At 46.8% G+C, this 288,358-nt stretch overlaps 7 protein-coding genes across 8 annotated transcripts in view; all 7 read left to right on the top strand.

Annotated features, from left to right (window-relative positions):
- Positions 1-41,620: 41,620 nt before the first annotated feature.
- On the top strand, positions 41,621-55,213 carry LOC149437986 (activated CDC42 kinase 1-like). The gene is made up of 12 exons (XM_089660369.1): positions 41,621-41,730; positions 41,836-42,040; positions 42,132-42,284; positions 44,229-44,506; positions 44,664-44,790; positions 45,206-45,352; positions 46,634-46,728; positions 50,669-50,833; positions 50,909-50,976; positions 51,109-51,512; positions 52,684-52,779; positions 54,309-55,213. Exons 1-12 carry the CDS (start codon positions 41,621-41,623, stop codon positions 54,429-54,431), a joined length of 1,971 nt encoding a protein of 656 aa, XP_089516495.1. The 3' UTR covers positions 54,432-55,213.
- Positions 55,214-101,800: 46,587 nt separating this feature from the next.
- LOC149437987 (hepatic lectin-like) lies at positions 101,801-134,654 on the top strand. The gene is made up of 10 exons (XM_089660371.1): positions 101,801-101,956; positions 103,455-103,533; positions 104,613-104,723; positions 126,250-126,345; positions 126,440-126,496; positions 127,532-127,603; positions 127,889-127,963; positions 130,263-130,414; positions 131,768-131,874; positions 134,014-134,654. The coding sequence occupies exons 2-10, from the start codon at positions 103,458-103,460 to the stop codon at positions 134,159-134,161; spliced, it is 894 nt and encodes a 297-aa protein (XP_089516497.1). The 5' UTR covers positions 101,801-101,956; positions 103,455-103,457; the 3' UTR covers positions 134,162-134,654.
- Positions 134,655-156,140: 21,486 nt separating this feature from the next.
- Positions 156,141-179,178, top strand: LOC149437988 (asialoglycoprotein receptor 1-like). 2 transcript variants are annotated; one of them, XM_089660372.1, is made up of 9 exons: positions 156,141-156,237; positions 164,364-164,477; positions 167,535-167,630; positions 167,718-167,774; positions 167,946-168,017; positions 171,651-171,725; positions 176,273-176,424; positions 176,863-176,972; positions 178,543-179,178. In XM_089660372.1, exons 2-9 carry the CDS (start codon positions 164,372-164,374, stop codon positions 178,700-178,702), a joined length of 828 nt encoding a protein of 275 aa, XP_089516498.1. In that variant the 5' UTR covers positions 156,141-156,237; positions 164,364-164,371; the 3' UTR covers positions 178,703-179,178. The 2 variants fall into 2 exon arrangements, with proteins under 2 accessions (XP_089516498.1, XP_089516499.1); XM_089660373.1 differs by lacking the exon at positions 156,141-156,237 and adding an exon at positions 159,580-159,639.
- Positions 179,179-198,223: 19,045 nt separating this feature from the next.
- LOC149437989 (asialoglycoprotein receptor 1-like) lies at positions 198,224-237,050 on the top strand. Its single transcript, XM_089660363.1, has 9 exons — positions 198,224-198,311; positions 199,556-199,669; positions 201,465-201,560; positions 201,660-201,716; positions 205,694-205,765; positions 208,585-208,659; positions 209,719-209,870; positions 233,852-233,958; positions 234,181-237,050. The coding sequence occupies exons 1-9, from the start codon at positions 198,224-198,226 to the stop codon at positions 234,314-234,316; spliced, it is 897 nt and encodes a 298-aa protein (XP_089516489.1). The 3' UTR covers positions 234,317-237,050.
- Positions 237,051-275,007: 37,957 nt separating this feature from the next.
- LOC149437990 (uncharacterized) lies at positions 275,008-276,520 on the top strand. Its single transcript, XM_089660374.1, has one exon. It carries the CDS (start codon positions 275,117-275,119, stop codon positions 276,245-276,247), a length of 1,131 nt encoding a protein of 376 aa, XP_089516500.1. The 5' UTR covers positions 275,008-275,116; the 3' UTR covers positions 276,248-276,520.
- Positions 276,521-277,517: 997 nt separating this feature from the next.
- LOC149437991 (uncharacterized) lies at positions 277,518-280,098 on the top strand. Its single transcript, XM_089660367.1, has 4 exons — positions 277,518-277,640; positions 279,686-279,781; positions 279,880-279,936; positions 280,031-280,098. The coding sequence occupies exons 1-4, from the start codon at positions 277,535-277,537 to the stop codon at positions 280,096-280,098; spliced, it is 327 nt and encodes a 108-aa protein (XP_089516493.1). The 5' UTR covers positions 277,518-277,534.
- A 6,140-nt stretch (positions 280,099-286,238) lies between these two features.
- LOC149437992 (asialoglycoprotein receptor 2-like) overlaps positions 286,239-288,358 on the top strand; it is a 3,812-nt gene continuing 1,692 nt past the window's right edge. Inside the window, exons 1-2 of the mRNA XM_089660368.1 lie at positions 286,239-286,255; positions 286,372-286,453. Of these exons, the coding sequence (XP_089516494.1) occupies positions 286,239-286,255; positions 286,372-286,453 (99 nt within the window). The remainder of the gene's footprint in view (positions 286,256-286,371; positions 286,454-288,358) is intronic.

A 288,358-nucleotide genomic window follows, 5' to 3' on the forward strand; every position in this document is an offset into this window, starting at 1 on the left:
TATGGGATACTCCTCAACTCTCATCTCAATCAACTTTCTCTATATATGGTTTGCAACTAAAAGGGAATATTCTCTCTACCTCATGGTGGGAACTTCTTCTGGAGATTGACTTTGGCTGGTAGAGGCTGCAAACTGTGGCAGATGGCTGGGCATGCTGGTTAGGCTAAGCCAAGAGTCTCCCAGGGTGAGCCTTAGGAAGGGTGAGGTGCAGGAGTTCTGCCTGGTGCAGTAGATACCCTGAGGAGCCTCAAGTCCATAGTATCACTGTGGGTCTTCAGAGCCAACTTGGGCCAGGCTGTAATGGGTAAAGAGACGACCTGCTTCCTCGCCACATGGCAACTGTACACATAGAAGACATTCAGCCCAGCATACAGCTTCTGTAACATTACAGTTCATTGATGCTGTTTTTCCATTTCTTGCTGTTGCAAAACTCTCCAGCTGCTGTCAAATTTCTATCAAACTTTCATTAAGAATTAAGAGACCTCAAATGACGCAGCAGTGCAAAATTGGCCGGACAGTCTTAACCACATATACTAGGCCCAACAGATGTAAGCCTAACTTTAATTTTTACTGTGGGGATAGGGGGTGTGGGGAATGTAAGTGATATAACGTGAGATGATTTAGTGGCTCATCGCTCTTAAGGGGTTGATTGCCCAAAGAGCTAGCATTCGGAAATAAAGTAGTTTCCTATCAGACCCTAATTTCTCACACAGTTTGTCAGCTTTCCCTACAAGAGCTGCCAGTACACTGACACTGTGGCTGCCCTGTGCCCCCCTTTTTAACAAGGGGAAAGCTTAACCAAGAGCCCCCTTATTATTGGCCATTCTAACCGTGTCTCATCCCTGGTTCTAACCTTTCACCTCTCCATTAAACACCAAAAAAGGTCAGATACCCCTATTTTTCATACTGCTCTTTACATAGACTCTATAACACGGGTTTAGTTCCACTTTCTGGTTTCTGGTGATGGAAGAACTCAGGCAGCTTATTTGTTATCTGTCAATCTTTCTCACGGAAATACCTTACAGAAAATTTCCTAGGAAATGTTTATTTGAGGCTTTTATGCATTTTTTAGTCATGAAAACATTCTCTGGTCACGTAGTGACAAAATTCTCCCCCAGGGCCAATTCTTTCTCTATTCATTCTCTTCCCTATACTTCCACCAGACCTCCTCCACATGGGGTGATAGAACATAGTCATAGAAGGTCACCACCAACATTCCTGGTATACACATCTTCACTGTTATCAGAAGTTTCTATAAAACTCTCCTCTCCTCTCTCATCCCACTGGCCAAGGACCCTTTATGCACACTCAACTGGATTCCTGGCAGGGGCCCCAGAGCTGCCAGTCTTGAGGCAGCACAGTGGCTAAATGGTTACCACTTCTGCCTGGCAGTACTTGGGTCGTTGGTTCAAATCCCAACCATGGCACCTCCTGCATGGAGTTTGCATGTTCTCCCTGTGCCTGTGTGGGTTTCCTCCAGGTACTCCAGTTTCCTCCCACACTCCAAAGACATGCTGGTAGGTTAATTGGCTCCTGTCTAAATTGGCCCATTATTGTAAGTTAGGGACCTTAGATCATACACCCCTTGAGGGTTAGGGACTGATGTGAATGTACAAAATCTATATGTAAAGCGCTGCGTATATTGACGGCGCCATATAAGTACCTGAAATAAATAGTAAATAAATAAATTTCACTATGCAGCTCCTCACCTCCTGTCTACTTTACATGGTTTCCTTTTTCTTTCCTCCCCTCCACTCTCTTTTCACCTACCTCATTTCCCTTTTTCTCCTTCCTGTTGCCTTTTTTTCCTTTTTTTCCCCAGTTCTTCTCACTGCTCTTCTTTCATATAACAAATCCCTGACTTCTATCCACAGGTAAATCTTCAAGTCCCTCCCTGGCTATGAAGTATCCAGCATGTTGTCCCTTCAGTCATCCCCAAAAAGAATGAGTCTCCCCTGGCAGTACTTACTGGTCAGCTTTCACAACCTAGCTCTTGCCAAACCAGTATACCCAGGTAAAATTGCTGACCCCCCCCCCCCCCCCATGGCACTTGTCACGGTCGCTGGATTGCCGCCACCAACATGCGACAATCGTACGACCACGACCAACAACACGTCACAACCGCGGCGTCAGACCCCAGACCTTCTCACCAAACTTGTGACCGAAGGACCGGCCGATCTAAAACCGCGATGTGACGTGTGTAACAAGGCCCCACCCAGCTGCACCCTGCACAGCGATTTTCCAGCTAATGGATTACAATCGGTGCCTGCAGCCTGAATGCGCTTGTTACTGGGTCGGGTTAATTACGCAACTAACCCTCTACTGCCACCACCACTTTTTGTGCAGAGAAAAAAGGAAACTCTTCTTATCAATTAATACACTATAATGATTGAAATAATGGTCGGTATAACACGGTCCGCAGGCCAGTTATACAGAGATTACAACAAACAGTAGCGTCTCTTCAAAGGCAGGAATTCGTGAATTGCAAGTAAGCGCTTAAAAACAGTTTACCACTTTCAGAAAGAAAGATTTATTACTAAAAGAGTCAAACAGGTGCAATAAAATATTTACAAAGAGATGTAATTAAGAGATATATGTATATATGTATATAAAGACCCACAGCAAAGAGATAATAGGAAGGAAGTTAAAGGGTTAAGTTACTTGCCAATACACCTTGGTTTGTAAGCAGATCCAAGTTGCAGAGCGAAAGGGTCTCCCCAGGTGGTATATTGATGTTAAAATTGGGAGATGTGCTTAGCTTAACTTTTTAGGCTTGCCAGCCTGTCTTTTAAAGTCCCCCTGCAGGGGGGGTGGCTCTGAATACTGGCCAATACCCTGTTTATGTTCATTTAACTTCTGTCACCTGGCTGGTAGGGTTTATGAGGTTCCAACTTCTTTCAAGTCCCGGAAAAAACTATATTATCTTGGTTAGGAGGTGTGAGTTTACACAGGCTTTGGGACAGAGAGTCTGCTGTCTCTATGGGGGGGCTTTGTAGCGCTGGGCCCCCTGCTGCTCCAGCCTGCCAGCAACTTTTAACACTTACACATCTGTCCCTGTGCCTCTCAGGAAGGAGGAGAGGAAGGGAATAAAGGATTGAGGAATACTTCTAATAAAAAAGGCGAACTCCGCATCCAACTCTGATGAGCAAGTTTGCTACATCACTTACTGACCCACCTCTACAACCTAGACTATCCAGCCAGCATACACTAAGAATAATGACTGACCCACCCACTGTCACTGCACTTACTGACCCACCTCCACAAACTAGCCCCCCCAACCAGCTACATTAAGAATGAGTGTTCCACCTCTGCCACCTAACCCCCCCCAACCAGTATACACTAAGAAGAATGGGTGGCCCACCCCTGCGGCACTTAATAGCGCTACATCCTAGAATTCTCCAGCCATTTTCCTCTAAAAAGACTAAATGACCCACCCTCGTGGCACTTACTGGCCACCTCCACAATCTAGCCTGCCCAACTAGTATACACTCAGAAGAATGGGTGACCCACCCCTGTGACCCTCAATGGCTCACCTCTGCAACCTAGACGTCTCCAGCCAGTATATTCTAAGAAGACTAAATGACCCACCCTCGTGGCACTTACCAGCTACCTCCACAATATAGCCTCCCCAACCAGTATATACTAAGATGAACGCGTGTCCTACTTCCACAGCACTTACTGGCCACCTCCACAATCTAGCCTTCCCAACCAGTATACACTAAGAAGAATGGGTGACCCACCCCTGGGACACTTAATGGCTCACCTCCACAACCTAGACGTCTCCAACCAGTATACTCTAAGAAGACTAAATGACCCACCTTTGTGGCACTTACTGGCCACCTCTACAATGTAGCCTCCCCAACCAGTATGTACTAAGATGAACGAGTGTCCTACTTCCACGGCACTTACTGGCTCATGTCCAAAACAAGCTCTTCGCAAACCAGCATGAGCCAAAATTCAGTTTGTTGTCTTTGGTCAGGCACAGGTCAGGGAAGATGATGCACTCAAGGAGAGCAGCTTTTCAGATCTTGAAAGGGACGGTGGTATTCAGGTAGAGTCGAATGGACACCGGTCAGCATTGTCACGGCTTTGCAGCTGATGAACACGTGCTCTGTTCCTGCCTTGTTCTTACACAGGACTGAGAGTCCCTGAATCACCGGGTCTCACCAGCTGTCATCCACTATATCAGTGTTTCTCAACTCCAGTCCTCATGGACCCCCAACAGGTCATGTTTTCAGGATTTCCATTATTTTGCACAGGTGATTTGATCAGTTTCACTGCCTTAGTAATTACCACAGCTGTTTCATCTGAGGGAAATCCTGAAAACATGACCTGTTGGGGGTCCATGAGGACTGGAGTTGAGAAACACTGCTCTATATAAACTGTGCTGTGATTGGGTTGCCACCCCATCCCTTTAAACCAAACACATATTAATTACACAGGTTCTGAGGCTGATTTATTGCACATAAGGCACTCAATGAGTTTAATTGTCACCTTAATCAACCACAGAACCTGTGTAATTAATATGTGTTCAGTTTTAAAGGGATGAGGTGGCAGCCCTAGCTGTGACTTGCACTCCTTGTCTGAGCAACAGATTTTCTTTCTAGTGGAAGGCCCCCGTTTCAGGGAGAGTTCCTTGTTCCTGTGGCCCCTGTGCACTCCAGTGACTCAAGTGTCTCCAGAGTACCCCAGCATTTCTAAGTAGAGTATCCCCTCCATGTGCCCCCAGCTTACCCTATGTCTCCTGCACCCCTTGTGTCATCCAGTGACCCCTGAGGCACCCCATGTTACCCTGCAGCACAGGAGACCCTCCCCTCTATTTCCATGAGGGTGCTTCAGAACCAAAACTGGCCACCCGCTCATGGCTAGTTACCTCTCCTTTTTATGGGCCCACAGTAATGGGCAGGGCCATGAATACTGGGGAAACAGAATAATTACATGAACTCTTTCCTAGCTCTCTGGGCAGCCCGTACACACACTACATGCATATATAGAGTACAATTAACGCAGGGAGGGTAAACAGGTCTAAAAGCGTTCACATATACCCTGTACGCTCCTGCTTACATGTTACAATCTGACCTGACGATCAACTTTAGATTTACAAAAATGATGTGAGAGGACGTCCCTGAACTAGCCCATTCAGGCAGGCTCTTGCTCTGCTACATACTTCTTGGTAGATTGTAATGTGTGCTGTCTTCTGAAACAGACCCAAGACAAAAAGGATATGTGAGGATATACAGTATTATAATACGGATGAGCTTGGGTTGTCCTGTAACCTGAACTTATAGCAGTAGATGGCACACAAAACATTCCTGTAAAGCCTGCACCCTTCCCAGGAGCATGAAGACTGGGCATGCAGCCAGTATGGAGGGCAAAGGATTGCCAGCTGGATGCAAGATGGAAGTGAGAGATGGCACCTTCTCTATTATAAGTGTTAGGCGCTACTCCCACAGGAGCCGCTGGTAATTTGGGCTTATTTCTCCAACTCACGGCATATACAGACAAGCACACAGCATTTTCAGCATTCTTCCTCCTGACTCAGATCAGTCTAGTTTCTTTTTGGGATTTTATTGGAACAGTAACTTGGATAGGGATGTACAACTTGGGAACTGCCAGGCTTCTGGCTGCTCTGCACTCTCTTGGCTATTTTCTACAACTGCTGTCTGTACTGGGCAAACTTCTAGCAGTATTGCACTCTCCTGGTTGTCTTGCACAACTCCTGGCTGCACTGCACTAGTGTGGGGGGTCAGACCACCCCATGGTCACTTCTGCTTTGTATAACAGGAACAATTACTCACTAAGTCCCAGAATGATTGAGCTTCCTCCCACCGACTCCCTTCTGGCTTTACTAAGTCTCTAAACAAAGCTCTTTTTGGTAGGCCGCTCAACTGAGCCCAGCTGGGACTTCAGTGTCTTCAAAGGCTCCTCTAGTTTCCTCTGCCCCAGGGGTAGAGACCCCTGCACAGGAGTCTCTTATAACTGGACCCAGGAATGCTGCACCTGCTGCATGGGCTATTTATGGGCTCCATCTCCACCTACTGGGCACACCTCCACAGGGATTGGATAGAGTCCCATAAACGTTGAGGCTGAAGACTCTGTCCTTCCTCCCACTATATTCTAGAAATCTCTAGAAGATGGAGGAAATGACAGAACAGCAGCCTGTGAAACCCTGAGCAGCCCCAAATACTCAAGCCCTGCTCCACTATTTACAGGGGACTTGAACTAAATTGACCTAGCAGCCATTTCTACACTAGGAGGGTGCTACCAGTGATATGTGCTTTGTATCTGTGCTCCCCACCACATGGCAACTAAACACTCCGAGGACATGCTGTCCGCCTCATGGCTACCATTACATTACAGTCAGGGCTTTTTTTAACCGGGAACACAGTTCCAACACCTCCATCACTTAATATATGTGATGGCAAGGGGTGCTGGAGGGGCTATTGATGCTGGCCGCTGGGAGGGGTCTTTTGTTGTGTGGGGGGGGGTCAATTGTTGCTGAAAGGGATATGTTGTTGAGGGAGGGGTCTACTGTTGTTGGCTGCTAGGAGATCTAGTGATGCTGGCTGCTGGAAAATCTGTTGTTGCTGGTAAGGGTTTATTGTTGCTAGGGTGGATCTATTGTTCCTGCGGGTGGAGATTTAGTTGTGTGGGGGGGTCAATTGTTGCTGGGAGGGATGTGTTGTTGAGGGAGGGGTCTATTGTTGTTGGCTGCTAGGAGATCTAGTGATGCTGGCTGCTGGGAGATCTACTGCTGCTGGTAGGGGTCTGTTGTTGCTAGGGTGGATCTATTGTTCCTGGGGGTAGAAATTTTGTTTCGGGGGGGGGGTCTATTGGTCTATTTTACTGCTTTTTGTTATCATTAACTGATACCATACAAATTACTTAGCATCACAAAATGATACTTACTTCTGTATTCTCTGAAAGGAGTAACACTGGGAGGTGGGTGGGGGCTGAAACAAAGGTATGGTGTTTGGAGGTGGGTAGGGGGCGGAGACAAGGGGTGATTTGGAAGCTGGGAGTACCTGCACCTGTTCTCTGAAACAAAAAAGGCCTGATTACAGCTTTTATTATACAGGATTTATATAGCGCCAACAGTTTACGCAGCACTTTACAATATGAAGGGGGACAGTATAATTATAATACAGTTCAATACAGAAGGAATAGGAAGGCCCTGTTCATGGAGCTTACAATCTAAAGTTCATTTGCGCCATTTGTTTCTTGTTGAGGCAAAAACTGTCCAGCTGCTGGTCAATATCAGTTACACTCATTAAGAATTATTAGACCGCAGATGATGCAGCTGTGTAAAATTGGCCAGAGGCAGGACGGTTCTAACCACATATAACAGGCCTAATGGGTGTATCTCTAACATTCCTTTTAAGTCTGGGGATAGGAGGCTGAGATGAATGTGATATGCCTAACTTTCATTTTTATTATATGGATGGGGGGGTGAGGTGAATGTGAGTGACAATGTGTGGTGGATTAGGGGCACACTGTTCTTGCACCAAAAGGGTTGATTGCCCAAAGAGCTAGCACTCAGTGTTGGTTCCTAACTGACCCTCCTCCTTGGTTCTAACCTTTTACCACTCCATCTAAAACCAAAGAAACCAAAAAATGCAGGTGACCCGGGTTTGGTTCCACTTTCTGGTTCCTCGTGATGCCAGAGGATTTATTATGAGTCCATCTACAGAAGATGTATCAGGAAATGTTTATTTGAGGATTTCATGCAGTCTTAAATCTCTGAAACTGTTTTCAAATGTTGTGATATAATTCTCCCCCCCGGGGTCAATTCCTCCTCTGACTGTCTATGTATATGCTTTACTTCCATCAGATCTCCTCCACATGGGGCGATAGAACATAGAAGTAATGTGTCTGCAGAAGATCGCCACCACCATTCCTGTACATATCTGACATTCTTCACTCTTGTTGGACGTTTCCACAGAATTCTCTTCTGTCACAGAATTGTGATTAAGCTCCCTCCTCCCTCCCCCCCCCCCACTGGCCATAGGCCCTTTGCACACACTCAACTAGATTCCTGGCGGGGGTGTAGAACTGCTGGTCTTGACTTCACAGCTTCTCACATGCAGCTTCTCCCCTCCTACTACTTTACATGTTTGCCTTGTTCCTTCCCTTCCTCTTTTTTTTCTTCCCCCTTTTTATCTCAAGATTTTCTGAGTTATTTAATTTCCTAGTGAGAGTTCCTTGTTTCTGTGAACCCAATGTTGTCCTGTGACCCCCGTGTCTCCAGTGTACCCAGTATTCTTGTGCCGACAGTGTTCCTGCACATGTGTCTTCAGCATACCCTAGGTCTTCAATGATTCTTGTGTCACCTAGTGGCCCAGATCATCTCATGTCACCCAGTGGCCCAAATCATCTCATGTCAACCAGTGGCCCAGATCATCTCATGTCACCCAGTGGCCCAGATCATCTCATGTCACCCAGTGGCCCAGATCATCTCATGTCACCCAGTGGCTTAGAGCATCTCATGTCACCCAGTGGCTTAGAGCATCTCATGTCACCCAGTGGCTTAGAGCATCTCATGTCACCCAGTGGCCCCAGTATTTCCTGTGTCATCTGCTGTTCAGGTTTCTTTCTCTCTGGTTACTGACCTTGGTTTCATATCTGACCATGCTTGTTCACTGCCTCCCTTGACTTCAGGTCTGTCCCTATTTTTGAGATTGGCTATTAATTCTGTGCTACACCCTGGTTCTTTTCTAGGTCAACTGCCACTGCATGGGTGTATTCAAGATCTGCAACCTGGGAGCCATCCTGGAATAAAGCTCATTGCCCCTTGTGGGTTGTGCCTAAGATCTGCAATCTTGGAGCTGCTCTGCAGTGAGGTCTATCACCCCTTGCGGGGTGTGCTTGAGGGCTTCAACATGGAAGCTGTCCTGCAGTAAAGCCCATCACCCTTTGAAGGGTGTGTCCAAGGGCTTCAACCTGGGAGCTGATCTGCAATAAAGCCCCTCACCCCTTGCAAGGTTTGTCTGAGGGCTTCAGCCTGGGAGCTGACCTGCAGTAAAGTCCATTTCCCCTTGCAGAGTTTGTCTGAGGGCTGCAACCTGGAGCTGTCATGCAGTAAAGCCCATCACCCCTTGCAAGGCATGTCCAAAGGCTTCAACCTGGGAGCTGACCTGCAGTAAAGCCTATCATACCTTGCGGGTTGTGTCCGAGGGCTTCAACCTGGAAGCCGGCTTGCAGTAAAGCCCCTCACCCCTTGCAGGGTTTGTCTGAGAGCTTCAACCTGGGAGTTGACCTGCAGTAAAGCCCATTTCCCCTTGTAGAGGGTTGTATGAGGGTTGCATCCTGAAGCTTTCCTGCAGTAAAGCCCATCACCACTTGCAGGATGTGTCTGAGGGCTTCAACCTGAGAGCGGACCTGCAGTAAAGTTAATTTCCCCTTGCAGAGTTTCTCTGAGAGCTACAACCTGGGAGCTGTCCTGCAGTAAAGCCCATCACCCCTTGCAAGGTGTGTCCGAAGGTTTCAAACTGGGAGCTCACCTGCAGTAAAGCCTATCACTCCTTGCGGGGGTTTGTCCGAGGACTTCATCCTGGGAGCTGTCCTGCAGTAAAGCCCATCACCCATTGCAGGGTGTGTTTGAGGGCTTCAACTTGGTAGCTGACCTGCAATAAAGCCCCTCACCCCTTGCAGGGTTTGCCTGAGGGCTACAACCTGGGAGCTGCCCTGCAATAAAGCTTATCACACCTTGTGATGTGTGTCTGAGAGCTTGGTTAGCTTCTTTGGCGGGCAAGGGAGACATCAGGAGTCTAATAGACCCCTGATATCTCCATAAGAGTCCCTGTCACTGCCCAAAGCTATGGTTCCTGGGCTCTTCCATTCCTTTGAGGAGCAGGAGGAACATCCTTTCTCTGATCTCCCCTACGACTAATGAACCCAGAAGCCATGTGTATTATGCCACTTCCAGGGGAACAGCTATCATTCTTTGGCTAGCATACCTGAGTATTCAGCTATTCAAGCATGAGCTGTGCTTGAATATCTGCACTGGAGGACAGGGCAGACATTGGGTGTCTAATAGACCCCCAATGTCTCTATAAAGAGGACCTGTCAGCTGCCTCATGTTATCACATAGGGGGCTTGTTAGCCTCCTTTTGATAGCAATAAAGTTACAAAAATGTTAAAATGTTTAAAAAGTATAATAAGAAGAAATAATATATATTTTTTAAAAGCACTCTTGTCTCCCATGTACACACTCTATAGAAAAAGTGCAGCGTAGGGTTGAAAAGTGTATGTAAACATGAATTGCGCCACACATGTGAGGAACCGCTGTGAACGTCCAAAGAGATCAATAACTCTAGAGCCACAATTCACACTTAACTCCAAACTAATGTCCTGTAAAGTGCCACCTATGGAGAATTTAAGGTGCCATCTTTTTTTTTTACATGTTTGGTATCCATTTGCTTGATGCAACCCAATCTTTTATATTTAACCACAAAAGCCTGGGTATTAAATTGTGTGCATTTAATGTGTCCTTTCCTAAAAACATGAGCTTGGTAAATAGCTGCACAAATATTAAAATATTACGTGACCTAAAAAAAAGCAACTACCACCATTGTATTCTCCAGGGCCTCCGCTTTTATAAAACATATAAAACATTTTTTTTTTTGGGGGGGAGTAATATTTGGCAAAAAATGCAGATTTTAACATGTGTGAAATGATAACATCGCCTTGGTAGACGAGTGGTCCATAATAAAGGATATACACTGTGCTGGCTGCATCAGGACATATGTAATGTGCTGGATAGAAGAGCTTACAGCCCGTTCCTAAGGGTGGCGCTATTCCAGGTTACATATAAAAGATGCGATCTACAATAAATCACTAATCCAGAATTTCCCACCTATGTACAGCATATGCCAGATCTTCAAACCTTCCAATAATAATGTATTAAGCAATCAGATTAAACTTGGCACAATCTACTACTACAAAATAATCGCGCTACTGTAACCAACGCTGCAAAATCCAATAACATCATGCAAGCACCGCCCACATCATTTTGCGTACATACCAAATATTATATAACAGAAATATATCTAGAGGTCCCGAGTCCTCCAGGACCTGTTGTGTTAAAAACAAACAAACATCAATTTCAAAACCATAAACATAATACCAATCGAATTCAATATGCCTTAGTATTAAAAGTGTGTAAGCAGGGGTTGGCACCCCTTCTTGGGTGAGGCCCCTCCCCTGGGTGTGGTTGATGGGTGGAGTACTGTATCCATATATAGTGTGCCGTGGGAGGAGTCTTGGTCAGAAAAGTAATGGGATTGGTCTAGCATGTAAGCCTGTGGACTAAGAAGGGCGCTTCAGGCCTCAGCCATGGAGACTCTGGAGGACCCACTTCAGGAGGAACTATATCAAATTTATGAATTCATCCAGTTAAAATGTACATTTTACATAAAAATAATCTACCTCATGATCTAGCACCATCATGCAGTCTTTTGCGTTTGTTGAGGCCCCTCCCCTGGGTGTGGTTGATGGGTGGAGTACTGTATCCATATATAGTCTGCCGTGGGAGGAGTCTTGGTCAGAAAAGTAATGGGATTGGGATACCTATTCTATCTATTAAAAAATATCAAATTTATGAATCCATCCAGTTAAAATGGACATTTTACATAAAAATAATCGACCTCACGATCTACGTAGCACCATCATGCAGTCTTTTGAGTTTGTGATGGATGAACAATAAGCGTATAGGATCAACGTGTTTTGCTGAAATTTTAACCTATCCTAACCCTAACACAAATTCTAACCTAACCCTAACTTACCCTAACCCTAACTTACCCTAACCCTAACCTAACCCTAACCTAACCTATCCTAACCCTAACCTATCCTAACCCTAACACGAATTCTAACCTAACCCTAACTTACCCTAACCCTAACCTAACCCTAACCTATCCTAACCTAACCTATCCTAACCCTAACACGAATTCTAACCTAACCCTAACCTATCCTAACCTAACCTATCCTAACCCTAACACGAATTCTAACCTAACCCTAACCTATCCTAACCTAACCTATCCTAACCCTAACACAAATTCTAACCTAACCCTAACCTATCCTAACCCTAACACAAATTCTAACCTAACCCTAACTTATCCTAACCCTAACCCTATCCTAACCCTAACACAAATTCTAACCTAACCCTAACCTATCCTAACCCTAACACAAATTCTAACCTAACCCTAACTTATCCTAACCCTAACCCTATCCTAACCCTAACCTATCCTAACCCTAAAACAAATTCTAACCTAACCCTAACCTATCCTAACTCTAACTTATCCTAACCCTAACCTAACCCTAACACAAATTCTAACCTAACCCTAACTTATCCTAACCCTAACCTAACCCTAACCTATCCTAACCCTAACCTATCCTAAACCTAACACAAATTCTAACCTAACCCTAACCTATCCTAACCCTAACACGAATTCTATCCTAACCCTAACCTATCCTAACCCTAACCTATCCTAAACCTAACACAAATTCTAACCTGGGCAGCACAGTGGCTAAATGGGCAGCACAGTGGCTAAATGGGCAGCACAGTGGCTAAATGGTTAGCACTTCCGCCTGGCAGTACTAGGGTCGCTGGTTCAAATCCCAACCACGGCACCACCTGCCTGGAGTTTGCATGTTCTCCCTGTGCCTGCGTGGGTTTCCTCCGGGTACTCTGGTTTCCTCCCACACTCCAAAGACATGCTGTTAGGTGAATTGGCTCCTGTCTAAATTGGCCCTAGTATGTATATGTACGGATGTGAGTTAGAGACCTTAGACTGTACACCCCTTGAGGGTTAGGGACTGATGTGAATGTATAATATATGTATAAAGCGCTGCGTAAATTGACGGCGCTATACAAGTACCTGAAATAAATAATAAATAAAATAAAATATCCTAACACGAATTCTAACCTAGACTAACCCTAATTCTAACCAATCCTAACATTAATTCTAACCCTAACCCTAATTCTATCCTAACCCTAACCCTAATTCCAACCTAACCCTAATTCTAACCCTAATTCTAACCCTAACCCTAATTCTAACCTACCCTAACCCTAACTTGAAGACTGGGCATGCAGCCAGTATTGAGGGTGGCGGATTACCATCTGGCTGGAAAAGGTAAGTGATAAGTGAAATGTTCCTTGTCTCCTCTGCCGGAGGCTGGATGACTAAGTGTACAGGTCCCAGCTAGCACATTTATACATCTCAGATGTTTGTGACTTATAGTGAACTCAGGTGGTGGACAATGTGACGATGGAAGAGTAAACATGTGTCACCATCTTTGATGGTCATGGATTTTCTTGAGTCTATTAAAGAAAGTAGAAGAATAGGTGAATGTTTTATGTATGGCTATGGACATCCTACGGATAAGATAATGGAGTCATCAAAGGTAAGCTTGCACCTTGAATTACTGTCTATGTCCGGACTGTCCTGCTGTACACGCCACGATAAAGCTCTTTGTGGGTGATATACTTCAAAGAGAGACATTCTAGCAGGCTGTATATGGTCTCTGAGTTTTAATAATGCTACTACAGGTTTTCTTTTACTTCCCAAACAATCCTCCTGTCCTTTCTGTTATTTATACCTGAGGCTTTGTCCAACCCGGGGACACCTGTGTAATCATTAGTGATGAGCCAAACTGCCCTGAACCTGGTTTGAGTTGGGTTCAGGGAAATTCAGATGCCAAACCCGAACCCCACTGAAATCAATGGGAGCCAAATCTATCAAATTAAAAAATGCCAAATTTTTGGGGTAATAGGAAAGGACCTTATCCTCACAACCCTTGGGCATTGGATGCGGGGGGGTCTGCAGGCTGAAATATAGAAGCCCCACTTTAATAATAAGGGGTCCTCCAGATACTGCTCCACCCCCACTATGTGAATGAATATGGGGTACACAGTCCTCTTTAATTAAAATTAAAAAATCTCCAAAAAATGTCCCTTGTTAATGATGATGCCTGCCACCCACTGACACGCTAAAAAAACCCAACCTGACTCAGCACAAATGACTGATCTTGACGGTACTCCTCATTCCTCAAGATGTCATCAGCTACAGTATCTCCCAGAAGTGAGTCCCCCCCTCCCCCGGACTGTATACAATGTCCCCCCCTCACATTTGTGTAAATATTTGATTCTCTCTCTTTCCATGTGACAACACTGAAGAAATTACACTTTGCTACAATGTGACGTAGTCAGTGTACAGCTTGTATAACATGGAAATTTGTTGTCCCCTCAAAATAACTCAACACTCCGCCATTAATGTCTAAACCGCTGGCAACAAAAGTGACTCCACCCCTAAGTGACAAGGTCCAAACTGGGCCCAATGAGCCATTTTCCCTCCCCGGGGTCATATGACTCATTAGTGTTACAAGGTCTCAGGTGTGAATGGGGAGCGGGGTGGGTTACATTTGGTGTTATTGCTATAAGAATATTGCCAAGACCCTGAAACTGAGGTGTGATGTTCCCAGAAACATGACATGTAGTCAAGAGGGGGTGTAATACCAACGGGTTAAGACATTAAGAGCCATCTCACTGACCGAAAGGGATCTAGAACCCCTACCCATATTATCCAACATGGAGTCCCAGTCCTCATCTGAGAATGTAACATTGCAATCAACCTCCCATTTCAATCTATACAAGGGAGGTGAGGGGTAAATGGTACATGAGAAAGAGCGGTATAAATCAGAAATAAGGCCTCTACCTCTGGGTGAGTCACAGCAAATACATTAAAAATATGTAATTGGGGACGAGGGTGTCAATCCAAAGTGGGAACTAAAAAAGTGACGTATTTGCAGATAACGATAATGTACCAAAGTGTCAAAGTATGAGACACAATTGAATTGTAACCCGATAATGAACGAGGGGGGATATTTGTCCATAATAAACCAGGTAAATAATATGGGAGTATCTACTGAGACTCAAAGGTGACTCAGGGAATCGGGAATTAATACTCACCCATTGTGCAAGCTGGGAAAATCGAGCGGATAAATAGTAAAGCCAGAAATTAGGGAGGCCTAAGCTCCCCCCATTCTTTGCAATTTATATAGGACAAGAGAGGTAAAGCAAGGACGTCGATTCCGCCAGATAAAATAGTTAACCACTCACTGAAAATGATCGAGGAACGATTTATAAACCGATATCGGGAGCTCTCTAAATAGATAGAGGAGTTCAGGCTTGGTGTGGTTTATTTTTTAATGACTTCCTTGTTTCTTTCTGCAGAAGAGGTGTAATGTGTTTACAGTAAATTTCTTTAGAACCTTGGCTGAGATGCTATGTGAAGATGGCTTGGTTCCAAGAGATCAACGATTAATACGAAGTAAAGACACAACAGACAGGTATGAGAGCCGGAGTTTGTATTCCTCCTTAATACTACTAATAAAGTAAACATAGATAATGTACAAAACACGAGGAGACACTTCAGGGCACAATCTTATTTAATGGGGAACATTATCAGTAAATGTTGTAATAATGTTTTATTATCATTGCTAATATTTTTATTTTGTGAAATTACTTTCTGGGTTCTTTATTCTTTACTTCTTAAGAATCGCTTAGGTTTGTGGTGAGCAACAAGATATTTGGCAGACAGACGGCTCCATAATCTGTCAGACCTTTGGACAGCAAACCTGGTAGCAGGAGATAGACACTGCTCCTCCATCCTACAATGAGGCACCCACCATCTCATGAGTCTATGGCACTTACGAAATACCATCACCTGTTATTGATGCATGCTAGATATCAGAAAAGTACAGTATTTGCCTGGGACCATGGGTGGTTCCAGTGTCAGCAAAGAGGAAGGTTGAATTTGATACTCCATGATGTCCACCATCCAGGAAACGTCTCACCTAATGTTTCTTGACATTTACACCCAAAAACCAGGAAGCGGAAATCTGCCTTTTTTTATGGGTGACTCCAGTCTGGATTTTGTAGTAAACTGCTTCCTCCTGTTTCTATCATCACTAGCAATGGAGTGTTACATAAGAGTCTTTTTATAGGTCATTAGAGCAACAGAAAACTTGATCTTTCTTGTGGTAATAGAATTCTCTTCTTCTTTAGGTATTTTTCTGGATTTTTAACATTGACACTGCAGGTTGCACTGATGTCCGGGGTCACACCTACCCCAACATCTGACTACTTAGTTGCTGGGCTGTTCTATTTCAGCATGCCACCAGACTAGCTTCCATTACTTCAGAAGAACTCAATGGTAAAGGGTCTACTAGTCTTCTTTGGGTGCAGCCAGCTACTTGTTAGCTCCTCACCTCTCCCTATATCCCACCATGCTCTTTTCCTTTCCTTAAAACAGTGTCCCATTTTTCAGCTGATGTTAATTAATGACGTGATTAAAGTAAAAGACAACAAAGCGAGACAACTGATTGGCAACTTATGCAGGCCATAGATGGGGAGAAAACCGGACGATTTTTCTTTAAAAAAAGAAAAAAAAATCGGTCTTTCAAGCGGCCGACATTAACAGGAATGGTAAAAAAAATCTTCTTCTTCCTCTTCTTCTTCCTCTTCTTCATCCTCTTCTTCTTCCCCTTCTTCTTCCCCTTCTTCATCCTCTTCTTCATCCTCCTCTTCTTCTTCCTCCTCTTCTTCTTCCTCACCCTCTTCTTCTTCCTCTTCTTCATCTTCTTCATCATCTTCCTCTTCTTCATCCTCTTCTTCATCTTCTTCATCATCTTCCTCTTCTTCATCCTCTTCTTCTTCTTCTTCTTCTTCCTCTTCTTCTTCCTCTTCTTCATCCTCTTCTTCATCCTCTTCTTCTTGTTCTTCTTCCTCTTCTTCTTCCTCTTCTTCTTCTTCCTCTTCTTCTTCTTCCTCTTCTTCTTCTTCCTCTTCTTCTTCTTCTTCTTCTTCCTCTTCTTCTTCTTCTTCCTCTTCTTCTTCTTACTCTTCTTCTTCTTCCTCTTCTTCTTCTTCCTCTTCCTCTTCTGCTTCCTCTTCTTCTTCTTCCTCTTCCTCTTCTGCTTCCTCTTCCTCTTCTGCTTCCTCTTCCTCTTCTGCTTCCTCTTCCTCTTCTGCTTCCTCTTCCTCTTCCTCTTCTTCCTCTTCCTCTTCTTCTTCATCCTCTTCTTCTTCTTCATCCTCTTCATCCTCCTCCTCTTCTTCATCCTCTTTTTTATCCTCTTCTTCATCCTCATCTTCTTCTTCCTCTTCTTCATCTTCCTCTTCTTCATCTTCTTCATCCTCTTCATCTTCTTCTTCCTCTTCTTCTTCTACTTCTTCATCCTCTTCTTCTTCTTTTTCTTCATCCTCTTCTTCTTCTTCTTCATCCTCTTCTTCTTCTTCTTTTTGTCTTCCTCTTGCAGGTCACTGCTCATGCACAGATTTTTTTTATCGGTAAAAAGATCGGCCGATTTGCCCATAATTGCCGCAAAAATCGGCCGTTCGGCAAAATCGGCCGATCTTTTTCCAACTTTACCGATAAAAAGAATCTGCCAAAATACCGAAAAACGGCCAAACAATTAACCCACTAACGATCCGAAAATCGGCAGATTTTTGACCCATCTATGGCCTGCAAAAGTCTTCATTCTCTCCCCATAACAAACCTTTTACAACACAGGAGCAGCCAGGTGTGCACCTTTCAGGACAACTCAGAATGACTGGAAGGAACTTTATCTCTACCATCTTCATTTTCCAGTATCTCCATTGTTATCTGAGGTTTCAGGACTTCTATTGCATTCTTTACATGGCAGGCTCAAAATGATCCCCCTCGATGAAAGTCAAGAAGATCCCTTTCCTGGTCCACCAAAAGCCTTCTTCTTAGAGAATCTCTATCTTCAAGTCACTAGATCTCAACTGAAGGTCAACTTCACCAATTAAAGAAAGGGTGGCTTGCTGGATTCACTTACTCTCTTAAAGACTCCTTACACACCTCTTCTCCTCATATCTGGTGTATGGAGTGGGGTCTATTCGTATATTGGTAACAACTTGGTTGTCTTATTTTTGTATAGAAAAATAGTGCAGCGCTTAACAATGACCATAGAAAATACACTCTATTAACAACACATGGATAATTGGTGACACAAGGAGTTAATGGTAACGGTAACAGTGCCCCTCTCACTCCCACTTAATAATTTGGTGTGTGTGGTAAGGAAATAAATCAAATGGATAAATAAATATAAAAGTTCTCAATCAAATAAGTGATGACGCCAACAACGCACAAGACTTCATGCAAGGTGCATAGATAGAACTCAGGTGATGGTGAGTGACAATCCTCCTCTGGCCAAAATGCCCCCTCACCTTATTGCGATGACCCACCGGGCCTATACAATTGTATTATTTAACTGTCGGGTATCAGATCCAGTGCTGGCTGCTCCAGACGAGAATTTATAGGTAATCTATTAAGCGCAGGAGGATTTTACACACTTAACTTGGTTGTCTTGTGGCCCAAAACTTTTCATAGGTATAAGTGGTGATTCCTGGAGATAGTAAGGGTCCAAAGATAGTAGACATAGATAGTAGGTAAGGGTCCAAAGATAGTAGACATAGATAGTAGGTAAGGGTCCAAAGATAGTAGACATAGATAGTAGGTAAGGGTCCAATGATAGTAGAAAGATAGTAGGTAAGGGTACAATGATAGTAGAAAGATAGTAGGTAAGGGTACAATGATAGTAGACAGGGATAGTAGGTAAGGGTACAATGATAGTAGACAGAGATAGTAGGTAAGGGTACAATGATAGTAGACATAGATAGTAGGTAAGGGTCCAATGATAGTAGACAGAGATAGTAGGTAAGGGTCCAATGACAGTAGACAGAGATAGTCGGTAAGGGTCCAATGACAGTAGACAGGGATAGTCGGTAAGGGTCCAATGATAGTAGACAGAGATAGTAGGTAAGGGTACAATGATAGTAGACATAGATAGTAGGTAAGGGTACAATGATAGTAGACAGAGATAGTAGGTAAGGGTCCAATGATAGTAGACAGAGATAGTCGGTAAGGGTCCAATGATAGTAGACAGGGATAGTAGGTAAGGGTACAATGATAGTAGACAGAGATAGTAGGTAAGGGTCCAATGATAGTAGACAGAGATAGTCGGTAAGGGTCCAATGACAGTAGACAGGGATAGTCGGTAAGGGTCCAATGATAGTAGACAGAGATAGTAGGTAAGGGTACAATGATAGTAGACATAGATAGTAGGTAAGGGTACAATGATAGTAGACAGAGATAGTAGGTAAGGGTCCAATGATAGTAGACAGAGATAGTCGGTAAGGGTCCAATGATAGTAGACAGGGATAGTAGGTAAGGGTCCAATGATAGTAGACAGAGATAGTCGGTAAGGGTCCAATGATAGTAGACAGGGATAGTCGGTAAGGGTACGATGATAGTAGAAAGATAGTAGGTAAGGGTCCAATGATAGTAGACAGAGATAGTAAGTAAGGGTACAATGATAGTAGACAGAGATAGTAGGTAAGGGTACAATGATAGTAGACAGGGATAGTAGGTAAGGGTACAATGATGGTAGACAGAGACAGTAGGTAAGGGTACAATGATGGTAGACGGAGATAGTAGGTAAGGGTACAATGATGGTAGACAGGGATAGTAGGTAAGGGTACAATGATAGTAGACAGAGATAGTAGGTAAGGGTACAATGATAGTAGACAGAGATAGTAGGTAAGGGTCCAATGATAGTAGACAGAGATAGTAGGTAAGGGTCCAATGATGGTAGACAGAGATAGTAGGTAAGGGTACAATGATGGTAGACATAGATAGTAGGTAAGGGTACAATGATGGTAGACAGAGATAGTAGGTAAGGGTCCAATGATGGTAGACAGAGATAGTAGGTAAGGGTACAATGATGGTAGACAGAGATAGTAGGTAAGGGTACAATGACAGTAGACAGAGACAGTAACTAAGGGTACAGTGACAGTAGACAGAGATAGTAGATAAGGGTACAATGATGGTAGACAGAGATAGTAGGTAAGGGTCCAATGATGGTAGACAGAGATAGTAGGTAAGGGTACAATGATGGTAGACAGAGATAGTAGGTAAGGGTACAATGACAGTAGACAGAGACAGTAACTAAGGGTACAGTGACAGTAGACAGAGATAGTAGATAAGGGTACAATGATGGTAGACAGAGATAGTAGGTAAGGGTCCAATGATGGTAGACAGAGATAGTAGGTAAGGGTACAATGATGGTAGACAGAGATAGTAGGTAAGGGTCCAATGATAGTAGACAGAGATAGTAGGTAAGGGTCCAATATTGGTAGACAGAGATAGTAGGTAAGGGTACAATGATGGTAGACAGAGATAGTAGGTAAGGGTACAATGATGGTAGACAGAGATAGTAGATAAGGGTACAATGATGGTAGACAGAGATAGTAGGTAAGGGTACAATGACAGTAGACAGAGACAGTAACTAAGGGTACAGTGACAGTAGACAGAGATAGTAGGTAAAGGTACAATGATGGTAGACAGGTATATAGGGTATATATCTCTTCTGACCAGCATACACAAGCCTCATGTGGAAGGTCCTCGCTACCTCCCTGAGATGGAACATTTCGGAGTCTGAAAAACTTCTCCTCAACCCCAGTCATTGTCCATCAGCCAACCTTTGGTCACGAGTTCTCCCCATAGACTCCACACCCATTGGTACTTTCTTTTTTCCATAATTACTTCATCACTTCTTTCTGTAGAAGAGTCATAAATGGTTGCAGTGAATTTCTCTGTTTCCTGAAGATGGCTTTACTCCAGGAGCTCAGTGATTAATACGTTGTAAATACTCTGCAGACAGGTACGAGTGAAGGAGCTTGTGATAATAATAAAAACATTCACAAAATAAACACATGAGGAGCCACACAAGGATACGACCTTATTGATGGGAAACTCACCAAGGACACATTATCGGCCAATAGTATGTCAATGCATCATTATCTTTATTATTTGTCAAATACTTGAATGCATTTTGTGTTGTAATTTCCTACATTTTTATACTCCCCTCAGGTTTGATGGGATTTTTATGAGGTTTCAAAAGAACCACTAAAGTTGATTTGTTCACAGAAGGAGATTCCCAAGGTCATAGGCTTCTTTAAACACATGTAGGCTGGTGTAGGGCAGTCTCCGTATTTTCAGCAGCTGCCACACAGAGAGGAGGGAGGATAAGTGGAACTCTTTTTTCTTCTCAGGCCTCCTAATAAGTCATCGGGGGAGCAGCTTCCCGACTGGATGCTGCTATATTGGATGACCTTGGCGGCCATCTTTGGTAAGTACAGTGCTAATAAATAGCACTGTCCCACTGCTCCCACATAAATCTGTTCTGCCTCTTGGGTGCCTTTTGCCACCACACTGCTTTCCAGCCACCTCCTTCGTCGGATGCTGCTGTGCATCGTAAGCCTCCTACGAGTCTTCTATAGTACTGTGTCTCTGCTATACAAGTCCTGCTAGAGGTACTGCTGTACTGGACTCTCCAGCGATATCAAGGCCCTGTGGCCTCCTTGTTGGAACTTGGTGTTAATACATTGTGCAGCATACCTCGGCCTCCATGTGCATTTACTCCATTTTGAGTACCAACAATCTGTATCCTCTTACAACTTGGCATAGTGAGAGCTGTGAGAATGTGGAATAGACTCCCTCCAGAGTTGGTTGTGGCCAGCTAAGTGGATTGCTGTAGGAAAGTCCTGGATTCTTTCTTGGATACACAGAATATAACTGGATAGAACATTTATAGGGAAAGTTGATCCAGGGAATATCCGATTGCCTCTCGGGGGGTCAGGAAGGAATTTTTTTCCCCTGCAGGAGCAGATTGGTTCGTGCTTTGCTGGGGTTTTTTTTGCCTTCCTCTGGATCAACTGTGGGTGGAGGATTATAACTTTTTTTTTTCTATGGTTGAACTGGATGAACTTTTGTCTTTTTTCAGCCAGACTAACTATGTAACTATGTAAAGATATGCTGAGGACAGCATCCGTGTCAGGGCAGGAGCCGAGGAACGGACAGGCAGGCCTAACAATGTAACGCACTGGCTGACGACAACTACCACCCACAGACCGAAGTCCCTCAGGGCGCGGAGTCTAAGTCCCAGGCTGCCCTTCACCAGGGCCCCTGATGGTGGGGATGGACTTGACGCAGCCAGGAACCAGGTCGCGGCCCCCGAGACACCCCAGCTGCGGTAATGGCCGCCGCCAATGGCATGTAGCTGGTGGAAGAGACAAAAGAGTAGTCAGACAGGCCGGGGGCAACAACAACAGGACAAAACAGTACAGGACAGCAGACGAGAATCACAGGTCACGAGCCGGGTTCAGCAACAGAGGGTCAGATCAAAGGAGAATACAAAGAATAGTCAAGTCACAAGCCGAATCAGATACCAGGAGAGTCACGAGAGTCAGAACAGAGTAATAGCAACACAAAGACACAAGACACAAGTGCAAAGAGCATGTGCGGGCCACAGGCTTATATGTCATCAGCCACGCCCCTCTGGGGGATGGACTTCAGAGACCTGAAGGCATAAAAGGATTCCCACCATGCACAGCAGAATCCAAGATGGACGCCAGCACATGGAGTAACATAACCTCAGGGAAAAGGTAGGACCTTGACAATCCGTCAAAAGGGTGGGGAGTGTAGGCAGGTGTAGTTCAGCCTCCCTGCACAGGTGGCGCTGCATACAGAGAGGAGGGTGGATAAGAGGAACTCTTTTTCCTCTGAGGCCTGGACAGTTCTGTGCTGGATGACCTCAGAGGTCATCTTTATTGAGGGCAGTGCTAATAAATAGCACGGTTCCACTTCAGATGGTGCCCATTTGCGAAGTGGCTAGGTCAGGGACAGGAACCCGCTTGTTAGTGACAGTGTATCTAGCCAAGGGAAAGGTTCCTTTGGAGGAAGGACAGAGTAGGGACTGTACGTTTGGGGCGACTGCTAGAATCTCTTCAGCCTCTCTGCCTTTTGCTGCCTCCCCACCTTCCAGCCACCTCCTTTGCTGGATGATGCCAGGCATTGTAAACCATCTAAGAGCTTCTATAGTGATGTGACTATACTTTACAAGTCCTGCTGTGAGGTACTGCTGTACTGGGCTCGGCTGTGATGTACAGGCCCTGTTGTCACCATTTTGGAACTTGGTGTTAATACATTGTGCGGCATACCTTGGCTGCTATGTGCATTCACTCCATTTTGGGTTCCAATAAACTGGCCCCTCTTACACAAAGCAAAAAGTTTCAGGAGAAGAATGCCCCCATAATTTTTATAGACTGCTAAAAGAAATTAAAGGAAGACTTTGTAATCCGAGTCTAGCATCACGTCAACGAAACTCCGGGGATATTGATCTGGTCAGGAAAGTCATAGAGGGGGTTGGTAATCTGTTTCAGCTGCTTTGGTGTTCATGAAATGAACAGGTGCACTAGATGGGCAACAGTGAGACAACCCCCCAAAACAGGAATGGTTTTACAGGTGGAGGCCACTGACATTTTTTCCCTACTCATCTTTTCTGTTTTTCACTCATTCTGCATTTGGCTCGGGTCAGTGTCACTACTGGTAGTATGAAGCCATACCTGGACCCTACAGAGGTTGCACAGGCAGTCCAACTCCTCCAGGATGGCACATCAATACATGCCATTGCCAGAAGGTTTTCTGTGTCTCCCAGCACAGTCTTAAGAGCATGGAGGAGATTCCAGGAGACAGGCAGATACTCTAGGAGAGCTGGACAGGGTGGTAGAAGGTCCTTAATCCATCAGCAGGACCGGTATCTGCTCCTTTGTGCAGGGAGGAACAAGATGAGCCCTGCCAGAGCCCTACAACATGACCTCCAGCAGACCACTGGTGTGAATGTCTCTGACCAAACAATCAGAAACAGACTTCATGAGGGTGGCCTGAGTGCCTGATATCCACTAGTGGGCCCTGTGCTCACTTCCCGGCACCAGAATTGGCAGGTCCACCACTGGCACCCTGTGCTTTTCATAGATGGGAGCAGGTTCACCCTGAGCACATGTGACAAGACATGAAAAGGTCTGGAGAAGCCATGGAGAACATTCTGCTGCCTGTAACATGGCTCAGCATGACCGATTTGGTGGGGGGTCAGTGATGGTCTGGGGAGGCACATCCATGGAGGGACACACAGACCTCTACAGGCTAGACAATGGCACCCTGACTGGCATTAGGTATGGGGATGAAATCCTTGGATTGTCCTATTGTCAGTTGGTCTTGGGTTCCTCCTGGTGCACAACAATGCCCGGCCTCATGTGGGGAGAGTATGCAGGAAGTTCCTGGAGGAGGAGGGAATTGATACCATTGAATGGTCCCCACGCTCCCCTGACCTAAATCCAATAGAACACCTCTAGGATGTCATGTTTTGGTCCATCCGACGCTGCCAGGTTCCACCTCAGACTGTCCAGGAGCTCAGTGATGCCCTGGTCCAGATCTGGGAGGAAATCCCCCAGGACACGATCTGTGGTCTCATTAGGAGCCTCCCCCGACATTGTCAGGCAGGCATACAAGCATGTGGGGGCCATACAAACTACTGGCTACCATTTTGAGTTGCTGCAATGGCATTTCAGTAAAATGGACTCGCCTGCTGCACCATTTTTTCACTTTGATTTTTGGGGTGTCTTTCAATTCAGTCCTCTGTAGGTCGTTTTCATTTCCATCAAACGATGGGGCGTCCTTACGTTCCTAACACATTACCCCATCCATGTCAGTATAGAGATACACCAGGCGATACCCTGATTTCACTAATGTATGCCAGAGGTGGTTGGGATTTGGTTATGGTGGCCAAGAGGTGCCCTGTGTTTCCCTCCTTTGGTGCATAAAGAACCTTGTATGTTCATCCCTCTACAAGGACATTTCCCCATGCTGCTCAAGCCCCCCTGTGTGCCTTCCCCCACACCACTGCAGTGCTGCTGGCTTCCCTCCTCTCCTTCCCACCAGCAGATGCAAGAATACAATAGGATCAATAGGATGGAGAGTGTGAGAAGGGTCAGTAAATATGTCACATTTACTAACCCCTTCCTTTCCTGAATGAACACAATGGTGATTGGTAGTGATGAACTTGTAGTCAGGTGGAGTGGTAGAGGTCCCCTTCAGGTGGAATCACTCCCTTTGGAGGGAGGAATGGAAGGTAGTCTCATTAGGTAGGTGGTTGTAGGGCAGGGAGTTGAGTTGGGCCTGGAAGCAGGGAATAGAAGGAGGACAGCAGAACGTGTCCTTCTTCCCCCCCTTAGCATGGAACAAGGGAAGTAGAAACTAGGGGCCTCTTAGGCCTGGACTACACCTGGGACAGGAAAGGACATAACTAGAGAGATCTAAAATCAACTAGATGGCTTGTGTTGGAATCTATTGCTCAGGCATGACGTGAAGAGCCATGAACCGATTTGACTGTAATTGTTGCGCTATGTTCAGTAAAGACGTTTCAACTATATTTAGGCCTTGGAGTGCATTCATTAGACTGCATCCTAGTGTGGGGAGAGAGTGAGAGTGCATTCTGCTGGTGTCTCCTGGCTGTAAGCCTGGAGAAGGTGCTCAGTGTCTGGAACCCCTGGGAGTGAGGGGGCAAGGTACACAACCAGGGGGGTGGATTAGGGGGTTGGCCTCTGTCCACCACCCACACATCGGGAGGGGCCATCAGGAAGGCTCCTGTATTGCCCAGGGGGTCAGAGTCGCATTAGGTGTAGGGTTACTACCTCATGCCTTTAAAATCGAACACATTATAATTACACAGGTTCTGAGACTAAATTATTGCAGATATGGCACTACGTGAGTTTAATTACCACCTGAATCAGCCACAGATCCTGTATAATTCATATGTGTTAGATTTTAAAGGGATGACGCTAATTGGGGGTCAGCTCGACCTATCGCTTGGGTCACACACAAGGCAGCCCACCACCTGCAAACAGGTTGATCCAGCAGATCAGGGATTTTTTTAGACAATTTTTAGAGTTTTTTAGAGGAGTCTTGTCCTGGGCACTGTGGCTTTCATATATATTTGCAAATATGTGCAACAAAACCCTCTGTTTTACCCTGAATTCTTGGACAGGGTGAATGTGGCTTGTTTGCAGGATAGCTGATGTTTTTTTTCTGGAGAAGGCCTCATGGCTGACTTCAAGGATTTTTGAACAATGTCAGGATAAATCTATCCAAAGGACAGGATGTGCTCCCTCCCAACTTCTTAACCCTTATCCCTTTGTTTGGACAGACATTGTTCAACCTAGATTGCAACTGATAAGAAAAAAGGATCGCAGGAGGGAACCAGTGACTAGACCCCACTGCAGTTCACCTTTTCCAGGACGTCTAGGAGGGATCCATTCACCACCCGGAGTCACAGAGGAGAGGATCCTGCTCCAGGCTGTACCCTCAAAGGAACTCCTGCTCCTGGTTCATTTGATCTTTGCGCATTAAGATTGCGCTTCCGGTGAGTGGGCAATCTTTCTATATTCACCTTGATCGCACGCCACTGGATATCAAGATCTATATATACACGGGAAGATATTTATATTGGTCCATCGTTCACCAGTGGGGTTAATCACTACCACCTGATTTGCTATTCTGGACAATATATTGTTTATTGAATTTGAATCTTAATTATGAATGGTTCATTATTTCTACATCATATTGGTGATTATTTGTTTTGTGCTGCACTATGTTTATGATTGGTTCATCTGAGAAAGTTTGTGGTTACTTTTTTCGTGCATTGGCTGCTGCAGTAAGCGATCGCTTTACATTCTTGTTTTGACTATAGACAGAGATAGTAGGTAAGGGTACAATGATGGTAGACAGAGAGAGTAGGTAAGGGTACAATGACAGTAGACAGGAATAGTAGGTAAGGGTCCAATGACAGTAGACAGGGATAGTAGGTAAGGGTACAATGATAGTAGACAGGGATAGTAGGTAAGGGTACAATGATAGTAGACAGGGATAGTAGGTAAGGGTCCAATGACAGTAGACAGGGAGAGTCAGTAAGGGTACAATGACAGTAGACAGGGATAGTAGGTAAGGGTACAATGATAGTAGACAGGGATAGTAGGTAAGGGTACAATGATAGTAGACAGGGATAGTAGGTAAGGGTACAATGATAGTAGACAGGGATAGTAGGTAAGGGTACAATGATAGTAGACAGGGATAGTAGGTAAGGGTACAATGATAGTAGACAGGGATAGTAGGTAAGGGTCCATTGACAGTAGACAGGGATAGTAGGTAAGGGTACAATGATAGTAGACAGAGATAGTCGGTAAGGGTCCAATGACAGTAGACAGGGATAGTAGGTAAGGGTCCAATGACAGTAGACAGGGATAGTAGGTAAGGGTCCAATGAAAGTAGACAGGGATAGTAGGTAAGGGTCCAATGACAGTAGACAGAAATAGTAGGTAAGGGTCCAATGAAAGTAGACAGGGATAGTAGGTAAGGGTCCAATGACAGTAGACAGGGATAGTAGGTAAGGGTACAATGATAGTAGACAGGGATAGTAGGTAAGGGTCCAATGACAGTAGACAGGGATAGTAGGTAAGGGTACAATGATAGTAGACAGAGATAGTCGGTAAGGGTCCAATGACAGTAGACAGGGATAGTAGGTAAGGGTCCAATGACAGTAGACAGGGATAGTAGGTAAGGGTCCAATGACAGTAGACAGGGATAGTAGGTAAGGGTCCAATGAAAGTAGACAGGGATAGTAGGTAAGGGTCCAATGACAGTAGACAGAGAGAGTAGGTAAGGGTCCAATGACAGTAGACAGAGATAGTAGGTAAGGGTCCAATGACATTAGACAGGGATAGTAGGTAAGGGTCCAATGAAAGTAGACAGGGATAGTAGGTAAGGGTCCAATGACAGTAGACAGAGAGAGTAGGTAAGGGTCCAATGACAGTAGACAGGGATAGTAGGTAAGGGTCCAATGACAGTAGACAGGGATAGTAGGTAAGGGTACAATGATAGTAGACAGGGATAGTAGGTAAGGGTACAATGATAGTAGACAGGGATAGTAGGTAAGGGTACAATGATACTAGACAGGGATAGTAGGTAAGGGTACAATGATAGTAGACAGAGATAGTCGGTAAGGGTCCAATGACAGTAGACAGGGATAGTAGGTAAGGGTCCAATGACAGTAGACAGAGATAGTAGGTAAGGGTCCAATGACAGTAGACAGGGATAGTAGGTAAGGGTCCAATGATAGTAGACAGAGATAGTAGGTAAGGGTCCAATGACAGTAGACAGGGATAGTAGGTAAGGGTCCAATGATTGTAGACAGGGATAGTAGGTAAGGGTCCAATGACAGTAGACAGGGATAGTAGGTAAGGGTACAATGACAGTAGACAGGGATAGTAGGTAAGGGTACAATGATAGTAGACAGGGATAGTAGGTAAGGGTCCAATGACAGTAGACAGGGATAGTAGGTAAGGGTACAATGATAGTAGACAGAGATAGTCGGTAAGGGTCCAATGACAGTAGACAGGGATAGTAGGTAAGGGTCCAATGACAGTAGACAGGGATAGTAGGTAAGGGTCCAATGACAGTAGACAGGGATAGTAGGTAAGGGTCCAATGACAGTAGACAGGGAGAGTCGGTAAGGGTACAATGACAGTAGACAGGGAGAGTCGGTAAGGGTCCAATGACAGTAGACAGGGATAGTAGGTAAGGGTCCAATGAAAGTAGACAGGGATAGTAGGTAAGGGTCCAATGATACTAGACAGGGATAGTAGGTAAGGGTCCAATGAAAGTAGACAGGGATAGTAGGTAAGGGTCCAATGACAGTAGACAGAGAGAGTAGGTAAGGGTCCAATGACAGTAGACAGGGATAGTAGGTAAGGGTCCAATGAAAGTAGACAGGGATAGTAGGTAAGGGTCCAATGACAGTAGACAGGGATAGTAGGTAAGGGTCCAATGACAGTAGACAGGGATAGTAGGTAAGGGTCCAATGAAAGTAGACAGGGATAGTAGGTAAGGGTCCAATGACAGTAGACAGGGATAGTAGGTAAGGGTCCAATGACAGTAGACAGGGATAGTAGGTAAGGGTCCAATGATTGTAGACAGAGATAGTAGGTAAGGGTCCAATGACAGTAGACAGGGATAGTAGGTAAGGGTCCAATGAAAGTAGACAGGGATAGTAGGTAAGGGTCCAATGACAGTAGACAGAGAGAGTAGGTAAGGGTCCAATGACAGTAGACAGGGATAGTAGGTAAGGGTCCAATGAAAGTAGACAGGGATAGTAGGTAAGGGTCCAATGACAGTAGACAGGGATAGTAGGTAAGGGTCCAATGACAGTAGACAGGGATAGTCTGTAAGGGTCCAATGACAGTAGACAGGGATAGTCGGTAAGGGTCCAATGACAGTAGACAGAGATAGTAGGTAAGGGTCCAATGACAGTAGACAGGGATAGTAGGTAAGGGTCCAATGATAGTAGTTAGGGATAGTAGGTAAGGGTACAATGACAGTAGACAGAGATAGTAGGTAAGGGTCCAATGATAGTAGTTAGGGATAGTAGGTAAGGGTACAATGACAGTAGACAGAGATAGTAGGTAAGGGTCCAATGATAGTAGTTAGGGATAGTAGGTAAGGGTACAATGATAGTAGACAGGGATAGTAGGTAAGGGTCCAATGACAGTAGACGGAGATAGTAGGTAAGGGTTCAATGATAGTAGACAGGGATAGTCGGTAAGGGTCCAATGACAGTAGACAGGGATAGTAGGTAAGGGTTTAATGACAGTAGACAGGGATAGTAGGTAAGGGTACAATGACAGTAGACAGGGATAGTAGGTAAGGGTCCAATGACAGTAGACAGGGATAGTAGGTAAGGGTTTAATGACAGTAGACAGGGATAGTAGGTAAGGGTACAATGATAGTAGACAGAGATAGTAGGTAAGGGTCCAATGACAGTAGACAGGGATAGTAGGTAAGTGTCCAATGACTGTAGACAGAGAGAGTAGGTAAGGGTACAATGACAGTAGACAGGGATAGTAGGTAAGGGTCCAATGACAGTAGACAGGGATAGTAGGTAAGGGTACAATGATAGTAGACAGAGATAGTAGGTAAGGGTCCAATGACAGTAGACAGAGATAGTATGTAAGGGTCCAATGACAGTAGACAGAGATAGTAGGTAAGGGTACAATGACAGTAGACAGGGATAGTAGGTAAGGGTACAATGACAGTAGACAGGGATAGTAGGTAAGGGTCCAATGATAGTAGACAGGGATAGTAGGTAAGGGTACAATGACAGTAGACAGGGATAGTAGGTAAGGGTACAATGATAGTAGACAGAGATAGTAGGTAAGGGTCCAATGACAGTAGACAGGGATAGTAGGTAAGGGTCCAATGACAGTAGATATAGATAGTAGGTAAGGGTCCAATGATAGTAGACAGGGATAGTAGGTAAGGGTCCAATGATAGTAGATATAGATAGTAGGTAAGGGTACAATGATAGTAGACAGGGATAGTAGGTAAGGGTCCAATGATAGTAGACGGATATAGTCGGTAAGGGTCCAATGACAGTGTCCATAAATGAATGTAGAATGCAGAGCCCAGATTCGTCCTCCCTCTCTCCTCCCCCCTCCCTTCCATAAAAAGGAAGTTCTTGCAGCCAGCACTCATATCTCACCTGTCCTACCTGCTTCTGCTGCAACATTCCTCACAACGCTCACCTGTACTTGCAGGACACGCGTCTCCCAAGTGTTCCCTGGATAGGGAGGGATTGATCACAATAGGTACAGCGGCATTGAGAAGAACTAACCCTGGAGGGGCTTCTAGAAGACCACAACACCTTCTGCCGTCTCTTTGAATCTAGACCTTCTGAAAGGTAAATTTACATTTAGGATTCGTTGTGTGTAAATGACTGCAGTCTGTCTGGTGTGGAGCTTCATGTCACCTTTTTGTTTTACATACAGTCATGGCCGAAATTGTTGGCACCCTTGATATTTCTCCAGGAAATCATGTATTTCTCACGAAACGTATTGCATTAACACATGTTTTGCTATACACATGTTTATTCCCTTTGTGTGTATTGGGACAAAACAAAAAAAGGGAGGAAAGAAAGCAAATTCGACATAATGTCACACAAACCTCCAAAAATGGGCTGGACAAAAGTATTGGCACCCTTTCACAACTGCGGATAAATAAGAATGTTACAAGCATGTGATGCTCCTGTAAACTCACCTGGGGCAAGTAACAGGTGTGGGCAATATAGAAATCACACCTGAAAGCAGATAAAAAGGAGAGACGTTCACTTAACCTTTGCATTGTGTGTCTGTCTGTGCCACACTAAGCATGGACAACAGAAAGAGGAGACGAGAACTGTCTGAGGACCTGAGAACCAAAATTGTGGCAAAATATCAACAATCTCAAGGTTACAAGTCCATCTCCAGAGAACTAGATTTGCCTTTGTCCACAGTGCGCAACATTATCAAGAAGTTTGCAACCCATGGCACTGTAGCTAATCTCCCTGGTCGTGGACGGATGAGGAAAATTGATGAAAGATTGCAACGCAGAATAGTCCGGATGGTGGATAAGCAGCCCCAAACATGTTCCAAAGACATTCAAGCTGTCCTGCAGGCTCAGGGAGCATCAGTGTCAGCGCGAACTATCCGTCGACATTTAAATGAAATGAAACGCTATGGCAGGAGACCCAGGAGGACCCCACTGCTGACACAGAGACATAAAAAAGCAAGACTACAGTTTGCCAAAATGTACTTGAGTAAGCCAAAAGCCTTCTGGGAAAACGTCTTGTGGACAGATGAGACCAAGATAGAGCTTTTCGGTAAAGCACATCATTCTACTGTTTACCGAAAATGGAATGAGGCCTACAAAGAACAAAACACAGTACCTACGGTAAAATATGGTGGAGGTTCAATGATGTTTTGGGGTTGTTTTGCTGCCTCTGGCACTGGGTGCCTTGACTGTGTGCAAGGCATCATGAAATCTGAGGATTACCAAAGGATTTTGGGTCGCACTGTAGGGCCCAGTGTCAGAAAGCTGGGTTTGCGTCCAAGATCCTGGGTCTTCCAGCAGGACAATGACCCCAAACATACGTCAAAAAGCACTCAGAAATGGATGGCAAAGAAGCGCTGGAGAGTTCTGAAGTGGCCAGCAATGAGCCCAGATCTAAATCCCATTGAACACCTGTGGAGAGATCTTAAAATTGCTGTTGGGAAAAGGTGTCCTTCCAATAAGAGAGACCTGGAGCTGTTTGCAAAGGAAGAGTGGTCCAAAATTCCGGGTGAGAGGTGTCAGAAGCTTATTGATGGTTATAGGAAGCGACTGATTTCAGTTATGTTTTCCAAAGGGTGTGCAACCAAATATTAAGTTAAGGGTGCCAATACTTTTGTCCAGCCCATTTTTGGGGTTTTGTGTGACATTATGTCATATTTGCTTTTCTGCCTCTGTTTTATATTTGTTCCAATACATACAAAGGGAATAAACATGTGTATAGCAAAACATGTGTTAATGCAATACCTTTTTTGTGTGAAATACTTGATTTTCAGGAAAAATATCAAGGGTGCCAACAATTTCGGCCATGACTGTATTTTACAATACTTTTAACTACGTGGTTTTTGCTTAACTGGCACCTTATTCACCCTCGGAGAATTGCAGCAGAAGATTCCACAGTATATAAATATGCTCTTTCCACCGCTAGCCCAATGTCTAAATCTCAGCTTACTTCCTCATAAAGAGTAAGATTGGCTTCCTCATTTTCATCTCTCATGAATCGGAGCCGTCTGCCATTAGTCTAGCACAGGGGTGGGCAACTGTGGCCCTCCAGCTGTTGGTGAACTACAAATCCCATCATGCCTCTGCCTTTGGGAGTCATGCTTGTAACTGTCAGTTTTGCAATGCCTCATGGGACTTGTAGTTCTACAACAGCTGAAGTGCCACAGTTGTCCACCTCTGGTCTAGCGTATTCTAGTGACCGTGCTCTCCTTCCATTCCCTCCATTATCTCCTCTATAACAGAAGTTACACTTATGGAGCTGTAGGCAGGGGATGTATTTACCACAAGGCAAACAAGGCATTTGCCTAGGGTGGGATTTTTCAGGAGGGGCAGCACTGCCCCTTGGAAGAAGGGACGGAAGACGGGACACACGCGGCATGGGGACCTGGTGGGTTCCGAGAGATGCTGTGGGTTTCATGTGGCGTATGCCCAGCCCGACTGTTGTTCCTGGGGATGTCTGAAGCTGTGAAGGCGAGTGTCTTTCGCCATGGGGGGATGTTAGCTGGTGTATGGGGGGCAGTGGTAGTGGAAGGCTTGGGTGGAGGGCAGGGGTGTTCTTGGTCAATGTCAAGCTCTTTCTGTGGGGGGCGCCAATTTTTGTGTTGCCTAGGGCAGCACAAAGCCTAGATACACCACTGGCTGTAGGTATCAGGTGAAGAGTCTGAACTTCTTTAAAACACAGGCAGCGTAGACGGTAACATCCATTGGTACCAATGTAGTGGAAGTTGGGGAGCTCTAAGAACATCGACCCAGTATGGGGTGGGGGGGTGGACCCCAGAATGATAGATTAGTGAAAGGTCCATGAGGTGAATGTCATTCGGGTGAATCTTAAACGGAGGATATATGGGTGTACGGTCTTGTGGGAGAAGGCAGCCACAGCTTGTAGGGTCTCCTGTGCACAAAACAGAGAAGAGAGACATTGGCGCCAACCTAAGTGTAGAGGGTTCAAGGGCTCACATGTTTAATAGTGAAAATGCAGTCACAAGGGTAGAAGGTGAAAGCATATCATGGTACAGAGAAGACATGACTGTGTGTGTCAGGCAGCGCAAGACTCCTCCGTCCTGCTCGGGGCTCAGCTGTTGCTTTGACTCTGATAGAAAAGTGCAAAGTCTCCTGAGCTGCCAGTCCTTATCACTGCTGGACGCTGTCCCTGGTGAGAGACTGCAGCAGAAATCTTGGAGACCACCAGAGTCACCAGAGCATACGTCTGCAGTCACAGAGAACGTATACAGACACTGGGGACGACAGAGGTGTGCGGCCATTGCTGGAGCATGCGTGTAAGTGTATGTCGGCACCATTGGAGAGGACCGGTGGCTTTGTACCGAGGATCAACTCCCTGAAAAAGATCGTGTGAGGCTTTCTATGCTTTGTGACCCCTTGTGGATCGAATTTTGAAGGATGAGCGCACACGCTAGCCGGCGGAGGATTTTTACATATATGCTTGCAGCACGGGATGTGTCACGCACTGAAGATTCACTGTGTTTTTTTAAATTTTTTTTTAGGACCGTTTTTTTAAGTTTTATTTCATTAATATAAATATATATATATATATATATATATATATATATATATATATATATATATATATATATATATATATATATATATATATATACACACACACATATATATATATATATATATATATATATATATATATATATATATATTTTTTTTTTTGGGACTGGTTTTTAATTTTTATTTCATTTATGTTTATATACTGTATATACTTTTTTGGGACTGAGTCACTTTTTAGATTGAGTTGCTCATTGTTTTTTGGATATATATATATATATCATTTATTTTTGCCTATACAGTTGCAAGAAAAAGTATGTGAACCCCTTGGGATTCCGTGGAGTTTTGCATGAATTGGGCATAAAATGTGCTCTGAACGTCATCTAAGTCACAACAATAGAAGAACACAGTCTGCTGAACATAATACTACACAAACATTAGATGTTGCCATGGTTTAATTGCACATAACATGTAAACATTCACAGTGCAGGGAGGAAAAAGTATGTGAACCTTTGGACTTAATAACTGGTTGACCCTCCTTTGGCAGCAATAACCTCAACCAAACGTTTCCTGTAGTTGCAGATCAGACCTGCACAACGATCTGGAGTCATTTTGGACCACTCCACTTCACAAAACTGTTTCAGTGTAGCAATATTCTTGGGATGTCTGGTGTGAATCGCTCTCTTAAGGTCATGCCACAGCATTTCAATGGGGTTGAGGTCAGGACTCTGACCGGGCCACTCCAGAAGGCGTATTCTGTGCTGTTGCAGCCATTGTTTTGTTGAATTACTTGTATGCTTTGGGTCATTGTCCTGTTGCATCACCCATCCTCTGCGGAGCTTCAGTTGGCAGACAGATGGTCGTACGTTTTCCTGAAAAATGTCTTGATAAACTCTGGAATTCATTTTCCCATCAATGACAACAATCCGTCCAGGCCCTGAGGCAGCAAAGCAGCCCCAAACCATGATGCTCCCTCCGCCATGTTTCACAGTGGGGATGAGGTTTTGATGTTGGTGTGCTGGGCCTTTTTTTCTCCACACATAGTGTTGTGTGTTCTTCCCAAACAACTCAATCTTGGTTTCATCTGTCCACAGTATATTCTGCCAGTAGTGCTGTGGAACATCCAGGTGCTCTTTTGCAAACTTCAAACGTGCTGCAATCTTCTTTTTGGACAGCAATGGCTTCCTCCGTGGTGTCCTCCCATGTACTCCATTCTTGTTTAATGTTTTCCTTATTGTAGATGTGTCAACAAAAATGTTAGCATGTGCCAGAGATTTCTGTAGGTCTTTAGCTGACACTCTGGGATTCTTCTTTACCTCATGCAGCATTCTGCGCTGTGCTCTTGCAGTCATTTTTACAGGACGACCACGCCTAGGGAGAGTAGCAACAGTGCTAAACTTTCTCCATTTGTAGACAGTCTGTCTTACCGTGGACACAGGAACATCAAGGCTCAAGGAGATACTTTTGTAATCCTTTCCAGCTTCATGCAAGTCAACAATTTTTGACCGTAGGTCTTCTGAGAGCTCTTTTCTGCGAGGCATGGTTCACATCAGACAGTGCTTCTTGAAACCAGTAAACCCAAAACAGGTGTCAGCAACACATCCAATATCATCCCACTGATTGGAGTCAAGGTCGGCTCACTCCTGGCTCCAATTAGCTCTGGGAGAAGTCATTAAGCTAGGGCCTCACATACTTTTTCCTCCCTGCACTGTGAATGTTTACATGTTATGTGCAATTAAACCATGGCAACATCTAATGTTTGTGTAGTATTATGTTCAGCAGACTGTGTTCTTCTATTGTTGTGACTTAGATGACGTTCAGAGCACATTTTATGCCCAATTCATGCAAAACTCCACGGAATCCCAAGGGGTTCACATACTTTTTCTTGCAACTGTACATCAGTGTTTGAATGATTCCCTTGTGTCACTAGCACTTTATAGCCGTTTGTTGCGGCCAGCACTGGCGCTTGATTTTTTTTCGCACTAATCATTTGTATTTATATGGTATGTTCACATTTGGATGAGGGACGCACTTATGCGTAGTCTATGCTGTTCATTTTTTTTCACTTATTATTCTTTAAAGTTCATTATTGTAAAACACTTCATATCTGTATTAGAGCTCTTCAAATTTAAAATGGTCCAAGTGGGTTCCAACAAGAGTTATTCACCATGGTACATACAGAGCACAGCCATGCAAAGCAGTGTGCTTACAGTGAAGCACACAGACACAGAACTTAGTAACACAGCACACAGTTAACCCTTTGATCGGCCCTCATGTTAACCCCTTCCTGCCCAGTGGCATTAGTACAGTGTTGGGGCTTTTTTTTTTAGCACTGATCACTGTATTGGTGTCACTGGGGATGTCAGTGACACCAAGTCAGTACCCACCAGTGTAAGAATGTCCGCCACATTCCCGCTATAAGTCGCTGATCGCCGCCATTACTAGTAAAACAAAAAAAAAAATCCCAGTATCTATACCACCATTTGTAGACGCGCTAACTTTCACGTAAACCAATCAATTTACACGTACTGGGAACTTTTTTTTTTTTAGCAAAGACACGGAGCGGGAGACATTTTGGCCGAAATTTATGATGAAATTTGATACTTTAAATTTTTTTACTGGACATGTTTAATAGCAAAACGTCAAAAACATACATTTTTTCAAACAATTTTCCTCAAAATTGTTGGACTTTTTTTTATAGCGCACAAATAAAAAAAAAACCCACAGGCAATCAAATACCACCAAAAGAAAGCTCAATTTGTGGGGAAAAAAAGGCCGTAAATTTCATTTGGGAGCAGCGTTGTACGGCCGTGCAATTGTCAGTAACGCAGCGCCGTAACGCAAAAAATGGCCTGGTCAGGAAGTGGGGGGGGGATCCTCTGGAGGGCGAGGGGTTAATATATATCAAATGTCCACAAAAAGTGCTCTGTGCTCATAGAAGCAAAAACAGGCCTTAAACTTCCACAAAAGAAGTCCTTGGTGAAGGCTTTAGAGTTGGCGCCGATGACCAATCATTGCTTCTGGTATAGAGCTTCTTTCTATGGCCAATCAGGTTATCATGTTACCTACCTATTGAGTTGTCCTTGTGGGATTCAATACGTGGGACGTACCACACATGATAGTATTGCCTAGGGCACCACATGAACTAAATACACCACTGGCCTGGTGTTTGGCTGAGAATGGAGAGTGAGAGAAACACTGGCTGTAGCTGTTCTCTGTAACTGCTGCCATGCTGAACTGGTTAACAGCTATATCAGCCAGAGGAGGGAGCTGCTGAGCAGGAAGAGTTCAATAGACTGAGTTAGGCAGCACTGCACCATGGGAACTGTAGTCCACAAGAGAGAAACTCTACTGTAATCAAGAGCCTTTGAATTGCATTTCTCAGAGGGGGGTTGGCAGGAGGAGGGGAAAGAGCTGCATTTTTCCAGCTTCCTCTTGCCATAAGGGGGACTAGAAAGTCCACATCACTGTTCAGTGTGCACCATCACTGCTGTATATCGGTAGCCTGAGTGGGATAAAGAGCACTGAATCCAGTCTCCGACAGACAGAGTCACCTGGGTGCAGACTAATCACTGTGTGTGACCGGACGGTGAGCTGCAGTATTGCTGGGACTGGTGAGCTGCTGCTGTGAGGATTTACTATCTGCCGCAAGAGGGACTGAGCCCTTTAGGAACTGACCATACAGCCATCTAGTAGCCTTACTGCTGCCTGCAGGCTCGACTGGGACTATTTTTGTGTGCACCAACGGTACAACTGGGCCCCAAGGCTAGCTGGCTGAATAGGTAGGACTACAGAATTTCTCTTTACAGCTGCTACACAGAGACCTTCCCCTATTGCTTCTGATAAGAGGCACTGCTCAGGGGACACTTCTCCATATCCTAGACATTCTCCCAGAGTGCACTCTTGATTAGCTACAGTATAATCATTCACTGTCATGGTGTAAGGTCAGGTTCAGAGACCAGTTGCTATAGCAGTGAAAGGCTTACCTGGAACCAGCAGGATAGGTACACCAGCGGATCCCCCTGGGAATGACGCAGGCTCACCTGAGGTGCAGGGTCTAAGTATTAACCGGTATTCACCAGAGCTCCTAATGGTGGAGATGGATTGGGCTGCGTGTTAATACCAGGTCGCAGATCTCAGGATCACCCCACCAGGGAATGAACAGACTGGGAACCAATAGCGGATCAACAGGTTAGGGATCAGACGAAAGCAGAGTCAGTCACAAGCCAAGGGTCGGTCACCAATGGTAGTAGATCAATCGTAGTACGTTAGGATGAGACGAAATCGTGGTCAGGAACAAGCCAAAGGTCAGTAGCGGAGGTGTAGACGGCAGCAGGAACAGTAGCGGGATATTGGCTGGAAAGGCACAATAATCTGGCAAGGAGGAAGTCCAAGGACATGGTTTATATAGGAAGTTCATGGGTGGAGCAAGGAGTTCAAGGTTCAAGAGCAAACAAGGCACAAGGCAGGATTATCCAATAGAAGATGCAGAGTGTTGTCCAGCATCCCAGGTAGCTCAGTGAGTAGAGTTACTGCCTGACACAGTAGAAGTCCCAGGTTCAAGTCCAGGCCCTGACATTCACATTGCAGTTAATACTTCTACGCACTGTGGGGTAATCCCAGTCTAGTGGTACAGAACATTATTTTAACCTCTTCACGCCGGCGCCTCCCAGCCCTTTAAGGGGTTTCAGACACTGGGAGGCGGGGTCGGGGTTTTAGGGTCATGTGACCGCCGTGATTCGCTGTCACAGCGGTCACAAAATCAGCGAAGGTCCCGATCGCAAGCGGATATTGGGACCTTTCCGTGAGACACCAACATATGGGCTGGGAGCGTGCAGGGTGCACGCTCTCAACACATGTGTTTTCAAATGGTACGCAAATATGCGGTCGCTCGGCATCAAGGTCCAGCTGCTGAGAGGCCTCATATTTGTGCACGGCCGGCTTCACGGGGTTAAGTTACCTTGGCATAGTGATTATGCTGTCTAGCAGACTGCGTCTGAACCCTAAACAAAAAGAGAAAATGCCATCATATGGGGTGTAAGCACCCATAGAAGGGGTCTCTCTGACCACCCTGTGTTGGGGTGTGTCTGAACCCTTCTTCTGTATGCTCATTTATGCTCAAACCATCCTTTACTCCTGGACCTGGTACTAATTCAGTCAAGCTAAAGGTATCCATACTGGTCTTCTCACAGTAACTTTCGGTCAATCAGGTGTGTCAGAGGGGCTGTTCTTGGAGTCGAAGGTGCAGAACAGAGAACCCAAGTGACCATGCAGCCCCTTTGGGAGTAGTGATACGCTTATATGATTCACAAACTTCCAAATATCAAGAGAACCATTGCAAATCAAACACCAGTTATTTCCAATTCTACTATTATCCTTCTCCACATCACCTGCACTCCAGATAAGCCAGTTTATACAATATACAGTACAACCTTTTCCAAACATTAATGGAGCCAACATAAATCAGGCACCAATTATTTCATTATTCTGCAGCACTGCACAATAAGCCCCTTGGTTCAACTAAGGGCCCCAATCCTTCTCTTGTTCACTTTCTATTACCCTTCCTGTGTCTGTGTATCTATAGATATCCCTTCTAGAGGAGTTCCAGGCACACAGGACCCCTTTATCGGGGTAGAGTGATATGTATTTCGTCTTCCTCTATCCCCCAACTTGAGATCCTTAGCTGCAAAGCTCAGGTCCTGACTTATAGCTGTGTAATGTAATGTAGCAATGTATTGCCTGGGCGCATGCTGGGCATCATGTCCCCCAAGTGCACTACCTACCACATGTTGGTGAAGTATTCGCTCTCTTAACCCATTTCTACCTGGGCTTAGTTTTGTCCCCTTGGACTCATTGGGTGGAATGTGCCTAGAATCCTCCTTTAGGTACCCCTTGGTTCTAACTAATATGTGAGGCCCCCGGTTTGGCCTAACCAGCCCCACCAGTAGTCCATCCCATACCTGCTTTAGGCCTTATGGAAATGGACCTTAATAGCAGCTTCACCCAGCACTAGTTTGTTTCCAGAGGATGTCCCCATGGAAGAGGAAAAGCAATGAAAGCCCTTCAAGGGTTTACTGGAATGCAGTTAATGACATATTTACATCCTTTCTGCCATCCCTTTGGTGAGATCACTTTCTTTAAGTTTGAAATGGATAGCAACAGCAGGAGAGATTTGAGCTGAGTTGAAGGGCAGCCCCTGCCGTAAAGGTTTCATCCGAGTCCTATGTTCCATGTAAAGGGAATGTGATGAGTCCCATCAGTCCTCTCATTCCTTGCTTTCCCCTAAGAACCAAAAAACTAGAGCCTTCAAGGTCACATCTCTGCCGTGGCTTGATCCTTTCACTGATTCCAGTGATGACCAATCACCAGAACAATTTATTTTGAGCCCTTTTTCCCAAGATTCCCCATACTGGCAGGGGTAGGACTGGCACCTCACTTCAGCATCTATAGTCACACCCCCACTCACTACTCTGGGGGGGGGGGGCTCTAGTTACACTGCCTACTCTAACTATGACTCTAACAATAGTGACACCAAGTGGTCAGTTTGGGGAATTTAAAGTTCTCGTGTTCTCAGAGTGCTCCAGCCAAAACCTGCTTCATAGTTGGCTCATATTTAGCCAACGTTGCTGCTCCTAATGTCGTACTCTAAGCTGGCTAGGTAAAACTTAATGGGTAATGAGGGTCCCAGTACTCCTATATGGATCTGATGGGACTTTTACACTCAAACTGAAGAGACAAAGTAAGGATCAATAACATGGCAAATACAAACATTAAATAGATAAGCAGTATTAATGCATAACTGAAATTCTTAGATTGTTCATTAAGTCTAATTGTGACCAGTTCTCTTTCATACCAACCTGGGCTTAGGCAGTTAAGTGCCATTTCTTCTAGGTTAGGTTATGTGTGCCTCAGCACACACACATATTTGATGGAAAATAGTATGGCGTCATCTATATTGATCCCGTCACATGGTCTGCACCACATGGGCTGCACCACAAAGACTTGAACCACATGGCCTGCACCACAAAGACTTGAACCACATGGCCTGCACCACAAAGACTTGAACCACATGGCCTGCACCACAAAGACTTGAACCACATGGCCTGCACCACAAAGACTTGAACCACACGACCTACACCACATGACCTACTCCACACTTCAGCAATGCCACTCATTGACGCTTGTTGGACACCCTAGCACCTTCCACTAATATCTCTGCTGTTGACTACCAACACAATGGGCAAATCCAATTATTCACTCAGCCATCAGTTCTATCTAAGTGAAAACAAATGAATATACAGAACAAGTAAACATATGCAGTACTTAAAGCAGAATAACATCTTTTACAAGAGTGTTTCAGGAAAAAGCCACCATAATCCACACTACGCGTCATCTTCACCCAAACCATGAAATTGATGAGATTCATTGCTAAAAGCAACTCAAGAGAGACTAAACATTGTCATATTTTCTGCTTTTCTGGTTTTTTTTAGATGTTTGCAGTAAGAAGACAAGAAATCCCTTCACCAATTCATCGGGACTCCTCCCCTTCTTCCCTGACTCCCACTTTCTTATCGCCTTCTACTTTATCCCCTTTTTCCACATCCCCCCGTTCCACATCCCCCCGTTCCACATCCCCCCGTTCCACATCCCCCCTTTCCACATCCCCCCGTTCCACATCCCCCCGTTCCACATCCCCCCGTTCCACATCCCCCCTTTCCACATCCCCCTCTACTATTTCCCCATTGACCTCTACCCTGTCTCCTGTTTCATTATCACCTACAACCCCCCACACTGACTGCTCTCTGAAGTGTCTGATCAATGACCGAGAGCTGAACCTATTGGAGCGTCTGGGGGGTGGTTGCTTTGGTGTGGTCAGGAGAGGAGAATGGAGGATTTCCAATGAAAGAACAGTGAGTATTCTCTTCCTTTATCTATTCTGGTTCTCTGAGTTTTCGGGCCTCCTATCATGTTCTGTCTCAATCATCTACTACATCTTTGCAGATGAGTGTTGCAGTGAAAACCCTCCATGTGGATTCCACTAGTGACCCTGATGCCCTTCAGGATTTTATGCAGGAAGTGAATGCGATGTATGCCTTGGAACACCCACATCTCATCCGACTCTATGGCGTGGTTCTAACACAGCCCATGAAAATGGTGAGTGACTGGCACTCATCTTACTGGGATAACTGGGAGAGAGTAAGGACTTGTTTACACTTGCTCCAAAATGTGGCATTTGACACAATTTTTTAAAGCACTTTGAATGGCAATAAATGATCTTGTCACTAAATAAAATGGTCACCTTACAGTCTTGTTTGCACGTTGTATTTGCTTTGTTTAAAAAATGACACCCCCGTGTTGCTTTCTCGGTGCATCTCCAAAGCCTCCACAGATGTTTATGACAATGATCTCAAGCAGGTTTTGAGAGATTTTTATTCAGCTTTAGCTTTACTTTGTTGTGGAGTGTGGCGGAACCGTTAAGCCTGGGCTTCCTCATGCAGAGCGATGCATCTCAGCCAATGGTCCCCTTTTCCAGTAAATCTTCCAGCGCTCTGCCAAGGCGGGTATTAGAGCTCAAAACCAATTCTTCCCTGATATCCCAAACCACGAGTCGGAACTTTGTGTAGGGTAAAATTAATTAATCTTTATTGAACACAGTTCAGTATATACAGCTGCACCCCGACCCCCACCCCCACCAGACAGCCTGGCACCGGGTTTTCCCCACCCACAAAAGAAACCCTACAACCCAAAAATACAGTATGAACTCTATAGAAGTGAAAGACTACAAGGTCACATTTCCCTAAACAAACAGTGTAGAATGTTTGTCTGCATGACATCTGCTAAACATATACAGCTTTACCGAGGGGAGAGCGGGAAGACCACTTAGCAAGGGGAGAACGGGAAGACCACTTAACAAGGGGAGAACGGGAAGACCACTTACCGAGGGGAGAACGGGAAGACCACTTACCGAGGGGAGAACGGGAAGACCACTTAACGAGGGGAGAACGGGAAGACCACTTACCAAGGGGAGAATGGGAAGACCCCTTAACAAGAGGAGAACGGGAAGACCACTTAACAAGGGGAGAACGGGAAGACCACTTAACGAGGGGAGAACGGGAAGACCACTTAACAAGGGGAGAATGGGAAGACCGCTTACCAAGGGGATAAAACCAGAACAGAAAGGGCAAAATGTTTTTACAAAGGGACAGTTCATCACATGGAGGTATTGCCAGAATGAGATATCCCAGAATTCACTAGGTAACCAACAAGCGAACCAGAAAGACATCATCAGTAGTTACTTTTGGCTCACGTGTATACTGTATATTCTGGGAGTGTATGGTGCAGACGTTACATCTGGTGTACAGCGTTGAGCAGTAGGAAGGTGAGCGGGCTCTGGACCGGAGTGGAGGAGGAAGAGGATCAGCAAAACCAGAGCTGGGAGTTACTACTGAGTGGGAGAACAGCAGAGCTGGGGGTTACTACTGAGCAGGGGATCTGCAGAACGAGGGTACCAAACAGCTGGGGATCTGCTGAACAGGGGTACAAATGAACCGGGGGTCTGATGAACAGGGTTACTAATGAGCTGGGGATCTGCTGAACAAGGGTACCAATCAGCTGGGTATCTGTTGAACAGGGGTACCAATGAGCTGGGGATCTGCTGAACAGGGTTACTAATGAGCTGGGGATCTGATGAATAGGGTTACTAATGAGCTAGGGATCTGCTGAGTGGGGGTACTACTAAGCTAGGGGTCTACTGAGCCCCTTTAAAACAAATAAAAGATCAACACACGCACAAGACATTTGCAAAGCATCATTAAAGCTTCACTGAAGCATCAAAAACGCTTCAAAAAAGCATATTGAGGCAATAGGCACTTTATTGTGTGTTAAAGTTGAGGCAAGAGTAAACGGGCCCTAAATGTCATTTACACAAGAGAAGCACAATGACGGAAGGGATACCTGCCCCTTATTTTATCACAATGACATCCTCCTGTAGGGTGACACAGAAGAGGGCTATGGGTCTGTCCCTCCTTCTGAATGGTTACAGAGGTATTATGTATAGATTTGTATAATTTGGACCTTTTTTCTGTTTTTGTGTCTAAGGTTACAGAGTTGGCACCTCTCGGATCCTTACTCAGTCATCTGCACTCCTATAATGGCGTGTATCCTTTGCAGCTCTTGTGGTTATATTCTATCCAGATTGCCTCTGGGATGTGCTACCTTGAGACATGCAAGTTCATCCACAGGGACCTGGCAACTCGGAATGTGTTGGTGATCAGTGAAAAGGTGGTAAAGATTGGAGATTTCGGATTGACAAGAATTTTGGCGACAAATGACGATCATTACACCATGTCTCCTCACCGAAAGATACCCTTCGCATGGTGAGGATGGAATTCAGCATATTGTTGAGTAGTAAAGTCAAGTGAATGGTCTATCCTGTATTGTGAGGAGTAAGATGCAACCAAATCTAAGGCTGGGTGGGTTATGTTTGGAAAGTCTTAATCACTAATAAGTTCATTATTTTCCTTTGTGTGGTAGGTGTGCTCCAGAGAGCTTGAAGTTTGGCAAGTTTTCACACTCAAGTGATGTCTGGATGTTCGGGGTCACCATGTGGGAGATGTTCACCTATGGACAGGACCCGTGGCTTGGCCTGAATGGGAGACAGGTAATGTATAGATCCTAATGAGCAGTAGTCTCCTTATTATGACCTGTGGGCCAGACATGGCCCTTCGCTTGCCTTTATTCAGCCCTTGAGAGACAATTCCTCACCCTGACACAAGGCATTAAGCCTCCTGCTGTCACCAACAGTGGGGCATAATTCCTTACATTAACAACAACAATGGGGCATCGTTCCTCCAACTAATACCAATGATAGGGCACTATTCATCCTCCTACTGGCCAAAGGTGCTATGTAACTTTCTTACTCCCACTGACTACCAAGCCTGAGACATTGTCAACTCCCACTGATCAGAGTCTGCCCCCCCCCCCCTAAAATCTGAAGGACAGTAAATGGGCCCCTGCTGTAGAGTGCCATCAATCACTTGCAGTCCTGAAGTTGGTAAATGTCTCAATTTCTCTAGATTTTAGCTTCAATTGAAAGAGAGTCTGAACGTCTAGAATGCCCCGAAGATTGTCCTCCTGCTTTGTACAATGTGATGATGAAATGTTGGGCGTACATACCGAAAGAGAGACCAAATTTTACCTCTCTCATCAACCTTCTGCAAGAGGTGAGTGACCTGTCAATGTTATCAAAGAAATCAAAGAAATCTGTTTTAAATATTTTTTTCTTATTCTGAAAGAACGGTCCATGAACTGTCTGCAATATTGTCCTGTAGTGTACCCTTTGATGGATCCATAAGGAGCCTCTTTCTGGATTCAGGAGATGAATCTCTGATATTGTCCTTTACCCTAATGTACAATGGACTAGGAAGACTATCACCATTTGTGCCCTCTACTTTTATCTTTTATGGGTCCTAGAGGTCTGTCTTCAACTTTGTCCTCCACTCTGACATAAATGCATCTGGAACATCTATCTCTGTTTTGCCTTGTGCTTTGATCTGCAATGGATCTAGGAAGTGATTGACCTCTGCTTTCACCTTTCATAGATCCTGGTAGTCTTTCTCCTCTAAAATATATCCAAGAGATCTATCTTTGATGTTTCTGTAAACCAATCTCAAATGAGTCTTGGATTTATAGTCTTCCCCTAATCTGATTTGATATCTCCAATGTTATGCTTAATACTAAAATAATTTCAGATCTATCACCAGAGAGCTTCTACTTGTTGGGAGGTGCGGTGTGGTGGGGCATCAGAATATATGTAGGGTCCAATTACAGAAAACAGACATTGTATTACAGTCAAAGTTCAACTGTACAAACAGCCCGTCAGGAAGGTGACCAACCAGGTAAACTCACAGGTTGTAAAAGCAATGTGGAACAGAGCAGGTCCTAGCAGTGACCCCAGCATCTGTCTCAGAGGGTAGCTTGTGGCCTGGTTAGTCTGTACCCAAATGGAACGATACCAGGGAGGATGGAGGATGGTGTGTCCCTATCCTACCCCTTCTTGTCTATAATCTTCTTTAACTTTGACTGTTTGCTTTCCCTGACAGACAGGTGACCTGTCCCTATACTACCCACTTGAATAAAGCACACGAAACCCAAAAACCAGGGTCCTAAATAGACTCTTCCTGACCCAAGATGGACACCAGGGTCATATGGGGTGGCAGCATCCAACCAAAGAGCTTCTCCAGTGATCCAGGAGACCATTAGAGGAGCATTGTTCCTCTTGGCTTCCTCTCCCTCTGCAATTCCGCTGTGGTTGAGCAACACCTGCAGTGGAGAAAGTAGAATGCACCTGTCTACATATGAAACATGATAATATGAGATGTTTATTAATATACAGTCTCAGTTGCTGTCATTTCCTTAGTGCTGCAAACCAGTTCCACTCCTTACTCTTTATATGACCTCTCTTGATAGTTCTTTAACCAATATAAATCTTCTTCCTTCTCCAGGCGAAACCAGTAGAGGTACGAATTCTTCATGAAGTTAACAATTCCTCCTGTCTGCCCCTGGATGCTGGGGATGTTGTCACTGTTGTTGATGTTGGGTAAGAAAAAATATTTGTTCTCTATCCCCATGTACCTCCATTTTCCTTTCATCTCCCATCATACACGGTTCATAACCGGTCATCATTCCTCTTCTGCAATGAATCTGTCTCTCCTCAGTTAACATACATTATCAATATTTCCTTGCTGATCATTCTTTATCCATCCATCGTTCATGCTGATCATTCTTTATCCATCCATCGTTCATGCTGATCATTCTTTATCCATCCATCGTTCATGCTGATCATTCTTTATCCATCCATCGTTCATGCTGATCATTGTTTATCCATCCATCGTTCATGCTGATCATTGTTTATCCATCCATCGTTCATGCTGATCATTCTTTATCCATCCATCGTTCATGCTGATCATTGTTTGTCCATCCATCGTTCATGCTGATCATTGTTTGTCCATCCATCGTTCATGCTGATCATTGTTTATCCATCCACCGTTCATGCTGATCATTGTTTATCCATCCATCGTTCATGCTGATCATTGTTTGTCCATCCATCGTTCATGCTGATCATTGTTTGTCCATCCATTGTTCATGCTGATCATTGTTTATCCATCCATCGTTCATGCTGATCATTGTTTATCCATCCACCGTTCATGCTGATCATTGTTTATCCATCCATCGTTCATGCTGATCATTGTTTATCCGTCCATCGTTCATGCTGATCATTCTTTATCCATCGTTCATGCTGATCATTGTTTATCCATCCATCGTTCATGCTGATCATTCTTTATCCGTCCATCGTTCATGCTGATCATTCTTTATCCATCCATCGTTCATGCTGATCATTCTTTATCCATCGTTCATGCTGATCATTGTTTATCCATCCATCGTTCATGCTGATCATTGTTTATCCATCCATCGTTCATGCTGATCATTGTTTATCCATCCATCGTTCATGCTGATCATTGTTTATCCATCCCTAGTTCATGCTGATCATTGTTTATCCATCCATCGTTCATGCTGATCATTGTTTATCCATCCATCGTTCATGCTGATCATTGTTTATCCATCCATCGTTCATGCTGATCATTGTTTATACATCCATCGTTCATGCTGATCATTGTTTATCCATCCATCGTTCATGCTGATCATTCTTTATACATCCATCGTTCATGCTGATCATTCTTTATCCATCCATCGTTCATGCTGATCATTGTTTATCCATCCACCGTTCATGCTGATCATTGTTTATCCATCCACCGTTCATGCTGATCATTGTTTATCCATCCATCGTTCATGCTGATCATTGTTTATCCATCCATCGTTCATGCTGATCATTCTTTATCCGTCCATCGCTCATGCTGATCATTGTTTATCCGTCCATCGTTCATGCTGATCATTGTTTATCCATCCATCGTTCATGCTGATCATTGTTTATCCGTCCATCGTTCATGCTGATCATTGTTTATCCGTCCATCGTTCATGCTGATCATTCTTTATCCATCCATCGTTCATGCTGATCATTGTTTATCCGTCCATCGTTCATGCTGATCATTCTTTATCCATCCATCGCTCATGCTGATCATTGTTTATACATCCATCGTTCATGCTGATCATTCTTTATCCATCCATCGCTCATGCTGATCATTGTTTATACATCCATCGTTCATGCTGATCATTGTTTATCCATCCATCGTTCATGCTGATCATTCTTTATCCATCCATCGTTCATGCTGATCATTGTTTATCCATCCATCGTTCATGCTGATCATTGTTTATCCATCCCTAGTTCATGCTGATCATTGTTTATCCATCCATCGTTCATGCTGATCATTGTTTATCCATCCATCGTTCATGCTGATCATTGTTTATCCATCCATCGTTCATGCTGATCATTGTTTATCCATCCATCGTTCATGCTGATCATTGTTTATCCGTCCATCGTTCATGCTGATCATTGTTTATCCATCCATCGCTCATGCTGATCATTGTTTATCCGTCCATCGTTCATGCTGATCATTCTTTATCCGTCCATCGTTCATGCTGATCATTGTTTATCCATCCATCGTTCATGCTGATCATTGTTTATCCGTCCATCGTTCATGCTGATCATTCTTTATCCATCCATCGTTCATGCTGATCATTGTTTATCCGTCCATCGTTCATGCTGATCATTCTTTATCCATCCATCGCTCATGCTGATCATTGTTTATCCATCAACCGTTCATGCTGATCATTGTTTATCCATCCATCGTTCATGCTGATCATTCTTTATCCATCCACCGTTCATGCTGATCATTGTTTATCCATCCATCGTTCATGCTGATCATTCTTTACCCATCCATCGTTCATGCTGATCATTGTTTATCCATCCATCGTTCATGCTGATCATTCTTTATCCATCCATCGTTCATGCTGATCATTGTTTATCCATCCATCGTTCATGCTGATCATTCTTTATCCATCCATCGCTCATGCTGATCATTGTTTATCCATCCATCATTCATGCTGATCATTCTTTATCCATCCATCGTTCATGCTGATCATTGTTTATCCATCCATCGTTCATGCTGATCATTGTTTATCCATCCATCGTTCATGCTGATCATTGTTTATCCGTCCATCGTTCATGCTGATCATTGTTTATCCATCCATCGTTCATGCTGATCATTGTTTATCCATCCATCGTTCATGCTGATCATTGTTTATCCATCCATCGTTCATGCTGATCATTGTTTATCCATCCATCGTTCATGCTGATCATTGTTTGTCCATCCATCGTTCATGCTGATCATTGTTTATCCATCCATCGTTCATGCTGATCATTGTTTATCCATCCATCGTTCATGCTGATCATTCTTTATCCATCCATCGTTCATTATCTTCCATTTGTCTTCCATTATCCATAATCCATCTACTTGATCCAAAGAAGGCTATGGCAGCAGCAGGCCAATTGGCCAAGGCTTTCCTTTATTTTACCACAGACTTAAGTTTTCCTTGTGGGATTTCTTCTGAGGCCACCTTGCAGATCTACTCCAGAGCCTTGGCTTCCCTTTAGGCCCCCTTCATCTTAAAGACGCTCAAGAGCAAGGCTTTGTTTCTCAGAGAATAGGTGCAGGAACTCCCTCCTTCTGTCTGCCCCTTACCCACCTCTGAGCACCATCCCTTGGTTCCACCCCTATCCACCTTCCAGGACAGCCCCTTATAGAGAATACAGAACACAGTCATTTTGAAGTGCTAAGTAATTAGAAAAGCAGTACAATAGATCCCTTGCAGCCAGCAACAATAAATCCCCCAGTAACAATAGACTCACCAGCAATAATAATTCCCCCCCATAGCAACAATAAACCCCGGAAACAAAATACACTCCCAAACAACAATAGATCCACACCAGCAACTGTATAACCACACCAACAACAAAAGATCCCCCAGCAGTCAGTAACAATAAACCCCTCCCTCAACAGTAGATACCTTCCAGCAACAATTTATCCCCCAGCAGTTGAAAATAATAAACCCCTCCCTCAACAGTAGATCCCTTCCAGCAACAACTGACCCCCCAGCAGTTGGTAATAATATTATACCCCTCCCTCAACAGTAGATCCTTTCCAATAACAATTGATCCCCCAGCAGTTGATAATAATAAACCCCTCCCTCAACAGTAGATCCCTTCAAGCAACAATAGACCCCCCAGCAGTTGATAATAATAAAGCAGCCAGTAACAGTAGACCCTCCAGAACACCGCAGAAAACCTTGCCATTACATACATTAAAAGCTGGAGGTGTCGGAACTGCATTCCCCTGGGTTCCCACTGAAGAAAAGCCCTGCTCCAGACTGTTCCAGCTTTATCTTCTCAGGTGGCAACTACTGTACATATATGAAACCAACCCAAGCAGATTTTATTTCCAAGAACATGAGTGTTTCATTTGTACTAGTACTTTTGTGTTCATGTATTGCTTGATAAGACTTTTCTAAATTCCTTCCCACAGGTCAGACTCTAAGCTCTGGAGAGGACAGAATCAGCGGACTCTTAAGATTGGAACTTTTCCCGCAGGTGTCATCTGTTCAGAGGACTTTGCCAATGCCTGTAACTCTGTGCACTTGTCCAAGAGTCTGGAAAAGCTTTCTCTAAGGAATGATAACTCACAGAAAGAGTAAGCCTCTTACTTCCTCTGAGTAAATGAAGTAACGGTACTTCTCACATACTCATGAGTTTTTGTCTCTTTTAGCCTGAGAGCCAGAGCAAAGGAGGATCAGAGAAGATGTGGTCATGTTAGAGGTGGAATGTTATGTCGAAGTAAGTGTCTTCATGTGGTGAGCATTTACCCATCCCACCTCCTCTCCTCTTCTTTGCATGCCTTCCCTTTTTTCCTTTCTCCTTGCCTTATCTTCCTCAGTTCCAATACATTTATCTGAATTGCACCCACAGCTAAGTCTAGAAGTCTGGAGAACATCACTATTTTGGAGACAAAGGTCAAGGCTCACAGACAGCCCTCACCCATGCCCTGTAGACGAGATATGAATTGCACAGCAGATCTGCCCCATGCACTGTCTGCAAGAAGGTTGAGCGAACAGCCCCCTCAGCATTTGTTGAACAATATCGTTTGCCTATCTCCTCCCAAAACCACATCATCAAAGGATGGGTTTCTGGCTGTGCCCAACATGCATTGCCCTGGTCAGTCCTTGAGCTTCAATAAAAAAGAGAAATATCCATCTAACCCAAACTTGGGTCCAAGAGAGACCCAGATTGTCCCTCAAGTGAAACAAGAATGTAAAGTCCGAAGATGCAGCACCAAGATGACGCACAGCGAACTGTTGAGAAAGATCAAAGAGGTGAGGACACAGAAGGGGTCTACACATTATTAAAAAACTTATGCAAATAGTTTGGGTGGTGGAGGGGATTTGATTGAGGGGAATGAAGTTTAATTGGTTAGAGGTTCTGAGGCTTTGGTGGCAAGCACATCTCTCCTGAAACCCCTTTGCCAATATCTGGCTCTAGTGATCCCCCTTAGCATTTTGTTCGACACAAAGAGGGGCTGAAGGAGATCAGAACCAAGAAATTCTATGTGTGGGATCTAAAAAGCATCAGGTTGGAGGAAAGAAGATAAAGAGATGGAGTAGAGGAGTACCCCTGCCTCTTCCCACCCAATCTGCATGGAGTAGACCTTCTGGTAGTGTGGCTTCCTTTTTTGATGCAACAGCATCCTAATCTCCTTCATCTAGATCAGCTTTTTTTAAATCTTTTTTTCGACACAGAAGAACCCTTGAACTAACTTTCAGTTTCAGGACACCCATATTAAAATGACTACATCTTCAACTCATGATGCATTAGTGTGGTGGACAGTGGGAAGAATGCCCCTTACACTTGTGGCCATTGGGAAGAATTCCCCCTTTTCATATAGCTAAAAAGATCAATAGTTTCAGTGGGAACTTTTCTGAGAGGCATAAATTGCTTATTTCCCACATAACCCCTAGCAACTTCTGAAGGAAGATTGGAACCATGGTTGAGAAATCCTGATCTAGATGACTGGGTGGGTGTCTTTGTGATCCTCCAACTTCAGTACTCTGTGGGTAATGATTGGCTGAATGTTGTATAGAAGAAGGCATTAGTCCTAGATTGGTCTTATCTGTGGATATTCTTCATCATTTTTTGATCCACAGCCAGACTGGCTTTAACCAGTAAAATGGTCCCGTGGTCCCTTCTGCAAGGGGAAATAGATGTTTTCCTAGTGGCACGGCCATATGAGTGCAGTGATTCATCAGAATGTAGATTCCTTTGTAGGGCCCATACAAAGCCCCTTCAGCAGTTCACTTCAATGTTAACTGATCCATAAATAGTCCACTCAATAAAATCCTTGGAGTCATCAGATCAACAGTAAAGTGAATTTATTTATGACTGCTTCTCAGCCACTGACCCTGAACAGCAGCCTCCATGTTCCTTTCATGACAGGTACACTTTAATATAAATGGTGCATTTTACAGTCAATGATCTATTTTGCGGCAGGTGGAGGATCAGATCCAGGGTGTGACGCTAGGGAAGTGCCACGAAGCGCTGCGTTTCTTTGGAGGGGACGTGACACGGGCCGTCCAGCACTTAAAGGTAACAGTTTCCTAATAAACAAACTGCTCAGATCAAAGGTGAATGTAGATTAGGAGTCGCTGACCAATGTCTCATCTTCATCCTTGGTGCTCACCACACAGTTTTCTGATGAGAACTTCATGGGGTGTAAAGCTATTTTAATAATTACTGAGGTAAATTGTAGCCAGGGTACTGGTACTATAGCATCTGGGACAGGAGGGATCTCCACACTATACACCATCAACTAGAACCATCCAGGGCCAGAAGAGTTTGGAGGTTTGAGTACAATCTTGAGAGATATTCCCTGGTGGCCATTGAGGACCTCCTGAAAATTCTGCTTCCCTGGCTGGCTAAATTATTTTCTATGTTACTGACCTAGATCAGGAAAGTCTTATCCCTCATTTGTGTGCTTGGCCCAGGTCAGTGATTGAAGCCAATGGATCACCATCCCTGAAGGTAGCCTTATCATGATATAAGGTTAGCAATGCAAACTACTGGAAAATATACCAAAAGGCAGCAGAAGATTCATGAAAGATCATTTGGCATTTTGGTTAGAGGTTGACACTTTTACAAGCAGATTGTTTGCCAGAGGAGATTCTTGCTGGCTGCTACAGCCTTCCACCATACTTTGTGGCTTGGACACAAGATGTCATGAGCCCTCCGCACCACCACCACTGTGAACTTCCAGGTTAGATCTTGATATAAAACTATATAAAGTCTTTCTAGAGCAAAATCAATACACATTAAGGGGTGGAAGAGAATCTTTCCCCAGAAAGTGGGATTGTCAGAAGCTGGGGTGATCAGATGGAGGGGTGATCAGAAGGTACAGTGGTCAGAAGGGGTGGAAGAAAATCTTTCTCCAGAAATTGGGGTTGTCAAAAGATGGGGTGTTCAGATGGTGGGATAAGCAGAGGGTGGATGGTCAGAAGGTGTAAATTGTCAGAAGGTGGGGTGTTCAGATGGTTGAGGTCATTAGAAAGTGGGGTTGTCAGAAGGTGGGGTTTTCAGACAGTAGGGTAATTAGAAGGTGGAGTGGTCAGACATTTGGGGGTTTAAACAGTGGGGTAATCAGAAGGTGGAGTGCTCGGTAGATGGGAATTATTAGAAGGTGGGATCTGAGAAGGTGGGGATTGTCAGAAGGTGGGGTTGTTAGAAGGTGGAGTAGGCAGGAAGTGGGGTTGTCAGATGGTGGAGTGTTCAGACGGTGCGGTAATCATAAGGTGGGGTGGTCAGAAAGTGAGGCAGTCAGAAGGTGGGGGATGTCATAAGGTGAGGTGGTCAGAAGGTGGGGTTGTCATAAGGTGAGGTGGTCAGAAGGTGGGGTTGTCAGAAGATGGAGATTGTCATAAGGTGGGGTGTTCAGATGGTGGGGTAATCAGAAGTTGGGGTATTTAGATGGTGGGGTAATCAGAATGTGGGGTGGTCAGAGAGTAGGGCATCGAGAAGGTGGGGTTGTCAGACGTTGGGGTGTTCAGATGGTGCATCAGTATAATTGATACAAATTTTCCAATTCTGTCTGTGTCATGGAATTCCTTCTTCTCTCTCTTCAGGTGGTCCATCTGTACAACATGAGCCGGTACAGTAAGGAGGAGTGCCGCCGAATCTTGGGGAACTTCAACTGGAGCCTGAAGGCAGCTTCCAGCTATGTTCTGAGACATGGGAACCCCCACTGATGGGAATGACTGAAGGTTCTTCCCTTCATGCAGAGCAATTGAGAAGCCCTGATTGCCTAGAAAGGTGTCGGGGGTCATAGCTCTACACACTGGGATTTACCATCGCAGCTCTCACTGTAGACTGTACACATAAAGAACTGGTGGCCATGCAAAGATGGCAGAAGCTTCTAGATGCACTGGTTGACTTTTCTTCTGAATTCTGAGGTTGGCATGCTATCTGCCATTTTATTCACTTCTGCCGGTAATGGAGAAATTTCACTGGAGGAATTTCTTTGGCTAAACAGTTTAGTAAAATGGGTCAGTGCCATGCTATATGTTTTGCCTCTTCCTCATTTGAAGGATGAGGGGTTCCTCTGGGGTAAATAGGTTGATCAAGGAGGCGGTAGACTGTGCAATCAGAGGCACTGCGACTGAGGGAGGCTGACATTTTTGGAAATCTTCAGTACCTCCAGACACAGTCCTCCTCTCACTGTGTCCAGACTTTTATTTTGCAAAAGTCCAGAAAGTTCTCAGAAAATTATTCTTTGTAAACAAGGCGGGATTCACGACGTTGGGTTAGGGTAGGGTGTCATGACACCAGAAATTTACAACGATGTTGTAATCTACAAAGGATGAAGACTTACGGAACCACGGAATAAGAGAGAGGTCCATGTCCAAGGCATAAATGCAATGTGAGACATGCAGGTCTGGCAGTAATTCGGGATACTGGCCCATTTCTAATAGGTCTTGATCTAGGAGGCTCAGGCACCTCGCCATAATAAATTCCAGCAAAGTGTAATTTCTATATGAGTGTATCAGCCGTTTAACATGGCAGTTCAACTATGACATGTATGCGTCCAAGGGGCTTGCCGTATTGTGCGTTCAACTATGACATGTATGCTTCCAAGGGGCTTGCCGTATTGTGCATTCAACTATGACATGTATGCGTCCAAGGGGCTTGCCGTATTGTGCGTTCAACTATGACATGTATGCTTCCAAGAGCCCGGTAGGCAGGAAGGGGATAGAAGTGCCCGGTAGGCAGGAAGGGGGTAGAACTGCCCGGTAGGCAGGAAGGGGGTGGCAGTGCCCGGTAGGCAGTAAGGGGGTAGAAGTGTCCTGTAGGCAGGAAGGGGGTAGAAGTGCCCGGTAGGCAGGAAGGGGGTAGAAGTGCCCGGTAGGCAGGAAGGGGGTAGAAGTGTCCTGTAGGCAGGAAGGGGGTAGAAGTGCCCGGTAGGCAGGAAGGGGGTAGAAGTGTCCTGTAGGCAGGAAGGGGGTAGAAGTGCCCGGTAGGCAGGAAGGGGGTAGAAGTGCCCGGTAGGCAGGAAGGGGGTAGAAGTGTCCTGTAGGCAGGAAGGGGGTAGAAGTGCCCGGTAGGCAGGGAGGGGGTAGAAGTGCCCGGTAGACAGGAAGGGGGTAGAAGTGCCAGGTAGGCAGGAAGGGGGTAGAAGTGTCCTGTAGGCAGGAAGGGGGTAGAAGTGTCCTGTAGGCAGGAAGGGGGTAGAAGTGTCCTGTAGGCAGGAAGGGGGTAGAAGTGTCCTGTAGGGAAGGGAATAGAAGCTATCAGGGCCCAGACAAGGGGTGAGCAGGAGGGGAGGCTGCCCTTGGCACTGTGGTATCATGTAAGGTGTGTGTGTGTGTGGGGGGGGGGGGCACCATGAGGAGATTAGGGGAGGGAATTTGTGTTGGGTGGGGGAATTTGGAGGGGCAGCAGGGGTAAGAATTGTTCTAGGATGGGAATGTGGGGAGGTGTGCTAGAAGTGGTGATTTGAGGGGATTTGTGTTGGGAGGGGGAATTTGGAGGGGCAGCAGGGGTAAGAGTTGTTCTATGATGGGAATATAGTGGTGATTTGAGGGGATTTGTGTTGGGAGGGGGGGGGGGTGGGAGAAGAAGATTTGTCCTAGAAAAGGTAATATGGTAGGGAGGTGGAGGAAATTTGTGCTAAGACGGACATTTTTTTTGGGGGGGAGGGGGATTTGTGCCAGTAGGAATGATTGGGGGGTATTTATGCTAAGGGGGGAATTTTTTTGGGGGGGAGAGGAATTCATACTGGGGGGAAGGATATCGAGTGGAGGGGAAGAGGATTTGTGCTCGGAGGGGAAATTTGAGGGGTAGAAGATTTGTGCTAGAAGGAGGACGTTCTTTCTTTATTTTTTTTTTTTGGGGGGGATTATTCTGGAGGCATAGGGAAGATAGAGGATTTGAGCTTGAGGGGATAGGGGGGCAATAATATTTGTGCCAGGAGGGAGGGAGGATTTCAGCAGGGGGTGGATTTGTACTGGATGAAAGGAGGGATTTATGCTTCCATGTTAGTGCTGTTTTTTTTGGGTGGGGGACAACTTTTCTGACACATAATCACCCATCTTGGGGAGGGGCATAATTTGGCATGTTAGCCCTGGGCTCTAGATGACCTTGTCCTGGAACTGGGAGCTATGCCAGGATGTAATTGCTTTTTCTTCTGAAACCACCTGATATGGGAGCCCAGATGGGCTTCCAGAGATATGGATTTGCTAAATGGACTAATGGACTTTCTTATCTACCTATGGTAGGACCATGTCATGGAGGTGGGGCACCAGGAAACATCTAAGGGGCACAAAGAAACCCTTTGTAGTAGGAAGGAATTGCCTGTATATTTTGTTATACTTAAACATTTTTTAGTGAAGAACTTTGTTGTTATGTAACGTTTCCTGGTCTGAAGTCACTTCAGGGCAACTGTAAAGGGTGCATGAATGCTTGGCACATCACAGAACAGAGTTCATGCCTGGGGACAAGACAAGACAGAGAAGATGTCTAACGGGCAGTGAAGGTACATCGCCGTTGCCAATGACTGCAGTACTAGTGTCAAGTGCATGTCAAGCCAGCTGGTCAGGGAGCGACGGTGACTTGGCATAGGTGACAGAAGGCCTTGGTAGTGAAGGAGGTTGTGTGCTTAAGCTCCTTCCCTAGCCACTAGAACCCCAATACTGGGTCCAACTCATAACTAGGGGTATCCTAGAGACCCAGTCTGTCAGTCACTGAAGATGGAGTGAGGCATTGGGGGAATAATAAAATGGTAAAAAAAGTAAAAAAACAAAATAAATTAAAAAAAATAAAAAAACTACTTACATCAGTGGCGGAACTATTGGGGTCACAAAGGTATCACTTGTGACAGGCCCCAAGACCCTTTCTGAAGAACATGTAAAAAGGTCCCACTGCGGGACCATAAAAAAGGGCCTACGATAGGAGTAAAAGACCCCAGGATCAGTGGGAAGGGCCTTGGCTAAGGGTCAGGGGGGTCCTTCATGGTTTCTTGCACTGAAGCCCTGAAGGTTCTTGCCTCAGCCCACCTATGGGGGCAATAGCAAGTGCTCTCTCTCCCCATCCCCACATCGACACAGATCACAGGCAGTAACAAGAACCAGCCTAAACAATCTATGACCTACCTCCTTGCTCCCATTTACCTCCAGACTTCTAGAACACCAAGTCTAAAACTGCCCTAGCTGCTACCTCACTGATAACAACCTTCCTGACTCCTTCTGTTAGCAACACACAACAGCAACTGCCCTAAAATGAAACTAAAATGACCCTTTCCAGAGCTCACCAACACCTTACTAAATGCCAAAACCAATGGTCATTACCCCGTACTCATACTACTAGACCTTTCTGCTGCCTTTGATACATTAGGTCACCCATTCATCAAAAAACTCCACTCTGTCAGCCTTCAAGGGTCTGCTCCTTCATGGTTCTACAATTCACTATATCAATGCTCCTTCAGTGTCACCTACAACTCCATCTTCCCTCTTCATCTAGAGATCCCCCAAGGTTCCATCCTCAGACCCCTTCTATTCTCATCTGAACCTCCTCCCTTGTTTTTCAGAAGATTACTTCCCATACCATCACTATGCTTAGGACACCCAAATCTATCTCTCTACTCTTTAGCTCACCCCTTCATTCTACTTACATATTACTTATTGTCAGGACCTGGGACTTCTGCTGTGGTTGGATGTAGATGCAGACACCTGTGTGTATTAATACCACCAAACACGGCCCCACATATACGCCAGACAATGACAAAGACCTGGTTCAGTCAAGTATATGGTAAATGGTGTAAGTAAGGAGAAGGTATGCCGGGGTGTGTATATCAGGAAGGAATAGATAAACGGACATGGGTTCACTATACAGATTACAACACAGCCGGTAATGATCAAACATTAGCTAACAGAAATATCATAATGACTAATCAAGATGTTTAGCAAGCTGCAAGCAATGAACGCTTGATAATCCATCTCTTTCTTTAACCTACAACAAGCTAAGGAGGTGAAGAGGACCTGTAGGTGGTTACAGTAGCAACATTCACCAGTCTTCATTCCACATGGACCAAACCTTCTGCTGGCCAGCTTGTTGGGGCCCAACACCTTGCGTTGGAGCACTCTCTTTGGTGTCCCTGTAAGTGTTGGTGCATATAAAAGTAAAAATGTTCTTATCCAGCAAGTCTGTCCTTCTGTTAGGTGGCAGTGTATGTTTGGCCAGAAGCTGCTCATCAGTCCTGTATAAGCAGAGGCTCTACATCTCAGCTCCAGGCACAGAGGCATTCCATCTTTCTCTAGGGTGGTATCCTTAGCATTTGGCACTCTACAGTCCAGGTCATGATCCAAGGCTCAAGCATAGCATCTGCACTGCTTCCCCTGCTTTCAGAAGAAGATGTTCCACTCATTGCTCCCCCTGCACATAGTTGGATTTTGGTCAGTATTTGCCTGATCTCCCCACAAAAAGAGATTCTTCTTCCTCCTTGAACCCAGGAAATATCAAGACCCCCCCCCCTTTTACTGTCTCTCTCTCTTGGGAGTTGTAGTTTTCCTTCCAACCTGTGTATAGTTCACTCCCTGCTGCAAACTACACTTCCCACAATCCACCACAATTTGTCTTCAGAATCTCTCTTTGTCTCCCGGGCACCTTCTAGTGGATGGAAGCAAACACAACACTAGCTGTGTCTGTGTAGAGGTACATTGTGAATTTAGACACAAAGCTGCAAGAGCACAGTGAGGGTGGAGAGGATAGTGGAAGATAAGAATGGAGGGGGGGGGGGTGGAGTAGAAGAGGACAGCAGAGAAAGACAGCTGTGGGGGAGAGTAGAGAAGAACATTGGAGGAGGGAAGCAGAGGGGGAGAGTAGAGGAGGACAGTGAAGAGAGAGAACAAAGGAGGAGGAGAGCAGAGGAGCTAAGCAGAGGAGCTGAGCAGAGTAGGACAGCAGAGGAGAAGGGTAGAGGAGGACAGCAAGGGGGAGTACAGGAGAGGAGCAGAGGAGGACAATGGAGAGGGAAAACAGAGGACAAGAGCAAAGTAGGAGAGCTAAAGATTAGAGGAGGACTGTAGAGGAGGAAAGTGGAGATGGAAATAGAGGATGACAGTGGAGGAGAGCAGAAGAGCAGATTGGAGAGGGAGAGCAAAGGAAGAGAGTGGAGGAAAAGTGAAATAGAGTAGGGGAGGACATTAAAGAAGGAGAGTAGAGGAGGATAGTGGTGAAAGAGAGCATAGGAGGACATTAGAACCTCTGTCATGTTTTATTGCTGACTGTGGCTATTTCCTCCCCAGCCTGACTGTTCCTGGCCCGCTCCTTTCATTCATTGGATTTCAGTTCTTTCAATCATGGAAGCTCAGCATCACATGTGGGACTCACCTGGGGGGTCTACATGCAAACACAACCTGCCTAGACACTCCTACTCCTGCAGACTGACTCCACCCATGGAGTCTTTTTGATATTTGTATAACTCCTCCCACTGATTTTATCAGGACTCAGGGCTCTTGAGAGAAGTACTGCTTTACCTTATCGCCCAGATTATTATTATTATTATTATCAGTTTCCTTCATCTTGCAATGCTGATTTTTATTGTCAGTACTATTAGGGTTGCACCGATACATTTTTTTTTATCGGCAAGCATGAGTTCATATACTTTGGGTCAAGTATTCACCAATACCTAGTTCTGATACCTTTGTGGTGCAATTTGAGCCATACAAAATGAATGCCTCAAATCACACTGCAAAGAATCGCACAAGATTTGAACAGGAATGCGGTGCGATTCCTGTCCGAATCACATGCGGTTTCCCTGGGGTGAGGTGCGATTTCAGCCATTCAATTTGTATGGGTAGTTCTAGCTGGGGTCTGACGAGGTTCACCTAGAGGGGTCCAAGTGCTCCAGTGTTCCTGATCAGGGAAGAGACTGATGCCACTCTGGAGGGAGTAGGAGGTCCAGGATCCATAGTTAGAAGGTTGGGGTAAGAGTTAGGGGTTGAGGGTTAGGGTTGGATGGTTACGGTCAGAGTTAGGGTTAGAGAAATAGGTTCATGGTTAACGTCTCCACGCAGAGAGTATGCAAATATGTGGCTTCTTGGTGGGTGGGCCTTGACGCCGAGAAGCCGCATATATGCACATCAAAATGTGAACAGGCCTGTGCAGAGAGAGCGTGCCCTGCACACTGGCACCTGACGGAAAACTCCTGACCGCTACTTGCACCTAGAGGGGGCCAAGTGCTCCGTTGTTCCTGATCAGGAAAGAGACAGATGCTACTCCGAAGGGAGTAGGAGGTCCAGGATCCATCGTTTTGTGAAGTTTTTTTGTCCTCACAGTTATTGTTCTAGTCAAGTTGGGCATCCCATAGCCCCACTAGACCCTCTCCAAATTATGTATCCCCTAATAAAACTACAAAGCAAACCCATGGACTGGTTACTGACTCTGAGCAAGTTGGAAATTGCCTGTATGTGGAGGACACAAAGGGGACCCAAAACCAGCGACTCTCTGGGGAGGTGCGGAGGTGCTACATTAATTTATTTGTATATTTCTATGTCATATATATTTCTATTAGATATAGTATGGAGATGTTTATTTGTCTTGTTTGTCTACATGCTGCTCCATCACACCAACATGCCACTGAATTCTGAAGAAGAGGGAACCGGCTCTGCGAGAACAAAATCTAACAGGAGGGCAGAGACTCTTCAAGGGAGGAGAATGTGAAGATTCATGTGCTTTTATGAGCAATCACCAGAGGAAAACCAACAGCTGAGGCTGAACAATCATCCTGGAGTCTGACACTCTGCAGACTCAACATGGCTGTCTCCGCTATGAATTCACTATTACCATCTGACACTAATCTGGACAGCAATGGTGGACGCATCCCATTGGGTCTATTGTCTATTCATCCTTTACTATGTACACTGCATGGCTACTGGATTAGGTATAGATAGTCTTGTCATGGAGGGGATCCCCCTGTTGTCCCCAGAGCTCCGACTGACATAGATTTTGTGCTGGAAATGTTTCTCAGAGATTCTGCTCCACTTTGGCTGTCTTCTGCCATTTCCAGCAGATTAGAGATGAGTGGTTACATTGACTCCAATGTGTTTCACCCAAAACCTCCGTCCCTGGGGTAGAATTCCTTTTGGAGTTAGAAGGTTGGGGTAAGAGTTAGGGGTTGAGGGTTAGGGTTGGATGGTTACGGTCAGAGTTAGGGTTAGAGAATCAGGTTTATAGTTAACGTCTCCACGCAGAGAGTACGCAAATATGCGGCTTCTTGGTGGGTGGGCCTTCACGCCGAGAAGCCGCACATATGCACACCAAAATGTGAACAGACCTGTGCCGAGAGGGCGTGCCCTGCGCACTGGTACCTGGCGGAAAGATCCTGACCGCTACTTGCGATTGGGAGCTTTTCCGATCATGTGACTGCTGTGATAGCCAATCACAGCAGTCACGTGATCATAAACCCTGCCTCACCTCATGGCTTCATTCATCATTCATTTTGTATGGGTAGTTCTAGCTGGAGGGGGCCAAGTGCTCCAATGTTCCTGATCAGGGAAGAGACAAATGCCACTCCTGAGGAAGTAGGAGGTCCAGGATCCATCGTTTTGTGATGTTTTTTTGTCCTCAGAGTTATTGTTCTAGTCAAGTTGGACATCCCATAGCCCCACTAGACCCTCTCCAAATTATGTATCCCCTAATAAAACAACAAAGCAAACTCATGGACTGGTTACTGACTCTGAGCAAGTTGGAAAATGCCTGTATGTGCAGGACACAAAGGGGACCCAAAACCAGCGACTCTCAAGGGGGGGGGGGGAGGTGCTACATTAATTTATTTATATGTATATTTCTAAGTCATATGTATTTCTATTAGATATATTATGGAAATATTTATTTGTCTTGTTTGTCTACACGCTGCTCCATCACACCAACATGCCACTGAATTCTGAAGAAGAGAGAACCGGCTCTGCAAGAACAAGATCTAAGAGGAGGACAGAGACTCTTCAAGGGAGGAGAATGTGAAGATTCATGTGCTTTTATGAGCAATCACCAGAGGAAAACCAACAGCTGAGGCTGAACAATCATCCTGGAGTCTGACACTCTGCAGACTCAACATGGCTGTCTATGAATTCACTATTACCATCTGACACTAATCTGGACAGCAATGGTGGAAGCATCCCATTGTGAAAAGCTGCATATCCTAGGTGGAGGTCCCTTTAGGAGGGGATCACATTATCCTGGTGCTCTCAGTATGAGTTGGAGATCCACTGGAGACTTCAGATTTCCTGAGCGTTCCATAAGCTGTATCTGATTATTCCTAAGGGTGGGAATGGTGATCATCATTACATTCAATGCACATTTAGGCCAGGCAGAGACAACATGGACAGGCAGAGCTCAGATCTGATTGACGCACATGGGTGGATCCAGCTGCCCTGCCCATGTCCACTACTCTCTGAGGTTGTTGCTCCTTTAAAAAGACATGGGGGACCTCCATTGGGTCTATTGTCTATTCATCCTTTACTATGTACACTGCATGGCTACTGGATTAAGTATAGATAGTCTTGTCAAGGAGGGGACCCCCCTGTTGTCCCCAGAGCTCTGACTGACATAGATTTTGTGCTGAAAATGTTTCTCAGAGATTCTGCTCCACTTTGGCTGTCTTCGGCCATTTCCAGCAGATTAGAGATGAGTGGTTACATTGACTCCAATGTGTTTCACCCAAAACATCCATCCCTGAGGTAGAATTCCTTTTGGAGTTAGAAGGTTGGGGTAAGAGTTAGGGGTTGAGGGTTGGATGGTTACGGTCAGAGTTAGGGTTAGAGAAATAGGTTCATGGTCAACGTCTCCACGCAGAGAGTACGCAAATATGTGGCTTCTTGGTGGGCGGGCATTGATGCCGAGAAGCCGCATATATGCACACCAAAATGCGATCAGACCTGTGCTGAGAGAGCGTGCCCTGCGCACTGGTACCTGGTGGAATCACAGCAGTCACGTGATCATAAATCCCGCCCCTCCTCCTGGCATCAGAAATCCCTTAAAGGGCCGGAGACACTGGGGTTAAGGGTTGGGGGTTAGGATCATAGTTAGGGTTGGATGGTTATGGTCAGAGTTAGGTTTATAGTTAAGGGAAGAGGGTTAGGGGATTAGGGTTAGATGGTTAGGACTGTAGTTAAGGGTGGAGGGTTAGGGTCATAATTAGGGGTGGGGTTGGATGGTTCTTGTTATAGTTAAGTTTAGGCTAAGAGAGTTAGGGTTATAGTTGAAGGTAGAGGGCTGTGGTTATAGTTAGGGTTGGATGGTTATTGTTATAGTTGAAGGTAGAGGGTTATAGTTAGTTAGGGTTCTAGTTGAAGGTAGAGGGTTATGGTTATAGTTAGGGTTGGATGGTTATTGTTATAGTTAAGGGTAGAGGGTTGTGGTTATAGTTAGGGTTGGATGGTTATGGTCAGAGTTAGGTTTATAGTTAGGGGAAGAGGGTTAGGGCCATAGGTAGGATTAGATGGTTAGGACTATAGTTAGGGGAAGTTGGTTAAGGTCAAGGTCAGGGTTAGACAGTTATGATTATAGGTAGGGTAGAGGGTTAGGATTATAATTAGGGTTAGGGTTGGATGGTTATTGTTATAGTTGAAGGTAGAGGGTTGTGGTTATAGTTAGGGTTGGATGGTTATGGTCAGAGTTAGGTTTATAGTTAGGGGAAGAGGGTTAGGACTATAGTTAGGGGAAGGGGGTTAGGGCCATAGGTAGGATTAGATGGTTAGGACTATAGTTAGGGGAAGGGGGTTAGGGCCATAGGTAGGATTAGATGGCTATGACTATAGTTAGGGGAAGTTGGTTAAGGTCAAGGTCAGGGTTAGACAGTTAGGATTATAGGTAGGGTAGAGGGTTAGGATTATAATTAGGGTTAGGGTTGGATGGTTATTGTTATAGTTAAGTTTAAAATAAGAGAGTTGGGGTTATAGTGAAGGGTAGAGGATTGGATAGTTATGGTCGGGGTTAGGTTTGGAGAGTTAGATTTATAGTTAAGGGAAGAGGGTCAGGATATTAGGATTAGATGGTTAGGACTATAGTTAAGGGTGGAGGGTTAGGGTCGTAATTAGCGGTGGGGTTGGATGGTTATTGTTATAGATAGGTTTATGGTAAGAGAGTTAGGGTTATAGTTAAGGGTGGAGGGTTATGGTCATAACTAGTGGTGGGGTTGGATGGTTATTGTTATAGTTAAGGGTAGAGGGTTGTGGTTATAGTTAGGGTTGGATGGTTATGGTCAGAGTTAGGTTTATAGTTATGGGTAGAGGGTTAGGATTAGATGGCTATGACTATAGTTAGGGGTAGAGGGTTAGGACCATAGTTATAGTTAGGGGAAGAGGGTTAGGATTATAGTTATAGTTAGGGGAAGAGGGTTAGGATTATAGTTATAGTTAGGGGAAGAGGGTTAGGACCATAGTTATAGTTAGAGGTAGAGGGTTAGGGCCATAGTAAGGATTAGATGGCTATGACTATAGTTAGGAGTAGAGGGTTAGGGCCATAGTTAGGATTAGATGGCTATGACTATAGTTAGGGGAAGAGGGTTAGGGCCATAGTTAGGATTAGATGGCTATGACTATAGTTAGGGGTAGAGGGTTAGGGCCATAGTTAGGATTAAATAGAAAAAATATATATAATGGCGCCTATGGAAAGAGGAAGAAATATATCTATATATATATCTATAAATCACTTATTATAATATACCAGCTGCAAAAATCACCATAAATAAATAAGGTGTAGCAAATAACACAAAAAAGTAATTTGCGCTAGTAAATATATAAAAATATATCCATGAATCAAATATATAAATGGTGCATAAATAAAAAATGTTCAAAAACAAAAAGTCCACACTTTAAAATATGTGACACAAAAAAACGTGCACAAAAAATATAAATAAATGTGACAATACCACCACCAAAAAATGAATAAACTCACCAGAGCTAATAAAATTAAACCATGTATTGCTCTGGGAACGGTAGTATTAATAAATGATAAGTCATTCATAGATGTATCTTCAAGGAATAATATTCTGCAGAGCCCAGATCCACATAGACCAATTTCAGATGGAGCAAAATGCTTTCAAATCAAATATCATCAAGGAAATCCACTTCTCAAGAAAGCCACCTTTAAACGTATCCAAGGAAGGAAATGCCAGACACTCGGAAGAAACAGAAGAACTTCATGGTGCAGTATTATTAAAAACAACTTCTTTTATTAGGTGCTCATTGCACTTAACTCAAAGGGTGTCCCAGCCGACACCAGCGTCAACAGCAATCACAGCAAACAGACCCAGCTACTCAGCACATGCGCAGTAGCTCGTGGGAAAACGTAATGACGTCACATCGATCAAGCTCCGCCCTTTTTGTTTTTGAACATTTTTTATTTATGCACCATTTATATATTTGATTCATGGATATATTTCTATATATTTACTAGCGCAAATTACTTTTTTCTGTCATAGTAAGGATTAGATGGCTATGACTATAGTTAGGGGTAGAGGGTTAGGATTATAGTTAGGATTAGATGGCTATGACTATAGTTAGGGGTAGAGGGTTAGGATTATAGTTAGGATTAGATGGCTATGACTATAGTTAGGGGTAGAGGGTTAGGATTATAGTTAGGATTAGATGGCTATGACTATAGTTAGGGGTAGAGGGTTAGGATTATAGTTAGGATTAGATGGCTAGGACTATAGTTAGGGGTAGAGGGTTAGGGCCATATTTAGGATTAGATGGCTATGACTATAGTTAGGGGAAGAGGGTTAGGGCCATATTTAGGATTAGATGGCTAGGACTATAGTTAGGGGTAGAGGGTTAGGATTATAGTTATAGTTAGGGTTGGATGGTTATGGTCAGAGTTAGGACTATAGTTAGGGGAAGAGGGTTAGAGTCATAGTTAGTGTTAGGATAAGATCACAAGTGTCAAACACAAGGCCCGTGGCCCGAATCCGCCTCTTCAGGCCATTTCATGTGGCCCTTGCACCTCTCCTGCAGGTACCCCCTTGTCTCCACCTCCTCCTTGTCTCAGCAGTCAGCAGCAAAGAGGAGAATGGAACTCCTCTGCCAAATCCTGCACCTGTCAGTGCACCCACAGCACCCCCTCATCTCTGTCTCCGCTGGTCTCAGCATTCATCAGAGTCTGGTAACTGACTCCACTCCTCCTCTGGTCCTCCTCCAGCCCCTTCACTTTCTGTTTTCCAGCTCTGTCATCAAAGGGGGTGCACAGTGATGTTAGGGAGGGTGTGGGATTCTTGACATCAGATGTAATGGGGGGTGGGGAGCTCTGGACATCTTGTCTTACAGATACAACCGACCCTTTGAGGGGAACCATAATGCTGATATGGCCTGCGATGAAATGGAGTCCAACACCCCTGGAGTAGATGGTTGCAGTTAGAGTTGGGTCTGTAGTTAGGGTTGGTACTAGGGGTGAGGCTAGGGGGTTAGGTTTAGTCTTAGCATTAGAATTAGGGTTAATGTTAGGGATGAGCAATGAAATGACTGCAATGCATTTTGCCCCAAAACATCCATCCCTGGAGCAATGGGCAACACAGGTTTTTCCTTTGATGGACTTGCATTAGAGTTCTGGGATTAGGGTTGGGGTTATAGTTAGGGAAATGTTTCTAGTCAGGGTTAGAGTGTTAAGGTGAGGGTTAGTTTTAGGATTTGGGCTACAAGGTTAGGTTTAGAGTTAGTGTTGGATTTAGGGTTAATGTTAGGGATGAACGGTGAAATTGACTCCAATTCATTTCGCTACCAAAGTTTTATAGGGACAGGGTTATAGTTAGGATTAGAGTGTCAAGGTTAGGGGGTTGGGGCTAGAATTAGGATAAATGTTAGGGATGGGCAATGGAATCAACTACAATGCATTTTCACCCACAAAATCCCTGGAGGGGATGCCGAAATTTCATTGGAGAGTTAGGGTTAGGATCAGAGGGTTAAGGGTTAATGTTAGAATTGAGGTTGGGGATAAGTGCTGAAATATATTCAATGCATTTCATCCAAACATCCATCCCTGGAGCGGTGGGCAAATGTGTTATTTTTTTTTTGCCTTTGACAGAATTTCTTTGGAGTCAAAGGAAGACAGAATTTCTTTGGTCATCTCTATTGTACATATACCAGCTGCCCATTCATCCTTCCTCAGAGGACCTTCATCCCTACAGATAGGTTCTGTGCAGCAAGTTCTGACCCACCCCCTGCACTTCACAGACTAGATATGTTCTGCAGATCCTCCATCGCCAAGATTTTGTGATCTAGGGCCCCCCGTGCCTTCCCTGCCCTGCTTCTGGCTGGTATCCTGCTGTAGTCCCCCTTCTCTGAGGTACCTCTCCTTGGGTGTTCAGAGATGGCCTTGTGTACAGCAATGCTGTAAAGAAACCTCTAACCCTGGGGTGTCAAACTGGCGGCCCTCCAGCGGTTGCCAAACTACAAGTTCCACGAGGAATTGCAAGATTGACAGTTACAATGGTGACTCCCAAAAGGCAGAGGCATGATGGGACTTGTAGTTTTGCAACAGCTGGAGGGCCGCCTGTTTGCCTGATGTTTTCCCTGAGTTTGCATGCATGACATTTACAAAGAAAAAAAACATACAATAGTTCAAATTGCCAGCGTATGACATTTCCCTGCTGCTGCCTTCTTTTGTATTTAAACAACGCACAGATATTAAAGGTCTCCCGAAATACAGAGCAGGTCTTATGTCTACCATGTAATTTGGATGACCTTTGGAGGATTCTGCGTGCCTGAAAATAAAAAAAAGAAGCCAACAGGGAATTGTCATTTGCAAGTATTTTCATAAACTCTTTTCCTTTGTAAATGTCAGCGCTGCTGCAGCACTTTCTGTATATCACAGAGATGCCCCATTCACAGGCAGGATCCCCCCCATCCCCCAGGCATGGTAGTTAAAAGAATTGTATATTTTTAATGTTTCCCTTTAGGCATTTAAAAAAATCACTGCTCTTGGCCGATTGGAATTTTGTAAAACATTTTTTTGTATTGGTACATGTGGACACCCCCTTGACTATTAGCCCAGAAAATAGAGATTTCCTATTGGACAGATGAAGCTCCCATTGATTCTAATGGAGTTTGGGATTGGCAACTGAACTTCTCTGAAGTTTGCTGAACCCCGCTCAAACTGAACAAAAGAGGGGAGTGGAGAGCAGAGAGTGGGTGTTGAGGCGGGGAATGGGGAGTGGAGATCACAGACAGAGGAGGAGAGTGAGGTGCAGAGAGCGGGTGGAGGGGAGGAGAATGGGGAGTGGAGATCACGGACAGAGGAGGAGAGTGAGGAGCAGAGAGCGGGTGGAGGGGAGGAGAATGGGGAGTGGAGAACAGGGACAGAGGAGGAGAGTGAGGAGCAGAGAGCGGGTGCAGAGGAGGGACATGGGGAGTGGAGATCAGGGACAGAGGAGGAGAGTGAGGAGCAGAGAGCGGGTGGAGGGGAGGAGAATGGGGAGTGGAGATCAGGGATATAGAAGGAGAGTGAGGAGCAGAGAGCGGGTGGATGGGAGGAGAATGGGGATTGGAGATCAGGGAAAGAGGAGGAGAGTGAGGAGCAGAGAGCGGGTGGAGGGGAGGAGAATGGGGAGTGGAGATCAGGGACAGAGGAGGAGAGTGAGGAGCAGAGAGTGGGTGGATGGGAGGAGAATGGGGAGTGGAGATCAGGGATATAGAAGGAGAGTGAGGTGCAGAGAGCGGGTGGATGGGAGGAGAATGGGGATTGGAGATCAGGGAAAGAGGAGGAGAGTGAGGAGCAGAGAGCGGGTGGAGGGGAGGAGAATGGGGAGTGGAATTCATGGACAGAGAAGGAGAGTGAGGTGCAGAGAGCGGGTGGATGGGAGGAGAATGGGGAGTGGAGATCAGGGATATAGAAGGAGAGTGAGGTGCAGAGAGCGGGTGGATGGGAGGAGAATGGGGATTGGAGATCAGGGAAAGAGGAGGAGAGTGAGGAGCAGAGAGCGGGTGGAGGGGAGGAGAATGGGGAGTGGAGATCAGGGACAGAGGAGGAGAGTGAGGAGCAGAGAGCGGGTGCAGGGGAGAAGAATAGGGAGTGGAGATCAGCGACAGAGGAGGAGAGTGAGGACCAGAGAGCGGGTGGAGGGGAGGAGAATAAGGAGTGGAGATCAGGGACAGAGGAGGAGAGTGAGGAGCAGAGAGTGGGTGGAGGGGAGGAGAATGGGGAGTGGAATTCATGGACAGAGAAGGAGAGTGAGGTGCAGAGAGCGGGTGGATGGGAGGAGAATGGGGAGTGGAGATCAGGGACAGAGGAGGAGAGTGAGGAGCATGGAGTTGGTACAGAGGAGGAGAATGGGGAATGAATAGCAGGAACAGAGAAGGAGAGTGGAAAGTGGAAGGTAAATGGAATTTTCACATAGAGATTTGCAACTGAGAGGGTCAGAGCGTGGGAACAGTGGTGTATCGTGAAGATCAGGTGTAGAGCAGAGTGAGGAGCAGAGAGTGGGTGCAGACAAAGAGAATGGGGAGTGGAGGGCAGGAACAGAGGAGGAGAGTGGGAAGTAGAGAGTGCAAACAGTGGTGTAGAGCAGAGATCACATGCAGGGATGTAATCTGAGGAGCAGAGAGTGGTCACAGAGTAAGGAGCATGAACAGAGGAGGAGAGTGGACAGCAGAGAGTGGGAACATTGGTGTAGACTGGAGATCAGGGAGAGAGTGAGGAGCATGAAGTGGGTGCAGAGGAGAAGAGTGGGAAGCAAACAGTAAAGTGGATTTTCACACACAGTTTTGCAATTGGCAATAAGCTTTGACCTATAATAGTGTGGCAGACATATCTGGGACAGGGGCTCTTGGAGGGGACTAGGGGTTAGCCTTCTACCCACTGATTATGGCCCATGGAAGAGAGTCCCTCTTTCTGACGTGTATAAAAACCTGTATTTCTATTCAATAAAGGCATTCCAGTGGCACCTAAATGTAGCACTACCCCCTTAGGAGTTGCAGAAGATTTGGGTCCCCCTATGGTCCCGCACAGCCAGGCAACACCCATTGCTACACAGAATTTGCATTCAGGAGTCAGTAACCAGTCCTTGAACTTGTTTCAAAGTTTTATTAGGGGATTTGAACTGGGATAGGGTTAGGGATGCCCAATGGAACCGAAAAAATGAGGACAACTCCCCGAACTATGTATAAGTGGTTACAGCGTACCATTTTTCTGGAGAGCTAGCCAGCGTCTCCTGTAGCTGCACCCCAGACCCCAGAAGCTCCACTATCTGCGTGCCTGAAGGAATCCCTGGGCAAAGGGGATCCAGAGTCTGTCACCACATATGCAAAAAAACACTTCAAAAAAGTATTCCGGTGGCGCCTAAATCAATTATCAGTGTAGAAAATTCCTTATAAAAATACATATATAAATAAGGTAAATAATGAATAATGAATGATATGTAATAAATAATATTTTCCACAGAAACAATGTTAATGATGTAAATAATTAATAATTTATGACATTCCAAACGAAAAGTCCAAATAACTCCGTCCATCAAACATTCACCACGTGAGAAAACGTGTGCCAAAATAAATACAATATATATAAATGTGTGGCGCTCCCCCCTCGGGTGTGCACTCACCATAAAGTGTTGTCTCCCACTCTCATGGTTGGCACACTGAGCTCTGATTACTGGTTTTCCAAGGACTAGATCAGATCGCTTGCGATATTTTATTCTCCTTAATCTTGTGACAATGGAGTCCCAGGACAAGCGCTCCTGAAGTCCAGCACACAAATTCCTCCTCCCAATGCTCCACTCACAATTGGCCACATAGGAGATAAAAAACGAGAGAACCCCAAATGGTGCCGTACCAACTAAACGGTTTTATTGCCACAACAGCCCAAAGATGTTAGCTTTACAAGCTCTCAATATAAGGAAAGCCGAGTCAGTGCTCTCACCACCGCCGGCCTTCGATCTCTGACGCTCCCGCGTCACTTCTGGTTCTGGTCTGTGTCACTTCCGGTTCATGTCTGCTTCACTTCTGGTTCAGGTCTGCGTCACTACTGGTCGGCGCACAGCCTCTCTCTGACGCGTTTCGTCACTTCCGACTCATAGGGGATGGCTGGCTGTGCAGCATAACACCTTTATGGTGTGCTCAATTAATACAGTGAAGCCCCCGATAGGTCGACATTGTAAATCCCTCCTTACAGGAACTTCCACCCACAAACTGGCGGAAATAACGTTCCATATGCTAAAGACAAGAGGGCAAACTAACTGGAACTTTGTTGTAAATGGTACACCACCAACGAGCGGAATAATCCACCCATGATTTGGCGGGATTATCACTGCCAATATAAAGAGGTCGAATCTATCATACATGGACACTGGCACATTCTATTGATGGATAAAACTTCAGGACCCCTTATACCTAGGTCACCCAAATTCATTTATAGAAGAGCACATCATTTTGGGGAGAGAGCCTCCCAGTTCTGACCACAATGTGACAAGCTCTCAATATAAGGAAAGCTGAGTCAGTGCTTTCACCACTGCCGGCCTTCGATCTCTGATGCTCCTGCGTCACTTCTGCTTCCGGTCTGCGGCACTTCGGGTCAGCCTCGTCCTGACGTGTTTCGTCACTTCCGACTTAGTCATAGGGGATGGCTATGCTGTACAGCATAACACCTTTATGGTGTGCTCAATTAATACAGTGAAGCCCCCGATAGGTCGACATTGTAAATCCCTCCTTACAGGAACTTCCACCCACAAACTGGCGGAAATAACGTTCCATATGCTAAAGACAAGAGGGCAAACTAACTGGAACTTTGTTGTAAATGGTACACCACCAACGAGCGGAATAATCCACCCATAATTTGGCGGGATTATCACTGCCAATATAAAGAGGTTGAATCTATCATACAACAACACTAGCACATTCTATTGATGGATAAAACTTCAGGACCCCTTATACCTAGGTCACCCAAATTCATTTATAGAAGAGCACATCATTTTGGGGAGAGAGTCTCTCAGTTCTGACCACAATTTGACAAGCTCTCAATATAAGGAAAGCCGAGTCAGTGCTCTCACCACTGCCGGCCTTCGATCTCTGATGCTCCTGCGTCACTTCTGCTTCCGGTCTGCGGCACTTCGGGTCAGCCTCGTCTGACGCGTTTCGTCACTTCCGACTTAGTCATGGGGATGGCTGTGCGGTGCTGTGTAACACCTTTATGGTGTGCTCAATTAATACAGCGAAGCCCCCGATAGGTCGATGTTGTAAATTCCTCCTTACAGGAACTTCCACCCACAAACTGGTGGAAATAACGTTCCATATGCTAAAGACAAGAGGGCAAACTAACCGGAACTTTGGTGGGATTATCACTGCCAATATAAAGAGGTTGAATCTATCATACAATGACACTAGCACGTTCTATTGATGGATAAAACTTTAGGACCCCTTATACCTAGGTCACCCAAATAGAAGGGCACATCATTTTGGGGAGAGAGACTCTCAGCTCTGACCACAATTTGACTCCTGCTAGCTATCACATCCAGGCTGCAACTCAGCCCTCCTTCTATCAATTGAATGTAGAGCTCCCCCTAGCTACCTAGGAGGGTGCTGTCTAGTGTCATCTAGTCCTTGGGTGCAATGCTCAACTATGATACCTTGGTCCTGTGTCCCAGCAGCAAAGAAGTAGGCGTCTGATGGAGGCACTCAAGCAGGGTGCCAGGCGGTCCGTCACAAATAGGGAGCAATACAGAGTTTATTACTTATAAGGGGATTTAAACTAAACAAAGACCTGAAGCAGGACAGGTGAGGACAGAGGACAGAGGATAGAGGACAGAGGACAGAGGACAGAGGACAGTGCAGATGTACAGTGCTGTTTATTGATTGATTGAGCCATACATTTATACACATCCATACAGCCATACAAAACACACACATCCTTATACCTTGGACGTCCGGCGAGACGGACGTGTCTCGGCGAGCTCCTGCTCCCCCGGCCCCAATCCGCTGCCATCTGGGCGGCAGCGGACCCTGACGGGGGCCCCACGACCCTCCGGTCCCTGTTCGCCAGCCAGGGAAGGCCACTGGACCTTTCTCCCGGAGCTCCGGGACTTGCGGCCTACCCGGCACCTGAAGCCGCGGCCTCGATTTTTGGCGCGGCCGACCAGATCGCCGGACATCAGCCCGGACTACTGCCACTCCGCTCCTCGGTCCCCGCCCATCAGGGGATCACCCCTGCGCCCCTACCGCTGCCATCAGGGCCCATCTGGGCCCCTGTGTCTGCTGCCGAGGTCCCCACCAACACCCACAGTCACTCCGTCCCTCCAGCGGAGCTCCGGCGGTTCGCAGCAGCCTGAGGCCTACCGCGGCACCCGAAGCCGCGGTGTTTCCTGCCAGGAAATTGCGGCCGCGGCGGGACGCCTCCGCTCCTCCGGGAAGCTACCACCACCACCAACGGTCCTGCTAACCCAGGAGGGATCCACCTCCACCCCGACGCTCCAGGACACCAGGTACTTCACCAGGGGCGCCCACTACCCACCAGGGAGCCCAACCACCATCACACCGCCAGCCTCCAGGGACTCACTCACTCAGGGATCCCACCATCCACCTGAAACCCCAAACCACCAGGGACCCTAAGCCACTATCCCTCCAGGGATCGCTACTACCCCACCAGGGATAGCACGGCCACCATCCCACCGGGGATCCCCTGCCCACCACCCCACCTGGGATTACCAGCCAGCCACCACACCAGGGACCGCTCGCCCAGCACCCTGATTTCCGGCACGCTATTCCCTCTGGCGATGCCCCGGCGACTAATGGCCCACCACGACCCTTGAAGCCGCGGTCTCTCCTACCGGCCGCAACAGATCACGGTTGAGCACAAACCACGCAGGGCCGACGATCGCTACCGCAACGCCCCGCTCGACTCTGATGACAATCCTTCAACACCTTCAGCGCCTCACGACGCCGAGCCCTCAGCACCCGACGCCTGGCCTCAACAACCCCAGTCACCGAGCCGCCAGCATCACCAGTCGCCGTGCCTACCATCACCCCCAGCCATCGCACCCTACGACCCCTCCACTAGCCGAACCACCGTACCCACTGAAGACATGCCACAGCACCCATGGTCGCCAGCTTACTGCACCCACAGACTGCTGCCAACCAGCTGCCGCCCTCCACCCTCACTCTACCCCTACAGAAAGACTCAAATGACTCTCCCACGGTAATACAGATTCCCCACACCACCTTGCCCTGACCTGTATCCCTTCACCTCCCCTGACCCAACTGTCACCCCACCCACCCCAACATGCCTCCTGCACTCCTCCTCCTCATTTTCCTCTCCACCATCCCAAAAATCGCCTCCCTCTACCCGCCTACCCCCCCAAAACAGCTCTACATTGCCCCTTCACTACTCCCCTCTCCCCACTACGGCACTCACCACCTCCTCCTGCTACTCCACTCCCCCGTCGACCCACGTGCCACCACTATCAGACCCACACGCTCCTACACTTCCCATCCCCATGCCACCTTCCTCACCCTTCTCCTTCTCCTATCTGCTGGGGACATCTCCCCGAACCCTGGCCCCTCGCCACCTCACCCCTCCTCTAGGGACCCCCCCGCTCCCGCCAGCTGCCGTAACCCCCTCAACCTCATATCTGTGCCCCTTCTCCCCGCATCCATCCCCCCTCTCTCGGTTGCACTCCTGAACGCCCGCTCGGTCTGCAACAAACTTACTGCCATCCATGACCTCTTTATCTCCCGCTCCCTTAACCTCCTAGCCATCACCGAAACCTGGGTACAGGCCACTGACTCCACCTCCCCTGCGGCACTCTCCTATGGAGGTCTCGTCTGGTCCCATTCACCAAGACTGAGCGGTCACAAAGGTGGTGGGGTCGGCCTGCTCCTATCACCGCTGAGCACCTTCCAGGTCCTCCCTAATCCTCCCTCCCTAACTTTCTCCTCCTTCGAGGCTCACTGCATCCGGCTCTTCTCACCCACCCCCCTAAGGATCGCAGTGATCTACAGTCCTCCTGGATCCATACCCCGCTTCCTGGATGACTTCGCTGCCTGGCTTCCCTTCTTCCTCTCCTCTGAGCTACCAACCATCATCCTCGGGGACTTCAATATCCCCATCAATAACAGCCCGGCTACTTCCCAATTTCTCCACCTAACCTCCTCCTTCGCGCTCACACAGCACACTCAATCCTCCACCCACATCATTGGGAACACCCTGGACCTCGTCTTCTCCCACCTCTGTACCCTCAACCAGTTCTCTAACACCCCCTTCCCTCTCTCCGACCACCACCTCCTCACGTTCTCCATCTCCCCTTCCCCTAACTCCCCCCCCCCAGAGCGCCAAACCATCACCAGCCGCAACCTCCGCAACCTGAACCCGGCCCCCCTCCACTCAGCTGCCGACCGCCTACACGACAGCATCCTTCCACTGTCTTGTCCTGACCTAGCCACCACCGCGTACGACTCACTATCAGCCACCCTAGACTCTCTGGCACCCCTAACCACACGCTACATCAAACCCAGACCGCTCCAACCATGGCAGAATGACCATACTAAATGCCTCAAACGTCGCAGTCGTGCGCTGGAGAGACTATGGCGCAAAACCAGGTCCCCCCGTTCATTCTCCCTCTACAAATCTGCCTTCCTCACTTACACCTCCTCCCTCCACACCGCCAAGCAGGCTTACTTCGTAAACCTGATCAACACCCTCTCCTCCTGCCCTCGCCGACTCTTCTCCACCTTCAACTCCCTGCTCTCTCCCCCCCCTCCTCCACTCAGTACCTCACTCACCGCCCACGAGATTGCCACTCATTTCCACAACAAAATTGATGCAATCCGTCAGGACATAGTCAACTCGCAATCTACCTCCCCACCTAGCCTCCCCCCCCCTATCTCCCCCTCATCTCTTCCCTCCTCTGACCTCGCAACCGCACTGCCCCCCTCCACACCCAAGACCCCGCTTACCATAACCCCACCAGCTCTGCACTCCTTCAGCCCCGCTACCACTGAGGAAGTCACCAGGGTCTTCTCAGAAGCCCGCCTCACTACCTGCCCCCTAGACCCTATCCCCTCTCAACTCCTCCGGTCACCCCCCTCTTCCCTCATCTGCTCCCTCACCCACATCTTCAATCTCTCCCTCTCTACCGGCGTATTCCCCTCCCCCCTAAAGCATGCGCACATCACCCCCATACTCAAAAAGTCCTCCCTGGACCCCTCTGACCCAAACAACCTCAGACCCATCTCCCTGCTGCCACTCACTTCCAAACTCCTGGAGCGCTTAGTCTACAACCGCCTAAGCGCCCACCTAACTGACAACAACCTCCTTGATCCACTACAGTCCGGCTTCCGTCCCCTACACTCCACCGAAACCACCAACGACCTACTAACTGCCAAAGGCAAAGGCGACTACTCTGTCCTCCTCCTCCTGGACCTCTCCGCGGCCTTCGACACAGTTGACCACCCCCTCCTCCTTAATAAACTCTTCTCCCTTGGCATCAGAGACACCGCTCTCTCCTGGTTCTCCTCTTACCTATCCCGACGCTCCTTCAGCGTTTCCTACAATGGTGCCACCTCCCCTTCCCTCCCCCTCTCTGTTGGGGTCCCCCAGGGCTCTGTCCTTGGACCCCTTCTCTTCTCCATCTACACCTCCTCCCTTGGCAAACTCATACACTCCCACGGCTTCAACTACCATCTCTATGCTGATGACACTCAAATCTACCTCTCCACCCCTCACCTCACCTCCACTTTCTCCGCCCGCATCACTCACCTCCTAAACGACATCTCTGACTGGATGTCGCTCCATTTCCTCAAACTCAACCTCTCCAAAACCGAGCTTCTCGTCTTCCCTCCTGCCCGCGCCCCCCCCCCATCCTATCCATCACTACTAACATCACCACCATCAATCCCGCCCCGCAAGCCAAAGTCCTTGGAGTCATTCTGGACTCTAACCTCTCCTTCCAACCTCATGTCAAATCACTGACAAACACATGCAGGCTCCACCTCCGCAATATCGCCAAAATACGCTCCTCCCTTACCCCAGACACCGCTAAACTACTTGTGCACTCCCTGATTATCTCACGCCTTGACTACTGCAACTCCCTCCTCACCGGCCTACCCCAGTGCAGGCTCTCCCCGCTTCAGACCATCCTGAACTCAGCTGCCAGACTCATCCACCTCACCAGCCGCTCCACCTCTGCCACCCCCCTCTGACTCTCCCTCCACTGGCTCCCTATCGCCCAACGCATCAAATTCAAACTACTCACTCTGACCTACAAAGCCATTCACAACACTGCCCCTAACTACCTCACCGACCTGATTCCCAAGTACCACCCTACCCGTACCCTTCGCTCTTCACAGGACCTCCTTCTATCTTGCTCCCTGGTCTCCTCCTCACACGCACGTCTGCAAGACTTCTCCAGGTCCTCCCCCATCCTCTGGAACTCACTACCCCAATCCATCAGACTGTCACCTTCCCTCCTCACCTTCAGGCGCTCCCTGAAAACCCACCTCTTCAGGGAAGCCTACCCCACCCTCACCTAACTACTGCTCTCCTTCATTCCTCCTAGCACTCCATCCCCCACAGCCACTTCCTCCTGTACCACTACCCCCTCCCTCCTAGATTGTAAGCTCGAAAGAGTAGGGCCCTCTTACCCCTCGTGTGCTGTTCGTAGTTGCTGTAATGTTTCATGTATTGTCCCCCCCTCTATTGTACAGCGCTGAGCAAACCCTTTGGCGCTATATAAACTCAATGTAATGTAATGTAATGTAATTTATATCCTGGCTCACATTGCTCATGGCATAGCACCCTCAGGTGTATTGGGAGTACAGTAACAGATCAGGAAAGGAAACTGGAAATGTAGTAGGAGTGTTTCTTGACTTTGGGCAAATGGCAGCCAGCCTCTACAAGCACAAATTTCTCCGAAGCCGTTTTGTTAGGATCTGAAGGCCGTCATGTTATTTCTTGGTAGCTCGCCACAATTCTCTTTCTGAGGTTCAGGAAGCAGTTTAGAAACCATCTAAGCATCTTTTTTTTTGGCCCGTGAATGTTCACAGATTGACCGTTCTTTATAATCGTTCCCCACGGTGACAAAGGTTACAGCAAAGGAAGACAGGAAGATACTTTTCTATCAGAAGGGACAAAGGCTGGACAATAAAATGAATGATAGGCACACATAGGGGTTCATTTACTAAAGGCGAGCAGATTGTGCACTTCGCAAAGTGCAGTTGCACTCTTCCAAGAGCAGTTGCTCCAGAGCTTAGTAAATGAGGTAAAGCTTCACTTTGCAAAGAAAACCCAATCAAGTGCAAGGAAAAAAAATAAGAAAACATCTTTTTTGCTTGCACATGATTGGATGATGGAAGTCAGCAGGGTTTTTGCTCATTTACTAAGCTCTGGAGCAACGTCTCTTGCAGGGTGCAGCAAAGTGCACAGTTTATTTGCCTTTAGTAAATCAACCCCATGGACTCTCAGAGAGAGAAGACTTTGCTGCCAGTTACTGCCTGCTGGATTTGGTTGGATAATAAAACCTTGCACGCAGTCGCTGTACACGCCGTGCCTTGTGAAAGCAGAGCTACTTCCAGCGAGGCTGAAGATCTCCCAAAATGGCAGCCTGAGACTGCAATCGAATACATTTCCTTGCCTGCGAAAAACTCCACCAGTCGCCATGTCCGGCTACCAATTGTACAGTCCGGGGCCTGTTTTGTTGGTGCTCAGACAAAATACCTGTTCACTACATTATCTCAAAAGGTAAAATGACAAAACTGATTGCACAAAAACCATTCAAAACCACAAGCCCGCATTCTCTGAACCTCCTCCCACCCCTGTATCCCCAATTATTTTTAAAATCTTTGAAATATAGACTTCAGGTATGTTTGTTTGGTAGAAATTGTCTAGGATCAGGACAGCACACAAACACTTGAACAGGCAGCAAATAAAAACAGACAAGGCAGGTCTTATTAATTAATTAATAAAAATCAGAGTGTATTGTCTGACAAAAGCTACAAATATTGTTCAGTGGCTGGACAGTATGTAAGCAGCTTGATTAGGCCGCAATGTAAGAAGGAGCTACCAGGCAGGTTTCACCATGAAATAAATCTTAAAGTATGTTAGAGGAAAGACAATAGCTCACGGGTGTCAAACTGGTGGCCCTCCAGCTGTTGCCAAACTACAAGTCCCATGAGGCATTGCAAGATGGACAGTTACAAGCATGACTTCTAAAGGCAGAGGCATGATGGGACTTGTAGCTTCTCAACAGCTGAAGAGCTGCCAGTTTGACACCCCTAAGTTCCAAAGCACCAGAATAGGCCCAAAACATTGTGATGCAACACAACATTTTCTCTGCAGCACACATGAGAATTTTGGCAGCTGAAGTCCAACTGCAGAAACATTAAATGACACCTACAGTGCTTGAGCTCCAGAATAGGCAGGTACCAAGCCCGCATCAACCCGGAATCGGATGTGCTTCAGGTGCTGCCTGTGAGTCTCGCCAGTCTTCCTGCTGTGGCTTAAAAAACTCAAAAAAGCCATCACTGCTGCTCCTCCTTTCAAGGATCCTAGGACTGGATGCACTTTGGTCATCGGAGGGGATCCTGCCACTATAAGAAAATGTTCCTATGCAGTACTTCCTCAATGTGCTATATTTTAGGATCCCTTTAGGCTGGTGGCAGTAGATTGGCCAATTTACTCTTGTATCAAGGATCCAAAAGGGTAACCACCCAATACTGTTCCCTCTCTTTGATACCCTGAATCCTGGGATCTTTGCTTGGGCATTTTAGCATAAAAGACCCCATTTGCCACAGATTGCATGCAGCTCCTTAATGAGGACCTACTGCATCACCAGGCAAGATATATTCCCCCTGGCGCAGGGTTGCCAACAGGCTAATGTTGTTACAGATGGCCTTTTCTGTGTGAAGATAGTTTGGGGTCAAACACCTATTGGCCTGGACAGCTGCCATTGTGACTGACTGTGCCCAGGCATACAAGCTGCAAAGCATTTAGCCAGGAACGTTTCAGTTTTGGGATGCTTGGGGGGGACTAGTGGTTCAGAGGAGTTGGAGGATGAGTCCAGTGCAGAGGAGGGGATAAAGGGGACTGCGTTGTCACCAATTTGCAAGACAAGAGGAGGCATCAGCATTGTGCCCCATGCCTGGTTGATGTCCCCTGAATGCTGTGTGACTAAACCCTCTCCTCCCTCTATGGCCATGGTGCTATCTTCCTCATCCTCAAAATCTGAAATGAGCAAATCTTGCAAGACCATCCTCCTGCAGCAAGCCACTGGCCATGTGGTGTAATCATTCTGCCAACTCCTCATTGCCAGTTTGCTGGACTACGGCAGGATTATCAGAATGGGAGGAAAAAGAGTTTGCATTAGCAGAGTTTTCAGACCAATGGCTTCTCTGCATTTGGGAGGAGGAGGAAAAAGAGGAAGGCTTTGTCAGCCACTCAACTACCTCCTGTGCATGATGTGGCTGTAAACCACTGAAACTGAGATAAAAAAGGTAGACGTGGCCAGCCTCTAGATCAGGGGTGGGCAAACTTTTTGACTTGAGAGCCGCAATGGGTTCATATATTGGACCCGGGGGCCGGACCAAGAGTAGATGAATGATGTGTATGTGTCATCCATAGTAAGTATAGTATTATTCCCCCATAGTAAGCATAGTAATTCATCCCCCATATAGTAATTCATCCCCCATATAGTAATTCATCCCCCATAGTAATTCATCCCCCATATAGTAATTCATCCCCCATAGTAATTCATCCCCCATATACTAATTAATCCCCCATATAGTAATTCATCCCCCATATAGTAACTCATCCCCCATAGTAATTCATCCCCCATATAGTAATTCATCCCCCATATAGTAATTCATCCCCCATAGTAATTCATCCCCCATATAGTAATTCATCCCCCCTATAGTAATTCATCCCCCATATAGTAATTCATCCCCCATAGTAATTCATCCCCCATAGTAATTCATCCCCCATATAGTAAGTCATCCCCCATATAGTAATTCATCCCCCATAGTAATTCATCCCCCCCTATAGTAATTCATCCCCCATAGTAATTCTCCCCCCTATAGTAATTCATCCCCCCCTATAGTAATTCATCCCCCATAGTAATTCATCCCCCATATAGTAATTCATCCCCCATAGTAATTCATCCCCCATATAGTAATTCATCCCCCATAGTAATTCATCCCCCATATAGTAATTCATCCCCCATATAGTAATTCATCCCCCATAGTAATTCATCCCCCATATAGTAATTCATCCCTCATATAGTAATTCATCCCCCATATTAATTCATCCCCCATAGTACTATTCCCCCCCAAGTAGTAAGCCAAGTCCCCCCTGTGTCAATTTACTTACCTTTGCTCCGCGCGTTCCTCTCGCCGTGTTCCCGCGCTGTTCTGGTCTTCAGGGCGGACTGTGAGAGGAGCCTAGCTCCCCTCCCCTCACGTTCGTCACGCTGCCCCGCCTACACACATCCTGACAGCCAATGTATCACGCTCCGTGGGCCGGATTAAAAGGTCCGCCGGGCCGTATACGGCCCGCGGGCCGTAGTTTGCCCATTGCTGCTCTAGATGGTGCGGCTGATCACTGCTTTGTTCGGAAGAACCTGCTCGCCCCCTACTACCTCTGGTTGCAGAACCTCTCCCGTAAGGCCTGTCTGGCATATTTAATAAAGGGGATTGCAGGGCAGCTGTGCTGGTGTCAGCAACAAGACTACCTTGTGCACTCCAAAATAGAATAAAACAGGCTCTGGCAAAGCAATTAAAATAAAATATACCTAAAATCTCTGCTTTGAACCCATCCTTTTATAACAAAGGAGCTTGGAAGCAGAACTTTCCAGAGGTCACCTACTTTATACCATAACTGCCCCTAAGCCCCCCAAAGCCCAATTCTGTTTGCTTCCGTGTGTATAGATGGTGGGTTGGAAACCCTGATATGCCATCCCCCTGGCCCACTACAGCACTGACTGCTCCATGCAGTCTGGAGTTACTGACACCACAAGGCCTTGCATTTTCCTTGTGATTACAGGTTAAAGCTCCAAAAGCCCAGCTGAACACCAGGGGCTTATGAAACGGGGGGCTCAGGTCAACTGATGCATGTTCTATTGAGGGGTCCTCTATTCACCCCAAGGAGGATAACCTCTTCTCTTAGCTACCGTCAACTCCTGACCTGACCAGGTCTACACTTGTATTCAGGATCCATTCACCTGCACCAGTGTTGCACACCATCCAGCTGCTTGCGGTCCAGCTATGTTCAGACCCAATTTACAAGCTATCAAGGTATTCAGGCATTCTCTTTGAATAACAACTCAAATCCCTTTTCTTTTACATAAAGATAAGTTAATACAACTTCCATATCATGTCGTTGACGTAATGTAATAAAACATATAAGTGCGGCGCTACATGTAACCAAAAGGTTTATGGAAAATACGAGGAATAAATTGGAAGTCCAATTCACATGTGAATGAAATATGATGGAAAATAAGCCCCTTTACTGGGACATCTTTTTTGTCATGAATGCTTCAAATCTGGTCAAGAAGATGAAGAAAATCCACCATCACCAACACCCAAAAAATTCTGCCTCTTACCAGACCAAATTGACCCCCAGTTAAGGACGGGTCAACATGCGCAATGCAAATTCCAGATGCATGCCATGGACCTGGACACTTTATGACACCAAAAGGATCGAATTGGCCCTCAATGGTAGATGGATAAACACCCGTTGGATGATTCCAAAAGCAAGCTGTAATCCGGACAATTGTAGAGCTCCAAACTTTTACTCCAAAAATTGAACAGAGAAAAGGAACCTGCGGAAAATATGTATCCTCATAGAGGACAAACTTTGCTAAGAGCTGTGCCAGATGTAATGGCTGTGCAGGAAGCCAGTAATATGCTTCCTGACGTAATATACACTCACCGGCCACTTTATTAGGTCCAACTGTTCAATTGCTTGGTAACACAAGTTGCTAATCATCCAATCCCATGGCTGAAACTCAATGCATTTAGGCATCTAGACATGGTGAAGACAACTTGCTGAAGTTCAAACCGAGCATTAGAATGGGGAGGAAAGTGGATTTAAGTGACTTTGAACGTGGCATGGTTGTTGGTGCCAGACGGGCTGGTCTGAGGATTCCAAAAACTGCTGATCTACTGGGATTTTCCCGCACAACCATCTCTTTACAGAGAATGGTTCGAAAAAGAGAAAATATCCAGTGAGTGGCAGTTGTGTGGAGGAAAATGCCTTGTTGAGGTCAGAGCAGGGGTGTATTTACCACAAGGCATTTGCCTAGGGTGGCATTTTTAGGGGGGCAGCACTGACCCCCATAAGAAGAAAGGCTGCATGGTGTATGCAGAGCCCAACTGGTGTTCCTTGGGGATGGCCAGATCTGTGAAGGAGAGTGTCTTTCTCTCTGTTGCCGGGGGGGGGGGGGGGGGGGTTAAGGGAAGGCTGTCTTTGGTGGGGGGGGCAGGGGTGTTGTTGATCACTGTCAGGCTCTCTCCACGGGGGGGCAGATTTTTTCAGTTTCGGGCCCTCTCCGTCGAGGAGGGGGGGCGTCCAATTTGTGTGTTGCCTAGGGCAGCACAAAACCCAAATACATCACTGGGTCAGAGGTCAGGTGAATGGATTGGAGATGATAGAAAGGAAACAGTAACTCCAATAACCCCTCGTTACAACCAATGTATGCAGAATACCATCTCTGAACCCACAACACATTCGACCTTGAAGAAGATGGGCTACAGCAGCAGAAGACCACACCGGGGGGCCACTCCTATCAGCTAAGAACAGGAAAGGCTACAATTCGCACAGGATCACCAAAATTGGACAACAGCAGATTGGAACAACATTGCCTGGTCTGATGAGTCTGGAGTTCAGCTGCGACATTCAGATGGTAGGGGAAGTTGTGGGGAAGTTTTTGATCATTTATAATTAATATCTCACTCATGTATAATTGTGTGTAACATAGAAACATAAAAAAGTGACAGCAGAAACAGACCAAGTGGTCCATCAAGTCCACCCAATTTCTTTTTTTTTTTTGGGGGGGGGTGTTTTTTGTTTTTGTTTTATTTTTTGTTTTTGTTAACTTTTTTTTTTGTCTGAGTACAGATCTATGCTTGTTCCAAACTTGTTTGAAGCCTTTTTACTGTTGACCGGCTCACTACCTCTGCTGGGAGTTTATTCCAAGCATCAACTACTCTTTCAGTAAAATAGTACTCTCTGAGATTAGTTTTGAACTTTCCTTCAGTTGCAGCACTTCATTAATTATTCATTTATTTATATAAGGTTTTGCCCCTTTTTTTATATTATTAGTGATGCATCATTTGCAGAGGCAAGTGTCCATGCAAGATCCAATGCCCAAAGCAATATTATCGGCCAGCTCCATATCTTTTCCAGGTGGGGTCCAGGGATGGTCCTCCAAAGCTAAGGTGCAGCTAGGATGTTAACAGATGAATATTTTAGAGAGAAAAAAACAGGTAGAGGGAAGAAGTCCATTACCTAGGGACACTAGCTAAGAAAATGAGACTAGCCGGAAATGGGAGGGGTTATATTGGGGAAGTCCCTGCAGCTTTGTTTTTTTGCCAGTGTTCAATCACTTGAAGGTAACTGTATATCTAAGACTAAAGATCCTGTATACCAGTGGTGTCCAAACTGTGATCCAAGGGCCGAATGTGGCCCTTTGCTAGCCTTTATCTGGCCCTTGGGGCAGCATTCCTCTGACATCAACAGTGGGGCATAATTCCTGCCCTGACACCATCAATGGGGTATTATTCTTCACACTAATACCAATGATGGAGCACTACTCCTCCTGTTTCTGACCACCAACCCCTAGGCCATGTTTATTTTCACTAATGCTGGGCCCAGGACATTTTCTACCCCCACTGGCCACAATCTGGCCCCCCAAAAGTTTGAAGGACAGTAAATTGGCCCTTTGTTTGAAAAGTTTGGAGACCCCTGCTGTATACCATACTGTATGGCTAGGAAGAAAACCAAACTCCCCTTCTGATATGAATGGCCTGGAAGTTCACTCCAAACCACACAGTATGATAGATGGTTGTACCGGCCAGCAAGATGCTTATCTGTCAAACAGTCTTTCTGATCAGTTTCTTCATGTATACCAAACTCCATCTACCAGTTTCCAAATGACCTCTCACGGATCTGCAGCTTCCATCTGGAATAGCTACCATTGCTCTTTTTGTGAAAATGCTACCATCTGGGCTGTTATGCTGATCCATTGGCTTCAGTCCCTGACCTGGACCAAGTACAAAGATGAGGGATAAAGACTTTCCTGACCTCCATGCTCCTTCTAAGTCAGTGATGCAGAAAGTATTATAGCCAGCCAGGCAACTAGAATTCCCAAAAGAAGGTTCTCGGTGGCCATCAGAAGGAGGACCTCAATGGCTAACAGGGGATATCTCCCAAGATTGTACTCAAACCTCCTAACTCTTCTGGCTCTGGTCCATCCGAATCTTTGGGTACCTAAAATAAGGGTCAGTTAATTAAGGTTTTGATATTGTCTAGACATTTGGTTGATATTGTGTGACTTCTGTCTCAGATCTTATGAGGCTACAATTGAGCTCAGTATAAGGTTCATGCCCCATGAAGTTCTCCTCACACCGCTATGTGCCGACAACATGGAGGAAGAGAGTAGAAGTCATTGTTCAGTGACTCCCAATTTACATTCATCATTGATTTGAGTGGTTTGTTTATTAGGAAATTGTCACCTTTAAATTCTAGATGGCCCACATCACATCTCCTTCAAAGAAACGCAGAACTTCCAGGCATTCTTCTGGCGTCACACCATTGACCCTCTCCTCCACCTGCAGCAAAGTAGATTATAGACATCATTCGTCAGCATCAGCCAGGATTTCAGTGGCACCTGGTAAAGTTGACCCAGGGAATATCCGATTGCATCTCAGGGATCAGGAAGGAATTTTGTTCCCTGCGGGAGCAGATCGGATCGTGCTTTGCTGGGTTTTTTTGCTTTCCTCTGGATCAACTGTTGGTGTAGGATTATCACTTTTTTTTTTCAATGGCTGAACTGAATGGACTTTTATCTTTTTCAGCCAGACTAACTATGTAACCCTTACTTTTTAATATATTTATAAACTGTGTAACTATGTAACCTGTAAAATTCAGTTTGTATTAAAGTGTACCTGTCATGAAAAGAACGTGAAGGCTGCTTTTCTGGGTCAGTGGCTGAGAAGCAGCCATAAATAAATTCAATTCACTGTTGATGCCACACATTTAATTTGATGGCTTATTTGTGGATCTGTCAGCATCAATGTGGACTGGCAAAGGGGCCATATATAGGCCCTACACATGGATCTACAGTTTTGATGATGTAGCACACTCATATGGCCATGCATCATGCTTATACACTAGGAAAACAATCTATTCTCACATTCAGAAGGGATCAGAGGATTTTGGCAGCTTAAGCCAGCCTGACTGTGGATCAGCAAACCTTGAACATCCACAGATAACACCAACCCGGGGCAAATCCCTTCTCCGAAACAACCTTCGCTCATTACTACTCAAAAAGTACTGAAGTCTGAGAATCACCAGGAGACCCAGTCATCTTGATGAAGGAGACCAATAATAAGTAAGCCCTATATGACTAAACCCCAATGGGTGGGGCGAAACATGTCAGGGGGCATGACCTGGGAAGTGGCATTGACTGAGGCTTTTACATGTACACAACCAAACTAGGATCGGATAAAGCGAGTGGCGGTTTATAGCTAAAAGATCAATAATGAGGTTGTATCTAAAAAGGAAGCCACAGTGTCAGGAGCGTGTAGCGCTCCTGCTCCATTATAGCTGCATCTTCCAGCATCCTGGTTTTGGCTATAATGCACTCTCCCTGCCAATTTTCCACCTGCAAGGTGATTGATGTAGCCAGTCTCTTGATGGAGACCAAACTTGATTTAAGCCAGACAAGCCCGTAGTCTCGTGCTTGTGATAGCGCTGGTTACATGTGCTCAAGCTCCCTGTTTGTTTTGCTCTGCTTTCTGGATTCCCTCGCTGATGACATTGAATCCGATATCAACTATTCTCTGAACTCTGCCTGACTTTTGACCTGAACTGTCCTTAAACTACTCTTCCTGTCTGCCAACAGCAAGTATCTGTTTTCTGTGCTCTTGTCAGCACCTGCCCCAGCATGGTAGCCAGACACTATAGCATTGTGTTTAAGTCCTGGGTGCAGCTGAGTACCGGTAGGCCTGCTTGCCTTAGGGGAGAGGGGGGCTGCTATAGGTGAAGAACACAGAAGCCAGCTCTAATGTCTGGCCACCTGGGGTAAGTGTGACACACAGTCCCTGAAAGTATGTAGATTGGATGAGGAAAGGCAGAGGTGCCCCTCTGCTCCATCTCTCTGTCCTCTTTCCTGCAATCTGCCATGTTCAAGGTCTCACACATGAGAATTTCCTGGTTCTGATCTCCTCATGGCACTTTTTATGCCTGATAGAACACTATGGGGAATCACGGGAGCCAGAGAGTGGCAAAGGGGCACCAGGAGAGATGGAGGAGAGCTTGCCAATAGAACTCCAGGACTGCAAAACTAATTTAACTTCAACCCTCAACCAAATTTCCTCCTCACATCCACCCAAAATGTTTGCTAAAGATTCTGGAAGGGTGGGAAGGCTCCAGAAGCCCTGACCTGTAGAACCTCCCAGCCTGCTCTGAGGTGAACTCACTACCTCACTCCCAGGCTGACTCATCCCAAGCTGCTGCCCAGCCTCTACATACAAAACAACAAACCTAGCTACCTAGAGGCTCTAAAATAATATTAGATATTCATCCCAGAAGTATGGCCCCAAAGGGTCTTTACAAAGAGCTGGAGGTCAATACGATCACTGCTCTAGAATCTTGATTAATCGAGGTAGATACTAATTGTTTTATCAAATTCAGACATTCTCAGCTGGGTTCCTTCAGAGGTTGTTGGGGGTTCCGTGAGCTTTGCCTGAATGACCCCCCCCCTCCATCTGATGGTGCCACCATAGTTCTGGGACCCATGTCCCTTGGGAGAGCCAGCGCCATGACATCAATGATCTCTTTAGCTGTCCCTTACGGAGCCAATCTTACCAATTTATTGGACACTTTTCCCACTGACCACCAATGAAGCAGAGGTTCCCAAGGTGTAAAAATTATTTCCGGGGTTCCTCTGGGGTAAAAAGGTTGAGAGGTTTTTTTTTTTCTTGCTTGCGTAATCTTTGTACAAAAATGACTGTAAATAACTCTATCATGAAGTAACACGCGGATCATTCATACTACGAAGTACCCAGTGTCCTCCTCCTGAGTCTCATGCTTGCTCCGCCATTGAAGAAGGGCAACCTTTTGCTGCCATCTAGAGGTTCCCTTAAATAATGCACCTCACACCTTGATATTTAATATAGACTACGTACATTTATGTTCTTTTTATATGTTATAGAGCCTTTTATATATCTTTACTGAACAAATCATTCATTTTTCTCACTAGGGACCCCATCACACCAGTAGGCACACGTTATGGCGTACATAACACACATGCACTCTGAGTTGTAGCGCGGTGTAGTGCGATGTGCCGCATAATATCGCAGACATGGACACCAACGCACTTGTATGGTTTGTACCCGGCACATAGAGGGCAATTGTGTTCTCTGTGTCCTAGCATTGAGCGTGTGTTGATCAATGTTGATTGGCGCCTGTTGTGAATGAGCCCTAAAAGCTGCTATTATGGTGCTACTACCATTTCATACACCATTAGGGGTTAACACATTTCATTGGTTAAAGACCATCTCTGAACTACCCATACCCCCCCCCCCCCCAACTGTTTTCTAGCTAAAATTCCCTTTTTACTGACATCAAACCCCAGTCAGGTGACACTCTGGTTCCAAGTTTTCTATTCTCCTCTGTATACATGAGGTGGGATCCTTCTTCAGGTGGAGGCATCATGCAGTTGTCATTGGGCAGGTAGACAAGATGAGATGCAGTTTTGGGTCTTTGTTAGGACACTGGCAGCTGAGCTTCCCAGCATCAGTGATTGTTATGGTGTAGACAGCTGGGCTACACAGTGTCATTGGTTGTTATGGTGCAGGTGGCTGGGCTACACAGTGTCATTGGTTGTTATGGTGCAGGAAGCTGGGCTGCACAGTGTCATTGGTTGTTATGGTGCAGGCATCTGGGCTGCACAGTGTCATTGGTTGTTATGGTGCAGGCGACTGGGCTACACAGTGTCATTGGTTGTTATGGTGCAGGCGACTGGGCTACACAGTGTCATTGGTTGTTATGGTGCAGGAAGCTGGGCTGCACAGTGTCATTGGTTGTTATGGTGCAGGTGGCTGGGCTGCACAGTGTCATTGGTTGTTATGGTGCAGGAAGCTGGGCTGCACAGTGTCATTGGTTGTTATGGTACAGGCTGCTGGGCTGCACAGTGTCATTGGTTGTTATGGTGTAGGTGACTGGGCTGCAAGGTGTCATTGGTTGTTATGGTGCAGGCGACTGGGCTACACAGTGTCATTGGTTGTTATGGTGTAGGTGGCTGGGCTGCACAGTGTCATTGGTTGGTATGGTGCAGGCATCTGGGCTACACAGTGTCATTGGTTGTTATGGTGCAGGTGGCTGGGCTACACAGTGTCATTGGTTGTTATGGTGCAGGCATCTGGGCTACACAAAGTCATTGGTTGTTATGGTGCAGGTGGCTGGGCTGCACAGTGTCATTGGTTGTTATGGTGCAGGTGGCTGGGCTACACAGTGTCATTGGTTGTTATGGTGCAGGCATCTGGGCTACACAAAGTCATTGGTTGTTATGGTGCAGGTGGCTGGGCTACACAGTGTCATTGGTTGTTATGGTGCAGGTGGCTGGGCTGCACAGTGTCATTGGTTGTTATGGTGCAGGTGGCTGGGCTGCACAGTGTCATTGGTTGTTATGGTGCAGGTGGCTGGGCTACACAGTGTCATTGGTTGTTATGGTGCAGGTGGCTGGGCTACACAGTGTCATTGGTTGTTATGGTGCAGGTGGCTGGGTTGCACAGTGTCATTGGTTGTTATGGTGCAGGTGGCTGGGCTACACAGTGTCATTGGTTGTTATGGTGCAGGCATCTGGGCTACACAGTGTCATTGGTTGTTATGGTGCAGGTGGCTGGGCTACACAGTGTCATTGGTTGTTATGGTGCAGGCATCTGGGCTACACAAAGTCATTGGTTGTTATGGTGCAGGCATCTGGGCTACACAGTGTCATTGGTTGTTATGGTGCAGGTGGCTGGGCTACACAGTGTCATTGGTTGTTATGGTGCAGGCATCTGGGCTACACAAAGTCATTGGTTGTTATGGTGCAGGTGGCTGGGCTACACAGTGTCATTGGTTGTTATGGTGCAGGTGGCTGGGCTGCACAGTGTCATTGGTTGTTATGGTGCAGGCGGCTGGGCTGCACAGTGTCATTGGTTGTTATGGTGCAGGTGGCTGGGCTACACAGTGTCATTGGTTGTTATGGTGCAGGTGGCTGGGCTACACAGTGTCATTGGTTGTTATGGTGCAGGCGGCTGGGCTGCACAGTGTCATTGGTTGTTATGGTGCAGGTGGCTGGGCTACACAGTGTCATTGGTTGTTATGGTGCAGGTGGCTGGGCTACACAGTGTCATTGGTTGTTATGGTGCAGGCATCTGGGCTACACAGTGTTATTGGTTGTTATGGTGCAGGCGGCTGGGCTACACAGTGTCATTGGTTGTTATGGTGCAGGTGGCTGGGCTACACAGTGTCATTGGTTGTTATGGTGCAGGTGGCTGGGTTGCACAGTGTCATTGGTTGTTATGGTGCAGGTGGCTGGGTTGCACAGTGTCATTGGTTGTTATGGTGCAGGTGGCTGGGCTACACAGTGTCATTGGTTGTTATGGTGCAGGTGGCTGGGCTACACAGTGTCATTGGTTGTTATGGTGCAGGTGGCTGGGCTACACAGTGTCATTGGTTGTTATGGTGCAGGTGGCTGGGCTACACAGTGTCATTGGTTGTTATGGTGCAGGTGGCTGGGCTACACAGTGTCATTGGTTGTTATGGTGCAGGTGGCTGGGCTACACAGTGTCATTGGTTGTTACGGTCCAGGTGGCTGCCTATACTTCACCCTCTGAAATGGACACTGTCGGCGCCTCTCCTCAGCCACATTTGTGACTACTTTGAACTGTGAATTATTTCCCAGCGGTGTTCTCCCACCAGGGTAACTGTAACGTTCCCATTCTGCTCAATGCAAGTTCCAAGTTTTATTGCAACCGAACTGCACGCCCCACGCAGCACCTCCCCCACGTGCTGAGGTCACAACTTTGGGTGATGGACAAAGTCTGAGGTTGGGGAGCTGTTTTTGGGACTCTCAGTGGGGTAGAGAGGAGCTTCCACATGAGGCTTGTGTATGATGGTTAGTAGAGATGAGCAGCTGGGTCCACCATCATGGTCAAAGAGCCTTCAATGGACTGTGTGGTCTGTGTTGCTTTGATATTGGGGCAAAATATGATTGAACCCCCCCTCCCCCCCATGGTGCCTTTCAGCAATCTCAGCCCTTGCTTTTTCCCAACCAGCCTTTCCCCCAGCCAATGAGGTGAGAAGGCTATGCTACAAGAGGTAGGTTCACTAACGAGATCCTTCCTGCATTCCAGTGCTGAACCCACCTCAGGGCTGCGGACAGGACAACTCATTCCCATCCTCAGGGTTCACCTCATCAGCCCAGCTACAGAATGATCATCCCCATAACTTATAGAGGTGTATTTAAAAAAAAAGGAACCCCATAGCTGTTCATCCATCAAAACATCATAAAAAATGTGTTCTGAGTGGGGCAAAATGGAACATTCTCAAGCTTTATTCTGTGCAGTTCAAATGTGTGAATGCAGAAAATTTTGTATAATGGCCACTAGATGGCACTGACTATGACAGGAAAGAAGTACCTTCTCAGATCCATTTAGTGGGGTATTTTCCACATTCACACATTGGAATGTAGCCGGGAACATTCAATTTCACCCCATTCACAGAGAACAAACGTACATGGAGCTGCACCGGACAAATAGTATTTTTTTTTATAAATACTCCCCTTAAACCCAACTCATAAAATGCGATCAATAAATGCTAAATATTCACTCACTATGGGATTCGTTTTCTGTATTTTGGAAAAAAACTGGGTGATCCTGCTGCTCTCTGTCTCCCCCTCCAGTTCATGTCCCCAATTCAGTTGGGGATTTTTCAGAGCCACGTTGGCAGCTACTGCACATGCTCAGTTTTCAGTGTATCTCTACCCTGAGCATTCTATCCCTGATCAGCTCATGTGACTATAGAGTCACACATGTGGGCGTGTACACAGTGGTAAGTGACAGCCCCCCTCCTTCATCCATGCCCACTAACTAGCTAAACACAATGGGAGGGGGGCGGGATATTACATCTTGATTGATGGAGGATTTACCTCCCTCTTGTTCTAAGACACAGGCTGGAGGGACGTGACACAGCCTGGGACTGGTAGAAATCCACCCACATCATGTTATTGCCAATATATACTGTAAATATATACAGTGAAGGAAATGTGTATTTGCTCCCCAGCTGATGCTGAATGTTCGCCCCTCACACAGAAACGATCGGTCTAACAATGGAATGTTCGCCCCTCACACAGAAACGATCGGTCTAACAATGGAATGTTCGCCCCTCACACAGAAACGATCGGTCTAACAATGGAATGTTCGCCCCTCACACAGAAATGATCGGTCTAACAATGGAATGTTCGCCCCTCACACAGAAACGATCGGTCTAACAATGGAATGTTCGCCCCTCACACAGAAACGATCGGTCTAACAATGGAATGTTCGCCCCTCACACAGAAATGATCGGTCTAACAATGGAATGTTCGCCCCTCACACAGAAACGATCGGTCTAACAATGGAATGTTCGGTGTAACACTGAGAGACAGAATACAACAACAAATTCAGCAGAAATGCGTCTAACAATGATGACGGATCTGCATGTTCATGAGGGAAAGAAGGATTTGATCCCTTTCACAAAACATGACTTAGTACTTGGTGGCCAATCCCTTGTTGGCAATCACAGAGGTCAGACGTTTCCTGGAGTTGGACCCCAGGTTTGCACACATCTCAGGAGGGATTTTGACCCACTCCTCTTGGCAGATCCTCTCCAAGTCAATCGGATGAAGGTCTGGAGACTGGCTAGGGCACTCCAGGACCTTAATGTGCTTCTTCTTGAGCCGCTCCTTTGTTGCCTTGGCCGTGTGTTTTGGGTCATTGTCATGCTGGAACACCCGTCCACCACCCATTTTCAATGCCCTGGCTGAGGGAAGAAGGTTCTTACCCAAGATTTGAGGGTACATTGCCCCGTCCATCGTCCCTTTGATGTGGTGCAGTTGTCCTGTCCCCTTAGCAAAAAAACACCCTCAAAGCAGAATGTTTCCACCACCATGTTTCACAGTTGGGATGGTGTTCTTGGGGTCATAGGCAGCATTCCTCCTCCTCCAAACACGGTGAGTTGAGTTGATGCCAAAGAGCTGGATTTTGGTCTCCTCTGACCACATCACTTCCCACCAGTCCTCCTCTGCATCATTCAGATGTTCAGTGGCAGACTTCAGACGGGCCTGGACATGTGCTTTCTTGAGCAGAGGGACCGTGCGGGGGCACTGCAGGATTTCAGTCCTTGTCGGCGTAGTGTGTTACCAATTGTTTTCTTGGTGACTGTGGTCCCAGCTGCCTGGAGATCATTGACAAGATCCTCACGTGTAGTTCTGGGATGATTCCTCACTGTTCTCATGATCATTGACACTCCACGAGGTGAGATCTTGCATGGTGCACCAGACCTAGGGAGACTGACACTTGTTTTGTGTTTCTTCCATTTGTGAATGATTGCACCAACTGTTGTCACCTTCTCACCAAGCTGCTTGGCCATAGTTTGGTAGCCCAGTCCAGCCTTGTGTAGGTCTACCATCTTGTCCCTGACATCCTTGGACAGCTCTTTGGTCTTTGCCATGGTGGAGAGTTTGGAATCTGATGGTTTGATGGCTCCTGTGGACAGGTGTCTTTTATACAGGTAACACAATGAGATTAGCAGCACTCCCTTTAAGAGACTGCTTCTAATCTCAGCTTGTTACCTGTATGAGAGACACCTGGGAGCCAGAAATCCTGCTGAATGATAGGGGATCAAATCCTTCTTTCCCTCATGAACATGCAGATCCGTCATCATTTGTTAGACGCATTTCTGCTGAATTTGTTGTTGTATTCTGTCTCTCAGTGTTACACCGAACATTCCATTGTTAGACCGATCGTTTCTGTGTGAGGGGCGAACATTCCATTGTTAGACCGATCATTTCTGTGTGATGGGCGAACATTCCATTGTTAGACCGATCGTTTCTGTGTGAGGGGCGAACATTCCATTGTTAGACCGATCGTTTCTGTGTGAGGGGCGAACATTCCATTGTTAGACCGATCATTTCTGTGTGAGGGGCGAACATTCCATTGTTAGACCGATCGTTTCTGTGCGAGGGGCGAACATTCCATTGTTAGACTGATCGTTTCTGTGTGAGGGGCGAACATTCCATTGTTAGACCGATCATTTCTGTGTGAGGGGCGAACATTCCATTGTTAGACCGATCGTTTCTGTGCGAGGGGCGAACATTCCATTGTTAGACTGATCGTTTCTGTGTGAGGGGCGAACATTCCATTGTTAGACCGATCGTTTCTGTGTGAGGGGCAAACATTCCATTGTTAGACCGATCGTTTCTGTGTGAGGGGCGAACATTCCATTGTTAGACCGATCATTTCTGTGTGAGGGGCGAACATTCCATTGTTAGACCGATCATTTCTGTGTGAGGGGCGAACATTCCATTGTTAGACCGATCATTTCTGTGTGAGGGGCGAACATTCAGCATCGGGGGGGGGGGGGGGGGCAAATACACATTTCCTGCACTGTAGCTCTTGCTGCTTCTCCAGGCAAAAAAAGCCAGGCTAGAGACCCAAAAAGGTGTTGTGAGGAGTGGGGCCCTGGCAGGGGAGTGCTCTGATCCCACAGGGGGCCCCCACACAGCCCGGTGCTCAGGGCAGAGTCGGGACAAGAGTCAGCCGGCATCCATGGCAAAGATGCCAAACAACCAGGAGTCCACCTTTAACATCAGATTCCCCTTTTACATCTGAATTTTCCAGAAATATCCCTTTATATCAGGAGCCCCCCCCCTACATTAAGGGTCTCCTTTATCATCAGTATCCCCCCTTACATCAGGAGTTCTCCTTTCATGTTAGAATCCCCCTTTACATCAGGAATCCCCCTTTAAAATCTGAGTCCCCCTTTGCCATTGTTAGCCCCCCCCCCTTTACATCATGAGTTCTCCTTTCATGTTAGAATCCCCCTTTACATCAGGAATCCCCCTTTAAAATCTGAGTCCCCCTTTGCCATTGTTAGCCCCCCCCTTTACATCATGAGTTCTCCTTTCATGTTAGAATCCCCCTTTACATCAGGCACCCCCTTTACCATTAGTAGCCCCCCCCTTACACCAGGAGTTATCCTTCCACATTAGAATCCCTCTTTACACCAGGAGTCCCCCTTTAACATCGGAGACCCCCTTTACCATCAGTATCCCCCCCTTTACATCAGGAGTTCTACTTTCACATTAGAATCCCTCTTTATACCAGGAGTCCCCCTTTAACATCAGGAGTCCCCCTTTAGCATCAGAGATCCCCTTTACCATCAGTATCCCCCCCTTTACATCAGGAGTTCTTTCACATTAGAAACCTCTTTACATCAGGAGTCCCCTTTTACCATCAGTAGCCCCACCCCCTTACATCAGGAGTTCTCCTTTCACGTTAAAATTCCTCTTTACAACAGAAGTCCCCCTTTACCATCAGTAGTCCCCATTTAACATCAGTAGTCCCCCTTACATCAGGCCCCCCCTTACAGAAAGGTCCCTCCTAGCTGGAACTGTACATGGCGGGAAGGAGAGGAGGAAAGCAGAGAACAGGTGAGGCTGGACTAGGAAGGCGGGGAGGAGAGAAATACGAGACTGAAGGAGAATAGAAGATCTGGACCTGAGAGGAGGGGAGAGATTGTAGGTGCAGCGAGAGCAAGGAGACCACAAACCTGTGGCTGAGAGCCAGCATGTCAGGGAGTGGCGGCCCAACATCTGTCCCCCTATCCCCCAGTTTCCACCATGGAGAGAGACCCAGACAGCGCTGGAAACACAGGCTGAGGGAGGAGAGGAGGCGGGGTTGTTGGGGGGGGAGAGCAAAACACCTCGGGGGAGTTGGGAGAAGAATGGTGGAATGAAGGGGGAAAGTAGGGCACACAGCCTGGGACCTGGAGAGCTGGGGTGTGTCTACCCAGGTGCATTTTACCACCCCCCAGCCTAGCACCCTAAGGCTGTGATTGCAGGTGACATTGTCATACATAGGCAGCCCTGACCGACGCGTTTCGTTCGTTTGAATGTGGGGGGCAGGGCCGGGCGGGCTAAAAATCTTTTTTCGTTGGGTTTGTTTTTTGACATTTAGTTTTTTTTTACTTTAAGTAAAACTTTATTTATATCACATCGGGGATGAAAAAAATCTGTGATAAGATATTTTGAAGACAAGTTCTCTTCATCAAGACATCAGGGATGTTTTAGACCTGTGATACCTCACCCAGACTTCTCCCAACTGTCCCTGCTTTCGTGGGACTGTCCCGGATTTGGAACAAAGCACATCTGTCCCTTCTCCCTCCTCATTTGTCCCTCATTTGTGTCTGATCTATATACTTGTATATAAAATGTACTTTTTATCATTCAAAAAGGGTTTCCCAGAGCTAAAGCTTTCATCCAATTTCTAAATTGTTGCATTTGTAAACCTCGAAAAGCCGGTATAAAGTAATAGTAGTGGTAACAAAAAGGCCCTTGTGGGTTTGACTAATTTTTTTTGTAGAATGCTCCTTTAAGGGGGCGTGGCAGGGGGCGTGTCCTATGGGGGTTCCCTCGCAATCCTAAGGGATATTGGGTCTTGCATGGATAAGGGGGGACCACACACCATTTTCTTTTTTTACTCTTGGCACCTGGTTCCCCTTAAAATCCATACCAGACCCCTAGGGCCTGTTATGGGCTGGGGGGGTGGTGGACCCCCACGCTGCATCTGAAAAATACTGAGTGTGTAACCTCCAGCAAAACCCTGGTGATAAATATTGCATCTTTTTTACTTTCTGTTTTGTTTGTGAATTGGACTTGACGGGTTACCACGTTTTTTTTGCGACATTTACCGGAACATTTTTAATTTTTTGTTACATACCACAGAATCGGTATATTTTTTCGTGACCTTTTTTTACCGTATGCGATAGTTTATGCAAATGAGTCACGTGACCATGTTATGGCATGCAGTAACTTTTAGTGGATTGACCCCTTTCACTTGCCTGAATATTCTTTATGATCTACATTCTACAAGGTTGGATTAGCGGAGGGGAGCAAAACAATGACCGCCAGGCCTGGAGCCTTAGCTGAGGGGAGCAAGACCATGACCACCAGTCATGGAGCCTTAGCTGAGGGGAGCAAGACCATGACCAGCAGGCCTGGAGCCTTAGCTGAGGGGAGCAAGACCATGACCACCAGGCCTGGTGCCTTAGCTGAGGGGAGCAAGACCATGACCAGCAGGCCTGGAGCATTAGCTGAGGGGAGCAAGACCATGACCAGCAGGCCTGGAGCATTAGCTGTGGGGAGCTAGACCATGACCAGCAGGCCTGGTGCCTTAGCTGAGGGGAGCTAGACCATGACCAGCAGGCCTGGTGCCTTAGCTGAGGGGAGCAAAACCATGACCAGCAGGCCTGGAGCCTTAGCTGAGGGGAGCAAGACCATGACCAGCAGGCCTGGAGCCTTAGCTGAGGGGAGCAAGACCATGACCACCAGGCCTGAAGCCTTAGCTGAGGGGAGCTAGACCATGACCACCAGGCCTGGAGCCTTAGCTGAGGGGAGCAAGACCATGACCAGCAGGTCTGGAGCCTTAGCTGAGGGGAGCAAGACCATGACCAGCAGGCCTGGAGCTTTAGCTGAGGGGAGCAAGACCATGACCAGCAGGCCTGGAGCCTTAGCTGAGGGGAGGAAGACCATGACCAGCAGGCCTGGAGCCTTAGCTGAGGGGAGCAAGACCATGACCACCAGGCCTGGTGCCTTAGCTGAGGGGAGCAAGACCATGACCACCAGGTCTGGAGCCTGACTAAAGCCATGCTCAAAGTTCCCCAACATTGATGCCTCCATGGGGCTGCATGGTCTTCCTGGTGTCACTTGTCACATCTACAGTTGCAAGAAAAAGTATGTGAACCCCTTGGGATTACGTGGAGTTTTGCATGAATTGGGCATAAAATGTGCTCTGAACGTCATCTAAGTCACAACAATAGAAGAACACAGTCTGCTGAACATAATACTACACAAACATTAGATGCTGCCATGGTTTAATTGCACATAACATGTAAACATTCACAGTGCAGGGAGGAAAAAGTATGTGAACCTTTGGACTTAATAACTGGTTGACCCTCCTTTGGCAGCAATAACCTCAACCAAACGTTTCCTGTAGTTGCAGATCAGACCTGCACAACGATCTGGAGTCATTTTGGACCACTCCTCTTCACAAAACTGTTGCAGTGTAGCAATATTCTTGGGATGTCTGGTGTGAATCGCTCTCTTAAGGTCATGCCACAGCATTTCAATGGGGTTGAGGTCAGGACTCTGACTGGGCCACTCCAGAAGGCGTATTCTGTGCTGTTGCAGCCATTGTTTTGTTGAATGACTTGTATGCTTTGGGTCATTGTCCTGTTGCATCACCCATCCTCTGCGGAGCTTCAGTTGGTGGACAGATGGTCGTACGTTTTCCTGCAAAATGTCTTGATAAACTCTGGAATTCATTTTCCCATCAATGACAACAATCCGTCCAGGCCCTGAGGCAGCAAAGCAGCCCCAAACCATGATGCTCCCTCCGCCATGTTTCACAGTGGGGATGAGGTTTTGATGTTGGTGTGCTGTGCCTTTTTTTCTCCACACATAGTGTTGTGTGTTCTTCCCAAGCAACTCAATCTTGGTTTCATCTGTCCACAGTATATTCTGCCAGTAGTGCTGTGGAACATCCAGGTGCTCTTTTGCAAACTTCAAACGTGCTGCAATCTTCTTTTTGGACAGCAATGGCTTCCTCCGTGGTGTCCTCCCATGTACTCCATTCTTGTGTAATGTTTTCCTTATTGTAGATGTGTCAACAAAAATGTTAGGATGTGCCAGAGATTTCTGTAGGTCTTTAGCTGACACTCTGGGATTCTTCTTTACCTCATGCAGCATTCTGCTCTGTGCTCTTGCAGTCATTTTTACAGGACGACCACGCCTAGGGAGAGTAGCAACAGTGCTAAACTTTCTCCATTTGTAGACAGTCTGTCTTACCGTGGACACAGGAACATCAAGGCTCAAGGAGATACTTTTGTAACCCTTTCCAGCTTCATGCAAGTCAACAATTCTTGATGGTCTGTCTTCTGAGAGCTCTTTTCTGCGAGGCATGGTTCACATCAGACAGTGCTTCTTGAAACCAGTAAACCCAAAACAGGTGTGTGTTTTTTAAGGGCAGGACAGCTGTCAGCAACACATCCAATATCATCACACTGATTGGAGTCAAGGTTGGCTCACTCCTGGCTCCAATTAGCTCTGGGAGAAGTCATTAAGCTAGGGCCTCACATACTTTTTCCTCCCTGCACTGTGAATGTTTACATGTTATGTGCAATTAAACCATGGCAACATCTAATGTTTGTGTAGTATTATGTTCAGCAGACTGTGTTCTTCTATTGTTGTGACTTAGATGACATTCAGAGCACATTTTATGCCCAATTCATGCAAAACTCCACGTAATCCCAAGGGGTTCACATACTTTTTCTTGCAACTGTACATTGTCATTGCCAAGGTTTCTGACACAATATATGTCATTATCAGGGGTGGACTGACCATTCAGACATCTGGGCACTGCTCCTCAATTGGAGCCAAAAAGAGGGGGTGCCTCCCCTCTGATGATGTGCCTTAGCACGAAAGGCCTCAGGAGGAGCTGACAGCATGTGACATCATCGCTGCTGAGACCATGAGGAGGTTCGGCGGCCATCTTACTTAGGGTCAGTGCTGCAGTATTCACATATTGGCACTTTACTTGTACTTGCACCCTGTTACTATATCTTTTAATATTTTTACTCAATAAATATCAGAATTTACTACACTATTGGCACCCCCCTCTTTTTGGCTCCTATTGAGGAGCTATTAAACCCACAGAGCAATTCCTAATACATCCAGCATCCAGAGGAGGGAGCCCTGTACCCAGGCTGAATACCCACATATCCTTAACCACTTCACGCCGGCCGCACGCAAAAGTGCGGGTTCCCGGCGTCTGGGCCTAGACGCCGAGCGGCCGCACATTTGCGTTCATGTAACAAAAAACATGTGCTGAGAGTGTGTGCCCTGCGCGCTCCCAGCACACATGTGCAGCACTCATGGAAAGGCCCCCGTCCACTCTTTCGATCGGGACCTTTCCCGATCATGTGACTGGCCGTGAGGTGACGTCATGGCGGCCACATGACACTAAGCCCCGTCCCGCCCACCTCCCGGCGCAGGAACTCCTCTTCACACCGGAACGATCCGGCGTGAAGGGGTTAAGGAGACCTCTGGACCCAGCAGATTATCACTTCACCCAAGCTTGATGACCATTTCTTGAAGGAAGCTCACCATCTGCCTGCTGTTTAAACTCCATCTGGTGGTTATATACATGCGCATTTCCTATGCGCAGTTGGTGAGTGCGCACTTCTGCCATTTGTTTCCTGTCACAAGCTGTTATATGATATCTGCTGTTTTGGAGATTACCACTTGTGCCATTTATGAGATATAGTCATTTGGACGAACTTATTTTGAACAAACTTTTTATTTGTATCATTTATTCAATTTTAGCGCTGCAATTTATTTATTATTGCGAGTTTGAGGTTATTGTGATTTCCTTTAGTGTTCCAGCTGCTACCTGTTTATAGAGCGCTCGCTTGATTACCTTTTTATCATTATTATTACTACTACCTTGTTTTAGCTGTAATGTGAGTAGTAGCTAAACAAATGTACGGGCGCTCTATTGTAACAATGCAATGATGTAAAAAGCCAGTCTCGTGTCCTGCTAGAGGATTAACTATCTGCCTGGAAGGATGGAAGAGAGGAAGAGGAGGAGGAGGGAGATGGGACAATGCAAGGAAAACCCAACAGAGAGAAAATAGGAGATCAGCAATTACTGTATCATCTTCGTTGTCACAAGAGTTCCACATCAGAGAGAGAAAGATAGAGACCGACAGAACAGAGAAATACAAGGTAAGAGAGAGAGAGACCGATAAAAGATTGGAGAAAAATGAGGAGAGAAAGTGAGACCGCCAGGAGACCGAAAAATACAAGATAAGAGGGAGAAGGGAAGGGAAGAGCAGAGGAGAGAACGGAAGGGAAGAGGAGACACAAAAAGACACAAAAAGAGAAAAGTAGCACCAATTTGCACCCCTTCTAACCCGCCTGGCAGAACGTTCACTCCAGACTTGTAGAGAAGAGAAGGGAAGAGAGGGGAAGAGAAGAGAAGAGAAGGGAGGGAAGGGAAGAGAAGAGAAGAGAGGGAAGGGAAGAGGAGGGAAAGAGAAAAGTAGCACCGATTTGCACCCCTTGTAACCTGTCTGGCAGAACGTTCACTCCAGACTAGTAGAGAAGAAAAGGGAAGGGAAGAGAAGGGAAGGGAAGGGAAAGGAAGGGAAGGAGAAAAGTAGACAGAAAAAGAGAAATGTAGCACCAATTTGCACCCCTTGTAACCCACCTGGCAGAACATTCATTCCAGACTAGTAGAGAAGAAAAGGGAAGAGAAGAGAAGGGAAGGGAAAGGAAGAAAAGGAGAAAAGTAGACAGAAAAAGAGAAATGTAGCACCAATTTGCACCCCTTGTAACCCACCTGGCAGAACGTTCTCTCCAGACTAGTAGAGAGCTTGGCCTTAGCAATGGCCTTGGCAATGGCCTTAGCGATGAGTCTGTGGGCATTTCTCTCTTTACCTTGGGATATGCTCTCAGTTGGGAATGAGTGTCCCTACAAATAATTGAAAAGCCCCGACACGTCAGGATGGCTGTTTATACCCTACTGGCCCTACTTGCTTAGGAAGGGCCTCTTGTTTAGAGACCATTTTCCCCAAGTGACAGCGGAGCCTCCTGTATACTGTTCTGTATTTGCAATCTGCCTGTGCCAGTATTTTCTATTGTGACATGTTGTCTGTGCTGGAATTGCATTGTTATGTTGAGGTTCCCTTCCAGAGCTTCTTCCACATATAATAAAGCCCATTCCATTGTTATCTGGTGTATCAGTGGTTGTCGGGTTAAGGTACAGGGCGAGTCATCTCTGTGAGAAACAGAAGGACTCAAAAACGCCATGTCCACTGGGGGCAGAACTATAGAGATGGAGAGGGGGAGGGGGAGAAGGAGAGAGGGGGATGCTGACTTTTCATTGGTTTGTCTCTCTGTATATCAGGGGTCTCCAGATGTTCTAAACCAAAGGCCAGTTTACTGTCCTTTAGACTTTAGGGGGGCCAGACTGTGGCCTTCGGGAGTACAAAACATCACAGCATGAGAGGGAGTAACAATAACCCATCATTGGTGTCATTGGGAATAACTGTTCCCCATCTCTGCTGTCATTTGGAGGATTTGTGCCCTGAATTAGCATTAGTGAGTAAAATAGTTCCCCAAGGGACAGATAAAAGCGGGTAAAGGACCATATCGGGCCCCCAGGCTGCAGTTTGGAGACAACTGCTGTAAATGTATATACTATTGTACGCTCTTTTTCCAGGTCATGTCACTGAAGCACGAGAACTTCCAGAACTTTCAAGAAGACACGACACCCAAAAACAGAGGAAATGACTTTCAAGGTAAGAACATCCAACTTGCAGGACAGGAGAAGTGGGACTGTGCAGAGTCCATACATACAGAAATAGGACAGATACTGAGAATGACACCCGGCATCCGGGACAGGAGAAGTGGGACTGTGCAGAGTCCATACATACAGAATAAGGACAGATACCGAGAATGACACCCGGCATCCGGGACAGAAGAAGTGGGACTGTGCAGAGTCCATACATACAGAATAAGGACAGATACCGAGAATGACACCCGGCATCCGGGACAGAAGAAGTGGGACTGTGCAGAGTCCATACATACAGAATAAGGACAGATACCGAGAATGACACCCGGCATCCGGGACAGGAGAAGTGGGACTGTGCAGAGTCCATACATACAGAAATAGGACAGATACCGAGAATGACACCCGGCATCCGGGACAGAAGTGGGACTGTGCAGAGTCCATACATACAGAATAAGGACAGATACCGAGAATGACACCCGGCATCCGGGACAGAAGAAGTGGGACTGTGCAGAGTCCACACATACAGAATAAGCACAGATACCAAGAATGACACCCGGCATCTGGGACAGGAGAAGTGGGACTGTGCAGAGTCCACACATACAGAATAAGGACAGATACCGAGAATGAAACCCGGCATCCGGGACAGGAGAAGTGGGACTGTGCAGAGTCCATACATACAGAATGGGGACAGATACCGAGAATGACACCTGGCATCCGGGACAGAAGAAGTGGGACTGTGCAGAGTCCATACATACAGAATAGGGACAGGTACCGAGAATGACACCCGGCATCCAGGACAGGAGAAGTGGGACTGTGCAGAGTCCATACATACAGAATAAGGACAGATACCAAGAATTGCACCCACATTGAAGTCAAGGTACCCTGGAACTATGCTCCAGTTTCAGCAAGGAAAATGATCTTGGAGTCAGTGATCATCCTTTGATCAGTCAGAAGTTAGAGTTCTGTCTTATAGTTGTGATTTCCTTAATATGGTTCCTACATAATAATATGAATTGTGGGGTTCACACAAGATACATAGGACCCCATAATGACACTATCACATATTTTTCTCTGTGTGATTACTAGGGGTCATCATGAAAGGAGAGATCACCCGGCCTTCCACCACTCTCATCTGCTCCCTGTCAGCACTGTGCACAGGACTTCTCATCATCCTCATCCTCATCATCACAATGACACGTGAGTGAGCTGTCAAAACATTTATCTTCCTGTTAACTATAAGTGAATAAAATATCCAGCAGGAGCCTTTACTTCCATCCACCCCAAATCTCACCTAGAGCCAGTTAACTTTCCGTAAAGGTTAAAAAATGGTTCTACACAAATCTCCTTCCCTATTGTATCTAGTGTACCCAACTGTCATCACCTCCATCCACCGCCATCTCCTTCCCTATTGTATCTATTGTATCCAACTGTCATCACCTCCATCCACCGCCATCTCCTTCCCTATTGTATCTAGTGTACCCAACTGTCATCATCTCCATCCACCGCCATCTCCCTCCCTATTGTATCTAGTGTACCCGACTGTCATCATCTCCATCCACCGCCATCTCCTTCCCTATTGTATCTAGCGTACCCGACTGTCATCACCTCCATCCACCGCCATCTCCTTCCCTATTGTATCTAGTGTACCCAACTGTCATCACCTCCATCCACTGCCATCTCCTTCCCTATTGTATCCAGTGTACCCAACTGTCATCACCTCCATCCACCGCCATCTCCTTCCCTATTGTACCTAGTGTACCCGACTGTCATCACCTCCATCCACTGCCATCTCCTTCCATATTGTATATAGTGTACCCAACTGTCATCACCTCCATCCACCGCCATCTCCTTCCATATTGTATCTAGTGTACCCAACTGTCATCACCTCCATCCACCGTCATCTACTTCCCTGTTGTATCTAGTGTACCCGACTGTCATCACCTCCATCCACCGCCATCTCCTTCCCTATTGTATCTAGTGTACCCGACTGTCATCACCTCCATCCACTGACATCTCCTTCTTTATTGTATCTAGTGTACCCGACTGTCATCACCTCCATCCACTGACATCTCCTTCTTTATTGTATCTAGTGTACCCAACTGTCATCACCTCCATCCACTGCCATCGCCTTCCATATTGTATCTAGTGTACCCGACTGTCATCACCTCCATCCACCGCCATCTCCTTCCATATTGTATCTAGTGTATCCAACTGCCATCAACTCCATACACTGCCATCTCCTTCCCAATTGTATCTAGTGTACCCGACTGTCATCACCTCCATCTACTGCCATCTCCTTCCCTATTGTATCTAGTGTACCCAACTGTCATCACCTCCATCCACCGCCATCTCCTTCCCTATTATATCTAGTGTACCCGACTGTCATCACCTCCATCTACTGCCATCTCCTTCCCTATTGTATCTAGTGTATCCAACTGCCATCACCTCCATACACTGCCATCTCCTCCATATTGTATCTAGTGTATCCAACTGCCATCACCTCCATCCACCACCATCTCCTTCCATATTGTATCCAGTGTACCCAACTGTCATCACCTCCATCCACCACCATCTCCTTTCCATTTGTATCTCGTGTATCCAACTGTCATCCCTCCATCCACCGCCATCTCCTTCCCTATTGTATCTAGTGTACCCAACTGTCATCACCTCCATCCACCGCCATCTCCTTCCCTATTGTATCTAGTGTACCCAACTGTCATCACCTCCATCCACCGCCATCTCCTTCCCTATTGTATCTAGTGTACCCAACTGTCATCACCTCCATCCACCGCCATCTCCTTCCCTATTGTATCTATTGTATCCAACTGCCATCACCTCCATCCACCACCATCTCCTTCCATATTGTATCCAGTGTACCCAACTGTCATCACCTCCATCCACCACCATCTCCTTTCCATTTGTATCTTGTGTATCCAACTGTCATCCCTCCATCCACGGCCATCTCCTTCCCTATTGTATCCAGTGTACCCAACTGTCATCACCTCCATCCACCGCCATCTCCTTCCCTATTGTATCTAGTGTACCCAACTGTCATCACCTCCATCCACCGCCATCTCCTTCCCTATTGTATCTAGTGTACCCAACTGTCATCACCTCCATCCACCGCCATCTCCTTCCATATTGTATCTAGTGTACCCGACTGTCATCACCTCCATCCACCGCCATCTCCTTCCCTATTGTATCTAGTGTACTCAACTTTCATCAACTCCATCCACCGCCATTACTTTCCCTATTGTATCTAGTTTTCCTGACTGTCATCACCTCAATCCACTGCCTTCTACTCCTTTATTGTATCTAGTGTACCCAACTGTCATCACCTCCATCCACTGCCATCTGTTTCCATATTGTATCTAGTGTACCCAACTGTCCTCATCTCCATCCACCGCCATTTCTTTCCCTATTATGTCTAGTGTACCCAACTGTCATCACCTCCATCCACTGCCATTTCTTTCCCTTTTGTATCTAGTGTACCCAACTGCCATCACCTTCATCCACTGCCATCTCCTTCCCTATTGTATCTAGTGTACCCGACTAACATCACCTCCATCCACTGCCATCTCCTTCCATATTGTATCTATTGTATGCAACTGCCATCACTTCCATCCACCGCCATCTTCTTCTTTATTATATCTAGTGTTCCCAACTATCATCACCTCCATCCAATGCCATATCCTTCCCTATTGTATCTAGTGTACCCGACTGTCATCCCCCCATCCACTACCATCTCCTTTTCTTTTTGTATCTAGTGAACTCAACTGTCATCACCTCCATCCACCGCCATCTCCTTCCCTATTGTATCTAGTGTATCCAACTGCCATCACCTCCATCCACCGCCATCTCCTTCCCTATTGTATCTAGCGTACCCGACTGTCATCACCTCCATCCACCGCCATCTCCTTCCCTATTGTATCTAGTGTACCCAACTGTCATCACCTCCATCCACCGCCATCTCCTTCCCTATTGTATCCAGTGTACCCAACTGTCATCACCTCCATCCACCGCCATCTCCTTCCCTATTGTATCTATTGTATCCAACTGCCATCACCTCCATCCACCACCATCTTCTTCCATATTGTATCCAGTGTACCCAACTGTCATCACCTCCATCCACCACCATCTCCTTTCCATTTGTATCTCGTGTATCCAACTGTCATCCCTCCATCCACCGCCATCTCCTTCCCTATTGTATCCAGTGTACCCAACTGTCATCACCTCCATCCACCGCCATCTCCTTCCCTATTGTATCTAGTGTACCCGACTGTCATCACCTCCATCTACCGCCATCTCCTTCCCTATTGTATCTAGTGTACTCAACTTTCATCAACTCCATCCACCGCCATTCCTTTCCCTATTGTATCTAGTTTTCCTGACTGTCATCACCTCAATCCACTGCCTTCTACTCCTTTATTGTATCTAGTGTACCCAACTGTCATCACCTACATCCACTGCCATCTGTTTCCATATTGTATCTAGTGTAGCCAACTGTCCTCATCTCCATCCACCGCCATTTCTTTCCCTATTATGTCTAGTGTACCCAACTGTCATCACCTCCATCCACTGCCATTTCTTTCCCTTTTGTATCTAGTGTACCCAACTGTCATCACCTTCATCCACTGCCATCTCCTTCCCTATTGTATCTAGTGTACCCGACTAACATCACCTCCATCCACTGCCATCTCCTTCCATATTGTATCTATTATATGCAACTGCCATCACCTCCATCCACTGACATCTCCTTCTTTATTATATCTAGTGTTCCCAACTATCATCACCTCCATCCAATGCCATATCCTTCCCTATTGTATCTAGTGTACCCGACTGTCATCCCCCCATCCACTACCATCTCCTTTTCTTTTTGTATCTAGTGAACTCAACTGTCATCACCTCCATCCACCGCCATCTCCTTCCCTATTGTATCTAGTGTATCCAACTGCCATCACCTCCATACACTGCCATCTCCTCCATATTGTATCTAGTGTATCCAACTGCCATCACCTCCATCCACCACCATCTCCTTCCATATTGTATCCAGTGTACCCAACTGTCATCACCTCCATCCACCACCATCTCCTTTCCATTTGTATCTCGTGTATCCAACTGTCATCCCTCCATCCACCGCCATCTCCTTCCCTATTGTATCTAGTGTACCCAACTGTCATCACCTCCATCCACCGCCATCTCCTTCCCTATTGTATCTAGTGTACCCAACTGTCATCACCTCCATCCACCGCCATCTCCTTCCCTATTGTATCTAGTGTACCCAACTGTCATCACCTCCATCCACCGCCATCTCCTTCCCTATTGTATCTATTGTATCCAACTGCCATCACCTCCATCCACCACCATCTCCTTCCATATTGTATCCAGTGTACCCAACTGTCATCACCTCCATCCACCACCATCTCCTTTCCATTTGTATCTTGTGTATCCAACTGTCATCCCTCCATCCACGGCCATCTCCTTCCCTATTGTATCCAGTGTACCCAACTGTCATCACCTCCATCCACCGCCATCTCCTTCCCTATTGTATCTAGTGTACCCAACTGTCATCACCTCCATCCACCGCCATCTCCTTCCCTATTGTATCTAGTGTACCCAACTGTCATCACCTCCATCCACCGCCATCTCCTTCCATATTGTATCTAGTGTACCCGACTGTCATCACCTCCATCCACCGCCATCTCCTTCCCTATTGTATCTAGTGTACTCAACTTTCATCAACTCCATCCACCGCCATTCCTTTCCCTATTGTATCTAGTTTTCCTGACTGTCATCACCTCAATCCACTGCCTTCTACTCCTTTATTGTATCTAGTGTACCCAACTGTCATCACCTCCATCCACTGCCATCTGTTTCCATATTGTATCTAGTGTACCCAACTGTCCTCATCTCCATCCACCGCCATTTCTTTCCCTATTATGTCTAGTGTACCCAACTGTCATCACCTCCATCCACTGCCATTTCTTTCCCTTTTGTATCTAGTGTACCCAACTGCCATCACCTTCATCCACTGCCATCTCCTTCCCTATTGTATCTAGTGTACCCGACTAACATCACCTCCATCCACTGCCATCTCCTTCCATATTGTATCTATTGTATGCAACTGCCATCACTTCCATCCACCGCCATCTTCTTCTTTATTATATCTAGTGTTCCCAACTATCATCACCTCCATCCAATGCCATATCCTTCCCTATTGTATCTAGTGTACCCGACTGTCATCCCCCCATCCACTACCATCTCCTTTTCTTTTTGTATCTAGTGAACTCAACTGTCATCACCTCCATCCACCGCCATCTCCTTCCCTATTGTATCTAGTGTATCCAACTGCCATCACCTCCATCCACCGCCATCTCCTTCCCTATTGTATCTAGCGTACCCGACTGTCATCACCTCCATCCACCGCCATCTCCTTCCCTATTGTATCTAGTGTACCCAACTGTCATCACCTCCATCCACCGCCATCTCCTTCCCTATTGTATCCAGTGTACCCAACTGTCATCACCTCCATCCACCGCCATCTCCTTCCCTATTGTATCTATTGTATCCAACTGCCATCACCTCCATCCACCACCATCTTCTTCCATATTGTATCCAGTGTACCCAACTGTCATCACCTCCATCCACCACCATCTCCTTTCCATTTGTATCTCGTGTATCCAACTGTCATCCCTCCATCCACCGCCATCTCCTTCCCTATTGTATCCAGTGTACCCAACTGTCATCACCTCCATCCACCGCCATCTCCTTCCCTATTGTATCTAGTGTACCCGACTGTCATCACCTCCATCTACCGCCATCTCCTTCCCTATTGTATCTAGTGTACTCAACTTTCATCAACTCCATCCACCGCCATTCCTTTCCCTATTGTATCTAGTTTTCCTGACTGTCATCACCTCAATCCACTGCCTTCTACTCCTTTATTGTATCTAGTGTACCCAACTGTCATCACCTACATCCACTGCCATCTGTTTCCATATTGTATCTAGTGTAGCCAACTGTCCTCATCTCCATCCACCGCCATTTCTTTCCCTATTATGTCTAGTGTACCCAACTGTCATCACCTCCATCCACTGCCATTTCTTTCCCTTTTGTATCTAGTGTACCCAACTGTCATCACCTTCATCCACTGCCATCTCCTTCCCTATTGTATCTAGTGTACCCGACTAACATCACCTCCATCCACTGACATCTCCTTCTTTATTATATCTAGTGTTCCCAACTATCATCACCTCCATCCAATGCCATATCCTTCCCTATTGTATCTAGTGTACCCGACTGTCATCCCCCCATCCACTACCATCTCCTTTTCTTTTTGTATCTAGTGAACTCAACTGTCATCACCTCCATCCACCGCCATCTCCTTCCCTATTGTATCTAGTGTATCCAACTGCCATCACCTCCATCCACCGCCATCTCCTTCCCAATTGTATCCAGTGTACCCAACTGTCATCACCTCCATCCACCGCCATCTCCTTCCCTATTGTATCTAGTGTACCCGACTGTCATCACCTCCATCCACCGCCATCTCCTTCCATATAGTATCTAGTGTACCCGACTGTCATCACCTCCATTCACCGCCACCTCCTTCTATATTGTATCTAGTGTAACCAACTGTCATCACCTCCATCCACTGACATCTCCTTCCATATTGTACCTAGTGTACCCGACTGTCATCACCTCCATCCACTGCCATCTACTTCCCTGTTGTATCTAGTGTACCCAACTGTCATCACCTCCATCCACCGCCATCTCCTTCCCTATTGTATCTAGTGTAACCTACTGTCATCACCTCCATCCACTGACATCTCATTCCATATTGTACCTAGTGTACCCGACTGTCATCACCTCCATCCACTGACATCTCCTTCTTTATTGTATCTAGTGTACCCAACTGTCATCACCTCCATCTACTGCCATCGCCTTCCATATTGTATCTAGTGTACCCGACTGTCATCACCTCCATCCACCGCCATCTCCTTCCATATTGTATCTAGTGTATCCAACTGCCATCACCTCCATACACTGCCATCTCCTTCCCAATTGTATCTAGTGTACCCGACTGTCATCACCTCCATCTACTGCCATCTCCTTCCCTATTATATCTAGTGTACCCGACTGTCATCACCTACATCTACTGCCATCTCCTTCCCTATTGTATCTAGTGTATCCAACTGCCATCACCTCCATACACTGCCATCTCCTTCCATATTGTATCTAGTGTATCCAACTGCCATCACCTCCATCCACCACCATCTCCTTCCATATTGTATCCAGTGTACCCAACTGTCATCACCTCCATCCACCACCACCTCCTTTCCATTTGTATCTCGTGTATCCAACTGTCATCCCTCCATCCACCGCCATCTCCTTCCCTATTGTATCTAGTGTACCCAACTGTCATCACCTCCATCCACCGCCATCTCCTTCCCTATTGTATCTAGTGTACCCAACTGTCATCACCTCCATCCACCGCCATCTCCTTCCCTATTGTATCTAGTGTACCCAACTGTCATCACCTCCATCCACCGCCATCTCCTTCCCTATTGTATCTATTGTATCCAACTGCCATCACCTCCATCCACCGCCATCTCCTTCCCTATTGTATCTAGTGTACTCAACTTTCATCAACTCCATCCACCGCCATTCCTTTCTCTATTGTATCTAGTTTTCCTGACTGTCATCACCTCAATCCACTGCCTTCTACTCCTTTATTGTATCTAGTGTACCCAACTGTCATCACCTACATCCACTGCCATCTGTTTCCATATTGTATCTAGTGTACCCAACTGTCCTCATCTCCATCCACCGCCATTTCTTTCCCTATTATGTCTAGTGTACCCAACTGTCATCACCTCCATCCACTGCCATTTCTTTCCCTTTTGTATCTAGTGTACACAACTGTCATCACCTTCATCCACTGCCATCTCCTTCCCTATTGTATCTAGTGTACCCGACTAACATCACCTCCATCCACTGCCATCTCCTTCCATATTGTATCTATTGTATGCAACTGCCATTACCTCCATCCACTGACATCTCCTTCTTTATTATATCTAGTGTTCCCAACTATCATCACCTCCATCCAATGCCATATCCTTCCCTATTGTATCTAGTGTACCCGACTGTCATCCCCCCATCCACTACCATCTCCTTTTCTTTTTGTATCTAGTGAACTCAACTGTCATCACCTCCATCCACCGCCATCTCCTTCCCTATTGTATCTAGTGTACCCAACTGCCATCACCTCCATCCACCGCCATCTCCTTCCCTATTGTATCTAGTGTGCTTGACTGTCATCACCTCCATCCACCGCCATCTCCTTCCCAATTGAATCCAGTGTACCCAACTGTCATCACCTCCATCCACCGCCATCTCCTTCCCTATTGTATCTAGTGTACCCGACTGTCATCACCTCCATCCACCGCCATCTCCTTCCCTATTGTATCCAGTGTACCCGACTGTCATCACCTCCATCCACCGGCATCTCCTTCCCTATTGTATCTAGTGTAACCAACTGTCATCACCTCCATCCACTGACATCTCCTTCCATATCGTACCTAGTGTACCCGACTGTCATCACCTCCATCCACTGCCATCTCCTTCCATATTGTATCTAGTGTACCCAACTGCCATCACCTCCATCCACTGCCATCTCCTTCCCTATTGTATCTAGTGTACCCGACTGTCATCACCTCCATCCACCACCATCTCCTTCCCTATTGTATCTAGTGTACCCGACTGTCATCACCTCCATCCACTGACATCTCCTTCTTTATTGTATCTAGTGTACCCAACTGTCATCACCTCCATCCACTGCCATCGCCTTCCATATTGTATCTAGTGTACCCGACTGTCATCACCTCCATCCACCACCATCTCCTTCCATATTGTATCTAGTGTATCCAACTGCCATCACCTCCATACACTGCCATCTCCTTCCCAATTGTATCTAGTGTACCCGACTGTCATCACCTCCATCCACCACCATTTCCTTCCCTATTGTATCTAGTGTACCCGACTGTCATCACCTCCATCCACCACCATTTCCTTCCCTATTGTATCTAGTGTACCCAACTGTCATCGCCTCCATCTACTGCCATCTCCTTCCCTATTATATCTAGTGTATCCAACTGCCATCACCTCCATACACTGCCATCTCCTTCCATATTGTATCTAGTGTATCCAACTGCCATCACCTCCATCCACCACCATCTCTTTCCATATTGTATCTAGTGTACCCAACTGTCATCACCTCCATCCACCGCCATCTCCTTCCCCATTGTATCTAGTGTACCCAACTGTCATCACCTCCATCCACCGCCATCTCCTTCCCTATTGTATCTAGTTTTCCTGACTGTCATCACCTCAATCCACTGCCTTCTACTCCTTTATTGTATCTAGTGTACCCAACTGTCATCACCTACATCCACTGCCATCTGTTTCCATATTGTATCTAGTGTACCCAAATGTCCTCATCTCCATCCACCGCCATTTCTTTCCCTATTATGTCTAGTGTACCCAACTGTCATCACCTCCATCCACTGCCATTTCTTTCCCTTTTGTATCTAGTGTACCCAACTGTCATCACCTCCATCCACTGACATCTCCTTCCATATTGTACCTAGTGTACCCGACTGTCATCACCTCCATCCACTGACATCTCCTTCTTTATTGTATCTAGTGTACCCAACTGTCATCACCTCCATCCACTGCCATCTCCTTCCCTATTGTATCTAGTGTACCCGACTAACATCACCTCCATCCACTGCCATCTCCTTCCATATTGTATCTATTGTATGCAACTGTCATCACCTCCATCCACTGACATCTCCTTCTTTATTATATCTAGTGTTCCCAACTATCATCACCTCCATCCAATGCCATATCCTTCCCTATTGTATCTAGTGTACCCGACTGTCATCCCCCCATCCACTACCATCTCCTTTTCTTTTTGTATCTAGTGTACCCAAGTGTCATCCCAACATCCACTGCCATATCCTTCCCTATTGTATCTAGTGTACTCAACTGTCATCACCTCCATCCACTGCCATATCCTTCCCTATTGTATCTAGTGAACTCAACTGTCATCACCTCCATCCACCGCCATCTCCTTCCCTATTGTATCTAGTGTATCCAACTGCCATCACCTCCATCCACCGCCATCTCCTTCCCTATTGTATCTAGTGTGCTCGACTGTCATCACCTCCATCCACCGCCATCTCCTTCCCAATTGTATCCAGTGTACCCAACTGTCATCACCTCCATCTACCGCCATCTCCTTCCCTATTGTATCCAGTGTACCTGACTCTCATCACCTCCATCCACCGCCATCTCCTTCCCTATTGTATCTAGTGTATCCAACTGTCATCACCTCCATCTACCGCCATCTCCTTCCCTATTGTATCTAGCGTACCCGACTGTCATCACCTCCATCCACCGCTATCTCCTTCCCTATTGTATCCAGTGTACCCAACTGTCATCACCTCCATCCACCGCCATCTCCTTCCCTATTGTATCTAGTGTACCCGACTGTCATCACCTCCATCCACCGCCATCTCCTTCCCTATTGTATCTAGTGTACCCGACTGTCATCACCTCCATTCACTGCCACCTCCTTCCATATTGTATCTTCTGTATCCAACTGCTATCACCTCCATCCACCACCATCTCCTTCCATATTGTATCCAGTGTACCCAACTGTCATCACCTCCATCCACCACCATCTCCTTCCCTTTTGTATCTAGCGTACCCGACTGTCATCACCTCCATCCACCGCCATCTCCTTCCCTATTGTATCCAGTGTACCCAACTGTCATCACCTCCATCCACCGCCATCTCCTTCCCTATTGTATCTAGTGTACCCGACTGTCATCACCTCCATTCACTGCCATCTCCTTCCATATTGTATCTAGTGTATCCAACTGCCATCACCTCCATCCACCACCATCTCCTTCCATATTGTATCCAGTGTACCCAACTGTCATCACCTCCATCGACCACCATCTCCCTCCCTATTGTATCTAGTGTACCCAACTGTCATCACCTCCATCCACCGCCATCTCCTTCCCTATTGTATCTAGTGTACCCGACTGTCATCACCTCCATCCACCGCCATCTGCTTCCCAATTGTATCAAGTGTACCCAACTGTCATCACCTCCATCGACCACCATCTCCTTCCCTATTGTATCTAGTGTACCCAACTGTCATCACCTCCATCCACCGCCATCTCCTTCCCTATTGTATCTAGTGTACCCGACTGTCATCACCTCCATCCACCGCCATCTGCTTCCCAATTGTATCCAGTGTACCCAACTGTCATCACCTCCATCCACCACCATCTCTTTCCCTATTGTATCTAGTGTACCCGACTGTCATCACCTCCATCCACTGCCATCTCCTTCCCTATTGTATCTAGTGTAACCAACTGTCATCACCTCCATCCACCGCCATCTCCTTCCCTATTATATCTAGTGTACCCAACTGTCATCACCTCCATCCACTGACATCTCCTCCTCTATTGTATCCAGTGTACCCAACTGTCATCACCTCCATCGACCACCATCTCCTTCCCTATTGTATCCAGTGTACCCAACTGTCATCACCTCCATCCACCGCCATCTTCTTCCCTATTGTATCTAGTGTACCCAACTGTCATCACCTCCATCCACCACCATCTCCTTCCCTATTGTATCTAGTGTACCCGACTGTCATCACCTCCATCCACCGCCATCTCCTTCCCTATTGTATCTAGTGTACCCAACTGTCATCACCTCCATCCACTGCCATCTCCTTCCCTATTGTATCTAGTGTAACCAACTGTCATCACCTCCATCCACTGACATCTCCTCCTCTATTGTATCTAGTGTACCCGACTGTCATCACCTCCATCCACTGCCATCTCCTCCTCTATTGTATCTAGTGTACCCAACTATCATCACCTCCATCAACTGACATCTCCCTCCCTATTGTATCTAGTGTAACCAACTGTCATCACCTCCATCCACTGACATCTCCTCCTCTATTGTATCCAGTGTACCCAACTGTCATCACCTCCATCGACCACCATCTCCTTCCCTATTGTATCTAGTGTACCCAACTGTCATCACCTCCATCCACCACCATCTCCTTTCCATTTGTATCTCGTGTATCCAACTGTCATCCCTCCATCCACCGCCATCTCCTTCCCTATTGTATCTAGTGTACCCAACTGTCATCACCTCCATCCACCGCCATCTCCTTCCCCATTGTATCTAGTGTACCCAACTGTCATCACCTCCATCCACCGCCATTACTTTCCCTATTGTATCTAGTTTTCCTGACTGTCATCACCTCAATCCACTGCCTTCTTCTCCTTTATTGTATCTAGTGTACCCAACTGTCATCACCTACATCCACTGCCATCTGTTTCCATATTGTATCTAGTGTACCCAACTGTCCTCATCTCCATCCACCGCCATTTCTTTCCCTATTATGTCTAGTGTACCCAACTGTCATCACCTCCATCCACTGCCATTTCTTTCCCTTTTGTATCTAGTGTACCCAACTGTCATCACCTCCATCCACTGACATCTCCTTCCATATTGTACCTAGTGTACCCGACTGTCATCACCTCCATCCACTGACATCTCCTTCTTTATTGTATCTAGTGTACCCAACTGTCATCACCTCCATCCACTGCCATCTCCTTCCCTATTGTATCTAGTGTACCCGACTAACATCACCTCCATCCACTGCCATCTCCTTCCATATTGTATCTATTGTATGCAACTGTCATCACCTCCATCCACTGACATCTCCTTCTTTATTATATCTAGTGTTCCCAACTATCATCACCTCCATCCAATGCCATATCCTTCCCTATTGTATCTAGTGTACCCGACTGTCATCCCCCCATCCACTACCATCTCCTTTTCTTTTTGTATCTAGTGTACCCAAGTGTCATCCCAACATCCACTGCCATATCCTTCCCTATTGTATCTAGTGTACTCAACTGTCATCACCTCCATCCACTGCCATATCCTTCCCTATTGTATCTAGTGAACTCAACTGTCATCACCTCCATCCACCGCCATCTCCTTCCCTATTGTATCTAGTGTATCCAAATGCCATCACCTCCATCCACCGCCATCTCCTTCCCTATTGTATCTAGTGTGCTCGACTGTCATCACCTCCATCCACCGCCATCTCCTTCCCAATTGTATCCAGTGTACCCAACTGTCATCACCTCCATCTACCGCCATCTCCTTCCCTATTGTATCTAGTGTACCCAACTGTCATCACCTCCATCTACCGCCATCTCCTTCCCTATTGTATCTAGCGTACCCGACTGTCATCACCTCCATCCACCGCTATCTCCTTCCCTATTGTATCCAGTGTACCCAACTGTCATCACCTCCATCCACCGCCATCTCCTTCCCTATTGTATCTAGTGTACCCGACTGTCATCACCTCCATCCACCGCCATCTCCTTCCCTATTGTATCTAGTGTACCCGACTGTCATCACCTCCATTCACTGCCACCTCCTTCCATATTGTATCTAGTGTATCCAACTGCTATCACCTCCATCCACCACCATCTCCTTCCATATTGTATCCAGTGTACCCAACTGTCATCACCTCCATCCACCACCATCTCCTTCCCTTTTGTATCTAGCGTACCCGACTGTCATCACCTCCATCCACCGCCATCTCCTTCCCTATTGTATCCAGTGTACCCAACTGTCATCACCTCCATCCACCACCATCTCCTTCCCTATTGTATCCAGTGTACCCGACTGTCATCACCTCCATCCACCGCCATCTCCTTCCCTATTGTATCTAGTGTACCCGACTGTCATCACCTCCATTCACTGCCATCTCCTTCCATATTGTATCTAGTGTATCCAACTGCCATCACCTCCATCCACCACCATCTCCTTCCATATTGTATCCAGTGTACCCAACTGTCATCACCTCCATCGACCACCATCTCCTTCCCTATTGTATCTAGTGTACCCAACTGTCATCACCTCCATCCACCGCCATCTCCTTCCCTATTGTATCTAGTGTACCCGACTGTCATCACCTCCATCCACCGCCATCTGCTTCCCAATTGTATCAAGTGTACCCAACTGTCATCACCTCCATCGACCACCATCTCCTTCCCTATTGTATCTAGTGTACCCAACTGTCATCACCTCCATCCACCGCCATCTCCTTCCCTATTGTATCTAGTGTACCCGACTGTCATCACCTCCATCCACCGCCATCTGCTTCCCAATTGTATCCAGTGTACCCAACTGTCATCACCTCCATCCACCACCATCTCTTTCCCTATTGTATCTAGTGTACCCGACTGTCATCACCTCCATCCACTGCCATCTCCTTCCCTATTGTATCTAGTGTAACCAACTGTCATCACCTCCATCCACCGCCATCTCCTTCCCTATTATATCTAGTGTACCCAACTGTCATCACCTCCATCCACTGACATCTCCTCCTCTATTGTATCCAGTGTACCCAACTGTCATCACCTCCATCGACCACCATCTCCTTCCCTATTGTATCCAGTGTACCCAACTGTCATCACCTCCATCCACCGCCATCTTCTTCCCTATTGTATCTAGTGTACCCAACTGTCATCACCTCCATCCACCACCATCTCCTTCCCTATTGTATCTAGTGTACCCGACTGTCATCACCTCCATCCACCGCCATCTCCTTCCCTATTGTATCTAGTGTACCCAACTGTCATCACCTCCATCCACTGCCATCTCCTTCCCTATTGTATCTAGTGTAACCAACTGTCATCACCTCCATCCACTGACATCTCCTCCTCTATTGTATCTAGTGTACCCGACTGTCATCACCTCCATCCACTGCCATCTCCTCCTCTATTGTATCTAGTGTACCCAACTATCATCACCTCCATCAACTGACATCTCCCTCCCTATTGTATCTAGTGTAACCAACTGTCATCACCTCCATCCACTGACATCTCCTCCTCTATTGTATCCAGTGTACCCAACTGTCATCACCTCCATCGACCACCATCTCCTTCCCTATTGTATCTAGTGTACCCAACTGTCATCACCTCCATCCACCACCATCTCCTTTCCATTTGTATCTCGTGTATCCAACTGTCATCCCTCCATCCACCGCCATCTCCTTCCCTATTGTATCTAGTGTACCCAACTGTCATCACCTCCATCCACCGCCATCTCCTTCCCCATTGTATCTAGTGTACCCAACTGTCATCACCTCCATCCACCGCCATTACTTTCCCTATTGTATCTAGTTTTCCTGACTGTCATCACCTCAATCCACTGCCTTCTACTCCTTTATTGTATCTAGTGTACCCAACTGTCATCACCTACATCCACTGCCATCTGTTTCCATATTGTATCTAGTGTACCCAACTGTCCTCATCTCCATCCACCGCCATTTCTTTCCCTATTATGTCTAGTGTACCCAACTGTCATCACCTCCATCCACTGCCATTTCTTTCCCTTTTGTATCTAGTGTACCCAACTGTCATCACCTCCATCCACTGACATCTCCTTCCATATTGTACCTAGTGTACCCGACTGTCATCACCTCCATCCACTGACATCTCCTTCTTTATTGTATCTAGTGTACCCAACTGTCATCACCTCCATCCACTGCCATCTCCTTCCCTATTGTATCTAGTGTACCCGACTAACATCACCTCCATCCACTGCCATCTCCTTCCATATTGTATCTATTGTATGCAACTGTCATCACCTCCATCCACTGACATCTCCTTCTTTATTATATCTAGTGTTCCCAACTATCATCACCTCCATCCAATGCCATATCCTTCCCTATTGTATCTAGTGTACCCGACTGTCATCCCCCCATCCACTACCATCTCCTTTTCTTTTTGTATCTAGTGTACCCAAGTGTCATCCCAACATCCACTGCCATATCCTTCCCTATTGTATCTAGTGTACTCAACTGTCATCACCTCCATCCACTGCCATATCCTTCCCTATTGTATCTAGTGAACTCAACTGTCATCACCTCCATCCACCGCCATCTCCTTCCCTATTGTATCTAGTGTATCCAAATGCCATCACCTCCATCCACCGCCATCTCCTTCCCTATTGTATCTAGTGTATCCAAATGCCATCACCTCCATCCACCGCCATCTCCTTCCCAATTGTATCCAGTGTACCCAACTGTCATCACCTCCATCTACCGCCATCTCCTTCCCTATTGTATCTAGTGTACCCAACTGTCATCACCTCCATCTACCGCCATCTCCTTCCCTATTGTATCTAGCGTACCCGACTGTCATCACCTCCATCCACCGCTATCTCCTTCCCTATTGTATCCAGTGTACCCAACTGTCATCACCTCCATCCACCGCCATCTCCTTCCCTATTGTATCTAGTGTACCCGACTGTCATCACCTCCATCCACCGCCATCTCCTTCCCTATTGTATCTAGTGTACCCGACTGTCATCACCTCCATTCACTGCCACCTCCTTCCATTTTGTATCTAGTGTATCCAACTGCTATCACCTCCATCCACCACCATCTCCTTCCATATTGTATCCAGTGTACCCAACTGTCATCACCTCCATCCACCACCATCTCCTTCCCTTTTGTATCTAGCGTACCCGACTGTCATCACCTCCATCCACCGCCATCTCCTTCCCTATTGTATCCAGTGTACCCAACTGTCATCACCTCCATCCACCGCCATCTCCTTCCCTATTGTATCTAGTGTACCCGACTGTCATCACCTCCATTCACTGCCATCTCCTTCCATATTGTATCTAGTGTATCCAACTGCCATCACCTCCATCCACCACCATCTCCTTCCATATTGTATCCAGTGTACCCAACTGTCATCACCTCCATCGACCACCATCTCCTTCCCTATTGTATCTAGTGTACCCAACTGTCATCACCTCCATCCACCGCCATCTCCTTCCCTATTGTATCTAGTGTACCCGACTGTCATCACCTCCATCCACCGCCATCTGCTTCCCAATTGTATCAAGTGTACCCAACTGTCATCACCTCCATCGACCACCATCTCCTTCCCTATTGTATCTAGTGTACCCAACTGTCATCACCTCCATCCACCGCCATCTCCTTCCCTATTGTATCTAGTGTACCCGACTGTCATCACCTCCATCCACCGCCATCTGCTTCCCAATTGTATCCAGTGTACCCAACTGTCATCACCTCCATCCACCACCATCTCTTTCCCTATTGTATCTAGTGTACCCGACTGTCATCACCTCCATCCACTGCCATCTCCTTCCCTATTGTATCTAGTGTAACCAACTGTCATCACCTCCATCCACCGCCATCTCCTTCCCTATTATATCTAGTGTACCCAACTGTCATCACCTCCATCCACTGACATCTCCTCCTCTATTGTATCCAGTGTACCCAACTGTCATCACCTCCATCGACCACCATCTCCTTCCCTATTGTATCCAGTGTACCCAACTGTCATCACCTCCATCCACCGCCATCTTCTTCCCTATTGTATCTAGTGTACCCAACTGTCATCACCTCCATCCACCACCATCTCCTTCCCTATTGTATCTAGTGTACCCGACTGTCATCACCTCCATCCACCGCCATCTCCTTCCCTATTGTATCTAGTGTACCCAACTGTCATCACCTCCATCCACTGCCATCTCCTTCCCTATTGTATCTAGTGTAACCAACTGTCATCACCTCCATCCACTGACATCTCCTCCTCTATTGTATCTAGTGTACCCGACTGTCATCACCTCCATCCACTGCCATCTCCTCCTCTATTGTATCTAGTGTACCCAACTATCATCACCTCCATCAACTGACATCTCCCTCCCTATTGTATCTAGTGTAACCAACTGTCATCACCTCCATCCACTGACATCTCCTCCTCTATTGTATCCAGTGTACCCAACTGTCATCACCTCCATCGACCACCATCTCCTTCCCTATTGTATCTAGTGTACCCAACTGTCATCACCTCCATCCACCACCATCTCCTTTCCATTTGTATCTCGTGTATCCAACTGTCATCCCTCCATCCACCGCCATCTCCTTCCCTATTGTATCTAGTGTACCCAACTGTCATCACCTCCATCCACCGCCATCTCCTTCCCCATTGTATCTAGTGTACCCAACTGTCATCACCTCCATCCACCGCCATTACTTTCCCTATTGTATCTAGTTTTCCTGACTGTCATCACCTCAATCCACTGCCTTCTACTCCTTTATTGTATCTAGTGTACCCAACTGTCATCACCTACATCCACTGCCATCTGTTTCCATATTGTATCTAGTGTACCCAACTGTCCTCATCTCCATCCACCGCCATTTCTTTCCCTATTATGTCTAGTGTACCCAACTGTCATCACCTCCATCCACTGCCATTTCTTTCCCTTTTGTATCTAGTGTACCCAACTGTCATCACCTCCATCCACTGACATCTCCTTCCATATTGTACCTAGTGTACCCGACTGTCATCACCTCCATCCACTGACATCTCCTTCTTTATTGTATCTAGTGTACCCAACTGTCATCACCTCCATCCACTGCCATCTCCTTCCCTATTGTATCTAGTGTACCCGACTAACATCACCTCCATCCACTGCCATCTCCTTCCATATTGTATCTATTGTATGCAACTGTCATCACCTCCATCCACTGACATCTCCTTCTTTATTATATCTAGTGTTCCCAACTATCATCACCTCCATCCAATGCCATATCCTTCCCTATTGTATCTAGTGTACCCGACTGTCATCCCCCCATCCACTACCATCTCCTTTTCTTTTTGTATCTAGTGTACCCAAGTGTCATCCCAACATCCACTGCCATATCCTTCCCTATTGTATCTAGTGTACTCAACTGTCATCACCTCCATCCACTGCCATATCCTTCCCTATTGTATCTAGTGAACTCAACTGTCATCACCTCCATCCACCGCCATCTCCTTCCCTATTGTATCTAGTGTATCCAAATGCCATCACCTCCATCCACCGCCATCTCCTTCCCTATTGTATCTAGTGTGCTCGACTGTCATCACCTCCATCCACCGCCATCTCCTTCCCAATTGTATCCAGTGTACCCAACTGTCATCACCTCCATCTACCGCCATCTCCTTCCCTATTGTATCTAGTGTACCCAACTGTCATCACCTCCATCTACCGCCATCTCCTTCCCTATTGTATCTAGCGTACCCGACTGTCATCACCTCCATCCACCGCTATCTCCTTCCCTATTGTATCCAGTGTACCCAACTGTCATCACCTCCATCCACCGCCATCTCCTTCCCTATTGTATCTAGTGTACCCGACTGTCATCACCTCCATCCACCGCCATCTCCTTCCCTATTGTATCTAGTGTACCCGACTGTCATCACCTCCATTCACTGCCACCTCCTTCCATATTGTATCTAGTGTATCCAACTGCTATCACCTCCATCCACCACCATCTCCTTCCATATTGTATCCAGTGTACCCAACTGTCATCACCTCCATCCACCACCATCTCCTTCCCTTTTGTATCTAGCGTACCCGACTGTCATCACCTCCATCCACCGCCATCTCCTTCCCTATTGTATCCAGTGTACCCAACTGTCATCACCTCCATCCACCGCCATCTCCTTCCCTATTGTATCTAGTGTACCCGACTGTCATCACCTCCATTCACTGCCATCTCCTTCCATATTGTATCTAGTGTATCCAACTGCCATCACCTCCATCCACCACCATCTCCTTCCATATTGTATCCAGTGTACCCAACTGTCATCACCTCCATCGACCACCATCTCCTTCCCTATTGTATCTAGTGTACCCGACTGTCATCACCTCCATCCACCGCCATCTGCTTCCCAATTGTATCCAGTGTACCCAACTGTCATCACCTCCATCCACCACCATCTCTTTCCCTATTGTATCTAGTGTACCCGACTGTCATCACCTCCATCCACTGCCATCTCCTTCCCTATTGTATCTAGTGTAACCAACTGTCATCACCTCCATCCACCGCCATCTCCTTCCCTATTATATCTAGTGTACCCAACTGTCATCACCTCCATCCACTGACATCTCCTCCTCTATTGTATCCAGTGTACCCAACTGTCATCACCTCCATCGACCACCATCTCCTTCCCTATTGTATCTAGTGTACCCAACTGTCATCACCTCCATCCACCGCCATCTTCTTCCCTATTGTATCTAGTGTACCCAACTGTCATCACCTCCATCCACCACCATCTCCTTCCCTATTGTATCTAGTGTACCCGACTGTCATCACCTCCATCCACCGCCATCTCCTTCCCTATTGTATCTAGTGTACCCAACTGTCATCACCTCCATCCACTGCCATCTCCTTCCCTATTGTATCTAGTGTAACCAACTGTCATCACCTCCATCCACTGACATCTCCTCCTCTATTGTATCTAGTGTACCCGACTGTCATCACCTCCATCCACTGCCATCTCCTCCTCTATTGTATCTAGTGTACCCAACTATCATCACCTCCATCAACTGACATCTCCCTCCCTATTGTATCTAGTGTAACCAACTGTCATCACCTCCATCCACTGACATCTCCTCCTCTATTGTATCCAGTGTACCCAACTGTCATCACCTCCATCGACCACCATCTCCTTCCCTATTGTATCTAGTGTACCCAACTGTCATCACCTCCATCCACCGCCATCTTCTTCCCTATTGTATCTAGTGTACCCAACTGTCATCACCTCCATCCACCACCATCTCCTTCCCTATTGTATCTAGTGTACCCAACTGTCATCACCTCCATCCACTGCCATCTCCTTCCCTATTGTATCTAGTGTAACCAACTGTCATCACCTCCATCCACCGCCATCTCCTCCTCTATTGTATCCAGTGTATCCAACTGTCATCACCTCCATCCACCGCCATCTCCTTCCCTATTCTATCTAGTGTACCTGACTGTCATCACCTCCATCCACTGCCATCTCCTTCCCTATTGTATCTAGTGTAACCAACTGTCATCACCTCCATCCACTGCCATCTCCTTCCATATTGTACCTAGTGTACCCGACTGTCATCACCTCCATTCACTGACATCTCCTTCCCTATTGTATCTAGTGTACCCGACTGTCATCACCTCCATCCACTGCCATCTCCTCCTCTATTGTATCTAGTGTACCCACTTATTATTTTATAAATATTAATGTGTACAGGTATATCTTTTTCAGCAGTCCCCTCCTTCCCTTTACACATGTAAGGTTTAAAGTCCTAATTAAGCATACCTGTTCATTTTTATAGGATGACATTATGTCTGAGTTAGTTGCAAATGTACCAATAATAAATATTCAAGAATGAGATTATGAGTGTTTAATCACATATTTTGTCCGTTTTCAGTCATGATATTATTTTTATTTAAAAGAGAATGCTGTGTATTACAATAATTTTACCAGTATAATAATTTCTGGTACTTTCCATTCCAGGTTCCTTTTTTGGGATTTTTTTGTATTCTCATTCAATGAAATTTAAAGATGTCTGTAATATTGTGCAAAAAATAGTTGTGCTCACCTGGGGCAGTTTTACTTTCTGCATATTATCAGAGTGAAATCTCCTGATGAGAAGGCGCAAGTGGTGGGCTGGAGAATATGTGGGGCAACCAGTGGGCAGTTGACGACCTTGACCTTGGAATTAAAACTGTCATTTTTTTCTGTGTCTGGGACAGGTCAGGGGGTGAATCAGACTGAACACATCCTGGAGGTGAAGCTGAGGAACCTGAGTATTGAGGTGCACTCTAGATTGAGCCAATTATATGAGGATGGTAAGGAGCAATTTTAGGTTTTATTGGAGCAGGGGTAACTCTTTGATAATGGGTTGCCCAATTGTCTCATTCTACAAATGTTGTCCTCCACCAGATTCCCAGATGATGGAGAAGCTGATAGCCATTGAAAGCTTAAAAGAGGACTTCAGAGGTAAGTGTGGGGGTTTGAAGATGTGCAGGGTGGAGGGCACATAAATTATAACTTGTGATCTACCCGAATAAATGCTGACCTCAGAAAGTGCTGCTATTTTCATGAGACATATAGGTCATGGGTGACATACAACAAAACAACAGGGCCACTTACATGTTTACTGACCAGCCACTGTGGCCCTTCTTTCTTTACCTGAGCACCAGATTAACCATCTTCACAGCCTGAATTGTTTCTTGTATATATATACAAATCTTTATATTTGCTGTTTAACCTCAAGGTTCCTCAACACCAGCAGATGCACAGTATTTCTTTATAGGATACCAGAAATATGTTTGTAGTTCAGCCTTGGCCTCCTTATAATGATTCCTATAGGCCACAGTAGAATTAGTGTCTGCATCAATGGGCTTTTGATAGCATTTAACAGGGTTTTCATTTCCATAATAGTTTATAGCAACCTTGCTGAACCTATTTTAACCCAGAGAAACCCCTAAAATAATTTTCAGGTCTTGAGGAACCCATACTAAATCCAATTCATTGGGGGTTGGTGGGAAAAATTCCCATTAGATTGATGGTCAGTTGAAAGAACAAAACCCTTACAGTGGTGGACAGAATGCCATCCTTACAGACAACTAAAAAGATCTCTGCTGACTTTGTCATATGGGTGGTCAATCATCCACATATCAAGAAACCCCTTAGAAACCTCAGGAGGAACTATGGATGACAATGCTGGATCTATAGCAATGCAAGACCAGCTTGAAGCAGGTTAATAGCAGGTCAGAAGGAGGATGCACCTGTCAATGAATTCTGAATTTTCTGATGTCAAACTGGTGGCATTGTTATAAGCTCAAAGCCGACACAGGCATTAGGGAACAAATTGGGATGAAATGACTCTGTATACTGTACAGTCTGCCTTTGTCTTGTAATAGTATACAGTATATAGGAGAAATAGTGTCTGTGTGTATAGTTCAGAAGGCTGGCTGATGGCTACATTGGACTTGGATTTGTAGAGTGACGTACGTTTTCTTGTCTCTACAGCTGCCAAAGTCATAACTAAACTGGCGGAGACTGCGTCAATGCTGAAGCGTTATTTATCCCCTGAAGTATTAGGTAATGGCAAAATGGGGTGGGCAAGGGGGGGTGGGGGTAGGGGGTGGTATGGGGAATTACATTATCTTGGTACAAACTGCTAAGTGTCCCTATTTCAGCAGGTGCTGATTGTGGGGTCTACATAAGTGGGATGGTGGACTTACCTGAGAATGGGTGTGGTTTGTTGAAATATGAGAGTATATCCAAATGCTTTTTCTGTAAAATATCTCCAAGGATCATCCCAACCCCCCCATGTTATTGGTGACCCTACCCCAATATTAGTCAGTGTATCTCTCCCTATTATAGGAACCTATTCCAGTGACAGTCAGAGGATTTTGTCAGCTGTGAGCAAAATGAAAGCCAAGATCCAGAAAGGAAATGGTGAGTTCATCTCCTTCCAGCTACACAAATCCACCAAACCTTTATTTCCCAGAATATCCTTTGATCTTCACTAGCCATCCCCCCATCACAGTTGATACTCATTTCAAGAGAGGAGGTTTTTTCAGATTAACGTTGTTCATAAACAATATTGACAGTACTCCAGGACCAAGGAGCCTTCACATCCCCTGATGTGAGCACTGCTCAGTCCCTGAAGACACCATCATATGGGAGGTCAGTCAGCCTCAGCTCAAGGAACCCTTGGCAACATTTCAAGGAACCTTAGGGTTCCATGAAACTGTGGTTGAGAATCTGAGAATGGCTGGTCTATAGAAATGTAAACCTACCTTGTAGCTGGTCAAATGCAGATCAGAAGAAGGTTATCTGCAGGTCAAATATGTTGAATAATAAATTTTGGATAATCTGATGACCAAGTGATTTCATCAACGGGAGCTCAAAGCTCACTGACACCTGCCTTAGAGGGGAAGAACGCCCCACCCCCAAAGGAAGAGGAAAAATCAGGTGATATCATTGGCCTGGCATAAAGACTGTAGGAAAAAGTTTATCAAAGTTTTTGCACTAGAAAACACTTGGCCTGCACAGAGAGGAGGTCAGAAATCTGGAGGATTTGTTACAAAGTTCAAGTCCTTTACTTTAGTACTAGATGGAGTGGGTAAGGGAAAGGATCTACCGCGTCTTCTCCCAGAAGTCTAGGTGCATGGCCTATGGTGGTACCAAAGAAAAGACAAATGGCCAGCATGCCAATGCTGAAAATAAAGGTTTACTTGTGATAACATGTCACAACGTTCTCAGTATTTTAGAGAAAGATCTCCTTTCTCTAAGTGATGCACATGAACATTTGTGTTGATTCATTGCCCATTCACACCAGCCCAGCACAGTAAAACATATCATGCATCTGCTGCTGCATTTCATTTTCAATGGCACCCTGATGCACCTCTACAATACACCTGCACTGCCACATACTAATATACTGTACATGTGTATCATGGTGTGCAGCAAGATATGTTATTCTGAATGGTCCCCCTAACACAACACTCCACAACGCATCCTGACATTGTAGCACAATGTGTTGTGAACAGCCCTTCTATAGAACAGGAATTGAGGGGAACTTCTAATGGGGACATGGACAGCACCATGAGATTGGGTGGGGATCTAATGTCTATAAGTCTAGCAGACACCACAAGTGTTTTGGGGGAAATCAGACCAGAGAGAAAAACAGTTCTGACCCCAATTCCTCCCCCAACACGGTCTGATTTCCTCCCACTCCACCTTCTCCATGGGGATGATATGAATGGCCCCTCCACCCTTCTAAGGTTCCTTCCCTACTAGGGAAGGTTGGAAGTTATTTGTTCCTTATGTTGGTGGACAGGCCCGCGTGGCCTGTAAATGTGCCAGCCTGGAACTTTTGGTTCAATTGAAATGATAAAACTTGTAGGGGCTGTTATTGTGCAGGTTAAAGCGGCTTATAAAGCAGTGAATGTGCGTTTTCCAGGTAGAGATAGAATACGGGTCCACAAATACTTTCAGGGGATTATTTCATGGAGTGTGGATTGTACATCTATGAGATCATACCGTATGTGAAGGAAGCATTAGGATGAGAACACTCTGCAATAAATCATTTTCCCTCCCCTTCTCCTGCTCCACCTTTCTCTCTCTCCCTCCCTCTCGCCTCTCCACTCCTTTTTTTCTCTCTTCCCCTCCAAATGTTTCCATCTCCACCTCTGTCTATTCTCTTCTCCCTTCTCTCTTCCCCTCCTCTCTCTTTTAACCCTCATCTCTGTTCTCCCTACCCCTCTCTCTCTTTCTCCCTCTCTCTCCCCCACTCTCTTTCTCCCTCTCTCTCCCCCACTTTCTTCTCCCCCCTCCTATTTCCCCCCTCTGTCTCTTTTACTCTCCCCCTCCTCCTTCTCTCCCCCCCTCTCCCTCCTTCTCTCCCCCCTCTTCTCTCCCCACACTTCACCCCTTCTCTTCCCCCCTCTCCCCTCCTTTCCTCCCTATTCTCTCCTCCTCTCTCTCCTAACTCTGCCTTCTCCTTCCTCCCTCTCTTTTCTCTGCACCCTCTCTTTTTCCTCGCTTCCCTTCCCCTCTACCTCTTTCTCCCCTTCCCTCTGCTATCCTTTTTTCTATGTCTATCTCTGCCCTCTCTTCCATTTTCTCTCCCCCCCTTTTCTCTCATCCCATCTCCCTTTCTCTCATCCCATCTCCCGCTCTCTTTCTATATCTACCCCCATCTTGCCTCTCTCTTCCTCCTCTCTCTCTCCCCCCCCCATTTCATTTTCAGGCACCGTGGACCCCTTGTGTGGTGCAGACTGGATACATTATGGCTTCAGCTGTTATTTCATGTCGTGGAATGTACGTTCCTGGGAGACCGCCAACACACACTGTGAGAATAAGAAGGCACACCTGGTGGTCATCAATGACAAGGACGAGATGGTGAGAAAAGAGAGGCTTCTTCTTGTACTCTACTTAAAACCAAACTCCTTCCGTGGAGAAGACACCTGCTATCCCCTTTATTGCCAGATATCGCTCCTCTGTGCCTCTCTCTGGTTTAGTTTCAGTTTGCTACTGTAGCCTTATTTCCCTACACTGGCAACTGCCATTTCCCTGCCCAATATGAGTTCCTCGCTGGGGCAAAAAATGTTGGGGTTTTAAATGGAAAAAAAGTGATACGTGCAAAGTGCAGTACTAAGAATTCAGTCAATGAGTGGGTGAGGGGAGACAAACAGACAAGGGAACTATTGTAGAAGTCAACAGATATACCACACACCTCACATAGGAAAACAAAGTCCAATCTTTAAGGGGCACTGTCTGCTTTTGGTTCCCTCTGACTGAAGGTAAGTGTCTCCATGATGACCTCTCAATGAACCCTGCTGAGTTCTTGGGGAAGTGTCTTTATGATGGTCTTTCCATGATCCCCACTGAATTGCCAGGGATGTGTCTCCATGATGGTCTCTCCATGAGCTTGGCTGAATTTCCATAAAAGTGCCTCTATGACAGTCTCTCCATGATCCCCACTAAATTAGCAGGGGAGTGCCTCCATGATGGTTTCTCCATGATCCCCACTGAATTACCATAGATGTGTCTCCATGATGATCTCTCCATGAGCCTGGCTGAATTCCCATGGAAGTGTCTCTATTACAGTCTCTCCATGATCCCCACTGAATTACCAGGTGCATGCCTCCATGATGGTTTCTCCATGTTCCTGGTTGAATTACCAGGGATGTGTCTCCGTGATGGTTTCTCCATGATCCCCACTGAATTACCAGGGATGTGTCTCCATGATGGTTTCTCCATGATAGTCCTTCCATGAGCCTCGCTGTATTGCTGGGAAGGTGTCTGATTGAATTACCAGGGATGTGTCTCCGTGATGGTTTCTCCATGATCCCCACTGAATTACCAGGGATGTGTCTCCATGATGGTTTCTCCATGATAGTCCTTCCATGAGCCTCGCTGTATTGCTGGGAAGGTGTCTTCATGATAGTTTCTCAATGAGCTCTTGTGAATTTTTTTAAAGTGTCTATATGTTAGTCTCTCCATGAGCCTCATTGAATTCCTGGGGAAATGTCTCCATGTTGGTCTCTCTATAAGCCTCACCTAATCCCTGGAGAACTGTCTCCATGATGGTCTCACCATAAGCCTTGCTGAATTGCTGGGGTGTGTGACTGTGGGGGGACATTAGAGTGTAAGCTCCTCTGGTGGGCAGTACAAGATATGGGATCAGTATATAAACCTAGTAAACTTCCAATAGTCACATTGTAACAATTTGTATCTTTTATTTTCCTTCAGAATTTTCTACGCAACATTTCAGGGGTACCAGGGTGGTGGATTGGTCTCAGGCCTTTCGACGGAACCTGGACGTGGGTAGATGGGACATCTTATGAGATTACTCCAAAGTAAGACACGACAGCATGTTCGCAGTCTCCAACAACTCTTATAGCATATTCACAGTCTCTGACCATTTCCTGTATTATGTCTGCAGTCCCTAACCATCTCCTGTACTGTGTCCGCAGTCTCTGACCATTTCCTGTATTATGTCTGCAGTCTCTGGTCATCTCCTGTACTATGTCTGCAGTCTCTGGTCATCTCCTGTATTATGTCTGCAGTCTCTGGTCATCTCCTGTATTATGTCTGCAGTCCCTAACCATCTCCTGTACTGTGTCTGCAGTCTCTGGTCATTTCCTGTACTATGTCTGCAGTCTCTGGTCATCTCCTGTATTATGTCTGCAGTCCCTAACCATCTCCTGTACTGTGTCTGCAGTCTCTGGTCATTTCCTGTACTATGTCTGCAGTCTCTGGTCATCTCCTGTATTATGTCTGCAGTCCCTGACCATCTCCTGTACTGTGTCTGCAGTCTCTGGTCATCTCCTGTACTGTGTCCGCAGTCTCTGGTCATCTCCTGTACTGTGTCCGCAGTCTCTGGTCATCTCCTGTACTGTGTCCTCAGTCTCTGGTCATCTCCTGTACTGTGTCTGCAGTCTCTGACCATCTTCTGTACTGTGTCTGCAGTCTCTGACCATTTCCTGTATTATGTCTGCAGTCCCTAACCATCTCCTGTACTATGTCTGCAGTCCCTGACCATCTCCTGTAGTAAGTCTGCAGTCTCTGACCGTCTCCTGTAGTAAGTCTGCAGTCTCTGACCGTCTCCTGTAGTAAGTCTGCAGTCTCTGACCGTCTCCTGTACTATGTCTGCAGTCCCTGACCATCTCCTGTACTATGTCTGCAATCCCTGACCATCTCCTGTAGTGTGTCTGCAGTCTCTGACCATCTCCTGTAGTGTGTCTGCAGTGTCTGACCATCTCCAGTAGTATGTCTGCAGTCTCTGACCGTCTCCTGTACCCTGTCTGTAGTCTCTGACCATCTCCTGTAGTATGTCTGCAGTCTCTGACCGTCTCCTGTACCATGTCTGTAGTCTCTGACCGTCTCCTGTAGTATGTCTGTAGTCTCTGACCGTCTCCTGTACCATGTCTGTAGTCTCTGACCGTCTCCTGTAGTATGTCTGCAGTCTCTGACCATCTCCTGTATCCCGTCTGCAGTCTCTGACCGTCTCCTTTACTGTGTCTGCAGTCTCTGACCGTCTCCTGTACCCTGTTTGCAGTCTCTGACCATCTCCTGTAGTATGTCTGCAGTCTCTGACCGTCTCCTGTAGTATGTCTGCAGTCTCTGACCGTCTCCTATACCATGTCTGTAGTCTCTGACCATCTCCTGTAGTATGTCTGCAGTCTCTGACCATCTCCTGTATCCTGTCTGCAGTCTCTGACCATCTCCTGTATCCTGTCTGCAGTCTCTGACATTCTCCTGTAGTATGTCTGCAGTCTCTGACCCTCTCCTGTATTAGGTCTGCAGTCTCTGACGTTCTCTTGTATTCTGTCTGCAGTCTCTGACATTCTCCTGTACTATGTCTGCAGTCTCTGACCATCTCCTGTATTCTGTCTGCAGTCTCTGACCATCTCCTGTATTCTGTCTGCAGTCTCTGACATTCTCCTGTACTATGTCTGCAGTCTCTGACCATCTCCTGTATCATGTCTGCAGTCTCTGACCATCTCCTGTACCCTGTCTGCAGTCTCTGACCATCTCCTGTACCCTGTCTGCAGTCTCTGACATTCTCCTGTAGTATGTCTGCAGTCTCTGACCATCTCCTGTATTCTGTCTGCAGTCTCTGACCATCTCCTGTATTCTGTCTGCAGTCTCTGACATTCTCCTGTACTATGTCTGCAGTCTCTGACCATCTCCTGTATCATGTCTGCAGTCTCTGACCATCTCCTGTACCCTGTCTGCAGTCTCTGACCATCTCCTGTATTCTGTCTGCAGTCTCTGACCATCTCCTGTATTCTGTCTGCAGTCTCTGACCATCTCCTGTATTCTGTCTGCAGTCTCTGACCATCTCCTATACTATGCCTGCAGTCTCTAATGGCACTTTTCAGCAATCACTGAATATTGTGTGCAGCCCTTTGGTCATGTCAAGGGCCACATGGGGGGCCCCCTGCATGAGGAACGTTGACCAGCACTGCTGTAATGAGTCTTGTTTCCTGCAGGTTCTGGAAGGAAGGGGAGGTCTCCAATGTGTACAATAACCAGGTGTACGGATGGAAGTTTTGTGCTTACTACGGAGATGAAGGTGTATGGGAGAACCAAATTTGTTCCTGGGCCAGTCCGTATATCTGTGAGAAGAAGATATTGTAAGCCCAGAAATCCCCGATAATCCCCGCCCCCCATAATCCCTCCTCTGCCATGCCTCAGCGACATGGAATCCACTAATACTGCATAGACCTGACCCCGCACCACATTCCGGGACTGGGACAAGAACTACAGAGGAAAAGGACAATCTCAGAGCACAACAACTTCCACAATCTTCATTGTAAGAAAGACATGAACTCCACTACAACCAATCCAAAACACTGTGTGTGCATAGTGGGCGGAGCTCTATTGAATTCTTTGTTGCAAGGTACAACCTGAGCTTGAGTTTAGGCATGGGTGTGGCGAGGTCCACATATCTTCTGCACATGCTCCTGGGATCTGGGAATGTTACGGAAAAAGAGTGAATATACTCTATTGAGCTGGGTTAATAAGCTCCTCGGGGGCGGGGACGTTTCCATTGTCTTCTCTAAGTCATGTATTGTGCAGTGCAGTGTGCCTGGATAGCCCAAATTAATAAACTCAACAATCATTGCCTTTATTTGTACATACTTTTCTTTATGTAGCGTTGTGTTGGTCCTGGACCTAGGTCAGTTCAGGAAGCCACCAGAGGCTCAGAAATCAAAGCGGGCCGTGGTCTCCCTCACACTACCCCAAACCTAATGACATGGGAAGTGGGGAACAGAAATTTCCCTTCACTGACAGGAGGTTTCTATATACTTTATACAAAGCATCTGCCCACCTCATTACAGTATTTTTAAAGGTGACATTCAGATTCAGAAAAAAAAAAACCTGTCTGCAGACCCCCATAACTGCCGGCCAGGGTTGTAGGGAAGAAGCCCTTGTCCTCATCCTCACCAACATGGGGTCAAGGTGCTTTACCTGGGAAGGTTCTCCCTGGCAAGCCTCATGTTGAGGCCATGTGGCTTAGTATGGTCTTTCGAGGTGAGGCCTACATTTGTCCCCCCACCTTCCTAGTCAACAAGGATGCAAGTCCAGATCAGGTTCTGGTTTGAAATTTGGGGGGCGTCCATGCCGCTTTTTCTATGCATGGGACCTCTCTTGAAATCCATACCATCAAGGATTAGGGCCTGGTATGTATTTTTAGGGGGGAACTCAATGTATTTTCTTGTGTGTGTTGGTTCCCCATTAACATCTATACAGGGGTGGACTGACAACTCATGGGGCCCCCGGGCAATAGGGGATCATGGGGCCCCTGTGTCCTTGCCCAAACTCAAAAAAACCTATGAAAAAGGTACCAGGGGCATCTCATGGGGCCCCCTACTGACCCCGGGCCCTCGAGCAGTGCCCGAGTTTCCAAGTGGTCAGTCCACCCCTGCATCTATATTAGACCCTCATCTAAGATAAGACTCCCCAGTAGAAGTAAGTCGACATTAGCCGGCATTTGCCAGCAATTTAAATTAGAATTTTTTTTTCAAACAATGATCTTAAAGTGAGAGAGAGAAGGCACAGGGTTGGGGGTGGAGATGGGTTTAATGGGAAGTGAAGGGCCCAAGAGAGGTTGAGAGGGGTGAAGAGGAATGGATCCAGGGGGGTTATGTGGGTTACAGTGAGAGGAGTGAGAGAGGTTTGAAGAGTGAGGAAATGGGCACAGGGGGTGGGAAGGAACACAAGGAAGGTGTAAGGGATGAGGGAGTGAGCCTAGTTGAGAAGGATGAAGCAGTGGGCACATGGTGTTTGAGAGGGGTGTGAAGGAGGGCACGGGATGATTAAAAGGGGTGCCGGAAGTTAGTATGGGGGGGATTGAGAGGATTTAGGGGAGTGGGCACAAAGAAGTTGAAATGGGTGTGGGATTGGGCACAGGACGGTTGAGAGGGGGGAGGGATTGGCCACAAGGTAACTAAGAAGTGTAAGGGATTGGACACAGGGTGGTTGAGAGGGGTGAAGAGTTTGCACATGGAGATTGAGAGAGGCAAGGGACTGGACACTGGGGGTTTAGAGAGATACAGGTATTGGGAACAGGGTTGTTGAGAATGGCTAGGGCAAGAGCATAGGAAGGTTGGGAGGGGTACAGGGACTGGGCACAGGGTGGTTGAGAAGAGTTAGGGTTTGGGCACAGGGAGGCTGAGAGGGTTATAGGGAATAGGCATAGGGAGGATGAGAGGGATCAGGAAGTGGACAAAGGGAGGTTGAGAGGGGTGAGGGAGTGGGCACGGGGTTTTGAGTAAAGTGTGTGAGTGGGAACAGGCTAGTTGAGAGGGGTGAGAGAGTGGGCACAGAATGGTTGAGAAAGGTGTGTGAGTGGGTACAGGGTGGTTGAGAGGGGTGCAGAAAGTGGGCACAAGGAGATTGAAGGAGGGAAAAAGTGAGAACAGGGAGGTTAGGCTGTGGGCACAGGGAGGTTGAGGGGTGCAGGGAATGGACCCAGGGAAGCTGTGATGGGTGCAGGAAGTGGGCACAAGGAGGTTAAGAAGGTTGAGGGAGTGGGCACGGCACAGGAAGGTTGAGATAGGTTAGGGTGTGGTCACAGGAAGGTTGAAAGTTGTACTGGGAGTGGGCACTGGGAGGTTGAGAAGGAGGCTGGAAGTGGGCACAATGAGGTTGGGAGGGTTGAGGGAGTGGGGGAAAGAAGTTGAGAGCATGAGGGAGGGGGCATAGGGAGGTTGGGAGGGGTGAAGGAGTGAGCACAGGAAGGTAGTGAAGGGCATGGGGTGGTTGAGAAGGGTGTAAGTGTGAATACAGGGAGGTTGAGAGGGGTATATGGGGTAGGCATGGGGAAGTTGAGAGTAGTATAGGGAATAGGCATAGGGAGGATGAGAGGGATGAGGGAGTGGGCACTGGGAGGTTGAGTGGGGTGAGGGGACAGTGGGCACAATGAGGTTGGGAGGGTTGAGGGGGTCAGCAGAATGAGGTTGGGAGGGTTGAGGGGGTGGGGACAGAGAAGTTTAGAACATGAGGGATTGGGCATGTGAAGCACAAAAGGGGGAGTGCAGGGAAAGGGCATAGGGAGGTTGAGAGTGGTGAGGGAGTGAGAACAGGAAGGTAGTGAAGGGCATGGGGTGGATGAGAAGGGTGTATGTATGAGTACAGGAAGGTTGAGAGGAGTGTAGGGACTGGGCACATGAAGCACAAAAAGGTTGAGAGTTCAAGAAGTGGGCACCAGATGGTAGAGAGGGGTGTAGGGAGTGTGCATAGGGTGAGTTAGGAAAGTGAAGGGAGTGGGCACAGAGTTTGAGAGAGGTTAATAAATAGGCATAGGGCGGTTGAGAGTGGTGCAAGAAGTGGACATAGATGGGTTTAGAAGGATGAGGGAGTCGGCACAGAGAGCATGAGGTGGGTGTAGGGAGTGAGCCCAGAGAGGTTGGGAGAGGTGTGGGGAGCAGGCCCAGATGGGTTTAGAGGAGTGAGGAAGTAGGCACAAGGACGTTGGGTGGGGTGCAGGGAGTATGCCCAGAAGGGTTTGAAGGGATGAGGGAGTAGTCTCAAAGGGGTTTAGAGGGGTGTAGGCAGGGGTCTATTTACCACAAGGCATTTGCCTAGGGCAGCATTTTTCAGGGGGGGCAGCACTGCCCCTTGGAAGAATGGAAGGAAGAAGGGACACATGCGGTATGGGGACCTGGTGGGTTCTGAGAGATGCTGTGGGTTTCATGACGGTGTATGCACAGCCCGACTCTCGTTCCCGGGGATGTCCGGAGCTGTGAAGGTGAGTGTCTCTCACCATGGGGGGGGCAGTGGTAGTGGAAGGCCCAGGTGGGGGGCAGGGGTGTTCTTGGTCAATGCAAGACTCTTTCTGTGGGGGGGTTTGTACCAATTTTTGTGTTACCTAGGGCAGCACAAAATCTAAATACACCACTCGGTGTAGGGAGTGAGCACATAAAGCACAAACAACCCCCTCCCCTAGAACAATATCACACATTTTGGCTGAATGATTCTGGTTACATTATCCAGAAAACAACTCAGCAAGTTCAAAAAGTCAATAATCAGAGATAGGAAGAGGAAGACGAGGAACTCATTCATCTCAGTTCCCGCTTTATCAGGTTCGGGAAGTGAGGACGTTGCTGACCTTTCACATAGCGTTCTCATGAAGATGAATGATCTAATGAAGGTGAATGGTCTCATACATGGAGGAGAAAGTTTTGTTTTTATTAAATGTACTCAATGATAGAGCATAAACAAGTAATTGTTACTGTCAGGGAGGTAGATAAAGGGGGGATAGGGGGTTCAACTCCCCCAGAGCATCCATGGTGCTGACAGTTGCTGTGCACCAGAAGACTCAGACTTCAGACTGGCAGTGAAAGCTCAGAGTGAGCTCCTCCTTGGCTTTGGTCACATGACACAACCCCTGAAATGTCTGGTCTGTACCTGGGGGGGTTACTGGTAAGCAGTAGTCAGTACTGGAAGACAGAAAAATCAATATTTAGCATTGTATTGGTTCTGGACCTAGGTCAGTTCAGGAAGCCACCAGAGGCTCAGAAATCAAAGAAGGCCCGTGGTCTCCCTCACACTACCCCAAACCTAATGACATGGAAGGTGAGGACCAGGAATTTCCCTTCACTGACAGGAGGTTTCTATATACTTTATACAAAGCATCTGCCCACCTCATTACAGTATTTTTAAAGGTGACATTCAGATTCATAAAAAAAACCTGTCGCAGACCCCCACAACCACCAGGCCAGGGTTGTAGGGAAGAGGCCCTTGCCCTCATCAACATGGGGTCAAGGTGCTTTACCTGGAAAGGTTCCCCCTGACAAGCCTCATGTTGAGGCCATGTGGCTTGGTATGGTTTTTCGGGGTGAGGCCTACATTTGTCCCCCCACCTTCCTAGTCAACAAAGATGCAAGCCCAGATAAGGTTCTGGTTTGAACTTTGGGGGACGAGCATGTTGCCTTTTTTTTATGCAAAGGCCCCCCCTTGAAATCCATACCATCAAGGATGAGGGTCTTGTATGTATTTTTAGGGGGGAACTCAATGCATTTTTTTGTGTGGGGGTTCCCCATTAACATCTATATCAGACCCTCATCCAAGACAAGAATTCCTGGTAGAAGTAAGCCGACATTAGCTGTCATTTACCAACAATTTAAATTGGGAATTGTGTTTCAAACACTGATACGTAAGTGACAGAGGGAAGGCACAGGGGAGGGGTGGGATAGGTGGGGAGGAGTTTAAAGGAAGTGAAGGGCCACAGAGAGGTTGAGAGGGATGAAGAGGAATGGGGAGGGAAAATCAGTATTGGTGGGAGCTATACTGCAGGGGATATCTGTACTAGAGGGGAGATCTGTAGTGGGGGCGTTGTACTGGGTGGGGGGGGGATTTGTACTGGGAGAGAGATTTGTACTAGATGGATATCAGTGCTGTGCGGATCTGTACTGGAAAGGCGTTGTACTGGGGGGATCTGTACTGGGGTTAGGGGCACTCTACTAGGGGGGGGGGGATCTGTACTGGTGGGGAGGTGTACTGGTAAGAAGTTGTCAGTACTGGAGGAAGGAAAAATCTGTATTGGTGGGATCTGTACTGCAGGGAGGATCTGTACTGGGAAGATCTGTAGTTGGGGGGGGGGGGGCATTGTACTGGGGCGGGAACCTGTACTGGTGGGGAGTTGTACTGGGGGCATTGTACTGGGGGGGATCTGTAGTGGGGGCATTGTACTGGGGGGGATCTGTACTGGGAGAGAGATTTGTACTAGAGGGATATCAATGCTGGGGGTTTCTGTACTGGGAAGGTATTGTACTGGTGGGGATCTGTAGTGGGGGAGGGGCATTGTACTGGGGGGGATCTGTACTGGTGGGGAGTTGTACTGGTAAGTAGTTGTCAGTACTGGAGGAGGGAAAAATCTGTATTGGTGGGATCTGTACTGCAGGGAGGATCTGTACTGGGAAGATCTGTAGTTGGGGGGGGGGGGGGCATTGTACTGGGGCGGGAACCTGTACTGGTGGGGAGTTGTACTGGGGGCATTGTACTGGGGGGATCTGTAGTGGGGGCATTGTACTGGGGGGGATCTGTACTGGGAGAGAGATTTGTACTAGAGGGATATCAATGCTGGGGGTTTCTGTACTGGGAAGGTATTGTACTGGTGGGGATCTGTAGTGGGGGGGGGGGGATCTGTACTGGTGGTAAGTTGTACTGGTAAGTAGTTGTCAGTACTGGAGGAGGGAAAAATCTGTATTGGTGGGATCTGTACTGCAGGGAGGATCTGTACTGGGAGGATCTGTAGTGGGGGGGAGGCATTGTACTGGGGACATTGTACTGGGGGGGGGATCTGTAGTAGAATCTAGTAGTCAGTACTGGAGGAGGGAAAAATCTTTATTGGTGGGATCTGTACTGCAGGGGATATCTGTAGTGGGGGCATTGTACTGGGGGGGATCTGTACTGGGAGAGAGATTTGTACTAGAGGGATATCAGTGCTGGGGGATCTGTATTGGGAAGCCATTGTACTGGGGGGGGGGGGGACCTGTAGTGGGGGAGGGGAATTTCACTGGGGGGGGATCTGTACTGGTGGGGAGTTGTACTGGTAAACAGTAGTCAGTACAGGAGGAGGGAAAAAATCTGTATGGGTGGGAACTGTACTGCAGAGGAGATCTGTACTGGAGGGAAATCTGTAGTGAGGGGGGCGTTGTACTTGTGGGAGGGATCTTTACTGGGGGAGAGAATTGTACTGGAGAGATATCTGTACTGGGGGGAGATTTGTACTGAAGGGGGATCTGTACTGGGAAAGCATTGTACGGGAGGGGTGTTGTATGGGGTGGGGAGGGGGGAGTAGTACTAGTAAGCAGTAGTTAGTACTGGGGGAGGGAAAAATAGGTCTTAGTGGGAACTGTACTGGGGAGGAAATCTATATGGGAGGGGAGATCTGTAGTGGGGGGCTGTACTGGGGAGGAAATCTATACAGGAGAGGAGATTTGTACTGGGGAGCTGTACTGGTGAGGAAATCTTTACTGGAGGGCAGATCTCAGATCTCTGATCAGCAATGATGTGCCCACTCTGCCACAATCAGTAAGATAACTCACACAGATACCTGCTGCCTATTAAGCCATCAAAAATGTTATTCTGACGCCCCACCAGGACCTGGGGACAACAGGGAACAATATTCATCAATACCCTCTCCTCTAATCCTTGCCGGCTCTTCTCTACCTTCAACTCTCTACTCTCTCCGCCCCCACCTCCACCCAGCACCTCACTCACCACCCACGAGATTGCCAATCACTTCAAAAACAAGATTGACACAATTCTCAGGGACATCGCCGCTGCTCAGACTTCCTCCCCACCCATCTCCTCTCACACAGCAACCCCCTCAACACCCCTCTTCCTTGGCCTCACCACTGTTCAGACCTCCACCCCACCTAACATCCCTCACACTGAAGCCCTCTCAACACTCCACTCCTTCGACCTTACTACCACTGAGGAGGTCACTAAGGTCTTCTCTGAAGCCTGCCTCACCACCTGCCCCGTTGACCCTGTCCCCTCACAACTCCTACGACCTCCCTCCTCCTCCATCCTACGCTCCCTCACCAACATCTTTAATCTCTCCCTCTCTTCTGGTGCATTCCCCTCCCCTCTGAAGCACGCGCACATCACTTCCATACTAAAAAAGCCCTCCCTGGACCCCACTGACCCGAACAACCATAGACCCATCTCCCTGCTGCCATTTACATCCAAACTCCTTGAGTGCTTAGTCTATAATTGCCTAAGCGCCCACCTCACTGACAACAACCTCCTTGATCCCCCACAGTCCGGCTTCCATCCCCTACACTCCACCGAAACCGCCTTACTTAAACTCTCCAACGACCTGCTAACCGCCAAAGCTAATGGCCACTATTCAGTCCTCCTACTCCTTGACCTCTCCGTGGCTTTCGACACAGTCGACCACCCTCTCCTCCTCAAAAAACTACACTCCCTCGGCCTCAGAGACTCCGCTCTCTCCTGGCTCTCATCCTACCTGTCACAATGCTCCTTCAGTGTTACCTATTATGCTACCACCTCCCCCTCACTCCCCCTCTCTGTTGGGGTCCCTCAAGGCTCTGTCCTCGGGCCCCTTCTCTTCTCCATCTACACCTCCTCCCTTGGCCAACTCATACACTCTCACGGCTTCAACTACCACCTCTATGCCGACGACACGCAAATTTATCTCTCGACCCCTCACCTCACCCCCTCGGTCTCCGCCCGAATCACACACCTACTGAGCGACATATCAGACTGGATGTCGCTCCACTTCCTTAAACTGAACCTCTCCAAAACCGAGCTCCTAGTTTCCCCCCCCAGCCCAGACCCCACCCCCCACTGACTTCTCCATCATATCCAACAATGCCACCATCAGGTCCACCCCGCAAGCCAGAGTACTTGGTGTCATTCTGGACTCCAACCTATCCTTCCAGCCCCAAGTCCAATCACTAACAAACTCATGCAGACTCCACCTCCGCAACATCGCCAAAATCCGCACGTTCCTAACCCCAGAAACCACTAAACAGCTCATCCACTCCCTCATCATATCACGACTCGACTACTGCAACTCCCTCCTCACTGGCCTGCCTCGCCGCTGGCTATCCCCGCTTCAGTCCATCCTGAATATGGCTGCCAGACTCATTCACCTTTCCAACCGCTCCATCTCCGCCACCCCCCTCTGCCAATCCCTCCACTGGCCTCCACTCAGTGTCCTCCACCCCCTCTCTGCCAATCCCTCCACTGGCTTCCGATTGCCCATCGGATCAAATTCAAAATCCTAACACTGACATACAAAGCTGTCCATCATACTGCCCCAAGTTACATCACCGACCTGGTATCCAGGTACCACCCAACACGCACACTCCGCTCCTCACAAGACCTCCTTCTCTCTAGTTCCCTGGTCTCCTCCTCCCATGCCCGCCTCCAGGACCTCTCCAGGGTGTCACCCATCCTCTGGAACTCCCTACCCCAATCCATCAGACTATCACCTACTCTCCTCTCCTTTAGGCGCACCCTGAAAACCCACCTCTTCAGGGAAGCCTACCCCACCCCCTGCTAACCTGCCGACCTCCTCCACTCTTCCTACCACTCCATCCCCCACAGCTATTTCCTCCTGTGCCACCATCCCCTCCCTCCTAGATTGTAAGCTCCAAGGAGCAGGGCCCTCGAACCCCTCGTGTATCGCATTGTATTGTTATTGTACTGTCTCATGTATTGTCTCCCATTGTGATGTACAGCGCTGAGCGAACTGTTGGCGCTATATAAATACTGTATAATAATAATATTCTGCATCGGGTAGTATGGTCCAAAATCAGGCACTACAGGATCAGAATAACTGTGTTGATATAATCTGAAAGATTTCTGGCACGGCCTTATTTTAAAGCTGTTTCAAACATTTATTTTTTATCTATTCATATTTGCACCACAAATATCCTACACAAGACCTTGGAAATCCTCCAGGAGAAACACTGACACAACTAAAAACAAAATCTCACAAACAATAACCCATAAAAAAAGGGCAAGCATAATGAAAGATAAGCAAAAGGGATTCCGAGAACCTGAAGGAACGTGACGTGCTTATCTAGAGATTCGTGGGGGGGTCTCTGGTTGTGGAGGAGATACATAGCCTGGAAACCATAAATATGGAAACACCAGGTAAAAGAACAAAATTGTTACCTAATATGGTGTTGGACCACCTTTGGAATCCAAGACAACCTGAATTCTCCTGGGAATTGACAAATAGAAGTCTTGGATGGTGGCTAATGGACTCTGATACCACCCTTTGTGCAAACATCATTCCAGTTCTCTCAGAGATGCTGCAGGCGGAAAACGAGCCCCAACCTTGTTCTCCAAAATTGACCATAGTGCCTCTATGATACTGTAGTGCCCAGGGAAGGTGCGAGACTTCATCTACCTGCTCATCAAACCACGATTTGACAATATCAGCTGTGTGAATCGAGGCATCATCGTCTTGGTAAATGGCGCTGTCCTCTGGAAACACTGTCTGCACCATGGGGTGCATATGGTCAGCCAAAACTTGTACAGAGTTGCTGGCAGTAACTCTACCTTTCATGGTTATGATGGGGCCTGCAAGATATGGCTGCCCAAACCATGACTGTGCCACCATCATGCTTTATTGTTGGCACAAGACATTCCTGACCGTAAGCTTGGGACTATGTTGGCCACATGTACACACGTCCGGTGGTTGGTAACAGTGTGAGGAGCAATTCATCGGACCATATTACAGTCTTCCATTGATCGATAGTCCACCATTTATGGGTGTTGCACCATTCTCTTTCCTTCTGAGCATTCATATCAGTCACTAGTGGTTTGGTAATCACAGCTCACCCGTGAATGTTCTGCTTATGGAGTTCCCTTCGCACTGTTTGTGGACTCAGGCTTTGGAAGACTGAGATTGAGCTCTGCAGTCACTTTTTTTTTTTCTTATTCGGGCCACAATCCTACGCAATGTCCTTTTGTCTCTTTTGGTGAGTTGATCATGTTGACCGCACTTACTCCTATCAGACGACATTTTTCTGGAAACTAGCGGCCATAACCTTTCATACTTAACCTCGTAGCATGGCAAATAACTTGGCGACTTCAGTCACAGAGGCACCAGCTGAGCGGCACCAACAATTTGCCCTTTTTGAAGCTCAGTAAGCTCTGACATGGCTCCGTGTTACTAGCAGAGCATGCAGCAAATGAGGATAGTAAGGCTTTCCACCTGTTAGCTAGGTGTCTCATCACACAGCGGAAGCAAAAGAATGTAAAGTCGCTTCCACTTTTCAAACATGGCGTCACTTTCACACCTGCAAATCATGGAGTGCTTCCATATTTTGTCCAACCCCGTATGTTTCTTCTGTATCTGCCTATCTCACCTTTCATTCTTTCTATTTTTCTCTACCTTCTGATATTCTCAGGGAAGGTAAGTTTATGTACACAGCACCGCATCCCTGCTGAAACTATCATGGAAGAGTTCGCCAACAAGACAAGTCTTCTTCTCAGTTACAGTTGTGGCCAAAATTATTCAACCCCCACTGAAATTGAGTGTTTTGGCCAGTTTGACATTGCTTTTGATCATTCAGTCATCTTGCTTACATTTACATTAAAGAGGCACTTGTAGGTCAGACAAATATAACATAACAGTTATAATGAAATAACCACAAATGTCTTTTCTGTGCTCACAGCATTATCAGTTTTATTCAACCCCCAAGTGACATTCAATCTTAGTACTTAGTACAGCATCCTTTTACAGTTATAACAGCTTTTAAACGTGAAGCATAGCTTGACACAAGTGTCTTGCAGCGATCTACGGGTATCTTCGCCCATTCTTCATGGGCAAAGGCCTCCAGTTCAGTCACATTCTTAGGCTTGCGCACTGCAACTGCTTTCTTTAAGTCCCACCAGAGGTTCTCAATCGGATTTAAGTCTGGTGACTGCGATGGCCACTCCAAAATGTTCCAGCCTTTCCTCTGCAACCATGCTCTAGTGGACTTGGAGGTATGCTTGGGATCATTGTCCTGTTGAAAGGTCCAACGTCTCCCAAGCCTCAGGTGTGTGACGGACTGCATCACGTTTCCATCCAATATCTCCTGGTACTGAAGAGAATTCATGGTACCTTGCACACGCTGAAGCTTCCCTGTACCTGCAGAAGCAAAACAGCCCCAAAGCATGATTGACCCTCCACCATGCTTCACAGTAGGCAAGGTGTTCTTTTCATCATAGGCCTTGTTCTTCCTCCTCCAAACATAGCGTTGATCCATGGGCCCAAACAGTTCTAATTTTGTTTCATCAGTCCACAGAACACTATCCCACAACTTTTGTGGTTTGTCCACATGGCTTTTGGCATACTGCAGTCGACTCTTCTTATTCTTTGGAGACAGCAAGGGGGTACGCCTGGGAGTTCTGGCACGGAGGCCTTCATTACGCAGTGTGCGTCTTATTGTCTGGGCTGAAACTTCTGTACCCACATCTGACAAATCTTTTCTCAGTTCCTCAGCAGTCACACGGGGACTTCTCTCCACTCTACGCTTCAGGTAGCGCACAGCAGTCGAAGTCAGCATCTTCTTTCTGCCACGACCAGGTAGCGTTTCAACAGTGCCCTTTGCCTTGAATTTGCGAATGATGCTTCCTAAGGTGTCTCTTGGTATGTTTAACATCTTTGCAATCTTCTTATAGCCATTGCCCTTCCTGTGAAGAGAAATCACCTCTTCTCTTGTCTTCCTGGACCATTCTCTTGCCTTCACCATGTTTGTAACCACACCAGTAAATGTCTAGAAGGAGCTGAGTATCACAGTCATTTTAAAGCTGCCTAATTGGTGCTTATTATGCTTGATTGCTGCTCGGTGACATCCACAGGTGTTTTCAATACCTGATGGAAAGCACCTGTATGAACCTCTGTTCTTCAGAGTGGTAGTCTTTAAGGGGTTGAATAATTGTGGCAATGAAGAAACCACATAAGAACCATTTACTACTGTATTACATAAACAATTGATGTCATTTTAGTTGCATTTGGGTAGTTACAACGTCCTTGTAGGATTTGATTCTGAATACAATTCCAAATGTACACTATAGTCCCTAAACCCCTTTACAGCATTGGGGGTTGAATAATTTTGGCCACAACTGTATGTGACACATTCATTACTTGTCTTCACATAGATGATACTCAACATCCAGAAAACAGAGTGTTTATAACCTTTTCTTGATCAAAAATAATAGGTAATAGTTAGGTTTAGGGTTCAGGCAGAAATAATGTTTAGGTTTAGGGTTCAGGTTGAGGTAAAGGTTAGATTTAGGGTTCAGGTTGAGGTAATAGTTAGGTTTAGGGTTCAGGCTGAAATAATGTTTAGGTTTAGGGTTCAGGTTGAGGTAAAGGTTAGATTTAGGGTTCAGGTTGAGGTAATAGTTAGGTTTAGGGTTCAGGTTGAGGTAATGATAAGGTTTAGGGTTCAGGTTGAGGTAAAGATTAGGTTTAGGGTTCAGGTTGAGGTAATAGTTAGGTTTAGGGTTCAGGTTGAGGTAATGGTTAGGTTTGGGGTTCAGGTTGAAGTAATAGTTAGGTTTAGAGTTCAGGTTGAGGTAATAGCTAGATTTAGGGTTCAGACTGAGGTAATGGTTAGGTCTAGTGTTCAGGTTGAGGTTAATGGTTCAGGTTGAGGTATTGGTTAAGTCTAGTGTTCAGGTTGAGGTTGAGGGTTAAATTTAGGGTTCAGGTTAAGGTTAATGGTTAGGTCTACTGTTCAGATTGAGGTTGAGGGTTAGGTTTGGGGTTCAGGTTGATGTAATGATTAGGTCTAGTGTTCAGGTTGAGGTATTGGATAAGTCTAGTGTTCAGGTTGAGGTTAATGGTTCAGGTTGAGGTATTGGTTAGGTCTAGTGTTCAGGTTGAGGTTGAGGGTTAGGTTTGGGATTCATGTTCAGGTATTGGTTAGGTCTAGTGTTCAGGTTGAGGTATTGGTTAGGTCTAGTGTTCAGGTTGAGGTATTGGTTAGGTCTAGTGTTCAGGTTGAGGTTGAGGGTTAGGCTTGGGGTTCAGGTTGATGTAATGCTTAGGTCTAGTGCTCAGGTTGAGGTTGAGAGTTAGGCTTTGGGTTCAGGTCGATGTAATGGTTAGGTCCAGTGTTCAGGTTGAGGTTTAGGTTTGGAGTTCAAGTTGAGGTAATGGTTAGGGTCTAGTGGTCAGGGTGAGCTTGAGGCTTAGGTTTGGGATTCAGGTTGAGGTAATGGTTAGGTCTAGTGCTCATGCTGAGGGTTAGTTGAGGGTTCAATCTGAGGTTAATGGTTAGGTCTAGTGTTCAGGTGGAGGTTGAGAGTTAGGCTTTGGGTTCTGATTGAGGTAATGGTTAGGTCTAGTGTTCAGGTTGAGGTTGAGGGTTAAGTTTGGAGTTAAGGTTGAGGTAATGGTTAGGTCTAGTGTTCAGTTTGAGGTTGAGGGTTAAGTTTGGAGTTAAGGTTGAGGTAATGGTTAGGTCTAGTGTTCAGTTTGAGGTTGAGGGTTAAGTTTGGAGTTAAGGTTGAGGTAATGGTTAGGTCTAGTGTTCATGTTGAGCTTGAGGGTTAGGTTTGGGATTCAGGTTGAGGTAATGGTTAGGTCTAGTGCTCAGGTTGAGGGTTAGTTGAGGGTTCAATCTGAGGTTAATGATTAGGTCTAGTGTTCAGGTTGAGGTTGAGAGTTAAGCTTGAGGTTCAGGTTGAGGTAATGGTTAGGGTCTAGTGCTCAGGTTGAGGGTACGTTGGGGGTTCAAGCTGAAGTTAATGGTTGGGTTTAGTGTTCAGGTTGAGCTAATGGTCAGGTCTAGTCTAGTATTCAGGTTGAAGATTAGGTTACGTTTTCAGGCTGAGATTAACAGCTAGGTTTAGGGGTCAGGTTTAGGTTAATTGTTATGTCTAGCATTCAAGTTGTGACTAAGGATTAGGCTGAGGGGTCAGATTGAGGTAGAGAGTTAGATTTTTGGGCCCGATTATAGGAATAGGTCTCAAAGTCAGATTGAAGTGATTTTAAGAGGATTGCAATCAGAGCTGAGCTGAGCAAGACCAGGTACAGGGCTGAGTGGTACAGAGGTGAGTGGTACAAGGGGGGTGCAAAGCTGAGAGGTGCAGAGGTGAATGCTGTAAGAAGCTTGCAGAGGTGAATGGTGTAAGAAGCGTGCAGAGGTGAATGGTGTAAGAAGCGTGCAGAAGTGATAGGTGCAAGAAGGGTGCAGATGTAAAGGGCGCCCCCTTGTTCTCTATGATGATCTCAGCTCTACACCGAGTTCACTATATGAACCACTACGGTGTTCTTGTTTTTGCACCAAACATATCTTTTGGAATTACGGCCAAAAAGTTCATCCTTGGTGCCATCAGACCAGAACATGTTTTCCTGCATGCTTTTGGGAGACTTCAGATGTGTTTTTGCAAAATGTAGCCGGGCTTAGATGGTTTTCTTCATAAGAAAAGGCTTCCATCTTCCAATCTACCCCATAGCCCAGACATATGAAGAACACGGGAGATTGTTGTCACATGGACCACACAGCCAGGACTTGACACATATTCCTGCAGCTCCTTCCATGTTGCTGTAGGCCTCTTGGCCGCCTCCCAGACCAGTTTTCTTCTTGTCCAGTTCTTGGTGATGTCACTGTTGTGTCATATTTTCTCCACTTGATGATGATATTTTAACAGGGGTGTGAAGACTTTTTATGTCCACTGTAAAGTGTGGCACAGCATAGAGACTGCACATCTGTACGATGCATACAGTGCAATACTACAGAAACACTGACATTTACAAGGATTTGCAATTTATAAAGACCCTGATCTATGTATAGTATACACCTGACCTCTGCACTTTACATGTGAATAGTAATTACATACAGCTGAACCCTGATCTATGTATAGTATACACCTGACCTCTGCACTTTACATGTGAATAGTAATTACATACACCTGAACCCTGATCTATGTATAGTATACACCTGACCTCTGCACTTTACATGTGAATAGTAATTACATACACCTGAACCCTGATCTATGTATAGTATACACCTGACCTCTGCACTTTACATGTGAATAGTAATTATATACTCCTGAACCCTGATCTATGTATAGTATACACCTGACCTCTGCACTTTACATGTGAATAGTAATTATATACACCTGAACCCTGATCTATGTATAGTATACACCTGGATGGGTCAGAACACCATAAAAAGAGGCTCAGCACGACAGCAGGTACTTGGTGAATACGTTTTGTGCTTTTATTTACAAAGTCCAGTGAACACACGGTGTGTAAAAAAAACAGCAAAACAAACAAAACAGAAAATAAAGCCTGGCCACACTGGGCTACTAACTACAACACACAGCTTTCCTATCTAGGGGTCTGTATGCCGCCTACCACTGCTCAGACCCAGGGGGTTCACACAGTTCCAAAATCACAGAGATTGTTTCTCACCATAGGTTGGTTTGGTTGCTCCCCAGTCTGTCTTACACAGCCAATTGGTTCCAGGATGGAGCAATCTCCCTATGCAGCCTGGGAGTTTTATAGAGCCCAGAGCCCCCAATGCACTACACCTGAGCTAATTATCCACAGTGAGCCACACAGGATCACTACACAGCACAACAGGAGAAACAGTCCGTGTAGAGCATAAACCTGGGACAAATATATCTCCCATCTTGAATACATCCCCTAGTTCTTCCTGACCTCCTGTCACATACCCCCCCCCCCCTCTTGTTTCAACCTTGGGGTTGAAACACAGGTTGCTAAGCAAGTGTGTACTCAGGACAGGGCATCTGCATTCCCCATTCTAGTACCGGGCCGGTGCTGTATGCTGAAACTGAATTCTTGAAGGGCCAAGAACCACCTATTCACTCTCCTATTGGTCTCTTTGTTCTGGGCCATCCATTTCCAGGGAGCATGATCTGTTACTAGTTCAAACTGTCTTCCCAAAAGATAGTAGCGGAGAGAATCTAGAGCCCACTTAATTGCTAAGCATTCCTTCTCAATGGTGGCATCATTTTCTTCATGGGGTTTTAATTTCCGGCTGAGGTAAATGACAGGGTGTTCCTCTCCTTTGAAAACCTGTGACAACACAGCTCCTAACCCAACATCTGAGGCATCGGTCTGGACCACAAAATCCCTTGAAAAATCCGAGGAGTACAACGCTGGCTGTCTACATAAGGCCTGTTTTAAGGCCTCAAAAGCTGCTTCTGCTTCAGGGGTCCATTTGACCATGACAGACTCCTTCCCTTTTGTCAAATTGGTCAGGGGAGCAACCTGTGAAGCAAAATGAGGAATAAACCGCTGGTAATAGCCAGCAATTCCCAAAAACGCTCGTACCTGCTTCTTGTTGGTGGGGCGTGGCCAGCTTTGTATAGCTTGAACTTTGTTGACCTGGGGCTTTATCAGACCTCTCCCAATGGTATATCCCAGATACTTGGCTTCCTCTAACCCAATGGTACATTTGTTTGGATTGGCTGTAAACCCTGCTTTCCAGATAGAGTCTAACACTGCCTGAACTTTCGGTAAATGTGACTCCCAATCTTCACTATGGATGACCACGTCGTCTAAGTATGCTGCCGCATAGGCTCTATGGGGCCGGAGGGTCTTATCCATCACCCGTTGAAACGTGGCAGGAGCATTCTGCAACCCAAACGGCATCCTCCGATACTGGAAAGAACCTTCTGGAGTTACAAAGGCAGTCTTTTCCTTGGCTGATTCCGAAAGAGGAATCTGCCAATACCCTTTGGTCAGGTCCATTGTGGTCATATACCGGGCTGTCCCTAGACGTTCAATCAGCTCATCTATACAGGGTATGGGATAGGTGTCAAACTTAGTAATTTTGTTCAGTTGGTGAAAGTCATTGCAAAACCGCCAACTTCCATCTGGTTTGGGCACTAGCACGATAGGACTGGACCAGTCACCGTGACTCCTCTATAACCCCCAGTTCCAGCATATTTTTTACTTCTTGGCGAATTGCCTCTCGCCGAGCTTCTGGAATACGATAGGGTTTTAACTTGACCCTTTCCCCTGGGGAAGTAATAATGTCATGCTCAATCCCAGACACCCATCCAGGGAATGCTGAGAATTTTTCTTTGTTGCGGAGCACAAACTCTCTAGCTTCCTGTTGCTGTGCTTTTGATAGAGTCTCCGCTACCCCGACCTCTGGGACTTCCAAGGTAGGCGGAGCTGGAATCAGGGAAGTTTCAGCGACCAAGGATTCCCTATCCTTCCAGGGTTTTAGCAAATTCACATGGTACACATGCTCAGGTTTTCGCCTTCCTGGTTGGCTAATTTTATAATTCACGTCCCCCATTTTTTCTAACACTTCATAAGGACCCTGCCATTTGGCCAAGAATTTACTTTCAACTGTGGGGACTAACACCAAATCACCAGGTGAAAAAGAATGAATCCGAGCTCCACGGTTGTAAATTCTTTGTTGAGCCAACTGGGCTTGAGCCATATGTTCCTTCACAATAGGCATTACTTGTGCAATTCTGTCTTGCATTTGGGCCACATGTTCAATGACACTTCTATGAGGGGAACTCTCACTCTCCCATGTTTCCCTGGCAAAGTCCAATAGCCCCAATGGGTGTCTCCCATACAACAACTCAAAGGGAGAGAACCCCGTGGATGATTGGGGAACCTCTCGGATCGCAAACATTAAATACGGTAGTAAACAATCCCAATTTTTGCCGTCTTTATCAACCACCTTCTTTAGCATTTGTTTTAACATTTTGTTAAACCTTTCTACTAACCCATCTGTCTGAGGGTGATACACTGAAGTACGGAGTTGTGTCACCTTCAGAAGTTTACAAAGTTCTTTGGTTACCCTAGACATAAACGGGGTGCCCTGGTCGGTTAGTACCTCCTTGGGTAGGCCTACACGGCTGAAAACCTGAAATAGTTCTTTGGCAATGGTTTTGGCAGAGGTGTTTTGGAGAGGAATTGCCTCTGGGTAATGGGTGGCATAGTCCATTATCACCAAGATGTGTTGGTACCCCCTTGCAGACTTTAGCAAGGGGCCAACCAAATCCATGGCGATCCTTTCAAAAGGGACCTCAATGATGGGCAGAGGAACCAAAGGACTGCGAAAATGTGGCATCGGGGCTGAAATCTGACACACGGGACAGGAAGAGCAATACATTTCCACGTCCTTGTTGACCCCAGGCCAATAGAACCTCTGTACGATTCTGTCTCGGGTCTTTTCAGCTCCTAAATGCCCCCCTAGAATGTGCCCATGGGCCAGCTCTAAGACCAATTTGCGGTAAGATTTAGGTACCACCAGTTGCTCTATGGTTTCCCCCGCCTTCTGTGACACCCGGTATAAGAGGTCTGCTTCTATGATAAAGTACGGGAGGGCAATCCTCTCATCGGGATTCACTAATTCCCCCTCTATTTTTACTGCATTCTCTCGGGCCTTTAGTAATGAGGGGTCCTTCAGTTGTTCAGTGACAAAATTTTCCCTGTGTAGTTCTAAGTCAAACACTAGGGGTTGCTGTTCCACTTCTGAGGATGTAGGCTCCTCCCTAGGCCCTGTTTCCCCAGCTAATACTGTAAAAGGAAATTTCAAGGAATCCTCACCCACAAAGGACTCCCTATGAGAACCTTCAGGCTCTGAAACACCGTTCAACTCTGGGCCATGCCAGAGCTCCCAGAATTTTGGGAAATCCCTTCCCACAATGGCGTCATGCGGTAGTTGGGGCACCAATCCCAACTGATGGCACAGGTTACCCAGGGAGGTCTCAAAGGACACTGTTGCCACCGGATACTCTTGAGTGTCCCCATGAACGCAAATGACTGCCAGTTTTCTAGGGTCCAAGGTTTTCCCCCTTACCAGTTCAGTTTTTACTAAGGTAACCAGGCTACCTAAGTCCAACAATACCACAACATTTTTACCCTAAATACACATTTGGCAAAAAGGTTTCTCATTTCCCTTTTCAGCAGTGCAAGTAACCACTGCAAAGAGGGACTGCGGTCTCTCTGTAAGAAAGTCACAGTGCATTGGTTCATCTGTAATCCGCCGCTACATGTCCCTCTTCCCGGCAGCGGTAACAGATTATCCTTCTGCTCCCCTCTGGCGGGTTGGGCCTTCCAGACCGCTCGTGCCAGATATTGGAAACAGTCCCAAAAGTACCTTTCATTCCCCCTTTTCCATTCTCTCCACCTCCATCAGTTGGTGCAATCTTACCCACAGCCGGGGATGGTCTGGTCTTGGGGTGGAAAGTCCGTGAGTCCTTGAGGGAAGACGTAAGATTTTCAGTCGCTAAATATCTCTCCACAAGGTCCACAAGTTTGTCTGCTGTTTCTGGATCTCCATGACGCACCCATTTCTGCAAAGTTGTAGGGGGGAGAGCTCATAAACTTGTCCATCACCATCCTTTCCACAATCTTTGGTCCCGACAGTGTATCTGGCTGCAGCCATTTCCTGGTCAAATGAATGAGGTCATACATTTGGGATCGGGGTGGTTTTACCAGTCGATAACTCCAGTTGTGTACCCGATGAACCCGGACAGCCAGGGTTACGCCCAGCCGCGCCAAAATTTCCATTTTTAAACGATCATAGTCCTTGGCTTCCTGAGGCTCAAGGTCAAAATAAGCCTTTTGGGACTCACCGGATAGTAGGGGGGCCACTAGTCCAGCCCACTGCTCTTTAGGCCAACTTTCTTTTGCAGCTGTCCTCTCAAAAGTGGTCAGAAACATCTCAGGGTCCTCATCTGCAGTCATCTTTGGCAGCAGGTGACTTACACGGAAAGATGGTATGGTAGTAGAATCACTCCCAGCCTCCATCTGCTGCCTCTGCTGAAGCTGTTTTGTGATGCCCGCCATTTTCTGTTGATGTATCTGTTCCTGCTGTTCCAACGATTCCCTATGGCGGGCCTCCACCTGTTCCAGGGCTTGCTGCTGGGCTGCAAGGCTCTGTTGCAAAACTTGCTGTTGAGCTACAAGGCTCTGTTGCAAACTTGCATTTGTTTTCTGCTGATTTGCATTTGCCAAAGCAAGCTGTCTCAGTATTTCCTCCATGCTGGCCTTACTTCACGTGCCCGCATCCTCCACCATATGTGAGGGATTAGCTCACTAGCGGGTTGTGCTTGACCCCCTGGATGGGTCAGAACACCATAAAAAGAGGCTCAGCACGACAGCAGGTACTTGGTGAATAAGTTTTGTGCTTTTATTTACAAAGTCCAGTGAACACACGGTGTGTAAAAAAAAACAGCAAAACAAACAAAACAGAAAATAAAGCCTGGCCACACTGGGCTACTAACTACAACACACAGCTTTCCTATCTAGGGGTCTGTATGCCGCCTACCACTGCTCAGACCCAGGGGGTTCACACACTTCCAAAATCACAGAGATTGTTTCTCACCATAGGTTGGTTTGGTTGCTCCCCAGTCTGTCTTACACAGCCAATTGGTTCCAGGATGGAGCAATCTCCCTATGCAGCCTGGGAGTTTTATAGAGCCCAGAGCCCTTAATGCACTACACCTGAGCTAATTATCCACAGTGAGCCACACAGGATCACTACACAGCACAACAGGAGAAACAGTCCGTGTAGAGCATAAACCTGGGACAAATATATCTCCCATCTTGAATACATTCTTCCTGACCTCCTGTCACAATGTGAATAGTAATTCTATACACCTGAACCCTGATCTATGTATAGTATACACCTGACCTCTGCACTTTACATGTGAATAGTAATTATGTACTCCTGAACCCTGATCTATGTATAGTATACACCTGACCTCTACACTTTACAAGTGAATAGTAATTCTATACACCTGAACCCTGATCTATGTATAGTATACACCTGACCTCTGCACTTTACATGTGAATAGTAATTATATACACCTGAACCCTGATCTATGTATAGTATACACCTGACCTCTGCACTTTACATGTGAATAGTAATTATATACACCTGACCTCTGCACTTTACATGTGAATAGTAATTATATACACCTGAACCCTGATCTATGTATAGTATACACCTGACCTCTGCACTTTATATGTGAATAGTAATTATATACACCTGAACCCTGATCTGTATACACCTGACCTCTGCACTTTACATGTGAATAGTAATTATATACACCTGAACCCTGATCTATGTATAGTATACATCTGACCTCTGCACTTTATACGTGAATAGTAATTATATACTCCTGAACCCTGATCTGTATACACCTGACCTCTGCACTTTATATGTGAATAGTAATTATGTACACCTGAACCCTGATCTGTATACACCTGACCTCTGCACTTTACATGTGAATAGTAATTATGTACACCTGAACCCTGATCTGTATACACCTGACCTCTGCACTTTACATGTGAATAGTAATTATATACTCCTGAACCCTGATCTGTATACACCTGACCTCTGCACTTTACATGCCAATAGTAATTATATACTCCAGAGCAAAGTGTTTGTTGTCTCTTCTTTGGAGAAATCTTCAGTTGAGGTAATAAATGGCTTAAATATCTTCTATTCATCATTTTATAGATTTGAATAAATCTTCCCCATCCTGACCCTCACACCGGGATGGGGGGGTGAGGGAGGGGGGGGCGAGGAGTTGCGGCTGTAATACTAGTGAGGGTGATGATGATGATGAAATATCTCTGTGGAAGGGGAAGCAGTCAGAGGGAGGAGGGAGGGTGACGGCTCACTCCACGGGACAGACATCAGGAGTCAGAGGACACCAACAACGTACTATCTCCATCTCCGAGGAAACCACATCACCGAGGACACAAGGTGAGGGGACAATCCACCACACACTTCACATCACCGAGGACACAAGGTGAGGGACAATCCCCCACACACTTCACATCACCGAGGACACAAGGTGAGGGGACAATCCGCCACACACTTCACATCACCGAGGACACAAGGTGAGGGGACAATCCACCACACACTTCACATCACCGAGGACACAAGGTGAGGGGACAATCCGCCACACACTTCACATCACCGAGGACACAAGGTGAGGGGACAATCCGCCACACACCTCACATCACCGAGGACACAAGGTGAGGGGACAATCCGCCACACACTTCACATCACCGAGGACACAAGGTGAGGAGACAATCCACCACACACTTCACATCACCGAGGACACAAGGTGAGGGGACAATCCACCACACACTTCACATCACCGAGGACACAAGGTGAGGGGACAATCCGCCACACACTTCACATCACCGAGGACACAAGGTGAGGGGACAATCCACCACACACTTCACATCACCGAGGACACAAGGTGAGGGGACAATCCACCACACACTTCACATCACCGAGGACACAAGGTGAGGGGACAATCCACCACACACTTCACATCACCGAGGACACAAGGTGAGGAGACAATCCGCCACACACTTCACATCACCGAGGACACAAGGTGAGGGGACAATCCGCCACACACTTCATATCACCGAGGACACAAGGTGAGGGGACAATCCGCCACACACTTCACATCACCGAGGACACAAGGTGAGGGGACAATCCGCCACACACTTCACATCACCGAGGACACAAGGTGAGGGGACAATCCGCCACACACCTCACATCACCGAGGACACAAGGTGAGGAGACAATCCGCCACACACTTCACATCACCGAGGACACAAGGTGAGGGGACAATCCGCCACACACTTCACATCACCGAGGACACAAGGTGAGGGGACAATCCACCACACACTTCACATCACCGAGGACACAAGGTGAGGGGACAATCCGCCACACACTTCACATCACCGAGGACACAAGGTGAGGGGACAATCCACCACACACCTCACATCACCGAGGACACAAGGTGAGGGGACAATCCCCCACACACTTCACATCACCGAGGACACAAGGTGAGGGGACAATCCGCCACACACTTCACATCACCGAGGACACAAGGTGAGGGGACAATCCCCCACACACTTCACATCACCGAGGACACAAGGTGAGGGGACAATCCACCACACACCTCACATCACCGAGGACACAAGGTGAGGGGACAATCCCCCACACACTTCACATCACCGAGGACACAAGGTGAGGGGACAATCCACCACACACCTCACATCACCGAGGACACAAGGTGAGGGGACAATCCCCCACACACTTCACATCACCGAGGACACAAGGTGAGGGGACAATCCGCCACACACTTCACATCACCGAGGACACAAGGTGAGGGGACAATCCGCCACACACCTCACATCACCGAGGACACAAGGTGAGGGGACAATCCGCCACACACTTCATATCACCGAGGACACAAGGTGAGGAGACAATCCACCACACACTTCACATCACCGAGGACACAAGGTGAGGGGACAATCCACCACACACTTCACATCACCGAGGACACAAGGTGAGGGGACAATCCGCCACACACTTCATATCACCGAGGACACAAGGTGAGGGGACAATCCACCGAACACTTCACATCACCGAGGACACAAGGTGAGGGGACAATCCACCACACACTTCACATCACCGAGGACACAAGGTGAGGGGACAATCCACCACACACTTCACATCACCGAGGACACAAGGTGAGGGGACAATCCGCCACACACTTCATATCACCGAGGACACAAGGTGAGGGGACAATCCACCACACACTTCACATCACCGAGGACACAAGGTGAGGGGACAATCCACCACACACTTCACATCACCGAGGACACAAGGTGAGGGGACAATCCGCCACACACTTCACATCACCGAGGACACAAGGTGAGGAGACAATCCGCCACACACTTCACATCACCGAGGACACAAGGTGAGGGGACAATCCGCCACACACTTCACATCACCGAGGACACAAGGTGAGGGGACAATCCACCACACACCTCACATCACCGAGGACACAAGGTGAGGGGACAATCCCCCACACTCTTCACATCACCGAGGACACAAGGTGAGGGGACAATCCGCCACACACTTCACATCACCGAGGACACAAGGTGAGGGGACAATCCCCCACACACTTCACATCACCGAGGACACAAGGTGAGGGGACAATCCACCACACACCTCACATCACCGAGGACACAAGGTGAGGGGACAATCCCCCACACACTTCACATCACCGAGGACACAAGGTGAGGGGACAATCCACCACACACCTCACATCACCGAGGACACAAGGTGAGGGGACAATCCCCCACACACTTCACATCACCGAGGACACAAGGTGAGGGGACAATCCGCCACACACTTCACATCACCGAGGACACAAGGTGAGGGGACAATCCGCCACACACTTCACATCACCGAGGACACAAGGTGAGGAGACAATCCGCCACACACTTCACATCACCGAGGACACAAGGTGAGGGGACAATCCGCCACACACTTCACATCACCGAGGACACAAGGTGAGGGGACAATCCGCCACACACCTCACATCACCGAGGACACAAGGTGAGGGGACAATCCACCACACACTTCACATCACCGAGGACACAAGGTGAGGGGACAATCCGCCACACACTTCATATCACCGAGGACACAAGGTGAGGGGACAATCCGCCACACACTTCACATCACCGAGGACACAAGGTGAGGGGACAATCCGCCACACACTTCACATCACCGAGGACACAAGGTGAGGGGACAATCCGCCACACACTTCACATCACCGAGGACACAAGGTGAGGAGACAATCCGCCACACACTTCACATCACCGAGGACACAAGGTGAGGGGACAATCCGCCACACACTTCATATCACCGAGGACACAAGGTGAGGGGACAATCCGCCACACACTTCATATCACCGAGGACACAAGGTGAGGGGACAATCCGCCACACACTTCATATCACCGAGGACACAAGGTGAGGGGACAATCCGCCACACACTTCACATCACCGAGGACACAAGGTGAGGGGACAATCCGCCACACACCTCACATCACCGAGGACACAAGGTGAGGAGACAATCCACCACACACTTCACATCACCGAGGACACAAGGTGAGGGGACAATCCGCCACACACTTCACATCACCGAGGACACAAGGTGAGGGGACAATCCGCCACACACCTCACATCACCGAGGACACAAGGTGAGGGACAATCCACCACACACTCCACATTACCGAGGACACAAGGTGAGGGGACAATCCGCCACACACCTCACATCACCGAGGACACAAGGTGAGGGGACAATCCGCCACACACTTCACATCACCGAGGACACAAGGTGAGGGGACAATCCACCACACACTTCACATCACCGAGGACACATGGTGAGGGGGACAATCTGCCACACACTTCACATCACCGAGGACACAAGGTGAGGGGACAATCCTCCACACACTTCACATCACCGAGGACACAAGGTGAGGGGACAATCCTCCACACACTTCACATCACCGAGGACACAAGGTGAGGGGACAATCCACCACACACTTCACATCACCGAGGACACAAGGTGAGGGGACAATCCTCCACACACTTCACATCACCGAGGACACAAGGTGAGAGGACAATCAGCCACACACTTCACATCACCGAGGACACATGGTGAGGGGGACAATCCGCCACACACTTCACAATCTCAATTTCAGGGCAATCTCTTCTAAACTTAGTAATCATTACAAGACACCAACACGTAGACATACAGTCAGGTCCATAAATATTGGGACATGGACACAATTCTAACATTTTTGGCTCTATACTCCACCACAATAGATTTGAAATGAAACGAACAAAATGTGCTTTACCTGCAGACTGTCAGCTTTAATTTGAGGGTATTTACATCCAAATCAGGTGAATGGTGTAGGAATTACAACAGTTTGCATATGTGCCTCCCACTTGTTAAGGGACCAAAAATAATGGGACAGAATAATAATCATAAATCAAACTTTCACTTTTTAATACTTGGCTGCAAATCCTTTGCAGTCAATTACAGCCTGAAGTCTGGAAAGCATAGACATCACCAGACGCTGGGTTTCATCCCTGGTGATGCTCTGCCAGGCCTCTACTGCAACTGTCTTCAGTTCCTGCTTGTTCTTGGGGCATTTTCCCTTCAGTTTTGTCTTCAGCAAGTGAAATGCTCCATCGGATTCAGGTCAGGTGATGGACTTGGCCATTGCAGAACATTCCACTTCTTTCCCTTAAAAAACTCTTTGGTTGCTTTTGCAGTATGCTTTGGGTCATTGTCCATCTGCACTGTGAAGCGTCCAATGAGTTCTGAAGCATATGGCTGAATATGAGCCGATAATATTCCCGAAACACTTCACAATTCATCCGGCTGCTTTTGTCAGCAGTCACATCATCAATAAATACAAGAGAACCAGTTCCATTGACAGCCATACATGCCCACGCCATGACACTACCACCACCATGCATCACTGATGAGGTGGTATGCTTAGGATCATGAGCAGTTCCTTTCCTTCTCCATACTCTTCTCTTCCCATCACTCTGGTACAAGTTGATCTTGGTCTCATCTGTCCATAGGATGTTGTTCCAGAATTGTGAAGGCTTTTTTAGATGTCGTTTGGCAAACTCTAATCTGGCCTTCCTGTTTTTGAGGCTCACCAATGGTTTCCATCTTGTGGTGAACCCTCTGTATTCACTCTGGTGAAGTCTTCTCTTGATTGTTGACTTTGACACACATACACCTACCTCCTGGAGAGTGTTCTCGATCTGGCCAACTGTTGTGAAGGGTGTTTTCTTCACCAGGGAAAGAATTCTTCGGTCATCCACCACAGTTGTTTTCCGTGGTCTTCCGGGTCTTTTGGTGTTCCTGAGCTCACCGGTACATTCCTTCTTTTTAAGAATGTTCCAAACAGTTGTTTTGGCCACACCTAATGTTTTTGCTATCTCTCTGATGGGTTTGCTTTGTTTATTCAGCCTAATGATGGCTTGCTTAACCGATAGTGAGAGCTCTTTGGATCTCATCTTGAGAGTTGACAGCAACAGATTCCAAATGCAAATAGCACACTTGAAATTAACTCTGGATCTTTTATCTGCTCATTGTAATTGGGATAATGAGGGAATAACACACACCTGGCCATGGAACAGCTGAGAAGCCAATTGTCCCATTACTTTTGGTCCCTTAACAAATGGGAGGCACATATGCAAACTGTTGTAATTCCTACACCGTTCACCTGATTTGGATGTAAATACCCTCAAATTAAAGCTGACAGTCTGCAGTTAAAGCACATCTTGTTTGTTTCATTTCAAATCCATTGTGGTGTATAGAGCCAAAAATGTTAGAATTGTGTCCATGTCCCAATATTTATGGACCTGACTGTATGTATGGAGCATCGAACCCCAAGAGCAATCGTTTCATCCAGCCATTCCAAGCCAGGGTTCCATGGAAGCATAGGGTTCCTCCAGAGGTTGCTGGGGGTTCCTCATGCTGTGGCTCATAGGAACCTCCCGTCTGGTGCCTGCATGGTTCCAAGGACAATGCCACTTGGAAGAACCATCTGTATGACATTAATAATAATTTTATCTGAATGTAAAGTCAGCAAGCCGACCACCGTAGTAAGGGACGTTCTTCCCACTGACCACCAATGTATGGGACATTCGTCCCACTGACCACCAATGTAAGGGATATTCTTCCCACTGTCCACCAATGTAAGGGACATTCGTCCCACTGACCACCAATGTAAGGGACATTCTTCCCACTGACCACCAATGTAAGGGACATTCTTTCCACTGACCCCCAATGTAAGGGACATTCTTCCCACTGACCCCCAATGTAAGGGACATTCTTCCCACTGATCCCCAATGTAAGGGACATTCTTCCCACGGACCCCCAATGTAGGGGATGTTCTTCCCACTGACCACCAATGTAAGGAACATTCTTCAAATGCACAGAATACGGGAGTCAAGAGTACATAGCACAGGGTTCAGGGGTCAGGAGTAAGTAATATACCGATTTCAAGGTTTGGGAGTGCATAACACCCAAAGTGCAGGGGTCAGGAGTGCTCAATGTACAGAGTGCAGGGGCCAAGCATGTGTACCTCAAGGGTCAGGAGTGTGTAACTTACAATGTATAGGTGTCAGGAGTCCATAATGCAGAGTGCAGAGTTAAGGCGTGTGTAACACAGAGCGTAGGTGTCAGGAATGCGTAGCGCACAAACTACTACTACTCTCTCCCCAGTACAGCTCTGCCCCTCCATACAGCTCTCCTCCAGTACAGCTCTCCCCCTCAATACAGCTCTCCTCCAGTACAGCTCTCCCCCCTTAATACAGCTCTCCTCCATTACAGCTCTCCTCCTCAATACAGCTCTCCTCCAGTACAGCTCTCCCCCTCAATACAGCTCTCCTCCAGTACAGCTCTCCCCCTCAATACAGCTCTCCTCCAGTACAACTCTCCCCCTCAATACAGCTCTCCTCCAGTACAGCTCTCCCCCCTTAATACAGCTCTCCTCCATTACAGCTCTCCTCCTCAATACAGCTCTCCTCCAGTACAGCTCTCCCCCTCAATACAGCTCTCCTCCAGTACAGCTCTCCCCCTCAATACAGCTCTCCTCCAGTACAACTCTCCCCCTCAATACAGCTCTCCTCCAGTACAACTCTCCCCCTCAATACAGCTTTCCTACAGTACAACTCTCCCCCTCAATACAGCTCTCCTCCAATACAACTCTCCCCCTCAATACAGCTCTCCTCCAGTACAACTCTCCCCTTCAATACAGCTTTCCTACAGTACAGCTCTCCCCCTCAATACAGCTCTCCTCCAGTACAGCTCTGCCCCTTCCGTTCAGCTCTGTCCCCCCAGTAAGCTCTTCCCCCAGCACAATTCTCCCTCTCTATAAAGCACACTAACCCGACCACGGCAGTCCAGAGATAGGGAAAGTAAGTAAGAGTGTCAGGAGTGCATAAGATAGAAATCAGGCAACAAATTACCTTCCACCCCAAGCCTAACTTGCCTCCCCATACACATATTCCCCCCTGTACAGATTCCCTGTCACGGCACGGCTCTTCCTCAGTACAGCTCTCCTCCAGTACAGCTCTCCCCCCAGTACAGCCCCCCCAGTACAGCTCTCCCCCCTCAGTACAGCTCTCCCCCCAGTACTACCCTCCCCATCAGTACAGCTCTCCTTCCCCCAGTACAGCTCTCCCCCCTCAGTACAGCTCTCCCCCCAGTACTGCCCTCCCCATCAGTACAGCTCTCCTTCCTCAGTACAGCTCTCCCCCCAGTTCTACCCTCCCCATCAGTACAGCTCTCCCCCCTGTACAGCTCCCCTCCCCCCCAGTACAGCTCTCCCCCCCATTACAGCTCTGCCTCCTCAGTACAACTCCCCTGTACTGGGGAGACATCATGGGCATGCCCCCAGCATTTATTGGAGGATAAAAGTGGAACTTCCTCTGTCCAGGAGTATTTGATGTAATGGGCCACTCTGATGGGGACAATTGATGTGAAGGAGCATTTTGATGAGGATTCCTCATGTAAGGGGGACTCTTGATGTAAGGGGGACTCCTGATGTAAGGGGGGCTGTGATGAGAACTCCTGATGTAAGGGGGACTCTGATGGGATCTCCAATTGTTTGAGGGCACTCTGATGAGGCCTCCTGATATAATGGGGCACTCTGATGAGGCCTCCTGATATAATGGGGCACTCTGATGAGGCCTCCTGATATAATGGGGCACTCTGAAGGGAACTGCTATTGTAAGGGGGCACTCTGATGAAGACTCCTGATATAAGGGGGCACTCTGATGATGACTCCTGATATTTTATCAACACAATGCACCACAATGTACAGCATGCACCTCATGGTGAGCCCCAGTACAGCGCTCTGCCTGCTTCTGTATTACCAGTACGCATGTACTGGTAGATAATCATGTTGATGCTCATTACTGCGATGCATAGATCTGGGTGGATCCCAAAACTTTACCATCATCCTCTTCTTTGTACCTATCAGGAGTCATCATGACCAAGTGGATCCCCCAACCCTCCTCCCCTCTGATCTGCTTCCTGTCGTCTCTCTGCACTGGACTCCTCTTCATCATCATCATCCTCCTCACCACCATCACACGTGAGTCCGTGCTCCCTGCCTTGCCACGCAGACCTCACATTCTGTTCACATTGTAAGAATTGCAATCAGCACCATTTCTGAACAGCTGCTCTCCATTAGTATTGTATTGTGTTTGCTGAAGCATTGGGAGAGGGGAACAACAAAGCATGGCCACTACAAGGGCGACAATGGAAATGTCTGCCTTCTGTTATCTGATTTGATGTGGGCTTCCATCCATCTGGGAGGACAGATACAATGACACACAGACAGAAAGAAGATGGTAGATGGGAAGACAGTGGGGGAGGAGATTTTTGCTGCCACAGTTGAGTTGGATAAGGTGAGTCGATTCCCTGGTTATCCGTGTCACAATCGTGATGATGTGGATGGGCCTTCCCATCATCCTAATCATCTCCTCTGACCAATAGAGGAGCTTTCCCATCACCCGCAGTGTGGAGGAGGAGAGTTTTTAATTTCCCCAAAATTTCTGCACAAATTGGAAAATGTGAAAATGATTGGACCCAGTGGGGTAGGTGAAAGTATGGTGGTTGGTGGTTTTTAGTTGGCCTGACCTCAAAAAGTGAGGATTTGCTACCTCATAGAGAACATCTAGAGCTCTTCATTGTGCCTAAGCTGTCCCCTGAGAAATTTGCCTTCTACTTTGAATCCCTCTGGAAAAATACTAGTGCACTTCCTTTGACTCGGTGCTTCTCTTCCACACCTTTACAGCTGTGTATCTGCCGTGCGAGATCACCTAAGACACTACTGCTATTTACTGCTAGTTTTGCCAGATTTGGAGTGAGATTTGGTGATATCACTATTGTGCTGGTCACTGTTCTCCTCGCTGGAGATGATGCTGTACCTGAGGAGCTGAAAAGATCTCCCTGCTCCTGCTTCATCCATTCTGTGAGTCTTCAGCCACCGCTATCATTACCCCTCCACTCATAAAATCACCAGTCAATTGGTTAGGGAGAACTCTGCCATGAGGAAGCAAAGCCCTGTTGCTCTACCAAGATGGCAGGATAATTGATGGTAAGACAGTAATGGGGAAAAGATCAGCTGCAGGGCACCCCAGGGCAATGCTAATGACTAGTCTTTTGTCCCCTGCCTGCCTCCCTTAAAAGGGTCCTCAAAGTTACCAAAAGCTCCTAACCTGGTCCCACTCTCGTGAGGACTCTTGTGGGACATCTTCTGTACCGCTCTAGGTGGTCTGTAGGTTTTGCTGCATCCATTTCACACTGGTAGACTGGCACAAATGTCTTCCTTTTTGAAAGATTTTATACAAACGGGTGAATACCCGGTGAATTCTTAAGCGGTGCAGGTTTTGGAGATACTCATTTACCTTCAGGTACAAATCACAAAGCGGACTATACAGCTTTAAGCAGCAAGCTATGGATCTATCTGCTAGTCTACTTTTTACCAGGTCCAGTGAAGTGTTATCTTGGGCCCCTTTCACACGGACGTTCTGATCGGGTCCATCTGCCCATTTTTCAGGTGCACCCGATTGGAGCCTCCATTCTCCTCTATGGAGACATCCAATCCGATCTGCAAAAAATGGGACGGATGAGGATCCAATTTCCCTTCCGTCTGTTGGATCGGGTCAGATGGAAACAGACAGACGGTCCATTTCCATCCGACTGCCCATTGGTGACAGTGAGCTGTATCTGTGTCCTTTCTGCAGCAGCGGAGTGGACACAGACCTGTCATCTGCTTGCTCAGCGGGGATAGGTGGAGAGGTCCCCCGCCGAGTAAGTGGATCCGCTAACGGGTCCGCCCCGTGTGAGAGGACCCAGAGTCCCCAAGCCCTCATGAAGGGGGTCTGTGCTTCCCTCCCAAAATGCATTGTTTTTTTTATAGGTAGCACCCTCCTAGTTCACAGTAGGCTTCTGGGTAAAATTAGTTGGCTCCTCTGTAGCAGTGTAGCAGGGGTTGATTGCTTGGGGCTGTTTAGTGTCTCACAGGCTGCTGTTCTGCTATGTCCTCCGACTTCTAAAGATTCTGGAAGTATAGTGGGAGGGAGAGCAGGACAGTCAGCCTGAATATTTATGGGACTCTGGCCAGTCCCTAGGAAGGTGTGCCCAGAAGGTGAGGGAAGAGCCCATAAATATTTCAAGGTACTGGCAGCAGAGTGCAGAATTCTAGAGTTCAGCCTTCTGGAGTAGACCTCTGTGCTGGGGGCTCTGCCCCTGGGTCATAGAGGGAAAAGGAGAGGAAGCTGAGAATCCCTTTTTGAAGGTATAGACTTATTGGGGGGCTACCTGAGAGAGAGAGAGAGAGAGAGAGAGAGAGAGAGAGAGAGAGAGCCTGGATCAGAATCTGAGTAGAACAAGGAGAGTTGGTGACTGAAGGGTAATTTATCTTACAAGCCACTGCAGGGCAGCCATAAGTTGTGCAACGAGGCCAGGAGCGAGCAATGCTGGTAATGAGTGCTCAGTACAGCCGGGAGCTGTGCTAGACAGCCATGACTTGTACTAGTCAGCCAGGAGAAAGTACAGTGTACCTGAGGCTGTGCAAAACAGCTCAAATTTTTGTACACAGCATCTGAAAGCCTAGCAGTCCTCAAGTTTCCACAGCTCTACAATTAGGAGTGTCCCATGCTCCCCATCCCTAACCAAGCTCCTGTTCCCAATAAAAACCCTAAAAGAAACCCTTTGACTGATTCTGGAGCCAAAGGAAGAATGCAGGAAATGCTGTGCATCTGGTGTGAGTGGAGAGAAATAGGCCCAGATTACCGACAGTGCAAGTGGGGTTAGCACTACACATATGATCTTTACATGAAAAAGTAAAAAATCGTTGGACTGAAATCGTTCACCATTGTGTTTGGCCCTTGTGAGGTATCAGTCACATTCTGGGAACCCACCGAAGGGAATCCTTGGTTTTCACTTACAGTAAGCAGCTTTAGCAGAGCATGGCAGCTCTTCAAATGATTGTGGCTTCTCCATTTACTTGGGATGAATGAGTATCGAAGTCCCGGAACATCTTGGATAGATGACACTCCTTCCTTGCGGAAGTCCACACAGCCCATGACAATGAAGGTAAACGGGGGTCACTAATATGAAATATTGACTTTGTCTCTGGCAGGTCAAGGGGTGGATCAGACGGAGCACATCATGGAGTTGAAGTTGAGGAATCTGAGTCTAGAGGTGCAATCCAGAGTGAAGGGACTGTCCCAGCATGGTAAGATGGACCTACAAGTTGTGCTGAGGTTGACACTAGGTAATGGGGGTCTGATCTACTCACTAACTGAATGTTCTCTTTCACTAGATTCCTTAATGATGGAAAAACTGAGGGCCATGGAAACCTTTGTGAAGGACGTCAGAAGTGAGTTGGTGGTGGGGGTTGTTGTAAAGTGAGGTTATGTACAGAGTGAAGAGCTATGATCCCTCAAAGCACACGGGATAAATCCAATGTGCCATGTGTGTGGTTCACAGGCATGTATAAAACCGAGGAATTTGTATTTGTAATCCAATCTTGGTTTTTCTTTTTCTGCAGATTTTGGGATGATGAATAAAATTGAGGAAATTGAATCCTCCATGAAATATATTTTATCCGACGAAGTAGCTGGTAAGTTACAGACTGTAATAATGAATGGGGGAACCTATAATGGGCTCAGTAGATGACCCTATACAAACCTCCAGCTGTCCCTATACCAACAGATCCTGATTACTGGACCTACATGGATGGGGAACAATTACTGGGAATGGCTGGGACTTGCTGGAACAGTACAATGTGAGGAGGATTTGGGGGAACTCTTGGATTCATCAGTAATTTTCCGACGTCTGTAAGAAGCAGTGGAACATATATTTATAGGAATGCCACCTGCTGTTTCTGGGGACATTCGACTCAATTCAGCTTTAAATAGAAATTCTTAACATACATACCAAAAACCCTACACCAAACTTTGTAAATGCTTAAAGCAACCCACACAACCTACATAAAGAGACCCATACAATGGCGGGACATAGAACAATGGCCCCAATGCATTGGTGATGATTAGAGATCAGCTGAATGTTTGAGCAGGGTTCGGTGAACATAAGTAAAGGTTGGGTGCCGATTCCAAATCACTTGCATGGAGGGCTTTTGTTTTCTCAGAGAATGGGTGCAGGAACTCTCCCTTCCAAATTACCCCTCATTTCCACCCCTACCCACTTCCGAGCACCGTTCCTTGGTTCCACACCCCCACCCACCTCCCTGTACTGCTCCTTTTAGAGAATACAGAGCCAAGTATCATTTTATAGGGCTAAGTATTTTGTATGGCGTTTGTTAATGGTAAGAAGAAAAGCAGTAACATAGATCCCCTTCATCCAGCAATAATAGATGACCCGCACCACCAATAATAGATCCCCCACAACAATAGACCTCCCAGCAACAATAGACCCACCCCAGCCACAATGGATCCCCTGCACAACAGTAGACTCCCCACAAGAAAATACCACCCCAGCAACTACTGGACTCGGTAGCCAGCATCAATAGACTTCCCCCTCAACAGTAGATCCTTTCCAGGAGCAATTAACCCCCCAGCAACATAAAACCTCTAAGAAACAATGTATTTCCCACCAGCAACAATAGATCCCCCAGAAGCCAGCATCAATAGACCCTCTAGTACACCCCAGCACCCCTTGCCATTACATACTGTACATTCAGTGCTGGAGGTGCAGAGCTGTGTTCCCCCATGTTCCTGCTGAAAAAAAGACCTGCTTCCAAGTCAATGGGAGATGAAAACAGTTTTTGATATTTTCTAGGCTAATAGACAAAGGATTGTTAAACAAAATGGCATGGGGAGCTGGGTATTGTCTGGGGGGGCATTTCTACCAAAGCAAACAATATGTACAAAAAAAAATCAGTTTGATTGGAAGTAGTGATTTTAGTAATATTTAAAATGAAACATTAAACATTTAAAAGACCAATAAATAACATGTAAGGGGGAGGGGGTGCCATGACCCTGCCTGACCCTGATGACTTCTCACCCATGACTGGCAGCTTTTGCAGATTACATCTAGGTGTAAATAAAGGGCGGGGTATCCAGTGATGTCATTGGCCAAATATGGACATGACCATATCTGGTTGATGATGTCGCTGTTGCACAGACAATGGTAAAGACTGCCAGGGGTTCTAATTCCTCTCTGAATGGTTTGGTATGGAATTCAGGGAATCATTTTTTTTGACTGGGGATTCCTGGTCTGTAAGTTAATGTTGCTAAGGATGCATAAGGTGCCAGCAACCAATGATAGGAAGGAATTTGTCACGTATTGTAGTGGTAGAAATATCTCTTCTATACATGCTATTCAGCTCCCATCCAATTATTAAAAAGTCCAGTGTTAGGATGAATGCCAAAGCAGCCAAATTTCAATGATAACTTGTGCATGGATCGAACTTTGATCTAATCCCTAGTGATCATTGTAGAAGTGACTATTTACATTGGATTTCAATGGAAAATTGCCCTATACATTTGTGGTTATTATGGGTAGGAGATCAATCTGTCACAGCTCAAGGAACCCCTAGCAACCTCTAGAGGAACTATAGGGTCCTACGGGATCTCTGGTTGAACAAGTCTGGTATAGACAAGCGTACTCTTCCAACCTTGTGGTAACAGTTTGGGGAAGAGACTTTTCTGTTCCCCCATGACTGTGCCCTGTGTACAAAACCAGCTCCATAAAGACATGGGTGACCAGTTTGGTATGGAGGACTTCCAGCACAGAGCCCTGACTTCAACCCTACTGAGCATCTTTGAGATGGAACACCAATGGTGATCAAGGTCTTCTCATCCAACATCAGTACCTAACCTTATAAATGCTCTTTTGGATGACTGGGGTTCTAGACTTCCCCTGTGTTTCCTGCCTTGTGGCAACAGTCCTTATCAATTCCAAAAAGCTTCATAGAGACATGATTTGACCAGTTTGGTTTGCGGAACCTAAGTGTCCTGCACTGATCCCTGACCTCATTTCTACTGAACAACTTTGGGTGAATTGAAATGCTGATGTTGAATCAGGTCTTCTCATCCAACATCAGTACCTGACTTCACAAATTAGCAAAAATTCCCACAGACACTTTCCAAAATCTTGTGGAAAGCTTTCCAAGAAGAGTTGGGGATATTATAGTCACAAAGCAAGGGGGGGGGGGGGCGCAACATATTGTTGTGGATTTTACTGGGGGAGAGAGAGAGATAGGGAGAGAGAGTGTTCTATCACAAAGTTCAGTCTGTCTACAAGATGGACCAGGCAAAACTGTTTCACATAATGGTTGCTTTTGTGCTGAAATGAACACTACAGTTTCTTTGTCAATATCAATGGCCTTAGTTTTGGAACGCCCAACAAGCTCCTTATGTTATGGTCAGGTGTCCATATACAGGTAACCACATTCAGTAGTATATCTGCAGCATGAATACACACAACTTTTCCTGGTTGAGTTAAAGTCAAGGTTTCTCCAGGATTTCAGCAGGCGGCTGCCACCTAAATTAGGTGTTCGTTGACATGGAGAGGCACATACCCAATAAAGAGTAGCTGAACAAACTTCTCCAAGATGATCCAAACAAAGCTAATTAACCTTCGAGCAAAATGTCTTCAATTCAGAAGACATTTTCATTCATTTTTCAAAGAAAGACAAGACAGACACAGACAAAGCAATTTTCAGTATTTTAAACTGGGTAGAAGTAAATAACCAGACTGTCAAGTTTGGAACTAATAGTTCAGCTTTGTAGAACCAAATCTGGATTGTAATTATGCCAACCTAAAACGTCCTTCTCCAAATCACTGAATCAGGCTTTCCTGGTGAAGATGTGAAGAACCCAGATTTGTGGATCTCCTCAGTAGAAAGTAGGGTTTGCATTCTTTGGTTCTACTCAGACAGTGAAAAGTCTTTTTGCTGGCAAATGAAACCAACCCCAAACAACGTCCCACCCGATAAAAACAAATTCTAAAAAAAAGGTAGATTTCATTTTTCAGTCAATTTCTTAAAGGCAACTGAGTGTTTCTAGTCCGTCAAAATCTCACTGACAGCAAAATCCATAATTTTTGTAATCATTTTTAGCTGGTTACAAATGAAGTAATGATCCCTTCCTCCTAACAACCTCTTTCCTTACTGTGGGTTCTGCTCTGTCTTTTTTTACATTAAAGCACAGAATCATCCATTCAAACATTCCCCCTTCCCCCATAAAAAAAACAGCTGGCATATTAATCAGCATATTCCTTTTTATTTCAGGTTCTTTATCCAATGATAATCAGAGGATTTTGACAGCTCTGGGCGACCTGGCTGAGGAGATCTGGAAGGGAAACAGTAAGTTTCTCTTATGCACCTTGCCCACCAAGTCATCATTTCCCAGAATGCCAATGGAGTCAAAATGCTCCACACTGCCTTGTCAGTCTCTGGCCTCTTCAGGTCTGAGAAGCCCCATATTGTACAGTTCAGTTTTGGGTGGATTCTAATAATGGACACGTTTCTTCTATCTGAAGAGCTGAGGATAAGGGTTGAACTGTATGACATTGATAGTTCCTTCAGATATGTAAGGTCTACATTGTTTAGAACAGAGGTCAGCATACTCGGCATTCCAGCTGTTGTGGAAATATAAGTCCCATGTGGCATTGCAAGACTGACAGCCACAGCACAACTTCTGGAGGTATGATGAGATCTGTAGTTTCACCACAGCTGGATTGCTGAGATTGCTTAACTCAGGCTTAGAGGGTTAAAAGTCTGCAGATCAATTCCATTCTTAAACATCTTTTATCAAAAAGGATGAATCTGTACAGACATACCATCAAGGGACATAAAGAAGATGACCTCTGCACACCTGTAGGACACCATTTCGCACAACCTGGCCACACAATGGGAGACCTCAATATTTTAGTTCTTAAAGGAAATTTTCATATCCATCCAGGAAAGAAAAACTTTTGAACTAAGAATGATAATTCAATTTGACACGAGAGATAACGGCCTGAATTTGGACATGGGATTCCTCACTCATTATCCAACAGTTTTATCACCTCAGGCATCACTGCCTCTGTGAGTGTAGTCTCCCCCCTCTCCAGGCTTTGCTTTTGCTGTGTCTTATCTTATTTGTTCTCCCTTTTTTTTTTTTTCTTTTTTCCTTCCAACTCCAAAACATCTCTTCTAACCCTTTGTGATCAGTACTGCTTTGACCTGAAGAAGGGGACACTCCCCGAAAGCTTGTCCTTAAAATTGTTTGTTAGTTCAAATAAAAAAAGTATCACGGGCAGTACTCAACTGTTTTTATCAAAAATAAAACTCTAAAAAATAAACACAAGCTACACACTAGGTGAAGAACCTTTGGAAGAATCAAGGAAGGAAAAAGATCTGGGGGGGTCCAAGTAGATGACAGGCTCAGCAATAGCATGCAAAAAGGACAATCAGGGATCCAGATCAGTGTGGGTTAAAACAGAGACTTTATTACAAAAGCACTTACTTGTGAAACTCCCTCGGTCAGCATCCAGGATGCATGCAAAAGGCAGGAACAGTGGAGCCACAGGTCACTGGGATAGTGGAGTGGATGATCACTGCCTAGACTGGGGAGAGACCTGCTCATTGGACTCCACTGTGTCTCTCCGTGCCTTTTCGCCAAGTGATGAAGAAAGCTTGACAAAGGAGGCGGAGCTTCTGAAACGCATTGCGGCCCGCCCACTCGCCATTCACGGCACCTGTCACATCTGATCTGGCGCCCAGCTTGTCCTTTTTGTTTGCTTCTGAAGGATTCCCCACATCCCAGACGAGGACTATTATTTATTCCGTCATTGTGCGAGTACTGAATACGCTTGTCTGTTGTACAAGATGATTACTTTCAGCAATAGCATGCAATGCCAAGCTGCAGCAAGCAAGGCCAGCAGAATATTATCATGCATAAAAAAGGGTATTTACTCCAGAGATCAAACTATAATTCTAACACTTTCCAAAACTCATTGAACAGTACAATATGGGTCACGTCTTGAGTATGCCATCCACTTCTGGACACCAGTCCTCAGGAAAGATGTGCTGGAACTGGAGAGAGTCCAGAGGAGGGCAACAAAACTAATAAGGAAGATGGAGGACCTCAGCTATGGGGACAGAGGGTCTCAGTTATGGGAGATGGAGGATCTCAGTTATGAAGGATGGAGGATCTCTGTTATGGAGGATGGAGGATCTCAGTTATGGGGAATGGAGAAGCTCAGTTATGGGGAATGGAGGACTTCAGATATGGAAGACTGAAGACCTCAGTTATGGGGGATGGAGATCTCAGTTATGGGGAACTTAGGAGCTCAGTTAAGGGTGATGGAGGACTTCAGATATGGAAGATGGAGGAACTCAGTTATGGAAGATGAAGGACCTCAGTTATGGAAGATGGAGGAATTCAGATACAGAAGGTGGAAGACCTCAGATAAGGAAAATGGAGGACCTCAGTTATGGAAGATGGAGGACCTCAGCCATGGGGGCTGGAGGACCTCAGTTATGGAAGATGGAGGACCTCAGTTATGGGGGATGGAGGAGCTCAATTATGGAAGATGAAGGACCTCAGTTATGGGGGATGGAGGAGCTCAATTATGGAGGAGCTCAGTTATTGAGGATGGAGGACCTCAGTTTTGGAGGATGTAGGAGCTCAGTCATGAAGAATACAGGAGCTCAGTTATGGAGGATAGAGTGTCTCAGTTATGTAGGATGGAGACGCTCAGTTATGGGGAATGGAGGACCTCATTTATGGGTGATGGAGGATCTCATTAATGAAGAATTGAAGAGCTCAGTTATGGGGTGTGATGGAACACCTTTCATCAGAGAACTACATCCTCACCGCTGGGACACAGGACCAAGGTATTATATCCGGGCACCGTACACAATACTAGGTGACAGTAGCTTAGGTGCAGAACTGGAACTCCTTTATTGAACAGAAATACTGATTTTTATCCACCTCAGGAATAGGGGAAGTCCCCACATTAACAATACAAACAAATATTATACTGTACATTAGGATAAACATCCCACAATGGTTTGGTAACAAGGTAAAGTGGACACAATACTAATTACATCTCCAGGAGGACTAGCAGACAGACAGACAAACAATTATCTCAATTAACAATGGAATGCACACCTACGGGACACGCAATGGGAGAAAAATAGTAAACACATAACACCTTAATAAACATATTACACATAACAAGCAAGAGTCCTCAGCATCAGGTTGTTTTGAGCTGATTATATCAACATCTGCTTAGAGTCTCTGATTCTAGGAAGGGAGGGTTGAAGCAGTCAATGCTGGTTTGGGCAAAGAGACCCCAAATCTGTATCCTGGTCCGCCAACTCTCAGAGTCCATAATATGTGTTTTGGGGAGACATGGACTTGAATCTGAAGTAAACGACTCCAAAGGTCCTCCCAGGCACATACCAAAGAATACAGCCCCCGTCCAATGCATGCGCAGTAGGCAAGAGGCTAGCCTGCCGTCCCCTCCCATAGACCCTGTCCCGGTTGGGTCTGTCACATGGAGGATGAAGGACTTCAGCTATGAAGGATGGATGACTTCAGTTATGGGGGATAAAGTACCTCAGTTGTGGTAGATGAAGTACCTCAGTTGTGGGGGATGAAGTACCTCAGTTATGGTGGATGGAGGACCACAGTTATGGGGGATGGAGGAGCTCAGTTAAGGGGGATGGAGGGCCTTGGTTATGAAGGATGGATGACCTCAGTTTTGGGGAATGGATGACCTCAGTTATGGGGGATGAAGTACCTCAGTTATGGGGGATGAAGTACCTCAGTTGTGGGGGATCAAGGCCCTCAGTTACGGGGGATGGAGGACCACAGTTATGGGGGATGGAGGGGCTCAGTTAAGGGGGATGGCGGGCCTTGGTTATGAAGGATGGTGGACCTCAGCCATGGGGGATGGGATACTGAGGTTATAGGGGATGTAGGATCTCAGTTATGGGGGATGAAGGACGTCACTTATGGGGAACAGAGGATGTCACTTATGGGGAAACGGAGGACGTCACTTATGGGGAAATGGAGGACCTCAGTGTTGGAGAACGGAGGACCTCAGTTATGGGAGATGGAGGACCTCAGGTATAGGAGATGGAGGACCTTGGTTATGGGAGATGGAGGACTTCAGTTGTGGGTGATGGAGGACCTCAGTTATGGGAGATGGAGGACCTCAGTTATGGGAGATGGAGGACCTCAGTTATGGGAGATGGAGGACCTCAGTTATGGGAGATGGAGGACCTCGGTTATAGGAGATGGAGGACCTTGGTTATGGGAGATAGAGGACCTCAGTTATGGGAGATGGAGGACCTCAGGTATAGGAGATGGAGGACCTTGGTTATGGGAGATGGAGGACTTCAGTTGTGGGTGATGGAGGACCTCAGTTATGGGAGATGGAGGACCTCAGTTATGGGAGACGGAGGACCTCAGTTATGGGAGATGGAGGACCTCAGTTATGGGAAATGGAGGACCTCGGTTATAGGAGATGGAGGACCTTGGTTATGGGAGATAGAGGACCTCAGTTGTGGGTGATGGAGGACCTGAGTTATGGGAGATGGAGGACCTCAGTTTTGAGGAACATCTACAAACAATAAACCTATTCTCCCGGGAGAAGAGATGCTTAAGAGGGGATATGATATGAATATACTGTTACAGAGGTAAGGATAGTAGTAGGATTGATTGTGAGCGGGGAGTGTAGATAAACTAACAGAACTTTTCCTTAGGGATCACAATGTACATGGATATGAAAAATGACAGTGACAAACACACACTAAGGTTGAACTGGATGGACTGGTGTCTTTAATCCACCTTATCAACCATGTACAGTAACTTTCTCTCTCATTCTGTGTTCTTCTCCTTTCTCTCCATCTCCCAGGTTCTGCTGATCCATTGTGCAGTACAGGCTGGGTACACTTTGGCTCAAGCTGCTACTACCATTTCCGTGTAATACTACCATGGATAAAGGCCAAGGACAGCTGTGCGGACAAGAAAGCCCACCTGGTGGTCATTAATAGCCAGGATGAGATGGTAAGTATAGACAGGTGGAGGATGTAATGAATGTGTCATTTGTAGAGTACCTCTGATAATAGACATGTAATAAGGAGGTAATGAATGGTAGAGGGTGTGAATTCAGACAAGGGAAAGAACTGTAGATGTTATCAGATTTCCTGCAGACCCCAAAGTCCCCCATTACAGTACAGCTACTGTATGTACTTGGGAAAACTCTACCTTGATTTCCATTTTATGCTCACAATGATGATCTCGTAAATTTTGAGGAACTTAATTCTGTTTCTGCCTGGCAGGGTTCAGATCAGCAGATCAGAGTGTGATATAACCGTCATGAGGAGATTGAATTGTAAGCTCCCATGGTGCAGAAACTGTCAGCGCTGTGGGTTGACAAGGAAATAAACACAAACCATCAGAGGTCACGTTGTAACAATTTCCATCTCTTGTATTTTTTTCCAGGATTTTCTCCGTGAATTTTCACGGTCGCTGACTTTGTGGATCGGTCTCAGAAGGGAGGATGGATCATCCTGGAAATGGGTGGACGGGACTCCTTTGGCGAAGACTCCAAAGTAAGATATTGTCCCCCTCTCCACCCCCCAAACAAAAAAAATTCAGATGACCTAGTTTATAGCTGCAAAAACTGAATGTTCCACAAATGGGAAATATTTAATTTTCTGGACAGATGACAGCAGTGATGTCCGTTTTGTATGATGCTCGCAGAACTGATCAAAAAAATATTAATAATGCTTAAAGTGAACCATAAAACGTGTAATATTCCCTTAAATATCATTCATGGGGGGAGGGTGCAGTAAAGTACGTCTGTGATGTGGCTCACATATAGGATATAGGATCTATACAATCAACAGTGACAGTTACAAAAAAGAAAAAAGTATCTCCCACTAAATTACATTTCACAGCCATTTATATAAACACAAGGCAGCAGTGGGGGATTGTCATTTAGTGGCAACCCTTCATCTATCTCAAACCTCTGACATGGATTATAGGGGGGACCCCAAGAAAAAAACAAAATAAAGCAAAAACAAATTACCTCTTGCATCCTAGCAACCAAGGATGCTGTGCAGATAAGCCATCCGCCTGAATTCTAGCAACAGGTGGATTTACACCAAGGGACCCCAACATCCACTGGGCCAGGGTTGTGGGATAATGTGCCATGGCAGTGAGGGTCTCCCCTGACAGGGTACCCCCCCCATGTTGACAGCATGAAGCCAGGGAGAGTGCACTCTCACTGCTCCCCACCCCCCTTTCCTAGCCAGCTTGGATGAATACTTGGAGAACAAAGACATGTGCTCACAATAGAGTCTAGTATAGAATTTGGGGAGACCCTACACGTTTTGGCATAAAATCCATGCATGACCCTCATCAAGGCTGAAGGTCTGGTATTGATTTTGGGGAAGGGGGGGCCTTGCTTTTTTTTTATGAGGGTCTGTTTTGAATTAAAAAAAACAGGAAAAAAGTGTGGGGTCTCTTCCAAAATCAACACCAGACACTTATCCAGGCATGCAGTCTGCCTGGCCAGGAAGGGGGTGAGCGAGCATGTGCCCCATCCCTAAACTAAACCAAGTCATATGACCTCAGCTCAGGGAAGGTATCTTGACAGGGGGACCCCTCAATAGCAAAGCTCTTTTTTATGTTGATGAGGACAAGGGCCTCTTCTACCCATCCCTGGCCAGTGGCTATGGGGACCTGTAAGGGGGGATATTGAAGTTTGGAAGCCCCCTTGAAAATAGGATGGCCATCCAATATCTGGCCTTCCCCTACATAAATGATTCACTAAAACAAATTGAGGTAAAAAGCTGAATGTAACCTAGCTTGTTCACAAAACAGCAGGCAGCAGGACAGTGGTTGCTAGGACATGGGTGGACATTTGCATCTTAGCAACCAATGACATTAGTGGCCTACACAGTATGTTGTCATTTATTGATAGAGATTTGGATGGTTGAATGGGCCAAACTGTTCAGATGGTTTGTAAACATGAACAGGCAGAGTTTGATGTGAACTCTGCAATGCAGCGAGCCCAAATCCCATCCCTAAATTAAGTGATTTTACCTTCTTTACCAAAAATGTACCAGTTCTAGTTAGTACTTTGGCCTGATCACTCTTTTCTCTTGATTTCTGCAGGTTCTGGAGGCCTGGCCAACCTGATAATTGGGTTAACCCTTATGAAAGTGAAATGGAAGGTGAAGGGGAAGACTGCGCTCACCTTGTTGAAGGAGATGGCTGGAATGACATTTCATGTACCCTGAAATTCCCATATATCTGTGAGAAGACAAAATCTTGACTTGCTCTGCCGAATCCCAGAAATCATCTGACCTCTCCTTCAGGCTCATGACTTTCCCACCATCAACAGCAAAAGACAATCTATTGACCTAGGGCAAACACGGCCTTGCAGGACATGCTGGGATATGTAGTATCTGGGGAATGGTCGTGCTGTCCACACCAAACTCCAAAACCTTCTTCTCATGAAAGAGTTAATTTGTCTGTTGTCTTGTACTTCTTCCCAGACCCTTGTGTCTCTAGGCCCATACATCAGGAGCTGATACTCCCGATGATGAAAAAGTATTGAAGCATCATCTTCAAGGTGTGGTCAGAGCAAAGCCAAGAGTGGTGCCACCCACTGCGCTTCAGTGACCACACACAGTGTGCAGCTATGTATCTTATGTTTACCTACAAATACTCCAAAACACTATATTCAGACCCTATATTCAGACCCTAAGCTACATGTATAAAGAAACAAAATTAAATAAAATAAACATAAAAAAATTAAGTATAAAGAGGAATTCTTCTATAGCAGCTTTTTACAGACAGAGGTATGCCGGTATCCCAACTCATTTCTTCATTGGACTTCGTCAGGGGGAGCCAATCTTGAGGGATCATTTTAAGAGTTTTTTTACTTTTTTATTCTAGGGCAGCCTTTCTAAGCCTCCAGAGGTTGCTAGGGGTTCCTTGACCAACGAGCAATATCCGCCTCTCAGTAACCACTGACATCAATGATATTTTTAGCTATCTGTAAAGGGGACATTCTTCCCACTGACCCCCAATGTAAGGGACATTCTTCCCACTGACCCCCAATGTAAGGGACATTCTTCCCACTGATCACCAATGTAAGGGACATTCTTCCCACTGACTACCAATGTAAGGGACATTCTTCCCACTGACCCCCAATGTAAGGGACATTCTTCCCACTGACCCCCAATGTAAGGGACATTCTTCCCACTGATCACCAATGTAAGGGACATTCTTCCCACTGACTACCAATGTAAGGGACATTCTTCCCACTGACCCCCAATGTAAGGGACATTCTTCCCACTGACCCCCAATGTAAGGGACATTCTTCCCACTGATCACCAATGTAAGGGACATTCTTCCCACTGACTACCAATGTAAGGGACATTCTTCCCACTGACCCCCAATGTAAGGGACATTCTTCCCACTGATCACCAATGTAAGGGACATTCTTCCCACTGATCACCAATGTAAGGGACATTCTTCCCACTGACCTCCAATGTAAGGGACATTCTTCCCACTGACCACCAATGTAAGGGACATTCTTCCCACTGACCACCAATGTAAGAGACATTCTTCCCACTGACCCCCAATGTAAGAGACATTCTTCCCACTGACCCCCAATGTAAGGGACATTCTTCCGACTGACCCCCAATGTAAGGGACATTCTTCCCACTGACCTCCAATGTAAGGGACATTCTTCCCACTGACCCCCAATGTAAGGGACATTCTTCCCACTGATCACCAATGTAAGGGACATTCTTCCCACTGACTACCAATGTAAGGGACATTCTTCCCACTGACCCCCAATGTAAGGGACATTCTTCCCACTGACCCCCAATGTAAGGGACATTCTTCCCACTGATCACCAATGTAAGGGACATTCTTCCCACTGACTACCAATGTAAGGGACATTCTTCCCACTGACCCCCAATGTAAGGGACATTCTTCCCACTGACCCCCAATGTAAGGGACATTCTTCCCACTGATCACCAATGTAAGGGACATTCTTCCCACTGACCTCCAATGTAAGGGACATTCTTCCCACTGACCACCAATGTAAGGGACATTCTTCCCACTGACCACCAATGTAAGGGACATTCTTCCCACTGACCCCCAATGTAAGAGACATTCTTCCCACTGACCCCCAATGTAAGGGACATTCTTCCGACTGACCCCCAATGTAAGGGACATTCTTCCCACTGACCTCCAATGTAAGGGACATTCTTCCCACTGACCCCCAATGTAAGGGACATTCTTCCCACTGATCACCAATGTAAGGGACATTCTTCCCACAGACCCCCCAATGTAAGGGACATTCTTCCCACTGACCCCCAATGTAAGGGACATTCTTCCCACTGACCCCCAATGTAAGGGACATTCTTCCCACTGACCCCAATGTAAGAGTCATTCTTCCCACAGACCCCCAATGTAAGGGAAATTCTTCTCACTGACCCCCCAATGTAAGGGACATTCTTCCCACTGATCACCAATGTAAGGGACATTCTTCCCACAGACCCCGAATGTAAGGGACATTCTTCCCACTGACCCCCCAATGTAAGGGACATTCTTCCCACTGATCACCAATGTAAGGGACATTCTTCCCACTGACCCCCAATGTAAGGGACATTCTTCCCACTGACCCCCAATATAAGGGACATTCTTCCCACTGATCACCAATGTAAGGGACATTCTTCCCACGGACTCCCAATGTAAGGGACATTCTTCCCACTGATCACCAATGTAAGGGACATTCTTCCCACTGATCACCAATATAAGGGACCTTCTTCCCACTGACCCCCCAATGTAAGGGACATTCTTCCCACTGACCACCAATGTAAGGGACATTCTTCCCACTGACCCCCCAATGTAAGGGACATTCTTCCCACTGATCACCAATGTAAGGGACATTCTTCCCACTGACCCCCAATGTAAGAGACATTCTTCCCACTGACCACCAATGTAAGGGACATTCTTCCCACTGACCCCCAATGTAAGGGACATTCTTCCCACTGACCCCCAATGTAAGGGACATTCTTCCCACTGATCACCAATGTAAGGGACATTCTTCCCACCGACCCCCAATGTAAGGGACATTCTTCCCACTGACCCCCCAATGTAAGGGACATTCTTCCCACTGACCTCCAATGTAAGGGACATTCTTCCCACTGACCACCAATGTAAGGGACATTCTTCCCACTGATCACCAATGTAAGGGACATTCTTCCCACTGACCCCCAATGTAAGAGACATTCTTCCCACTGACCACCAATGTAAGGGACATTCTTCCCACTGACCCCCAATGTAAGGGATATTCTTCCCACTGACCCCCAATGTAAGGGACATTCTTCCCACTGATCACCAATGTAAGGGACATTCTTCCCACTGACCCCCAATGTAAGGGACATTCTTCCCACTGATCACCAATGTAAGGGACATTCTTCCCACTGACCCCCAATGTAAGGGACATTCTTCTCACTGACCCCCAATGTAAGGGACATTCTTCCCACTGATCACCAATGTAAGGGACATTCTTCCCACCGACCCCCAATGTAAGGGACATTCTTCCCACTGACCCCCCAATGTAAGGGACATTCTTCCCACTGACCCCCAATGTAAGAGACATTCTTCCCACTGATCACCAATGTAAGGGACATTCTTCCCACTGACCTCCAATGTAAGGGACATTCTTCCCACTGACCCCCAATGTAAGGGACATTCTTCCCACTGAACCCCAATGTAAGGGACATTCTAGACAGCTTCTTGCTGTATCATGAACACATGTCTCAGTTGGATAGTTTCCCTCCCAGGGGCGGACTGACCATTCGAGCACTCAGGCACTGCCCGAGGGCCCGGGGTCAGTAGGGGGCCCCATGAAATGCCTCAGGTACCTTTTTTATAGGCTTTTTTGAGTGTGGGCAAGGACACAGGGGCCCCATGATCCCCTATTGCCCGGGGGCCCCATGAGTTGTCAGTCCACCCCTGTCCCCTCCTTTCCAGCCTGTTCTGATGACAACTTTAAAATATTGGATACCTCCCCGGCACCACCCGGCTTTCAGTCCCAGTGATAGTGGGCACAGGCAGCATCCAAAACCTGACAGGGGGTCTAATCACTTAATGGAAAAGGGAAACATCCTGGAAGTCACATATCTCTGCAAGACCCCATAAGAAGGTATATGACAGCCCCAGCCCAGGATCCAACCAGGCCACGTCCCCAACATGTTTCACTCCACCCATGATGCTGAGTCATGGGGATAAGGATCCCAGGTATAGGGGGAAATAATTGCATCATCAACTGCCATTTAATGAAGACAAATAGGTATTACGTGAATATTAGCCTTACACTGAGACAACACAGCATGAAAAATCCCATGTGCAAATGGATAAAGAAAATATATAATTTAAAAAAGGCCAAAGCATACAGAGGATAAATATGAACACTAAAAAAAATAGTGATGGCAAACAATGAAAAAAGTATAAAAATGAAGATGTATCCAAAAGGGAAAAGACCCCAAAAGCAGCTCAAAAACAACAAAAAAAGGAAAAACAGAGGTAATTATACTGTAGCTGACAAATCTTTCCAAGGGACCCAACTTTATCAAGGGTCACCTAAAATTTTTGTTTAGTTCAAGAACTTCAAGTAGCTCAAAACTGTCTTTTTGAGATATATAGCTTAATTCTAATGAGTAATCATTATAATAAAATAATTGAAATATTGAAAGAACTGGGAGCCATCATGTACCCAGTAGCCACCATCCAACAGCAGAAGAACATATTCTGCCTTCCCTGGTCCCCCCACCATCATCCACATGCTAAAGACATTTTTAAATAAAACCTTTCCATTTCTATTAAATTATATATTTTATACCCAGTGACATCATTGTTGGGTCTCAGTGTTTGCAGACAGATGGGGCGATTGGCATGAGCAAAATTTTTTACTACAGGGATTGGGGCACCCTGTGCTAGGTTCCTTCTGTTGCAAGGCTGACAGGAGTAGTGACAGCGGCATCACTACTCTTGTCAGCTCAGCGCCGGGAGCAGTGAGGAATGAGCCAAAAGGAGGTGCAGGTTGCGCACTCCATAAGCATGCATATCATGAAGGGAAGGGGGGGCACAGATTGGCATCTTTGCCCTGGGTGCTGGATGACCTTGTCCCGGCAGTGCCTGAACTTCCATGAATGAAAGACGATGAGTGAATGAGGTGGGTCACTGACCTTCCTAGGACTTCTCCACCAAAAGGTGGGCAGGATCTCCAGGTGTCACTCCAGCACTGGAGCAGAACAATCCAATTGTCATGCAGACCAACAAAGGCAGATATTCATACCATCCGTCTCCATTTCAAAAATAAACCATTTATTTGGTTCTACAAAATTTCCAGTACAATGAAATATGGAAGCCCACCATGCTCCTTTACCAAAAATAAATAAAATAATAAAATGCAGCATCTAGATGCACTAAGTTATCGTCTGCCATGAATTTAAGTCACAAGGAAGTCTCAAGGAACTTGCAAGCAAGTCACAAGACTTTGGGGTCTTAACAGTGTGAACCAAGCTCATGTTCTGCAGCAGGCCCCCTTCCTGCAGTCTTGGGGTCCTACATGGTGGGATACCAGGGCCTGTCCTTTGCGACACTGTATAGAGCTTTATGGATCTTGGGGCTTCAAGGATTCTCTAGAAGACATCTATCACCTTCAGTTTAGATAGTTGGTTGGAAAGGTTGAATGAAAACACCAGTCCATCCAGTTCAACCTGTGTGGGGATGTTCATGGTAATTCATATAGTCAGGTCCTGGCCATTCATATGTGGTGCGTGCGTTTTCCTTTTACTCTGAGTATTGTTACATTAATTTTACACCACAATAAAATCACCCTCAAGATTTTCAAAGTCCAGTACCCATATAATGTGCAAAATGTCAAAGAATAGTGCGCCTGTGTCTAGAAGCCGTGAGTTGGAGGTGGGAGCTCTCTTGTCTCTAGGCCAATCTGCACATGAAAACATGGAAACAACAGTACATGCTTGGACTTGGAATGGTGGTATTGTTGGTTTTTAGCAAGGACACCCTTGAAATATATACATATACTGTATATACTGTATATATATATTGTAACGGGGTTCGCTCAGGAGCAGGTGTGTGTGACCCCCTGGATGGGTGCACAACACAAAAAACACAGGCACAGCACAACAACAGTGGAGGTGAAAAACAAAAAGGTCCAGTTTATTTACAAGAAAACATCATACCAAAAAGAAACATCAAATCCTTGCCAACTTGGCTACTTACTGTACAATTAGTTTCCCTAGCTATCCACTAGGTACAGCCTGATGCTATACCCAGTCCCTGTCAGTTGGAGGCTATCCACACAGGCTTTTGTCTCCCCGCACAGATAAGTATGACGCTCCCCAGTCTACCAAGGCAGAGATCTGATTCCAGGATGGAGCAACTCCCTAAGCAGGTGTCAAGGTCCTACCTTTCTTGTGCATCTCCATGTGCTGGCGTCCATCTTGGGTTTCTGCAAAGCATGGTGGGAACCTTTATGCCTTCAGGCTTCTGCGGCTCCTCCTCAGAAGGCTGTGGCTGATCACATATAAACCTGCTGTCTGCAAGTGCTCTCTGCATTCGTGTCCTGTATGTTTCCTTGTCGCAAGCGCTTGTGCTGTTCTCGTTGCTCTCCTGGTAACCGACTTGGCTTGGACAAGACTATTCGTTGCTTCAACCCTTTACTTGACCTCCCGTTGCTGAACACGGCCCGTGGCCTGATTATTCTTTGCCTACCGTCTAGTACTGTCTGCTCCGTTGTTATTGACCCGGCCTGTCTGACTACGCTGACCCCAGCTGTACGCCATTGGCGGCAGTCACTACCGCAGCTGGGGTCACTCAGGGTCCGCGACCTGGTTTCAGGCTGCGTCAAGTCCATCCCCACCATCAGTGGCCCTGGTGAAGGGTAGCCTGGGGCTTAGACTCCACACCCTGAGGGACTCTGGTCTGTTGGTGGTGGCTGTCATCAGTTGCGGCGTGACCGTACCATAGGCCTGCCTGCCCATTCCATCGTTCCTGCCCCGACAGCAGGCTGGGAAGTGTTATAGAGGCCTTAATGAGCCCACAACCTTCAGCTGGGCTCATTACCTCAGTGCTGAAGGACTCAGCACTTCCTCCTAGTGCAGTGGTTCTCAACCTTTCTAGCGCCGCGACCCCTTAATACAGTTCCTCATGTTGTGGTGACCCCCAACCATAAAATTATTTTCGTTGCTACTTCATAACTGTAATTTTGCAGTAGGAGGAATAGTGCCACGTCATTGGTGTCAGTGGGAGGAATAGTGCCCCGTCATTGGTGTCAGTGGGAGGAATAGTGCCCCCTTCATTGGTGTCAGTGGGAGGAATAGTGCCCCCGTCATTGGTGTCAGTGGGAGGAATAGTGCCCCGTCATTGGTGTCAGTGGGAGGAATAGTGCCCCGTCATTGGTGTCAGTGGGAGGAATAGTGCCCCGTCATCGGTATCAGTGGGGGGGAATAGTGCCCCGTCATCGGTGTCAGTGGGAGGAATAGTGTCCCGTCATCGGTGTCAGTGGGATGAATAGTGCCACGTCATCGGTGTCAGTGGGAGGAATAGTGCCCCGTCATCGGTGTCAGTGGGAGGAATAGTGCCCCGTCGTCGGTGTCAGTGGGAGGAATAGTGCCCCGTCGTCGGTGTCAGTGGGAGGAATAGTGCCCCGTCGTCGGTGTCAGTGGGAGGAATAGTGCCCCGTTGTCGGTGTCAGTGGGAGGAATAGTGCCCCGTCGTCGGTGTCAGTGGGAGGAATAGTGCCCCATCGTCGGTGTCAGTGGGAGGAGGAATAGTGCCCCATCGTCGGTGTCAGTGGGAGGAGGAATAGTGCCCCATCGTCGGTGTCAGTGGGGGGAGGAATAGTGCCCCATCGTCGGTGTCAGTGGGGGGAGGAATAGTGCCCCATCGTCGGTGTCAGTGGGGGGAGGAATCGTGCCCCATCGTCGGTGTCAGTGGGGGGAGGAATCGTGCCCCATCGTCGGTGTCAGTGGGGGGAGGAATCGTGCCCCATCGTCGGTGTCAGTGGGGGGAGGAATAGTGCCCCATCGTCGGTGTCAGTGGGGGGAGGAATCGTGCCCCATCGTCGGTGTCAGTGGGGGGAGGAATCGTGCCCCATCGTCGGTGTCAGTGGGGGGAGGAATTGTGCCCCATCGTCGGTGTCAGTGGGGGGAGGAATCGTGCCCCATCGTCGGTGTCAGTGGGGGGAGGAATCGTGCCCCATCGTCGGTGTCAGTGGGGGGAGGAATCGTGCCCCATCGTCGGTGTCAGTGGGGGGAGGAATCGTGCCCCATCGTCGGTGTCAGTGGGGGGAGGAATCGTGCCCCATCGTCGGTGTCAGTGGGGGGAGGAATCGTGCCCCATCGTCGGTGTCAGTGGGGGGAGGAATCGTGCCCCATCGTCGGTGTCAGTGGGGGGAGGAATCGTGCCCCATCGTCGGTGTCAGTGGGGGGAGGAATCGTGCCCCATCGTCGGTGTCAGTGGGGGGAGGAATCGTGCCCCATCGTCGGTGTCAGTGGGGGGAGGAATCGTGCCCCATCGTCGGTGTCAGTGGGGGGAGGAATCGTGCCCCATCGTCGGTGTCAGTGGGGGGAGGAATCGTGCCCCATCGTCGGTGTCAGTGGGGGGAGGAATCGTGCCCCATCGTCGGTGTCAGTGGGGGGAGGAATCGTGCCCCATCGTCGGTGTCAGTGGGGGGAGGAATCGTGCCCCATCGTCGGTGTCAGTGGGGGGAGGAATCGTGCCCCATCGTCGGTGTCAGTGGGGGGAGGAATCGTGCCCCATCGTCGGTGTCAGTGGGGGGAGGAATCGTGCCCCATCGTCGGTGTCAGTGGGGGGAGGAATCGTGCCCCATCGTCGGTGTCAGTGGGGGGAGGAATCGTGCCCCATCGTCGGTGTCAGTGGGGGGAGGAATCGTGCCCCATCGTTGGTGTCAGTGGGGGGAGGAATCGTGCCCCATCGTTGGTGTCAGTGGGGGGAGGAATCGTGCCCCATCGTTGGTGTCAGTGGGGGGAGGAATCGTGCCCCATCGTTGGTGTCAGTGGGGGGAGGAATCGTGCCCCATCGTTGGTGTCAGTGGGGGGAGGAATCGTGCCCCATCGTTGGTGTCAGTGGGGGGAGGAATCGTGCCCCATCGTTGGTGTCAGTGGGGGGAGGAATCGTGCCCCATCGTTGGTGTCATTGGGGGGAGGAATCGTGCCCCATCGTTGGTGTCATTGGGGGGAGGAATCGTGCCCCATCGTTGGTGTCAGTGGGGGGAGGAATCGTGCCCCATCGTTGGTGTCAGTGGGAGGAATAGTGTCCCATCGTTGGTGTCAGTGGGAGGAATAGTGTCCCATCGTTGGTGTCAGTGGGAGGAATAGTGTCCCATCGTTGGTGTCAGTGGGAGGAATAGTGCCCCATCATTGGTATTAGTGACACCAATGATGGGGCACTATTCCCACTGACACCAATGATACTTACCTTGCAGACCCCTGCTCCAGCCTGGGCTCGCTCGCTCCCTCCCTCTCCCATGGTACCGACACTTACCTGTCAGATGTCTTCCTTCTCCGGCCGCTCTCCTCCTCTTCACTCGCTCGATCTTCGCGGTGCCGCTCGGCTCCTCCTCTCCAAGCTCCACCTCCTTGCCGGTGATTGGCCGCCTGTGTGCCTCTCCTGAGCTACAGTGCCGGCGGCCAATCACAGGCGAGGACTGATCTCGAGGTGTGTCCAGATGACAGGGGCGGCATGTCATCCCGCCCACACCTGGAAACGGCGGTGGCGGCGGCGAGGAGCGGTGTCTCGGTTCCTAAGACCATTGGAAATATGTGTTTTCCGATGGTCTTAGGCGACCCCTGTGGAAGCGTCGTTCGACCCCCAAAGGGGTCGCGACCCCCAGGTTGAGAACCGCTGTCCTAGTGGAACAAATCCCCATAAAGCCTGAACCTCGGACAAATGTATCGCCCATCCAGGACACAACCAGGTGATTTTACCTGCCGACTGTCACTATATATATATATATATTGTACACTGTGCATTTTTGTTTATAAAGTATTTGTTTAGCACTGATAAGGAAAGGAACATGGTCAAGTTTTGGAGAGTTTTCTAAGAAGAGCTGCAAAGAAAAATATATAAAAAAAATGATGAGTGAATTTGTCGTTCCAAGCAGAGCCGGTACGAGGGGTGGGCAGGACAGGCGGCTGCCCTGAGCACTGTGGTATCCTGTGAAGTGGTGGTGGGGGGGGGGGGGCACCATGAGGAGATTGGGGGTAGGAGATTTCTGTTGGGAAGGGGAATTTTGGGGGATGCCAGGTGGTTAGGATTGTTGAAGAAGTGGAAATTTGGAGAGGTGTGCTAGAAGTGGTGATTTGGGCGATTTGTATTGGGAGGGGGGATGGGGGAAGAGAATTTGTGTTGGGAGGGGGGATGGGGGAAAAGAATTTGTGCTAGGAGGGGGGATATGGGGAGTTTGTGCCAGAAAAGGTGATATGGTAGAGGGGAGAATGAGGGGAAAGTTGGGAGGGGGGTGGATTTGTGCTGAGAAAGGTAATTTTAGGTTTAGAGGATTTGTGCTAGGAGGGGGATTTTATTTGGGGGGAGGGGTATATGGGGAGCGAGAGGATTTGAGCTGGGAGAGATGGGAGAGGGGGCAAAGATTTGTGCTGGGAGTTGAGATTTCAGCAGGGGGCAGATTTCTTCTGGAAGGATTGAGAATTTTTACTTAAGGGGTAAGCATCTTGGGGGAGGGGGCGCAGTTTGGCATGTTCACCATGGGCTCTAGATGACCTTGTCCCAGCACTGGTTCCAAGGATCTGATCTGAGGTTTTTAAGCCCCATTTCTGGAGAGTTGACATGTAGGACCCTCCCTAACATATTCATTTCACTTGTTTAATACCACAGTAAAGAATTTGCACATCATTAATTGCAAGAGACATTTATTTCTGCTGCCTTGGCACCCCTCTAGACTCCCAAACATCTCACTGTAGAACAAGAAAATGAACTGTCTCCATGTTCCACAGCAAGACATTCCAAGAATCTGGAGAACAGCAATTTGATCTAATAACATCTTTCTGCAAAATCATTTTAGTAAGTGGTGACCTGATGTGACACCTCCATCTTCTACCATGGTGACCTGGTGTGACACCTCCATCTTCTACCATGGGGACCTGATGTGACACCTCCATCTTCTACCATGGTGACCTGGTGTGACACCTCCATCTTCTACCATGGTGACCTGGTGTGACACCTCCATCTTCTACCATGGTGACCTGATGTGTCACCTCCATCTTCTACCATGGGGACCTGATGTTACACCTCCATCTTCTACCATGGTGACCTGATGTGACACCTCCCTCCTCTATCATGGTGACTTGATGTTACACCCCCATCCTCTACCACGGTGACATGATATGACACCTCCATCCTCTACCATGGTGACCTGATGTTACACCCCCATCCTCTACCACGGTGACATGATGTGACACCTCCATCCTCTACCATGGTGACCTGATGTTACACCCCCATCCTCTACCATGGTGACATGATGTGACACCTCCATCCTCTACCATGGTGACATGATGTGACTCCTCCATCCTCTACCATGGTGATATAATGTGACACCCCCATCCTCTACCATGGTGATATAATGTGACACCCCCATCCTCTACCATGGTGACATGATGTGACACTTCCATCCTCTACCATGGTGACATGATGTGACACCTCCATCCTCCACCATAGTGACCTGATGTGACACCTCCATCCTCTACCATGGTGACATGATGTGACACCTCCATCTTCTACCATGGTGACCTGATGTTACACCTCCCTCCTCTACCATGGTGAGTTGATGTTACACCCCCATCCTCTACCATGGTGACATGATGTGACACCTCCATCCTCTACCAAGGTGACATGATGTGACTCTTCCATCCGCTACCACGATGACATGATGTGACTCCTCCATCCTCTACCACGATGACATGATGTGACACCTCCATCCTCTACCATAATGACCTGATGTGCCACCTCCATCCTCTACCATGGTGACATGATGTGACTCCTCCATCCTCTACCATGGTGATCTGATATGACTTTTCCATCCTCTACTGTGGTGACATGAGATGACACCTCCATCCTTTACTATGGTGATATGATGGGACTCCTCCATCCTCTACCATGGTGACATGACTTTTTCATCTTCTACCATGGGGACATGATGTGACTCTTCCATCTTCTACCATGGTGATATAATGTGACACCCCCATCCTCTACCATGGTGACATGATCTGACACCTCCATCCTCTACCATGGTGACATGATGTGACACCTTCTTCCTCTACCATGGTGACTTGATATGACACCTCCATCCTCTACCATGGTGACCTGATGTTACACCCCCATCCTCTATCATGGTGACTTGATGTTACACCTCCCTCCTCTATCATGGTGACCTCTATTCTCTACCATGGTGAACTGATGTGACACCCCCATCCTCTTCCATGGTGACATGATGAATCACCTTCATCCTCTATCATGGTGACATAATATGAATCTTCCATCATTTACTATGGTGATAAGATGTGACTCCTCCATCCTTTAGCATGGTGATATAATGTGATACCTCAATCCTCTACCATGGTAACCTCATGTGACACCTCCATCCTCAATCATGGTGACCTCTATCCTCCACCATGGTGACCTGATGTAACACCTCCATACTCATTGAGACCTGATGTGACACCTTCCTTCTCTATCATGGTGACCTGATGTGACACCTCTATCCTCCACCATGGTGACATGATATGACACCTCCGTCCTCCACCATGGTGACCTGATATGACACATCCATCCTTCACCATGGTGACTTGATGTGACACCTCAGTCCTCTACCATGGTGACATGATATGACACCTCCATCCTCCACCATGGCGACCCAATATGACACCGCCATCCTTTACCATGGTGACCTGATGTGACACCTCAGTCCTCTACCATGGTGACATGATATGACACCTCCATCCTCCACCATGGTGACCTGATATGACACCTCCATCCTTCACCATGGTGACTTGATGTGGCACCTCAGTCCTCTACCATAGTGAGATGATGTGTCACCTTCATCAGGTTTATAGTGTAGTATTTTGACTCCTTTCCTCTATCATAGCGATGTGAAGTGACTCCTCTGTCCTCTAACATAGTGATGTGAAGTGACTCCTGTCCTCTAACATAGTGATGTGAAGTGACTCCTCTGTCCTCTAACATAGTGATGTGAAGTGACTCCTCTGTCCTCTAACATAGTGATGTGAAGTGACTCCTCCATTCTGTCATAGTATCATCTTTTGTCTCCTCTGTCATCTAACATATTGACACACTGTGACATGGCTGTTGTAACTGGAGTTGGGGTTCTCTGTGCATTCTGGTCTGGGGGGTCTTATGTTCACCAATAATTCCAAAAAATCATTATCAGACACCAATCAGTGAGATCCCTTTAATATTAGATTCTAACATTTTCATCAGTACTGTCAATGAAATGAGTCATTGAGCCACCAACATGCAGAGAGTTACACAAGCCAGCCATCTGTCAGTGGGGGAAACGCTCTCATGAAGTGTAAAGATCTGCTGATGAATGTGTTGAGGAGAAATTAATTCAGATCACTTCCCGTTTTCTTATTCAGAACATGATGACCTTTCTGTGTTTTCTTTCTCTGAAATTCTCACTAAAATCGGTCAAATAAAGTCTACAAAATAACAGAATCACCCAGCAGTATAAAACTACCAGTGCCAGGTGGGGGTCACCCCTGGACCCTCAGAAGAGCTTCAGTCCTTCTAATATTGATGTCCTGGCCTGTGTGGGAGCTTTCTGCCTCTCCAAGAAGAAATGCATCCAGTTCTTGGTAGGATGATGGTGATGGAAACCTATCTAACATTTTTATCTCCAGAACTTCTATGGTGTTTATATGTGGGGGCTGGTGAAGCCATGGAGGGGGTTCCTGGTGTACTGTGAACACTGTTGGAGTTGTATAGAAGTTTGTGCTTGGGACACAATGCTCCTGTGACAATGCCCCCTCTGCTCTCATTGGCCAGAAATGGCGCTCTCCTTGCACAGTGTCCCCTGTTGATAGTTAGCAGCTTGGTGCTTCCTGCTTCACTTCATCTTGCCTGTTTGGCCCATGAGCCTCTGACACTTTTTGGCATTACAAAACCAGAGCTCTGGGCTTGTGATTACACTGGTCCTATGCTATATGCCCTGATTCTCGATTCCGAACATAGTAGCCTGCTTTGACCCTAGTCTGTTCCTGGATTACTATATCATCTGCTGCTTGCTTCGGCCTCATACTGTCTCTAAATCACACTTTGCCTGCTGCCTGCCTTGATCTCAGACTGTCTCTACATTATTCTTGGTCAGCTGCTTGTCCCAACCTCAGACTGTGTCTGGATCATATTCCATCTGCTGCCTGCTCTGACCCCAGATTTTCTCTAGAATATGCTTCACCTACTGCTTGCACTGACCTCAGACTGTCTCTGGAGTATGTTTTGCCAGCTGTCTGCTCTGACCTCTGACTGTGTCTGGGCTATGCTTCTATTGATACTTGCCTTGACCTTGGACTGTCTCTGGATTGTGCTTTTTATGTTGCCTGCCCTAACCTCTGACTGAATCTGGACTATGCTTCTATTGCTACCTGCCCTGACCTTGGACTGTCTTTGGTCCACGCATTTGTTAGCTGCCTGGATTGACCTCAAACTGTCTCTGGATTATGCTTCACCTGCTGCCTTCCCTGACCTCTAACTGCCTCTGGAGTACTCTTTTTTCTGCTACTTGTACTGATCTCAGACTGTCTCTGGAGTATGCTTTGCCTGCTGCCTGCTCTGACCTTTGACTGTCTCTGGGCTATGTTTCTATTGATACTTGCCCTGTCCTTGGACTATCTCTGGATTATGCTTTTCCTGTTGCCTGCCCTAACCTCTGACTGTCTCTGGACTATGCTTCTATTGCTACCTGCCCTGACCTTGGACTCTCTTTGGACCACACATTTGTCAGATGCCTGTCTTGATCTCCAACTGTCTCTGGATTATGCTTTACCTGCTGCCTTCCCTGACCTCTAACTGCCTCTGGATTACTCTTTTTTTCTGCTACTTGTACTGATCTCAGACTGTCTCTGGATTATGCTTCACCTTCTGCCTTCCCTGACCTCTAACTGCCTCTGGATTACACTTTATTCTGCTACTTGTACTGATCTCAGACTGTCTCTGGATTATGCTTTGCCTGCTGTCTGCCTCAACCTTTGACTGTCTCTGGGCTATGCTTCTATTGATACTTGCCCTGTCCTTGGACTGTCTCTGGATTATGCTTTTTCTGTTGCCTGCCCTGATCTCTGACTGTCTCTGGACTATGCTTCTATTGCTACCTGCCCTGACCTTGGAATGTCTTTGGACCACGCATTTGTCAGATGCCTGCCTTGATCTCAAACTGTCTCTGGATTATGCTTCACCTGCTGCCTTCCCTGACCTCTAACTGCCTCTGGATTACTCTTTTTTCTGCTACTTGTACTGATCTCAGACTGTCTCTGGATTATGCTTTGCCTGCTGCCTGCCTCAACCTTTGACTGTCTCTGGTTAATGCTTATTGTCTGCTGCCTGCCCTGCCCATGACCAGCCTCTGGACTTTGTTGTGGGAAACTCACCAGTTACAGTACATATCTTATACTGCTGAAGATCACAGGTGCCGCAAAGCATCCAATGGCGTCATCCTAATGTTTTGCCTGATGCAGACCTCCTCAGGTGGGGAAATCTTCAACAACCTGTAAAAACACACAGGAAGGTGCAAATGCCTCACCCAGGGGCGGACTGACAACTCATGGGGCCCCCTGGCAATAGAGAATTATGGGGCCCCTGTGTCCTTGCCCACACCCACAAAAGCCTATGAAAAAAACAATGAAAGGTACCAGGGGCATCTCATGGCGCCCCCTACTGACCCCGGGCCCTCAGGCAGTGCCCGAGTGCTTGAATGGTCAGTCCGCCCCTGGCCTCACCCAACTTTACCTTCAGTCTGTTAGTGCCCTCACATAACTTTGTAAGAAATAAGCGCATCAAAAGACAACTCCATCCGCGATCCAAAGGCATCTATCCAAACATGGAATGATGGAAAGGCTAAGATGTTTCGGGGGTCGTGCCCCTTTGTGATGGACATATGGGGATGTTTGTTTCACTGCTTGGCAAGGGAATCTTAGGGAGTGGCCTTTGTGGTCTGGTCTAAGTTATGTATCACCTGGATGATTTGGTTCTACCCACATTCTCATTGAGGAGAGAGTTGCCGGTGATCTGCGAGCATTTAAAGTGTGGGGTTTCATCAGGATGGATTAGCTCTGAAGAAGAGGGCATGACCCCCCTAAATGTGTTAGCCTTTCACTTCTGCCACATTTGGATCGACGTCTTTGCCTCGTGACTGGAGTTGTCTTTTGATGCGCTTATTCCTTAAAGTCTATGTGAGTGCACTAACAGATTTTTATTCAATCAATTTTAACGCTGGTAACGCACAAGGCGTTTGTGCCTTCCTGCGTGTTTTTACCTTTTTCTTTTACCCTTTCTTTGTTCCTGGGGTCAACTGGCCAGAAAGCTTGTGTATTAATCCCGGAGGGAGACAAAGTACTTTTAGGCATGTTCACCTTATAGCAACGGGAGCTGCTTAAGGTGAAGCTACACTCACCCTGCTTACGGTGAGGCTACACTCACCGACTACAGTTTCTGACCTTTGGTATTGGGGCATGTGTGGCATCATTTTCTAACCCTTACAAATCTATGAGGCACAACCTAGTGAACTTCAAGGTGGCTGTCTTTTCCACTATGGCTCTACTGGCCATGGTTAGCTGGTAGCAGTGCACATTGAAGCTTGAAGTCCATCTTTAAGTTTCTACAAACATAAACTTACATACATGTATGAGATGGTGGGATAGATGACCATGTGATGACCATAAGCAACTATAAATGACCATATATGACCATAAATGACCACAGATGACCATAGGTAACCATAAATGACCATAGATGACCATAGGTAACCATAAATGACCATAGATGACCATAGGTAACCATAAATGACCATAGATGACCATAGATGACCATAGGTAACCATAGGTATTATGGTGGACATCTACCACGTGGTAATTGCCCAACATGACGCACAGTTGTCAGGCCCGTGTGATTATTACTATTATTCCTGTGTAATAAGAGGAGACGTCTGCTGTGTGAGATAAACAATAACCACAGAAATAATATCAGTCATGTGACCTTCTAGGTTATGAAATATTTAACTGGAAATGACTGAGGGAGGATAAATATTACAGAGGAAAGAAAATCAGAGGAGAAACTTCTATCATCATAACCTGAGACTACGAGGTGAGAGAAGAACCCATCATTTGCAGTATGTATCATCTAATCTATCACCTAATCTATCATCTATCTATCTATCTATCTATCTATCTATCTATCTATCTATCTATTATCTATCTATCTATCTATCTATTATCTATTATCTATCTATCTATCTATCTATCTATCTATCTATCTATCTATCTATTATCTATCTATCTATCTATCTATCTATCTATCTATCTATCTATTATCTATCTATCTATCTATCTATTATCTATCTATTATCTATCTATCTATTATCTATCTATTATCTATCTATCTATCTATCTATTATCTATCTATCTATTATCTATCTATTATCTATCTATCTATCTATCTATCTATCTATCTATCTATCTATCTATCTATTATCTATCTATTATCTATCTATCTATCTATCTATCTATCTATCTATCTATCTATCTATCTATCTATTATCTATCTATCTATCTATCTATTATCTATCTATCTATTATCTATCTATCTATCTATCTATCTATCTATCTATCTATCTATCTATCTATCTATTATCTATCTATCTATCTATTATCTATCTATCTATTATCTATCTATCTATCTATCTATCTATCTATCTATCTATCTATCTATTATCTATCTATCTATCTATCTATCTATCTATCTATCAATTATCAATCTATCTATCTATCTATCTATCTATCTATCTATTATCTATCTATCTATCTATCTATCTATCTATCTATCTATCTATCTATCTATCTATTATCTATCTATCTATTATCTATCCATCTATCTATTATCTATCTATCTATCTATCTATCTATCTATCTATCTATTATCTATCTATCTATTATCTATCTATCTATCTATCTATCTATCTATCTATCTATCTATTATCTATCTATTATCTATCTATTATCTATCTATCTATTATCTATCTATTATCTATCTATTATCTATCTATCTATTATCTATCTATTATCTATCTATTATCTATCTATCTATTATCTATCTATTATCTATCTATTATCTATCTATCTATCTATCTATCTATCTATCTATCTATCTATCTATTATCTATCTATTATCTATCTATCTATTATCTATCTATCTATTATCTATCTATTATCTATCTATCTATCTATCTATCTATCTATCTATCTATCTATCTATCTATCTATTATCTATCTATCTATTATCTATCTATCTATCTATCTATCTATCTATCTATCTATCTATCTATCTATCTATCTATTATCTATCTATTATCTATCTATCTATTATCTATCTATTATCTATCTATCTATCTATCTATCTATCTATCTATCTATCTATTATCTATCTATTATCTATCTATCTATTATCTATCTATTATCTATCTATCTATCTATTATCTATCTATCTATCTATCTATCTATCTATCTATCTATCTATTATCTATCTATCTATCTATCTATCTATCTATCTATCTATTATCTATCTATCTATCTATTATCTATCTATCTATCTATCTATCTATCTATCTATCTATCTATTATCTATCTATCTATCTATCTATCTATCTATCTATCTATCTACTATCTATCTATTATCTATCTATCTATTATCTATCTATCTATCTATCTATCTATTATCTATCTATTATCTATCTATTATCTATCTATCTATCTATCTATCTATCTATCTATCTATCTATCTATCTATCTATTATCTATCTATCTATTATCTATCTATCTATCTATCTATCTATCTATCTATCTATTATCTATCTATCTATTATCTATCTATCTATTATCTATCTATTATCTATCTATCTATCTATCTATCTATCTATCTATCTATCTATCTATCTATCTATCTATCTATTATCTATCTATCTATCTATCTATTATCTATCTATCTATCTATCTATCTATCTATCTATCTATCTATCTATTATCTATCTATCTATCTATTATCTATCTATCTATCTATCTATCTATCTATCTATCTATCTATTATCTATCTATCTATCTATCTATCTATCTATCTATCTATCTATCTATTTATCTATTATCTATCTATTATCTATCTATTATCTATCTATCTATTATCTATCTATCTATTATCTATCTGTCTATCTATCTATTATCTATCTATTATCTATCTATCTATCTATCTATCTATCTATCTATCTATCTATCTATTATCTATCTATCTATCTATCTATCTATCTATCTATCTATCTATTATCTATCATCTATCTATTATCTATCTATCTATCTATCTATCTATCTATCTATCTATCTATCTATCTATCTATCTATTATCTATCTATCTATCTATCTATCTATCTATCTATCTATCTATCTATCATCTATCTATTATCTATCTATTATCTATCTATCTTCAGGACATGTCTGTGGAAAACCAGGAATTCCAAAGTCTTCAGGAGGACTCAAAACAATCCAATGGAGATGGAGTGTCCAACCAGATTAGTCAAGGTATGAAAATATGATACAGAGAATGACACCCGGCATCTGGGACAGGAGGAGTGGGACTGTGCAGAGTCCATACATACAGAATGGGGACAGATAGCGAGAATGACACCCGGCATCCGGGACAGGAGAAGTGGGACTGTGCAGAGTCCATACATACAGAATAGGGACAGATACCGAGAATGACACCCGGCATCCGGGACAGGAGGAGTGGGACTGTGCAGAGTCCACACATACAGAATGGGGATAGATACCGAGAATGACACCCGGCATCCGGGACAGGAGAAGTGGGACTGTGCAGAGTCCATACATACAGAATAGGGACAGATACCGAGAATGACACCCGGCATCCGGGACAGGAGAAGTGGGACTGTGCAGAGTCTATACATACAGAATGGGGACTGATACCGAGAATGACACCCGGCATCCGGGACAGGAGAAGTGGGACTGTGCAGAGTCCATACATACAGAATAGGGACAGATACCGAGAATGACACCCGGCATCCGGGACAGGAGAAGTGGGACTGTGCAGAGTCCATACATACAGAATAAGGTCAGATACCGAGAATGACACCCGGCATCCGGGACAGGAGAAGTGGGACTGTGCAGAGTCCATACATACAGAATGGGGACAGATACCGAGAATGACACCCGGCATCCGGGACAGGAGAAGTGGGACTGTGCAGAGTCCATACTGGCCAGGAGAGTCGCAGACGTAGTCCTCTCAGAGCTGAGGTGGATAAAGAGTTTAGAGCTAAGGAAATACTGGAGGAATATAAAATTATGGGATGGAATTTATTTATAGTATCAAAATTCTGTGTATAACTTTTCATTTCATTTAAACTGATGTGTTTTTGACATGAAGAATATGTAAGCAGTTGTTAGATTGTTGGTTTATGTGCTATTTGTTTTTATGATGGTTACAGTTTTGTTACCTTGTAATTTGTTTGTTTATACAAATAAAAATATCCATACATACAGAATGGGGACACATACCGAGAATGACACCCGACATCCGGGACAGGAGAAGTGGGACTGTGCAGAGTCCATACATACAGTATAAGGACAGATACCGAGAATGACACCCGGCATCCGGGACAGGAGGAGTGGGACTGTGCAGAGTTTGATTTTAGTCATTCATTAGTAGTCCCGGGTTGTCCTGTGGTTGATATGTGATTGGTGTCATTGGTGATACATTGTGAGTTGTAGAGATTCTCCATTGAACGGTGATTGTTGTGTTCTGTTATCAGCAATTACAATGAAAAGATGGATTCCGGAACCTTCCTCAATCCTCATCTACTCCCTGTCGGCACTCTGCACTGGACTCCTCTTCATCATCATCATCCTCATCGTCACCATCACACGTGAGTTCCCGCCATCTTCCCACCACGTAGTCCCAGTTCAGGGACATTATTGAATATGATGACTGCAGAGACCAGAAGGAATGACATCACAGAGGCTGTCCGGTATAACATGACTCTTCCATGGGGATTCCCATACCAAGCAGAGCAAAGATATCCACACAGGGATGAAGGGTTACTTTCATTTGGAAGTTTTTGTTTTAATGCAGAAACAAAAAAAAAAAGGAAAACAAAACAACCGTTTATTATTAGTGGTTAGAAAGATAAAAATAAATATGAAGCAAATAGTCAGAAACAAGAAGTGTTAATGTGAGAAGAGGAGGAAAGGGATGGTCAGGGATGAGGTCACACATCAATGGTAGGTTATCCATATGGACCGCAGGACAAAGTAACAGTAACTGCAAAAGAAACAATGTTACTTTGTATCTCTCTATCTCCCGTCTGATCGATGTTTGTAAACAATGTTACTTTGTATCTCTCTATCTCCCGTCTGATTGATGTTTGTAAACAATGTTACTTTGTATCTCTCTATCTCCCGTCTGATCGATGTTTATAAACAATGTTACTTTGTATCTCTCTGTCTCCCGTCTGATCGATGTTTATAAACAATGTTACTTTGTATCTCTCCGTCTCCCGTCTGATCAATGTTTATAAACAATGTTACTTTGTATCTCTCTATCTCCCGTCTGATCGATGTTTATAAACAATGTTACTTTGTATCTCTATATCTCCCGTCTGATCGATGTTTATAAACAATGTCACTTTGTATCTCTCCGTCTCCCGTCTGATCGACGTTTATAAACAATGTTACTTTGTATCTCTCCATCTCCCGTCTGATCGACGTTTATAAACAATGTTACTTTGTATCTCTCCATCTCCCGTCTGATCGACGTTTATAAACAATGTTACTTTGTATCTCTCCATCTCCCGTCTGATCGACGTTTATAAACAATGTTACTTTGTATATCTCCATCTCCCGTCTGATCGACGTTTATAAACAATGTTACTTTGTATCTCTCCATCTCCCGTCTGATCGACGTTTATAAACAATGTTACTTTGTATCTCTCCATCTCCCGTCTGATCGATGTTTATAAACAATGTTACTTTCTATCTCTCCATCTCCCGTCTGATCGACGTTTATAAACAATGTTACTTTGTATCTCTCCATCTCCCGTCTGATCGACGTTTATAAACAATGTTACTTTGTATCTCTCTATCTCCCATCTGATCGATGTTTATAAATGTTACTTTGTATCTCTCCATCTCCCGTCTGATCAATGTTTATAAACAATGTTACTTTGTATCTCTCTATCTCCCGTCTGATCGATGTTTATAAACAATGTTACTTTGTATCTCTATCTCCCATCTGATCGATGTTTATAAACAATGTTACTTTGTATCTCTCTATCTCCCGTCTGATCGATGTTTATAAACAATGTTACTTTGTATCTCTCTATCTCCCGTCTGATCGATGTTTATAAACAATGTTACTTTGTATCTCTCTATCTCCCATCTGATCGATGTTTATAAATAATGTGCGATTAGGTCAGGTTTTCATAGCTGCAGCTTATACATTTGTTACACAGCAGAACTGCCTGGTGTGAGGGGGACATGTCAGGGGGACACAAGGACGGGAATATTCGCACACCATGTGTACTTTCATGAGGTTTTTTTGGACATCTTTAGTAGGTGAACAGCTGATTAAACCGATCCCTAATGATCCTGCCACAAATGTTTTTGTTCAGAGATTTCCTGTTATAGGGTGACAACGCCCTGCTCTCTCTTTTTATCCGGCAGGTCAGGGGGTGGGTGAGACGGAGCGCAGCATGGAGGTGAAGCTGAGGAATATGAGAACTGAGGTGCACTTCAGACTGGACCAACTATATGTGGAGAGTAAGTGGGGACTTTGGGTTCGGGGGGGGGGGGGAAGGGTTACACTGGGTGACATGGGAGTTCTAGTCTTTTTACCTTTTGAATATTCTTGTTTTCCAGGTTTACAAAGGATGGAGAAACTGACCAATTTTGAAAGCTTCATGAAGGACTTCAATAGTAGGTTTTGCGGGGTTTGGAAAAGCTGAAACCTGTCATCTATCTGAGCAGTGATAACATTCAGGATGTAAACAAGGGACTGTTGGTCCCAAAAACGTTGATGAGATCCTCAGGTCAAGGAAGAGATGCAAAGACCAGGAGGGCCTCATACATGAACATGAGCAGTGTGTGTCTATCTTTTCCTCAGCAAATCAACCCATGACAGAGGTGCAGTTCAAGGATTTTCTTTGTCAATGTCCTATTTGTGAAGGCTGAGCGATCCATTGTCTATACCAGACATTCTCATTCAGGGTTCTGTAGAACCTTGGGTTTCTCCAGGGGTTGCTAGGTGCTCCTTGAGCAATGTAAGGGGGGGGGGGGGGGCATTTCTTCACAGGCCACATCCTGAACCAGGGTTTTATAGAAATGTAGAGTTCCTCCAGGGGTTGCTAGATGTTCCTTGAGCAGTGATGAATTCACCTCCCACGATGTAATTTTCTGGAGCTAATGTTGCTTTGCAGAACCAACCGCATGGCACCAGTAGAGCCTCTCATTTCACAGATAACAGTTATGACCTGTTTAGAGATGGATTCTTCCCACTGACCACCAATGAAAGGGGGGGGGGCATTTCTTTACAGACCCCATTCTCAACCAGGGTTCTGTAGAACCGTAGCGTTACTCGAGGGGTTGCTAAGTGTTCCTTGAGCAGTGGTGGACAGACCCCCATGATGTAACCTTTGGGGGTTTCTAGGTGTTCCTTGAGCAGTGGTGGACAGACCTCCCACGATGTAATTTGCTGGGGCCAATGTTACTTTGCAGAACCAACTGCATGGCACCAGCGAAGCCTCTCGTTTCACAGATAACAGTTGTGACCTGTTTAGAGATGGATTCTTCTTACTGACCACCAATGTAAAGGGGGGCATTTCTTCACAGGCCACATCCTCAACCAGGGTTCTCTAGAACCGTTGGGTTACTCCAGGGGTTGCTAAGTGTTCCTTGAGCAGTGGTGGACAGACCCCCCATGATGTAATTTGCTGGGACCAATGTTACTTTGCAGAACCAACCGCATGGCACCAGTGGAGCCTCTCATTTTACAGATAAGAGTTGTGACCCGTTTGGTGGTCATTGAGAAGAAACTATCACTAAACAGGTCACAACTGTTATCTGTGAAATGAGAGGCTCCACTGGTGCCATGCGGTTGGTTCTGCAATTTAACATTGGCCCCAGAAAATTACATTGTGGGACGTCAATCCACCACTGCTTAAGGAACACTTAGCAACCCGTGGAGGAACCCTACGGTTCTACAGAACCCTGGTTGAGAATGTGGTCTGTAAAGAAATGGGCCCACCCTCCCCCCCTTTCATTGGTGGTCAGTGAAAAGAATCCATCTCTAATGTAAGTGGGAGGGCATTTCTTCACAGGCCACATCCTCAACCAGGGTTCTGTAGAACTGTAAGGCTCCTCTTGGGGTTGCTAGGTGTTCCTTGAGCAGTGGTGAATTGCCCTCCTACAATGTAATTTGCTGGGGCCAATGTTAAATTGCAGAACCAACTGCACAGCACCAGCGGAGCCTCTCGTTTCACAGATAACAGTTGTGACCTGTTTAGAGATGGATTCTTCTCACTGACCACCAATGTAAGAGGGGGGAGGGGCATTTCTTAACAGACCACATCATCAACCCTAAGGTTCCTCCAAGGATTACTAGATGTTCCTTGAGCAGTGGTGGATTGATCTTCCTGAATGTCATTTGGTCATTGTGAGTGACGTGGCAGATCATGTTAGTACAATTTTCATCTTTCGGTGGATTGGCTGGCACCATTCTTTGTGATTGGCTCTTTATTGCTGTTGAAAGGATTTGATGATGCGTGTGCATCATGGGACATTTTTTTTTTTTCGTATGTCTTACACCGTTCTATACTCGTTTAGATAGGGGGAGTGGAATCTGGGGGCCCACTATTTGTTGAAGGGATCTTCTGTATTCCAATAACCCCCCCCCACACACCATCCACAGCCCCAACCCCCAAACACCAAGGCAGGTTTGTTGGGATGAGGCCCTTCTCCTATTCACATGGTAACAGGGTGCATTGGCCAAGTACCTCCCATGTTGTGGGCTAATGTGGGTCATGGGGAGCACACACTCATCTACCCCCCCTCCTGACCTGCATGCTAGGATACAAATCCGGTATGGATTGTGTTTTTTGTCCCCCTAGCAAACCCGGAGCCAGGATAAGGGCCTGGTATAGATAAACAGAATTTCTGTCCACTTTGGTGATAAATTCCGAGAGGCCGAGATCTGTCATTTCACTGCAATATAAACCCATTTTATCTGTTTGTAGATGTCGTTGTTCTGTAGTAGGTTGTATACGTCGTACAGATGTGTCCCTTCACAGGGTCAGGGGACCCCCCAGACATGTTATTTAAGGGGATTTTTCATATTCAATGTTGACCTTTAAGTATCATTAACTGCTTCCCGACCGCTCTATAGTAGAAGTACGGCTACAGGGCGGCGGGGCTGCGCAAAATCATGTTTGTATCTATGGGTAGGAGACTGGCGGCTACAGATGTTGATCACCGGGTCCCGGACGGAGATTGCCTGCCGGCAGCCGGCGATCGCCAAGGACCACTGACAGGCAAGAGGTCTGTATGCAAACAATACGGGCAGGGGCGGACTGACCATTTGGAAACTCGGGCACTGCCCTAGGGCCCGGGGTCAGTAGGGGGCCCTATGAGATGCCCCTGGTACCTTTTTCATAGGCTTTTTTGAGTTTGGGGACCCATGATCCCCTATTGCCCAGGGGCCCTATGAGTTGTCAGTTGCCTCTGAACATGGGTCTCTCTCCTGCCAGCAGGGACATGCTGCTTTGTATCTCTGCACAGCATGTCTCCCTAGTAACACAGCACACAGTTAACCCTTTGATGGCCCCAGATGTTAACTCCTTCCTGCCCAGTGCCATTTATACAGTGTCAGTGCTTTTTATTAGCAGTGATCACTGTATTGGTGTCACTGGGGATGTCAGTGGCAGTTAGTCAGTTCCCCACCATGTCAGAATGCCCGCCGCAGTCCCGCTATAAGTCGCTGATCGCCGCCATTACTAGTTGAAAATATATTTTTTTAATCCCAGTATCTATACCGCCATTTGTAAACGCTATAACTTTCACGTAAACCAATTAACTGACACGTATTGGGATTTTCTTTCTAGAGAAGACATGTTGCAGAATACATTTTGGCCGAAATTTATGAAGAAATTAGCTTTTTTAAAATTTTTTCACTGCATATGTTTTATAGAAAAAACTGAAAAAAAAAATTTTGTCAAAATTGTTTGTAATTTTTGTTTATAGCGCAAAAAATAAAAAACGCAGAGGTGATCAAATACAACCAAAAGAAAGTTCTATTTGTGGGGAAAAGGGCCGTAAATTTCATTTGGGTGCAGCGTTGCATGACCACGCAATTGTTGGTTAAAGTAATGCAGCGCCGTATTGAACAAAAATAGCTTGGTCAGGAGGGGGGAGGGGGGAATTCTCTGGAGGGGGAGGAGTTAAAATTGCTGGAATTTGATTATTTATTTATTGTTTTGGTACAGAGAGCCTTCCACCACCCCCATACATCCACCACCCCACCCAGAGAGAGAGAGATAAACACTCACCTTCACAGCTCTGGACATCCCCAGGAATGAGAGTCGGGGTCTACATGCACAGCCAAGCAGCCCGTAGCCTCTCACAGACCCACATGGTCCTCATGCTGCCCCCCCCTTTGAAAAATGCCACCTTAGGCAAATGCCTTGTTTGCCTTGTGGTGAATACGCCCCTGATCCCAGTCCTATTTTCCCCTGCCAGACTACAGAATGCCTCCCCCTCATGTCGTGGAGATGAGGAGATGGAAGGGATCTGTATATGGCTCAGCCCTCCTGTTTGATGGTTTACGGGGGCAGCAGAAACATCTGAGAAGATGAACATTTGTAAGGTTTGGAGGACTAAAGACTGATTTCCTTTCTCCTCAGAATATGGTGTGGCAAGTAAAGTGAACAATATCGAGTCGCTGGTGAACCTTTTTCTGTCGGATGAAATCACAGGTAAGAATAATGGCTTGTGTTAGATCTGTCCAATGCAAACCTCCCAAGAACCAATATTTCAGGACATGGTGAAGGCCAGATCTGCAAAGCAGGGAAAAAGTTCAGTGTGAACGGGAGTGGTTTGTTGACATCTGGGCGTGTCAGGGCAATTGTTGTACTTTTATTCCTTAGGATCAATCTGATTGGAGGCTGGACATTTTCAGGCCTTCTAAATAATCGTATAGCAACCAAAGCTTAGGATTTTCACTATTCTTACTAAAGGCCGATGTTTTTCTGGCAATGGAACATCTCGACTAATCTCTATTCCACTGTTTTTTTTTTTTTTGCTTATTTTGTTTTAATTTTTGAAAGCACTCCAGAAAAGGGTCTGTTTATGTGGGTGATCTCTGCCCTCCTAGACCAAACAATTCTGTGTAGAACAGAACTTCATTTCAGATTCCGATTATCTTGAATCATATTAAATGTTCTGCATGTGAGCGTTTGACTTTCCAGACATAAGATAAAGGGGTCCCAACCCATGAACACTTTTGTGTCATTCCAGTGGTCATGGCCAATGATTACACTTAGATTCTTGGGTTTCCCTCCTCGGGTCCCCTCTTAGATGTGTGAAAATGTCTTCTAGGAAAGCCACCTTCTGGAAGAATGGAGATCACTGAGGTCAATGTTCAGTTGTATAACCCAGGGTTTCTCAACCTGTATCCCATGGAACCCTACGGTTCCTCCAGAGGCTGCTGGGGGTTCATTGAGAAATAAGCGCTTTTTCCTCTCAATTGAGTAACCACTGACACTGATTATCTTTTCAGCTATCTGTAAGGGAGGATTCTTCCAAGTGACCACAAATGTAAGGAGCTGACATCACACTAATGTTCCACACAGGGCCATCTTAATAGCCTCATGGGCCCCTGGGCAAAGTAATGCTCTGGGGCCCCTACCAGCCTGCCCCAATTTATGCACCTACTCTCAAGAATTAAAGTATAAATAGTTGACAGAATTAAACATATGCACTTTATTGTCCCAACTTAGTATCGGGCCGCCTGCCTTTCCACACACATGACCTTTAATGGCCCCCCAGTCTTAGTCCGTAGGGTTCAATATTGAGTTGGCCCCGCCCTTTCCACACACATGACCTTTAATGGCCCCCCAGTCTTAGTCTGTAGGGTTCAATATTGAGTTGGCCCCGCCCTTTCCACACACATGACCTTTAATGGCCCCCAAGTCTTAGTCCGTAGGGTTCAATATTGAGTTGGCCCCGCCCTTTCCACACACATGACCTTTAATGGCCCCCCAGTCTTAGTCTGTAGGGTTCAATATTGAGTTGGCCCCGCCCTTTGCAGCTATAACAGCTTCACCTCTTCTGGGAAGGCCGTCCACAAGGTTTAGGAGGGTGTCTATGGGAAGGTTGGACCATTCTTCCAGAAGCACATTTGTCAGGTCAGGCACTGATGTCGGGGGAGGAGGCCTGGCTCGCAGTCTCCGCTCTAATTCATCCCAAAGGTGTTCTATGGGGTTGAGGTCAGGACTCTGTGCAGGACAGTCAAGTTCCTCCACCCCAAACTGGCTCCTCCATGTCTTTATGGACCTTGCTTTGTGCCTTGTTGTGCAGTCATGTTGGAACAGGAAGGGGCCATCCCCAAACTCTTCCCTCAAAGTTGGGAGCATGAAATTGTCCAAAATGTAGCCTTAAGAGTTCCCTTCACTGGAAGCCCAACCCCTGAAAAACAACCCCACACCATATTCCCCCTCCACCAAACTTTACACTTGGGAGTGCAGTCAGGCAAGTACCGTTCTCCTGGCAACTGCCAAACCCAGACACGCCCATCGAATTGCCAGACAGAGAAGCGTGATTGGTCATTCCATAGAACACGTCTACACTGCTCTAGAGATCAGTGGCGGTGTGCTTTACACCACGGCATCCGACTCTTTGCATTGCACTTTATGATGGAAGGCTTGGATGCAGCTGCTCACAAGCTAGTAATTTTTATCAATGGTAACTGTTATCATGGGTTCCTCCATGTTAAAAAAGTTGAGAAAGACTGGTATAACCAATGCAATCAATACACAGTGAACAGTATATAAAAGTGGGAAGATACGGATATATGGCCACATTTTGTAAACACCTGACCATCCCCCTCCCCACCATGGTTATAACATGCAGTATTCTTCTGGGAAGAAGATATTGGAACATTCATAAAAACTGGAGAATTGAATGCTCTTCAACTCGCTGCAATCTTCCTTGGAGGCCTGATTTCAACCAAAACTCTGAGACAGGATTAGGTCCTGTATAGGTGTTTTATTCCAGTGTCCCCAGTGGGGAGAGTTCTTCCAGGAAACGAGTTGCATTTTCTCCAATGGGGAGGCAAACAGCAATAAAAGCACCTTTTTTATAGAGACAGGAATGGGCAGGACCTCTGCTGGGGGTTTCATTTCTATCTGTGGAGACATCTCTCTCCACTTTATCATCACCAATGACGATGAGCAAGTCATAAAATCAGATGAATCTGAAAATGTTTGATTCTCCTGAATATGAGTTGATTTTGTTCAGCCTGAAGAAAATCATACAACTCATAAATGACTATTTAAAGATCAGACCCATCCAGTGTAGATGTTGAGTAGAATGGAAACTGTTCTCCTGCTTTCATCATCCCAGACTGAGAATCTAAACTCTCCCCAACTAGAGTTGGCTTTTCACGATGAAGTTAAAGGTCCCCCACAAGCAGCCCACACATTGTGAGACACTCCTTGTGTTCCTCTCTTCTTTATCCCCCATGCCCCCACTAATGAAGGCAGACATATTGATTCTTGCATTGTTCTTGTTGCAGGTTCTCTTTCCAGTGACAATCAGAGGATTTTGGCTGCAGTGGGGAAACTAACAGATGGACTCCGCAACAACAATGGTATGTTTTTCCTATTTCGGAAATCAGCGCACTTATCCTCCATCCCTTCATTTTCCAAAACCCTCTGAGCCACAGATTTTATTCACAATTATTATGCCTTACTAAAACATTAGACCCCAGTTCCCGGCACACTGTCATCCCCACCCACAACCTTCAATTGACCTGCCCACCTTCTGGGCATCACAACTCAGACCCACCCACCTTCCCAGTGGTCTTGACTCTAAATATACCCACTTACGATTGGGATCCTCTCAGTCAATACCCTATATTCAGAGTTATTGTACATGGTCAGATACTCAAACAAGGGTGATGCTGTAATCCTGGGAAGCAGTCCAGGTCACAGCATCATCAGGACAGAGGACCAAGATGTGGGAACATCACAGCAATCCAGGAACAGTTGCCATCCATGCTTTATGTTAAATTTTAGGGGAAGGTTTAGTGATTCTGTATACATTTTTCTAATGTCTTATTCTCAGGACTATACATATAACAAACACATGTTCTTCAGTCAGGTAAATATGCAGAAACAATAATCATTCCCTTATAGTGCATCTCTCTGCTTTGGGTATAAATCCCGGATGAGCCCCCAATTTCTTTGTGCTGGATGAAAGCCTGGAAAAAACTGTACGAGAACTCCTGAGTACTCAATACGTGTTCAAGTCATCCCCCTTAATGGGAGCTTAATGCAAACGGGACACATATCTCCTGTCCAGGACTTATCCTTGGCCTTCCTATACAAAATATAGATGCAGGAGGAAAACCCACCCACTAGTCTCCAACATAACGAGACCTTTTCAGTTTTTCTGTAAATTAAAATAGGATAATGAGACAAATGAATGTGAGTGTAATCACCCTCTCCTCTCCTTCTATCTCTTCCCTTTCACCCTCTCCTCTCCTTCTATCTCTCCCCTTTCACCCTCTCCTCTCCTTCTATTTCTTCCCTTTCTCTCGCTCTCTCTCCTTCCTCTTCTTTTTTTCTCCTTATCTCTTTCCCCTTTCTCTCTCTCCCTCCCTTTCATCTCATTTCTTTCCTCCACTCTTTCTCTCTTCCCTTTCCAGGCACCGTTGATCCATTGTGTGGTTCGGAATGGACACACAATGGCCTAAACTGCTACTACCTGTCCCGGTATGCACGGCCTTGGAATTACGCCAAGAAACACTGTGAGGATAAGAAGGCTCACCTGATGGTCATCAATGGCCTGGAGGAGATGGTGAGGATAACAAGGTGTATTTGGGGCCCCTTTAAACAGACTTGTCACATGGGGGCTGCCATTGCTGATCTCCCCTTGTAAGTGCTCCCGCCAACACAATAGTTTGGCTACATTGTGAGTCACCAAAACAAGAACACAGATGATGAAACGAAGAAACTCAGATGTCCAGATCTTCATGCTTGCCCTGGAATTAGTAGGGTTGGTTTACTGAAGATAAATAGACTGTTCACTTTGCAGAGGAAGTTGAACTTTGCAAGGGAATTTTCCCCAGAGCTAAGAGTATGAGATGAATCTCCGACGACTATCTAAATTTAATCATGTTTTTGCTTTCATTTCCCATGCCTGTGATGTGCAAATTGAAATTTCACCACATTAAACCAGCGCTGGGGAAAAGTCCCTTGCAAAGTGCAACTTCTCTTGCAAACTGAACAGCCTGTTTGTATACAGCAAATCAACCCCAGTGATTCACAGAATTAAAGCCCATCTAAACCCAACAAAATGTCATATATTGCTGCTTACACCTTATAGGTATTTATGGTGTCCCTCAATAAACCAGTCCATTGAGGGTAGAGGGAGGTCTGAAATCAAAAGCAGTCTGTTGTGTGCTTCGGATTACCTCACTTGGTGGTCTTATATTTTTATTAATTTGATGGGTTAACTATTTAATGTTAATGCTTGGATAAGTGGAGCAGCTTTGGAAACTATGATTGTGAATGCGTATTAAGGTGTTGATGGCCTTTAACCAGTGAGGGAAACATGAAAATAGTCACACTCTTCACAGAAGCCCAAATATCTCATACATCGGCCTCTGTTTGTTCTTCCACATGGGTCAGTATGAGCAGTTACAGCATATAGATAGACAATCCTGACTTATCAATCAGCAGGCTTCCTGGGGCAACAAACAGTATCCCAAAAATTCTTCCAAGAAGGTGACAGAACTGTCCCCCTCCGCAGGTGTCAGAGACTCTTCATACATCGTTTATCCCCTCTAGAATTAAATAGGAGCTATGTAGTACCAGGCAAGCACCAAATGTCCTTATTGAATCATAGTAATCACCAGAACTTCCTGACACTACGACCTGTAGCCCAAGGTAGGATTTATACCACTTTACTCACTTGAGCTAGAATTTTGTGCTGCCCTCCAGTCCCCAGCTAACTTACCCCACCATCACAATAACAAAACTAGACAACATAGTCGAAGAAGAAACACAAAGGCTGGGGAAGAAACACTAGGAGAGACATTCTGCCCACTATCCATCAATACACAAGACTAGACAACACAGCAAAAGAAGGAACCTCAAGGCTGGGGCAGAGACACTAGGAGAGACATTCTGCCCACCATCCATCAATACACAAGACTACACAACACAGCCAAAGAAGGAACACCAAGGCTGGGGCAGAAACACTAGGAGAGACATTCTGCCCACCATCCATCAATACACAAGACTAGACAACACAGCCAAAGAAGGAACCTCAAGGCTGGGGCAGAAAAACTAGGAGAGACATTCTGCCCACCATCCATCAATACACAAGACTAGACAACACAGCCAAAGAAGGGACCTCAGGGCTGGGGCAGAAACACTAGGAGAGACATTCTGCCCACCATCCATCAATACACAAGACTAGACAACACAGCCAAAGAAGGGACCTCAAGGCTGGGGCAGAAACACTAGGAGAGACATTCTGCCCACCATCCATCAATACACAAGACTAGACAACACAGCCAAAGAAGGGACCTCAAGGCTGGGACAGAAACACTAGGAGAGATGTTCTGCCCACCATCCATCAATACACAAGACAAGACAACACAGCCAAAGAAGGGACCTCAAGGCTGGGGCAGAAACACTAGGAGAGACGTTCTGCCCACCATCCATCAATACACAAGACTAGACAACACAGTCAAAGAAGGGGCCTCAAGGCTGGGGCAGAAACACTAGGAGAGACGTTCTGCCCACCATCCATCAATACACAAGACTAGACAACACAGCCAAAGAAGGGACCTCAAGGCTGGGACAGAAACACTAGGAGAGACGCTCTGCCCACCATCCATCAATACACAAGACTAGACAACACAGCCAAAGAAGGGACCTCAAGGCTGAGGCAGAAACACTAGGAGAGACGTTCTGCCCACCATCCATCAATACACAAGACTAGACAACACAGCCAAAGAAGGGACCTCAAGGCTGGGACAGAAACACTAGGAGAGACGTTCTGCCCACCATCCATCAATACACAAGACTAGACAACACAGCCAAAGAAGGGACCTCAAGGCTGGGGCAGAAACACTAGGAGAGACGTTCTGCCCACCATCCATCAATACACAAGACTAGACAACACAGCCAAACAAGGGACCTCAAGGCTGGGGCAGAAATACTAGGAGAGACATTCTGCCCACCATCCATCAATACACAAGAATAGACAACACAGTCAAAGAAGGGACCTCACTCTGGGGCAGAAACACTAGGAGAGACGTTCTGCCCACCATCCATCAATACACAAGAATAGACAACACAGCCAAAGAAGGAACGCCAAGGCTGGGGAAGAAACACTAGGAGAGACATTCTGCCCACCATCCATCAATACACAAGACTAGACAACACAGCCAAAGAAGGGACCTCAAGGCTGAGGTAGAAACACTAGGAGAGACGTTCTGCCCACCATCCATCAATACACAAGACTAGACAACGCAGCCAAAGAAGGGACCTCAAGGCTGGGACAGAAACACTAGGAGAGACGTTCTGCCCACCATCCATCAATACACAAGACTAGAACACAGCCAAAGAAGGGACCTCAAGGCTGAGGCAGAAACACTAGGAGAGACGTTCTGCCCACCATCCATCAATACACAAGACTAGACAACACAGCCAAAGAAGGGACCTCAAGGCTGGGACAGAAACACTAGGAGAGACGTTCTGCCCACCATCCATCAATACACAAGAATAGACAACACAGCCAAAGAAGGGACCTCAAGCTGGGACAGACACACTAGGAGAGACGTTCTGCCCACCATCCATCAATACACAAGACTAGACAACACAGCCAAAGAAGGGACCTCAAGGCTGGGACAGAAACACTAGGAGAGACGTTCTGCCCACCATCCATCAATACACAAGACTAGACAACACAGCCAAAGAAGGGACCTCAAGGCTGAGGTGGAAACACTAGCAGAGACATTCTGCCCACCATCCATCAATACACAAGACTAGACAACACAGCCAAAGAAGGGACCTCAAGGCTGAGGCAGAAACACTAGGAAAGACGTTCTGCCCACCATCCATCAATACACAAGACTAGACAACACAGCCAAAGAAGGGACCTCAAGGCTGGGGCAGAAACACTAGGAGAGACATTCTGCCCACCATCCATCAATACACAAGACAAGACAACACAGCCGCCAAAGAAGGGACCTCAAGGCTGGGGCAGAAACACTAGGAGAGACATTCTGCCCACCATCCATCAATACACAAGACTACACAACACAGCCAAAGAAGGGACCTCAAGTCTGGGGCAGAAACACTAGGAGAGACATTCTGCCCACCATCCATCAATACACAAGAATAGACAACACAGTCAAAGAAGGAACGCCAAGGCTGGGGAAGAAACACTAGAAGAGACGTTCTGCCCACCATCCATCAATACACAAGAATAGACAACACAGCCAAAGAAGGGACCTCAAGGCTGGGACAGAAACACTAGGAGAGACGTTCTGCCCACCATCCATCAATACACAAGACTACACAACACAGCAAAGAAGGGACCTCAAGGCTGGGCAGAAACACTAGGAGAGACATTCTGCCCACCATCCATCAATACACAAGAATAGACAACACAGTCAAAGAAGGAACGCCAAGGCTGGGGAAGAAACACTAGAAGAGACGTTCTGCCCACCATCCATCAATACACAAGAATAGACAACACAGCCAAAGAAGGGACCTCAAGGCTGGGACAGAAACACTAGGAGAGACGTTCTGCCCACCATCCATCAATACACAAGACTACAAAACACAGCCAAAGAAGGGACCTCAAGGCTGGGGCAGAAACACTAGGAGAGACGTTCTGCCCACCATCCATCAATACACAAGACTAGACAACACAGTCAAAGAAGGGGCCTCAAGGCTGGGGCAGAAACACTAGGAGAGACGTTCTGCCCACCATCCATCAATACACAAGACTAGACAACACAGCCAAAGAAGGGACCTCAAGGCTGGGACAGAAATACTAGGAGAGACGTTCTGCCCACCATCCATCAATACACAAGACTAGACAACACAGCCAAAGAAGGGACCTCAAGGCTGAGGCAGAAACACTAGGAGAGATGTTCTGCCCACCATCCATCAATACACAAGACTAGACAACACAGCCAAAGAAGGGACCTCAAGGCTGGGGCAGAAACACTAGGAGAGACGTTCTGCCCACCATCCATCAATACACAAGACTAGACAACACAGCCAAAGAAGGAACGCCAAGGCTGGGGAAGAAACACTAGGAGAGACGTTCTGCCCACCATCCATCAATACACAAGACTAGACAACACAGCCAAAGAAGGGACCTCAAGGCTGGGGCAGAAACACTAGGAGAGACGTTCTGCCCACCATCCATCAATACACAAGACTAGACAACACAGCCAAAGAAGGGACCTCAAGGCTTGGGCAGAAACACTAGGAGAGACGTTCTGCCCACCATCCATCAATACACAAGACTAGACAACACAGCCAAACAAGGGACCTCAAGGCTGGGGCAGAAATACTAGGAGAGACATTCTGCCCACCATCCATCAATACACAAGAATAGACAACACAGTCAAAGAAGGGACCTCACTCTGGGGCAGAAACACTAGGAGAGACGTTCTGCCCACCATCCATCAATACACAAGAATAGACAACACAGCCAAAGGAGGAACGCCAAGGCTGGGGAAGAAACACTAGAAGAGACGTTCTGCCCACCATCCATCAATACACAAGACTTGACAACACAGTCAAAGAAGGGGCCTCAAGGCTGGGGCAGAAACACTAGGAGAGACATTCTGCCCACCATCCATCAATACACAAGACTAGACAACACAGCCAAAGAAGGGACCTCAAGGCTGAGGTAGAAACACTAGGAGAGACGTTCTGCCCACCATCCATCAATACACAAGACTAGACAACGCAGCCAAAGAAGGGACCTCAAGGCTGGGACAGAAACACTAGGAGAGACGTTCTGCCCACCATCCATCAATACACAAGACTAGACAACACAGCCAAAGAAGGGACCTCAAGGCTGAGGCAGAAACACTAGGAGAGACGTTCTGCCCACCATCCATCAATACATAAGACTAGACAACACAGCCAAAGAAGGGACCTCAAGGCTGGGGCAGAAACACTAGGAGAGACGTTCTGCCCACCATCCATCAATACACAAGACTAGACAACACAGCCAAAGAAGGGACCTCAAGGCTGGGACAGAAACACTAGGAGAGACGTTCTGCCCACCATCCATCAATACACAAGACTAGACAACACAGCCAAAGAAGGGACCTCAAGGCTGAGGTGGAAACACTAGGAGAGACGTTCTGCCCACCATCCATCAATACACAAGACTAGACAACACAGCCAAAGAAGGGACCTCAAGGCTGAGGCAGAAACACTAGGAAAGACGTTCTGCCCACCATCCATCAATACACAAGACTAGACAACACAGCCAAAGAAGGAACCTCAAGGCTGGGGCAGAAACACTAGGAGAGACATTCTGCCCACCATCCATCAATACACAAGACAAGACAACACAGCCGCCAAAGAAGGGACCTCAAGGCTGGGGCAGAAACACTAGGAGAGACATTCTGCCCACCATCCATCAATACACAAGACTACACAACACAGCCAAAGAAGGGACCTCAAGGCTGGGGCAGAAACACTAGGAGAGACGTTCTGCCCACCAAACCATCAATACACAAGAATAGACAACACAGTCAAAGAAGGAACGCCAAGGCTGGGGAAGAAACACTAGAAGAGACTTTCTGCCCACCATCCATCAATACACAAGAATAGACAACACAGCCAAAGAAGGGACCTCAAGGCTGGGACAGACACACTAGGAGAGACGTTCTGCCCACCATCCATCAATACACAAGACTAGACAACACAGCCAAAGAAGGGACCTCAAGGCTGGGGCAGAAACACTAGGAGAGACATTCTGCCCACCATCCATCAATACACAAGACAAGACAACACAGCCGCCAAAGAAGGGACCTCAAGGCTGGGGCAGAAACACTAGGAGAGACATTCTGCCCACCATCCATCAATACACAAGACTACACAACACAGTCAAAGAAGGAACGCCAAGGCTGGGGAAGAAACACTAGAAGAGACGTTCTGCCCACCATCCATCAATACACAAGAATAGACAACACAGCCAAAGAAGGGACCTCAAGGCTGGGACAGAAACACTAGGAGAGACGTTCTGCCCACCATCCATCAATACACAAGACTACAAAACACAGCCAAAGAAGGGACCTCAAGGCTGGGGCAGAAACACTAGGAGAGACGTTCTGCCCACCATCCATCAATACACAAGACTAGACAACACAGTCAAAGAAGGGGCCTCAAGGCTGGGGCAGAAACACTAGGAGAGACGTTCTGCCCACCATCCATCAATACACAAGACTAGACAACACAGCCAAAGAAGGGACCTCAAGGCTGGGACAGAAACACTAGGAGAGACGTTCTGCCCACCATCCATCAATACACAAGACTAGACAACACAGCCAAAGAAGGAACGCAAAGGCTGGGGAAGAAACACTAGGAGAGACGTTCTGCCCACCATCCATCAATACACAAGACTAGACAACACAGCCAAAGAAGGGACCTCAAGGCTGGGACAGAAACACTAGGAGAGACGTTCTGCCCACCATCCATCAATACACAAGACTAGACAACACAGCCAAAGAAGGGACCTCAAGGCTGGGGCAGAAACACTAGGAGAGACGTTCTGCCCACCATCCATCAATACACAAGACTAGACAACACAGCCAAACAAGGGACCTCAAGGCTGGGGCAGAAATACTAGGAGAGACATTCTGCCCACCATCCATCAATACACAAGAATAGACAACACAGTCAAAGAAGGGACCTCACTCTGGGGCAGAAACACTAGGAGAGACGTTCTGCCCACCATCCATCAATACACAAGAATAGACAACACAGCCAAAGAAGGAACGCCAAGGCTGAGGTAGAAACACTAGGAGAGACGTTCTGCCCACCATCCATCAATACACAAGACTAGACAACGCAGCCAAAGAAGGGACCTCAAGGCTGGGACAGAAACACTAGGAGAGACGTTCTGCCCACCATCCATCAATACACAAGACTAGACAACACAGCCAAAGAAGGGACCTCAAGGCTGAGGCAGAAACACTAGGAGAGACGTTCTGCCCACCATCCATCAATACATAAGACTAGACAACACAGCCAAAGAAGGGACCTCAAGGCTGGGGCAGAAACACTAGGAGAGACGTTCTGCCCACCATCCATCAATACACAAGACTAGACAACACAGCCAAAGAAGGGACCTCAAGGCTGGGACAGAAACACTAGGAGAGACGTTCTGCCCACCATCCATCAATACACAAGACTAGACAACACAGCCAAAGAAGGGACCTCAAGGCTGAGGTGGAAACACTAGGAGAGACGTTCTGCCCACCATCCATCAATACACAAGACTAGACAACACAGCCAAAGAAGGGACCTCAAGGCTGAGGCAGAAACACTAGGAAAGACGTTCTGCCCACCATCCATCAATACACAAGACTAGACAACACAGCCAAAGAAGGAACCTCAAGGCTGGGGCAGAAACACTAGGAGAGACATTCTGCCCACCATCCATCAATACACAAGACAAGACAACACAGCCGCCAAAGAAGGGACCTCAAGGCTGGGGCAGAAACACTAGGAGAGACATTCTGCCCACCATCCATCAATACACAAGACTACACAACACAGCCAAAGAAGGGACCTCAAGGCTGGGGCAGAAACACTAGGAGAGACGTTCTGCCCACCATCCATCAATACACAAGAATAGACAACACAGTCAAAGAAGGAACGCCAAGGCTGGGGAAGAAACACTAGAAGAGACTTTCTGCCCACCATCCATCAATACACAAGAATAGACAACACAGCCAAAGAAGGGACCTCAAGGCTGGGACAGACACACTAGGAGAGACGTTCTGCCCACCATCCATCAATACACAAGACTAGACAACACAGCCAAAGAAGGGACCTCAAGGCTGGGGCAGAAACACTAGGAGAGACATTCTGCCCACCATCCATCAATACACAAGACAAGACAACACAGCCGCCAAAGAAGGGACCTCAAGGCTGGGGCAGAAACACTAGGAGAGACATTCTGCCCACCATCCATCAATACACAAGACTACACAACACAGTCAAAGAAGGAACGCCAAGGCTGGGGAAGAAACACTAGAAGAGACGTTCTGCCCACCATCCATCAATACACAAGAATAGACAACACAGCCAAAGAAGGGACCTCAAGGCTGGGACAGAAACACTAGGAGAGACGTTCTGCCCACCATCCATCAATACACAAGACTACAAAACACAGCCAAAGAAGGGACCTCAAGGCTGGGGCAGAAACACTAGGAGAGACGTTCTGCCCACCATCCATCAATACACAAGACTAGACAACACAGTCAAAGAAGGGGCCTCAAGGCTGGGGCAGAAACACTAGGAGAGACGTTCTGCCCACCATCCATCAATACACAAGACTAGACAACACAGCCAAAGAAGGGACCTCAAGGCTGGGACAGAAACACTAGGAGAGACGTTCTGCCCACCATCCATCAATACACAAGACTAGACAACACAGCCAAAGAAGGGACCTCAAGGCTGGGACAGAAACACTAGGAGAGACGTTCTGCCCACCATCCATCAATACACAAGACTAGACAACACAGCCAAAGAAGGGACCTCAAGGCTGGGGCAGAAACACTAGGAGAGACGTTCTGCCCACCATCCATCAATACACAAGACTAGACAACACAGCCAAAGAAGGAACGCAAAGGCTGGGGAAGAAACACTAGGAGAGACGTTCTGCCCACCATCCATCAATACACAAGACTAGACAACACAGCCAAAGAAGGGACCTCAAGGCTGGGACAGAAACACTAGGAGAGACGTTCTGCCCACCATCCATCAATACACAAGACTAGACAACACAGCCAAAGAAGGGACCTCAAGGCTGGGGCAGAAACACTAGGAGAGACGTTCTGCCCACCATCCATCAATACACAAGACTAGACAACACAGCCAAACAAGGGACCTCAAGGCTGGGGCAGAAATACTAGGAGAGACATTCTGCCCACCATCCATCAATACACAAGAATAGACAACACAGTCAAAGAAGGGACCTCACTCTGGGGCAGAAACACTAGGAGAGACGTTCTGCCCACCATCCATCAATACACAAGAATAGACAACACAGCCAAAGAAGGAACGCCAAGGCTGGGGAAGAAACACTAGAAGAGACGTTCTGCCCACCATCCATCAATACACAAGACTAGACAACACAGTCAAAGAAGGGGCCTCAAGGCTGGGGCAGAAACACTAGGAGAGACGTTCTGCCCACCATCCATCAATACACAAGACTAGACAACACAGCCAAAGAAGGGACCTCAAGGCTGAGGTAGAAACACTAGGAGAGACGTTCTGCCCACCATCCATCAATACACAAGACTAGACAACGCAGCCAAAGAAGGGACCTCAAGGCTGGGACAGAAACACTAGGAGAGACGTTCTGCCCACCATCCATCAATACACAAGACTAGACAACACAGCCAAAGAAGGGACCTCAAGGCTGAGGCAGAAACACTAGGAGAGACGTTCTGCCCACCATCCATCAATACACAAGACTAGACAACACAGCTAAAGAAGGGACCTCAAGGCTGGGGCAGAAACACTAGTAGAGACGTTCTGCCCACCATCCATCAATACACAAGACTAGACAACACAGCCAAAGAAGGGACCTCAAGGCTGGGACAGAAACACTAGGAGAGACGTTCTGCCCACCATCCATCAATACACAAGACTAGACAACACAGCCAAAGAAGGGACCTCAAGGCTGAGGTGGAAACACTAGGAGAGACGTTCTGCCCACCATCCATCAATACACAAGACTAGACAACACAGCCAAAGAAGGGACCTCAAGGCTGAGGCAGAAACACTAGGAAAGACGTTCTGCCCACCATCCATCAATACACAAGACTAGACAACACAGCCAAAGAAGGGACCTCAAGGCTGGGGCAGAAACACTAGGAGAGACATTCTGCCCACCATCCATCAATACACAAGAATAGACAACACAGTCAAAGAAGGAACGCCAAGGCTGGGGAAGAAACACTAGAAGAGACATTCTGCCCACCATCCATCAATACACAAGACTAGACAACACAGTCAAAGAAGGGGCCTCAAGGCTGGGACAGAAACACTAGGAGAGACGTTCTGCCCACCATCCATCAATACACAAGACTAGACAACACAGCCAAAGAAGGGACCTCAAGGCTGAGGCAGAAACACTAGGAGAGACGTTCTGCCCACCATCCATCAATACACAAGACTAGACAACACAGCCAAAGAAGGGACCTCAAGGCTGGGGCAGAAACACTAGGAGAGACATTCTGCCCACCATTCATCAATACACAAGACTAGACAACACAGCCAAAGAAGGGACGCCAAGGCTGGGGCAGAAACACTAGGAGAGACATTCTGCCCACCATCCATCAATACACAAGACTAGACAACACAGCCAAAGAAGGGACCTCAAGGCTGGGACAGAAACACTAGGAGAGACGTTCTGCCCACCATCCATCAATACACAAGACTAGACAACACAGCCAAAGAAGGGACCTCAAGGCTGGGGCAGAAACACTAGGAGAGACGTTCTGCCCACCATCCATCAATACACAAGACTAGACAACACAGCCAAAGAAGGAACGCCAAGGCTGGGGAAGAAACACTAGGAGAGACGTTCTGCCCACCATCCATCAATACACAAGACTAGACAACACAGCCAAAGAAGGGACCTCAAGGCTGGGACAGAAACACTAGGAGAGACGTTCTGCCCACCATCCATCAATACACAAGACTAGACAACACAGCCAAAGAAGGGACCTCAAGGCTGAGGTGGAAACACTAGGAGAGACATTCTGCCCACCATCCATCAATACACAAGACTAGACAACACAGCCAAAGAAGGGACCTCAAGGCTTGGGCAGAAACACTAGGAGAGACGTTCTGCCCACCATCCATCAATACACAAGACTAGACAACACAGCCAAACAAGGGACCTCAAGGCTGGGGCAGAAATACTAGGAGAGACATTCTGCCCACCATCCATCAATACACAAGAATAGACAACACAGTCAAAGAAGGGACCTCACTCTGGGGCAGAAACACTAGGAGAGACGTTCTGCCCACCATCCATCAATACACAAGAATAGACAACACAGCCAAAGAAGGAACGCCAAGGCTGGGGAAGAAACACTAGAAGAGACGTTCTGCCCACCATCCATCAATACACAAGACTTGACAACACAGTCAAAGAAGGGGCCTCAAGGCTGGGGCAGAAACACTAGGAGAGACATTCTGCCCACCATCCATCAATACACAAGACTAGACAACACAGCCAAAGAAGGGACCTCAAGGCTGAGGTAGAAACACTAGGAGAGACGTTCTGCCCACCATCCATCAATACACAAGACTAGACAACGCAGCCAAAGAAGGGACCTCAAGGCTGGGACAGAAACACTAGGAGAGACGTTCTGCCCACCATCCATCAATACACAAGACTAGACAACACAGCCAAAGAAGGGACCTCAAGGCTGAGGCAGAAACACTAGGAGAGACGTTCTGCCCACCATCCATCAATACATAAGACTAGACAACACAGCCAAAGAAGGGACCTCAAGGCTGGGGCAGAAACACTAGGAGAGACGTTCTGCCCACCATCCATCAATACACAAGACTAGACAACACAGCCAAAGAAGGGACCTCAAGGCTGGGACAGAAACACTAGGAGAGACGTTCTGCCCACCATCCATCAATACACAAGACTAGACAACACAGCCAAAGAAGGGACCTCAAGGCTGAGGTGGAAACACTAGGAGAGACGTTCTGCCCACCATCCATCAATACACAAGACTAGACAACACAGCCAAAGAAGGGACCTCAAGGCTGAGGCAGAAACACTAGGAAAGACGTTCTGCCCACCATCCATCAATACACAAGACTAGACAACACAGCCAAAGAAGGAACCTCAAGGCTGGGGCAGAAACACTAGGAGAGACATTCTGCCCACCATCCATCAATACACAAGACAAGACAACACAGCCGCCAAAGAAGGGACCTCAAGGCTGGGGCAGAAACACTAGGAGAGACATTCTGCCCACCATCCATCAATACACAAGACTACACAACACAGCCAAAGAAGGGACCTCAAGGCTGGGGCAGAAACACTAGGAGAGACGTTCTGCCCACCAAACCATCAATACACAAGAATAGACAACACAGTCAAAGAAGGAACGCCAAGGCTGGGGAAGAAACACTAGAAGAGACTTTCTGCCCACCATCCATCAATACACAAGAATAGACAACACAGCCAAAGAAGGGACCTCAAGGCTGGGACAGACACACTAGGAGAGACGTTCTGCCCACCATCCATCAATACACAAGACTAGACAACACAGCCAAAGAAGGGACCTCAAGGCTGGGGCAGAAACACTAGGAGAGACATTCTGCCCACCATCCATCAATACACAAGACAAGACAACACAGCCGCCAAAGAAGGGACCTCAAGGCTGGGGCAGAAACACTAGGAGAGACATTCTGCCCACCATCCATCAATACACAAGACTACACAACACAGTCAAAGAAGGAACGCCAAGGCTGGGGAAGAAACACTAGAAGAGACGTTCTGCCCACCATCCATCAATACACAAGAATAGACAACACAGCCAAAGAAGGGACCTCAAGGCTGGGACAGAAACACTAGGAGAGACGTTCTGCCCACCATCCATCAATACACAAGACTACAAAACACAGCCAAAGAAGGGACCTCAAGGCTGGGGCAGAAACACTAGGAGAGACGTTCTGCCCACCATCCATCAATACACAAGACTAGACAACACAGTCAAAGAAGGGGCCTCAAGGCTGGGGCAGAAACACTAGGAGAGACGTTCTGCCCACCATCCATCAATACACAAGACTAGACAACACAGCCAAAGAAGGGACCTCAAGGCTGGGACAGAAACACTAGGAGAGACGTTCTGCCCACCATCCATCAATACACAAGACTAGACAACACAGCCAAAGAAGGGACCTCAAGGCTGGGACAGAAACACTAGGAGAGACGTTCTGCCCACCATCCATCAATACACAAGACTAGACAACACAGCCAAAGAAGGGACCTCAAGGCTGGGGCAGAAACACTAGGAGAGACGTTCTGCCCACCATCCATCAATACACAAGACTAGACAACACAGCCAAAGAAGGAACGCAAAGGCTGGGGAAGAAACACTAGGAGAGACGTTCTGCCCACCATCCATCAATACACAAGACTAGACAACACAGCCAAAGAAGGGACCTCAAGGCTGGGACAGAAACACTAGGAGAGACGTTCTGCCCACCATCCATCAATACACAAGACTAGACAACACAGCCAAAGAAGGGACCTCAAGGCTGGGGCAGAAACACTAGGAGAGACGTTCTGCCCACCATCCATCAATACACAAGACTAGACAACACAGCCAAACAAGGGACCTCAAGGCTGGGGCAGAAATACTAGGAGAGACATTCTGCCCACCATCCATCAATACACAAGAATAGACAACACAGTCAAAGAAGGGACCTCACTCTGGGGCAGAAACACTAGGAGAGACGTTCTGCCCACCATCCATCAATACACAAGAATAGACAACACAGCCAAAGAAGGAACGCCAAGGCTGAGGTAGAAACACTAGGAGAGACGTTCTGCCCACCATCCATCAATACACAAGACTAGACAACGCAGCCAAAGAAGGGACCTCAAGGCTGGGACAGAAACACTAGGAGAGACGTTCTGCCCACCATCCATCAATACACAAGACTAGACAACACAGCCAAAGAAGGGACCTCAAGGCTGAGGCAGAAACACTAGGAGAGACGTTCTGCCCACCATCCATCAATACATAAGACTAGACAACACAGCCAAAGAAGGGACCTCAAGGCTGGGGCAGAAACACTAGGAGAGACGTTCTGCCCACCATCCATCAATACACAAGACTAGACAACACAGCCAAAGAAGGGACCTCAAGGCTGGGACAGAAACACTAGGAGAGACGTTCTGCCCACCATCCATCAATACACAAGACTAGACAACACAGCCAAAGAAGGGACCTCAAGGCTGAGGTGGAAACACTAGGAGAGACGTTCTGCCCACCATCCATCAATACACAAGACTAGACAACACAGCCAAAGAAGGGACCTCAAGGCTGAGGCAGAAACACTAGGAAAGACGTTCTGCCCACCATCCATCAATACACAAGACTAGACAACACAGCCAAAGAAGGAACCTCAAGGCTGGGGCAGAAACACTAGGAGAGACATTCTGCCCACCATCCATCAATACACAAGACAAGACAACACAGCCGCCAAAGAAGGGACCTCAAGGCTGGGGCAGAAACACTAGGAGAGACATTCTGCCCACCATCCATCAATACACAAGACTACACAACACAGCCAAAGAAGGGACCTCAAGGCTGGGGCAGAAACACTAGGAGAGACGTTCTGCCCACCATCCATCAATACACAAGAATAGACAACACAGTCAAAGAAGGAACGCCAAGGCTGGGGAAGAAACACTAGAAGAGACTTTCTGCCCACCATCCATCAATACACAAGACTAGACAACACAGCCAAAGAAGGGACCTCAAGGCTGGGGCAGAAACACTAGGAGAGACATTCTGCCCACCATCCATCAATACACAAGACAAGACAACACAGCCGCCAAAGAAGGGACCTCAAGGCTGGGGCAGAAACACTAGGAGAGACATTCTGCCCACCATCCATCAATACACAAGACTACACAACACAGTCAAAGAAGGAACGCCAAGGCTGGGGAAGAAACACTAGAAGAGACGTTCTGCCCACCATCCATCAATACACAAGAATAGACAACACAGCCAAAGAAGGGACCTCAAGGCTGGGACAGAAACACTAGGAGAGACGTTCTGCCCACCATCCATCAATACACAAGACTACAAAACACAGCCAAAGAAGGGACCTCAAGGCTGGGGCAGAAACACTAGGAGAGACGTTCTGCCCACCATCCATCAATACACAAGACTAGACAACACAGTCAAAGAAGGGGCCTCAAGGCTGGGGCAGAAACACTAGGAGAGACGTTCTGCCCACCATCCATCAATACACAAGACTAGACAACACAGCCAAAGAAGGGACCTCAAGGCTGGGACAGAAACACTAGGAGAGACGTTCTGCCCACCATCCATCAATACACAAGACTAGACAACACAGCCAAAGAAGGGACCTCAAGGCTGGGACAGAAACACTAGGAGAGACGTTCTGCCCACCATCCATCAATACACAAGACTAGACAACACAGCCAAAGAAGGGACCTCAAGGCTGGGGCAGAAACACTAGGAGAGACGTTCTGCCCACCATCCATCAATACACAAGACTAGACAACACAGCCAAAGAAGGAACGCAAAGGCTGGGGAAGAAACACTAGGAGAGACGTTCTGCCCACCATCCATCAATACACAAGACTAGACAACACAGCCAAAGAAGGGACCTCAAGGCTGGGACAGAAACACTAGGAGAGACGTTCTGCCCACCATCCATCAATACACAAGACTAGACAACACAGCCAAAGAAGGGACCTCAAGGCTGGGGCAGAAACACTAGGAGAGACGTTCTGCCCACCATCCATCAATACACAAGACTAGACAACACAGCCAAACAAGGGACCTCAAGGCTGGGGCAGAAATACTAGGAGAGACATTCTGCCCACCATCCATCAATACACAAGAATAGACAACACAGTCAAAGAAGGGACCTCACTCTGGGGCAGAAACACTAGGAGAGACGTTCTGCCCACCATCCATCAATACACAAGAATAGACAACACAGCCAAAGAAGGAACGCCAAGGCTGGGGAAGAAACACTAGAAGAGACGTTCTGCCCACCATCCATCAATACACAAGACTAGACAACACAGTCAAAGAAGGGGCCTCAAGGCTGGGGCAGAAACACTAGGAGAGACGTTCTGCCCACCATCCATCAATACACAAGACTAGACAACACAGCCAAAGAAGGGACCTCAAGGCTGAGGTAGAAACACTAGGAGAGACGTTCTGCCCACCATCCATCAATACACAAGACTAGACAACGCAGCCAAAGAAGGGACCTCAAGGCTGGGACAGAAACACTAGGAGAGACGTTCTGCCCACCATCCATCAATACACAAGACTAGACAACACAGCCAAAGAAGGGACCTCAAGGCTGAGGCAGAAACACTAGGAGAGACGTTCTGCCCACCATCCATCAATACACAAGACTAGACAACACAGCTAAAGAAGGGACCTCAAGGCTGGGGCAGAAACACTAGTAGAGACGTTCTGCCCACCATCCATCAATACACAAGACTAGACAACACAGCCAAAGAAGGGACCTCAAGGCTGGGACAGAAACACTAGGAGAGACGTTCTGCCCACCATCCATCAATACACAAGACTAGACAACACAGCCAAAGAAGGGACCTCAAGGCTGAGGTGGAAACACTAGGAGAGACGTTCTGCCCACCATCCATCAATACACAAGACTAGACAACACAGCCAAAGAAGGGACCTCAAGGCTGAGGCAGAAACACTAGGAAAGACGTTCTGCCCACCATCCATCAATACACAAGACTAGACAACACAGCCAAAGAAGGGACCTCAAGGCTGGGGCAGAAACACTAGGAGAGACATTCTGCCCACCATCCATCAATACACAAGAATAGACAACACAGTCAAAGAAGGAACGCCAAGGCTGGGGAAGAAACACTAGAAGAGACATTCTGCCCACCATCCATCAATACACAAGACTAGACAACACAGTCAAAGAAGGGGCCTCAAGGCTGGGACAGAAACACTAGGAGAGACGTTCTGCCCACCATCCATCAATACACAAGACTAGACAACACAGCCAAAGAAGGGACCTCAAGGCTGAGGCAGAAACACTAGGAGAGACGTTCTGCCCACCATCCATCAATACACAAGACTAGACAACACAGCCAAAGAAGGGACCTCAAGGCTGGGGCAGAAACACTAGGAGAGACATTCTGCCCACCATTCATCAATACACAAGACTAGACAACACAGCCAAAGAAGGAACGCCAAGGCTGGGGCAGAAACACTAGGAGAGACATTCTGCCCACCATCCATCAATACACAAGACTAGACAACACAGCCAAAGAAGGGACCTCAAGGCTGGGACAGAAACACTAGGAGAGACGTTCTGCCCACCATCCATCAATACACAAGACTAGACAACACAGCCAAAGAAGGGACCTCAAGGCTGGGGCAGAAACACTAGGAGAGACGTTCTGCCCACCATCCATCAATACACAAGACTAGACAACACAGCCAAAGAAGGAACGCCAAGGCTGGGGAAGAAACACTAGGAGAGACGTTCTGCCCACCATCCATCAATACACAAGACTAGACAACACAGCCAAAGAAGGGACCTCAAGGCTGGGACAGAAACACTAGGAGAGACGTTCTGCCCACCATCCATCAATACACAAGACTAGACAACACAGCCAAAGAAGGGACCTCAAGGCTGAGGTGGAAACACTAGGAGAGACATTCTGCCCACCATCCATCAATACACAAGACTAGACAACACAGCCAAAGAAGGGACCTCAAGGTTGGACAGAAACACTAGGAGAGACGTTCTGCCCACCATCCATCAATACACAAGACTAGACAACACAGCCAAAGAAGGGACGTCAAGGTTGGACAGAAACACTAGGAGAGACGTTCTGCCCACCATCCATCAATACACAAGAATAGACAACACAGCCAAAGAAGGGACCTCAAGGTTGGACAGAAACACAAGGAGAGACGTTCTGCCCACCATCCATCAATACACAAGACTACACAACACAGCCAAAGAAGGGACCTCAAGGCTGGGGCAGAAACACTAGGAGAGACATTCTGCCCACCATCCATCAATTCACAACACTACACAACACAGCCAAAGAAGGGACCTCAAGGCTGGGGCAGAAACACTAGGAGAGACATTCTGCCCACCATCCATCAATACACAACACTACACAACACAGCCAAAGAAGGGACCTCAAGGCTGGGGCAGATACACTAGGAGAGACGTTCTACCCACCATCCATCAATACACAAGACTACACAACACAGCCAAAGAAGGAAAGCCAAGGCTGGGGCAGAGACACTAGGAGAGACGTTCTGCCCACCATCCATCAATACACAAGACTACACAACACAGCCAAAGAAGGAACCTCAAGGCTGGGGCAGAAACACTAGGAGAGACATTCTGCCCACCATCCATCAATACACAAGACAAGACAACACAGCCGCCAAAGAAGGGACCTCAAGGCTGGGGCAGAAACACTAGGAGAGACATTCTGCCCACCATCCATCAATACACAAGACTACACAACACAGCCAAAGAAGGGACCTCAAGGCTGGGGCAGAAACACTAGGAGAGACGTTCTGCCCACCATCCATCAATACACAAGAATAGACAACACAGTCAAAGAAGGAACGCCAAGGCTGGGGAAGAAACACTAGAAGAGACGTTCTGCCCACCATCCATCAATACACAAGAATAGACAACACAGCCAAAGAAGGGACCTCAAGGCTGGGACAGACACACTAGGAGAGACGTTCTGCCCACCATCCATCAATACACAAGACTAGACAACACAGCCAAAGAAGGGACCTCAAGGCTGGGGCAGAAACACTAGGAGAGACATTCTGCCCACCATCCATCAATACACAAGACAAGACAACACAGCCGCCAAAGAAGGGACCTCAAGGCTGGGGCAGAAACACTAGGAGAGACATTCTGCCCACCATCCATCAATACACAAGACTACACAACACAGCCAAAGAAGGGACCTCAAGTCTGGGGCAGAAACACTAGGAGAGACATTCTGCCCACCATCCATCAATACACAAGAATAGACAACACAGTCAAAGAAGGAACGCCAAGGCTGGGGAAGAAACACTAGAAGAGACGTTCTGCCCACCATCCATCAATACACAAGAATAGACAACACAGCCAAAGAAGGGACCTCAAGGCTGGGACAGAAACACTAGGAGAGACGTTCTGCCCACCATCCATCAATACACAAGACTACAAAACACAGCCAAAGAAGGGACCTCAAGGCTGGGGCAGAAACACTAGGAGAGACGTTCTGCCCACCATCCATCAATACACAAGACTAGACAACACAGTCAAAGAAGGGGCCTCAAGGCTGGGGCAGAAACACTAGGAGAGACGTTCTGCCCACCATCCATCAATACACAAGACTAGACAACACAGCCAAAGAAGGGACCTCAAGGCTGGGACAGAAACACTAGGAGAGACGTTCTGCCCACCATCCATCAATACACAAGACTAGACAACACAGCCAAAGAAGGGACCTCAAGGCTGGGACAGAAACACTAGGAGAGACGTTCTGCCCACCATCCATCAATACACAAGACTAGACAACACAGCCAAAGAAGGGACCTCAAGGCTGGGGCAGAAACACTAGGAGAGACGTTCTGCCCACCATCCATCAATACACAAGACTAGACAACACAGCCAAACAAGGGACCTCAAGGCTGGGGCAGAAATACTAGGAGAGACATTCTGCCCACCATCCATCAATACACAAGAATAGACAACACAGTCAAAGAAGGGACCTCACTCTGGGGCAGAAACACTAGGAGAGACGTTCTGCCCACCATCCATCAATACACAAGAATAGACAACACAGCCAAAGAAGGAACGCCAAGGCTGGGGAAGAAACACTAGAAGAGACGTTCTGCCCACCATCCATCAATACACAAGACTAGACAACACAGTCAAAGAAGGGGCCTCAAGGCTGGGGCAGAAACACTAGGAGAGACGTTCTGCCCACCATCCATCAATACACAAGACTAGACAACACAGCCAAAGAAGGGACCTCAAGGCTGAGGTAGAAACACTAGGAGAGACGTTCTGCCCACCATCCATCAATACACAAGACTAGACAACGCAGCCAAAGAAGGGACCTCAAGGCTGGGACAGAAACACTAGGAGAGACGTTCTGCCCACCATCCATCAATACACAAGACTAGACAACACAGCCAAAGAAGGGACCTCAAGGCTGAGGCAGAAACACTAGGAGAGACGTTCTGCCCACCATCCATCAATACACAAGACTAGACAACACAGCTAAAGAAGGGACCTCAAGGCTGGGGCAGAAACACTAGTAGAGACGTTCTGCCCACCATCCATCAATACACAAGACTAGACAACACAGCCAAAGAAGGGACCTCAAGGCTGGGACAGAAACACTAGGAGAGACGTTCTGCCCACCATCCATCAATACACAAGACTAGACAACACAGCCAAAGAAGGGACCTCAAGGCTGAGGTGGAAACACTAGGAGAGACGTTCTGCCCACCATCCATCAATACACAAGACTAGACAACAGAGCCAAAGAAGGGACCTCAAGGCTGAGGCAGAAACACTAGGAAAGACGTTCTGCCCACCATCCATCAATACACAAGACTAGACAACACAGCCAAAGAAGGGACCTCAAGGCTGGGGCAGAAACACTAGGAGAGACATTCTGCCCACCATCCATCAATACACAAGAATAGACAACACAGTCAAAGAAGGAACGCCAAGGCTGGGGAAGAAACACTAGAAGAGACATTCTGCCCACCATCCATCAATACACAAGACTAGACAACACAGCCAAAGAAGGGACCTCAAGGCTGGGACAGAAACACTAGGAGAGACGTTCTGCCCACCATCCATCAATACACAAGACTAGACAACACAGCCAAAGAAGGGACCTCAAGGCTGAGGCAGAAACACTAGGAGAGACGTTCTGCCCACCATCCATCAATACACAAGACTAGACAACACAGCCAAAGAAGGGACCTCAAGGCTGGGGCAGAAACACTAGGAGAGACATTCTGCCCACCATTCATCAATACACAAGACTAGACAACACAGCCAAAGAAGGAACGCCAAGGCTGGGGCAGAAACACTAGGAGAGACATTCTGCCCACCATCCATCAATACACAAGACTAGACAACACAGCCAAAGAAGGGACCTCAAGGCTGGGACAGAAACACTAGGAGAGACGTTCTGCCCACCATCCATCAATACACAAGACTAGACAACACAGCCAAAGAAGGGACCTCAAGGCTGGGGCAGAAACACTAGGAGAGACGTTCTGCCCACCATCCATCAATACACAAGACTAGACAACACAGCCAAAGAAGGAACGCCAAGGCTGGGGAAGAAACACTAGGAGAGACGTTCTGCCCACCATCCATCAATACACAAGACTAGACAACACAGCCAAAGAAGGGACCTCAAGGCTGGGACAGAAACACTAGGAGAGACGTTCTGCCCACCATCCATCAATACACAAGACTAGACAACACAGCCAAAGAAGGGACCTCAAGGCTGAGGTGGAAACACTAGGAGAGACATTCTGCCCACCATCCATCAATACACAAGACTAGACAACACAGCCAAAGAAGGGACCTCAAGGTTGGACAGAAACACTAGGAGAGACGTTCTGCCCACCATCCATCAATACACAAGACTAGACAACACAGCCAAAGAAGGGACGTCAAGGTTGGACAGAAACACTAGGAGAGACGTTCTGCCCACCATCCATCAATACACAAGAATAGACAACACAGCCAAAGAAGGGACCTCAAGGTTGGACAGAAACACAAGGAGAGACGTTCTGCCCACCATCCATCAATACACAAGACTACACAACACAGCCAAAGAAGGGACCTCAAGGCTGGGGCAGAAACACTAGGAGAGACATTCTGCCCACCATCCATCAATTCACAACACTACACAACACAGCCAAAGAAGGGACCTCAAGGCTGGGGCAGAAACACTAGGAGAGACATTCTGCCCACCATCCATCAATACACAACACTACACAACACAGCCAAAGAAGGGACCTCAAGGCTGGGGCAGATACACTAGGAGAGACGTTCTACCCACCATCCATCAATACACAAGACTACACAACACAGCCAAAGAAGGAAAGCCAAGGCTGGGGCAGAGACACTAGGAGAGACGTTCTGCCCACCATCCATCAATACACAAGACTACACAACACAGTCAAAGAAGGGACCTCAAGGCTGGGGCAGAAACACTAGGAGAGACATTCTGCCCACCATCCATCAATACACAAGACTAGACAACACAGCCAAAGAAGGGACCTCAAGGCTGGGGCAGAAACACTAGGAGAGACATTCTGCCCACCATCCATCAATACATAAGACTAGACAACACAGTCAAAGAAGCGACCTCAAGGCTGGGGCAGAAACACTAGGAGAGACGTTCTGCCCACCATCCATCAATACACAAGACTAGACAACACAGCCAAAAAATGAACGCCAAGGCTGGGGAAGAAACACTAGGAGAGACGTTCTGCCCACCATCCATCAATACACAAGACTAGACAACACAGTCAAAGAAGGGACCTCAAGGCTGGGGCAGAAACACTAGGAGAGACATTCTGCCCACCATCCATCAATACACAAGGCTAGACAACACAGCCAAAGAAGGGACCTCAAGGCTGGGGCAGAAACACTAGGAGAGACGTTCTGCCCACCATCCATCAATACACAAGAATAGAGAACACAGCCAAAGAAGGGACCTCAAGGCTGGGGCAGAAACACTAGGAGAGACATTCTGCCCACCATCCATCAATACACAAGACTAGACAACACAGCCAAAGAAGGGACCTCAAGGCTGGGACAGAAACACTAGGAGAGACATTCTGCCCACCATCCATCAATACACAAGACTAGACAACACAGCCAAAGAAGGGACCTCAAGGCTGGGGCAGAAACACTAGGAGAGACATTCTGCCCACCATCCATCAATACACAAGACTAGACAACACAGCCAAAGAAGGGACCTCAAGGCTGGGGCAGAACGACTGAGATAGACATTCCACCCACTCTCCATAAATACAAAACAAGACCGAACAGCGTAGTCACAGATGGAACACCAAAACATGGGCAAAAAGGCTAAGAGGGACATTCTACCCATCAATACACAGAAAGATTAAACAAAGTAGCAACAGATAGAACCCCAAGACTGGGGAAGGGCTCCGTGATCTCTTTACAGCGCTGCGGTATATGTCAGAGCTATATAAATGTATAATAATAGTGCGTGACTGTGGGGGAGGGGACATTAGAGTGTAAGCTCCTCTAGTACAGAGACTGAAAAGACTGCAGGGGAGGGGACATTGGAGTGTAAGCTCCTCTGGTACAGAGACTGATGTGACTGTGGGGGAGGGGACATTAGAGTGTAAGCTCTTCTGGTACAGAGACTGATGTGACTGTGGGGGAGGGGACATTAGAGTATAAGCTCCTCTGGTACATAGACTGATGGTACTGTGGGGGAGGGGACATTAGAGTGTAAGCTCCTTTGGTACAGAGACTGATGTCACTGTGGGGGAGGGGACATTAGAGTGTAAGCTCCTCTGTACAGAGACTGATGTGACTGGCTCAGTGTCTTCTGTACAGCACTGCGGTCTATGTCAGAGCTATATAAGTGTATAATAATAATAGTGTGTGACTGTGGGAAGGGTGGGGGGGTTTAGAGTGTAAGCTCTTCTTGTGACTATATAAAATTATGTTTAATGACTGTTTTTCTGTTTATTTTTTTAGAATTTTCTTCGGAACATTTCACAGTCACAGAGTTTGTGGTTCGGTCTTTCAACTGAGAAGGGAATCTGGAAGTGGGTGGACAGCACATCTTATGAGAGATCTCCAAAGTAAGATGCCGATCTTCTTCCTTCTCACATTACCTACAATAAACAAAAAACAATGTAAAATGTCCTCTTTTATGTGCAGATGTTGAACCTTTTACCTAAAATAGTTTTAGGCTTTAAGAGTCAACTGCTCCCGTCTTTGGCCATCTACTGTAAGCTTTTCCATCAGTTCTGGTCAATTTCACCGCTGGCCTGGTTACTAATGTTATTTTTTTTTCCCGGCAGGTTCTGGAAAGAGGGTTATCCTTATCCCTGGTATAGACATGGAGAATGGTGTGGTTTGTTGGAATATGGAGAGGGCTGGCGCTCTCTTCCCTGCTCCCAAAGTTACCAATACGTCTGTGAGAAGAAGACATTGTGACCTGCAATGATGACCATCAGACATCTCCTGATATCTCCATCGCCTCATTTGTCCTTTACCATACTGCTGTGATGGAAAATCAGCTAACAGAACAAAATTTATCCTGCTAGTCATTCTGGGACATGGAGTGCCTTGTGATGGGGGTTCCTCAAAATGTCTACAATCTATCTCCAGCCTTCAAGTCATAAATCAACTAAACCCCACCTCTGCTAATTATCTACCAGCTAGGTCAAACAAAAAGCGAGGATGGGGCCACCCACTGCTCCTCAGTGACTGCCCATAGTCATACCTTTAAACAAACCTCTTCAGTAGATGACCCAGCAGAGACTGAATGTAGGCACTTCCCAGCTTCCCATGCAACCCATGATCATGTAATATGTCTATAGCATGTAAGACTCAACATTCAAAAAAGCAATTAACGCCTACCTGTGCTTCCACTAACAGTGATGAAGCAGCGGCAGATATGAATAGGACCACCATGAGCTGTCCTCCAGAAAGTTGAGGAAGCCCAGAGCACTTTATTATAAAAATCTATAGAATTTGGACCCATTCTTTTCCATTCCCACCACCTTTCTATTACTCAATGAGGAAATCTGATAATTTTGGAAATAGCTCTGAAATGTAGAGCATTGGAAGTCTGGGGCTTCTGGCATGCTCTGGAAAACATACACTATACTGCCAAAAGTATTGGGCCGCCAGCCTTTCCCCGCACATGACCTTTAATGGCCCCCCAGTCTTAGTCCATAGGGTTCAATATTGAGTTGGCCCCGCCCTTTCCACGCACATAAACTTTAATGGCCCCCCAGTCTTAGTCCGTAGGGTTCCATATTGAATTGGCCCAGCCCTTTGCAGCTATAACAGCTTCAACTCTTCTGGGAAGGCCGTCCACAAGGTTTAGGAGGGTGTCTATGGGAAGGTTGGACCATTCTTCCAGAAGCACATTTGTCAGGTCAGGCACTGATGTCGAGGGAGGAGGCCTGACTCGCAGTTTCTGCTCTAATTCATCCCAAAGGTTTTCTAAGGGGTTGAGGTCAGGACTCTGTGCAGGACAGTCAAGTTCCTCCACCCCAAACTGGCTCCTCCATGTCTTTATGGACCTTGCTTTGTGCACTGGTGGGCAGTCATGTTGGAACAGAAAGGGGCCGTCCCCAAACTCCTCCCACAAAGTTGGATGCATGAAATTGTCCAAAATTACTCGGTATGATTACGCCTTAAGAGCTCCTTTCACTGGAACTAGGGGGCCAAGCCCAACCCCTGAAAAACAACCCCACACCATAATTCGCCCTCCACCAAACTTTACACTTGGCACAATGCAGTCAGGCAAGTACCGTTTCCTGGCAACCACCAAACCCAGACACATCCATCGGATTTCCAGACAGAGAAGTGTGATTTGTCACTCCAGAGAACACGTCTCCATGCTCCATGAGTCCAGTGGCAGCGTGCTTTACACCACGGCATCCGACGCTTTGCATTGCACTTGGTGATGGAAGGCTTGGATGCAGCTGCTCGGCCATGGAAACCCATTCCATGAAGCTCTCTACGCACTGTTGTTGGGCTCATCTGAAGGCCACACCAAGTTTGGAGGTCTTTAGCTATTGACTCTGCAGACAGTTGGCAACTTCTGCGCACTGTGCGCTTCAGCATACGCTGACTCCGCCCTGTCATTTGACATGATTGGAACACCTGAATCCAATGATTTGGAGGGCTGGCCCAATACTTTTGTCAATATAGTGTGTATCACATTCAGGCACTGGCTGGTCATGTATGGTGCATGTTTTTTTCTGTCACTCAGTAGTGTCACATTATTTATGTCCTCATAGACCACTATAAGATCACTCCCCCAGTGTCCGTGGAGAACATTATGTTGCCTGTAACATGGTTCAGCATGACCGTTTTGGTGGTGGGTCAGTGATGGTCTGGGGAGGCATCTCCATGGAGGGACACACACACCTCTACAGGCTAGGCAATGGCTCCCTAACTGCCATTAGGTATGGGGATGAAATCCTTGGACCCATTGTCAGACCGTACACTGGTGCATTGGGTCCTGGGTTCCTCCTGGTGAAGTTGGTCCTGGGTTCCTCCTGATGCAGTGGGTCCTGGGTTCCTCCTGGTGCACAATAATGCCCAACCTCATGTGGAGAGAGTATGCAGGCAATTGAAGGAATGAAGAAATTGATATCATTGAATGGCCCCCACACTCGCCTGACCTAAATCCAATAGAACACCTCTGGGATGTCACCAGGTTGCACCTCAGACTGTCCAGAAGCTCAGTGATGCCTTGGTCAAGATCTGGGAGGAAATCCCCCAGGACACCATCCGTGGTCTCATTAGGACCCTCCCCCGATGTTCTCAGGCATGCATACAAGCACATGGGGGCCACACAGACTACTGAGGGCCATTCTGAGTTGCTGCAATGACATTTCAGCACAATGGACTCGCCTGCTGCATCATTTCCATTTCCATCCAATGATGGGGCGTCCTTACATTCCTCATTCATCCCCCGTCCATGTCAGTATGGAGATCCAGCAGGAGATTCCTCCCCATTGAGATCTGATGGGTTCTCAGAGTCTTCCTTCTAAGTGTATACACACAGACAATATATATCCACATACACAGGTTTTTCCTGTTTTCATTTCCATTTATTATTTTTAGTGCTGCAGTTGTATTGTACGATTGAACTTTCAAAGTAAAACCTTTACCCACCGGATTAGAAGAAATAAAATATTTACAAAGATGCCAAAGAAATCCTCATTTACATCTATAGCTATAGGCACTATGGAGAAATTACTTTCCAAAAGTTACAACAGAATTGCTGAAATGTCTGCTTCTCCTCCCTTATTCTGTATATCTAGCCTGCCAGACCTCCTGAGGTAATACACGGCAGGTGCTGCCCTCTAATGGAAAAACACAGCAAGTGTTGCCCTCTAATGGAAACACACAGCAAGTGCCGCCCTCTAATGGAAACACACAGCAGGTGCCGCCCTCTAATGGAAACACACAGCAGGTGCCCCCCTTCAACGGAAACACACAGCAGGTGCTGCCCTCTATTGGGGACACACAGCAGGTGCTGCCCTCTATTGGGGACACACAGCAGGTGCTGCCCTCTATTGGGGACACACAGCAGGTGCTGCCCTCTATTGGGGACACACAGCAGGTGCTGCCCTCTATTGGGGACACACAGCAGGTGCTGCCCTCTATTGGGGACACACAGCAGGTGCTGCCCTCTATTGGGGACACACAGCAGGTGCTGCCCTCTAATGGAAACACACAGCAGGTGCTGCCCTCTAATGGAAACACACAGCAGGTGCTGCCCTCCAATGGGAACACACATCAGGTGTAGCCCTCTATTGGAAACACACAGCAGGTGCTGCCCTCCAATGGGAACACACAGCAGATACTGCTCTCTATTTGGAACACACAGCAGGTGCTGCCCTCCAATGGGAACACACAGCAGATACTGCCCTCCAATGGGAACACACAGCAGGTGCTGCCCTCCAATGGGAACACACTGCAGATACTGCTCTCTATTTGGAACACACAGCAGGTGCTTCCCTCTATTGGGAACACACAGCATATGCCGCCCTCTATTGGGGACACACAGCAGGTGCTTCCCCCTATAGGAAACACACAGCAGGTTCTGCTGTCTATTGGGGACACACAGGAGGTGCTGCCCTCTAATGGAAACACACAGCAGGTGCTGCCCTCCAATGGGAACACACATCAGGTGTAGCCCTCTATTGGGAACACACAGCAGGTGTCGCCCTCTAAATGGAAACACACAGCAGGTGCTGCCCTCTATTGTGAACACACAGCAGGTGCTGCCCTCTATAGGAAACACACAGCAGGTGCTGCCCTCTATAGGAAACACACAGCAGGTGCTGCCCTCTATAGGAAACACACAGCAGGTGCTGCCCTCTATAGGAAACACACAGCAGGTGCTGCCCTCTATAGGAAACACACAGCAGGTGCTGCCCTCTATAGGAAACACACAGCAGGTGCTGCCCTCTATAGGAAACACACAGCAGGTGCTGCCCTCTATAGGAAACACACAGCAGGTGCTGCCCTCTATAGGAAACACACAGCAGGTGCTGCCCTCTATAGGAAACACACAGCAGGTGCTGCCCTCTATAGGAAACACACAGCAGGTGCTGCCCTCTATAGGAAACACACAGCAGGTGCTGCCCTCTATAGGAAACACACAGCAGGTGCTGCCCTCTATAGGAAACACACAGCAGGTGCTGCCCTCTATAGGAAACACACAGCAGGTGCTGCCCTCTATAGGAAACACACAGCAGGTGCTGCCCTCTATAGGAAACACACAGCAGGTGCTGCCCTCTATAGGAAACACACAGCAGGTGCTGCCCTCTATAGGAAACACACAGCAGGTGCTGCCCTCTATAGGAAACACAGCATATGCTGCCCTCTATAGGAAACACACAGCAGGTGCTGCCCTCTATAGGAAACACACAGCAGGTACTGCCCTCTATAGGAAACACAGCATATGCTGCCCTCTATTGGGAACACACATCAGGATCTGATCATCCTTGGGGGGGCGGAGGAATTCAAAGATGTTTGGGTGCCCATTTTCTGGTCTAATAGACAGGGGAGTATAAAAAGAATACCATGAGGGGTAGGCACAACTTGGGGGAACATGTATTTTTGGAGAGGCCCACGTGCTGTTTCATTTTCTAAAGCAGCTGGCAATGAAATGTCATTTGCTGGCAGTCATTTGTTTTCTTTGTAAATGTCACTTTTTCTGTAGCACATCCTACACACTTTGCATAGAACCCCCCCCCCCCAAAAAAAAAAAAAAATATGCATACCAGACCCTGTGAATCTGGTATAGATTTAAAGGGGGATCCATACAGAAAAACAAAAAATAATAATATGTGAAATTCCCCTAAAAATCCCTACCAGACCTTTAATCAGAGTATGCAGCCTGGCAGGCCAGGAAATGGGGTGACCAGCTTGCACCCCTCCTTTGGAACCTTACTATGCTGCATGCAATCAACATGGGATGGTGCCTTGTCAGGCAGGACTGCTTCAATAAAGCACCTTGACCCCATGTTGATGAGGACTAGGGACTCTTCCCCACAACCTGGCCCGGTGGCTGTGGGGGTCTGTGAGCAGGGACTTTTAGGAATCTCAGAGCCCCCTTTAATAAAAAGGGAGCCTTCAGATACCATCCCACAATGAGGATTAGTAATGGGTACATAGTACCTCTAATTATTCACACAAAAAAGTAACCTAGAAACAAAGACACCCAAAGTTTAAAGAGTAACTCCATTTTTTTCAGAGAATGAAACCCCGCCCCCTCTTATTTTACAGAAAACTACAGAGGCTTCAGATTGAAAGAAAAGGTCATTTTTAATGACATCCAATTATAATATGACTTGTGTCACAATAGTATGCGCTATATTATTTTTATCTATTTGCTCATTTTTTCCCCTGAAAGTGGAGTTACCTGTTAACATGTCCTGTATTACAAAACAATACAAATTCTCGAATAATGTTCCTCATTGTAAATCCATCTTCAATCACAAGGCCGGCTGCTCGCTGACTCACCAAAAATAAAACCCACACCGACCTGGTGCACACAGCTGACCCCAATGGTAATATGTTATGTTTTTGTTTTGGGTTTAGTTTATTAATCCAAAAAAATATATTAAAATAAAACCCTGGGCTCAGTCATGTGACTAACACGCCATGTAACAAAGCATGCTCTCAGTGAGGGAGCTGAGAGAGCACGCCGAGAGAGGCACGCTGAAAGCCACAAGAGGTAGAGAAGATTGAAGGGAGGACCAAGAGGACCAAGGACTGGCACTAAGCCAGAGAGACACAGAGGAGGCACAGGAGAAGTGACAGGATTGGCCAGGAGGAGCAGCAGGAGACTGGTGAGACAGGAGACACACAGGAGGTGCAGGAGCAGTGACAGGATCGGCCAGGAGGAGCAGAAGCAGGAGATTGGAGAGAGAGAGAAGACACACAGGAGGCACAGGAGCAGTGACAGGAATGGCCAAGAGGAGAAGCAGCAGGAGATTGGTGAGAGAGAAGACACATAGGATGTGCAGGAGCAGTGACAGGAATGGCCAAGAGGAGCAGCAGGAGATTGGTGAGAGAGGAGACACACAGGAGGTGCAGGAGGAGTGACAGGATCGGCCAGGAGGAGCAGAAGCAGGAGATTGGAGAGAGAGAGAAGACACACAGGAGGCACAGGAGCAGTGACAGGAATGGCCAAGAGGAGCAGCAGCAGGAGATTGGTGAGAGAGAAGACACATAGGATGTGCAGGAGCAGTGACAGGAGTGAACAGGAGGAGCAGCAAGAGATTGGTGACAGAGGAGACACACAGGAGGGTGTGGGAGCAGTGACAGGCATGAACATGAGGAGCAGCAGGTGATTGGTGAGAGAGGAGACACATAGGAGGCACAGGAGCAATGACAGGATTGGCCAGGAGGAGCAGCATGAGATTGGTGAGACAGGAGACACACAGGAGGTGCAAGAGCAGTGACAGAAGTGAACAGGAGGAGCAGCAGGAGATTGGTGAGAGAGGAGACACACAGGAGGGAGTGGGAGCAGCAGCAGGATCAGCCAAGAGGAGCAGCAGAAGATTGGTGAGAGAAGAGACACACAGGAAGTGCAGGAGCAGTGACAGGAGTGAACAGGAGGAGTAGCAGGAGATTGGTGAGAGAGGAGACACACAGGAGGTGCAGCAGTGACAGGAATGGCCAGAAGGAGAATCAGGAGATTGTTGAGAGAGGAGACACACAGGAGATGCAGGAGCAGTGACAGGAATGGCCAGGAGGAGCAACAGGAGATTGGTGAGAGAGGAGACATACAGGAGGTGCAGGAGCGACAGGAATGGCCAGGAGGAGCAACAGGAGATTGGTGAGACAGGAGACACACAGGAGGGTGTGGGAGCAGTGACAGGAGCTATCAGGAGGAGCAGCAGGAGATTAGTGAGAGAGGAGGCACACAGGAGGTGCAGGAGTGACAGGAATGGCCAGGAGGAGCAACAGGAGATTGGTGAGAGAGGAGGCACACAGGAGGGTTGCAGGAGCAGTGACAGGAGCTATCAGGAGGAGCGAGGAGCAGCTGGATTGCTGAGAGTGGGTGCAGAAGTGAAGACACACAGAGGGGTTGCAGGTGCAGTGACAGAAGCAAACGGGAGGAGAGCAAGGAGCAGCTGGATTGCTGAGAGCAGGTTCAGGAGTGGGGGGACACACAGGGGGGGGGGGGGGGTTGCAGGAGCAGTGACAGGAGCAAACAGAAGGAGAGCAAGGAGCAGCTGGATTGCTGAGAGTGAGTGTGGGTGCAGGAGTGGGGACACACACAGGGGGGGGGGGTTGCAGGAGCAGTGACAGGAGCATCCAGACAGCAGGAAGGTGCAGGAGCTGTGACAGAAGAGTGGCCAGCACTTGATGGGGGGGCAAAGGACACACTGACAGGAGGAGCTGCCGACATGTTCTAAGTGAAGGAGCAGGATACAGGCATAGTGAGTAGTGTGGAGAATTGTAATGTGAGTATTATTGGAGCACTGGGAGTAAATGGGAGTATTGGGAATAACTAGGAATAACTGGGAGTAACTTGGAGTATTGGAGTAATTGTCAGCAAATTGAAGTACTGGGAGTAACTTTGAATAATGGGGTAACTAGGAGTAACTGTGAGTAACTTGGTGTATTGGGAGTATCTTGGTGTATTTGGAGTAACTATGAGTAACTTGGAGTATTGGGAGTATCTTGGTGTATTGGGAGTAACTATGAGTAACTTGGAGTATTGGGAGTATCTTGGTGTATTGGGAGTAACTATGAGTAACTTGGAGTATTGGGAGTATCTTGGTGTATTGGGAGTAACTATGAGTAACTTGGAGTATTGGGAGTATCTTGGTGTATTTGGAGTAACTATGAGTAACTTGGAGTATTGGGAGTATCTTGGTGTATTTGGAGTAACTATGAGTAACTTGGAGTATTGGGAGTATCTTGGTGTATTGGGAGTAACTATGAGTAACTTGGAGTATTGGGAGTATCTTGGTGTATTGGGAGTAACTATGAGTAACTTGGAGTATTGGGAGTATCTTGGTGTATTGGGAGTAACTATGAGTAACTTGGAGTATTGGGAGTATCTTGGTGTATTTGGAGTAACTATGAGTAACTTGGAGTATTGGGAGTATCTTGGTGTATTTGGAGTAACTGTGAGTAACTTGGAGTATTGGGAGTATCTTGGTGTATTTGGAGTAACTATGAGTAACTTGGAGTATTGGGAGTATCTTGGTGTATTGGGAGTAACTATGAGTAACTTGGAGTATTGGGAGTATCTTGGTGTATTGGGAGTAACTGTGAGTAACTTGGTGTATTGGGAGCAGTAGGAGTAGCTGGAAGCGACTTGGAATATTGGAAGTAACCAAGGAGTACCTTTGTGCATTGGGAATAACTGTGGGTAACCCTGAGTAGCTGGGAGTACTAGGAGGAATTTGGTGTATTGGGAATAACTGTGAGTACTTGGAGTACCTGGGAGTGCTAGGGTTAGTTTTGGGTAACTTGGAGTGGTTAGGAACAACTTGGAGTAGCTCAAAGTTACTTGGAGTAGTCTGGTATACAGTAGGTTGAAGTACTGGGGTAATTTGGAGCAACTTAGAGTATTGTGCCAATAGTAAGTAACGTAGAGCATTGAAATTGATTGGGGCAAGTGATACTAAATAGGAGGAGAGGACACCATGGACCAGCCAGAAGAGAAAGGAAAATGTTTGCAGAGATCTGTGTGAGCGGAAGCAGGAGGAAAGAACGAGGTGGGTCAGGTGATTGACGGGTGACAGCAGGAGCTGAATACAATGGGGGCCTAGCCATCGGTAAGGCAGGAGCAGGATAAGAGGACTCCGGGGGCCATGTTAGCTGGAACAGGAGATCCCAAACAGGTAACAGAATAGTTACTGCTACAATTCGGATTACGTAAGGAGGCTTATAACTGTAAAATGATATCTATATCACAAGAGAAGGAGAGAAGAAAAAAAAACTCTACATTTTTCCAAGATTACCCCCATAAGGAAGCGGGTACAATGTCCAGCAGGGTTGGTGACGTGACCGTGTGCACAACTTGCCCCATGTGTGCGCTCCTTGAAGAGCCATCCAAGGGTGAGTATTGCTGTGTGAGGTGTGAGCTCGCTGGTTTTCTGGAAGCCCAGATCCTGGATCTAGAGAAACAGGCAGAAACAGTGTGAAGCATCAACAACCTGGATAGGAGCTTGGACATTACTCAGCGGGTGCTGGCAGGGGCCAGCATAGAGGGGGGAGGGGACATGGAGGTATAGGAGCCAGAGGTAGGTAGCTGGGTGACAGAAGGAGGGGTAGATGGAAGAGCCTTAGAGAGGCTAGCCCTGAATTGGTACATCCCAATAAATATGCCAAGTTACATGAAGTTGAGGATATCAGCTCAGAGGTGGCATTGCTGGAGTGATCTCCCTCCCTTAGCTGGTAGGGGAATGTCTAAGGGGGTACCACCAGTCCTCCTGTACGGGGCCCAGGCAGGTGGGTGAATTGGACGTAGGCAGGGAGGGTAATTGTCACGGCAGAAGGGCGATTTACTGGAACCAATCCCCTGTATGGCTCCCTCTGCAGCAGCTGAAAGCTGGCTTCTCCTTTCCCTTCTGCTGCCTTTCAGCTCCTGCAGAGAGAGTCATACAGGTGGATCAGTTCAAGTAAGTGCCCACTTTCCTTGCCACACCCATCACCCCCCCTTGTGGCCCCACCCCCCCAGGTTTGCTGACTTCCCTCCTCTCCTGCAAGCACACGATAGGATCCCTTAGGATGGAGAATGTGGGAAGGGTCCTGTAAATATATCATATTTAACTTCTTGCCGACCGCGCATAGCCGAATGACGGCTTCACCGCGGCCGGCCAGTTCTGAGTGGACGTCATATGACGTCCTCCCAGAACGCGCTCTCCTGCACGCCCCAGGGGGCGCGCACCCGGCGATCTCCGTGATCGCTGTGTCCTACGGACACAGCTGATCACGTGATGTGGTGAAAGGCCGATCCCACCGGCCTTTTACCACGTGATCAGCGGTGTCCAATGACACGCTGATCAGAGTGAAATGCAAGTGCCGGTTCTCGGCTGCACTTTCCTCACGCTGTCAGATCGTGAGGAAAATACTGCCGAGAACCGGCAGTTGTCAGAGCGGGGATCGGCACCGATCATCAGGGCACTGATGATCAGTGCCCTGATGATCGGTGCCCAGCAGTGACACCCGCAAGTTCCGCCCAGCAGTGCGCCCACTAGCCCCGCCCACCCGTTCCCAGCAGTGCCCCCACCTGTGCCCAGCAGTGCCCCCACCTGTGCCACTCTGCAGTGCCACCTACCTGTGCCCAGCAGTGCCACCCACCTGTGCCCACCCACCAGTGCCACCCACCTGTGCCCACCAGTGCCACCCACCTGTGCCCACCCACCAGTGCTGCCCACCAGTGCAGCCCAGCAGTGCTGCCAGTCAGTGCCACCAGTCAGTGCCCAGGGGTTGTGCCAGTCAGTGCCACCAGTCAGTGCCCAGAAGTGATGCCAGTCAGTGCCGTCTATCAGTACCCATCATCAGTGTCACCTATCAGTGCCGCCTATCAGTGCTGCATATCAGTGCCGCCTATCCGTGACCCCTAATTAGTGCTGTCTATCAGTGCCGCCTATCCGTGCCACCTCATTAGTACTGCCTATCAGTGCCCTTTAGTGCTGCCTATCAGTGCCCATCAGTGCCGCCTATCAGTGCCCATCAGTGCCGCCTATCAGTGCCCATCAGTGCCGCCTCATCAACGCAAATCAGTGAAGGAGAAAAAATACCTGTTTGAAAAATTTTATAAAAGAAACAAACTTTTTTTTTTTTTTCAAATTTTTTGCACTATTTTTTAATTTATAGCGCAAAAAGTAAAGTGCCCAGTGGCAATTAAATACCACCAAAAGAAATCTCTATTTGTGAGAAAAAAATGATCAAAATTTCATATGGGTACAATGTTGCATGACCGCGCAATTGTCAATCAAAGTGCGGCAGCGCTGAAAGCTGAAAATTGGCCTGGTAAGGAAGGGGGTAGAAGTGTCCGGTAGGCAGGAAGGGGGTAGAAGTGCCCGGTAGGCAGGAAGGGGGTAGAAGTGCCCGGTAGGCAGGAAGGGGGTAGAAGTGCCCCGTAGGCAGGAAGGGGGTAGAAGTGCCCCGTAGGCAGGAAGGGGGTAGAAGTGCCCGGTAGGCAGGAAGGGGGTAGAAGTGTCCGGTAGGCAGGAAGGGGGTAGAAGTGCCCGGTAGGCAGGAAGGGGGTAGAAGTGCCCGGTAGGCAGGAAGGGGGTAGAAGTGCCCTGTGGGCAGGAAGGGGGTAGAAGTGCCTGGTAGGCAGGAAGGGGGTAGAAGTGCCCCGTAGGCAGGAAGGGGGTAGAAGTGCCCCGTAGGCAGGAAGGGGGTAGAAGTGCCCGGTAGGCAGGAAGGGGGTAGAAGTGCCCGGTAGGCAGGAAGGGGGTAGAAGTGCCCTGTGGGCAGGAAGGGGGTAGAAGTGCCTGGTAGGCAGGAAGGGGGTAGAAGTGCCTGGTAGGCAGGAAGGGGGTAGAAGTGCCTGGTAGGCAGGAAGGGGGTAGAAGTGCCTGGTAGGCAGGAAGGGGGTAGAAGTGCCTGGTAGGCAAGGGGTTAAGAGCCCTTTTTCCTGAATAAACACAGTGAGTGATCAATAGTACCTTGCGGGGGGGGGGGGACTGGAACATGGCACCGTGAGGCCGTGTGTAACGGGAGCTCCGGGCCAGATCGCTGTCCACATCCCAGCCTGCATGCAGCCACTAGTTCCCGCCGTGTGAAGCGGGAAGGTCACCTGGGATCTCTGTGTGGTCCCAGCTGGGACTGCGTGCTTTGGACACAGAGGTGACAGGAGGCCGGATGGAGCCAGAGTCAGGTCTGTGATGGACCATGAGAAGGTAGCTACAGCAGCAGCAGGAGGGAACTTTAAATCCCTAAAATACCAGGACTGCTAAGCAGAAGAGTGCGGCAGGTGGTGACGGCCTGGAAGACAGTGCTCAGACGCCTGGGTGAGTTTGGAGAGTAGGACCCAGCAGACGAAGAGGGGGTCGAGCACAGGTGGTGAGTCTCCCTCCTACTCCCAGGGAACATCACTGGGAGATTGGGGACCCTGAAACTCCTCACTGAGACCCACTAAAATGCCCTCCCCCACAGGAATTAGAGTATACGTAGGACAGAGACCTGCCGAATACAGGAGAGTGTTACAAGACAGCTGCTCATGTACCTGGAGCATGGTCAGGGATGGGGAGTTGCCGTGTTTCACGGCGAGACATTTATATATTTACTAATACAGAAGGTCTGGTGGTAAAAATCTGAAATCTGGAACTGTGGGGGGGGGGGAAGGGAAGCAATATATACTGGGAGTTCTCAGTGAAACGTAGAACTGTTGTATGTCTTTCTTGCCCCTAAAGTCACCCAGCAGAAGTTACAGACTGCATAGAATAAATAGTATAAATAATACGTTTCCTGGGGACAGCACAAATATACCTGTATATTAAAAAAGGGTACTTGGTGAACTAAACAAGTATGAAGAGTAGATCAGCGAAAGGTGGGGGCTCTAAAAGCCCCCAATAGAGTGTTAGCACAATTAAAAAATACATCCATCTGCAGTAGGATAGCTCGTAAAAATGAAGTTGGGATAAAAAGCAAGAAGGAAGTAGAAATTCAGGTGGAGACCAATCTGGACTGTCATTTGGGGCCCAGGTGGGGATCCAGATTAATGAATCGATAAATGCAGGCAGTGAAATGGCACAAAGTGTCACGGAACATCAAGGTGCTTCATTACAATTACCCACAAAAAATGAGATAGTGGAAATGTTTGTGAAATTGGAGTTATCCATGAAAAACGAGATGGGGGGCTACGCAATGACTTGGGCCGAATACTAAGGCGAGTGGAAGAAGCAGAGGAGACTATGGAGGCACAAGCTCAATTCATGAACACATTAGAAATGCAGGTGGAGGAGAAGCACAGGAGACATAGAATGCTCTCATATAAACTAGGGGGCCAAGAGAACCATGATAGAAGAAGTAATTTAAGGATTTGGGGTCTACCAGAAGGAGAGAAAGGAGAGGACCTACGTGATAAAATAAAGAGTGTTCAATCAATTACTGAGAAGATCAGTGACAGAACACCTGAAAGTTGAGAGAGTGCATAGGATTAGGTGGCCACAAAGTGTCAGTGGAAAGTCCCAGAGATGTGATAGTTCAATTTCACCATTATGTAGACAGGAAAAAGTTGGAAAAGTCTGCGTGACCCTCCAAAATGAAATATGAGGAAACAAAGCTGTATATCTTTGCTGACATTACACCAAAGACTCTAGCCAGAAGAAGGACCTTGAAACCGTTGCTAGATCAGATGAGAGAAAAAAAAAAAAAAAGTTTGATATAACTGGAGCTTTCCGGCATGCCTGATCGGATGGAAAGAAGGAAAGAGAACAGAGGACGTAGGTCCTCTCCTTTCTCTCCTTCTGGTAGACCCCGAATCCTTAAGTTACTTCTGTCATGGTTCTCTGGGTTCTCTAGTTTATATGAGAACATTCTATGTCTCCTGTGCATCTCCTGCACCTTCATTAATTGAGCTTGTGCCTCCATAGTCTCCTCTGCTTCTTCCACTCGCCTTAGTATTCACCCCAAGTCATTCCGTAGTCCCCCCCATCTCGTTTTTCATAGATAACTCCAATTTCACAAACATTTCCACTATCTCATTTTTTGTGGGTAATTGTAAAGAAGCACCTTGATGTTCCGTGACACTTTGTGCCATTTCACTATCCAAATTTATTGGTTTAGGTTCCCAGAACTTTTGTGAAAAACTAGACTTAGGTGGTCAGAGGGACCTTCAGAGAGTGGGGGGCAGAGGACAGAAAAGTGTCAGCGGGTATCTAAGAAGAAAAAGTAGGGTGATGTCACATGGTGGTGGTGGTCAAGGAGGGGGCAGAGAGGGTGTTGATTGAGAGGGGGCTGGGGAAGAAGGAGGAGGATTTTTTTTCTCCTCTCTCTCTGTTCTCTGCGCCCCCCCCCCCCCAAAGTTTTCTGGCTGCTCTATGTCTAAATTTGCCCTCGGCCCTTTTCCTTCTCAGTGTAAGATGGTGGGAGGCAGGGGTAGGGGGAATTCTGATGCGGTGGGTCACCCGGAAGCCAAACATACAGTCAGACTGTGAATCAACCAATGGTATGAACTAGGGATTGGAGTGGGCGTGTGTGGTTTGAGTCTCACCCCAAAATAGAAATCGTGAGTGGGGAAAAAGCACAAAAGTTTCCAGGGCAATATGTAGGCCAGGGGGTTTTAGGGGTAAGATAATTAGGGGGAGAGGAGGGTGGGAAGGGGGGTGCTATAGGAGGGGAAGGTAGATGTCACGGTCTGGGTCAGGTTCAGAGACCAGTTGCTACAGCAGTTGTAAGGCTTACCTGAAACCAGTAGGGTTGGTACACCAGCGGCCCACCCTGGGAATGACGCAGGCTCACCTGAGGTGCGGGGTCTAAGTATTAACTGGTTTTCACCAGAGCTCCTAATGGTGGAGATGGATTTGGCTGCGTGTTAATACCAAGTCGCAGATCTCAGGATCACCCCACCAGGTAATGAACAAGCTGGAAACCAAAAGCGGATCAAACTGATTAGGGATCAAACAGAAGCGGAGTCAGTCACAAGCCAAGGGTCGGTCACAAATGGTAGTAGATAGGATGAGGCAGAATCATAGTCAGTAGCATGCCAAAGGTCAGGAACGAAGATGTAGCCAGCAGCAGGACAGGTAAGCAGGCTATTGGCTGGGAAGGCACAATAATCTGGCAAGGAGGAAGTGTATGGACATGGCTTTTATAGGAAGTTCATGGGAGGAGCCAGGAGTTCAAGGTTCAAGACAAACAGGGCCAAGGTAGGATCATCCAAAGAATTGTCAAGAGAGCTGTCCAGCGTTCCAGGTGGCTCAGTGAGAAGAAACATTGCCTCTCACCACAGAAGGCCCAGGTTCAATCCCAGGCTCTGACAGGAGAACATTCATATCCTAAACTGTCTGTATCTGTTCCCCCCTGAAGGAAAGTCAGTAGGGTAGTGTAACAAACATAGAAATGAGTCTTATTAATTGTATGACCTATAATGTGAAAGGGTTAAACTCCCTGACAAAAAGAGAGAAGATACTCAGGGAAATCCACTGATACGCCATAGCTGTAGCGTTTCTTCAAAAGACACATATAACCCGTGATACAAATGTTGAATTATATTCAAAGTATTATCCAGTGTGGTATTATGCTGACTCACCAGTTAAAGGGGCCAAAGGAGTATCAAATGGGCTCTCAAAAAATGTTAGCTTTTCCCTGGAGGGTAGATTGGAGGATCCAGTTGGTCGGTTTCTATTCCTGAGGGGACTGGAATATACATTAGCTAATATCTACTGTCCGAATAAACACCCAGTGACATTCTTAGAAGGGGTGTTAAGGAAACTCTCTGATTTGAAGAAGGGAATTCTGGCCATGGCTGGAGATTTCAATTTGTGTCTGGATCCTCAGTTGGATACGTCATCAGGTACACAGAGAGAAGGGATAGGAAATTGAAATAACTGAAGAGGTTATTATATCAATACCAATTGGCAGATGCTTGGAGGGTGAAACATCCAAAAGAAATAGATTATACCTTCTCTCGTGTGTATGGTTCATATTCAAGACTGGACTATATAATGATAGAGCATAGACAGCTGGAGTTGTTGGTCAGTTCTAACGCAGAGGTCATGTCCACTTCTGATCATGCTCCTGTCACGATGAGATTATGAAAAGGAGGAGATCAGGATAAAATAACTATGTGGAGACTAAATGAGATGCTTATACAGCACCCTGAAATAGAGAAAAGGTTAAGGTTGGAAATCAGGCAATTTTTTTAGCTCAATGAGACTAATGTGGTGTCGATGGCCACAGTCTGGGAGGCACGTAAAGTGTACATCAAAGGAATATTGATTTTGATAGGAACAGAAAAAAAGAAAGAACGAGGGAAAAAAATAAATATGGTGACGGAAGAGCTTTATAAGTTGGAACAGTTACATAAAAAGAAGACAGGAATGGACGTATATAAGAAGATACTTTTTAAGGGAGATGAGTTAAAAGATCTTATGGAACAAGAGTCGAGGAGGATACTTAATAAGGTCTCAAAAGAAAGATACCAGTGGGGGAATAGACCCAGAAAACACTTAATGAAGAGGTGAAAGGAAAAGAGATCTAAAAATGTTATAGAAAAAGTTAAAGATGGGAAAGGAGAAATAGTATATGCCACCACTGATATTGCTAACAGGTTCCAAAAATTTTATAGTGAACTGATGACGTGAGACATAGAAATCAAAAGGAAATGGAGGAGGAAAGGAAAAGAAACAGGCAGAAATACTTAAGTGAGGTGGAGTTGCCAAGATTAGCAGAAGAAAAACTAGAGAAATATTTCCTAGGAGGAAACCAACTTAGCCCTAAAGAACACGGCCAGAGGAAAAAGCCCGGGTCCGGATGGATATAGCATGGGATATTGTAAAACATTTAGAGATCTCCTCGTCCCTAAAATGTGTAGTTATGTGAATGCACTCGGGGAAGGGTTGGAATTGAGGGAGGAGTCATTAGAAAGCTTATATAGAGATCATTCTGAAAGAAGGGAAGGATAGCTCACAGTGTGCCAGTTATAGGCCTATAACTTTATTTGCCACTTCCCGTCCGGCCCATGTACATTAATGGCCGATCAGTGCCCAGCAGTGTCACCTACCAGTGCCCCCCACCTGCACCCAGCAGTGCCACCCACAAGTGCCCAGCAGTGCCACCCCCCTGTGCCCATCAGTGCCTAGTAGTGCCACCCACCAGTGCCCAGCAGTGACACCCATCAGTGCTGCCCAGCAGTGCCATCTATTAGTGCCCAGCGGTGCTGCCAGTCAGTGCCGTCAGTCAATGCCACCTATCAGTGCCTATCATTCTTGCATATCAGTGCAGCATCATCAGTGCCTGCTCATCACTACCAGCTCATCAGTGCTGCCTATCAGTTCCCATCAGTGCTGCCTATCCATACCACTTAATCAGTGCCACTTATCAGTGGCCATCAGTGCTGCCTATCAGTACAGCCTCATCAACTCACATCAGTGAAGGAGAAAAATTACCTGTTTGCAAAATTTTATAATAGAATAAAAAAAACTTTTTTTTTTCAATTTTATTTTTGCTCTTAGTTGATTATAGCACAAAAAATAGAACACCCAGTGGCGAGTGCATACCACCAGATGGGGTAGGGAATGATGGATTGATATGTAATAAATAAGAAGAAACAGAATTGTGGAGGGATTCAGCAGCAGCAATATGGCACCATTGTTTATAAACATGAATCAGATGGGAGATAGAGAGATACAAAGTAACATTGTTTATAAACATCGATCAGACGGGAGATGGAGAGATACAAAGTAACATTGTTTATAAACATCGATCAGATGGGAGATAGAGAGATACAAAGTAACATTGTTTATAAACATGAATCAGATGGGAGATAGAGAGATACAAAGTAACATTGTTTATAAACATCGATCAGACGGGAGATGGAGAGATACAAAGTAACATTGTTTATAAACATCGATCAGACGGGAGATGGAGAGATACAAAGTAACATTGTTTATAAACATGAATCAGATGGGAGATAGAGAGATACAAAGTAACATTGTTTATAAACATCGATCAGATGGGAGATAGAGAGATACAAAGTAACATTGTTTATAAACATGAATCAGATGGGAGATAGAGAGATACAAAGTAACATTGTTTATAAACATCAATCAGACGGGAGATGGAGAGATACAAAGTAACATTGTTTATAAACATGAATCAGATGGGAGATAGAGATATACAAAGTAACATTGTTTATAAACATCGATCAGACGGGAGATGGAAAGATACAAAGTAACATTGTTTATAAACATCGATCAGACGGGAGATAGAGAGATACAAAGTAACATTGTTTATAAACATCGATCAGACGGGAGATAGAGAGATACAAAGTAACATTGTTTATAAACATCGATCAGACGGGAGATAGAGAGATACAAAGTAACATTGTTTATAAACATGAATCAGATGGGAGATAGAGATATACAAAGTAACATTGTTTATAAACATCGATCAGACGGGAGATGGAGAGATACAAAGTAACATTGTTTATAAACATCGATCAGACGGGAGATGGAGAGATACAAAGTAACATTGTTTATAAACATCGATCAGATGGGAGATAGAGAGATACAAAGTAACATTGTTTATAAACATCAGACGGGAGATGGAGAGATACAAAGTAACATTGTTTATAAACATCGATCAGACGGGAGATAGAGAGATACAAAGTAACATTGTTTATAAACATCGATCAGACGGGAGATAGAGAGATACAAAGTAACATTGTTTATAAACATCGATCAGACGGGAGATAGAGATACAAAGTAACATTGTTTATAAACATCGATCAGACGGGAGATAGAGAGATACAAAGTAACATTGTTTATAAACATCGATCAGACGGGAGATGGAGAGATACAAAGTAACATTGTTTATAAACATCGATCAGATGGGAGATAGAGAGATACAAAGTAACATTGTTTATAAACATCAGACGGGAGATGGAGAGATACAAAGTAACATTGTTTATAAACATCGATCAGACGGGAGATAGAGAGATACAAAGTAACATTGTTTATAAACATCGATCAGACGGGAGATAGAGAGATACAAAGTAACATTGTTTATAAACATCGATCAGACGGGAGATAGAGATACAAAGTAACATTGTTTATAAACATCGATCAGGCGGGAGATAGAGATCCCACAGCTGTCACATGATACATGGGGCCAATCACAGCACCCTGTACCACATGGCCGGCTCCAGCCAATCACAGATCACTATCCTGAGCCGTCAAATCCTAACTCCTTGATGACAGTTCATGAATGTGTTCGGTTCTGACAGCAAGAGTTGTATTTCAGAAGAAATGATCTTTATTTCTCCTGAAAAGCAAAGTGTAAAAAAAAAATCCCTGATCACCCCTCCCCCCCAGTACTACAATGTTACTATGGTAACATTGTACTATTCTGATAAAAGTATTAAAAAAACAAAACAACCATATTGAGAATTAAAAGAAAAAACTTTTTAACTGCATGCCAACTGTTTTCCCGCATTTTGTGGGCGAGCAGCAGCTCTTGAAAAGTGACGTAATCTTGCGTTGCTTCCCATTTTGGGGTGTGAATGCGCCTGCGCCCCTCGCTGCCTCCCCCCCCCCACACCTGTCGGTCCAGGGAGAAAAGTGAGAACACAGCACCGAGTAAGCATTACATTTTACACGCACACGTTAGATTAGCACATTTAACCCTTTGATGGCCCCGTCACCCAGCCAGGGCCATTAGTACAGTGTCAGTATATAGAATGTATTCCTGCCACTAGTGACATCAGATGACGTCAGGGTCAGTTAGCGCCCCTCCCAGTCAGGGTCAGTTAGCGCCCCTCCCAGCCAGGGTCAGTTAGCGTTAGATTGCCCGCACACCATCGCACTCACGCTATAGGTCGCTGATCTCCGCCATTACTAGTATAGTGTTTGTACGGATCAATATAATGATCACTTACAGAATTATACTAGTGCCTGCTTAGTATAGTGCCCCCAAAAATGCAGAGTTAGCAGGATGGGCCCCGTTCCCGGCCAGCACTAGTGTTTAGCCCCTCCTCTGTTTTTCATGGAAGATTTGTAGCAATGGATTGTGGGCCAAGGCAATTTATACACCACAATACATGGCTGCCCACCCAAATTCAGCTCTTGCTGGACAATTCGCATGGAAACCTATCACAGCTTCTGAATATCTTTTGGGCCGAAACTTCAATATGGGTGTTACAGAAAAGAATGAATGTCGGCCATATTGGTCCACAGACCCGATTCATTGTATGTCCGTGTTCTCTGCTGGTACATACATGTCCAACATGGACCAACAATGTACTGGTACATCATTGGACTTTGAGTTGGTATACCGGGGTGATGGCTGCAGCTACAGACATCATCCTGGGATCGTTTTTTTCAGCTGGTGGTTGGATTTCATGTAAAAGCAATCCTAGTGGCCAATTAGCTGCAGAATTGTTTTATGAGCAGCGGGAAGAGACATCACCCCCTCCCCTCCTGCTGCCTTCCACAGTTTTATTGGGCTCTCCTGTCCCACAGAGGAATCTGAGAATGCTGGCTGACCATAGAGCTGATCAGAGACCAGAATGCCTCCAATCATCTCTATGGTCTAAGACAAGGGTGGGCAACTGTGGTCCTCCAGCTGTTGTAGAACTACAAATCCCATGAGGCATTGCAAAACTGACAGTTACAAGCATGGCTCTCAAAGGCAGAGGCATGATGGGACTTGTAGTTCACCAACAGCTGGAGGGCCACAGTTGCCCACCCCTGGTCTAAGAAATCAGAAGCTATGAGCATTTCATCACTTCAGTTTCGCAGGTTATAAACAGCGCCATTTGTAAATTGGGAAAGCATCTGATCACAGCGATCTTGGTGAGATGAGATGATGGAAGGGCAGAGGAGAGATACAGAGTCTGATAGACCCCAGATTTCTCAGAGAATCTATGACAATGTCCATTGACGTTATAGGAGATATTTGCATTCCCTGTGATAGCATTAAAAGTGATAAAAAATTAAAGGGACAGCGTAAAAATAATAAAAAAAGCACCCTTGCCTCCCTGCATGCGCAAGCGTTGATTCCGTGCCAGTATGTAAGCAGCGGTTGCACCATGCATGTGAGGTATCGCCGCAAACGTCAGATCGAGGGCGGTAATTCTAACACCAGACCTCTTCTGTAAAAATAAATTGTTGACCTGTAAAGGCTTTTAAAGTGTTCCCTATCAATAATACAAATGTATGTACTTTGTTGCCATTGCATGGACACGCGCAATTTTAAAGCATGTCATGTTTGGTATCTATTTACTCAGCATAACATCATCTTTTATATTTTACAAAACAATTGCCCAAAATATATTGTGTTTTTGTGCCTTAAAATTCCAAAAAGTGTATTTTTCCCAAAAGATTTGCATTTGAAAAAAATTGCTGCGCATATACTGTGTGACATAAAAAATGTCAACACCCACTGTTTTATTCTTTAGGGCCTCTGCTTTAAAAAAATATATATAATGTTTGGGGCTTCAAAGTAATTTTCTAGCAAAAAAAATATTTTTTTCATGTGAAAACATCTCACCTCAACGACAACAACCTCCTCGATTCCCTACAGTCCGGCTTCCATCCCCTACACTCCACCGAAACCCAAACACCACTGACCCAAACAACCTCAGACCCATCTCACTGCTGCCATTTACATCCAAACTCCTTGAGTGCTTAGTCTATAATTGCCTAAGCGCCCACCTCACTGACAACAACCTCCACGATCCCCTACAGTCCGGCTTCCATCCCCTACACTCCACCGAAACTGCCTTCCTCAAACTCTCCAACGACCTGCTAACCACCAAAGCTAATGGCCACTATTCAGTGCTCCTACTCCTCGACCTCTCCGCGGCCTTCCACACAGTCCACCACCCCCTCCTCCTCAAAAAACTACACTCCCTCGGCCTCAGAGATTCTGCTCTCTCCTGGCTCTCGTCCTACCTATCACAACGCTCCTTCAGCATTACCTATAATGCTGCCACCTCCCCCTCACTCCCCCTCTCTGTTGGGGTCCCTCAAGGCTCCGTCCTTGGGCCCCTTCTCTTCTCCATCTACACCTCCTCCCTTGGCCAACTCATACACTCTCACGGCTTCAACTACCACCTCTATGCCGACAACACACAAATCTATCTCTCAACCCCCCACCTCACCCCCTCGGTCTCTGCCCGAATCACCCACCTACTGAGCGACATATCAGACTGGATGTCACTCCACTTCCTAAAACTGAACCTCTCCAAAACCGAGTTTCTTGTCTTCCCCCCAGCCCGGACACCACCCCCCATTGACTTCTCCATCACATCCAACAACACCACCATCAAACCCGCCCCGCAGGCCAGATTACTTGGTGTCACTGTTGACTCCAACCTATCCTTCCAGCCCCAAGTCCAATCTTTAACAAACTCATGCAGACTCCACCTCCGCAACATGCAGACTCCACCTCCGCAACATCGCCAAAATCCGCACGTTCCTAACCCCAGAAACCACTAAACAGCTCATCCACTCCCTCATCATATCACGACTCGACTACTGCAACTCCCTCCTCACTGGCCTGCCTCGCCGCTGGCTATCCCCGCTTCAGTCCATCCTGAATATGGCTGCCAGACTCATTCACCTTTCCAACCGCTCCATCTCCGCCACCCCCCTCTGCCAATCCCTCCACTGGTCTCCACTCAGTGTCCTCCACCCCCCTCTGCCAATCCCTACACTGGCCTCCATTCAGTGTCCTCCACCCCCCTCTGCCAATCCCTCCACTGGCCTCCACTCAGTGTCCTCCACCCCCCTCTGCCAATCCCTCCACTGGCCTCCACTCAGTGTCCACCATCCCCCTCTGCCAATCCCTCCACTGGCTTCCGATTGCCCAACGGGTCAAATTCAAAATCCTAACACTGACGTACAAAGCTGTCCACCATACTGCCCCGAACTACATCACCGACCTAATATCCAAGTACCGCCCAACATGCACACTCCACTCCTCACAAGACCTCCTTCTCTCTAGTTCCCTGGTCTCCTCCTCCCATGCCCGCCTCCAGGACTTCTCCAGGGTGTCACCCATCCTCTGGAACTCCCTGCCCCAACCCATCAGATTATCACCTACTCTCCTCTCCTTTAGGCGCACCCTGAAAACCCATCTCTTCAGGGAAGCCTACCCCACCCCCTGCTAACCTGCCGACCTCCTCCACTCTGCCTACCACCCCATCCCCCAAAGCTATCTCCTCCTGTGCCACCATCCCCTCCCTCCTAGATTGTAAGCTCCAAGGAGCAGGGCCCTCGATCCCCTCATGTTTTGCATTGTATTGGTATTGTTCTGTCACATGTTCTGTCCCCCTCTGTAATGTACAGCGCTGAGCCAACTATTGGCGCTTTATAAATACTGTATAATAATAATAATAATAATGTAAACAAAAAGTGTCAGAAAAGGCTTGTTCTTCAAGAGTGGGTGATGTGGGGCAGAAGATTCTAATGTTGGCCCTGAAATGCCAGGATAGTAGAACCCCCCCCTCCAAATGATCCCTTTTTGGAAAACAGACACTCCAAGGTATTTGCTAAGAGGCATGGGGAGTATTTTACAGATCTCATTTGTTGCCACAAGTTTTTGGAAAGCAAAGAAAGAAAACAAAAAAAATATTTTTTCTTTTCTTTTTTTTATTTTCAAAACCCTGTGACAAAAGTGAGATCTGTAAACTACTCCCCATGCCTCTTATCAGATTTCTTGAGGTGTCTACTTTCCAAAAAGGGGTAATTCGAGGGGGTGCTTCTACTATCCTGGCATTTTAGAACCTCTGAAACTGTGATAGGTAGTGGGGAAGTGATATGAGGAAATATGCCCTTTAAAAGCCTGGAGGTGGTCATTGGATTTTGGGGGCCTGTATGTAGCTAGGATGCCAAAAGTCTCTCACATGTGGTACCCCCATACTTGGAAGAAGTAGGAGAATGTGTTTTGGGGTGTTATTCCACATATACCCATGGCATGCATGAGCAATATATCATTAAAGTGACAGCTATGTGTAAAAGAAAATGTCATATTCCAAAAATGTGTGGCAAAAAATAAAATGTTCCATGGCCCCAACATGACTCTGTGCAAAATCCTTGGGGTGTCTGCTTTCCAAAAAGGGGTCATTTGGGGGTGTTTGTACTGCCCGGGCATTTTAGCACCTCAAGAAATGTGCTGGGCAGTCAGAAAGTAAAAGCTGTGTAAGTTCCAGTATCTCTCCCATAGTTTGTAGACGATATAACTGTCACACAAACCAATCAATATACACTTATTGGGATTTTTTTTTACCAAAGATATGGAGAAGAATACATTTTAGCCTAAATTTATGAATAACTGAGTTTATTGGATGTTTTTTATAACCAAAAGTGAAAAATAATGTTTTTTTTTTCCAAAATTTGTGGTCATTTTTTTCTTTATAGCGCAGAAATTAAAAACCGCAGAGGTGATCAAATACCACCAAAAGAAAGCTCTATTTGTGTAAAAAAAGGACATAAATTTTGTTTGGGTGCAGCATTGCACGACCGCGCAATGACCAGTTGAAATAGCGCAGTGCTGAACAGCAAAAAATGGCCTGGTCATGAAGGGGGGTAAATCTTCTGGAGGGCGAGAGGTTAATGCAGAGAATGCAGAAACGTGTCAGACATTTATATAAAGTATCTAAGATGAATACTACAGAAGGACCATCTGGGGTTTTCAGGAGAAATCAGAAATTGCAGAACAGAAACTTCAGAAGAAACTTTTCAGTTCATATTGCGAAAGTCGTCGTGAGTCAGATCTGTGTTCCTAATACTTCTGTATTGTAGGAGATCAGACAGTTCACACAATGTTACCGTCACATTCCCGCCACACATGGCCTCCTCCTGCAGGCTCCATGACCTGACCACACCAAGACAGTGATAAGACGGTGATGTGTCCTCCCAGATGATGAAATATTAGCTGGAAAGGGAATCAGCTGAGGAGAGGAGGATGGAGATGACAGGACTCTTCATAAGAAGAACTCAGCTTCATATCATACCATACTACACCATCACCTCTGAGATCTCCACCGACACTTCATACCATACTGCACCATCACCTCTGAGATCTGCAGCGACACTTCATATCATACCATACTGCACCATCACCTCCGAGATCTCCAGCTACACTTCATATCATACTGCACCATCACCTCCGAGATCTCCAGCGACACTTCATATCATACCATACTGCACCATCACCTCCGAGATCTCCACAGACCCTTCATACCATACTGCACCATCACCTCCGAGATCTCCACAGACCCTTCATACCATACTGCACCATCACCTCCGAGATCTCCACAGACCCTTCATACCATACTGCACCATCACCTCCGAGATCTCCAGCGACACTTCATATCATACCATACTGCACCATCACCTCCGAGATCTCCAGCGACACTTCATATCATACTGCACCATCACCTCCGAGATCTCCAGCGACACTTCATATCATACTGCACCATCACCTCCGAGATCTCCACAGACCCTTCATATCATACCATACTGCACCATCACCTCTGATATCTCTGATATCTCCACCACCTCATATCATACCATACTGCACCATCACCTCTGATATCTCTGATATCTCCACCACCTCATATCATACCATACTGCACCATCACCTCTGAGATCTCCACCGACACTTCATATCATACCATACTGCACCATCACCTCTGATATCTCCACCACCTCATATCATACCATACTGCACCATCACCTCCGAGATCTCCAGCGACACTTCATATCATACCATACTACACCATCACCTCCGAGATCTCCACCGACACTTCATACCATACCATACTGCACCATCACCTCTGAGATCTCCACCGACACTTCATATCATACCATACTGCACCATCACCTCTGATATCTCCACCACCTCATATCATACCATACTGCACCATCACCTCCGAGATCTCCACCGACACTTCATACCATACCATACTGCACCATCACCTCCGAGATCTCCACCGACAAGGGTGATACGGAAGAAGAAGATTCTATACTATACTATATCTTACCATACAATACCGGACTATACATACAACACAACACGACACCGTCATCTCCGAGATCTCCACCAACAATAGACATCACTAGAAGGTGAGAGAGAGGGAAATACTTTATACTATAATCTGTACTATCTATTCTCTCTCTCTCTCTCTCTCTCTCTCTCTCTCTCTCATGGGGAGGCCTATAATGTGAAGTGGGTGTGCGATGTAATGGGGAACTCTGATGTGTTGAGGGATCTCTGATGTGAAGGAGGGTCTCTGATGTTATGGGGAACCTCTAAGATGATGAGGAGACCTGTGATGTGAAGGGGGGTGCTCTGTTGTGATTGGGGACTCTGATGTGATGGGGGACCTCTGATGTGAAGGGGGCTCTGATGTGGAGGGGTTCTCTGACTAGATGGAGAGACCTCTGATGTGATGGAGGACCTCTGCTGTGATGGGGGGTTGGGGAGTCTGATGTGATTGGGGACCTCTGATGTGAAGGGGGACTCCGATGTGATGGGGACCTCTGATGTGAAGGGGGGGGGGGTCTGATGTGATGGAGGACCTCTGATGTGACGGGGGCTCTGATGTGAACAGGGTACACTAATGTGAAGGGGGGACTCTTTGGATTTTTTTGGCCCCTGAACATTTGTAAAGCACACACTGTGGCCCTCATATTTTTTTTGCAGGTTTATTAATTATTATTAATAATAATAATAATAATAGTATTGTTGTTATAATTATTATTACTACTATTATTAGTTTTTTTTTTTGCACAATTATTATTATTATTTTTATAGGATTACAATGTTATTTTTGTAACAAGATTTATATGATGATTCAGGATTTATATTTTTATTTTATTATTAGTAGTAATATTGTTTTAATTATTATTATGACAAAATCTCTGTCCTGCCCCAACCTGACCACTTCTGTCTAGAACAGTTCACTGTCATCCACCCTGGACACATTGACCCCCCTCACTACACACAGAATTGGTCCCCGACCACTACAGCCCTGGCAAACAGACAATACCAGATGCCTCAAAAACACGTAGCCGTGCTCTGGAGCATTTATGGCGTAAGACTAGGACCCAGCAAGACTTCAACCAACATAAATCTGCCCTTCAATGTACAATTCTTGTCTCCACACTGCCAAACAGACCTATTTTATCCCTCTCATTAACACCCTCTCAAGCAATCCCCGTCAAATCTTTTCTACCTTTAACTCTCTACTTCATCCTTCTCTACCTCCACCCACTAACTCACTGCCCAGGAGATCGCTAATCACTTCAATAATAAGATTGATACAATTTGTGACAAGATCTCCACTGTACAAATATTTCCCTCACCCTACACTCCTTGTCCACTAGACCTCTCCCTCCACCCTACACTCCTTGTCCACCAGACATCTCCTTCCACCCTACACTCCTTGTCCACCAGACATCTCCCTCACACTACACTCCTTGTTCACCAGACATCTCCCTCACACTACACTCCTTGTTCACCAGACATCTCCCTCACCCTACACTCCTTGTCCACCAGACATCTCCCTCACACTACACTCCTTCTCCACCAGACATCTCCCTCACCCTACACCCCTTGTCCACCAGACATCTCCCTCACCCTACACTCCTTGTCTACCAGACATCTCCCTCACACTACACTCCTTGTCCACCAGACATCTCCTTCCACCCTACCCCCCTTGTCCACCAGATATCTCCCTCACCCTACACTCCTTGTCCACCAGACATCTCCCTTACCCTACACTCCCCCTTGTCCACCAGACATCTCCCTTCACCCTACACCCCTTGTCCACCAGACATCTCCCTCACCCTACACCCCTTGTCCACCAGACATCTCCCTCCACCCTACACTCCTTGTCCACCAGACATCTCCCTCACCCTACACCACTTGTCCACCAGACATCTCCCTCACCCTACACTCCTTGTCCACCAGACATCTCCCTCACCCTACACTCCTTGTCTACCAGACATCTCCCTCACCCTACACTCCTTGTCTACCAGACATCTCCCTCACCCTGCACTCCTTGTCCAGCAGACATCTCCCTCACCCTACACTCCTTGTCCACCAGTCATCTCCCTCACCCTACACTCCTTGTCCAGCAGACATCTCCCTCACCCTACACCCCTTGTCCACCAGACATCTCCCTCACCCTACACTCCTTGTCCACCAGACATCTCCCTCACCCTACACTCCTTGTCCACCAGACATCTCCCTCACCCTACACTCCTTGTCCACCAGACATCTCCCTCACCCTACACTCCTTGTCCACCAGACATCTCCCTCACCCTACACCCCTTGTCCACCAGACATCTCCCTCACCCTACACTCCTTGTCCACCAGACATCTCCCTCACCCTACACTCCTTGTCCACCAGACATCTCCCTCACCCTACACTCCTTGTCCACCAGACATCTCCCTCACCCTACACTCCTCGTTCACCAGACATCTCCCTCACCCTACACTCCTTGTCCACCAGACATCTCCCTCACCCTACACTCCTCGTCCACCAGACATCTCCCTCACCCTACACCCCTTGTCCACCAGACATCTCCCTCACCCTACACTCCTTGTCCACCAGACATCTCCCTCACCCTACACTCCTTGTCCACCAGACATCTCCCTCACCCTACACTCCTTGTCCACCAGACATCTCCCTCACCCTACACTCCTCGTCCACCAGACATCTCCCTCACCCTACACCCCTTGTCCACCAGACATCTCCCTCACCCTACACTCCTTGTCCACCTGACATCTCCCTCACCCTACACTCCTTGTCCACCTGCACAATCTATACTTCCCTTGTGTAACCCAGCTACTATAGAGGAGGCTGGTAAACTGTTTTCTAAAGCCCACCTAACCACCTGTCCCCTGGACCCTGTTCCCTCGCAAATACTACAGTCACCCTCTGGCTCTATCCTTCATTTCTTAACTCATATCTTCAATCTCTCCCTTTCTACTGGCATCTTCCCCAACTCTCTGTTTCATAGGATTCATTTTTTTTATAAGATTTATTTGATAATAATGATGATGGTGATAATGACAATCATGATTCAGGATTTATATTATTATTATTATTAATATTATTATTATTACATTTTATAGGATGTACAGTGAAGGAAATGCGTATTTGCTCCCCTGCTGATGCTGAATGTTCGCCCCTCACACAGAAATGATCGGTCTAACAATGGAATGTTCGGTGTAACACTGAGAGACAGAATACAACAACAAATTCAGCAGAAATGCGTCTAACAAATGATGACTGATCTGCATGTTCATGAGGGAAATAACAATAAAAGTAAAATAGTGAATAGCTAACGTTAATTAAGGGACGTGCATAACACAATGCTAGGCAGTGATTAGCTGGAAAACATCAGGACAATAATAACTAACACACATGCTTAACAAGACCCCATAGGAGGGGAATAGATAGTAACATATAATGTGCAAGTGCTCATAAAAAAAGTTCATGCTGTGTGAAAGTCCATGATATGCCGATTCTAAATTTGGTGGTCACTACATAGAACACAGCAAGTCATGTGGGGTGATCACAGTGCCATACGGTGTGCAGAAAGATCCATAAATGGCCAAATTGGCTCCTCACCTCCTTACTTAGACCCTTAGGACCAAAACACTGTGTGGGTGACCCACGTGTACTCCAGATGACTCTCCTCAGGGCTGGAACACTTAGGACCCCGACCTTAGCACTTCTGGACCTTCTCCAGACTCAGGGATTCTCAGATATGGGTGACCATAGCAGGATATTAACCTCCCTGGCGGTATGATTATTTCAGATTTTTGGTGCTGAAAGCGGTACCATTTTTTTGCATGGAAATATGTAGTTTTTTATTGTCGGCTGTAATTTTTAGGAATAACTCACTGAAATCTGTCTGAACAAGAGTCTAGTAAACATTCCGGATATGATAAAACTTGAAACACAAAATCATAAATTATAATTTAATAATCATAAAAAATAATAATATAATAATAACAAATTTAATTCAATAATATAATCAAACCAAAAACACTGAAATGTGAAATATAGCGCCAAGTTCGCACATCGCTGAGCAAAGTCGCAAAATCGTTTTCAGTGTCTGATGACAAATTTCCCCCACAAATCATTATCACTCAATTCTGCAAGTGGTTCTGATTTACTATCGCTGTTCTAAAGCCACTTTTGACCTAAAGGGACGCTTTTTGGACGCCATGGACGTTTCTCAGTTTCCAGGCAGAAAGAACATTCAAAATGCAGGCAGGGCGCAGCACAAAGCACTCGGGACACAATGTATGTGAAATGCATTGAAACAGCAATGACAGCAAAAATGACATTTTTTAAAAATTTCAAATTTCCCGCCGGTTCTGGCGCCCGTACGTCCCGACGTCACAGGGACCGGAACACGGAAGCCGGATGCCGGCATCGGCCAGAGGAGATGGCTGGGGATGCTGCAGGGGACACATCGTGGGAGCGAAGGACAAGGTAGGTGCTGCAGGGACCCCCTGAACAACGCCGCATGGTAAGCCCGAGTGTAGCTCGGGGTTACTGCTCTTGGTACTGAAATTTTACCCCGAGCTACACTCGGGAATACCGCCAAGGAGGTTAAGGAACGCAAGAAAATGCTCCATAGTGTTATCCTGTCTTTATTTAAACAAAACAAAACCACCAAAGCCAATTGCCCACTCACATTAAAAATGCATAAAAACGCCTTATTCCCATATCATGGTTTGATGCTGATATGACATGCAGCTCCACGATAACTCTAAAATAGCGTCCACGCCGGAAATGACGTCACCGCGTCCGGGAAGTGCTGCCAATGTGTACCGATGTGTTGCGTCACGATCCACGTGACTTCTTCAGGGTAAATGAGGGAAATAAGTATTTGATCCCTTCACAAAACATGACTTAGTACTTGGTGGCCAATCCCTTGTTGGCAATCACAGAGGTCAGACGTTTCCTGGAGTTGGCCCCCAGGTTCGCACACATCTCAGGAGGGATTTTGGCCCACTCCTCTTGGCAGATCCTCTCCAAGTCTTTAAGGTTTGGTGTCTGACGTTTGGCAACTCGAACTTTCAGCTCTCTCCACAGATTTTCAGTCGGATGAAGGTCTGGAGACTGGCTAGGCCACTCCAGGACCTTAATGTGCTTCTTCTTGAGCCGCTCCTTTGTTGCCTTGGCCGTGTGTTTTGGGTCATTGTTATGCTGGAACACCAATCCACCACCCATTTTCAATGCCCTGGCTGAGGGAAGAAGGTTCTCACCCAAGATTTGAGGGTACGTTGCCCTGTCCATCGGGGTGCAGTTGTCCTGTCCCCTTAGCAGAAAAACACCCCCAAAGCAGAATGTTTCCACCACCATGTTTCACAGTTGGGATGGTGTTCTTGGGGTCATAGGCAGCATTCCTCCTCCTCTAAACACAGAGAGTTGAGTTGATGCCAAAGAGCTGGATTTTGGTCTCCTCTGACCACAACACTTCCCACCAGTCCTCCTCGGCATCATTCAGATGTTCAGTGGCAGACTTCAGACGGGCCTGGACATGTGCTTTCTTGAGCAGAGGGACCGTGCGGGCACTGCAGGATTTCAGTCCTTGTCGGCGTAGTGTGTTACCAATTGTTTTCTTGGTGACTGTGGTCCCAGCTGCCTGGAGATCATTGACAAGATCCTCACGTGTAGTTCTGGGATGATTCCTCACTGTTCTCATGATCATTGACACCCCACGAGGTGAGATCTTGCATGGTGCACCAGACCTAGGGAGACTGACACTTGTTTTGTGTTTCTTCCATTTGTGAATGATTGCACCGACTGTTGTCACCTTCTCACCAAGCTGCTTGGCCATAGTTTGGTAGCCCAGTCCAGCCTTGTGTAGGTCTACCATCTTGTCCCTGACATCCTTGGACAGCTCTTTGGTCTTTGCCATGGTGGAGAGTTTGGAATCTGATGGTTTGATGGCTCCTGTGGACAGGTGTCTTTTATACAGGTAACACAATGAGATTAGCAGCACTCCCTTTAAGAGACTGCTTCTAATCTCAGCTTGTTACCTGTATGAGAGACACCTGGGAGCCAGAAATCCTGCTGAATGATAGGGGATCAAATCCTTCTTTCCCTCATGAACATGCAGATCAGTCATCATTTGTTAGACGCATTTCTGCTGAATTTGTTGTTGTATTCTGTCTCTCAGTGTTACACCGAACATTCCATTGTTAGACCGATCATTTCTGTGTGAGGGGCGAACATTCCATTGTTAGAGCGATCATTTCTGTGTGAGGGGCAAACATTCCATTGTTAGAGCGATCATTTCTGTGTGAGGGGCGAACATTCCATTGTTAGACCGATCATTTCTGTGTGAGGGGCGAACATTCCATTGTTAGACCGATCATTTCTGTGTGAGGGGCGAACATTCCATTGTTAGACCGATCATTTCTGTGTGAGGGGCGAACATTCCATTGTTAGACCGATCATTTCTGTGTGAGGGGCGAACATTCCATTGTTAGACCGATCATTTCTGTGTGAGGGGCGAACATTCCATTGTTAGAGCGATCATTTCTGTGTGAGGGGCGAACATTCCATTGTTAGACCGATCATTTCTGTGTGAGGGGCGAACATTCCATTGTTAGACCGATCATTTCTGTGTGAGGGGCAAACATTCCATTGTTAGACCGATCATTTCTGTGTGAGGGGCGAACATTCCATTGTTAGACCGATCATTTCTGTGTGAGGGGCGAACATTCACCATCAGCAGGGGGGCAAATACACATTTCCTTCACTGTATACTGTGATGATGATGATTATTATTACTAATTTTTTGTGTACTCTTATTATTATGTTTTATAGGATTAATTATTTTTTTTTCCAAAATTTATATGATAATGATGATGTTAATGATGTTGATGATTCAGGTTTTATAATATTATATTTTACAGGATTTCTACAGTGATGATGATGATTATTATTATTATTATTATCATCCTCATTGTTACAGTTTCCAGAGATCTTTCCATTATAAAGAGAGATGACATCGTTACAATACAAAACAAGTGTGTCTGGAGTGTCGTCTCATAAGAGTTTACAATCTCATAGATTAGATTCTAGGCTTTCTATTGAGAATATTATTCTGTAAAAATGATTTTATTTTCTCTTTACAATACAGATTTTTCTATGTTTTTTTTTACCAATGTTGGCTCGTAAGTCATTTTGCTGTAAAAGTGCATCATTTCTCGCTGACACTAAAATTATATTTCTGCTACAAAAGTACAGAAATGGTGTTTGCCAATGAAAGAAAATTTTGTACCCAATGTTGTGCATCTACTTGTTCTGTAACGCTCTCAATGACATAGTTACATAGTTAGTGTGGCTGGAAATAGAAAAAAGTCCATCCAGTTCAACCCCCCCAAAACAAAAGTTATAATCCTCCACCCACAGCAGAGGAAGGCAAAACCCCAGCAAAGCACGATCCAATCTGCTCCTGCAGGGGAAACATTCCTTCCTGACCCCCCGAGAGGCAATCGGATATTCCCTGGATCAATAATCGGATATTCCCTGGATCAATAATCGGATATTCCCTGGATCAATAATCGGATATTCCCTGGATCAATAATCGGATATTCCCTGGATCAATAATCGGATATTCCCTGGATCAATAATCGGATATTCCCGGGATCAATAATCAGATATTCCCTAGATCAATAATCGGATATTCCCGGGATCAATAATCGGATATTCCCGGGATCAATAATCGGATATTCCCGGGATCAATAATCGGATATTCCCTGGATCAATAATCGGATATTCCCTGGATCAATAATCAGATATTCCCGGGATCAATAATCGGATATTCCCTAGATCAATAATCGGATATACCCGGGATCAATAATCAGATATTCCCTAGATCAATAATCGGATATTCCCGGGATCAATAATCGGATATTCCCTGGATCAATAATCGGATATTCCCGGGATCAATAATCGGATATTCCCTAGATCAATAATCGGATATTCCCGGGATCAATAATCAGATATTCCCTGGATCAATAATCGGATATTCCCGGGATCAATAATCGGATATTCCCGGGATCAATAATCGGATATTCCCTAGATCAATAATCGGATATTCCCTAGATCAATAATCGGATATTCCCGGGATCAATAATCGGATATTCCCGGGATCAATAATCGGATATTCCCGGGATCAATAATCGGATATTCCCGGGATCAATAATCGGATATTCCCGGGATCAATAATCGGATATTCCCTAGATCAATAATCGGATATTCCCGGGATCAATAATCGGATATTCCCGGGATCAATAATCGGATATTCCCGGGATCAATAATCGGATATTCCCTGGATCAATAATCGGATATTCCCGGGATCAATAATCGGATATTCCCTAGATCAATAATCGGATATTCCCGGGATCAATAATCGGATATTCCCGGGATCAATAATCGGATATTCCCTGGATCAATAATCGGATATTCCCGGGATCAATAATCGGATATTCCCTAGATCAATAATCAGATATTCCCTGGATCAATAATCGGATATTCCCGGGATCAATAATCGGATATTCCCGGGATCAATAATCGGATATTCTCGGGATCAATAATCGGATATTCCCGGGATCAATAATCGGATATTCCCGGGATCAATAATCGGATATTCCCGGGATCAATAATCGGATATTCCCGGGATCAATAATCGGATATTCCCGAGATCAATAATCGGATATTCCCGGGATCAATAATCGGATATTCCCGGGATCAATAATCGGATATTCCCGGGATCAATAATCGGATATTCCCTGGATCAATAATCGGATATTCCCTGGATCAATAATCGGATATTCCCGGGATCAATAATCAGATATTCCCTAGATCAATAATCGGATATTCCTGGGATCAATAATCGGATATTCCCGGGATCAATAATCGGATATTCCCTGGATCAATAATCGGATATTCCTGGGATCAATAATCGGATATTCCCGGGATCAATAATCGGATATTCCCGGGATCAATAATCGGATATTCCCGGGATCAATAATCGGATATTCCCGGGATCAATAATCGGATATTCCCGGGATCAATAATCGGATATTCCCTGGATCAATAATCGGATATTCCCGGGATCAATAATCAGATATTCCCGAGATCAATAATCGGATATTCCCGGGATCAATAATCGGATATTCCCGGGATCAATAATCGGATATTCCCTGGATCAATAATCGGATATTCCCTGGATCAATAATCGGATATTCCCTGGATCAATAATCGGATATTCCCGGGATCAATAATCAGATATTCCCTAGATCAATAATCGGATATTCCTGGGATCAATAATCGGATATTCCCGGGATCAATAATCAGATATTCCCTGGATCAATAATCGGATATTCCTGGGATCAATAATCGGATATTCCCGGGATCAATAATCGGATATTCCCGGGATCAATAATCGGATATTCCCGGGATCAATAATCGGATATTCCCGGGATCAATAATCGGATATTCCCGGGATCAATAATCGGATATTCCCGGGATCAATAATCGGATATTCCCGGGATCAATAATCGGATATTCCCGGGATCAATAATCGGATATTCCCGGGATCAATAATCGGATATTCCCTGGATCAATAATCGGATATTCCCTAGATCAATAATCGGATATTCCCGGGATCAATAATCGGATATTCCCGGGATCAATAATCGGATATTCCCGGGATCAATAATCGGATATTCCCTGGATCAATAATCGGATATTCCCGGGATCAATAATCGGATATTCCCGGGATCAATAATCGGATATTCCCGGGATCAATAATCGGATATTCCCGGGATCAATAATCGGATATTCCCGGGATCAATAATCGGATATTCCCTGGATCAATAATCGGATATTCCCGGGATCAATAATCAGATATTCCCGAGATCAATAATCGGATATTCCCGGGATCAATAATCGGATATTCCCGGGATCAATAATCGGATATTCCCTGGATCAATAATCGGATATTCCCTGGATCAATAATCGGATATTCCCTGGATCAATAATCGGATATTCCCGGGATCAATAATCAGATATTCCCTAGATCAATAATCGGATATTCCTGGGATCAATAATCGGATATTCCCGGGATCAATAATCAGATATTCCCTGGATCAATAATCGGATATTCCTGGGATCAATAATCGGATATTCCCGGGATCAATAATCGGATATTCCCGGGATCAATAATCGGATATTCCCGGGATCAATAATCGGATATTCCCGGGATCAATAATCGGATATTCCCGGGATCAATAATCGGATATTCCCGGGATCAATAATCGGATATTCCCGGGATCAATAATCGGATATTCCCGGGATCAATAATCGGATATTCCCGGGATCAATAATCAGATATTCCCTGGATCAATAATCGGATATTCCCGGGATCAATAATCGGATATTCCCGGGATCAATAATCGGATATTCCCGGGATCAATAATCGGATATTCCCGGGATCAATAATCGGATATTCCCGGGATCAATAATCGGATATTCCCGGGATCAATAATCGGATATTCCCGGGATCAATAATCGGATATTCCCGGGATCAATAATCGGATATTCCCGGGATCAATAATCGGATATTCCCGGGATCAATAATCGGATATTCCCGGGATCAATAATCAGATATTCCCTGGATCAATAATCGGATATTCCCGGGATCAATAATCGGATATTCCCGGGATCAATAATCGGATATTCCCGGGATCAATAATCGGATATTCCCGGGATCAATAATCGGATATTCCCGGGATCAATAATCGGATATTCCCGGGATCAATAATCGGATATTCCCGGGATCAATAATCGGATATTCCCGGGATCAATAATCGGATATTCCCGGGATCACCTTTCCCTGTAAATGTTCTATCCAGTTATTTTCTGTGTCAAACAGCAAATGAAAAAATGATACAAAAATCAAACAAATGAACCAACAGAACCATTGGGGGGGAAGAAGTTGACCGCTTGCTGTCCAGGGCAATTGTTGTAATTTTTCCACATACGGTACATTTATTTGCTAGGAAAACAAAAGCGTAGAAACCGCGAGAACCCTGAAATATTCAACATTTTCTGAAAGCAGAGGCCCTGGAAAATAAAACGGCGACTGTTGCAATTTGATTCTTTCACATAATGTTTTCAAAGCCGATTATCAAATGCAGAAACAATAGACTAAAATGGATTATATATAATAAACAGATATCGCTCTCACTCTGCCGGGCACGGCGATCGCTGCACTTGCTTGCATTTGCGAGTGGGCGGGGCGGGGAGGCGGGGGCGGGGTGTGCGAGTGCGTTTAAATTCCTAAAATTCTTAAAATTTTTTTACACTTTTTTCCATTCAACTTTATTGCCACCAGTAAAGGATGAACAAGCCCCCTGTTGATAGATTAGGGCAGATGACAGGTACTCTTTATGAAGACATCAAAGGACCCTCATTTTATAGGGGAGGGGCTGAGCAGTAAACTCCACCCACCAATGTGCTGAGAATCACCAATCTGTCCAATGATTGCTCTCTGTCTGTCCTGCAGGTCATGTCGTTGGATTATCAGAACTTCCAGAATCCTCCAGAAGACACAAAACCGGCCAAAAGTCCTTCAGGAACCTGGCCTCTCCAAGGTACGAATACAGATACCGAGAATGACACCCGGCACCCAGGACAGGAGAAGTGGGACTGTGCAGAGTCCATACATACAGAATGGGGACAGATACCGAGAATGACACCCGGCACCCAGGACAGGAGAAGTGGGACTGTGCAGAGTCCATACATACAGAATGGGGACAGATACCGAGAATGACACCCGGCACCCAGGACAGGAGAAGTGGGACTGTGCAGAGTCCATCCATACAGAATGGGGACAGATACCGAGAATGACACCCGGCACCCAGGACAGGAGAAGTGGGACTGTGCAGAGTCCATACATACAGAATGGGGACAGATACCGAGAATGACACCCGGCACCCGGGACAGGAGAAGTGGGACTGTGCAGAGTCCATCCATACAGAATGAGAGGAGATACCTAGAATGACACCCGGCATCCAGGGCAGGAGGAGTGGGACTGTGCAGAGTCCATACATACAGAATGAGAGGAGATACCTAGAATGACACCCAACATCCGGGGCAGGAGGAGTGGGACTGTGCAGAGTCCATACATACAGAATAGGGACAGATACCGAGAATGACACCCGGCATCCGGGACAGGAGAAGTGGGACTGTGCAGAGTCCATACATACAGAATGACAGATACTGAGAATGACACCCGGCACCCGGGACAGGAGAAGTGGGACTGTGCAGAGGGTGTGGTTTCCTGTGGAGCAGCTGCAGGCTGTGTGGTGCTGACCTCCTCTGATGTCTGATACAAGCCCAGGGTTGGGCTGCCCTGGGCTGGGACGCCTCCCAGGAGAGTCCCAGGCTTCTCGGCCTGCTCATGGAGGTGAAGCTGTGGTTGGTGGTGAAGCTGGAAGACAGAGTTCGGTGAATGGAAAGCAAATGGCAGAGACTGTGAGTAGATGGGGGAATGTTGGTGATGGAAAGTCCAGTGTGAGAAGTTCTGGTAATACAGAGAAGATGAAGTCAGTCCAGCAGTGTGAGAATGTCTCTCAGCAAAGTGTGAGTTCTGGAAGTGCAGCACATGGCAGTCCGCCATTGCAGCCACAGCATGCCCAGCAGAGAAGGGCCCAGTCAGTTCAGTCCAAACAGCAATGTAATGTTGTCACCAAGCAAACTCCAAGCTCTGGAGGAGCAGCTCAAGGCAGTCAGCCATTGCAACCACAGCAGGCCCAAGCCGTGCAGAGCGGAGCCCATGCCGTGCAGAGCGGAGCCCATCTAGTTCAGTCTAAACAGCAATGTAAGGCTGTCACCAAGCAAACTCCAAGTTCTGGAGGAGCAACCCAAGGCAGTCCACCATTACAGGCACAACAAGCCAAGCAGAGGAAAGTTCAGTCTGTCCAGCAATGTGATGTTGTTACCCAGCCTAGTCCAAGCCTTGGAGGTCCAACTCCGGGCAGTCCACCATTACAGGCACCGCAAGCCCAGCATAGCAAAACCCATGCCGTGCAGAGCGGGGCCCATGCCGTGCAGAGCGGGGCCCATCCAGTTCAGTCAAAACAGCCATGTAAGGGTGTCACCCAGAGCACTCCAAGCTCTGGAGGAGCAATGCAAGGCAGTCAGCCATCGCAATTACTGAAAGCCCAGCAGAGCGGAGCCCATGCCGTGCAGAGCGGGGCCCATCCAGTTCAGCCTAAACAGCAATGTAATGTTGTCACCCAGCGCACTCCAAGCTCTGGAAGTGCAACTCAAGGCAGTCAGCCATTACAGTCGCAGCAAGACCAGCAGAGCAGAGCTCAGTCAATTCTGTTTAAACAGCAATGTAATGTTGTCACCCTGCACAGTCCAAGTCATGGAGGTCTAACTCCATGCGGTCAACCATTACAGGCACCACAAGCCCAGCAGAGTGGGGCCCATGCTGTGCAGAGCGGAACCCATACAGTCCATGCAGCTCAGGAATGTAAGGTTGTCACCCGGCATGCTTCAAGTTCTGGAACTGTAAATCAAGGCAGTCAGTCATTGCAACAAAAGCAAGTCCAGCAGAGTAGAGCCCATGCCATACAGTGCAAAGTCCATGCCGTGCAGAGTGGTGATCACACAGTCCATATGGCTCAGGAAAGTGACACTATCACCCAGCACACTACCAGCCATTGCAAACAAAGCAAGCCCAGAAGAGTGGAGCCCATGCCGCACAGAGCCCAGCACAGGCCGCTCAGAGCGGGGCCCATACAGTTCAGAGCGGAGTAGAGACACCTGTCACTCCCAGTACTCCGCGCAGATCTGCAAGGACTACGTTGGAGCAGAAAACTCTGAAGGAGAACTTACAGCAGTGTGTAATGGTGGGCAGTGGCCAGGAACGCTCATTACGCCCCAGGTCCCGGCAGAAGAAAGATGATGGAGCCAATAAGCCTCCACAGTCTGGCCCGGAGAGTCCTTCTACATCCAGCAGAGACCCTTCACCCAGTACCGCTGATGGGGATCAGAATTTCAAGCGTCCCGCGGATAGGAAGCAGAAAGTGTTAAAGTCACCTGTGCTGCGCCTGGCTGACAGGATTCCTGCTCTGGAGAAGAGAATGAAGACCTTGAGGAAAGCTAAGGCTTCGACCCAGAAAAGGATTGACTCCATCTACAGACTCAAGGCTGCCGACCCCGGGAATGAAGTCCTACATGACAGCGAGCTTAACGCCCTGGGCATTGAACTGGCCGGTATATCGAGGGACATTGATGCTGTTCTGGAAGAACTGGGACCAGGGGGGGAGGTGTATTGGGATTGTGATTGGGTTGGGGCACAATTAAGTGTAAAGATGGAGTCTTCTTCAGAGTCAGACTCCGGGGAACTGATCCAAGGCACGCTACCAGCAAATGTGCTTCCTGAAACACAGACTCCAGTTCTGGAGGATAGCGGTAGCGTCAGCTTCACCCAGCAGACTTTCATAGTGCAGGAAACCCAGAGAAGCAACATGGACTCCCAGCACATGGACTATGAGGACGGTGTTGCTACCCCCGGTTCTCATGGTGGGACCAATGCTGAGGGGACTGATGTTTGGGATGGGGTAGTTGATAATTATGCAGATGAAGCTGCTGATGCTAGTGGTGATATGGCCAGTGCTGATATCACTAATATTGATGTAGGGGTTCCTGATGTCATTAACACTGAGGTAGGTATGTCTGGATGGGGTCAGGACCAGTCTGAGGACCCTGTGAATGTGGCGATGGAGGAGTCAGTTCAGGATAACACCCGTGATTTCCCCCCTTTGGTTGAGCCGCCACCTGCATCAGAAGGGAATAGTGGTTCATCTGGCCATGTCCCTCCTCGGAATGCCTGGAGCCGTGGGGCTCCTTCTTTTTCCAACAATACCGGTTATACTGGTCAGGCCTTCAAGAGGAGGAACGTGGTCAGGTTGAAGCATAGAGGTTCCAGAGAAGAGCTCCCTGATAGGAGGTTTGTAGTTAGGGAGTTGCTGTGTCAGCAGATGGGGTTTGTGCCCGCAGATATTTTGGCAGTCCTCAACCTCCCTGACAGACGGGGGTATGATGTCAGCTTTAAGCTCATGTCTGCCTTGGACAGGTTCTGGGCCGGCTTTAGTGGGTTTCGGGATAAAGATGGGTGGAAGATTTTCACCTTCATCCCCATCTCCAAACCTGACACAGCAAACGTGAACATCATTTTCTGGAATGAGTCTGTGCCCCCCCAGGATATTGTAGTCTGGCTCAGAAGGCATTGTGAGATGGTCTCTGATCTGACCAAAACTAGGGACAGTGATGGGATCTGGACTGGAGGTTGGAGGGTTCTTGTCAAGCTGAGGCAGAGTAACAATGTCACCCATCACCTTCCAAACTCCTTTTTCATTGGGCGGGAGAGGGGAGTTTGCTTCTATGCAGGTCAGCCCAGGCTATGTTTCAAATGCGGTAAGTCGGGTCATGTGGCGAGTGTCTGCTCTATCATGAAGTGTAATGTGTGTGGGGAGGTCGGCCATGTCAGTTCTACCTGTGAGAACATCAAGTGCAATCTATGTGGTAGGCTTGGCCATTTACACAGAGATTGCCCGGTGGCTTTCCACAATAGGGATGAGGAATCAGTGGATGAGGAATTTCTGGTGGCAGCAGAACACCTGGAGGAGGAAGCCTTAATGAATGGGGTCATATCAACTGAGGGGGAGGTAAACCCAGAAGTCCAAGGGGCCAGCCTCGGGCAGGAGGGCAGTGTTCAGCAGACTGAGGAGCAGCGGCCATCTGTGGCCATCCCATCCATTTCAGTTCCTGCCTCTGTGGAGAACATTCCCAGGCAGAAGAGAAGGAATAGGAAGGACAAGGCCACCCGTAAACCTGAAAGTGAGTGGACCCGAGTGCAGAAATCCGCTAAGAAGGTGAAAAGGGTGCCAGAAGGTAGTATGGCAGTCGGCAACCAGTATGATGTCCTATCAGAGTCAGATGCCGACTCCTGTGATCTAGAGGACCAAATGGAGGAAGAAGTAGAAAGGGAATCTGCAGCTAGCTCAGGGGAGGACCCGCCCACTAAGAAGCGCCCGCCCCCGGCTCCCGTATTTGTAGAATCCGATATGGAAACTGGTAGTCGGCGGAGTGACTCAGATTCTGATTTATAAAAAGAGTTTAGAGCCGAAAGGAATATAAAATGGGAGGAATTTATTTACAGCATCAAATTCTATGCAGAACTTTCATTAGTTTAAGTTGTTGACTTTCTGTCGTGAAGATGTAGGCAGTTGTTACATTGTTGGTTTGTGTGTTTTATGATGATGGTTACAGTTTTGTTACCTTGTAATTTGTTTGTTTATACAAATAAAAATATCCATACATACAGAATGGGGACAGATACCGAGAATGACACCCGGCATCCGGGACAGGAGAAGTGGGACTGTGCAGAGTCCATACATACAGAATAAGGACAGATACCGAGAATGACACCCGGCATCCAGGGCAGGAGAAGTGGGACTGTGCAGGGTCCATACATACAGAATGGGGACAGATACCGAGAATGACACCCGGCATCCAGGGCAGGAGAAGTGGGACTGTGCAGAGTCCATACATACAGAATGGGGACAGATACCGAGAATGACACCCGGCATCCAGGGCAGGAGAAGTGGGACTGTGCAGAGTCCATACATACAGAATGGGGACAGATACCGAGAATGACACCCGGCATCCGGGACAGGAGAAGTGGGACTGTGCAGAGTCCATACATACAGAATAAGGACAGATACCGAGAATGACACCCGGCATCCGGAACAGGAGAAGTGGGACTGTGCAGAGTCCATACATACAGAATGGGGACAGATACCGAGAATGACACCCGGCATCCGGGACAGGAGAAGTGGGACTGTGCAGAGTCCATACATACAGAATGACAGATACCGAGAATGACACCCGGCATCCGGGACAGGAGAAGTGGGACTGTGCAGAATCCATACATACAGAATAAGGACAGATACCGAGAATGACACCCGGCATCCAGGACAGGAGAAGTGGGACTGTGCAGAGTCCATACATACAGAATAAGGACAGATACCGAGAATGACACCCGGCATCCGGGACAGGAGAAGTGGGACTGTGTAGAGTCCATACATACAGAATGGGGACAGATACCGAGAATGACACCCGGCATCCAGGACAGGAGAAGTGGGACTGTGCAGAGTCCATACATACAGAATGGGGACAGATACCGAGAATGACACCCGGCATCCGGGACAGGAGAAGTGGGACTGTGCAGAGTCCATACATACAGAATAGGACAGATACCGAGAATTGTACTGTGTGACGTCCAGTCTTGGTATATGATCTCAGTATCAGTCTGTAGTTGGTGAGATGTTCTGCAGGTTCCTCGGTGATGGAGCTCTGACTATTTCTTCTTTCTTTCACTGATACCAGGAATCCTGATGGACAGACAGACTTCCAACCCCTCCTCTGCCTTCATCTGCTTCCTGTCATCTCTCTGCACCGTGCTCCTCTTCATCATCATCATCCTCTTCGTCACCATCACACGTAAGTTCCCCCCACACACCGCACATTAGATCCACACCAACGTCCATTGCAATCTGCATCCTGGCTGAATGACTGCTAGGGGGTGTGTTCAAGAAGGAGTGATCAGCCAGACAGACGTGGTAGTAGAGGAGCAGTAAAGCTCAGTCACTCTTCTGTACTCCGTAGTATTAGTGATGAGATATTACTGACGATTCCGCTCCTCTGGGGCGTGGCAGTGGTCTTCAGGGGGCAGGTCTCCCACCTAGACAGGCTCCACCCCACTGCAAGGTGATTTGCCTAATTAAGACATTGCAGCACGAGTTTAGGTCGTTTGGTAGGTTCCCGTTACCTCAGCGATGATTGCTTTCACTTCTTTTTTCTTTTATGTTTTTATGTTTTTAGATTTTTTTATTGTTTGTATTGTTCTTTTTCTTTGATGTTTATTGATGTGAAGTCACATGGGGGCCGACCGCGAATCTCTGCAGAAACTAGGGAAGTTGGTTGGTCCCAATGTAGGGATTTCATGATTCACCGGTGAAGGAGCGGACCACCGCACAGTGGTTGTATTAGCACTGCATCACTCTATGACATCACACTGGTCACATGACATCACTCTATGACATCACACTGGTCACATGACTTCACTCTATGACATCACACTGGTCACATGACTTCACTCTATGACATCACACTGGTCACATGACATCACACGGGTCACATGACATCCACTGGTAATATGACATCACTCTATGACATCACACTGGTCACATGGCATCACTCTATGACATCACACTGGTCACATGACATCCACTGGTAATATGACATCACTCTATGACATCACACTGGTCACATGACATCACACTGGTCACATGACATCACTCTGACATCGCACTGGTAATATGACATCACTCTATGACATCACACTGGTCACATGACATCACTCTATGACATCACACTGGTCACATGACATCACACTGGTAATATGACATCACTCTATGACATCACACTGGTCACATGACATCACTCTATGACATCACACTGGTCACATGACATCACACTGGTAATATGACATCACTCCATGACATCACACTGGTCAGATGACATCACTCCATGACATCACACTGGTCAGATGACATCACACTTGTAATATGACATCACTCTATGACATCACACTGGTCCCATGACATCACTCCATGACATCACACTGGTCAGATGACATCACACTGGCAATATGACATCACTCTATGACATCACACTGGTCACATGACATCACTCCATGACATCACACTTGTAATATGATGTCAATCTCTTAATATGACATCATCCAAGTAGTGTTACACTGGTAACCAGGGGCAGACTGACAACTCATGGGGCCCCCGGGCACAAGGGGATCATGGGGCCCCTGTGTCCTGGCCCACACCCAAAAAAGCCTATGAAACAGCCAATGAAAGGTGCCAGGGGCATCTCATGGGGCCCCCTACTGACTTGGGCAGTGCCCGGGTGTTTAAATGGTCAGTCCGCCCCTGCTGGTAACATAGCATTATACTAATATGATATTACACTAGAAACATCATCACACTAGCATGACATCACTCTGATCATATGACATCACACTTCCCACATGACATCACATATGCATACATAACATAGCACTACACTAGAAACATCATCACACTAACATGACATCACTCTGATCATATGACATCACACTTCCCACATGACATCACATATGCATACATAACATAGCACTACACTAGAAACATCATCACACTAACATGACATCACTCTGATAATATGACATCACGTTGATAATGTGACATCACATGACTTATCTTTGGTGAATTTAGCATTGAGCCAATAACCCCCCTCCCCCCATTATCTTTAGTAATTGGGTGGAGATTAGGGCTCTAGCGTGGAGGAACTCCACCTTTCCCGGATCTACAATGTCTCTGAGCTGTCCCCCATTGGGTGACCTTAGGGGGCTTCAGTTTGGAGTCAGTTGTAGGTCCCACCATTACCTCCTATTTCAACCACTGGAATGACTTCTGGTTCCTTGTCTCCGGCAGGTCAGGGAGTGGATATGACGGAGCAGAACATGGAGGTGAAGCTGAGGAATCTGAGTCTGGGGGTGCAATCCAAAGTAGAGGGACTGAGACAACTTGGTGAGATGGACCTCTGAGCCTCTAAAGGGGGGGGGGGGGAAGGGTGAGGATCGGGGGCATCCCATCTACTAACTCATATGAATGTTCTCCTCCACCAGGATCCCAGATGATGGAGAAAATGAAAGTCATGCAAACCTTTTTGAGAAACATCCAAGGTGAGTTGTGAGGGTGTCAGAGACTGGAGGACATAAGTGCATCCCCTGAATATGTTGTATCCAATGATCTGAGATTAATTATTGTGGAATGAAGAGGAGTCACAGAGACTGGAGGACATAAGTGCATCCCCTGAATATGTTGTATCCAATGATCTGAAATGAATGATTGTGGAATGAGAGGAGTCACAGAGACTGGAGGACAGAAGTGCATCCCCTGAATATGTTGTATCCAATGATCTGAAATGAATGATTGTGGAATGAGAGGAGTCATAGAGACTGGAGGACATAGGTGCATCCCCTGAAAATGTTGTATCCAATGATCTGAAATGAATGATTGTGGAATGAGAGGAGTCACAGAGACTGGAGGACAGAAGTGCATCCCCTGAATATGTTGTATCCAATGATCTGAAATGAATTATTGTGGAATGAGAGGAGTCACAGAGACTGGAGGACATAAGTGCATCCCCTGAAGTTTCCCCTGAGGACAGAAGTGCATCCCCTGAATATGTTGTATCCAATGATCTGAAATGAATGATTGTGGAATGAAGAGGAGTCATAGAGACTGGAGGACATAAATCCATCCCCTGAAAATATTGTGTCAATGATCTGAAACGAATGAATGCGGAATATGCTGTTATTTTTGTTATTCTGTATCAATCTGTTTTTTTTATTCTCCGTAGAATCCAAAGTGATGAGTAAAGTGGAGGAGATTGAGAACCTGGTCCTCCGGATTGTATCAGAAGAGGTTGCAGGTAATTGTGGAACACATAACGGGGTGCCGGAGATGGTACCGGGGATTTTCAGAAATATGTTGCAGCTCATTCATGCGGGGGGGAAGGAGAGGTATTTGGAGCCTCACAATTTTAAAGGAAGCTTCTACTAGATTCTGATTAAGCCATCCTGCTCACAGACCCCCCACCCCCACTGAGCCAGGGTTGTGGGGATGAGGCCCTTGTCCTCATCACAATGGCATCTTCCTATGTTGAAGGAATGTGGCTCAGTAGGGTTTAGGATGATCACCCATTCCTGGCCTGCCAGATCAGAAGAAATGTCCGGTGTGGATTTTTAGGAAGGGAGGCCGATGCCTTTTTTAATTTCAGTAGGGTTTGTGTTCAGCATCCAAACATCACTATCTAGGTAACCACACACCACCACTGGTAACTGCTGCCAGGAAAACCTTGTGGGGACACTCTCCTTCCTTGGCCTCACAAAGGAATGAAAATAGTTCCATTTTACACCGGCCACTGATTTATGGTTGGTGGTTATGATTCCTTCATGTAGAAGCCATCCTAAACGTCAACCTATTCTATAGTAACGGTTGCCTATATGCTGACTGGACAAGGATTTCAGTGCATCGTGTGTGTACAGTATGGCTGTGTTACTTTTTGTTACTTTTTATATTTAAAGTGGAGTTCCAGACATTTTTGTGTTCATTAAAAGTCAGCAGCTACAAAAACTGTAGTGGAACTTTTAACAAACACACACGTACCTGTCCTGGAGCCCAGCGATGTTCTCACCCTTCTTTCCTCCACCGCGCCAGCATCTCAACTGTGGGCACCAGGCTGTGACAGTTTGTGGTTTCACAGCCTGGTGCCCACTGCGCATGCGTGAGTCACACTGTGCTTCCTAATTGGTCCAGCAGTCTCCTGGGACCTGTGAAAATTCCCAGGAGACTGCGGAAGGGAGGAGGGGACGGAACGTCTGGCTCACTTAGCCGCGGAGAACTGAGCCAGAAGTGGGAGTGGATACCTGTCAAAACCAGGTACACCCTTCCCCCTCCCCACCAAAAGGTGACAAATATGGCAGCGGAGGGGGGGGAGGAGGCAAATAAGCTGAGCTTCCACTTTTGAGTGGAACTCCGTTTTAACATTCAAAGAAGGTCGCCTTCATTCAATCACCATGGAATGTGTCAAGATGTTGACAGTCCAAGAAAAGATTGCGAACCACCCCAATCCCTTCATTTAACCAAAGATAGATTTTGATTTCCAAGAAAAGAATGATAAATATCCCACCACCTTCATACAACCAAAAGCAGATCTTGGTTTTCCAAGAACAGGATTGGAAACACCCCACCATCTTCATCCAACCAAAGGCAGATGTTGACTGTCCATAAGCAGGATAGGAAATAACTGACGACCTTCATAAATCCAAAGGCAGGTATTGCCTGTCCATTAACAGGATGGGGAATACACCACCACTTTCATCCAACTGAAGGCAGCTGTTGATTGGCCAAGAAAAGGATTGGAAACACCCAACCACCTTCAACCAACTGAAGGCAGATGTTGACTGTCTATGAACAGGATGAGAAATAGTTGGCAACCTTCATAAATCCAAGGGCAGATATTGATGGTCTATTAACAGGATGGGGAAAACCCCACTATTTTCATCCAACCATAGATAGAAGTTGACAGTCCAAGAACAGGATGGGAAACACCCACCACCTACATCCACCCGAAGACAGATGTTAACTGTCCAATAATGAGAATTGTGTTGTTTTGATGATACAGGAACAATTATGGGAAATATTTGGAGTTTTTCAGAAGTTGGAGACTGCAACATACATTGTAAATTAAAATAATTGCATCTCCTTGTTTTACTGTCTATAAACCTTGTTTTCGTTGTATCGATTGTAAATATCTATAGAGAGAGAGGAGAGAGAGAGAGAAAGACAATTATGTTTTCTCACTTCATAGAAAAAAAAAAATCAGTGCTGTGGTCAGTAGTGCTGCACAATGATTGTACTTTGCTGTGCATTTCCCTTGGTACAAGTGGTCTGGGGTCACCTCTGGCCTCACATTCTGGTTCATTCCCCCTACATGCCATGAAAGCACAACCATCTGAAATGTATCAACTGACGCTCCAGATAATGACTCTTTCCTTCTATTACAGGTTCTCTTTCCAATGACAATCAGAGAATACTGGCAGCTCTGGGGCAACTGGCAGATCAGATCTTTAAACCCAACAGGAGTAAGTTTATTCCATTCCCACCACCAAAACTTTCCCAAAGTTCTCTGCCCTGCAATCGCTGGTCTCTTTGGATTGAGCCTTTAGTAATGAAGGGAGGAGTTCAAGAAAAGTATGAGGAGGCAATTATAGAGCTTCATATGGGGCCTCATTCTGAGAACATTGAGGTTTCTTCTCAAGACATATGGTTGTATTCTGGACAGTCAGGCAGTCTACAAGGAGACACCAGCCATCAGAGCCTCCATTGACCGCCAGGGGAAGTTCAACGTACACTCAGAAAGAAACCTCTCCGGATAGATTTTCCCTCACTGAGGGGGTAAAAGTCGAAAGGCTGGATATGGTTTTAATAGTTCCTTTAGATACACTATATTGCCAAAAGTATTGGTCGCCGGCCTTCCCACGCACATGACCTTTAATGGCCTCCCAATCTTAGTCCATAGGGTTCAATATTGAGTTGGCCCCGCCCTTCCCACACACATGACCTTTAATGGCCTCCCAGTCTTAGTCCGTAGGGTTCAATATTGAGTTGTCCCCGCCCTTCCCACACACATGACCTTTAATGGCCCCCCAGTCTTAGTCCGTAGGGCTCAATATTGAGTTGGCCCCGTCCTTCCCACGCACATGACCTTTAATGGCCTCCCAGTCTTAGTCCGTAGGGTTCAGTATTGAGTTGGCCCCGCCCTTTCCACGCACATGACCTTTAATGGCCTCCCAGTCTTAGTCCGTAGGGTTCAATATTGAGTTGGCCCCGCCCTTTGCAGCTATAACAGCTTCAACTCTTTTGAGAAGGCCATCCACAAGGTTTAGGAGGGTGTCTATGGGAAGGTTGGACCATTCTTCCAGAAGCACATTTGTCAGGTCAGGCACTGATGTCGGGGGAGGAGCACTGATGTCGGGGGAGGAGGCCTGGCTCGCAGTCTCCGCTCTAATTCATCCCAAAGGTGTTCTATGGGGTTGAGGTCAGGACTCTGTGCAGGACAGTCAAGTTCCTCCACCCCAAACTGGCTCCTCCATGTCTTTATGGACCTTGCTTTGTGCACTGGTGGGCAGTCATGTTGGAACAGGAAGGGGCCATCCCCAAACTCTTCCCACAAAGTTGGGGGCATGAAATTGTCCAAAATGTTGCCTTAAGAGTTCCCGTCACTGGAACTAGGGGGCCAAGCCAAACCCCTGAAAAACAACCCCACACCATAATCCCTCTCCACCAAACTTTACACTTAGCACAATGCAGTCAGGAAAGTACCGTTCCTGAGAGCTCTTGAGAGCGACCCATTCTTACACCAATGTTTGTAGAAGCCGTCTGCATGCCTAGGGGCGTGATTGTATACACCTGTGTCCATGGAGGGGATTGGAGCACCTGAATCACATGATTGGGAGGGGATTGGAACACCTGAATCACATGATTGGGAGGGGATTGGAACACCTGAATCACATGATTGGGAGGGGATTGGAGCACCTGAATCACATGATTGGGAGGGGATTGGAACACCGGAATCACATGATTGGGTGGGGATTGGAACACCTGAATCACATGATTGGGAGGGGATTGGAGCACCTGAATCACATGATTGGGAGGGGATTGGAATATCTGAATCACATGATTGGGAGGGGATTGGAACACCTGAATCACATGATATGGAGGGGATTGGAACACCTGAATCACATGATTGGGAGGGGATTGGAACACCTGAATCACATGATTGGGAGGGGATTGGAACACCTGAATCACATGATATGGAGAGGATTGGAACACCTGAATCACATGATATGGAGGGGATTGGAACACCTGAATCACATGATTGGGAGGGGATTGGAACACCTGAATCACATGATATGGAGAGGATTGGAACACCTGAATCACATGATATGGAGGGGATTGGAACACCTGAATCACATGATTGGGAGGGGATTGGAACGCCTGAATCACATGATATGGAGGGGGGGGGCAATACTTTGGGCAATATAGTGTATTTATTTCCAAATAATATTGTATTGTTTTATATAAACTATTATGTAATAAGTTATATTATTTTTTATACTTTTATTGTTACAGGAAAAAAAAATCCTCTATATATTTATAAAACATTCTCTATTATATTCTATTTTCTGTGCAATTTTTCCAAACTGCACAGAGCTGTTCCTGGTTATTTGTACATCATCAGTGCGGAGTACGGCGACCATCACTTGTATAGTGTCTGCGACATACCGAGACCCCTTCTATAGTCTGCGACATACCGAGACCCCTTCTATAGTCTGCGACATACCGAGACCCCTTCTATAGTCTCCAACATACCGAGACCCCTTCTATAGTCTGCGACATACCGAGACCCCTTCTATAGTCTGCGACATACCGAGACCCCTTCTATAGTCTCCAACATACCGAGACCCCTTCTATAGTCTGCGACATACCGAGACCCCTTCTATAGTCTGCGACATACCGAGACCCCTTCTATAGTCTCCAACATACCAAGACCCCTTCTATAGTCTGCGACATACCGAGACCCCTTCTATAGTCTGCGACATACCGAGACCCCTTCTATAGTCTGCGACATACCGAGACCCCTTCTATAGTCTGCGACATACCGAGACCCCTTCTATTGTCTGTAAAATAATGAGACCCCTTCTATAGTCTACAACATACCGAGACCCCTTCTATAGTCTGCGACATACCGAGACCCCTTCTATAGTCTGTAAAATAATGAGACCTCTTCTATAGTCTGTAAAATAATGAGACCCCTTCTATAGTCTCCAACATACCGAGACCCCTTCTATAGTCTCCAACATACCGAGACCCCTTCTATAGTCTCCAATATACAAAGACCCCTTCTATAGTCTCCAACATACCAAGACCCCTTCTATAGTCTCCAACATACCAAGACCCCTTCTATAGTCTCCAACATACCAAGACCCCTTCTATAGTCTCCAACATACCGAGACCCCTTCTATAGTCTCCAATATACCGAGACCCCTTCTATAGTCTGTAAAATAATGAGACCCCTTCTATAGTCTCCAACATACCGAGACCCCTTCTATAGTCTCCAACATAACGAGACCCTTTCTAAAGTCTGTAAAATAATGAGACCCCTTCTATAGTCTGTAAAATAATGAGACCCCTTCTATAGTCTGTAAAATAATGAGACCCCTTCTATAGTCTTCACATACAAGTGAGACCTTCTACAGTGTCCAACATTACAAAACCCCTTCTATGGCCCGCCATGTAAGGAGACCCCTTCTATGGTCCGCCATGTAAGGAGACCCCTTCTATAGTCACAAACAGATGTCTCCTTTTATGTATTTCTTAGTGTATATTTGACAAGTTTTCACCTACGTTGGTTACTATGAGCAGAAGGAATCTGTAGATGTCTCCTCTCCTTCCTCTGTCCTCCCCTCCCCCCCCTCAGGCTCCTCCGACTCCTTGTGTGATTGGGGCTGGGTACACCACGGCCTCAGCTGCTACTTGTTGGTCCGAAGCTCCCAGCCGTGGTCATCTGCCAAGAAGGACTGCGAGGACAGGGATGGTCACCTGGTGGTCATCAACAACGAGGAGGAGATGGTGAGCAGACGTGCAGAATGAAAAACAATCATTTTGATTCGCTAAGTTACTAATTCCATTTTTTTGCGCTTGCAACACAATTTGTTTTGTTTTCGACCGGATTCAAAGTTTTCCCAGTGAATTCAAAGTATTCAAATCGAATCAATCCAAATTTATTGTGAAGAATTGCTGCTTCTGTTCTATTAAAAATTCCACCTTTGGAAGACGGTTATATTCTGTTTTATTCTTGTCTTTTTTTCCTTTTCTATTCTTTTCCATTTTATTCTATTCTATTTTTTTCTATTCTATTTTATTCTATTCTTTTCATTTTTTCTATTTTTTTCTATTCTATTATTTTCTATTCTATTTTATTCTATTTTTTCTGTTCTGTTATATTCTTTTCTATTCTTTTTTCCTCTATTCTGTTTTATTCTATTCTTTTTTTAAATTCTCATTTTGGAAGATGGCTATATTGTTACAATTTTATTCTATTCTATTTGTTTTTATTCCTTTCTATCATTTACTATTTACTATTATATTCTAGTTTAGACTGTGTAAACGTATAAGCTCCTCTGGTACAGAGACTGATGGGACTGTGGGGGAGGGGACATTAGAGTGTAAGCTCCTCTGGCACAGAGACTGATGGGACTGTGGGGGAGGGGACATTAGAGCGTAAGCTCCTCTGGTACAGAGACTGATGGGACTGTGGGGGAGGGGACATTAGAGCGTAAGCTCCTCTGGTACAGAGACTGATGGGACTGTGGGGGAGGGGACATTAGAGCGTAAGCTCCTCTGGTACAGAGACTGATGTGACTGTGGGGGAGGGGACATTAGAGCGTAAGCTCCTCTGGCACAGAGACTGATGTGACTGTGGGGGAGGGGACATTAGAGCGTAAGCTCCTCTGTACAGAGACTGATGTGACTGTGGGGGAGGGGACATTAGAGTGTAAGCTCCTCTGGCACAGAGACTGATGGGACTGTGGAGGAGGGGACATTAGAGTGTAAGCTCCTCTGGTACAGACTGATGTGACTGCGGGGGAGGGGACATTAGAGCGTAAGCTCCTCTGGCACAGAGACTGATGGGACTGTGGGGGAGGGGACATTAGAGTGTAAGCTCCTCTGGTACAGACTGATGTGACTGCGGGGGAGGGGACATTAGAGCGTAAGCTCCTCTGGCACAGAGACTGATGGGACTGTGGGGGAGGGGACATTAGAGTGTAAGCTCCTCTGGCACAGAGACTGATGGGACTGTGGAGGAGGGGACATTAGAGTGTAAGCTCCTCTGGTACAGAGACTGATGGGACTGCGGGGGAGGGGACATTAGAGTGTAAGCTCCTCTGGTACAGAGACTGATGGGACTGCGGGGGAGGGGACATTAGAGCATAAGCTCCTCTGGCACAGAGACTGATGTGATTGTGGGGGGAGGGGACATTAGAGTGTAAGCTCCTCTGGTAGAGACTGATGGGACTGTGGGGGAGGGGACATTAGAGTGTAAGCTCCTCTGGTAGAGACTGATGGGACTGTGGGGGAGGGGACATTAGAGGGTAAGCTCCTCTGGTACAGAGACTGATGGGACTGCGGGGGAGGGGACATTAGAGCGTAAGCTCCTCTGGCACAGAGACTGATGGGACTGCGGGGGAGGGGACATTAGAGCGTAAGCTCCTCTGGCACAGAGACTGATGGGACTGCGGGGGAGGGGACATTAGAGCGTAAGTTCCTCTGGTACAGAGACTGATGGGACTGCGGGGGAGGGGACATTAGAGCGTAAGCTCCTCTGGTACAGAGACTGATGGGACTGCGGGGGAGGGGACATTAGAGGGTAAGCTCCTCTGGTACAGAGACTGATGGGACTGCGGGGGAGGGGACATTAGAGTGTAAGCTCCTCTGGTACAGAGACTGATGGGACTGTGGGGGAGGGGACATTAG

The sequence above is a fragment of the Staurois parvus genome, unplaced genomic scaffold (genome assembly GCF_062004578.1).
Source record: "Staurois parvus isolate SC_StPar_1 unplaced genomic scaffold, SC_StPar_1.0 ptg001231l, whole genome shotgun sequence".
NCBI lineage: Eukaryota > Metazoa > Chordata > Amphibia > Anura > Ranidae > Staurois > Staurois parvus.

Excerpts from the sequence above, each read along its gene's own strand:
- LOC149437990 (XM_089660374.1), top strand. The coding sequence starts at position 275,117 with ATGGGGTTTGTGCCCGCAGATATTTTGGCAGTCCTCAACCTCCCTGAC.
- LOC149437986 (XM_089660369.1), top strand. The coding sequence starts at position 41,621 with ATGTTTGCAGTAAGAAGACAAGAAATCCCTTCACCAATTCATCGGGAC. Across the intron at positions 42,285-44,228 it reads TAACACAGCCCATGAAAATG|GTTACAGAGTTGGCACCTCT; the intron begins GTGAGTGACTGG and ends TTTGTGTCTAAG. Across the intron at positions 45,353-46,633 it reads TCATCAACCTTCTGCAAGAG|GCGAAACCAGTAGAGGTACG; the intron begins GTGAGTGACCTG and ends TTCCTTCTCCAG.
- LOC149437987 (XM_089660371.1), top strand. The coding sequence starts at position 103,458 with ATGTCACTGAAGCACGAGAACTTCCAGAACTTTCAAGAAGACACGACA. Across the intron at positions 103,534-104,612 it reads CAGAGGAAATGACTTTCAAG|GGGTCATCATGAAAGGAGAG; the intron begins GTAAGAACATCC and ends TGTGATTACTAG. Across the intron at positions 126,346-126,439 it reads GAGCCAATTATATGAGGATG|ATTCCCAGATGATGGAGAAG; the intron begins GTAAGGAGCAAT and ends GTCCTCCACCAG.
- LOC149437989 (XM_089660363.1), top strand. The coding sequence starts at position 198,224 with ATGTCTGTGGAAAACCAGGAATTCCAAAGTCTTCAGGAGGACTCAAAA. Across the intron at positions 198,312-199,555 it reads GTCCAACCAGATTAGTCAAG|CAATTACAATGAAAAGATGG; the intron begins GTATGAAAATAT and ends TTCTGTTATCAG. Across the intron at positions 201,717-205,693 it reads CTTCATGAAGGACTTCAATA|AATATGGTGTGGCAAGTAAA; the intron begins GTAGGTTTTGCG and ends CTTTCTCCTCAG.
- LOC149437991 (XM_089660367.1), top strand. The coding sequence starts at position 277,535 with ATGGACAGACAGACTTCCAACCCCTCCTCTGCCTTCATCTGCTTCCTG. Across the intron at positions 279,782-279,879 it reads AGAGGGACTGAGACAACTTG|GATCCCAGATGATGGAGAAA; the intron begins GTGAGATGGACC and ends CTCCTCCACCAG. Across the intron at positions 279,937-280,030 it reads CTTTTTGAGAAACATCCAAG|AGGAGTCACAGAGACTGGAG; the intron begins GTGAGTTGTGAG and ends TGTGGAATGAAG.
- LOC149437988 (XM_089660372.1), top strand. The coding sequence starts at position 164,372 with ATGACCAAGTGGATCCCCCAACCCTCCTCCCCTCTGATCTGCTTCCTG. Across the intron at positions 168,018-171,650 it reads TTTATCCGACGAAGTAGCTG|GTTCTTTATCCAATGATAAT; the intron begins GTAAGTTACAGA and ends TTTTTATTTCAG. Across the intron at positions 176,973-178,542 it reads CCTTTGGCGAAGACTCCAAA|GTTCTGGAGGCCTGGCCAAC; the intron begins GTAAGATATTGT and ends TGATTTCTGCAG.